General features: G+C 44.1%; 1 protein-coding gene across 5 annotated transcripts; it reads right to left on the reverse strand.

Annotated features, from left to right (window-relative positions):
* Positions 1-12,624: 12,624 nt before the first annotated feature.
* On the reverse strand, positions 12,625-190,148 carry SESTD1 (SEC14 and spectrin domain containing 1). Of its 5 annotated transcripts, none has more exons than XM_073577473.1 (18): positions 189,995-190,148; positions 166,563-166,643; positions 137,849-137,957; positions 124,517-124,607; positions 91,235-91,348; positions 73,738-73,851; positions 72,506-72,603; positions 62,804-62,859; positions 52,775-52,986; positions 50,841-50,963; positions 44,904-45,098; positions 42,777-42,891; positions 38,884-39,043; positions 21,963-22,044; positions 21,050-21,172; positions 17,548-17,739; positions 16,902-17,023; positions 12,625-13,464 (listed from the first exon to the last, which is right to left on the reverse strand). In XM_073577473.1, exons 2-18 carry the CDS (start codon positions 166,615-166,617, stop codon positions 13,335-13,337), a joined length of 2,091 nt encoding a protein of 696 aa, XP_073433574.1. In that variant the 5' UTR covers positions 166,618-166,643; positions 189,995-190,148; the 3' UTR covers positions 12,625-13,334. The 5 variants fall into 5 exon arrangements, with proteins under 5 accessions (XP_073433574.1, XP_073433570.1, XP_073433573.1 ...); XM_073577469.1 differs by having other exon boundaries at positions 50,835-50,963; XM_073577472.1 differs by lacking the exon at positions 189,995-190,148 and adding an exon at positions 189,850-189,902 and having other exon boundaries at positions 50,835-50,963.
* Positions 190,149-206,918: the final 16,770 nt, after the last annotated feature.

The following is a 206,918-nucleotide window of genomic DNA, read 5'->3' on the forward strand; positions in this document are numbered from 1 at the left end:
AGTGCAGGCTAAGATTCCATTTACACTGGCCAACCAGGGCTAGTAAACGACTGTTGATCACCTACATGCAGCCATACAGTCGTTCTTTAATAGCTTGTTTAGACAAGTCAAGAACACAGAACGATCATTAAAACAATTGTTCTGTGTAGATAGTACATTAATAGTATAGAAAAAACAGCTCACCCTTAATGAGGCTACTAAAATCCTTGGCATGGAGATGGCCACTCCTGCCCAACATGGCACAACAAAGACCAAGATTAAAAGTCCTTCAGCCATATTCCAGATAAAAAGGTAAACTTTATTCCATCAAGTTAAAAGGTAGACATCCTCAAGTATATCCAAGTATATCCAGAGTTGTATATTCCTTTCCAAACTGTTTCAAACTGTAGTTAAGTTATTATAAATGAATTAATTATTCATGAATAATGACTGAGCTACAATCTGAAAACAGTTGGAAGTAATATGAAAACTTTGGATATATTTGAGGATGTTTACCTTTTAACTTGTTGGAATAAAGTCTACCTTTTTTCTCTTTACCTAGTACATTATACACTGCTCAAAAAAATAAAGGGAACACTTTAACAACAGAATATAACTCCAAGTAAATCAAACTTCTGTGAAATCAAACTGTCCACTTAGGAAGCAACACTAAATGACAATCAATTTCACATGCTGTTGTGCAAATGGAATAGACAACAGATGGAAATTATTGGCAATTATCAAGACACACTCAATAAAGGAGTGGTTCTGCAGGGGATGACCACAGACCACATCTCAGTACCAATGCTTTCTGGCTGATGTTTTGGTCACTTTTGAATGTTGGTTGTGCTTTCACACTCGTGGTAGCATAAGGCGGACTCTACAACCCACACAAGTGGCTCAGGTAGTGCAGCTCATCCAGGATGGCACATCAATGCGAGCTGTGGCAAGAAGGTTTGCTGTGTCTGTCATCGTAGTGTCCAGAGGCAGGAAGCACCAGGAGACAGGCCAGTACCTCAGGAGACGTGGAGGTGGCCGTAGGAGGGCAACAACCCAGCAGCAGGACCGCTACCTCAGCCTTTGTGCAAGGAAGAACATGAGGAGCACTGCAGGAATCCTGCAAAATGACCCCCAGCAGGCCACAAATGTGCATGTGTCTGCACAAATGGCTAGAAACCAACTCCATGAGGATGATCTGAGTGCCCGACGTCCACAGTTGGGGGTTGTCCTCACAGCAAAACATCGTGCAGGACGCTTGGCATTTGCCACAGAACACCAGGATTGGCAAATTCGCCACTGGCACCCTGTGCTGAAAGCAGGTTCACATTGAGCACATTACAGACATGACAGAGTCTGGAGATGCCGTGGAGAGCGATCTGCTTCCTGCAACAATCCTTCAGCATGACCGGTTTGGCAGTGGGTCAGTAATGGTGTGGGGTGGCATTTTTTTGGAGGGCCACACTGCCCTCCATGTGCTCTCCAGAGTTAGCCTGACTGCCATTAGGTACCAAGATGAGATCCTCAGACACCTTGTGAGAACATATGCTGGTGCGGTTGGCCCTGGGTCCCTCCTAATGCAGGACAATGCCAAACCTCATGTGGCTGGAGTGTCAGCAGTTCCTGCAAGATGAAGGCATTGAAGCTATGGACTGGACCGCCCGTTCCCTAGACCTGAATCCGATTGAGCACATCTGGGACATCATGTCTCGCTCCATCCACCGTCACATTGCACCACAGACTGTCCAGGAGTTGGCGGATGCTTTAGTCCAGGTCTGGGAGGAGATCCCTCAGGAGAACATCTGCCGCCTCATCTGGAGCATGGCCAGGCATTGTAGGGAGGTCATACAGGCACGTGGCGGCCACACTCTGCTGAGCATCATTTCCTTGCCATGAGGCATTTACACTGAAATTGGATCAGCTTGTAATTTGATTTTCCACTTTGATTTTGAGTATTCTTCCAAATCCAGACCTCCATGGGATATTAATTTTGATTTACATTGATAATTTTTATGTTTTCTTGTTCTCAACGCATGCCACTATGTAATGAATAAAGATTTGCAGCTGCGATATTTCATTCAGTGATATCTACGATGTGGTATCCAAGTGTTCCCTTTATTTATTTGAGCAGTGTATATGTGATCCTGCTCACTCTTTGCTATATGTCACCCATTCTCCCCCTTGCTGTACCAGCATGTTTCCTCAATATTTCCCTCTTTGTGCTGTACTGTTAGATAAACAAAGAATTTATAATGGACATTTGATTAATAAACTATTTTTATTTCTTTTCATCTATTTTGGTGGATGTTTTTACTGTTTTTGTTGGTAATATTCCTGGGAGTATTCCGCAAGTTACCCTTTTTCTTGTTGATTTATTTAGGGAGAGATTTTTTCTTCTCTCGGCCGCAGTGCTACGAATTGCTTATTTGATTATTGTTTCTAGTGATGATTACTTCATATGAAGCAAAGGGAAATTTTGAGGCCTCCTAGGGTACAAGACCCAGGTGTGATCGCAACCCCGGCACCAATTATTGTTGCGCCCCTGTAGATAAGCCTCATTTTCAGCAGTGATAGGGTCTATCCATATTTAGGCACACCTTGACATGGTTGGATGGTCTTTGCGCTCTCTATTAATAATAAGAACGCTACCTAAGTACCTTCTGTTTGTAATGTTTACAGACATATTAGAGTTCTTGTATTCACTAATCACAGTGTGTGGACGCACCGTGTGTGTATATATATATATATATAGGCCACATGGTCTATTTATGCACCTAATTTAATACTAAAAATATGTGGGCCCTATTTTTTTTTTAGGGTTAAACTGTGAAAAACACAGATTTTAACGAATGTAACAAAGGTGTATTTAAATTTATGACATCAACTGTATTTCTATGGAAGAGTTCTTTAGCATGCTCTGTGATCTGTGCGGAGGACATTGTGCAAGGAGGGGGGAGGAGAAGGGCTGGGATTATTTCTTGCAGTGGAAGCCTGTATTAGATGACAGTACTATACTGTATTGTTCTGATTAATATGGGGTCGAAGTGAAAACTGCATAATTTTAGGATTTTTCTTAAATTAGTATTGATTTTAAGCATAAAGGAACAAAAATAAACCCCACTAATACCTTTAGCTTAAAAACATGATTTAACAACAGGACATTTTTGGATGCCGCCATCACTGGACGCTAGTCTCATCTGAACTTCCAGGCCTTTTCGATTATCTTGGCGGAATATTTACTGTAACATTTTCTATTCGAAAACCCCTTAAATATTAAACAGTTTCTTGAAAAGACTTTGCGGATCTTTGCTTATGTGCAGTGAACTAAAAACTAGTTTCGGAATTCTGTTTTTCACTGTACTTAAGGAAAATAAACTGTGTGAAGGGAAGTGAAGGATTTGGAGCTTTGCGTCACAAAAGACAGAGTGCCAGAAGGGTATGATCTATGGGGACCTGATTATTGGACTCTTGTAGAGGCCTAGATGAAGTCTTGGTAGACTAAGATTTGCCGTTCAAATTACACTTTGTAAGTCAGCTAGATAAATTTAGAACAGACTCTGAGAAGGAAAAAAAAATTGAAATCTGATTTGATCCCACAGTTCTTATTAAAACCTAGAATAAATTAAAATGCAAGTTTAACAATGGCATGCTGGATGATTTTTGAGCCATGGTTATTAATGGAAATATTGTATCTCGCAGAATTTATTATGTTACCACAAAATGTAATGGTAAAAAAGTTGATTGTCGCTCGTTTACTAACCTGTTCACATAAGCAAAGGAAAACTGATAGGAGCAGAACTTTCATTACTCCCTTCAGGACTGACCTATCTAGGACCTTTAGGGTGTGTTTCCACGCTGCGTAGTAGCAGCACTTTGGACACAGAGGAAAGCCCGCTCCTCCCAAAGTGCTGCCCCCTTTTTTACGCTCGGTGATAACGCGTGTGTTCATTGAAAAAAAAATTTGGCTTCATTAAGATGGCACCAGTGGCAGGATAAACAACAAAAAAAAAAGCAATTCTGGCACTGCTCCGCCGGCCGAGACAAATAATTAGTTTTACAGTATGGGATTTTATGAATGATACAATACCATGTGTTTTTTTTAAGAAATAAACCATTTTTAATTATTAAAATCAGGGAATTTGGGTTTTTTTTTAATATTTTTTTTTAAAATTCTTTTACAATATTTAGTTTCCATAAGGGGATTTGACCATGCAATGAGTTGAATGCAATGATAATACACAGTACAACTTATGTAGTGCAAACCTCTTGGCAAGCTGAGATTGCAGTGCAGGGATATCAATGGGCAGACAGAGGGAGAAAACTCTATCAAACTCTTTACATGCACACTTAGTGTGAATGCAGCATGTAAAGAGTTATAAACAGCCATCACATACAGTTGTGGCCCTGGCTGTTGTAATGTGAGCCCGGCTGTATGCAACCGCCGGCTCCTGCTGTAGATGCCTCTATCCCAGCGCCGTACATGTACAGCATGGTGCAGTTAATAACACTTCAGTACGACCTACATATACGGCAAAGTGCGTGCAAGGGTTAATAAATGTTACTCAAAACTGTGCCCATCTGACAAAATTGACATTTTGCGGGCATGTTGTAATGGGACCATAATCGGCATCAAAATCTTCTTACAAACACTTGTACGCACATTCCCGGCCCACTTACATCCACCACAAGCTTTGTTTTGTAGCAAGGGAAGATCATTTTCTGGATATACCCATAAATTCAAGATACAATCATGTAAACCTAGAAATACCAGTAATAGCATGGCTGGCAACCACTTTTAATACGGCACGCCTTTTTGGAACATCTTTATTTAAAGGGAATCTGTCACCTATTTTTTTTGCATATAAGATGATGCCACCGACATCAGGGGCTTATCTACAGCATTCTGTAATGCTGTAGATAAGCCCCTGATGTAACCTGAAAGAAAAACGAGTTATATTATACTCACCAGGGGGGCGGTCCAGTCCAGGTCCGGCGCCTCCCATCTTCTAGCGACGCCGTCCTCTTCCTTGCTTTCCGTCGCGGCTCCGGTGCAGGCGTACTGCTCTGCCCTTTTAGGGGCAGAGCAGAGTACTGCAGTGCGCAGGCGCCGGGAAAGGTCAGAAAGGTCCGGTGCCTGCGCACTGCAGTACATCAGAAATTAAGTAATTTCATAATTTTAGATGCTGTTAAATTTCTTCTGTTTCTGAGCTGTCACAGATGTGAGCTCCAGCTCCTTTCTTCCTGCCAGGGGGGCATGGCCTATGATACTATGCAAGTTTAGAGTGACTGGGGCTGTGCACAAGGAGTGAGAGCTCACTGAAGGATCCACACAAACCAGGAAATATCAGCTTGTGGTTTTAGTCAGTGGAGATTACATTAAATGACTATATTGCATGTAGTGTCAGTACCATGTATCATTACTGACTGCAGAAGTGTCAAACTAGGTGAAGTGGGAGGAATGTTAAGAAGCAAAAAATGGTGCTTTGTTAGGTGGAGTGGGTTGGCAGAGAGTGAGGGATTTGTGGGACAGATACATAACTCTGCCTTTTGGCAAATGTAGTCTACAGTAGAAGCACAGAGGGAGAGCAAGCAGGAATTTCAGAATGTACATTTTAAGAACCACAAGGATGACTGCAGGATACTAAGTGGGAACTAAAAAATGAAAAAGGTAACAGTGAAAGTTGGTAACTCATTACAAGAATAGTCAGATCCTGTATTTTTTCATGGAAAACCCCTTTTAAAGGGCCTCTGTCAGCATCGAATCATTGTTCAAACTGAGTCTCGGGCGCTTGGTGATTCATGGCAGGACCATTCATTTAAATACACCTTCCCACCTGCTTGATTACCTCTCTATCTTCACCTCTGCCTCGTTTGATTGACAACTATGGCTTCATAGCTGCAGAGAAGGGAGGATATAGATGGGAAAACAAGCAAGTGGGAAGGTATATATAAATGATTGGCCCCGCCATGAAGCACTGAGTGCCTGTACATGTTGTACTTGGGTTGAACAGTAATTCTGTGCTGACATAGTCCCTTGAATGTTTTCAGGACATATCGTATTTTTCGGAATATAAGATGCACCAGACCATAAGACGCACCTAGGTTTTAGAGGAGGAAATTAGGAAAAAAAAAAAACTGAAGCAAAAAATGTGGTCAATTCTGTACTCAATATCCCCTATCCTGGTAGAAATGGTCTCCCTAATCCCCATCCTGGTCCGGGTATGATTTGTCCCATCCTTATTCTGGTATGATTGGCCCCATACCAGTCCTGGTATGCATGGCCCCATCAGAAAAGATTAAAAAACCACCATGGTTACTTTTCCGGAACCCATGACAGCACCACCTGAGAGAGGGATCCGCCCCGCCAGGACAGGAACCTACTGAAATATAAGGGGCGGCACCTCTCCCCCGCTTCAGTTGGTTACAGAGCATTGAGAGGACTTGCCGGTTAGTTACGTTTACCCCAACACCACATCACATAAATACACCCTGTTAACGTGCACACCCATACGGTGAAAAGGGCGTGGAATATACGGGTGCTGTCATGGGTTCCAGAAAAACCGGCTACCGGTAAGTAACCATGGTGGTTTTCCCTTCACCCATGACAGCACCACCTGAGAGATTTTTGGAGACTTCGAACACCTTAGGGAGGGACCACCGCTTGCAGCATCCTTCTACCAAAGGTTAAGTCAGCAGAGGAGGAAAGATTTAATCTATAGTGTTTAAAAAAGGTTGAGGGTGAGGCCCAGGTAGCGGCCTTACAAATTTGCTCAATTGATACCTCTGCTTTTTCTGCCCAGGAGCTCGCCAAGGCTCTGGTGGAATGAGCCTTGATGCCGTCAGGAATCGGAACGCCACTATCTGAGAAGGCTATACTAATGGCCTCCCTAATCCTGGTCCCTTTCGATACTCCGTAACCCTTCCTGGTACCCTGAAAGGCTACAAATAGGGACTGGGACCTCCTCCACTGGCTAGTCACTGATATATACTCTAAAAGGGCTCTTTTAACGTCTAGTTTATGGAATTTCTCCTCTCCTGGGTTTTTTGGATTCTCACAGAAGGAGGGGAGGACAATTTCCTGGCTACGATGGAAATCTGATACAACTTTTGGTAAATAAGCAGGGTCTGTTTTTAGGACAACCCTATCCTGGTACACCTGGGTATAAGGTGGATTTACTGAGAGGGCCTGCAAGTCACTTACTCTACGGGCCAATGTAAGGGCTACTAAAATAATGGTCTTTAGGGTGAGATATTTTAATGGTAGCTGTTGCACCGGTTCAAATGGCTCTTTTGTGAGAGCTTCTAACACAAGGTTTAAATCCCAGGGAGCTATTTTTGGTAATGGGATTGGTTTAGATCTCTGGCAGGATTTAATGAATCTGGCCACCCATCTGTTGACTGCTATGTTGCAGTTATATAGAGCGCCTAGTGCTGAAACCTGTCCTTTAAGTGTATTTACCACTAGGCCTAGCTGTAACCCCGCCTGTAAAAATTCTAAGATGGTCTTGATCGGGGGTTCTTGGTCTAACGGCTTCCCTAGGAACTGCAGAAACTTATTCCATGTTCTACCGTATATGTTAGTTGTTACTGGCTTTTTACTTTTCATCAGTGTAGCCACCAACCCAGGGGAGAACTCTGTTTTTTAAAAGTGACCTCTCAAATTTCACGCCGTCAGATGGAACCCCTTGACTTGCGTGTGGAATACCGGACCCTGAGCTAGCAGGTCTGGAATCTCTGGTAGTACCCAAGGATCTGAGAGGGACATCATCTGCAGTAGTGAGAACCAGGGCCTTTTTGGCCAGAACGGGGCTATTAAGATCACTCTGGCCTGATCTTCTCTTATTTTCTTCACCACTGCTGGGATTAGAGCTACTGGAGGAAAGGTGTAACCCAGTTTGAAATTCCACGGAATTTGTAACGCGTCCACCGCCCATGGCTCTTCTTTTGGGTTTACTAAACAGAATTTCTTTACCTGCCTGTTGCTTTTGTTGGCAAAGAGGTCTATTACCGGCTCTCCCCAGAGTTGTACTATTTTCTGGAATACTGAGTGATTCAGGGCCCATTTTCCTTGCCTTAATGTGTTGCGGCTTAGGAAATCGGCTTGTATGTTCTCTACCCCTCTGATGTGTAGGGCCGTTAGAGAGTAGGTGTCGTTCTGCTCTTTGAAAAATTTTGTTGGTTTCTTTCATTAAGGAGTGTGACCTTGTCCCCCCCTGGTGGTTGATATATGCAACTGTCACTTTGTTGTCTGACATGATCCGGACATTGCGGCCTTCTAGGCTGGGAATATTTTGAAGGCTTTGTTTACTGCCCGTAGTTCTTTTAGGTTGGAGGATGCGTTTTGTTCTTGGTGTCCCCAGGGTCCCTGGGTTGTCTGTCCCCTCAGGTGCGCTCCCCACCCTGAGGAACTTGCGTCTGTCAGGATCACATCGGACACTAGTCTGTGCCACAATGTTCCTGCTACTAGGTTTGCCGTGTCTAACCACCATCCGAGAGAGCTTTTGACTTTTAAGGAAAGTTCCAACCTTCCTTCTAAACACCCTCTTAGCAATCTCTGTGCTGAGAGGATCTCTACTTGCAGTTGACGGGTATGAAATTGCGCTCATCTGAATACAGGATGTCAGAGTGCCTAGTAAGGACATCTCCCCTCTCAGGGTCATGTGAGGCTGGTCTATGGCTGTCAAGATCATATTCCTCACCTTTTCCACCTTGGCCTCTGGTAAAAGACAAATTTGTTGTTCCGAGTCCAGGATGAATCCTAAAAATATCTGCCTTTTTAGGGGTTGTAGTCTTGACTTTTTGACATTCACCATCCAGCCAAGACTCTGTAGGGTATCTGTTACCCTTTCCACTTGTTCTGTGCAGTGATGTTCCGAGTTGCCCAATATTAGAAAATCGTCTGATAGAAAATCGTCTGAGTAGGCTATTATAATCGTGTTGTGGATTCGGAGGAAGGCTGTTATCTTTGCTACGACCTTTGTAAACACCCTCGGGGCTATGGATATGCCAAATGGAAGGGCTCTGAATTGAAAATGCCTGAGGCTGCCCTGGATGTAGAGAGCTACCCTTAAGTATTTTTGGTACCCTGGATGGATCGGGATGTGGTAATAGGCATCCTTTAGGTCGACTACGGCCATGAAACCATTGTGGTGTAACAGCTTTATGGCCGAAGTCACTGACTCCATTTTGAAAGTCTGGTTTTCTATCCATTGATTGAGGCCTCTGAGGTTTATAATATTCCTGAATGAATGATCTGGCTTTTTTTTATTAGGAAGAGGGGTGAGTAGAAACCCCTTCTCTCCTGTTCGCTTGGAACTTCGGTAAGGACGTGTTTGTCCAGCAGACTTAGGATTTCTGCCTCTAGGGCCCACTGCTCTTCTATCCCATTCCTAACGGGGGTTACCACAAACGATGCTCTGGGCCGTTGAAAAAAGGGAAATTTGAGGCCTTTTTTATGATGTTTAGAATCCAGGTATTGGAAGATATACTTTCCCAGGCTTGATAAAAGGGCATCAGTCTCCCCCCCACTGGGATATCGGCGTCATTGTGGGGATTTCTTTGTGGATGAGGTGGCTCCGCCAAACATGAAACCAGACTCTTTCTTCCTTTTGTCCTCCCATCTTTTCCGATCCCCCGAAGGACAGCCTCTGTTGAATCTTCCCCTCCGAAAGGGCTGTCTTCTTTGATCTCCAGGAAATCTAGGGAAGCCCTTATTTCTATCACCCGCTTTTTCCAGGATGTCGTCCAAATTTTTTCCAAATAGAAATTGTCCATCACACGGAAGAGAGCACAACTTAGCTTTTGACTGTAGATCTCCAGGACAGCCTTTAAGAAATAATGCACGCCTTGCGGCGTTTGATAATCCTGCCGCCCTCGCCGTCAATCTCATGGAATCGACAGAGGTGTCGGCCAAGAAAGCGGCTGCTCCATGTAGAAGATACATATCTTCCAAAATTTTTTCTCTTGAAGCCTTAGATGCAAGTTTTTCTTCCAGCTGCTGTAGCCAGATCATTAGGGATCGAGCTGTGCAGGTGCCGGCTATTGCCGGCTTCAGTCCCCCTGCCGTTGCTTCCCATGTATGTCTTAGGTAGGAGTCTGCTTTCTTATCTAGCGGATCTCTCAGTACTCCTGAGTCTTCTAGGGGCAGGGCTGATCTTTTGGATGATCTGGATACTGCTGCATCAATCTTTGGGACCTTGTCCCATATTTCCATATCTTTAGGCTCAAAGGGATATCTCCTTTTTGAGGAGGAAGGAAGGCTACCTGATCTTTCAGGCTTCTTCCACTCTCTTTCAATGAGCGCCTGGATTTTTTCATTAAATGGAAAGTTGCGCTTTTTCCTTTCCTGTAAACCTCCGAACATGACATCTTCTAGGGACTTAGTTTCTTTCTCCTCCTGTAGGCCCATTGTTGTCCTAATGGCCTTAAGGAGAGCATCTGTATCCTCTACCGGAAAACACGGCCTACCCCAGTATCACTATCCGAGGAGGATGAGGACATGTGCTCGGCCTGAAATTCAGTCGAGGAGCCTGATGAGGAACTTGGGGAGTCTCTCCTACTTTTTTCTTTTTATTTAATAACATTTTAAGTGAGCCTTCTCCCTCGGACCTTATGACTGACCTGAGGTTAGTTGCCAAGCTCAGCACTTCCTCCGCCATAGTTCGCTGGATACAGCTGGCGCAAAGGTCCTTTTGCCAATCTCTCGCTAGGGGGCTCTGGCATATAGCACACTCTCTATTATTTTTCTTGCTCCCTGCTTTTTTGCCTTTTCCCGGACTCGAAGGCTGTGTTGGAGCATGTGGTCTGCGCTCTCTCGACCTCGAGGAATCTGTTGATCTGTGGCTCGGGTGGCTACTGCTTTTGCCGCTTGAACGGCTGCCATGCTTACGTGCAGAGGTCTGCGATGGGGGCAGAGACAGTGGAGACGGCGAATGCTCCTGCTGTGACCCCATTGTATCACCTGGCCGCCCTGCTCCTCGTCCTCCTTTAAATAGGTACGTCCGGTGAACGATCCATCTTCCCCTCCCCCCTGCGACGTCGGCCGTCCATTCTTCTGTGGCGGCGTCGCACCAGGCGCCATCTTGCTGTCGCGTCTGTGACGTCAGCCGGCGCACTCCCAGGGTACACCGCGCCGCTGAAGTCAGAAACTGCCCCCGGCTTTCCCTGTCTTCCCAGGGAGAAGGATCGAGCGCGCGCAGGGAGGGAGGCACCGAGGAGCACCCCGCTGCCGAGCCCTGCCTTACCGCACCCGCACAAACCCGGGGCCTGCTGGAGGATCCCCGGGGACTGCGCTTCCAGGCCAACGGCCGGCGCTGCAGCTAAGAAGACCTGCTCTTCCCGCGCCGGGACGGACCTGGGTCCATCTTCATCCATGACAGGCACCGCCGCTGTCAGACTGGGATCCCGTTCCAGGACAGGAACCCAACTGAAGCGGGGGAGAGGTGCCGCCCCTTATATTTCAGTAGGTTCCTGTCCTGGCGGGGCGGATCCCTCTCTCAGGTGGTGCTGTCATGGGTGAAGGGAAAAAAGCCATTATACTTACCTACCCAGCACACACTTGCAGTGTCCTGCTCTGTTGCCAGCAGCTGATTAATGCTTGTAAGCAGCGCATGCCAGGGATGTCATGCGCTGCTCACAAGCAGAGTACAGCTGTCAGAATACTCGGCAGGACTGTTCATCGCAGACAGCAGTGAGTATTCACTCGTCTTCAATAGCGCAGTGTCAGCCTTCGGCTTCCTGCTGCTGCCGGCGGTCACGTGTGCCAATACTTAAGAGAAATGAATATTCATTTCTCTTAAGTATCGGCACATGTGACCACCGGCTGCAGCAGGAAGGCTCCGGTTGACACTGCGTGCTACTGAAGAGCAATGAATAGCTGAAGAGCTGCTGGCAACAGAGCAGGACACTGCGAGGGAGAGTAGGAAGGTAAGTGCAATGGTTTGGGTTTTTTTTTAATCTTTTCTGATGAGGCCAATCATACCTCTGATGGGATCAATCATACCAAGAATGGGATGGGGCCAATCATACTATGATGCCAAAAAGAAATGAGTATTTATTTCCCTCCACGCCCATGGTCGTGGAATGCAGTGAATATTCATTTTTCTTTAGCAGCAGGCAGCTCCTGCCTCTGTGACCCGCTCCCCCACCACCGCCAGAGCAGGACACAACCCCCATTTTCCTCCACATTTTTGGAGGAAAAAAGTGCGGTGCATATCAGCAATCAAAGATGTGTTTTAAACATTGAATACATTCCCACCATTGTATTTCTCTCTTGTTCAAATCATCTAAATTCTCAATACTTAATTTGTGTGCTAAAAAAATTTTTTTCATAAGAGTATTGACCAGTTTTTGACACCGCTAACAAGAGTAGGTCTCCAACATGTTGACATTGCAATATTAATTTTTCACTTACCAGACCTGGACTGACAGGCCGCTCACAAGTTGTAGGTCCAATAGTGATCATGCATGTACAAGAAACATTATGTCACATGTAAAAATTTCCGTGCAAATTATGATGATGTGCAAGAGAACCCAGTGGGCACATTTTTTATCACTATTCTTCCAATAGTCATTGAGCCAGTGCAAAGATTTTTATCCTTAGCTTTACTTTGAGCTAAAATTTTCAACAGTCTAACAGTAGGCAAAGTGTCCAATCTTATAAAGATGGTTTTATTCATTCAGCACAAACAGCTTTAAATACATAGTCCCACATAAGTAAGAAAACGTTGGTTTCATGTAAGATATATCAAAGTTTTCATGGGCAGGTTGCTTTAATGGCACAATAAAAAAAAAAGCAAAAAATGAAATGTTTTCTGATAATAAGACAAGAGAAGAAGTACGCTACAGCCTAAAAACAACAGGTAATTTACCCACATTCTAAAAATACTACATTATCTGATTAGGCACAGCACTTTACGAATCAGTCTTCTCCTTCCTATATTTCCCACGGAGAGATCCTTCATTTCAGGTAGCACCATTTGAAGTGTCATCTATGTAACTACCATGTAAGGTAAAGCTTTTCACCCATTCATTGTCAGAGGGCCACAAGACACGCTATCCTGCCACGCGTTTCGGGCCCTTTTTTTTAGCTGTAAGGGCTAAGGTAGTGTTGAACGAACACTACGCTGCTCAGACACTGGATGATTTCAAAGCACAGTATATAAGTAAGGCTTTATAGATTGATAGTGTTACAATACGCAGAGCAATGCTTTAGAATGAGAAGATACGGTCTCATGAGATGGTTGTGAAATGCGTTTATTGTTTTTCCTTTCTCCATGGATTTTACGGATTCTTGGGTAATGACGACATGCTGCGTTACAAACTTTAGCTTATTGGGTATGTCACAGTCCAGTCTCTTTTTAACTCTCTCTTATGGAGGCGTCGGGCTCTAGAAGCTGCTGTTTCTTTACGCAAACCATCTTGATTCTCTCCCTTATGTGTTCTGCGGCTGAGGCCATGTCACTAGGACTGCCAAAATATTGCTCAGTTCTGTAAGAGAAGGAAAACAAATCTCATTATTTAGGCATTACTAGCGCTCGTTACTCAAGTTTGCTTGGGTATGCAGAGTATGGCAGGTGTTCGAGTCCCCGTGGTCACATGTTTCGTGGCTGTTAGACAGCCACAAAACAAGAGGGGATTGGATGATGAACTTGGACAATCCCCATGTGTTGTGGCTATCAGCCGTGAAACATGCGGCTGCGCGGACTTGAACATGTCACTTGAGCACCCGTGTACTTGGTTGGAGGATAAGTAGCAATTAAATACTTTTCTCTATCAACAGAGACCTCCGATATAAAGGGAGGGACATAAACTAATAGAATAAACCCAACATTTAATATGTGCACAGCCAAGGCGAAGAGTAACAGTCCAGAAGTGACCACTGTAAACCCTAATCTCATTTGGATGTCGTACTCGCATGTCGAGCGGACATACGTGCAATTGCTCTGTAGGGTTTATAAAGGTTGGATAGGTGACAAATGTCTGATTTCTTGGACTCTTACTGCCCGAGCCCCCATGTTCCTCCTTACTGCATTCTAGTGTGTGCCCTGCTACTCTGGTCACCGTTTATGGGGTTAACAAATGTCCCCAATCCGAGTGCAGACCTCACCAATGGAGCCCCCCACAACAAGCAAACATTTATTGTGGTAAAACCCCTATAAACAAGAGCGTTGTTGTACTTTTCTTATAGGGGAATTCTCAAGTCTGGAAATGATCCTGCATGCATAATATAAGGGATACCTTTCCGACCGCTGGAACCCCTTCCAATACCCAGAACCAGGGCTGTGAAGAGTCCTGTGTGAATGGAGCGGTGGTCAGTCATGTGCCCCTCCTCTCCATTTATTCTTAATGTGACGTCTGTAGCTCAGCTGGTCTTCAGGACTCCCATAAGAATGAATGAAGTGGCAATGCGCATGATCGACCTCCGCTCCATTCACACAAGGTTCCTCAGAGCCCTCGGTTCACGGGACTGGGGGGGGGCCCAGCAGTTGGGACGTTATTCCCCATCCCTTGAGAATATCCCTGTAACACAATGGCTGCTATTTAGTTCCAAAACATCAAAATACCCATGTGGCTTTACTTGTTAAACCTGCTGGGTGACTTTGCGTCAGGCATAGCAAATATTGGTTCCCTGTGCCATCCCCATGTCACAGATAGACAGAAGGACTTCAGCAAACAGCTCCACATATCACAGCTTCCTGGAGCCTTCCGAGTATGATATATAGAAAACAGTAACATTTGGGTTCACATTTTTAGATCTTTTAAGCCTTAAAGGGTTCAGGGTCGACCAAAATCAGGCTAAAAATAATGGTGTAAAATGATGAAAAGAATTATTACTTTGATCTCAATTTTCTGAAGTGATCATCCAGCCATGCAACCGCTGCAGTCAATCATTAACCTCAGCAATCTCAAACTTTCCACCCTGCTGAGGTCAGTGATTGGTTGCGTCCATCAGGTGATTAGATGGCACATGATCACTGCAGGGAAGTAAAGACCGGTGGGGAGCACAGGGGTTGCGGTGCTGTACTGGCGGGGAATTTATCATATAAAGTACATTTTTTTTCCTGTCATTTTAGAACATTTACTATCTGTATCGCAATTCTGGACGATACCTGATAAGCCCCTTTATGGCGTTTTTTTTTTCTATCACAAAATCTGAAATGTTTCCTGATGCCAGCAGTGAATGAGAATCCTGAAGTCTGGTGCACACACTGCTTATTTGCAGATCTGAGGCAGAATTACATCTGCAGCGGGTCAATTATTTCAGCGTTTTTGCTGCAGATTTCACCCGTACTAATGAGTGGGGGAAAATCTGAACCAAAAACGCAAGGAAAAAACAGAGTACGAATGTGTTTTTCTTGCCACACATTTCTGCACCAAACACTTAATGTGTGCACATATCCTAAGTCTTTCCACAAAGGCCGACTACTGCTGCTGTTGTTATTATTGGGCTCTAGGGAGAACACTGCAAATATTTGAAAAAAAAAAAAAAAAAAAAAATCCATGCATTAGGAAACTGAATTTCTGTAACACTTTCGCATTCTGTACCAATTGATGGACATGGTAATTAGAAAACTCAGAGCCAAAGTGGAATTAGCGGAGCCTTTGTATCAAATAACTGTGAACTTTACTCTGTTCTCGCACAAAGGACGACCTACAGCCGCCGAGCTCCTCGTACTGTGCTCCGCGGTGATGAAAGTCCTTCATTATTATGCCTGTATTCAAAATGCTGAAATGCTCTTGCACAGCAGACATTTATAGATCCCATTAGCTTCGGCTTATGATGGATTCATGTGGTTTTCATGTGTACAATGTGCAAGAAAATCTGAAGTTAGCAAATGGAAGCGATTTGCCCTTTACACAACAATACCCTTTAATGAGATTTGCATTGTTGTATTTGGTGATTAAGAAGGTGTTCAGATATTCAAGGCTTGAACTTTTTACTTAAAGGGGTTGTCCCCTTTACAAATGATGACCCATCCACAGAAGTTTGGGGAAATACAAGGGGTCCTCCGAGAGCAATGATAAGGAATAACTTTCACTATGGGCTTTGATTTACGTGCTTTACACAGGTAGCACATTCATTTCAATGACTGCAGTGTAATGCTTCATCTCTCCAGCGGTGGCGCTGTAGTAGATTGAAACACTTCTTACAGGGTTATTCTCCTGATGATTTTTTTTTCAAGCTAAAATAATCCAGACTGCTACACTGTTCTGCCCCAGAAAATAGAACAAAACTAGAAGATTTCATTAATGTCAATGAGGAACCCTCATTCTTCGGTAAAAAATGCAAAACATACCGTATATACTCGAGTATAAGCCGAGGCACCTAATTTTGCCACGAAAAACTGGGTAAGCCAATTGACTCTAGCATAAGCCGGGTACACAGTTTCCTCATCCCTGTCATTGGCTCCCCGGTCCCTTTCCTGCTATGCATGGCTTCCCCATCCCATCCTGGTATGCATGGCTCCTTATTGCCTATCCTACTCACCCACCAGCGTGCCCTGGTGGCGCAGAGTTTCAGTGGTCTTGGCGTCTTCGCAGCATCTCCATGGTTCCGGCATGAATATGTGCTCCCCACCTATGGGAGTGGAGACGCGGCACATTCATTACCTTAATGAGCGGCGCCACGTGATCGCGCCGGAAGAGCTACTGGAAGCCAGAACCATGGAGATGCTGCAAAGACATCGGGACCACCGAGATGCTACGAGGGCGGGGGGGATGGGGGGTGTTTTCAGCACAAAAAAAGGTGCTGAAAAACTAGGCTTATACACGAGTATATCCGGTAATAGTGTGAACTGAATTGAAAATAGAAAAATTAACTTTATTTCCATTTTGACCAAAAATCGAGCTCAGAAGAGCAGATGAGAGGATCCTGCAGCATACCAGACATGGCAGGATCACACTGTAAAAGAGATATGACCTACCCATCGGGGTAAATAACAGGCACGGTCAATCTGTCCAGCAGAGATTTCCCAACTCCTTCAACTTCCTCAAACTGTTCAAAATCCAGCACAGATTCAGGAAGGTCCGGGCTTTCTTCTAAAATCTGCAAAATATTGTAACATGTACAGTAGATCTGTTACATTGATGTTGTAGAATATTAACAAGCTCTGAAATTAATAAAACCCACTTGTTAGAACAAAGCTGCTGCAGTGATCAGCGGATCGCTGCAGGTTCAGCTTCTCTAAGCTCTGTGCATTTATCCTGCAGTGGCCTCTAGAGGGGAAATATATTATTGCAACAGAAGGAAATTCAATATTTAACCACGCTTGGGCTACAAAACCTTTCCGATCCTTGCTGCCTTTGCATTTAGAATTAAGTACATCAGCTGGGGGGGAAATAGCTGCAGCTTAAATGAAGGATTACCCAAAATCAATTTCAAATGCTTTACAAAAAAAAACAAAAAAAAAAAACAAACACAAAAAAAACAAACAAAAAGACAATTCACTAGAAACTGAAAGCTAGCTGCATGGTCCTGATGGAGCAATACAGGAAAACTCTTCAGAAAGTACCAATGACCTTTAGATGAACAGGACTTCTCGGCGCAGGTCATATGCAAATGGGGCTAACCTTTTCTGCGTTTGAGTGAAAAGCAAGAGCCATTTCCAGCCGGTGAACCCTCTCTTCTGAGGTTATCGTAAACTGTTTCCATACTCTGTTTAGTTTGGGAAGCGTGTCCCCCGATGACCTAGACGTACATCTCAGAGACTGACACAATACAACTGTGGCTTGGAGTAACTGGCGGCCATAATCGTATGTGCTCTGCAGAAAAGAAGAAGGCAGGGAACAAAGCAATTATTTGTCATCGTGGCTGAACTAAAAGGGGTCGAGGAATCCGCCAGGCTATACGCCCGGCTTCTGGGGTCAAGCGCGGAAAGGACAAAGCACATTATAAATACTTTCAGGACTTGGTATTTAGGATACAGTTTCTTTACTAAACACATTTCCATTAAAAGCAAAAAATTAATAAGTGGTTTCTGGGATTTTATAAAACAGTAGAGAATGTTTTAAGCTAAAGGAAAAACCCATTGAATGAACCACCACTCCCCAGCACTGCACTGATGATACCTGCCCATCATTCACATGACCACTGCAGCCAATCACTAGCCTCAGTCGTCATGTTTTGAACATCCAAAGGTCAATGACTGTTTGCATGAATGATGGACAATGTATAATGAGGACCGTCTGGGATAGGTCATTTTATTTTTTTCTTGGCCACGTTATGAAAATCCCTTCAAAGTCTACACAAAAAGTTTCTTCGTTAAAAGTGACAACCAATCGCCGCCACTACAATCTGTATGTACAGCAATGACGGATATCTTGTTAGCCAGATTTCATGGACACAGAATATAACACGGACACGAGATATAACATGTCTGCATAAAAGTTGCATGGCTCTGTTCACACTAGTTTCATGGCTTCAGTTTATAATAGAGCCATAACTTCTAACATGTGACAGACCCTTGTCATGTATAATGGTGAAATATTGGTATACAATATACAGGAAACTCTGATGTAAAGTCAATAATGCAAATGTGAACAGAGCCCATCATTGTGCAAAAATTATGGGGGGCAGAGAGACGGACGTCAGTCAAACGAGCGTTCACGCAACAGCTAAACTACATGGACAAAAGCGGCCCTTTTAGTAACCAAAATCAGGTTTTAGATTCAGTACCATGGTTTCATGGCACGAGTATCTATAGCAGAAAAGATGTATGCAAGCTTTACATCACCAAGCACAATGCCAAGTGTAGGACGTAGTGGTGTAAATCCACCACCTGACTGGTACAGTGAAAACACGTTCTGCAAAGTAATGAATCACACTTCTGGGTTTGACTAATGCTAGGAGAATGTTACCTGCCTGAATGCTATGTGCCAGCATGGATGTTATCAGAAGTTGGCCTCGGTCTCTAAATCCCAGTAAAGGAAAATCTTAATGCTTCAGCACACAAGACATTTTGGATAATTGTGGCTTCCAGTTTTGCGGGAACACTTTGGAATAGGCCCCCTTTCTGTTCTCAATGACTCTGCCCTAGTGTACAAAGTAATGTCTACAGTCATGGCCAAAAGTTTTGAGAATGACACAAATATTAATTTTTACAAAGTCTACTGCTTCATTTTTTCTAATGGCAATTTGCATATACTCCAGAATGTTATAAAGAGTGATCAGCTTAACAGCAATTACTTGCAAAGTCAATATTTGCCTAGAAAATTAACTTTATCCCCCAAAACACATTTCAACATCATTGCAGCCCTGCCTTAAAAGGACCAGCTAACATCGTTTCAGTGATTGCTCCATTAACACAGGTGTGGGTGTTGATGAGGACAGGGCTGGAGATCAATCTGTCATGATTAAGTAAGAATGACACCACTGGACACTATAAAAGGAGGCTGGTGCTTGGCATCATTGTTTCTCTTCTGTTAACCATGGTTATCTCTAAAGAAACACGTGCAGTCATCATTGCACTGCACAAAAATGGCCTAACAGGGAAGAGTATCGCAGCTAGAAAGATTGCACCTCAGTCAACAATCTATCGCATCATCAAGAACTTCAAGGAGAGAGGTTCCCTTGTTGCCAAAAAGGCTCCAGGGCGCCCAAGAAAGACCAGCAAGCGCCAGGACCGTCTCTTAAAAGTGTTTCAGCTGCGGGATCGGGCTACCAGCAGTGCAGAGCTTGCTCAGGAATGGCAGCAGGCAGGTGTGAGTGCATCTGCACGCGCTGTGAGGCGGAAACTCTTGGAACAAGGCCTGGTCTCAAGGAGGGCAGCAAAGAAGCCACTTCTCTCCAGGAAAAACATCATGGACAGACTGATATTCTGCAAGAGGTACAGGGGGAGTGGACTGCTGAGGACTGAGGTAAAGTCATTTTCTCTGATGAATCCCCTTTTCGATTGTTTGGGACATCTGGAAAACGGCTTATTCGGAGAAGACCAGGTGAGCGCTACCACCAGTCTTGTCTCATGCCAACTGTCAAGCATCCTGAAACCATTCATGTGTGGGGTTGCTTCTCAGCCAAGGGAATGGGCTCTCTCTCAGTCTTGCCTAAAAACACAGCCATGAATAAAGAATGGTACCAGAATGTCCTCCAAGAGCAACTTCTCCCAACCGTCCAAGAGCAGTTTGGCGATCAACAATGCCTTTTTCAACATGATGGAGCACCTTGCCATAGAGCAAAGGTGATAACTAAATGGCTCAGGGAACAAAACATAGAGATTTTGGGACCATGGCCTGGAAACTCCCCAGATCTTAATCCCATTGAGAACTTGTGGTCAATCATCAAGAGACGGGTGGACAAACAAAAACCTTCAAATTCAGACAAAATAAAAGCATTGATTTTGCAAGAATGGACTGCTATCAGTCAGGATTTGATCCAGAAGTTGATTGAGAGCATGCCAGGGAGAATTGCTGAGGTCCTGAAGAAGAAGGGTCAACACTGCAAATATTGACTTGCTGCATTAACTCATTCTGTCAATATAATCTTTTGTTACTCATAATATGATTGCAATTATATTTCTGTATGTGATAAAAACATCTGACAAACACACATAAAAACCAGAGGGCAGCAGATAATGTGAAAATATAATATTTGTGTCATTCTCAAAACTTTTGGCCATGACTGTATAAAGAAATGGTTGGGTGAATTTGGTGCTGAAGAACATGACCAGGCACATAGAGCCCTGAACTCAACCCCATTGAAGATCTTTGGGATTAATGACAAGTTAGCTTGTGAGCCCATCCCTCTCATCCATCGTCTGTGTCTGACCTCACAAACGCTCTTCTGCATGAATGGGCAAAGATTTCCACTGACCCCCTTTCAAAATCTTGTAGACAACCTTCCCAGGAGATTAGGAGATGTTGAACATGCAATGAGACCAACTCCAAATTAATATCTTTGGCTTTAGAATGGAAGGTCATAAAAGCTCCAGTCGGTGCAATGTGTAGGGGTCCCAATAGTGTATCCAGAGTGTATGGGCAAGTATTTAGCTTGAAAGATCTTAGTGCGGAGTACAATGTACAAAAATGTTAATTTACAGTAAATCCCACAGAACACCTCATCATGAACACATCTTACCTGAGCAACATCTACAAATTTTCTATGTTTTTCTATCAGAATTTTGGTCTCTTGACTCTCGTCTCCCAGCCTGACGTGTGTCTTTAGCAAGGCATCGAGTAGTTCATTCAACCAGTCTACGGCCTGCAGAACAGCAAGGGGTAAAAACAGTGCTACAAAGTAAAGAACAAAAAGCATCCAAAGGAATGGGGCATGTGGACCATGAAGAGACAATGTGACATAAAATATGGATGCATTGCTACATATTTAGGAATCTAAGAAGTCTAGATCATAAAAAGTGTATCTCAGGGAGTAGAGGGCATGTCTTAGTGGGGGTACAGACATGGTGTCCAAGCTATGCTAAGTAATGGCCCCCCATACATATTACATGGAACCACTGATTTAGTTGGGACCAGCAGATTGTGTGATGTGCATGAGAACTTCCAAACTTTTCCCCAAAAGACGATGTCAGAAGAAAGAAGGTTCATGCAGTTGGAATTTTATCAGTTGATCCCTTTATTTTCAGGGGAGGTAAGCCGGTGCCAAAAGAGTCTGAGGTCAACTTTTTCCTCTCTCCCCATGCAAAACACAAGCACGCGCAGTGGAGGTAAGAGCTCATGTGTTTTGGAAAGACTGGGGTCTTCAGAATGGACCTTGATCTGACATCTCATTTCTATGGCCAGCTTTAGGGGAATGAGAGCAAGTAACATGGAGAAACGTTGGTCAAGGCAACGACCCTAGTGGGTGCCAAGGTACAGCGAGATCCTTTGCCTTCACTGCACTGGTGAGCCAAGGGAATTACACAGGTTTTTTAATTTTTATTTTGGACAGGCACCTACTATATAACCAGTAGAGAAAATCAGCCAACTAAAGACAGCAAGTGTCCAGATGACCATAGATACAGATAAGTAGATCATCAAGATTTAGGTCTTACTTGAGCTGCATCTTCTTCACACTTGAACAGTTGGACCATCTGCAGCATTTTTAACCTCCGGACATCCACCATGTCCTCACATCTGAGAAGAGAACACAAGTAATGTAACATTGTACGTCCGGTATATACGACAGGTGATTACTGGTTTACAGTGTCCTGTATATATGATCTGTATAACCAATCTCAGTAAGCGGCAGCCGGATGAAGAATACATAGTAGCCTGGGCCATAAGTGCTGGGTCTCATCGTTTTATCCCTCCAACACCTATCTTATGTGTGTAGTCAGCTGTATCTTTTCACTCTTTTTGCAGGTAAGTGGTTATGCAATTTGAAAGCAAGAAAATCTTTCCCTGAGAAAAATAAAAACTATTGTGTTATTTTTAACGTTTCCCCGTCGGTTCCTTTGTGACCTTGGATAAATCATCTTTTTCAGATCAATCAGTGACCAGCAAGAGTGAGGAAAGTGTCTGGATCGACTTTTGAGTATTTCGAGCTATGTAAGAATACCGTAACGATAATCTCATGCGGGCGAGCACAATGCCCGGGGACGATGGAGCCATTCAGATAACTTTCAAGCACCACTGGACGGCGCGGCTTCTGCTCTGAATTCTTTCGCCCGCGGTCTGGCGTCTGACGTCACGGGGCCCCGTGCATTCGTCAGCGTCAGCTGTGGTAACGGTGGGGGCTGGGGGGTTTGTCCGCTCTCTCCTGCGCTACTGGCTTTGATTTTTTTTATGGGCACCTATATATAGCTTTCCCTGCTGCACTGTGACACACCCCCTGAGGAAGGAACGTTTCCCGAAACACGCTTTGGGGTTCGCAGAGGGTGGTATTCAGTTTCCCCCTTTTTCCAGGTATGTGCCTCATTCATTTCTTTGGTCGCATTGGTACTATTTGGTTGTATTGTCGGCCTTGGTGATCGGCTTGGGACTTTTCCCTTTATTTTTTTTCTTGCTGGCCACCTATTTATTGTTAGCCCTTGGTGGCTCTCCTGCTGTGACCATATGTCATACTTATTTGCATAACCAGGTTTTATGCTATAATCATTATGCTACCTATTTAGGATTACTGTTTACCTCCGCTCTGCTGTCTTTCGTGTGTCACTTTTTTTTAGCCACATATGCTATTTTACTTGGTACTTTAATAAAGATTGGTGATTTTTTTTACCATAACATACCCTGGACGTTTCTGCACTGTTTCTTTCTTCTGATTTAAGAATGAGGAAAGTATCTGGATCGCCTTTTGAGTATTTCGAGCCATTTAAGAATACAGTAACGATAATCTCATGCGGGCAAGCACAATGCCCGGGGACGATGGAGCCATTCAGATAACTTTCAAGCACCACTTAAGAACCTGTCGTGACTTTGGCAGGGCCGAGGGTGCGCATGAGAATCAGTTGATTTAACATTGATAAATGTGCTGAAAGCTGAACCGCTCCTGTTCAAAATCACAAAGGATTCTGCTGGGTAAGACAACGCAAAGGAATTAATCTATGCAGACCTTCATCTTGAAGCTCGGCTACTTTTCTAAACACTCTTCTTACTTCCATCTTTATTTAAAAGTGTCGGTCAAAAGTTAGGATTTATTGACCGCCTTTATAACAGGGGTTCATAGTCTGCATTGCATGAAAAGTAATCGGAATTTTACAGATTACATTTCACCAGAAAATATATTAATGTTCTAAGTAAAATGATCCAATGTGGCGTCTACCGACTCATTAAATGGTTATCTTTACTCTTGGATTATGCTGCTGGCACAGGACCGCTAAGGGGCTTCAATTAACTACATGGTTTATTGTAACACAGAAAAACACAGGACAACAAACGTGAAAAAATACTCTGCTGTAAAAAAATTCCAACAATAAACAGCAAGTGCTAGTAAAAAGATAACAAAACAGGGTTTTTAGTTGATACGTTTTTTGCAAAAAATGTATGGTAAGCCGCTCCACCAACGCCAAGGTATACCCATCAGAGCAGTCCTAACCAATGTATTTAAAACCTGACCATGTGAACAGTACCTATATGAGCAGGGTTCAGAGAGGTAATGTCTGATGTGGGCATGCGGTGTGAGACGGCTTTATACGTGCATGGCCCACATAGGAGGGGCGGAAACCTCCCAAAAAGACTTGCAAAAGCAAGAAACCAATTGAATAAAAACGAACGCATGCCAAAAACGTATCAACTAAATACCCTGTTTTGTTATCATCTTTTTACTAGCACTTGCTGTTTATTGTTGGAATTTTTTTACACGTTTGTTGTACTGTTTTTCTGTGTTCCAGTTTCTTGGTGGTGTGAACACCGTCTTACCGACTTGTTCACTGTATGTGCATGGCCCAGGCGTTCGTTTTTATTCAATTGGTTTCTTGCTTTTGCAAGTCTTTGGGAGGTTTCCGCCCCTCCTATGTGGGCCATGCACATATAAAGCCGTCTCACACAGCGTGTCCACATCAGACATTACCTCTCTGAACCCTGCTCATATAGGTACTGTTCACATGGTCAGGTTTTAAATACATTGGATAGGACTGCTCTGATGGGTATACCTTGGCGTTTGGTAGAGCGGCTTAGTATACATTTTTTGCAAAAAACGTATCAACTAAATACCCTGTTTTGCTATCTTTTTACTAGCACTTGCTGTTTATTGTTGGAATGGTTTATTGTGTATAGCTTATTTGCCTCCTTATCCTTCTGATAGTAGTGTGTTCCCCTTATGTTTGGCTTCTACTTCCGCCACTGCCTTTCATTATTACAGGGAATCTGTCAGTAGGATCACCCCTCCTAAGTCATTACTATGTAACCAAGCTGTTAAGATCTATGGGCCGGACATAGATCTCCAGGAGAATCTTCCTTCAGAGCTTATTGTAAATGAAAGGGGGAGTTACTAGTGTGAGACATGTAGATCAGGAAAACAAGTGTGTATACAAATGGTCAGGATAACCATCAATGAGTTACAAACATAAAAGTTTTGTTGTGACATGATTACACAAGCAAAGCACAAAACATACATTTCAAAAAATTTTTAAGACCATTAAAGGTAAAAGTAACATAAGGAGGACCAATATAAGTACCTTCCAGACTCCTCCACTGTGTGCACTGGAAATAGGCAAAAAATAATGACGCACAAATTAAAACAATAGATTCATTATACAGGATGGGCCATTTATATGGATACACCTAAATAAAATGGGAATGGTTGATGATAGCAACTTCCTGCTTGTGGCACAATAGTATATGGGAGGGGGGAAACTTTTGAAGATGGGTGGTGACCATGGCGGACATTTTAAAGTTGGCCATTTTGGATTCAACTTTATTTTTTCCAATGGGAAGAGGGTCATGTGACAAATCACACTTCTTAAGAATTTCACGAGAAAAACAATGGTGTGCTTGGTTTTAAAGTAATGTTATTCTTTCATGAGTATATAAAGTGCTCTCAGTGAGAGAAACAAAATAGGAATCTTGTGGGTATGATACCTTTTAATGGCTAACAAATAATAGTGAATGTTGTTACAAAGCAAGCTTTCGGGACTGCTTATGTCCCTTCATCAGGCTGATATGACAAAATATTTGAAGAAACCTTTTTTTATATACAGTTTAAAGCACAACATTTCAATAAACAAACAATGAGCTTGGAGAGAGAATCCTTAATTAGGTAAGATTAGATAGGTAGTGTGAAAAGTTCTGAAGATCAAAGGGCTACTTGGAGTAGATAGCTCAGATATGGTAATGGCTCATAAAACCTTCTGACAAATTGAGTCCTGTGTGAATAGAATCAAAGATGGTAATGAATTTATGCTCCCACACTCTCCAATGTGTCTGTGATTTAAAATTGACTTTTAAAATGACAACTTTCATATTGCCTATGTTGTGTCCTGGATGACAGAAATGTTTACAGTCATGGCCAAAAGTTTAGAGAATGACACAAATATTATATTTTCACATGATCTGCTGCCCTCTGGTTTTTATGTGTGTTTGTCAGATGTTTTTATCACATACAGAAATATAATTGCAATCATATTATGAGTAACAAAAGGTTATATTGACAGTTAGAATGAGTTAATGCAGAAAGTCAATATTTGCAGTGTTGACCCTTCTTCTTCAGGACCTCAGCAATTCGCCCTGGCATGCTCTCAATCAACTTCTGGATCAAATCCTGACTGATAGCAGTCCATTCTTGCAAAATCAATGCTTTTATTTTGTCTGAATTTGAAGGTTTTTGTTTGTCCACCCGTCTCTTGATGATTGACCACAAGTTCTCAATGGGATTAAGATCTGGGGAGTTTCCAGGCCATGGTCCCAAAATCTCTATGTTATGTTCCCTGAGCCATTTAGTTATCACCTTTGCTCTATGGCAAGGTGCTCCATCATGTCGAAAAAGGCATTGTTGATCGCCAAACTGCTCTTGGACGGTTGGGAGAAGTTGCTCTTGGAGGACATTCTGGTACCATTCTTTATTCATGGCTGTGTTTTTAGGCAAGACTGAGAGAGAGCCCATTCCCTTGGCTGAGAAGCCACCCCACACATGAATGGTTTCAGGATGCTTGACAGTTGGCATGAGACAAGACTGGTGGTAGCGCTCACCTGGTCTTCTCCGAATAAGCCGTTTTCCAGATGTCCCAAACAATCGAAAAGGGGATTTATCAGAGAAAAGTATTAAGTTACGTACCGGTAACGGTATTTTTTGGAAGCCCATGACAGCACCACGAGAGAGGGGATCCGCCCTATAGGAACAGGAAACCTACAGATACAAAAGGGCGGCACCTCTCCCATGCATCAGTTGGATTACAGAGCTTGAGAGGCTACCATGGTTAGTACACAACATATGATATATACAACCTATCTACCTTATTTAACCGAATTATTTCATACCATCTCCCACATATGGTGATTCTATGAACAATCTTCTAAAGGAGTGCACCCCTATACGTGAACAAGGGAGGGAACTAAGGGTGCTGTCATGGGCTTCCGAAAAATACCGTTACCGGTACGTAACTTAATACTTTATTCGGACTCCCATGACAGCACCACGAGAGAATTACAGAGATGTAAACTAACTTAGGGAGGGACTACAGCCTGCAGCACCCTTAGCCCGAAGGTGAGGTCTGAGGAGGCACCCATGTCTAACCGATAGTGGTTAAAAAAGGTGGAAGGAGATGACCAAGTGGCCGCCTTACATATTTGATCAATTGATACTCCAGATCTCTCCGCCCAGGATGATGCCATGGCCCGAGTGGAATGTGCCCTCAGGTTCTGTGGAGCCGGACCGCCACCTGCTGTGTAGGCAAGAGAGAGAGCCTCCCTAATCCACCTTGCTAATGTGCGTTTTGATACTCTGTATCCTTTCCTGGAACCTTGGAAGGATAGGAATAATGCGTTCTCCTTCTTCCAAGGATCCGTGGCTGCTAAATATGTCAGTAAGCATCTTCTAATATCTAACGCCTGGAGTTTCTGCTCTTTAGGGTTGGTTGGGTTAGGGAGGAAGGAAGGCAGAACTATCTCCTGTGTCCTGTGGAATTGTGTTGCTACCTTGGGAAGGTATGCTGGATCTGGCCTTAGGATCACTCTATCCTGTAAGAACTCTGTGTAAGGAGGCAATCTGGAGAGTGCCTGTATTTCGCTCACCCTACGTGCGGATGTTATTGCTACCAGGAATGCTGTTTTAAGGGATATAATCTTTAGTGAGGCGGAATCTAAAGGTTCAAACGGACTTTCTGTCATGGCTGTAAGGACTAAGTTTAAGTCCCACGGTACGCATTTGTCTTTGTGTATAGGTCTCGATCTGGCCGCTGCTTTGATGAACCTTGCTACCCAATAATCTTTTGCAATATCAGCTGCAAACAGGGCCCCTAAGGCTGAACCTTGTACTTTTAGCGTGCTTGTGGAGAGACCCAATTCGAAACCTTTCTGGAGAAATTCCAGAATATGTTTTGTGGGAATTCCATCTCTGATGTCAAAGTGAAAGGTGGACAGGAAGCGTTTCCAGGTCCTAGCATAGATATTAGTGGTGGTTAATTTTCTGCTTCTTAGGAGGGTGTCAATTAAGTTCTTGGAGAACCCTCTATTTTTTAATAGTGACCTTTCAAATACCACGCCGTCAAATGAAGTCCCGCTACTTGTGGGTGGCTGACTGGCCCCTGGTAGAGGAGATCCGGAAGGTTCGGCAGTACCCAGGGATCGCCTACCGACATGGTCCTCAACCATGCGAACCAGGTCCTCCTGGGCCAAAAGGGGGCAATCAGTATGACTCTTGCCTGATCCTCTCTGATCTTCCTGACTACCAGAGGAAGAAGATTCAATGGTGGGAAGGCGTATGCCAGAGAAAAATCCCATCTTATCAGTAGGGCATCCACCGCCAGGGGATTTTCCCTGGGGTTCAGAGAGCAGAACAATCTTTCTTTTCTGTTTTTTCTGGTGGCAAAGAGGTCTACCTCTGGCTGGCCCCATCTGCGGACAATCTGGCGGTAAATATTTTTGTTCAAAGCCCATTCTCCTTGTCTTAGAGCCTTGCGGCTTAAAAAGTCTGCTCTTACATTGTCCTTTCCGCTGATGTGGAGCGCGGTCAAAGATAGACAATTTCTCTCTGCTATCTGGAGGAGCCGTTCTGTTATCTGCATCAGAGCGCTGGAGCGGGTTCCACCTTGGTGGTTGACATATGCTACCGCTACCTGGTTGTCCGAGTGTATCCTCACATGATGGCCCTGCAGGTAGATAATGAGTTTCTTGACTGCCCGCTCTATCGCCAATAGTTCTCTCTGGTTGGATGAGATTTCAGAATTAGAATCCCACTGGCCCTGTACCACTATGTCCCCCATATGGGCTCCCCAACCGAAGGAACTTGCATCTGTGGTTATAATACGGGTTATCTGTGTTATCCAGGGCACCCCTGACGCTAGGTTCTCGCTCTCAAGCCACCATCTCAGTGATGCAACAGTTGAGGGGCTTAGACACATCCGACCCTGTAAGGAGCCTCCAAGGGCCCTGCTATTAATCAAGATGTCGTTTTGAAGGGTTCTGGTATGGAACTGTGCCCACCTTACTGCTGGGATGCATGAAGTTAGAGAACCTAACAGGGACATGGCCTGTCTGAGGGTCATAGATGGATTATCCATTGCCCGAAGAACCTGCTCCTGTATCTTTTGTATTTTATCTAGTGGTAGCAGGCACCGCTGAGTGTCTGAATTTAGTATCAACCCTAAAAATTTCTGTATTTTTAAGGGCTGGAGTCGGGATTTCTCGTAGTTTAAAATCCATCCCAGGTTTTCTAACCTGGATTTAGCTTTTTCTATCTGGGATTTACAATGACCCACCGATTTTCCTACAATCAAGAAATCGTCTAAATATGGAATGATTAAGACGTCCACCTCCCGTAAGTGAGCCATAACTTCGGCCACTAACTTTGTAAAAACCCTGGGTGCTGCTGAGAGACCAAAGGGAAGGGCTCTATACTGAAAATGACGTACTGTGCCCTCTACTGAAACTGCCACCCTCAGGAACTGCTGGAAGTCTGTATGGATAGGTACATGATAGTACGCGTCTTTCAAATCTATGACTGCCATAAAACAACCTTTAAACAATATATTTTTATTGTTGTATTAATGGACTCCATTTTGAATTTATGATTAATCAAATACTCGTTAAGGGAACGAAGGTTTATAATCGTTCTGAATGTGTTATCAGGCTTCTGGATTAGAAACAGGGGAGAGTAAAACCCTCTTCCTCTTTCAGCCTCTGGAACCTCTACCAGAACATTTTTCTGACATAGGCTCAAGACTTCCGCTTCTAAAGCCGCTTGTTCGAGATGAGAAGATCTTAAGGGGGTCAGTTTAAAGGTGTCCCGCGGGATCTGGGTAAACTCCAACCTAAGCCCGGTGGATATTACCTTACGCGCCCAGTCACTATTCGTAATCTGTGACCATGCCGGGAAGAAGGATGACAGTCTACCCCCTACGGGAACCGCTAGTCATTGATTTTGTTTCTTTTGATCTCTCGACGAGCGTGTAAACATATAGCCCGTACCTCGTCTCCTTCTGTCTTCCCATCTGGGTCGATCTCTAACAGGCGAAGAGTTGCGCCTTCTCCCCTGGCCAAATCTCCTTCTACCAAATGGGCGACGGTAGGACGCTGATGAAAGGTTTGGGAATTTTTTTCTTGTCGTCCCCCGCCTTTTCAAGCAGCCCGTCTAGGACAGTCCCAAACAAATATTCACCCTCACATGGAATCGCACAGAGCTTTGCTCTGGACTGGATGTCTCCCTGCCAGCACTTTAGCCACAGGGCTCTGCGAGCTGCGTTAGAGAGACCTGCTGCTCTGGCGGCCATTCTCACTGCATCCGCTGAGGCATCTGCCAGGAAGGCTGCTCCCTCTTGGATGGTCGGTAGGGCCCCAAGAATTGTCTGTCTTGATGTACCGTTTTAGTTGTGACTCCAACTGGTCCAACCAGACCATCATGGACCTGGCCGTGCACGTTGAAGCCACTGCTGGTCTTAAGGACCCGGCCGCCATCTCCCAGGTGTTTTTCAGGAAAGTATCAGCTTTCCTATCTAAGGGATCTTTAAGGGCTCCCATGTCCTCAAAGGGGAGCGAGGATTTTTTTTGATGCCTTCGCAATGGCAGCGTCTAATTTGGGGGCTCTGTCCCAAGAACTTACTGCCGGATCGTCGAAGGGGTATCTCCTTTTGAGGGCTGGTGGTAGCGACCCTCTTTTGTCCGGTTTTTTCCACTCTCTGTGGATCAGATCCTGTATCTTTTGATTTAACGGAAAGACTCTCCGCTTCCTCTGTTCCAGCCCACCGAACATGACATCCTGCATGGATAAATGGGGCTTAGGCTCCTCTACCTCCATTGTCCCTCTGACTGCTTTGACCAGCTTGTCTACCCGGTCAAGAGGCAGACAAAATCGCCCCGAGTCCTCTTCTCCTGAGGAGGACGAGGGAGATGAAGCCTGGAAGTCTCTGCTTTTTCTCCACTCTACCGAGGAATCAGATTCCGCCGGGACCTCGCCCCTTAGACTTTGCGGCTGAGACAAGGACTTTAGGGTTTCCCTCATTTCTACCCTGACAATGTCTCTCAAACTCGCCGCTACTGCAGGCGACTCATCTGCCACCGTCTGCTGAATACAAGGGGGGCACAATCTTTTGAGGCACGCATCCGGTAATGGGCATGCACAGAGTGCGCATTCCCTATGCTTATTTTTACTTGTAGCTTTCTTTCCCTAGAAAAGAAAAAACACAGAAGGGGGGTCCCGTCACTGAGTGAACTTTCACGAAGATCACTTACCAGTGCCACAATCAAGTACCGGAGAACGAGGGGGATTTCTTTCGGTCGATGCTCCTGTCTGCCTGGAGGAGCTTTTACGAGTGGACTGGTCACTTCGTCCCGCATTACTGTCACGGGACCCTTTCTTTTTCTGTTTGACCTGCCGAAGGTCATCCAGGGGCGGCAGTGATGTTTGCCGCTGCTGCCCTTGCTTCTGCCGCTGCTGCTCTCGATCGCTTTCCATTACCACTGCTGCTGCTGCACACTGCTGCATATAGTAATGTGGCCAAGGCAAGGAACCGTGCCCGGGTCCCGCCTAAATACCCCCTCCTCCGGTCAGCAGTATCCATGCCGCGCCCCTCCCCCCCCTTAACGGAGCTCCCTACCCCAGCTGGCGCCCGAACTCGCGCCATCGGTGTTTCCGATGGGCGCCGCCATCTTGGAATCGCCGCGCATGCGCAGTGGCGCGCTGACCCGGAAGCGCCTCCTCCGCCCGCCCCCTGACGTCACCGCTACCCCGGAAACGCCGGAAGCCCCGCGGGACGCCCGGGAGCTCCGGAGCAGCGCCTGGTCGCAGCCCCCTGCACAGCGCTGCCAACCCATATGCGCCGCCGGAGCCGGGAATCCCCGGGGGGGTATACTTACCGGCGGCGGCTAAATTCCTGGAGACGGACATCCTCCGGACGCCGCTCCCTGCTGTCCACGCCACCGCCGTGACACCCATCCTGGGCCACCGTGGCGTCCTCCAGGAAATCCGAACCAGGCCGAGGTAGGAGACCCCCTCGCTACCGGTGTCGGCTGGCCGGCCTGGGATCCAAATCTTCTGTAGGATCCCGTCCCCTCAGGAACAGGAAACCAACTGATGCGTGGGAGAGGTGCCGCCCTTTTGTATCTGTAGGTTTCCTGTTCCTATAGGGCGGATCCCCTCTCTCGTGGTGCTGTCATGGGAGTCCGAATAAATGACTTTACCCCAGTCCTCAGCAGTCCACTCCCTGTACCTCTTGCAGAATATCAGTCTGTCCATGATGTTTTCTGGAGAGAAGTGGCTTCTTTGCTGCCCTCCTTGAGACCAGGCCTTGCTCCAAGAGTCTCCGCCTCACAGTGCATGCAGATGCACTCATACCTGCCTGCTGCCATTCCTGAGCAAGCTCTGCACTGCTGGTAGCCCGATCCCGCAGCTGAAACACTTTTAAGAGATGGTCCTGGCGCTTGCTGGTCTTTCTTGGGCGCCCTGGAGCCTTTTTGGCAACAAGGGAACCTCTCTCCTTGAAGTTCTTGATGATGCGATAGATTGTTGACTGAGGTGCAATCTTTCTAGCTGCGATACTCTTCCCTGTTAGGCCATTTTTGTGCAGTGCAATGATGACTGCACGCGTTTCTTTAGAGATAACCATGGTTAACAGAAGAGAAACAATGATGCCAAGCACCAGCCTCCTTTTAAAGTGTCCAGTGGTGTCATTCTTACTTAATCATGACAGATTGATCTCCAGCCCTGTCCTCATCAACACCCACACCTGTGTTAATGGAGCAATCACTGAAACGATGTTAGCTGGTTCTTTTAAGGCAGGGCTGCAATGATGTTGAAATGTGTTTTGGGGGATAAAGTTAATTTTCTAGGCAAATATTGACTTTGCAAGTAATTGCTGTTAAGCTGATCACTCTTTATAACATTCTGGAGTATATGCAAATTGCCATTAGAAAAAATGAAGCAGTAGACTTTGTAAAAATTAATATTTGTGTCATTCTCTAAACTTTTGGCCATGACTGTGGACTTCTAGGGATCCTTGTGGCCCTAACGATCTGATCATCAATGGAGGTGGGATGGTAACCTTGATGTAAAAATGACATTTTAAGCTGGGTTAGGTGTTCATTCCTGTCCTTGGGACTGGAACAGATACGGTTATATCTGAGAGCCTGGCTGTAGACAGTGGATTTCTTAATGTGTTTAGGATGGAAGCTGTCCCATTTGAGGTATGTGGGACGGTCAATTGGTTTCCGATATACTGATGTTTGGAATGAACCATTTTGGATTATTATGGTGGTGTCTAGGAAGTTGATTTTTGTTTTTGAATGGTCTAATGTCAAGTTTATGGTTGGATGAAATTTGTTGAATTTGTCATGGAAATTTAGAAGTTCTTGTTCAGGCTCAGTCCAGATTATTAATATGTCATCAATGTAACGGAAATAGGCAAAGGGTTTGATGGAGCAGGATGTTAAAAAGTCATTTTCCAGTTTAGCCATGAAGAGGTTAGCATACTTGGGTGCCATTTTACTTCTCATAGCGGTGCCGATGCGTTGTAGGTATAGCTCCTCACCGAAAGAGAAAAAGTTGTGTGTGAGGATGAATCTGGTAAGTGCTATTACAGACTTGGAGGGGATCCCATTGGCCTCAAGAAACATTCTGCAGGCGGCTAGTCCATCTTCGTGTGGGATGTTGGAATATAAGGATTCGACGTCCATGGTGGCTAAGATGGTGCTGTCGGGGAGGGGACCTATCGTGGATAGCTGTATATAAATAAGGTTTCTTCAAATATTTTGTCATTTATAGCCTGATGAAGGGACGTAAGCAGTCCCGAAAGCTTGCTTTGTAACAACATTCACTATTATTTGTTAGCCATTAAAAGGTATCATACCCACAAGATTCCTAATTTTGTTTCTCTCACTGAGAGCACTTTATATATTTTTTTTCTATTGGCTAACACGGTACCAAACCACTTTTTTCGTTTTTCTTTTATGAGTTATTTGCAAGTTTATGACCACTTATAAAATGTGTTCAAAGTGCTGCCCATTGTGTTGGATTGTCAATGCAATCCTCTTCTCCCACTCTTGATACACTGATAGCAACACCACAGAATAAATGCTAGTCTAAGGGGGTCAGAATCCTTGTAGGAATGCTTGGACCTGACACCCATAGTGTGGTGGTGCACCATCTTGCTGGAAAAACTCAGGGAACGTGCCATCTTCAGTGCATAAAGAGGGCAACGCATCATCATGTAGCAATTTCAGATCTCCAGTGGCATTGAGGTTTCCATTGATGAAGAATGGCCCCACTATCTTTGTACCCCATATACCACACCATACCATCAATTATGGGTGTCAGGTCTGAGCATTCCTACATGAGCAGTTTTTCTGGAAAGTGGATTGGTTGGATTGGTCGTCGTGGGCCAGTTAAATGGCCACCAAGGTCTCCTGATCTGACCCCCTTAGGCTTTTATCTTTGGGGTCATCTGAAGGCAATTGTCTATGCTGTGAAGATAGGAGATGTGCAGCATCTGAAACAACGGATACTGGAAGCCTGTGCTAGCATTTCTTCTGTGGTGTTGCTATCAGTGTGTCAAGAGTGGGAGAAGAGGGTTGCATTGACAATCCAACACAATGGGCAGCACTTTGAACACATTTTATAAGTGGTCATAAACTTGTAAATAACTCATGAAAGAATAAAGTTACGTTAAAAACAAACACACGAATGTTTTTCTTGTGAAATTCTCAACAAGTGTGATGTGTCACAGGACCTTCTTCCCATTGAAAAAAAATAAAGCTGGATCCAAAATGGCCGCCATGATCACCACCCATCTTGAAAAGTTTCCCCTCTCCCAAATACTAATGTGCCACAAACAGGAAGTTGATATCACCAACCATTCCCATTTTATTTAGGTGTATCCATATAAATGGCCCACCCTGTATAGTCACCAAACAAAATAGAGTAAACACCCCCAATCTGGAGGGAATACACAGATCCTATAAAGCTGCACAAAAAGCCCAAGGTGGGATGTGGATGAAAGCCCTTGAATGGTAGAAAAGGTCAATTAAGCTTTATCTATAGGATCTGTGTATTCTATCCAGATTGGGGGTGTTTACTCTATTTTGATTGGTGACTATACACTCACTGGCCACTTTATTAGGTACACCTGTCCAACTGTGTGTTAAGACTTAATTTCTAATCAGCCAATCACATGGCGGCAACTCAGTGCATTTAGGCATGTAGACATGGTCAAGACAATCTCCTGCAGTTCAAACCGAGCATCAGTATGGGGAAGAAAGGTGATTTGAGTGCCTTTGAACGTGGCATGATTGTTGGTGCCAGAAGGGCTGGTCTGAGAATTTCAGAAACTGCTGATCTACTGGGATTTTCACGCACAACCATCTCTAGGGTTTACAGAGAATGGTCCGAAAAAGAAAAAAAATCCAGTGAGCGGCAGTTCTGTGGCCGGAAATGCCATGTTGATGCCAGAGGTCAGAGGAGAATGGGCAGACTGGTTCGAGCTGATAGAAAGGCAACAGTGACTCAAATTGCCACCCGTTACAACCAAGGTAGGCAGAAGAGCATCTCTGAACGCACAGTGCGTCGAACTTTGAGGCAGATGGGCTACAGCAGCAGAAGACCACACTGGGTACCACTCCTCTCAGCTAAGAACAGGAAACTGAGGCTACAATTTGCACAAGCTCATCGAAATTGGACAGTAGAAGATTGGAAAAACGTTGCCTGGTCTGATGAGTCTCGATTTCTGCTGCGACATTCGGATGGTAGGGTCAGAATTTGGCGTAAACATGAAAGCATGGATCCATCCTGCCTTGTATCAACGGTTCAGGCTGGTGGTGGTGGTGTCATGGTGTGGGGAATTTTTTCTGGGCACTCTTTGGGCCCCTTGGTACCAATTGAGCATCGTTGCAACGCCACAGCCTACCTGAGTATTGTTGCTGACCATGTCCATCCCTTTATGACCACAATGTACCCAACATCTGATGGCTACTTTCAGCAGGATAATGCGCCATGTCATAAAGCTCGAATCATCTCAGATTGGTTTCTTGAACATGACAATGAGTTTACTGTACTCAAATGGCCTCCTCAGTCACCAGATCTCAATCCAATAGAGCATCTTTGGGATGTGGTGGAACGGGAGATTCGCATCAGGGATGTGCAGCCGACAAATCTGCGCCAACTGTGTGATGCCATCATGTCAATATGGTCCAAAATCTCTGTGGAATGCTTCCAGCACCTTGTTGAATCTCTGCCACGAAGAATTGAGGCAGTTCTGAAGGCAAAAGGGGGTCCAACCCCTTACTAGCATGGTGTACCTAATAAAGTGGCCAGTGAGTGTATATATTGAATCTATTGTTTCAATTGGTGCGTCATTATTTTTTGCCTATTTCTAGTGCACACAGTGGAGGAGTCTGGAAGGTACTTATATTGGTCCTCTAGGTGTTACTTTTACCTTTACTGGTCTTTTAATTGTTTTTAAATTTATGTTTTGTGATTTTCTTGTGTAATCATGCCACAATAAAACTTTAATATTTGTAACTCATTGATGGTGATCCTGGCCATTTGTATACACACTTCTTTTCCTTGTTTTCTTGTGTTTTGCTTTAAGTGTGGGGCTAGTGATCCAGAGTATTATTTGTAGTGCCCTCAGCTTTTGCTATGTAACATGTAGATCAGGAGAGCAGACTGTCAGTCATTACATGTCTCACACTGGTAACGCCTCCTTACATTTATAATAATCTCTGGAGGCAGATTCTCAGGGAGATCTATGCCCGGCCCATAGATCTTAACAGCTCATGTATATATTAAGAAAAACATGGATTTCTCTGGAATAAAAAAAAAAATCAGATTGCAGATATCAAGGTATAATTTTATTCAACTATCTATGACCTATATAGACGGATTAAAAAGGGGTGATCCTACTGACAGATTACCTTTTAAATAACACATGTTCAATTAATTTTCCAACCACACAAGGACATATTGCCAGGTTAACGGTGCTCTTGTGCTCATGGATTCCCCGGCATGGCCGTACCCCAGCCATCTGCTGTGCAGGGAAATCTTGGAAAAGATGCACTGCAAAATCAGAGCTGTGTCCCCTTTATTCTCAGTATGAGTAGGTGTACCAGAGATCATAAAGTGATGTCAGATACGAGCAATATGCAAGGTGGGAGCAACATCAGCAAGTCCAGATTTCCGGTGACAGATTTTCAGACCCATGACAGATCACCTTTTGTGTGAGGACCATCCGTGTAGAATATTATATTTTTTTTTCATATGAACATGTGTGAGCACGTCTGTCTCGTAAATATGCAAAACAAGTTGAAGCTCACGAATTGGGCGTTCCAAAAGCAAGGTAAAGAAGGAGACAATAAAGGAGCTGTATGGGATAGTTAAAAAATAGATACCGTATATACTCTAGTATAAGCCGACTCGAGTGTAAAGGGCCTGTCACACTAAGCGATATCGCTAGCAATATCGCTATAACTAGTGACGTTTCTCGTCGTCAGCTTCCTGCGGCGCTTCCTGCTGTGACGACGAGCGACGCGTGGAGCTGGGCGGGAGGACGCAGGATCGCCTAGTGTGACAGGTAAGTAGGGACCCCCGTCCCCAGCGATGTCGCTGGTGAGATCTGCCTGTGTGGCAGCTCACTAGCGACCACTTAGCGATGCACCAGCGCTCCTGACCGCGTCATATCGCTGGTCGGGATCGCTGGTACATCGCTAAGTGTGACAGGGCCTTTATACACGAGTATATACGGTAAATAATTTAAATGGGTTTTCTCAACAAGATAAATAGTTGAATCTGCAAAGTGCTTGAACAAAAAAAAAAAGCAACTTTCCAATTTATCTTAATAAAAATCCTCTCCGTTCTCAAAAATGTAGGGATTTTTAATTCTATTGTGTACTGCTTGTTGGCTGGGTTACCGGCCAGCAGTAAGCGATCTACTAGGCAAGAAGTGCAGCTCTTGCAGGATCTTCCCAATGGAGCGTGTAAGCAGAGCTGTGCAGCTGGCTGGATCTGTGCTTCTCCAATGCTGCAGAGGCAAAGCTTCCAGAGAGGCCAGTCCCTTGTGTGATGATACTGCAGGTCTGACCAGTCAGTAATCAGGAGCACACTGTCCCCCTAGCAGGAATCTGGGAGGCACGGGAGAGGTGCGCTCCAAAAGACAAGTGAGAAAACAAATATAAATACAATGCTAGTACAGCACCACTGTGGTTTTCATCATCTTGAGTGCTGCAGCGATACAGCAGCATGAATCGTTCATAGGACTGATGCAGGCAATGTCACCGCTGAGGCCAGTCACTGGCTGCGATGGTCACGTGAACGATGTAATGTTCTGGGTGCAGGAATCTCCAGATCGGCAGTGATTAATAACAGAGTATAAGTTCTTTGATTTTTTACCAATTACTGCTGTTGTGAACATTTTAGAAAATCCCGTAAAAACCCCTTAAAGGGAATCTGTCAGCAGGTTTTTGCTACCACATCTGAGAGCAGCCTGATATAGGCAAAGAGACCCTGAATCCAATGATGCATCATAGTTTACTGGGTGCAGCAGTTCTGACACAATCAGAGGTTTTAGATTTAGCAATGCAGCAGAGCTGAGAAAACAAACCACGCCCACACAAGGTTCTGTATATACAATGTCTATACACAGTGAGCTGCTTACCACAGGGGGAGGAGTCGGATGGCTGCCCACATGCCTGATAGTCACAGCCATGAAAATCACCAGGTTATTAACCCTTCAGCCTAAGTATACCACAGCACACTCCCGGCATGTCACACATCGTTGAGTTCAAGGTTTTAACCCTTAGCACATGCTGTCCTCAAATTACATAGCAAAATCCTGCTGACTGATTCCCTTTAATGTTATAACATTCACTTCAAGGACACAGACCAGTAGACCAACTCACCTCTGCTTCCTCAGCTGCATGTCCTCCATTACACCTTGAATATGATCCACATTATCTTTGTTCTCCGTCGACACGTCTTTTCCATAAGCCCAAGAAGCCTGGTTAGAAATCTGATCCAGGAGATTTTGTCCTTTCTCACGTAAACCTTGAAGGCCAGTGTCTAAAAGCAAAAACATTTTCAGGACAGACAGAAATGTGATTTGCGAAAAAAAAAAAATAATCAAAAACCAACAAAGAGGTGGAAGCTGCTAACCATAGGGCCAAATGTTTTTAAGAAAGGACTGAGACCAGCTGCTTTCATAAATCCTCAGATTCAAAATGTGTGACAAATCGAATATCTTTATGGGGGGGGTAGAAGCATGTTACATTTGTTACACAGAGCTCCAAAAACTGGGCATCAAGAAAGTGTAGATGCTTGCAGCCGCCACTAGAGGGATCGCACTGCATACATGGTATATGCTGAATGTAATAATAAACCAGTGTGCAGTACTAGCTCCCCCTAGTGGTAACTGTTGGCAGCTAGAGTTTAAATGGAATGTGTTATCAGAATTTTTTTTTTTAATTTTCCACATCACTAATCACATCTATATTATAAAAACAAACAAAATCCTCAAAACCTGGAGTCTTGCACCTTGAACACAGAACACTATTTCTAAACTCACACTTTTTGTAATGTATTTTTCTATAGTACATAACGCAGTAAAACATCATTCACAAAAGGTGATGGTTAAAGTTCACCTCCACCCCCTCCCCTCACATGGAACAGAAAGCCTACAGTGGCATGTAAAACTTTGGGCACCCCGGGTCAAAATTACTGTTATTGTGAACAGCTAAGGCTTCACATTTGCGTTCGGCAGAGCTGCGGACTTCCTCTGTGAAGCTCCGCCCACTACTGCACCTCCTCCGGTCAGCTCCGCCTACGTCTGCATGCGGCCTGCGTACCTATCTTTAGCATTGGGTACGAAGGCCATGCGGATGTATGCGGATGCGTTGTTGTGACGATGCGGCGACCCGCGTCGAACGCAACCTGTTGCAATTTGTTGCGGTTGTCGCGTCAAAACGACGCTTTCGGACGCATCCGCATACATCCGCACTGCCTGCGTACCCAATGTTAAAGATAGGTACGCATGCCACATGCAGACGTAGGTGGAGCTTCACGGAGGAAGTCCGCAGCCCTCCGCAGCTCTGCCGAACACTAGCGTGAAACTAGCCTAAGGAAGTTGAAGATGAAATGATCTCTAAAAGGCCTAAAGTTTAAGATGACGTTTCCTTAAATGACAAAAATGCCACTGTATGTCCATGTGAGTCTGGTATTAGGCTTAGCGGCCAGAGTGTACACAGCAAGATTTGTATTTATGTATTTTTTTCAATATAGAAAGTAATATGAAACACAAACAATTTTCTTTAAAAAAAAAAAACAACAAAAAAATAAATGAAATAAGTAATTTTCTGATGGCTGATTCCCTTTAGAAGGAGTTCTAAGGAAAAAAAATCAAATGGTTAAGTTATAGAAGGTACTGATATAGTAATTTTATGACCCAATCGTCAGGTACTCGTCCATCCTGGGTCACCGGCTTCCGGTCCTGTGCTCGACATGGTAAACAATATCCTGTGCCAGTGTGTTAAAGGGGGTGTCTGGTCTTAAGCTACAAATCTGCAGTCACAAATTCATAAAAGGGAAGACTTTGAATTATGAAATGCTATGTTCACTACTGTGCAACCTTAAAAATAAAAACCTCTGGAGTCTGCGTAATTTGTATAGATCTGTTGTCAAAGACCTAACGAGCCACAAAAACATATACATGAAGAGATGGGAGTCCGATTTTGGTGCTGATATCCGTCTCGAGAACTGGAACGATGCCATCAAAAACACTTACAATTCCAACATATCAATGGGTCTTCATGAGAGTTATTTCAAATTGTTAAATAGATGGTACTATACCCCGACGAGGTTATCGCATTTTAACACAGAGCTATCTTCCTTGTGCTGGAGAGATTGTGGACACCAAGGGAACCTCTACCATATTTTCTGGGGTTGTTCAAAAATCAAAAACCTCTGACTTCAAGTCACACAGCACATTAACCTCATTGCTAAGGACTTCACAATTACAACCAAAAGAGCACTTCTTTCATTAGACATGGAACAATTTGATGATTCGGTAAGACACATTATCATACACATCCTCTTAGTGACCAAGACCATGTTAGCACAATGGTGGAAGAAAGCAGAGGTTCCCAAGTTTTCAGACATACTTGACAAGATAGGTCAACACAGCGATTTAGAACGCAGATTTGCGATTAACAACAATCACATTCACAAATACTCAAAAAAATGGAAGACCTGGAACAACAAATTTCATATCAAATAGACTTAACAAGAGGCACTATATTTTGAAGTTTAAACTTGGGCGCTTTAGTACTGGGATGCTGTATCTCCTTCCAAGAATGTTACCCCATAATAAGGATTGTCAATTTTTTTTTTCCTTTCATGTTGTTATTCGATATATGTTATTCTATGCCTGTTTGTGGGTTCTCTAGTTTTTACATTTTATTTCCGTACCTGTACAAGGTTGTTTATTCCCCACTCCCTTCCCTCCCTTCCTACCTTCCTTTCCCTACCCTGTTTATTTAAAAAAAAACAATAAAATTATTTGAAAACAAATCTGCAGTCACTCTAACTGTAGATTGTGAATCCTCACAACGCACACTGTACAGTGAGGATTGTTCGCTGTCTGGTATGATTTACATACTTCCGGCCACATTCCGACTAGACTGTATCTGGCCTCGCTCAATCTCCTTGCAATGAGCGATGTCACGCCCATCTAGTCGGTATGTGACCGCATGCAAATAACATACCTGCAGTCATGTGCCTGGAGAATCTTCACAGTGCGCGTCAGGGTACCTCTCTAAGGGGTCGGATAACAACTAATATTAATCTTCTCTGAATGATGGCGTACATACTGAATTAAGCAGACAGTCCCCTTCACACACTGCTCGGGTGAAGTGATGAGGCAGGAATCACTGCTGCGTGTCGAGCTCTGGACTATGAGGCACCCGACCTAATAGGACTTTCTTAGTAACTTACTATTTACAGCGGATTTATGAATACATTTTCTTATGAATAGCACTTGAAAAATGTAATATTTTGCTAAAACAAAGAAATGTGATATGTAATAGTGGGACCGCCAACATCCAGGCAATAGAAGGTGGACATTCAGAGAGATAATGTGGAGGCAGCTGGCGAGTACAGAGCAGACAAGTCCTACACTCATGTAGTGGAGATGCCTGGGGATCATCATTGACAAACTATGAAGTTGTTCTCTTGGATAATTATCTACATGGCACAGCCGGAGCTGGATGACCACAATGAGCACGATTGTGTATTCAGAAACCACGAGAGAGAGCCCCAATCCTGCTTTCCATCCATAATCTACATAAAATTAACATGATTCTGTATTATATGTATTATACACTGGGGTCAATTAGTGGAGGATGGGAAAGAGATAATAGTGGCCACATAAACCACTTTTTGGGATTTGATTTTCTCTAGTATATTAGTAACTGCAGGACTGATGATTGGTATTGTATCCATAAATAAACTTTTATATATGAAAAGTTGTGAAAATTAAAACAAGTTCTAACACATTTATGCACAATCAGTAAATATTCTACCTTTTATTCCTAGAAACCGCCCTTTGCTTTACCTTAAAAAAAACAAAAAAAAAAAACACCTCTGTGTACTCCAAAGATGGCTGACATCACTGGCTCCATCCGCGACCTCTACGTACATTTCCCTGCACTGTTAGCTATCCATAGCAAATGCATTGTGGGTGGTGGCGACTAATCTGTATTTATTCACAATGTGTGTACACAATGCGCCGGCGGCTTCTTACCAACACTTTTGAGTTTTTCTTCAAGCAGTTTCAGTGTTTGCTGAATAGCTGCTCCATCTGTTGGGGCCACATCGACACACAGCATACCCAGCAGGCCGTCCAATTGCTGCGATAGCTGACAAAAGCAATATTTACAAATCAGACTTTTGCAACGCCGGGAACTGTGAGACAAGCTGTTAATATGCCTGGAAACAAAAGGCCTTTATATTAAAATATTTTATTTTCAGGATCCCCAAGAAAATCATCCGGAAAAAATTGCATTTGCGATGTGTAACAACTATATGGGGTGTAAGCCAAAATAAATGTCGATTATGCTCTTCTCTCCATTCTCTGATTAGATATAATTTTTCTGCAACTATACATGCACTGTGCACAAATATTTTGCTGGACGGGCACCATTTCTTAAAGGGAATGTGTCATCAGAAATTGACCCACTTTTTAAACCAATTTTTTTTTCCTCCATCAAGCATTTTTTTCTATTGTTTTTTGATTATTTCTTTACATTTTTTTATATCTATGTTATTAAAACCCCTGAATTCTTGCAGTTGTCCACTGAGCTTCATAGAGTGACACTTCCTGTTCTGTGGAGATCACTTCTCAGCAGTCACCACAAACGGGAATATAATGAAAAGTAAACCCATATATATGTAAAGAATACACAAGATTCACAATAGGTGATGTCACAGCTCGCCTCCTTTTCCTTCCTGCACAACGACCTATGCACAGATCATGCCCATAAAATGCTCTTGCTCCTCCCCCCTAGAATACTCTCGCCTACTTTACCCTCCCTGCACACTAACAACTGCACAGATCATGGATAGAAAATGTTAACCTCCTTTTCCTCTCTACACACTGACCTCTGCACAGATCATAGATAGAGAGTTTTCTATCTCCTCCCCTCTAGAAAACTCTCACCTCCTCTTCCTCCCTGCACAATGACCACTGCACAGAACATGTCTAGAAAACCATCTTCCTCCTCCCCCCTAGAAAACGCTCACCTCCTCTTCCTCCATGCACAATGACCTCTGCACAGATCATGCCTAGAAAACTCTTCCTCCTCCCCCCTAGAAAACGCTCACCTCCTCTTCCTCCCTGCACAATGACCTCTGCACAGATCATGCCTAGAAAACCATCTTCCTCCTCCCCCCTAGAAAACACTCACCTCCTCTTCCTCCATGCACAATGACCTCTGCACAGATCATGCCTAGAAAACCATCTTCCTCCTCCCCCCTAGAAAACACTCACCTCCTCTTCCTCCATGCACAATGACCTCTGCACAGATTATGCCTAGAAAACTCTTCCTCCTCCCCCCTAGAAAACGCTCACCTCCTCTTCCTCCCTGCACAATGACCTCTGCACAGATCATGCCTAGAAAACCATCTTCCTCCTCCCCCCTAGAAAACGCTCACCTCCTCTTCCTCCATGCACAATGACCTCTGCACAGATCATGCCTAGAAAACCATCTTCCTCCTCCCCCCTAGAAAACGCTCACCTCCTCTTCCTCCATGCACAATGACCACTGCACAGATTATGCCTAGAAAACTCTTCCTCCCCCTTGAAAACTCTCACCTCCTCTTTCTCCCTGCACAATTACCTCTGCACAGATTATGCCTAGAAAACCATCTTCCTCCTCCCCTCAAGAAAACTCTCACCTCCTCTTCCTCCCTGCACAATGACCTCTGCACAGATCAATCTTAGAAAACTCTCTTCCTCCTCCCCTATAAAACACTCACCTCTTTCTCCCTATGCAATGACCTCTGCATAAAATATGCCAAGAAAACTCTCCCAGGAGCCACATCTAGTCTTACTGTATTGATTTCTAGGGTCCATGCGGCTGCTGTAAAGCACAAATGCTTAACAAAAGCTCAGTTAAGATTCATTGTTTTCCTGATAACGTACATTAAATAGAACAAAAAATCTACAAAACAATTTAAAAAAAAAAAAAAAGCGAGACGCATGAATATTTCTCCAGTATCTGATTGTAATATATTTTAATTATTGATTCTGTAATTAAGCCACATGGAGGTGACACATTCCTTTTAAGCGTGATGGAATACACAGTATTTGTATAGTTAGTTCTGCTGGTGCTTATCTTATAGGTTGTCCCCATCTTTGTGGGTGTAATACCTCTTGGGCGACTCCATGAAATTCTAGCGCTATCTGCAGCAGATTCTGTCGAAACTCTAGCTGGCTCGCCTGTCGATAGCAGACATCACTGAGCCGCTGCTGCAGACTCTTCAGCTCTACCAGATCTTCTTCATCCCCGGCATTTAAGAGTGCTGCAATCTGCTGATTCAGCTCCACATACACAGCAAACCACTCCTGGAATAAAGTAAAGGACGCGTTCTGTCAAAACTGCAACATAATAAGTCAAATGCAACAGATCATCAAACATCGAGAACAAGTTGATCACAAAATACAGAAAATATTAATTGCAGCGTAATAAGAATAGAACCTAATAATTCAAGATAAATTATTACATTCTTTAGGTCTCCATGGATCTATATCAGGATTACTGTAGATCTGAGCCAAGACTTGCAAGACCCTGGTACAGGATCCGTGGATTCTGGAAAGGAACCCTGCGCGCTCCCTCCTACCTGCCGACATCAAATTTTTGCTCATCTCTAAATCAGGAGCCATTGATAAATAGATTCATTGTATTCATCCTGGATCCTGTAAGCTTCTTATATTGTCTAAATCTCTTCATTTACACGCTAAGCTCCGCCCACCAAAAAAAGTTGTTGCGCTGATAAGACGCAGGAGAATTTAACTTTCTAATATATTCTCACCTGCTCCCCCAGGAAATATTTTTTTTTAGTCGACATAAAAATCTGTTAAATATTGCATTAGAGAAAGCAAAACATGGTAGACGCGTTTCAGAGCATCTTTGTGCATTATGGGTAAACACCGAAACGCGGCAGACATGTTTTTCTTTTCTCTGTATTTAATGGCTACTTTTTGCTACATCTGGAGTCGGAATTTTAAAAAAGTTACAGCTAAGAAGATTTTCGGAACATACGCGCACAGCAACCGATTGGGCTGACCGAGATGGTTAGTCCGCTTCATCCCGCTTATTATTATTTTATTATTTATCCCACTAGGAAAATTAGTCACTGCCCCATGAAACTGTACCCTAGAACGGCAGGTTTCTAATTCCAACCCAAGCACCTTGGGTTTTTTTTTTTTGATTGTAGGGAACGTTAAAGAATAAAGAACATCATGTGCAGCAGTCACGTGACTGCTGCAGCTGATCAATTGCATGTATGGTATGTGATCGCTGAGACTGATGCAGAGGTCATAGGCAGAAAGTCATCCATGCAGCACAGTGGGGTAGATGGAGGGGGGAATCAGCAGAGTGGTGACAATTTACTTGAGGATTCAGTGGGTTCGGAAAGTATTCACACCCCTTTACATTTTTCACTCCGTTTCATTGCAGCCATTTGGTAAATTCAAAAAAGTTCATTATTTTTCTCATTAATGTACACTCTGCACCCCATCTTGGCTGAATAAAACAAATGTAGAAATTTTTGAAAATTTATTAAAAAAGAAAAACTGAAATATCACATGGTCATAAGTATTCAGACCCTTTGCTCAGTATTGAGTAGTAGCTCACTTTTAAGCTAGTACAGCCATGAGTCTTCTTGGGAATGATGCAACAAGTTTTCACACCTGGATTTGGGGATCCTCTGCCATTCTTCCTTGCAGATCCTCCAGTTCCATCAGGCTGGATGGAGAATGTTGGTGGACAGCCATTTTCAGGTCTCTCCAGAGATGCTCAATTGGGTTTAGGTCAGGGCTCTGGCTGGGCCAGTCAAGAATAGTCAGAGTTGTTCTGAAACCACTCCTTTGTTATTTTAGCTGTGTGCTTAGGGTCATTGTCTTGTTGGAAGGTGAACCTTTGGCCAAGTCTGAGGTCCAGAGCACTGTGGAAGAGGTTTTCATCCAGGATATCTCTGTACTTGGCCGCATTCATGTTTCCTTCAATTGCAACCAGTAGTCCTTTCCCTGCAGTCGAAAAACACCCCATAGCATGATGCTGCCACCACCATGTTTCACTGTTGGGATTGTATTGGGCAGGTGATCCACACATACCGCTTAGAACTTTTTGGTGATAACTCTATCTTCATTTCATCAGACCAGAGAATCTTATTTCTCATAGTCTGGGAGTAATTCATGTGTTTTTTATTTATTTATTTTTTTTTTAGCAAACTCTATGCGAGCTTTCATGCCTTGCACTGAGGAGAGGCTTCCGTCTGGCCACTCTGCCATAAAGACCCAACTGGTGGAGGGCTGCAGTGATAGTTGACTTTGTGGAACTTTCTCCCATCTCCCTTCTGCACCTGTTGAGCTCAGCCACAGTGATCTTGGGGTTCTTCTTTACCTCTCTCACCAAGGCTCTTCCCCCACGACTGCTCAGTTTGGCTGGACGGCCAGGTCTAGGAAGTCTTCTCGTGGTCCCAAACATCTTCCATTTAAGGATTATGGAGGCCACTGTGCTCTTAGGAATCTTGAGTACTGCAGAAATTCTTTTGTAACCTTGGCCAGATCTGTACCTTGCCACAATTCTGTCTCTGAGCTCCTTGGCCAGTTCCTTTGACCTCATGATTCTCATTTGGTCTGACATGCACTGTGAGCTGTCAGGTCTTATATAGACAGGTGTGCGCCTTTACAAATCAAGTCCTATCAGTTTAACTAAACACAGCTGGACTCCAATGAAGGAGTAGAACCATCTCAAGGAAGATCACAAGGAAATGGACAGCATGTGACTTAAATATGAGTGTCTGAGCAAAGGGTCTAAATACTTATGACCATTTGATATTTCAATTTTTCTTTTTTAATACATTTGCAAAAATTTCTACATTTCTGATTTTTTTTCAGTAAAGATGAGAAAAAAGATGAACTTTTTTGAATTTACCAAATGGCTGCAATGAAACAAAGAGTGAAAAATTTAAAGGGTTCTGAATACTTTACGTACCCACTGTAGAAATGCTCATTTCTAATTTGTATTTTATAACAAATTGCCAGCTGGAATTTTTAAAAAGTACTAAAAAATGATAAAATAAATTGAAAAAAAAATAATATACATATATCTTATTAAAGTAATTTACAAGGACTGCTAACCCTAGAACTGTAATAAATCTATTAGAATTTTGCCAATGATAAGGAGCAGCTCTAATTCTCTCTTCCGCCCTCTTTGGACAAGAGGCTCCATTATTAGCCCCTGGCCACTGATTATGAAGGAGTGATCAGCAATTAAATCGGCATTAGATTTCCCCTAATTCATAAATTGCCCATTTATAAAGGGGAACGCTAGATTTACTGTGCGTGCAGCAATAGCTTCTGTACAAGTTCCCTCTGCACTGAGCACTATTAAGCCCTTTCTGTTTATCTGGCTGTAAATAGCTCCTTTAATGAGTTCCTCACCGTTATCTCCGCTATATATAGTGATTGGAGCGCCGGCAATGACCCGGCAGGAGCCTCAGCTATTCTATTAATGATGAGTATCCGAGCCGGTAATAATAGTATCTCGTGACGGAGGAGTCGTCAGTACCGAGATAATGTCAAAAATAGAGATCGGCGCGTGTACCAACGACTGTAAAGCACAGCGTCAGCGATACATTCACCATGACTGATAAAACATGGCTCCTGTGCCCAGAAGGGAAGATATATTTTATATAGTACTTGCTTTCACCTTTTTCCCTCACAGTACAGGACTTTTAAAAGGGGAAAGTGTGTTTTATTTGCCTTTTTTTCTACATTTTCCGAAATTCTTTATTGATTTTTTTTTTTAAATTTGCTTTCACCAGGGGAATGATCAATTCGATAAAACACTGCAGTATTTTTGCATTACGGTGTTTTAGGTCTTTGTGCGTAAAAGGCTTAAAGGAGATCCATCATTAGATTTTACAATTCAAACTGCATATATTATTAAAGAGAAGTCTTGGACCTGATGAAGCTGGTGTGTTTACTTTGAAAATCCCTATCAAAATGGCTGAGTAATCTTGTTTGACATTTCTGTCGCCTTTAATGCAAATGAGAATTGTTTTTTTTTAATCCAGTTCCAGCTGGAGTCAGAAAACTCATTTTTATGAAGATTGTGCAGCCATTCAAAAATGGATTTTCAAAGTAACTACACAAGCCTCATCAGGTTTAAGAGATCTTTTTAATAAATTATGCAGTTTGCATTGCGAAACCTGGTGAAAGATGCCCTTTAAGGCTAAGTGCACACGTACCGAAACTCTCGCGGAAATTACCGCGAGAGTTCCGGAATTCCATTCCGCGGGAAAATCGAATTTTAAATTCCCGAGATTTTCCCGCGGAAAAACTAGCATTTTGCAAGCGTAATTAGCTTGCAGAATGCTAGCGTTTTCCAAGCAATCTGTAGCATCGCTTGGAGAACTGATTGACAGATTGGTCACACTCGTCATACATAGTGTTTGATGAGTGTGACCAACTTTTTACTATTGAGGCCGCCTATGCAGCATCAGTAGTAAAAGATAGAATGTAAAAAAAAATAAAAAATACTGTTATTCTTACCTTCCGATGTCCCGCGCATCCGTTCCCAGTAATCCTTTGCGAAAATGGCCGCGATGACGTCCGTTCTCGCGGGTTCACGATAATTCGCGATGACGTCGCGCGAATGACCGCGAGACTTCGCGATCCCGCGAGAACGGACGTCATCGCGGCCATTTTCGCAAAGGATTACTGGGAACAGGAGCGTGGAGAGAGGCGGGAAGGCTGAGCGGGACGCCGGAAGGTGAGAATAACAATATTTTTTATTTTAAATTCTATTTTTTACAGGGATATGGTACCCAAAGCCCGGTACCCAAACAGTCTCCTCTCCTCCGGACCGTGAGTACCATCCCCAATTGTTCTACTTACTTTTCGCATGGTGTGCACAGCCACATGCGGGAAGTAAGCGGAACAATGCATTCCTATGGGTGCGGGATCGCCGCGATTCCGCAAATTAATGAGCATGCTGCGTTTTTTACCGCGAAGCGATTCCGCCGCGGTAAAAACCGCAGCATTAGCACAGCATTGCGGAATCCCATAGGAATGCATGGGATGCTTATTTTTCGCGTTTTCGTGGCAAAATCGCGCGGTTAAAACCGCCGAGGAAACGCGAAAAAAACGCCACGTGTGAACTCAGCCTAATAGTCTAAAAGGTCTCTAATGGGCATCCGTATCTATCAGACGTGGGGGCCAAGGTTAGGGCCCTGATCATCACAGCTCATCCGTAGGGTGTGATGGCGTTGTGCAGGGTGGCAACAGGGTGACAGTGGGAGCACCTTACATCCAATTAACCCATTAAACCTGGTCACATAAACTACAACTTCCTTTCAACTGCAGAATCTAGGGTAACGACCTGAGAAGCCCAGAGCACAGATGACTTTGGGAGAAGCCCCAACAGTGGCTGCATAGTAAGTTTGCAAATGAATGACTGACAATGTAAAATACAGACAGTTTGAGTTCACCAGTTTTGGGTTCATAGATGGGAGTTAGATGGGACCCAGAGCCTGGTTCCTTTAAAAGGGAATCCATCACCAGGTTTCTACACCTAATCTGAGAGCAGCATATAGGGGCAGAGAGCCTGATTCCAGAAATATGTCACTTACTGGGCTGCTTGCTGTAGTTTTTCTAAAATCCCTGTTTTATCAGCAGGAGATTATACTTAAGAGACCTAGTAAACCTGCTGTCATGTAGTACTCCATATTCATGAGCACTGTATAATTCCGTCTGCAACACTGATTGGCAGCTTTCTGCCTATGCACAGTGTACCCATAAAGCAGCCAATCAGTGGTGTGGGCGGGGTTATACGTAGCTCAGCATTCAGAGAACTGGTCGATCTGCAGCAGGTAAAACAGGGATTTTATCAAAACTACAACAAGCAGCTGAGTAAGTGATACATCACTGGAATCAGGGTTTCTGCCCCTATATCATGCTGCTCTCAGATAATGCAGCAAAAACTTGACAGATTCCCTTTAAATAACATACAGTGCGATATGGAAGTAAATCTTACGTTAGGTATATAACAGTAAAACGTCTTGGCATACCCACACTTACACTGTGCTGACTCTCAATCTCTTCGTGTTTCTGTTGTAAAGCCTGAGAAGCTCGGATAGAGTCACCGATCCCCCACTGTGTTCTCAGCTGTTCTGATCCGGGTCCTTCCAGCCAGTTCACAACCTACAGTAAGGACAGTTGTCATCGTCTCTGAATTATTTAGAGGAAGGAGCTGTATAATGCACACAGGGAAAGGAGACGGACAATGTATATTCAACCATACAGAACACAATATTAAATCCGGAGGATACAAAGGGCTCAGAAAAGTATAGCGCTGCAGGCGTTACAGGGGGTCCAACCGGTAAAAGAAAAGGCATCAGTCTCCAAAATCCAGCCAAAGATCACGGATTCATTCATCTGGGATGCGACATTTGCTTGCCCATGGCAGAGTCGGGCACAATGGCTAAATGGAACAATTCTCTTTGCCTATACAATAAAGGGTGCAGTTACACTTCAATGAGGACCCGTCACTTACTGGAAAATGTATTTTGTCATATCTCAGGAATGAAAAAAAAAACATGTTTAAAAAGAAAAAAAAGTGAACACCCCTGCCGTGTTTCTCCCGACGCTAAGAATTACATATGGGGAATGAATTTTGAATAAATAAAAAACTTTTCAGTGGCTATCCAATCCCATTAAACATTATACAAACAGCTAACAATGGACTAAAATAACAAAAGGAGACATCCTCATCTATTGGGGTGTTGTGGGGTGTCCATAAAGCGGAGGTCAAAGGGCCTAAAGTGATGTCCACCTGACATAGTATCCCCTGAAGAAGCGAAACACACATTGGAGAGCATGATCTGTGGGACTCTGTATGTTTCACCCTATTATGGGTACAATATGGAGAGGTGGGTCAGATATCTAATAGCCACTCTACTCATTCTTTACGGGGCTGCCAGAAGAAGCAAGGCACAGCGCTGGGCAGCCCCACAGGGAATGAATGAGCAGAGGTCGGGGATATGGCGTCTGCTCTCCTGATCTACATGTCTCACACTGATAACGCCTCCTTTCATTTATAAGAAGCTCTGGAGCCAGACTCGCAGGGAGATCTATGTCCGGCCCATAGATCTTAACAGCTCGTTAACATACAGGAAAAACATGGCTTTCTCTGGAATAAGACATCAGATCGCAGATCTCAAGGTATCGTTTTATTCAACTATCTATGACATACATTACCATAGAGGCTGTTTATGAGTGTTGATCCTACTGACACAGATTCCCTATAACCAGAAAATTACCTGTTTAAATCAGGTTCTTGTGTTTAAAGTATTTTTATTTTTTAAATTTGGCAATGATTTTTTTTTTTAAACAAATCAAAATCTGTATTAATTTTTTTAGACTAACTTCCTGTTGTTTCAGGGTATCCACACATACAAGAACTGCAATGACCACACTCTGACCGTATATTTTGACTTGAGGTGTCTATTGTGCATGTGCAAAAGTCACTATGAAGGGAGGAGGAGCAGGGGAGCTGTAACGTAGCTTAGGCCAGGGTCACACTTGCGAGTGTTATGCGAGAAACTTGCACGAGTCTCGCACCTCAATACCCGGCACTCGGACCAGAGTGTGCGGCTGCATAGAAATACATGCAGCCGCACACTCCGGTCCCGAGTGCCGGTGGCAGTGCCGGGTATTGATTTGGAGTTTCTTGCATCACACTCGCAAGTGTGACCCCGGCCTTATGGCGATTGTTGGATCCTGTGTTATCAGCTGTGTACACAGGTGTCACCTGTCATTGTAATCCTGCCTCTGATAAGAAGCCTTCCTGAAAACACTTCCATTTTTTTTTTTAAATACATGCGAGACAAAAAAACAGATTTAAACAATAGGTAATTTTCTGCTGACAGCTTGTCTAAAAACCAGCAGAATAATTTACCACCACGCACCAGTAACCAGTCCTATTGCACTAATCTGCAGTGCCGCTCGCCTACCTGCATCACCTTCTGCTGAATTTCGTCCAGCTGCGTGCGTTTGCTCCGCTGCCTGCACACTTCTTGGTAACGAGTGTATTGTTCTCGGAGGGAATCAAGAAGTTTCATAACCTGAGGCTGAGCCAGGAGTTCATCGTCCATAGGGGACCACGCCACACCTCCCTCTGAACCATTGAAGCGCCGCTGCTGAAGTTCAGATAGCAACTCATGACCTTCATAGGATCAAAAAATTGTAACAATTAAAAAAAGGTAAAAAATACTCAAAACATACTCAACGCTCCACTCTTGCCTTCTCCAGCAGCAACCCTGGGACCCCGCTTCATGGCAGCCATCACCCCCGGTAAGCAGTAAGACGCATGGATTATAAGAAGCGCCACCATTTTAGTAAAAAAAAGTTTTTCTTCTCCTCAAAATTTGGGGTGGGTCTTATAATCTGAAAAATACGGTTTTTGGTTCATAAACTTCCTTATCCAAATTTATGGTAATCTACACATCACGGAGTCTGTATGGCAAGTCAATGGAGCTTTAATCCCTTTACCCATGGCCAGGCCAAATGTTCACAATTCAGAAAACGGTCACTTTATGTAATTCTCTGGAGTGCTTCAACATATCCCATGGATTCTGAGACTATTTTTTTCTGACACATTGTACTTCATAATTGTGGTAAAATTCTTTCAATATGACCTGCATTTATTTGTGAAAAAAAATTAAAATCCCTCAAGGTGCTCAAAACCACATTCAGGAAGTTAATTAACCTTTCAGGTGCTTCACAGAAACTGAGACAATGCAGAAGGAAAAAAATTAACATTTAACTTTTTTTTCACAAAAATGTTACTCTAGACCCAAATTTTTTTTTAATTTCACAAGAATAAAAGGAGAAAATGGACTCCAAAATATGTTGTGCAATTTCTCCTGAGCATGCCGATACCCCATATGTGTGGGATAACTACTGTTTAGGCGCACAGCCGGGCTCAGAAGTGAAGAAGCGCCATTTGACTTTTTGAATGCAAAATTTGTTGGAATCAGTAGCGGTTGCCATATAGCGTCTTGAGAATCCCTGATGTACCTAAACAGTGGAAATACCCTCACTAATGACTCCATTTTGGAAACTAGATCCCTCAGAGAACTTATCTAGATGTGTGGTGAGCACCTTGAACCCCAAGTGCTTCACAGAAGTTCATAACATAGACACTTTAAAAAAAAAAAAAAAATGTAAAAAAAAAAAAAAAAAAAAAAAAAAAGATCACATTTTTCCCACAAAAATGTTTTAGCCCAAAGGTTTGCATTTTTACAAGGGTAACAGGAGAAATTGCACCATACAATTTGTTGTGCAATTTCTCCTGAGTATGCAGATAGCCCAAATGTGGGGGAAAACTACTGTTTGCACGCACAACAGGGCTCAAAAAAGGGAAGGAAGGAGTGATGTTTTAGAACGCAGACTTTAAAGGAATGGTCTGCAGGTATCATGTCAAGTTTGGAGAGCCCCTGATGTGCCTAAACAGTGGAAACCCCCTACCAGTGACCCCATTTTCTAAACTAGACCCCTCAAGGAATTTATCTAGATGTGTGGTCAGCACCTTGAATCCACAGGTGCGTCACAAAATTTTACAACGCTGATCTGTGAAAATGAAAAAATATATTTTTCCCACAAAAATTTTGTTTTAGCCTCAACTTTTTTCATTTTCACAAGGATAGCAGGAGAAAGCGGACCCCAAAATTTGTGGTGCAATTTCTCCTGAATACACAGATACCCAATATGTGGTTGAAAACTACTTTTGAGGCGCAGTGCAAAGCTCAGAAAAAAGGAATGCCATATTGGAGTTCAGATATGGATTGGTTTGAGTGTTTCATGTTACATTGGCAGAGCCCTTGAGGTGCCATAACAGCAGACCCCCATAAGTGACCTCATTTTTTAAACTACACTCCCTCAATGAATTCATCTAGGGAGCAGTGACAGTATTGATAACCACAGGTGTGTTACAGAATCTTATAGCATTGGGCAGTGAAGAAAAAAATAATTACATTTTTAGCACAAAAATTTTGTTTTAGCCCCTTTACATTTTCACAAGGGAAATGAGTAAATATGGCACCAGAATTTGTCCCACAATTTCTGTTAAATGTAGAAATACCTCCTATGTAGCTGTAGAGTGCTGCTTAGCCACTTGGCGAGACTTGGCAGGGACGGAGCGCTATTTGACTCCTGGAACACAGATTTTGCTAGAATAGCTTGTGGACTCCATATATAGAGCCCCTTAAGTCCTAGAAGGGCAGAATCCTCCCTCAATTGACCCCATTTTGGAAATTATCTACAGGTGTTGACGATTTGGACTCCATGGGCGCTTTCCAGAACAAGCAGCTGCAGATGTTGGAGTGAAAATTACAAACTGCCGTTGTAGTGACCAGCTCATGTTTCTGGAGACATGCACCTGTAAGTTAGGCGAGGTGTCATCACTACAGAAATGCCAAACATATGGACGATAAAAGTAGCTTAAGCATACTGGGGCTCAGAAGGGAGATGGGCATTTGTATTTGGATATTTTGAGAGCTATAATTTTTCCACATTTTTGCTGACAGTCATGTGAGGTCTTGTTTTCTGTGGGATGAGTTGACGTTTTTATTGGCACCATTTTCGGTCACATGATGTTTTTTGATGGCTTTCTATTCCGCTTCTTGAGAGGCAGAGTGAACAAAAACTTGCAATTCAGGTGTTTTTTTTTTTATCCTGTTAAGCGTGCGATAAAATTGATAACGCAGCTCTATTCTTCAGGTCAGTATGATTACAGCGACACCGCATTTACATTGTTTTTTTTTAATGTTTTGACGCTTTTACATAATAAAAATAATTTTATAGAAAAAAAAAAAAAAGCCGGGAAGTGTACATTCAACTTCAGAAGCGGCGAGGCGGCTGCTTGTGCAAATTATATTATCACGGCCACAGGGGTGGGATTACATGAAAAGTGGGCTGACTAGTCTGGGTATCTGACGCCCCATCAACTAGTCAAAGCACACCTCAGCATAGGGAAAGCGGAGGTTCTAAATGTTTTTTAAAGCATTTATTTAACTGAATTATGTTATACAGAGCTGGGTAGGAAGGGAGTTTAATCACAAATAGCTGAATGCTGCTGGACTGGAGGGCATGGGGGACCTGACAGGTTGCCTTTAAAGATGAAATGACCTCTAAAAGGCCTGAAGTTAAAGAGTACACATTTCCTTTGTATTTTAGGATATATATATATATATATATATATATATACACATATATATATATATATATATATATATATATATATATATATATATATATATATATATACACACACACACACACATACATATATATACATACATACATACACACACACACATACACATATGTTATGAATGAGTCACCGTAGGGGGCAAAAACAGAAATACTAGCTGAGTCCAGAAAACCAGAGAAGTTGGCAGCTATCGGATTGCAGACCCCTGAACCTAACAACAACAACTAGCAGTAGCCGTGGGGGGTTCCTACGGTGCCCTAGACCCCTCGATCACAGCCGGAGAACTACATAGCCTAAAGACAGAAAGGGAAATCTAAACTGCCCAAGAGCAGACCCCAAAGCAATAGGCAGCCCCCAACATATAATGACGGTGAAGCAAGATGAAAAAACACTCACACAGATAGAAAGATAGGCTGAGCAAATGATGGGGCCCAAGCTAACTAAATAGGATAGAATAGAAAAAGCTGCTGTCTGCAATCCGCCAAAACCCTCTCAAAAACAAGAGCCAACAGACTGAAAGGGAAAAAAGCCCTGAAGACGCTAGGCTTCAAAAAGACTATATCAGTACTCAGGTATTTTCTGAAGACAGAGCAAAAAGGAATTCAGCTCACCCAGCAGGGAAAGGCAGAAATCCAGAAAAACAAGGCAAAACAAAACCAAAACACAAATGCAAAAAGTAGAGCAGAAAACTTAGCTTTTGAGGAGCAGGAATCAGACTGGTCTCCAAGAATCCCTCAGAGTAATCACCCGCTAGGCAGAAGGGCGTCGGCTGCCTTATATCCAGTCAGCAATTCCAGTCACCCAGTCATCATCATTCTGCTCAGGTGCTTTGTAATCAGCCTCACTACCTTCCTTCACCAGAAGAGGGAGTTCATCAGACCACAATGGTGAAGGGGAAAATGAACTCACAACACACATACATACACACATATATATATATATATATATATATATATATATATATACACACACACACACAGTCATATGTTTGGGCACCCCTATTAATGTTAACCTTTTTTCTTTATAACAATTTTGTTTTTTGCAACAGCTATTTCACTTTCATATATCTAATAACTGATGGACTCAGTTATATTTCTGGATTCAAATGAGGTTTATTGTACTAACAGAATATGTGCAATCTGCATTTAAACAAAATTTGACCGGTGCAAAAGTATGGGCACCCTTATCATTTTCTTGATTTGAAAACTCCTAACTACTTTTTACTGACTTCCTGAAGCACTAAATTGGTTTTGTAACCTCATTGGGCTTTGAACTTGATACCCAGGTGTATCAAATCATGAGAAAAGGTATTTAAGGTGGCCACTTGCAAGTAGTTCTCCTATTTGATTCTCCTATGAAGAGTGGCATCATGGGCTCCTCAAAACAACTCTCAAATGATCTGAAAACAAAGATTATTCAGCATAGCTTTTCAGGGGAAGGATACAAAAAGTTGTCTCAGAGATTTAACCCGTCAGTTTCCACTGTGAGGAACATAGTAAGGAAATGGAAGAACACAGGTACAGTTCTTGTTAAGCCCAGAAGTGGCAGGCCAAGAAAATATCAGAAAGGCAGAGAAGAAGAATGGTGAGAACAGTCAAGGACAATCCATAGACCACCTCCAAAGACCTGCAGCATCATCTTGCTGCAGATGGTGTCACTGTGCATCGGTCAACAATACAGCGGACTTTGCACAAGGAGAAGCTGTATGGGAGAGTGATGCGAAAGAAGCCGTTTCTGCACGCACGCCACAAACAGAGTCGCCTGAGGTATGCAAAAGCACATTTGGACGAGCCAGTTACATTTTGGAAGAAGGTCCTGTGGACTGATGAAACAAAGATTGCGTTGTTTGGTCATACAAAAAGGCGTTATGCATGGAGGCTAAAAAACACAGCATTCCAAGAAAAACACTTGCTACCCACAGTAAAATTTGGTGGAGGTTCCATCATGCTTTGGGGCTGTGTGGCCAATGCCGGCACCGGGAATCTTGTTAAAGTTGAGGGTCGCATGGATTCAACTCAGTATCAGCAGATTCTTAACAATAATGTGCAAGAATCATTGACGAAGTTGAAGTTACGCAGGAGATGGATATTTCAGCAAGACAATGATCCAAAACACCGCTCCAAATCTACTCAGGCATTCATGCAGAGGAACAATTACAATGTTCTGGAATGGCCATCCCAGTCCCCAGACCTGAATATCATTGAACATCTGTGGGATGATTTGAAGCGGGCTGTCCATGCTTGGCGACCATCAAACTTAACTGAACTGGAATTGTTTTGTAAACAGGAATGGTCACAAATACCTTCATCCAGGATCCAGGAACTCCTTAATAGCTACAGGAAGCGACTAGAGGCTGTTATTTTTGCAAAAGGAGGATCTACGAAATATTAATGTCACTTTTATGTTGAGGTGCCCATTCTTTTGCACCGGTCAAATTTTGTTAAAATGCAGATTGAACATTTTCTGTTAGTACAATAAACCTCATTTGAATCCAGAAATATAACTGAGTCCATCAGTTATTAGATATATGAAACTGAAATAGCTGTTGCAAAAAACAAAATTGTTATAAAGAAAAAAGGTTAACATTAATAGGGGTGCCAAAACTTTAACATATGACTGTACATACGGTATTTTTTTTTTATTGTCATCTTTTACATTTTAAAGATTACAAAATGGGTCGATGCAAAAGTTTAGGCACCCTGCATAGTTAGTATTTTGATCAGGGGTGCCCAGACTTTTACATGCCACGGTATCAATTATGCTGTTCCCATTCATCTCAGCAGCTGACATCATTATCTTCAGTCATCCCTGGATGAAAACCATCAGTGAGCCGCTGGACCCCATAAACATCAATAGACGTGTAATTACATGAGGAGCGGCCAAACTATTAGACACTGCATGATTTACTGCTGAAATTCAGGTGCGGTGAAATGTAAAAAAATATGGTCAATTGGTGACAAAGAAATAGAAATCTACATTTTCCTTCGCCTTTGAGAGGAAGCAGCACGGCATGTAATTAGTGATGAGCGGCTCTGATGATTTATCGTCATCGCAGTGAAGGCAATCTGCTGTTCCGCTACTTATTAACAACACTATCATTGGTAAGGCTCTCCGTTTTGGGGTCTGGATACACGTGAAGCGTTATGATGCTGTTGCTGGAGATGTTGTGGCATAAATTCCCGTCTGTCAGCTCCTTATTTTTCCACTAACGAAAAATAAAGTTTTTGGCGATGGTTTGGTCCAGGTCTTGTGGCTGTAGTAGGGACGCTAAGTATGTCTGCACACACTTGTCTAAAAAACGCTCTTGGCTGGGTTCACACTACAAGATAGGTTCCCCTTTCCCGCTGGTCTCTTTGCTTCCTCTTCTGGCAGGGACAGTGTATCAACGCTGCAGCCAATCATTGAACCCCATTGGTCACTGCTTCAGGTACTGATTGGCTGCAGTGGTTATGCACCGGCCCGTCGGAAAAAAACGCAAGGAAACAAATGGGGTACTCAAACAGTAGTGGCGGACCGGTGAGCGAGTATACGGTAATTATTTTTAGGCCACGCTATTTTCTGAAGCAGCGAAACGTGTATATACTGGAAGCTGAAATGTGCCAAATGATGAAGCCTGCAAAATCTTGTACTCCACATAGGATGATTAGATCTTCTGAAGTCCATACGGGGCCGCAGTGAGGAATTCAGCTGACGATCAGCATAAAGCCGATGCAGCAAAGCTTAGTCAGAGGCAGCAGTAAATATAGGTCCTTGAGTCAGTCGTACCCGTCATGTAGACGTAAATTCTCTCCATTTATTTCTGGCTCTGGGAATGGTGAGCGGGATGTCAGACCTAATATGTCTTCCCTTGATGAGGAGAAGGATCCTTGTTTTGTCTTCCTAATCCTTCTAACACATTGTGGAGCTACCTTAGTTTTAGGCCAAACACAGGAACTGGAGAAGCGGCAGACAGTCGACCCTCGAGAAGAGGAATCTGGGTACTAGCAAGCTTTGTTATTCTACAATACAAGAATCATTTGGGGGTCCATTATTCTAAAAGCAAAAAACCCATTATGTGCACTGGAAATTTCCAATGCGGGGTTTTGGGGTTAAAGGAGTATTTTCATCTCAGACACACGATCTACCATGGAGAGAGACACCTATGCGTTATATTTCTGGTCAAGGGTGTCCAAAGAAATCATGGAGGCCCATAGCAAAAGTCCTAATTATCCTCCCCCTCTCACCCACACTCTCCTTTTTCCCCAAAACAACATTCAGAGGAGTAGGCAGGGTCACGGTGCATAGGCACTCTCAGAGAAGGGCAGTACCACCCACAACCACCCGCATGCACAGTATGATGCCCACACACCTTATGATGCAACCACAGGGCTCCCAACACACTATAATACTGCCACAGCAATCCAACACAGTATGATGCCTCCAGAGTGACCTCAACACAGTATACTACACCCCACTGCCCAAAAACACACGGTATCATGGCCCGCGCACACACGGTTTCATGGCGCCCGAACCGTATCATGGAGCCTGAGCACACACAGTGTCATGGCACACGGACTGTATCATGGCGCCCACACCGTATCATGGCGCCCGCGCACGCACACTGTCATGGTGCCTGAGCACACACAGTATAATGGCGCCCGAGCACACACCGTATAATGGTGTCTGTACACACAGTATCATGTATACATGTACAGTGGGTACGGAAAGTATTCAGACCCCATTAAATTTTTCATTCTTTGTTTCATTGCAGCCATTTGGTAAATTCAACAAAGGTCTTTTTTTTTTTCATTAATGTACACTCTGCACCCCATCTTGACTGAAAAAACAGAAATGTAGAAATTTTTAGATTAAAAAAGAAAAACTGAAATATGACATGGTCATAAGTATTCAGACCCTTTCCTCAGACACTCATATTTAAGTCACATGCGGTCCATTTCCTTGTGATCCTCCTTAAGATGGTTCTATTCCTTCATTGGAGTCCAGCTGTGTTTAATTAAACTCATAGGACTTGATTTGTAAAGGCGCACACCTGTCTATATAAGACCTCACAGCTCACAGTGCATGTCAGACCAAATGAGAATCATGAGGTCAAAGGAACTGGCCAAGGAGCTCAGAGACAGAATTGTGGCAAGGCACAGATCTGGCCAAGGTTACAAAAGAATTTCTGCAGTACTCAAGGTTCCTAAGAGCACAGTCCTTAAATGGAAGAAGTTTGGGACCACCAGAAGTCTTCCTAGACCTGACCGTCCAGCCAAACTGAGCAATCGTGGGAGAAGAGCCTTGGTGAGCGGGGTAAAGAAGAACCCTAAGATCACTGTGGCTGAGCTCAACAGATGCAGTAGGGAGATGGAAGAAAGTTCCACAAAGTCAACTATCAGTCGGGTCTTTATGGCAGAGTGGCCTGATGGAAGCCTCTCCTCAGTGCCAGACATATGAAAGCCCGCATAGAGTTTGCTAAAAAACACATGAAGGACTCCCAGACTATGAGAAATAAGATTCTCTGATCTGATGAGACGAAGATAGAACTTTTTGGTGATAATTCTAAGTGGTATATGTGGAAAAAAAACAGGCACTGCTCATCACTTGCTCAATACAATCCCAACAGTGAAACATGGTGGTGGCAGCATCATGCTATGGGGGTGTTTTTCAGCTGCAGAGACAGGACGACTGGTTGCAATTAAAGGAAACATGAATGCTGCCAAGTACAGAAATATCCTGGATGAAAACCTCTTCCAGAGTGCTCTGGACCTCAGACTTGGCCAAAGGTTCACCTTCCAACAAGACAATGACCCTAAGCACACAGCTAAAATAACAAAGGAGTGGCTTCAGAACAACTCTGTGACCATTCTTGACTGGCCCAGCCAGATCCATGACCTGACCCAATTGCTTATCTCTGGAAAGACCTGAAAATGGCTGTCCACCAACGTTCACCATCCAACCTGACGGAACTGGAGAGGATCTGCAAGGAAGAATGGCAGAGGAGCCCTAAATCCAGGGGTGAAAAACTTGTTGCATCATTCCCAAGAAGGCTCATGGCTGTACTAGCTTAAAAGGGAGCTACTACTCAATACTGAGCAAAGGGTCTGAATACTTATGACCATGTGATATTTCAGTTTTTCTCTTTTCATAAGTTGGACCAGCATACATTAAAAAAATAAAATAAAACCAGTCCTTATCTCCCGGAATGGCGTCACTTCTCCGCTCTCAGTCCTGAGTCCCCTGCCAGTCTCTTGACATAAGAAACGCTGATGGGCTGCAGAGTTGACATTTCTCTTCAAGCAGAAGAAACACTGTTCTTCCTCTTGGATGAGGTTGACAAAACTGCAGCTGACTGGCCGGTCATTTCACATTGTTTATGTCTGCAGTCTAGTGGGGAACACAGGGCTGAGAATACAGGAGCATCGCTGGTCCAGGGGGCAAGTAAAAAAAAAAAAAAAAAAAAAAAAACAAAAAACTTTTTATAGCTAGCTCTCTGGGGCAATCACAAGGCGTTGTCCTATAGTGGACAACCCCTTTAAGGACTCTAATGTTTTATTATACATACTTAGTACATTATTGAATATGCCAGCAAGAGCCTCAACAAGCTGCACTCCCCATCACAACCACTGTGTGACCATGAAAGAGCATAAACATCACCCAACAGAGTACCACTCTAAAAAAAAAAATGGAAAACTCTTCTACCATTTATCTCAGGACATGTTGAGCCAAGAGGAAAGGGTAAGGAAGGATGTATTTGTATAGATCATTTTTATAATTGAACACATCTCACCTGTTTGTAGAACCGTTTCTGGATCAACAGAGGGAAGGTAATTGAAATCCATTGACCTTGAGATGAAAAGGAAACATTGGTTTTCATTACTTCCAATGCATATATCACGTGTTCTAATTTCAGTACGTTACACAGACACAAGAGTAACACATCAGACAAGAAAACTGTAGGCAATTTTCATCTTTTACTTAAATTGCTCCCTCACCAGGAAGAAGTGATGTACTTCACAGAGCAGCGCGCCTGGGTGGGAAGCAAACTCCCAGATGGTGCATACGGCCAGAATCGGCAGAATAGAGAGGACGACTATGCTGAGCTTATAAAGATGTTCATTTAAACTAATAAAAGAAATCTTCAGGTCAGAAAGGAAAACAAAAAATAGGATAACGTATTTTTTGGACTACAAGATGCATTTTTAAACAAGAAAAACGCTTGTTAAAATGTGTGTGCATCTTATAGTCCGGAGGCAGCGTCCTGTGATGGAGGAGAATGCAGACCCCCAAGTCCTTCCCAATCACAGAGAAAGCTGCCCTCCTGACATACACTGATCTATGTGATTGGTGCAGCGCTGGAGAGGAAACTGATGGGACTGAACTGAGGCTGCAGGACCTTCTGCATCAGTAATTCCAGGACCTTTCAGGTCATGTGACTGAACACATGACTTGGAAGGTGCTTGAGTTAATCAAGTGGAAGGTCCTGCAAATGCTCAGCTCGTACAGCCTCTGAACAGGTCCCGATCAGGAACTGCAGGATGTGGCCATGTATAGTGTGTGCGTGAGCATGTCTATATGTGCATGTAGCAGAGCGGTGTATGTCCATATGGGCCTGTAGCAGAGCTGTGTATGTCTATATGTGTATGTAGTAGAGCTGTGTATGTCTATGGCCCTGTAACAGAGCTGTGTATGTCTATGGGCCTGTAACAGAGCTGTGTATATCTATGGGCATGTAGCAGATCTGTGTATGTCTATGGGCATGCAGCAGAGCTGTGTATATCTATGGGCATGTAGCAGAGCTGTGTATATCTATGGGCATGTAGCAGAGCTGTGTATGTCTATGGGCATGTAGCAGAGCGGTCTATATCTATGGGCATGTAGCAGGCTGTGTATGTCCATGGGCATGTAGCAGAGCGGTGTATGTCTATATGGGCCTGTAGCAGAGCTGTGTATGTCTATATGTGTATGTAGTAGAGCTGTGTATGTCTATGGGCATGTAGCAGAGCTGTGTATGTCTATGGGCATGTAGCAGAGCTGTGTATGTCTATGAGCATGTAGCAGCGCTGAGTTTGTCTATGGGCATGTAGCAGAGCTGTGTACACTGCGTACACTGCAGAATTATTAGGCAAGTTGTATTTGAGAGGATTATTTTTATTATTGAACAACAACTATGTTCTCAATCAACCCAAAAGACTCAAATATCAAAGCTTAATATTTCTGGAAGTTGGAGTGGGGTTTTTTAGATTTGGCTATCTTAGGAGGATATCTGTTTTTCAGGTAACTATTACTGTGCAGAATTATTAGGCAACTTAATAAAAAACCAAATATATACCCATCTCACTTGTTTATTTTCACCAGGTAAACCAATATAACACAAAATTTAGAAATAACATTTCTGACATTCAAAAAAAAACACAAAAAAATCAGTGACCACCTTTATATAGCCACCTTTCTTTACGATGAAACTCAAAAGCCTTCCATCCATAGACTCTGTCAGTTGCTTGATCTGTTTACGATCAACATTGCGTGCCGCAGCCACCACAGCCTCCCAGACACTGTTCCGAGAGGTGTACTGTTTTCCCTCCCTGTAGATCTCACATTTTATGAGTGACCACAGGTTCTCTATGGGGTTCAGATCAGGTGAACAAGGGGGCCATGTCATTATTTTTTCTTCTTTTAGACCTTTACTGGCCAGCCACGCTGTGGAGTATTTGGATGCATGTGATGGAGCATTGTCCTGCAGGAAAATCATGTTTTTCTTGAACGATACCGACTTCTTCCTGTACCACTGCTTGAAGGTGTCTTCCAGAACCTGGCAGTAGGTCTGGGAGTTGAGCTTCACTCCATCCTCAACCCGAAAAGGTCCCACAAGTTCATCTTTGATGATACCAGCCCATACCAGTACCCCACCTCCACCTTGCTGGCGTCTGAGTCGGAGTGGAGCTCTCTGCCCTTTACTGATCCAGCCTCGGGCCCATCAAGAGTCACTCTCATTTCATCAGTCCATAAAACCTTAGAAGAATCAGTCTTAACATATTTCTTGTCCCAGTCTTGACGTTTTTTCTTATGTTTCTTGTTGAAAGGTGGTCGTTTTCCAGCCTTCCTTACCTTGCCCACGTCCCTGAGTATGGCACACCTTGAGCTTTTTGATGCTCCAGTAACGTTGCAGCTCTGAAATATGGCAAAACTGGTGGCATCTTGGCAGCTTCACGCTTGATTTTCCTCAATTCATGGGCAGTTATTTTGCGCCTTTTTTTATCAACACGCTTCTTGCGACCCTGTTGGCTATTTGCCATGAAACGCTTGATTGTTTGGTGATGACGCTTCAAAAGTTTGGCAATTTCAAGACTGCTGCATCCCTCTGCAAGACATCTCACAATTTTTTCATTTTTCAGAGTCCGTCAAATCTTTTTTCAGACCCATTTTGCCAAAGGAAAAGAAGTTGCCTAATAATTACGCACACCTTATATAGGGTGTTGATGTAATTAGACCACACCCCTCTCGTTACAGAGATGCAAATCACCTGATTTACATAACTGGCAGTTGGCTTTCAAGCCTATACAGCTTGGAGAAGGACAACATGTATAAAAGGATGATGTGATCAAAAGATGGATTTTTGGTTCTTACCGTAAAATTTCTTTCTTGGAGCCGTCATTGGGGGACACAGATTACCATGGGTGTATGCTGCTGCTAGGAGACGGACACTATGCAAAAACAAGAAAATTAGCTCCTCCCCGGCAGTATACACCCACCGACAGATACCAAGTACCTCAGTTGGTGAGAAAGCAGTAGGAGAAGCCACGGAACTTTAAACATATGTACCAACCCAACAAGGAGCTCAAAGCCCAACACGGTACAACTTAAACAGGGAGGGTGCTGTGTCCCCCAATGAAGGCTCCAAGAAAGAGATTTTACGGTAAGAACCAAAAATCCATCTTTTTTTATCGCCTTATTGGGGGACACAGATTACCATGGGACGTTCCAAAGCAGTCCCAAGGGCGGGAACAGCAATAAAGAACGAAAGAACCGGAAAGGCTTAGGTCGGCCGGTGAGCCACCGCCGCCTGCAGAACCTTCCTACCAACAACTGCATCAGACGAGGCCTGGGTATGAACCCTGTAGAACCTCGCAAAAGTGAGAAAGGACGACCAGGTCGCGGCCCTGCAAATCTGTAACGCCAAAGCCTGGTGACGCACAGCCCACGAAGCCGCCACAGCCCGGGTAGAGTGGGCTCTCACTCCCGGAAGGTGCCGCTTTTCCTGAAGTCGGTACGCTTCCAGAATGGTAGAACGAAACCAGCGAGCTATCGTGGATTTGGACGCCGGAACCCTTCCCGGCGACCTTCATAGAAGACTAGCAAGGAATCGGATTGACGAAAAGAAGCAGTCCTGGCGAGATAAGCACGCAAGGTTCTGACTACATCTAGTTTGTGGAGGACTTCTCAATAGGGTGAGACGGAGCCGGGCAAAAAGATGTAAGAACGATATCCTCATTGATGTGGAAAGAGGATACGACCTTTGGGAGAAAGGAAGAAACGAGCCTGAGAATGACCTTATCCTGATGGAGAATCAGGTACGGGGAACGGCATGACAAGGCCGCCAATTCAAAAACTCTTCTGATGGATGTAATGGCAATCAAGAAAGTTACCTTCCACGAGAGAAGGGATAAAGGAATGTCCTGGATAAGCTCGAACGGCGCCTTTTGGAGAGCGCTAAGGACGAGATTGAGATCCCACGGATCTATCAGCGAATGATGCGGAGGAGCCACATGGGCGACCCCTTGGAGAAAAGTCTTAACCTTCGGTAAGGCCGCCAGCTCTCTTTGGAAGAGGATAGAACGGGGTGGAGACCTGGCCCTTGAGGGTACTGAGGGACAGACCCGCATTTAAACCAGACTGGAGGAACCACAGAATAGATGGAATGGAAAAGGACATAGGAAAGACATTTTTACCGTCGCACCAACGGAAAAAGGCCTTCCAGCACCTATGGTAAATGCGAGAAGAGGCCGGTTTTCTGGCTTTGATCATAGTCTGAATCACCTGGTCAGACAAACCTGATTCTCTCCGGATCGCGGCCTCAATGGCCATGCCGTTAAATTCAGAGACTGAGAATTCTCGTGGTAAAGGGGGCCTTGAAGAGAAGATCCGGACGGTCTGGAAGCCTCCAGGGAACGTCCGCGAGCATGTTCACCAGCTCCGCGTACCAAGAGCGTCTTGGCCAGTCTGGGACCACCAGAATCACTGGTACGCCTTCCGATTTGATCTTTTTGACCACTCGAGGGATCAAGGCAAGAAGCGGAAATAGATAAGGAAGTCGGAACTGGGACCACGGAATTATCAGGGCGTCGCAAGAGACGGCTAGAGGGTCCCTGGACCTGGCTACGAAGTGCGGAACTTTGTGGTTCATCCGAGATGCCATGAGATCGACATCTGGGGTGTCCCAGCGCTGGCATATCTGATGGAAGACTGAGGGGTGAAGGGCCCATTCGCCTGATGCTAGACTTTGACGACTTAAAGTAGGCCGCCCAATTTTCCACCCCTGGAATGTGAACGGCGGAGGTCGCAGGAGCGTGACGTTCTGCCCAGCGCAGAATCTTGGCTACTGCCATTACTTGCTTGCTGCGCGTGCCCCCCTGGTGGTCAATGTATGCCACAGCCGTGGCGTTGTCCGACTGAATGCGGACCGGCTTGCCGAGGAAGAGAGGCTGCCAGTGAAGAAGAGCCAGGAAGATTGCTCTGATCTCCAGAAGATTGATGGGGAGAAGAGCCTCCTGCGGGTTCCACCGGCCTCGAGACGTTTTTAGATGGCACACCACTCCCCACCCTAGAAGGCTGGCATCGGTGGTGATGACTTGCCATTGAAGCGGAAGAAAGGACCTCCCTTGAAGGACTGACTCTGGCCTTGCCCACCAAGTCAGGGATTGTCTCACTCTGAGGGGAAGGAGAATGGGATGGTCCAAGGACAGCGAGGTCTTGTCCCAGGCCAAAAGAAGAGCCAACTGGAGGGGACGAAGATGAAATTGTGCAAAGGGCACCGCTTCCATGGAAGCTACCATCTTCCTCAGAACCTTCATGCAGGACCGAAGGGGAATGGGCGTTGGCCGCTTGAGAAGTCGGATCCCTTTGGAAAGAGCTGCAAATCTCTCCTTTGGAAGAAACACACGGGCTAGATTTGTGTCGAATTCCATGCCTAGGAAGGTCAGGAGCTGTGTGGGGATCAAAATGGACTTTCCTTTGTTGATTATCCACCAGAGACGGCAAAGAGTGTCTAGGACTATCTGAAGACTCTGAAGACAGTCTTGCCGGGACGATGCCTTGATCAAAAGGTCGTCCAGATAAGGGATGATGAGGATCCCCCTGGAGTGGAGGATGGCCATGACTGTCGCCATCACCTTCGGGAAAACCCGGGAGCGGAGGCCAGACCGAAAAGGAATAGCCGTGAACTGGTAGTGGTCTTCCTGAATCGCAAAACGAAGGTATTTCTGATGTTGCAAACACACAGGGATGTGAAGGTAGGCATCCCGTATGTCCACAGAACAGAGAAATTCCTTGTGTTCCATTGAGGCTATCACCGACCGAAGAGACTCCATTCTGAAGTGGAAAATCTTTACGTGGCGATTGAGCAATTTGAGGTCCAGGATTGGCCGAAAAGAACCGTCTTTTTTTTTTTTTTTTTTTTTTGGGACAACGAAGAGATTTGAGTAAAAGCCTGAAAATCGTTCGTGTGCGGGAACCGGAACGATCACTCCGGCGGCAAGGAGAGAGGAGACGGCTTGAAAGGATCCTGGAATGTGAGACCGCTGTCTTGGAGGTCGGGACAGGAAAAAACGTCCCTTTGGCGGAGACGCAAACTCGATCTTGTATCCGGATGTCATGATTTCCCTGACCCAAGCGTCGTCGACAACGAACAGCAGGCGTCCATGAAAAAGGAAAGTCTGCCTCCCACCCTGGAAGAAATTCCAGGTGGGGGTGACCCGCCACTTGGAGGCAAACCTACCGGACCGGGTACCTGACGACCTGGGGTATTGACCTCTGGATCTCCAGCGGGGAGCGGGTTTGTAAGATGGTCTTTTCTGCTCTCGCTCCTTAGAGGCGGAAGGCCGATCTTTGAGGTAGTGTCCGCATTCCATGACTTTAGGCAAAGGACTCGGCGTACGGCCGCTATGTTGCTGTTAGCCCTTGCCACGCACCCAGCTGCATCTAGGGCGGCGGCCAAAAGGTATTTAACCGCATTATTAATTTGATCTGCCAGATACTCCAACTCGTCCTGAGGAGCTGCTGCTAAGATGCCCCTGCGAAGAATCTTTGCCCAAGCAGAGATGACCTTTGCTACCCAGGCAGGTGCGAAAATCGGACAGAGGGAGGCACCAGATGCCTCAAAAATTGATTTAGCTAGAGACTCTATTTGTCTGTGTGTTGGATCCTTAAGTGATGCCCCATCCGGGAGGGATAGGACCGTCTTTGAGGCTATGCGAGAGACAGGAGGATCCACTTCGGGGGCTTTGGACCATTTTGCGCGTAAATCCGCATCAAAGGAGTACAGGACATCTAAGTAACTGCGGCCTGAGAAGCGCTGCTCGGGGTGCTCCCAGTGTTTGGTCAGTGTAGTATCAAACTCTTTATGGTTTGGGAAAGTTTGGGATGGAGGCCTTGCCCGCTTAAATGGAATGGAACATTCCTGAGAAGGGGGCTTGTCGTGTTTAATTTCTAAGGTTGGAAAGATAGCTGAAAGGAGGCTATCGACCATCTTCCGAGTTTTAAACATGCCATCTGCTTCTGAACTAGATCCCGATTGGGGATCCTCATCTGACCTAGTGTCGTCTCCTGAAGAGGGAGAAGGGCACCTGGGAGAAGCAGCTGGGCCTAGAGAGCTGGAAGACGAGCCAAAGAGAACACGCTTCCTAGTAATTCTACTCGATCTGTCCCTCTGAAGGTCACGGTCAGGTGCAGACGACTCACCTTGCGAGGCGGTTGGTGCACAGGTGGCTGTAGATACCTGAGGCAAACGTTCTAGGACGTTCTAGAGCTGTGTATGTCTATGTGCATGTAGCAGAGCGGTGCATGTCTATGGGCTTGTAGCAGAGCGGTGCATGTCTATGGGCATGTAGCAGAGATGTGTATGTCTATGTGCATATGTAGCAGAGAAGTATCTATGTATATGTGCATATGTAGCAGAGCTGTGTGTCAACACTCCATTTACTAGTCAAAGCTCTCATTAGCAAAGGAATAGGGGAGGTTATAAATGCCTTTTTAAAGTATTTATTTAACTGGATTATGTTATACAGGGCTGGTTAGGGAGGGAGCTAATCACACATAGCTGAATGCTCCTGGATTGGAGGGCATGGGGGACCTGACAGGTTCCCTTTAAAATTGGTGATAATGACCTCTCCACTTTACACCACTAGGGAAGTTTTAATTAATAGGAAAAAATGTTTTTTCCTATTTTCTGCTGTCTAAACCTGGAGTGCGTCTTATGGTAAGGCGAGTCTTACAGTTCGAAAGATACGGTAAATGCTTTAAAAAGGTTATTCAGAACTATTTTTTTTTTTTTTTTACTATGGGCCTAAAAATTAATAAGCAGGTAGTTGTTAACAGAGGCAGCTACATGCGCCCAAGAAGTGATCGCTGCAGCCAATCAGAAGTTTCAGCGCTCATCTGCTGTACTTCTGACATCACCACTCAGCGATGGGAGCCATGATGACAGTACTAGGGCCTGTGACAGCCACTGACTGCATGGAACCAGAGACTGGTACAGCATTGCAGACTTGGCACTTGATCGCCTGGGAAAAATTAGGTGAACTTTTATTTACTAATGTTTAATATATTGGCAGTTGTTTAGAATAAACTCAGATTAGATAACCCCATTCAATACTATCTGCATATATACAGTTAAGCAGACATATCCGCTGTGGGGATCACACTGCATACAGATCTCAACGAGATCCAAAACACTTGTATAAAACCCTGTGTGGTGGGGTTTGACCCACTGATGACAGAAAAAAATATTACAATTCTTTGTTTGCTACTAGCTTGGCCCGTGAAAAATTTTCGCACATTGGTCGTCGGGGGGCGCAGGCAATTTCAGAGAACGTAAGCTGGTCAAATGTAAATGTATTTCATGAGCTGATGAACACAGACAGTTATTTATATACGTAGATTGGTAATACAATACATTGGTTTGATAAGTAGAGGCCAAAAATGTCTTCCGGTTGAGGTGCCACCTGCAGGTCATTGTGTCTTTCTGCAGGTTTATGAAAATGAATGTTTAAACTGTATTTCGTGATAAAATCGTGAATGTGTGGTTTGTTTGGCTGTTTATTGCTGAAGGGAGCGAGTTTACCTTTCAAATGATGTATCATGTGTGTGTGGGGCGAAGTAATCAGCGAAAAAGCAGTGCATGTTTACAAATGTGTTGGTAGTGTGCTCTGGGGTACTGTGGTGCCACCTGCAGGTCATTTTTCCTTACTGCAGGTTTATGAAAATTAATGTTTAAACTGTATTTTGTGATCACATTGTGGATGTGTGGTTTGTTTGGCTATTTTCTTGCTGAAAGGGGGCAAGTTTACCTTTCAAATGGTGTATCATTTGTGTGTGTGTGGGTGCAGTATAAACGGAGATAAAAGTAATCACCGAAAAACAGTGTTTAGAAATAATAGAATAGATTAAACATTTTTGAGGCACATTTTATTTTTTCTTTCATTTTCTATAAGGCTGCATTATTTTTGTATATGATTCTGCCTAGAAACCACCTGTCCTTCCCAGCTTGTCCTTCTCTTTATTGAGGTTGGCTAACCCAAGGTGAGGTTTTTAGCAAAATAGTGTTGATCAAGTTCCCTATATAATTTACATGTACTATTACCATTTACTTACAACATGGTATGTGCTCGTTTTCTTTTTTATTGTGTGGTGATTGTGGTGGGGGACTGTCTGTGAAATGGCTACAGTGTGAATGTGTGCTTACACATTGCACGTATACCAACTCATGCTCCGGCTCATTTCTTTGTTTTTCCTGTGTTTTTTGTACTTTGTACATACAGGGGCATGGCCCCCTTTTTGAGCTAGGCATTTAACCTTTATAGCTGCCCATGGGCAGATGTCTGAACAGTCAGGGTTGGTTCCCTCTCTGCACTTACCTATATTGAGGTTCGCTGACACAAGGCGAGATAGGATTGAACTAGATACTAGAGATAGATCGTCTAGATTGGGTACACCTTGTCATTGTGGGATGACTTTTTTACATTGATCAAAATAGTGTTAACTAAGTACTAAGTACTAGTGATGAGTGAATATGCTTGGGTGCATTATTTGAAGAAAACGAAGCCCCCCGCAGATGCTGTGTGGATGCACCTTTCATCACTGAATGGCTCTTGACGCTCCGTCCTCTGCTGGTTCGGGAAGGCAGGCAGCACGCACTGCTTTTTGGATAATGGGATTTATGATGATAGCGCCGCACAGCACAAGTACAAGCAAAGTACAATCAGTTTGTTTCGCAAACCTGTCTTTCTCGTTCTGATTTCCCTTATCGCTTCCATTGTTGATAACAGCCAGCTCGTCCAGAAGCGATGTCGACTCTTTTGTGAACTTCTCGAATACCTGCAATGCACAGGCAAAACATTATCTCATACAAAAGAGGAAGAACTACTATTCGGTTTGGCAGAATGAATACAAATGACATATTAGACGCAGAAACGCTACCAGCACGACCCATTACAAAAAGAAAAAAAAGAACAATACTGCTGACGGGAATAAAATAAAGCCCGCAATGTACGCACTAATAACCCATCCTAGCTGAATTTACAGACAACTCATCATCATTGTTTAAATCAGAATTGGTGTTAAATTTAATCTTTAAAAAAGGCATTATTTTTATTTTTTCGTATCACAATCTGTAGTTATTAAAAAAAAAAAAAAATACTGCAATTTTCACATTGGCCACTGGGTCTATTTTAGACTCAAACTTCCTGTTCTATATACAAGACTGTTCAGAAGTCTGATTATCATCAGAGGCAGGATTAAAATAACAGGTGACACCTCTATACACAGGATTCACCATTCACAAAATGCACCTGTCACAGTTGACCCAGCTCCTCCTCTCGTCACAATGAACTTTGCACACGCTCATTAGAGGCTTCAATACAAAAGATAGTGATGTGCGAACGTGCTCAGATAAGGTGTTATCTGAGCATGCTCAGGTGTTAACTAAGTGTCTTCAGCGTGCTCGATAAATATGTTCGAGTCGTCATGGCTGCATGTCTCGGGGTTGTTCGACAGGTAAAACACATGCAGGGATTTCCTGTTGGTTAGGCAATCTCTGCATGTGTTGTGGCTGTTGAACAGCATGCAGCCGCGGGGACTCAAACATAGTATTAGAACACGCCAAAGACACTTGGTTAGGACCCGAGCATGCTCAGATAACACCTTTTCCCAGCACGTCTGATTCTGTTCCTTGTGATCAATGCATGTAAATTCCCTGAAAAAAAAAACATAAAGGAGGATTCTAAAATATATTTATCGAGATATATATATATATATATATATAAATAGAGAGATATATATATCTCTCTCTCTCTCTATCTCGACACATAAACAGATAAATGTAACATAGAAACCAACTGATTAAAACAAGAGGTCATTTTCTGATGATACATTCCCTTTAAATTTAATAAATCAGTAATGATAACTACGTAACAGAGGTGTGTATGTAATTTCGCTTTGATTTTTACTTACTAGTCTCTTATTCAGCCAATCCATATGATCATAAGTAAGGCTTCCTCCAAACTCTTCTGTGAGCTGGGAAGGTTCTATGTACCTTGTCAGCTTATTACCGGACACCAAGATCACCTAGAAAAAAGCACAATAAGTGTGATAAAAAATAAACTGTCTGCGCCCACTCCCCAAAATGTTACATCAACCTGGATATTATCTAACAGATGGAACACACGTTACAGAACGGACCATTAAACACTCAAACTCTTGAGCACAAGATAGAAAATGTCTCTTCACACTTCAAAGTTTCCTTTAGTGCAGACCATAAGATGTGCAGCGTTTCCACATTAGGTAGGATGTTACATTTACAGTTTATTCACACGACCATATAATAGAAATGCGGTGCCATGTTAGTGCATAGAGGAAGTATTTTCCCATATCAGCGGGGAGGAGGCAGAATATTTGACAAACTTTTGTGTCAAACCACAAAACATGCGGCCACGGGGACTTGAACATGTCACTTGGACGAGCACCTGCGCTCATCACTTGTTGTACGCAAGTCATTTGTGGGAGACTGCCTTAGTAAGAGGACTGTGTGTATTATGTAACCCAGAAAAAGGACACAGACACAATCGCTTCTAAAGGTTGAATTTGAAAAGGACATAGCTGCCTCTAAAAGTTTAATCTGCTAGAGGGCGACAAAGCTGCTTCTAAAGGGTTTATATCAGAGTCTCTTGCTGCACAAAGCCCAGCAGATATACTGAGGAGACATTGTGACAGCAATGACAACTGAGAAAACTTTTCATTCTCTTCTTCCCTCTGCTGCTTTATAATAAAACAGGAATCTATATTACATAGCTTCAAATATGAAAATTTTGGAGAGCGCAAGTTCAACCAACTTCAACCTCAGTCTCTTTAAGGGCCAGAGTTTTTATTGCCAGATTTGAGAGTTTTTTTTATACTATTCATAATAATCTGTATATTTGAGAATGATTATGTTACGATTCCCTTTTACCACGTGAAGTTTCCTATGAGGCGATAGGTCCTTTTTACAAAGTTTCTCTATTGAAAAGGTTTTACTGGTCTCAATTAGCAAACAATTAGCAAAAAGATCTGGGGTACTGCCATCACAAGTAATTACATTGGTAAGACCATCAATCCATCGGGTTTTGGCTGTATAAGCCATATTCAAAATATATCTGTCACCAGTCCTTCTAAACACATGCACTCTCAGCTGAAAAAAGCATGTGTATGCATGGGGTGGCGAAAGTCTTACTAACTGAAGCTGATTTCAGGTGGATTCTGCTCAAAAAGAATTTGCATCGGATTTCTGCTGCGGATTCCAAAACAGCTTCATGTTGGATTTTTCTGATGTGTATTTACTCTGTGTGATCTTATCCACACAGTTCAGATTTCAGTTATGACAAGAATGCACATAATAAAATAAGCTATACTACTTGGGAGATGTCACTGTAGAAAGTGTACAAGCTACGGTAAACTGTAACCTATAAGGGTATTATGTGATTTGCAGATCTTTGTAAACTCATATACTGAATGTCACAATGCATAAATATTTCAGTTTTACAAATCTCTGGCTGTCAGCCACGGAATTTGATTAAAACCACAATATTGGATATGGATGAAAAGTCAACCCTTCATTCGCAAAAAATATCATCTAAATTCAAATTAATTTCATACTTTCACAGGCCGCTAGGTTTTTTACTTCTCAGGCTGTCCGGAACGGATAATTCTTTTACCCATGAAGCAAAATTTACATGACAGATCAAGAGATAACAATGACATGTGAAACAATTGGCCAAGAGGAACAAGTCAACAAAATTAGCCCAAAGCCACGACGTCCGTCCGCAGAAGAGTACAGAAATTAGAAAGTATATAAATCGGGTGGATGAAAATGTCACACATTGCTTAGTGGATATCCCCAGCCGCCGTCCTCATGATAATAGAAAGAGCGGATTTTCCTACCATCACATCACTATTCTAATAAGTGATTTGCATTATCAACGTAAAACAATATTATGTACATTTGAAGGCAGACACTAGAACTATTGCATTCTAAAGCCCCCGCTACACATAGCGATATCGCTAGCAATATCGCTGTAACGTCACCGATTTTGTGACGCAGCAGCGATATTGCTAGCGATATCGCTATGTCTGATACTTACCTCCGACCGGCTCCCCCGCTGCTCATCGCTGGTCGCGCGAGAACGTCCTGGGCCGTTTCTCTTCGGGCGCTTCCTGCTGGGCTTCCTGTGGCGCCGACGAGTGACGCGTGGACGCAGGCGGGAGGACGTCAGGATCGCCGCGTCTGACAGGTAAGTAGCGACCCCCGACCCCTGCGATGTCGCTGGTGAGATCTGCCTGTGTGGCAGCTCACTAGCGACCACTTAGCGATGCACCAGCGATCCATATCGTTGTCGGGATCGCTGGTGCATCGCTAAGTGTAACGGTACCCTAAGGGTGTGTGCACACGCTGCGGATTCTGCTGCGGTCAATTCTTTCTGCGGATTCCGCTGCAGTTTGCCATCTCCTCCATTGTGGAGATGAAAAACCGCAGGGCAGAACCGCAGGCCAATCCGCAGGTCTTTTGACCTGCAGATTTACCTGCGGATTTTACAAAATCCGCGCGGCCAAATCCGCACCCCAATCCGCAGCGTGTGCAAGTACAATTAATCGGGTGGTCTGTAAAAAAGAAAAAAAAGTTCTCACCCGACACAGGCAGAGATGTCTCCACCCGCCCCGCCCTCCGTTCCACCAGCAGCAGGACTGATTGTCTGCAGCAGTCAGGTGACTTGAGCAGTGTGCATCATCGGATGTTTTTCCAATCAGGCACTGCTCAAGTCGTCTCCTATTGCTTGATCGCTCAGTGCTAACCGTTAGCACTTCAAGACTTGTTCTCCTAAGAGCAACAGTGATAGACCTCAGACGTAGAACTGCTGACCCTTGAATCGCACTACGTCTCAGTGTATCCTACGAGATGCATCTTCATCCCATAGTAGACAGCAAACAAGGCAAAAATTACAGCTCTACGGTGTGCAGAAAAATGTATTTAATAGAATATCCAAGGGTTAAAATTCAGACATCAATTGTCATGTCCCAAAATCCACGTGTTTCAGATTACAGATGGCATCTGACCTGCATAGATCTACATTGTTTTTTTATGGATTTTTGTACATGACACACGATGTGTCCATATAAGGAGTCATATCATTGTAGCAGACTGGGCAGGGATCCGCCTGTTGGACTAGTCACCTCATGTGCTTTCAATCATGGATTTCCCTGGAACTTCGAGAAGTTTCACAATCATGGATTTCCCTGGAACGTTTCACATTCATGGACTTCCCTGGAATGTTGGAACGTCTCACAGTCATGGATTTCCCTGGAATGCCAGAACGTTTCATAATCATGGACTTCTTGGAATGCCGGAACGTTTCACAATCATGGATTTCGCTGGAATACCAAAACGTCTCACAGTCGTGGATTTCCCTGGAATGCCAGAACGTTTCATAATCACAGAGTTCTTGGAATGCCGGAATGTTTCACAGTCATGGACTTCCCTGGAATTCCGGAAAGTTTCACAATCATGGATTTCCCTGGAATGCCAAAACGTTTCACAATCATGGACTTCCCTGGAATGCAGGAACGTTTCACAATCATGGACTTTCATGGAATGCCGGGATGTTTCACAATCATGGACTTCCATGGAATGCAGGAACGTTTCACAATCATGGACTTCCCTGGAATGCCAGAACGTTTCAGAGTAAAACATAGATGTGTAGAATGCAGTAGTAGATCTCGGATTCATGCTCTCCGTGATTCGGGCAGCATGTATCAGCTTGCAAGTTGCCATCAATGCAAGTTGCTAAGGCAGCTTAGTGTTTCACTACTGATGTAAATACAACAAAAATAGCAGTACACAAGCATGGCCACATTTCCACCTCCTTATCGGTGTGTCACACAGGGGAAAAACACCCCAATTTAGGTAATTTATGGAGACCCTAAGTTGCAAAAGAACAGGCACACAGTGGAGTAACTACATTTATATCTACGGGCTGCTCACTTCATTTTCACATGAAGTATTTGGCTCATAAAGGAGAACCCAATGTTATTTTAGACCTTAATGATGTTATTCCCCAGTAATTCCAAAAACTGTTATTAATTATTAAGTAAATAATTTGTAAAAAAAACAAAACCACCAAGATCCCCCTGCAAGGAGCAATCCTTTGTACGCAAAATAACAAAGACATTTCTTGCTTTTTGTTGAATAAGAAAAGTTTTAGTTACATTTTTTTGTAAATGTCAAGCAGAGAACAAGTGTGGTTAGGAAATAGTCCTTCAGGATGTGAAATGTATTCAACGATGTCATAAAACCAGCACAGCGTTCAGAAGACTGGTGTATTTACCAATACACAGTATCTCACAAAAGTGAGTACACCCCTCACAATTTTGTAAGTATTTTATTATATATTTTCATAGGACAACATTGAAGATCTGACACTTTGATACAATGTACAGTAGTCCGTGTACAGCTTGTATAAGTGTAGATTTTGTGCCCTCTAAATAACTCAATACTCAGCTATTAATGTCTAAACTGATAGCAACAAAAGTGAGTACATCCCTAACTGAAAATGGCCAAATTGTGCCCAATTAGCCATTTACCCTCCCCATTGTAATGTGACTCATTAGTGCTACAAGTTCTCAGGTGTGAATGGGGAGCAGGTGTGTTACATTTGGTGTCATCGCTCTCACACCCTCTCACACTGGTCACTGGAAGGTCAACATGGCTCCTCATGGCAAACAACTGTCTGAGGATCTGAAAAAAAGAATTGTTGCTCTACATAAAGATGGCCGAGGCTATAAGAGCATTGCCAACACCCTGACACTGAGCTGCAGCACTGTGGCCAAGACCATATAGCGGTTTAACAAGACAGGTTCCACGCAGAACTGGCCTCACTATGATCAATCAAAGAAGTTGAGTGCACGTGTTCAGTGTTATATGCAGAGGTTGTCTTCTCAAAATGGACATATGAGTGCTGCCAGCATAGCTGCAGAGGTTAAAGAGGTGGGGGGGGGGTCCGCCTGTTCCTGCTCACACTATACACTGTATCACAATGGTCTGCATGGCTGTCGTCCCAGAAGGAAGAATGTTCTAAAGATGATGCACAAGAAAGCCAGCAAACCCTTGGCTGAAGACAAGCAGACTAAGGACATACATTAGTGGCACCATGTCCTGTGGTCTGATGAGACCAACTTATTTGGTTCAGATGGTGTCAAGCACGTGTGGTGGCAACCAGGTGAGGAGTACAAAGACAAGCGTGTGTGCCGGCAACCAGGTGAGGAGTACAAAGACAAGCGTATGTGGCGGCAACCAGGTGAGGAAAACAAAGACAATAGTCAGTGGCAGCAACCAGGTGATGAGTACAAAGACAAGCGTGCGTGGCGGCAACCAGGTGATGAGTACAAAGACAAGCGTGCGTGCCGGCAAACAGGTGAGGAGTACAAAGACAAGCGTGTGTGCCGGAAGCCAGGTGAGGAGTACAAAGACAATCGTGTGTGCCGGCAACCAAGTGAGGAATACAAAGACAAGCGTGTGTGGCGGCAACCAGGTGAGAAGTAAAAAGACAAGCGTGTGTGGTGGCAACCAGGTGAGGAGTACAAAGACAATAATCTGTGGCAGCAACCAGGTGATGAGTACAAAGACAAGCGTGCGTGCCGGCAAACAGGTGAGGAGTACAAAGAAAAGCGTGTGTGCCAGAAGCCAGGTGAGGAATACAAAGACAAGCGTGTGTGCCGGAAGCCAGGTGAGGAGTACAAAGACAAGCGTGTGTTCCAGCAACCAGGTGAGGAGTACAAAGACAATCGTGTGTTCCAGCAACCAGGTGAGGAGTACAAAGACAATCGTGTGTGCCGGCAACCAAGTGAGGAATACAAAGACAAGCGTGTGTGGCGACAACCAGGTGAGGAGTACAAAGACAAGCGTGTGTTCCGGCAACCAGGTGAGGAGTACAAAGACAAGAGCATGTGCCGGCAACCAGGTGAAGAGTAAAAAGACAATCGTGTGTGCCGGCAAACAGGTGAGGAGTACAAAGACAAGCGTGTGTGCCGGAAGCCAGGTGAGGAGTACAAAGACAAGCGTGTGTTCTGGCAACCAGGTGAGGAGTACAAAGACAAGCGTGTGTGCCGGAAGCCAGGTGAGGAGTACAAAGACAAGCGTGTGTTCCAGCAACCAGGTGAGGGTACAAAGACAAGAGTGTGTGCCGGCAACCAGGTGAGGAGTAAAAAGACAAGCGTGCGTGCCGGCAAACAGGTGAGGAGTACAAAGACAAGCGTGTGTGCCGGAAGCCAGGTGAGGAATACAAAGACAAGCGTGTGTGGCGGCAAACAGGTGAGGAGTACAAAGACAATCGTGTGTGCCGGCAACCAAGTGAGGAATACAAAGACAAGCGTGTGTGGCGGCAACCAGGTGAGGAGTAAAAAGACAAGCGTGTGTGGTGGCAACCAGGTGAGGAGTACAAAGACAAGCGTGTGTCCGGCAACCAGGTGAGGAGTACAAAGACAAGCGTGTGTTCCGGCAACCAGGTGAGGAGTACAAAGACAAGAGTGTGTGCCGGCAACCAGGTGAGGAGTAAAAAGACAAGCGTGTGTGCCGGCAACCAGGTGAGGAGTAAAAAGACAAGCGTGTGTGCCGGCAACCAGGTGAGGAGTACAAAGACAAGCGTGTGTGCCGGCAACCAGGTGAGGAGTACAAAGACAAGCGTGTGTTCCGGCAACCAGGTGAGGAGTACAAAGACAAGAGTGTGTGCCGGAAGCCAGGTGAGGAGTACAAAGACAAGCGTGTGTTCTGGCAACCAGGTGAGGAGTACAAAGACAAGCGTGTGTGCCGGAAGCCAGGTGAGGAGTACAAAGACAAGCGTGTGTTCCAGCAACCAGGTGAAGAGTACAAAGACAAGCGTGTGTGCCAGAAACCAGGTGAGGAGTACGCATTTCACAAATCGTCGTAAATCTTGAGCCTATGTAATGGATGCCAAGTAAGAGCAGAGTAAAATGCTATAATGCCTCACCGCCTATTAACCCAGACATGAAGCTGGTGCCGGCACATTACACAGTATGGGACATTGCTCTGCTCAGGTACAAGATTTGCGGCAATTTGGGGAGGACGTAGGATGCATCATCCACATCAATCAAGCCAGGAGGATGCCAACTGCAGAGATTGAGGTGGCTTGTGCTTCATTCAGCTTTATCTACTATCTCCTGCCCCAGCACCGTGATTGACATTCCTATAGTCTGGGCAAATCTACCATGTGATGCCATAAATATAACATATGCAGAGTTACCCTTGGGTAAACTTGCTCCATGTAGCAGAGGATGCTACAAACTGAGAGGACACAAAGCTGAAAGCCAGGCTTTTTCGACTGTAGGACTATGGAGACTGCAGCGTCTACTGAACATGTGCAAGATTTCAGAAGGAGGAGAGTGAGAAGAGCTTGTCATTCAACCAAGGTAGGTGGAGACAAAGTTTGCAGTTTGTATCCACTTGGACTCTTAAAATCTGGCAGTGTATGGCAAGGCTGGACTCTTAAAAATACTGAGTTTTCAGGAGGGAATATAGTCATTTGGAATTGGATTTGCAAAGCAACTACACCAGCCATCAAGGTGAGATGATGTATATAGGAGATGACTGTTAGATCTGGTGATGGACCTTTTTTAAGACCCATTTACACTGGTCCATGACAGGTAAAATGAGAGTTCACATGAAGGCTCATTCTCAATCTTTACCAGTTTGTGTCAGTTGATCTTGCACAGGAACACTCATTACGGGGGGAGGCTCATGCACCGTAAGATCCCAACACTGTCACAAAATGTGACGACCCAATAGGAGGTCGGTAGCAAACGGCACAACTCACACACAACGGGATGGTAATGGGGAAAGGAAAGCCCTACCGATAGGGAAATTAGAGATGGACACCTCCTGAGCTCCAACCTGATCAAGTCTCTGCACTCCCCTAACGCCCTAAGCGGGTCCTTCCACCCGTCGCCATCACGAAACTCGTCCCTCACTGCCACCTCACACTGCCCTGGCTAGTGCACCAGCCGGCAAGGGTGCTAGCCTCACCACTGCAGATGGTACAACACGGGGGGGGGGGGGGGGGGGGGGGCAGTGACAAACATGATAAGACAAGGTAATAACACAACTTAGCTTTACAACTTTCTCTTCTGAAAAGCACCACACAGCAGAAGAAAGGCATCAAGGTCATGAACTCACGAAACCAGCAGAAGCATCACTGCAGCCAGAAAGCTCTTTCCTCGGTCAACATAGATTGCACAATCACCAACAGTCAGCTGATGCATCAGGTGACTATTTAAAGGATGGAGGGGGTGGTCACCACCCACACCAGCTGACCAAGCAACTTAGCAATTGCAACACACTGTCTGCAAGGGAAACCGACATTAACCCCCACTGGCCTGAAAGCAAAAAATCAACACTTAAATAATAGCAGACCCAGACCTGCCACGCATCCAAAAATGGATCGTGACAGATGATGCTGTGCAAGATCTCAGGTGGGGGAACAGGTCATAGAGAAGAGTGACATGTCAGTCAGAGAGTAGGAGGAGAAAGAGGAGGCGAAATCCGAGAGCTGTACGTGAAGTCCAAGCGCCAGCCCTTGGGAGCTCATTTCTCATAAATTCACCGTTGGGTTTCAAGAAAACAGATGCGCTAACTTTTAATATAAAGGTATGGACGTCACCATGATTTCAGAAGTGTTACACAGATGACAATAGTTTAGGTGCTAAAAACCTGCTGACAGATCACCTTTAAGACACTGAAATAGAAATAAGGGATCGGTCCTATGAATGGCGAGAATAATGTGGGCATATAGGAAATCCAACATTCTGCTTCCTCGAGAACCATTATAATGGTCGAGTACAGGAAACACGGGCAGGGTCCGGCTGGTGCAATCAAACAATGACTGCGAACTTCAGAACAAAGACAATCTGTGTCACTCCGCAGCACGGAAACACAAGCTACACGTCCCCACCAAAGGAATGACTGTCAAATACAATGGAGAGGCTTCTACTTAATTACGTTTCTAAGTCATGTAGCCTCTTTTTATTACTTTATATCCTGCCGCCAATGATTCATTGTGACAAGAGTCACACATAGGACTCTACAGAGTCTTAATATTGCACGGTAAAGACGTTTCACCCCCTATGCATCCCCGGTAACTGGTGCATAGCGGGGAACGTTATATTAAACTATATGCAAATCGCACTTCTGTTACACCTCCCGTCTCCGGCGGACGATCACAGATCCACAATGTGCGATGAAGGTTTATAGTCGGTGTGTTTGCACGGCTCTGCTTGTTTGCATTGATTTGCTGTAATATATCTGTGATCCTTGGGAAAACATGGGCCGGGCATCAGACGAGCTACGACAGCTCCAGGGAATTTATTTACAATTTCTGCACTTTGCAGCAAGCGCAAAAAATGGTGGCGTACGTACGCTTCTACCTAATCCTGCTCCAGGGGTGGAAATTAAATTCAGGTTTTAGTATGAAAATGGTACAGCATGAAAATAAACTTATACAAGTGTTATTGGCGAATTATTATTCCTTAAAAATAATAGTAAAAATGGATATAAAAGGTGTTGTGTCATCACATATAACTAACCCCCTTCCTCGCCAGGAAAATTTTTAATTTTTCCGCATTTTTTCACTTAACCATGTAATGTACTAACAACTTAGAAAAAAAGTCCAACTGCAGAGAAATTATGCGATCGCGCTATCCTATACCGTTAGCAGGCCGTCAACGCTATGCGTTGAACGGGCTGCTAAAACGTAATGTGAACCCAGCCCAAGTTGTCGTGACCATGGATTCCAAAAGGTACTGCAACGCCCTGCACATGAGGTAAGCAACATAGCGAATCAGAAGAACAACCCTACATTTCTAATTGGAGGTATTTGCTCATACTATTACACCTACCACATATTGGGATAGGATCTTGGAGATGGGAATACCCCTTTAAGTTGATAGCTGCATTTAAAGGGAGGTGCTAGCTGTATAACACAGCAGGCACCAGAGCTACCGTACATATGGAGTGGGCTCAGCTCCTAAGTTTGCTGCATACACCTGCACCCTTCGCAGGACATACATGAACACCCTATGACAGGAAGGGAAGAAAACGGGTTCTCAGCAGTGATGGGCAAGTGTGCTCGGCACTGCTCATTACCCGACTGAGCATCAAGGTGATCAAACAAGCTTGTTACTTGGCCGAGTATCGGCGGTGCCCGAGTGCAATGCTAGAGTCCCTGTCCGGTATCTTTCCTGGCTGTAAGACAGCCAATCATGCAGGGATTGCCTGCCATACACAGAAATGCAGTAGCCATGATTGGCCGGCTGCATCGAGTCATCGGGCCTTTCACTTAGCGACGCACCAGCGATCCCGACAACAATATGACCTGGTAGGGATCGCTGGTGTGTCGCTAAATGATCGCTAGTAAGCTGCCAAACAGGCAGATCTCTTCAGCGACGCAGCAACGATCCAGCACAATCCAACACAGCAATGCATGCTGGCCAGCGGGACGGCAACGACGAAAAAATGGCCCAGGACATTCCTGCACGATCAGCAATATCCAGCAGGGGGGCCGGTCGCTGCTGCGTGTCACGAGATCGCAGGCGAGATGGCTGTTGCGTCACAAAATCGGTGACGAATTAGAGATCTCGCTATGCGAGACGGGGCCTTAAGACCCGGGGATCCACAGACCTCTGAAATCAGATGATAAAATGAATATTCACTGCTTCCCCCACCTATCTCTCGGCACCGAGTGTTGGGCGGGGGAAGCAATAAACATTCATTAAACATTTACATCTGCTTAACACTCAAAAGTCTGTTACTTAAAAAGCATACTGCCTGAGAATTCCAATTTATTAGAAAGTAAAGTTCCTGCGCAGGTCTGACGTAGCCCACGGCACCACGATCACCAATCCGACATCCTCAGCATATGAAGCCTCGATCACAGCACGAAGCTAGATATGCTGTAGCTGCTGGTTCTCACGCTAAGGCTACGTGCACACGCTGCGGATTCCGCTGCAGTTTTGGCCGCTGCGGACCCGCAGCAGTTTTAGCTGCGGTGTACAGTACCCATTCAAATGAATGGTAAAAAAAAACCGCTGTGTAGACGTTGCGGAAAAATCCGCGCGGAATTGCTGCGGTTTTGAAACCGCAGAAAGAATTGACATGTCAATTCTTTCTGCGGAATCCGCAGCGGGTTCCTATCTCCACCATTGTGGAGATGGTGAATCCGCAGGACCAAACCGCAGGCAAAACCGCAGATAATCCGCAGGTCTTTTGACCTGCGGATTATCTGCGGTTTTTGCAAAATCCGTGCGGATTAATCCGCAGCGGATTCCGCAGCGTCTGCACACACCCTAAGGGTAGCGTGAGAGCCAGCCACTGTGATGAGCGGTGACATCAGGAAGGTTACCACGGGTCACATGCGTCAGTTCCTACACTGCCCTCCATGTGACCTTCCTGACTCAGCCGTCATATGTAGTAGAGTCGTGGGACCTCGATGTTGATGGCATCGGACCTGCCAGGGAGTGTTATTGGGGTAAAAAATTGGTAAAAGAGGGGATTTGTCTGGGAGTGTTTTTTCTTTTAAATAAAGGACTTTGTGTGTTTTCTTTTTTACTTACTGGGTTAGTAATAGGGGTGTCTGACTGACGCCTCTGCATTACTAACCCGGGGCTGTGTGTTAGCAGGAGCTGCTCACAACCCCAAAAACAATTACCCCGATGGCCACTGCTCCAGGGCAATCGGGAAGAGCCGAGGCTAAGTGCCAGAATTATTTAATCAAATATCATGTGCCACTGCAGGGGCTGTTACGGGCTTGTATTTTTAGGCTGGAGACAGCCCAATAACCATGGCCCTCCCCAGTCTGATAATATATGCCTGCAGCTGTCTGCCTTCCCTTAGCTGGTTATTAAGACTTGGGGGGACCCCCACATCATCTTTTTAATTCATTCTTAGATAGGTGCTGAATATCTGTAGGCTATTTCTCTCTCTGTATCTATCGATCCATCCTTTTTTATCTCTTTATATAAGCCATTTTTCCTTTTTTTTTTTTTTAACAACTGGCTTTAAACAACAATAAAAAACACTGCAAAAATGCAACGTGTGCACACAACTGGGATACTTTAAGGTTACTAGAGTTCCCAGGTGCTGTGACACCTGAAGGCTGTCAACTAAAATTACCAGAGTTCACAGCCTCCAGATGTTCCAGCAGCTGGGAACTCCAGTAACCTTAAAGTCTCCTTTAAGGTTTCTGAGACTCACAGTCCCTGGTTCACGCAGAGTGCAGTTCGGTAGTTTGCGTGACCCAGAGGAACTGCTGATACAGCGGCAGTGTAGTCCTGCAGTCCAACCGTACTCCAGCGATTCCACAAGGTCACATAGATTACCAGACTGACGGTCACTGTGCTCTGTGAGAACAAATGCGTCTAGGGGTCTTCCCCATGTTGCTTCCATGCCATTTCAGCCATTTTACGGTCCTCCCAGACCTCCTGATAGGGTCTGCCAGAAAAATGCTCGAGCTTTCCATTGACTTCCATTATGCTCATTACTCGAGTCGAGCATTCGACAATTACGAAAAGCTTGTTACGAGTAACGAGCATTTTAGTGCTCGCCAATCATTAGTTCTCAGATCTACAAGTTCTCACAAATTTACAAAGTAAAATATTATTCATAGACACAAAAATCATCACTCTGTGATTCACTATACGGCGAGTGCATGCTGTGTGCTTTGAACTAATAATACTTTTGAGGAAGTGTCCCTCTGATGAAACCATTAACGTATTCTGCGGACAAGAGTAAATTAAGTATCCCTGCAGCTCCACCACAGGGAAGACTAAGCATTACACAGAGCCGATATAAATCAGGAGGCCGTCTGTGTAAAAATAGGACAAGTCAGGTCCTACATTTTCAAACAAACTTTATTAAATTTTTCAGACATAACAGTAATGTTTTTACAGCATTAAAGTAGAAGTTAAATTTTCAAAATTAACAGAGGGAGACACTCTTGGTAACCACTCTCCACTTTTGGTCAAAAAACCCCGAACAGAGGATCCTGATCGGGATTCGAAAAAAAGATTTTTGACATGGGACATCCCCATTTAAAGTGCACAAAATAATCATTAAAAAGGACAACAAATTCTCAACACATTACTGAAAAAAGACCATACTTATCAATACAAAGTTAAAACACCAATTCACTGTCACCCACCCTACCTTCATGGACTATACATGTGAGTGGATGCTCATCAGTATTTTGCATCCATACTTTCGCCATCATTTACCAATGAAGTCCATCTGCATCCTGGAAATAGTAAATGTGCACAAAACTATGGTCCCAATTCAACATTGCCTTTCTGCCTGTTTTTTCTTTAGTTTTGTGCCTTTTTCTTTTCTTTTTTTGCCCCCAATTCATTATTCTATTTGCGCCTTTTTTAGTCTATTTTACATATGCTCGCCAGTGGTTTTTATCCTTTCTGCTTATTAATAATAATAATTAATAATAACAATTAAGCAGCTTTCAGCGATTCCAGATGTTTTTTCCCAATTCATCAATTACAACGTTTTAAAAAGTCGTAATCTTTAGTGCAACTTCAAAGTGTATTACTGGCTGACGTTCGCCACAATATTTTGCGACATTTGGTACCAAAAGTCGCAAAAAAAGCTCAAACACAGGAAGAAAGACCATTTTTTTTCACTTTGCAACAAATTCATGAATCATATGGGCCCAACAACATTTCTCCCCAAATAATGGAGAAACCAGCTATTAGAAGCTGGAAGGCCATAAAAAGCTCGTAAACGTTATCTATAACTGGGGTCTTTCCACTCTCTCACGACAGACGTGCCCCTATATATACACACACATCTCAAATAAAAGGATTTACCGTATATACTTGTGTATAAGCAGAGTTTTTCAGCCCATTTTTTTGTGCTGAAAACGGCTCCCTCAGCTTATACATGAGTCATTTGTCCCAGAAAGCCGGCGGGGCAGCAGGTCACAGGAGGCAGGAGCCGGTGGTTGCGGCTGTAACTGTGCCCGCTGTTAGAGAGAAATGAATATTGATTTCTCTTACAGCGCGCACAGTGACACTCGCAGCCACCGGCTTCCAGAAGATATTATACTCACTTCCCTGCGCGCCCTTGCTGTATCTCGTTGGTTCCGGCTTCCAGCAGCTCTTCCTGTGCCGAGTGATCACGTGGCCCTGCTCATTAAGGTAATGAATATGCACGCGTCTCCACTCCCATAGACATGGAGTGCATATTCATTACCTTAATGAGTAGGGCCACGTGATCACTCGGCACAGGAAAAGCTGCTGGAAGCCGGAACCAACGAGATACAGGGTGTACAGGGAGGTGAGTAGGATGTTTTTTTGTAATAGGAGCCATGCATACAAGGACGGGAGGGGGGAGCCATGAATGCAATGACTGGAGGGGGGAGCTATGCATACCAAGCAGGAGGGTGGAGCCACACATACCATGAGTGATGGGGGAGCCACGCATACCAGGACAGAGATGGAGGGGAGCTATGCATACCAGGACAGCAACGGAGGGAGCCATACATTCCAGGACAGCGACGGGGGGAGCCATACATACCAGGACAGCGACGGGGGGAGCCATGCATACCAGGACAGCAATGGGGGGAGCCATACATACCAGGACAGCGACGGGGGGAGCCATGCATACCAGGACAGCGACGGGGGGAGCCATGCATACCAGGACAGCGACGGGGGGAGCCATGCATACCAGGACAGCGACGGGGGGAGCCATGCATACCAGGACAGCGACGGGGGGAGCCACGCATACCAGGACAGCGACGGGGGGAGCCATGCATACCAGGACAGCGACGGGGGGAGCCATGCATACCAGGGCAGCGACGGGGGGAGCCACGCATACATGGGCAGCGACGGGGGGAGCCACGCATACATGGGCAGCGACGGGGGGGAGCCACGCATACCAGGACAGTGATAGAGGGAGCTATGCATACCAGGACAGTGACGGGCGGAGCCATGTATACAAGGGCAGCGACGGGGGGAGCCACGCATACCAGGACAGCGACAGGGGGAGCCATGCATACAAAGACAGTGATGGGGGAGCCATGCATACAAGGATAGGGACGGGGGGAGCCATACGTAACAGGACAGGCATGAGGGGACAATGCATACCCGGCTTATACTCGAGAACATAAGCTTACCCAGTTTTTTGTTTTTTTTTTTGCAAAATTAGGTGCCTCGGCTTATACTTGGGTCAGCTTATACTCGAGTATATATGGTATATTGATATTAATAAGCACTACTGTAAATCAACACATAAATAAATGGATTTGCTACATCTATGGATTGAGGGGGTCAAACACACCATTAAAAGAATATGAGGTCAAGTAAACTACCGCAAGTGTTTTTTGTTTGTTTTTTAACATTCGTTGTTCAATTGATTAAAGAAGAAAAAAATAAGAATAAAAATACATGACCCTAAAATACAAATGTGAACCAAATCAGTAAAATAATTGTACCTGAATATTTGCTATCCAAGCGGCTTAGAAAACCTGAATGGCGATTTTACTGCTAGGTCTTACAAAAATGGGCTACTTATTGTGTTATAAAGCGCAAAGATCTACAGCGTTATTCATAGTCACAAAAAGCCTGACTGACTGTACACCCCACTGATGATTACTTTGGGGCAGCATGTGCGCTGTCTTCTGTTCAGAGCCTGATGAATTCGGATGAAATACTCATTACCAGGAAACATGAAGGAAAGCTGCTCTTACTTCTTTATAATGGGCAGCAGTTAAATGACCGTCAGTCGGGTACATGCTTGCCGATCGGCAGTCATTTAGGGACAATCTGTGGATCTAATCTCATCATAGGCTTGGTTTAACCTTGTTAGTTTTATTCAATCAGGTCTTTTTTTTTTGTTTTTGTAGCAGCCAGAAGGGCACATTTTCTGCAGTAACCGTTCCAGTAAAAGATTTAAAAAAAGTTGAAAGAACCTACAAATGCGTCTTATCGTTCCGCAAAACATTAAAAACTATCTAAACTTCTGTCTCATTGATCATCCATTGCAAAGGTAAGCATTTTCATGCAATACTTATACCTTATTTTACCTCCTTCCCCTCCTATCATATCAATACTATGCAATATCATGCTGCATAGTATTGATGTTTCAATGCCCAGTTTAAAGAGGTTGTACAAAACCAACAGTGAATTTCAAACTAAATGTCTAGCCATTTAATTAAATAATCTAACCACTTTTTTTAAATTACTTCAATAAAAAAATAGTTTTTTTTTTAAATTTTTTTCTTGCTTCAGGATCCCAGAATGCACTGGTGATTCTCAATGAGTCCTCGGGGGCCGGCACTGCCGTTACTGAAGCAGCTGCTTTCAGCACAATGAAATGGGACGTCATCAGTGGCGGTAAAGCTACGGGATCACATCCTTCATCAATTTCCCTCTAGCAAATTAGTATTGTGCTGGAGGGAAAGAAAGCTGGACGGTCGGACAAATGGAACCACACTTACAGATTTGAAAGCAGATGAAGTGTAGGAGGCTAGAAGGAACCCAAGTCAGGATGTTTTCTATTTCTTATGGTCACGGTAAAATATTTTTGGAGTATTATAACACCTCTACAGTAATTCTCTCACAGAAAGCATTCTTCTACCCTCCTAAAAAATAAAAGTCAGGTTGTAACAGGGCCAGCATTCAATGTCTGAGTATGGACCATGAGGTCTAACACTGGCACATATGAGGCTGTTGTGTTCAGGTCCAGATGTTGTGGTCCGTACATCAGCCGGTTTCACACGTCCAACATTAAAGGGAATCTGTCACCTCATTTTTGGCCTATGAGATGCGGCCACCGCCATCAGGGGCTTATCTACAGCATTCTGTAATGCTGTAGATAAGCCCCCGATGTAACCTGAAAGATAAGAAAAACACGTTCGATTATACTCACTGGGGGACGCGGTCCGATGCGGTGGGTGTCGCAGTCCGGTCCGCCGCCTCCCATCTTCTAGCGCTGACGTCCTCCTCCTTACTTCTGCCGCGACTCCTACGCAGGCGTACTTTATCTGCCCTGTTGGACCTCTCTGACCTTTCCCAGCGCCTGTACAACAGGGCAGATAAAGTACGCCTGCGCAGGAGCCGCGGCAGAAGTAAGAAGGAGGACGTCATCGCTAGAAGATGGGAGGCGGCGGACCGGACTGCGACACCCACCGCATCGGACCGGTTTTTCTTATCTTTCAGGTTACATCGGGGGCTTACCTACAGAAATTACAAAATGCTATAGATAAGCCCCTGATGGCGGTGGCCACATCTAATAGGCTAAAAATGAGGTGACAGATTCCCTTTAAGGTTTCTTAATCCTGTTCCCAGTAGTCAAAGCAAGTCCTCCATGTATAAGAGCTACTTCACAGGTCAAGTTTATTCCTATCATTCTTACCTCAAAACCAAGGCGATCTTTCTCCTTCCAAAAGCAAAAATGTGTTACTTTCTTGTCCCAGAATTCATCCGGCTTCACCACACAAACCAGAGACACTTCGGCAGGAACTACATTCTGAAACATAAAACATGTACATAGGGGGGATGAGCTGGGCTCTACCTAAGTGCATAAAAAAGGGTAGGGGGTCATCAGAAAACCTAGTGCTTAAATCAGATATTTGTTTTTGTTTCCCATATTACAGAATTTATTAAAAATGAAAAATAGAGATCTTGCGATTTTCACACCCGTCACGGAGGGGTTTTTTTTTAGAATCATCCTTCCTCTTGTTTCAGGAAATTTACATGCACATTAGGAGCAATATACTGACATTGACCCTAGCTATTGTACTGAAGCATCTAATGAGTGTGTGCAACAACCATTGTGAAGGGAGAGGGAGCAGTGTAATCTGTGACATGGCCTACAGTGATTGGTGGATCCTTTGTTATCATCTCATTCACTGTAATCCTGCCTGTGATAAGGAGACTGCTGAAAACTCTTCCAGACAGGACAGGAAATTAAAGTATAAAATAGTCCCAACAACCAGTGTGAAAATTGAAAGTTTACTCATTTTAGTTTTAAATAAAGATTGTGTTATCAGTACCATGACCGCGATATTTTGACATCTGAATGATGGCTTAGTTAGAGAACCCATAAATGTCTTGAAGCTAGAGGGAAAGGACAGTATATACAATTGTGCTTAAAGGGAATCTGTCAGCAGGGTTTTGCTATAGAATGTGAGAGCAGCATGATGTATGGACAAAGAGCCTGATTCCAGCTATGTATCACTTATTCGGATGCTAGGTGTAGTTTTTTTTTTTTTTAAACTCCCTGTTTTCTCTGCTGTAGCTGCAGCAGAGCTATAAATGCTGAGCTGTGCATAACCCCACCTACACCTGATTGGCAGCTTCCTTTGTACACTGTAAAAAAATCAGTGATTGGAGGCGGGGGTTACACAAATTATCTGAACCGGCTGGCACACAACGTCTAGTCCTGAAATGATAATTTCCTGCTGATAAAACACTGATTGTATTGAAAGTACAATGTGCAGCCCAGTAAGTGACCCATCGCTGAAATCGGTCTCTCTTCCCCTACATCATGCTGCTCTCAGATTAAATAGTAAAACCTGCTGATAAGAGTTCCTTTAAGTAGCAGACCTACAAGCACAGATTACAAAGCACAAGAATCAAACATATATTTATTTCTACGTTCATAAACTTGTACAAGTCGCAACCAGCGATATATTTTAGAATGTATTTAATAGCCTAAAAATATGGATTTATCTTTATCCCCCTTAAAAGAGATTCCAGACCCTAAATAAACTCCTGGAAGCTACTTATCACCTTCTGTGAGCAGATAAGAGATTATCTATCTCACCAGCTCCTGAGAACTGTTAGATAAGACTATCAAACTCTATTAGGCACTTGCCCAATCCCCAGCTGCTGCCATAAAAGACGGCTATAAAAGCGATAAAGAAAAACTTTATATTCTGCAAAGCCAGAGATTACCAACTCTTCTCACAAAACAGCCCAAATTTTATCTTTTTCCTGCTAATCAAAGTCCGAAGAATAAAAAATGAACATCTGATGGAAAAGACGCACAAAGCTCTGCCTGTTTCCTGCAGTTCGGATTTCAATCCATAATTCAGCGCCTACAGCTGGTAACAAAATACCGGGCTGAACTTTACACCCTCCGATATCAATCACTGCGATTTCTGAAGAATTTTCCAGGCCGTAAAAAGAACAAAAAAAAAATCTGATATAAGATATGGCAATCTCAGGCTGCTGCATGTTGAAATAAAGAAAGTTCTACGACCACATGGAAGAAACGTGACACTAAGGTATAGGAAGTCCAACCTTTGTTTTTTAGAAAACAGCGTTCACGTACAGAGGCTATGCACATATATTCCCAGAATTTGTGTTCTGGTTTCTTGCTTCCTAAATGCAAAGTTAAGTAACTTTCTGAATGGTATTTATTCAATATTTTCTACCATTTTGCTGCTGCAGAGTGTCTGTAGGTCCGTTATCTAGCTACCCTAAGTCATCTGCAAAAAAAAAAAAAAATTACATATGAGAGCTCCTGAGGACTCTCTGCTCCTCTTTCCCTTCTCCCTGTGTTAGAGATAGCAGCAGGAAAGGGTTGTACACAGATCTGCAGTGGGGAGAGAGGAAAGTAACTAAAGTTTTAAGGAGAGCACAGAAAACTGGTTCTAGACAAGGAGGAAAGCACAAAGAGAGGAAATAAGTGCAGCCCTGAATTCACACAGAGCTCCCATCCAGCATGTATTACAGGGAGAGACAATCACAAAATTGAAAAATGTAAAATTTGGATCAGGATGCAAACTTTATATCAGGGGGTCTGAAAATGACAAAAGGAATGACAATTACAGACTAAAATTTTGTGCCATTTCATTAACTAAAGGTGACCACAACCATTAACTAAAGATAACTACTACATAAAAAAAATCATTTTTCCGCATCTCAAAAAAGTCCTTTGCCTTTAAGGGAACCTACAGGTTCTCACTAAATTAGAATATCATCAAAAATTAATTTATTTCAGGTCTTCAATACAAAAAGTGAAACTCATTATATAGAGCCATTACACACAGAGGGATCTATTTCACGTGTTTATTTCTGTTAATGTTGATCATTATGGCTTACAGCCAATGAAAACCCAAAAGCCATTATCTCAGTAAATTAGAAAAATTAAAAAACACCTGCAAAGGCTTCCTAAGCGTTTAACTCCCTCCTTTTGATGTGGGCTCCGGCGGTGAGCCCACATCTTTCCTGGGACATATGCCCACATTAGCCGCGGGTGGAATCACGATCCACCCACGACTATTAACTAGTTAAATGCCACTGAGATAATGACTTGGGTTTTCATTGGCTGTAAGCCATAATCATCAACATTAACAGAAATAAACACTTGAAATAGATCACTGTGTGTAATGACTATATAATATGAGCTTTATGTTTTTTTATTGAAGAACTGAAATAAATTAACTTTTTGACGATATTCTAATTTTGTGAGAAGAACCTGTAGCACCATGTGTTTTAGTATTCCTACAGTGGTCAAGTCCATGGGCTGCTGGTAAAATGTATGGACATTTTAGGTCTGGTCATTGCATGACTAGTTCCTAAACCTATAGACTCCTTCATACATTAGATAAAATCCACCATCATAGACACTAAGGGTACGTGCACACGCTGCGGAATCCGCTGCGGATTAATCCGCACGGATTTTGCAAAAACCGCAGATAATCCAAAGACCTGCGGATTATCTGCGGTTTTGCCTGCGGTTTGGTCCTGCGGATTCACTATCTCCACAATGGTGGAGATAAGAACCCGCAGCGGTTTCCGCAGAAAGAATTGACATGCAATTCTTTCTGCGGATTCAAAACCGCAGCAAATCCGCGCGGATTTTTCCGCAGCGTCGGCACAGCGTTTTTTTATTCCCATTCATTTGAATGGTACTGTACACCGCAGCTAAAACTGCTGCGGGTCCGCAGCGGCCAAAAACGCTGCGGAAACGCAGCGGAATCCGCAGCGTGTGCACGCAGCCTAACAGGAGACAAGCAACCAACATCAGGGCCAGGAGAGTAAGGCCATACAGTCTTTGAAGACCAACAAAGAAATTATCATTAAACCTGCTGACAAGGGAGGTGCAATAGTCATGATGAAACACATCAGACTACATAAAGGAAGCAAACAGACAACTTATAGACACACAATACTACAAAAAATTGGAGTCGGATCCTACACAGGACTATTACAAGGAACTAAACAAGTTGGTATCTTGTCTGCCTGATGAATCCATAAGAGGCAATGACCTGATACCAGAGAGTCCAAGAATAGCAATATCTTACATGCTTCCAAAAATCCACAAATCTGGAAATCCAGGAAGACCAATTATTTCATGTGTGGGCACCCTTATGGAGCAGGTATCTGGATGGGTAGAGGGTATTCTTAAACCAAGGGTAAAGGATACACCCAGCTACATTCAGGACACAACTGACTTATTGAATAAACTAGCAGCAATAGGTCCTCTACCAGAAGGAACCATCCTGGTCACCATGGATGTGGAATCTTTTTACTCTAACCCCTTTCTGACATGAGACGTACTATCCCGTCCATGGGCCCCGGGCCCCTATGCCCATGGACGGGATAGTATGTCTAGCGCGATCAGCGGTGCTCACCAGGGCTGTGGAGTCGGAGTCGTGGAGTCGGAGTTAGTTTTGGTTGGAGTCGGAGTCGGTAGAAAAGTACCGACTCCAGCTTTAAAAAAAATGTATTAATATTTCATAATTGAACTTTCATATGAATTTTATAAATGTTACTCAAATATATATGTTCTATCAAACTATGAACAACAGTGATAAGCAGTTCTGCTGGAGATAGAGACATTTCTTACTTCTTGTGTGTCACTGTTCTCCACTGCCCTTATCTAATCTTATACTTGGTTAACCTCATGCTGCCCCAACCCCCCTACTTACAATGTATGAAACTGAAAGTGAAAATGTGTTGCAAATTCTTAGTAGTAAAGCTCCTCCTCTAGACTAGATCATACTAGGTGTGCGTCTTCCAAGCATCTCACAGCTGCCTGCTACTCAGAAGAGGAAGACTGTAAGAAGTATTATCCTTTCAACAAACTTTGCATCAGTTAACTGTGAGTACATGAGGAATAATAACAGTATTACTGACCACTATATCAGTTGTACGACCTGGCAATAATTTTGTACAATTGTTTTTAGGAAAGACAATTGTCATTTGGATTGTGAATGCAGAATAAAAAACCTGAGAATGTCAAAGAAGCATCACATTAAATCAGCTGTATTTGAACATTTCACCATCACTCAAGATAGAAAACATTATGTCTGTCAGTGTATGACAAATGATCCAGACGAAAACAAATGCTGTGAAGCCAAGATGAGTGCATATTCAGGCAAAGATAAAAATGCTCCTACCAGAGCTTCTAATCTAAAGAGACATTTACAGCGCTTTCATCCAGAAGTACTGAAAGCAGTGGATGAGAAAGACTGCATCCAAACCAATGAACCAGTGCCCAGCTCTTCCAGCCAAACAAAGGAGCAGAGAACTTTGCAGCCATCAGTTGCAAGATATTTTGTCAGTGACAAAGTTACTGTGACAATGACAGTAGATACATTTAAAAAACAGATCATAGAGCTTGTTGTAAAGGATAGTGTGCCTATTACATTATTTTCACGACCAGCATTTATGTGTCTGAATGGGGAAATGGCCCGCAAGCTTGGTGTTTCTCTGGAGAGAGAGAGTATTAGAAAATTAGTAATCGAAGAAGCTTTTAAACAAAAGGAAGAACTTAAAAAAACTCTCAAGGGACGCTTTCTGTTTCTTAAAATGGATGCCTGCACACGTCACAGAGTGAACTATTTTGCCATCAATGTCCGATTTGTTTGTGACAAAAATGAAATAGTTACCAAGACATTGGCAGTAAAAGACACCAAAGCTCATCACACCAGTGAGTTTCTCCAGGTCTTGGTGGAAAAGGTTCTGCAAGACTATGAACTTAAAAAAGAGCAAGTTCTTTCTGTCGTAACTGACAATGCTTCAAATATGATAAGTACTATTAAGCTAATGAATGAGAGTAATGATGGTGACCAGCAGCTAGAAGAACATTCTGGGTCCACAGACACAGAAATGTTTGAAATAGAGGAACACAGTATTGTAACTGAGGAGCAAACTGAAGTTGCTTCAGATGAACAGCAACATGATAGTTTAGATGATCTTGTTGAAACTGTGTCAATATGTTCTTTCATTCATCACATGCGCTGTGTTGTGCATACGCTACAGCTGGCTATAAGAGACAGTCTGCAAGAAGGACATGCTGCTGCACTGATTGGCAAGGTGAGAAAATTGGCTACTGTTGCCAGAACCCCTAATGTTGACTCAATTTTGAAGAGACGTGCTGGAAAAGGGGCAATTATTGATCAAGCCACACGATGGGGCAGCACTTACTTAATGATTCAGCGCTTGGTTGAACTGAAAACCTTTCTTGTAGACATGGCTAACCCTCAACTGACGCTAAATGAAAGTCAGTGGAATCAGGTGAATGAGCTGGAAAAATTGCTAGAGCACCCATTTACAGTGACTAAAAAATTACAAGCAGAGGACTTAACTCCAGGTATTTTCTTAAAGGAGTGGAAGAACCTGATGTTTCGCCTGTCCCAAAGAGGAGGGTTAATTGCAAGTGGCATTGCTACATCAATGAAACGGAGAGAGGAGCTACTATTACAAAATAACATTCTTTTGGCAGCTGTTTATGTAGACCCAATGCATCGGATTCTTCTAGATGATCAACAGCTAAGTAAAGGAAAAGAAGCTCTGTTTGAAATAGCAGTAAGGATGAAAGGGTTGCAGAACAGTCAGGAGGAACAAGAAGAATTTGGTCGTCCTGCCACATCTTCACCCTCATCATCAACTGATGAAGAATTTAATTTCGAAAAATATTTGGATCACAAGGACCGTGCAAAGCGTTCCCGCATAGAAGAAGAGTCATCCCCATCAAGGAACACAGCCAGTACATTTCAGCAGAATTTTTCATGTACACTAAAAGAAATTGAAAAATTTGACCGTTCAACAAAAATAACAGTGCAACAAGCGATTCCTCTGTATCCTGACATTGTCAGAGATGTTGCCCGAGTGGTTACTGCTTTGCCACCAACACAAGTTAGTGTAGAGAGGTTGTTCTCTGCTCTCAAAATAATTAGATCAGATTTGAGGGCATCCATGAAGGAGGATCTGACAGAGGCAATACTTTTTCTGAGGACAAATTTATAGATTTCTTCTTATTAACTGCATAAAAGTGTTTATTGCATATTTACTTACAGTTTAGAAAAGTTTATAAAAGTTATTTGCTATATTCTAATTGTATTCTAATAAATGTAGTTTTTGCTCTAAGTGGTCTGATTACTTATATGATGGTGAGAAACTGAATAAGCACGATGTTTAATATTTTACAACAGTAAATTTGTTGTTATGAATTGGCCATTTATGAAGGAGTCGGAGTCGGAGCCGGAGTCGGAGCCTGATAAAATCCAGGAGTCGGAGTCGGAGTCGCAACTGTGGCTTACTGACTCCACAGCCCTGGTGCTCACGGGGTGAGCGCTGATCGCGGCCGGGTGTCAGCTGATTATCACAGCTGACACCAGGCACTATGTGTCAGGGGCGGTCACGGACCATCCCCGACACGTTAACCCCTGGCACACTGGGATCAAACACGATCGCAGTGTACCGGGGGTTTAGGGAAGCATCGGCAGGGAAGGGGCTCCCTCTGTGCTTCCCTGCGCCCCCCGAAGCAGCACGATGTGCAGCGCTGCTCCGGGGGCCTCCTTCCCTGCAGGTCCCCGGATCCAATATGGCGGCAGGGACCTTCGGGGGCTGGCAGGGAGCCGGCTTCCTCATGCCTGCAAAGCGCCGGCATGAGGAAGCCGCAGTGCTGATCTGTCACAGCAATCTGTGATGTGACAGATCAGAGATCTGTCACATAACAGTGATGTCCCACCTGGGACAGTATAATAAAGTAAAAAAAAAAAATATATGTATATTCCCTAATAAATTCATTTTTCGGAAATAAAAAAAAACAAAAAAACAATAAAAGTAGACATACTCAATATCGTCGCGTCCGTAACGACCCGTCCTATAAAACTGTCCCATTAGTTAACCCCTTTAGCGAACCCGTTAAAAACTAAAAATAAAAAAACAAAAGCAAAAAATAATACTTTATCATAACGCCAAACAAAAAGTGCAATAACGCGCCATCAAAAAGACAGATATAAACATCGTACCACTGAAAACGTCATCTTGTCCCGCAAAAAACGAGCTGCCATACAGCGTCATCAGTGAAAAAATAAAAAAGTTAGAGCTCGCAGAATAAAGCGATGCAAAAATAATTATTTTTTTATATAAAATTTTCAGTGCATAAAAGCGCCAAAACATAAAAAACCGACATAAATGAGGTATTGCTGTAACTGTACTGACCCGAAGAATAAAACTGCTTTATCAAGTTAACCGCACGCGGAACGGTGTAAACGCACCCCCCAAAAGAAATTCTTGAAATGCTGGGTTTTGTTCATTCTGCGTCCCAAAAATTGGAATAAAAAGCGATCAAAAAATATCCCGTGCCCGAAAATGGTACCAATAAAAACGTTAACTCGTCCCGCAAAAAATAAGACCTCACATAACTCTGTTGGTCAAAATATGTAAAAATTATAGCACTCAAGCGTCTTTTAGCGTGTGACAGCTGCCAAACATAAAAACCCGCTATAAATAGTAAATCAAACCCCCCCCGTTATCACCCCCTTAGTTAGGGAAAAATAATAAAATAAAAAAAAATATATTTATTTCCATTCTCCCATTAGGGCTGGGGCTAGGGGTGTGTTGGGGTTAGGGTTGGAGTTAGAATTGGGGGGTTTCCACTGTTTGGGCACATCAGGGGCTCTCCAAACGCAACATGTCGTCTGATCTCAATTCCAGCCAATTCTGCGTTGAAAAGTCAAATGGTGATCCTTCCCTTCCAAGTTCTGCCATGCGCCCAAACAGTGTTTTACCCCCACATATGGGGTATCAGCCTACTCAGGACAAATTGCAAAACATCTTTTGGGGTCCAACTTCTCCTGTTACCCTTGGTAAAATAAAAAAATTGGGGACTAAAAGATCAAGTTTGTGGAAAAAATATGATTTTTTTTTTATTTTCACGCCCGGGCGTTATAAACTTCTGTGAAGCACTGGGGGGTTCAAAGTGCTCACCACACATATCTAGATAAGTTCCTTGGGGGTCTAGTTTCCAAAATGGGGTCACTTGTGGAGGGTTTCCACTGTTTAGGTACATCAGGGGCTCTCCAAAGGCAACATGACACCCGCAGACCATTCCATCAAAGTCTGCATTCCAAAACGTCACTACTTCCCTTCCGAGCCCTGACGTGTGCCCATACAGTAGTTTTCTCCCACATATAAGGTATCAACATACTCAGGACATATTGGACAACAACTTTTGGCATCCAATTTCTCCTGTTACCCTTGGGAAAATAAAAAAATTGGGGACTAAAAGATCATGTTTGTGTAAAAAATATGATTTTTTTTTATTTTCACGCCCGGGCGTTATAAACTTCTGTGAAGCCCTTGGGGGTTCAAAGTGTTCACCACACATTTAGATAAGTTCCTTAGGAGGTCTACTTTCAAAAAAGGTGTCATTTGTGGGGGGTTTCCACTGTTTAGGCACATCAGGGGCTTTCCAAACGTGGCATGGAATCTAATCCCAATTCCAGCCAAAAAAGTCAAATGGCGCTGCTTCCCTTCCGAGCTCTGCCATGCGCCCAAATAGTGGTTTACCCCCACATGAAGAGTATCAGCGTAGTCAGGACAAATTGCACAATAACTTTTAGGGTCCTGTTACCCTTGGGAAAATAAAAATTGGGGGTAAAAAGATCATTTTGGTGGAAAAAATGTGATTTTTTAATTTTACGACTGTACGTTATAAACTTCTGTGAAGCCCTGGGAGGTTCAAAGTTCTCACCACATATCTAGATAAGTTCCTTGGGGGGGTCTAGTTTCCAAAATGGGGTCACTTGTGGGGGGTTTCCACTGTTTAGGCACATCAGGGGCTCTCCAAACGTGATATGGCGTCCGATCTGAATTTCAGACAATTTTGCATTGAAAAAGTCAAACGGCGCTCCGTCCCTTCTGAGCTCTGCCATGCGCCGAAACAGTGGTCCCCCCCCTTCCCCCTTATCAGGTATCGGCGTACTCAGGAGAAATTGCACAATAACTTTTCCAGTCTAATTTCTCTTGTTACCCTTGGTAAAATAAAAAAAAATGGACCTGAAGTAATTTTTTTGTGAAAAAAAGTTAAATGTTCATTTTTTTTAAACATTCAAAAAATTACTGTGAAGCACCTGAAGGGTTAATAAACTTCTTGAATGTGGTTTTGAGCACCTTGAGGGGTGTGGTTTTTAGAATGGTGTCACTTTTGGGTATTTTCTATTTTCTAAAGTGACTTCAAATGTGATGTGGTCTGTAAAAACAAAATGGTGTTGCAAAAATGAGAAATCGCTGGTCAAAGTTTAACCCTTATAACTTCCTAACAAAAAAAAAAATTTGGTTCCAAAATTGTGCTGATGTAAAGTAAACATATGTGAAATGTTATTTATTAAGTTTTTTGTGTGCCGTATTTGTGATTTAAGGGCATAAAAATACAAAGTTGGAAAATTGCGAAATTGTCTAAATTTCAGGGCTGTGGAGTCGGTAAGCCAAACCTGCGACTCTGACTCCTCAATTTCCCTTACACCGACTCCGACTCCAACTCCGACTCCACGACTCCGACTCCCACACATATTGCTTATATTTAAGTGAAAAATTTATTGTAGTACAATGTGAACCTCAGACATTTAATCATTTTTATGATCCAATAATCAAGATATTTAGAACAGAATATATATTGGTGTACTACCCGGTTTTCATTCTTTTTGGTACAGATACGATATGGATAGACAGATATGGATAAATGGATATATAGATAGAGCAGATTTCTAATCTGCATTTGCTATTGAAAACATTATCTATGAGCTCAAAAACCTTTCAGGTGATGCAGTTTTTTAAAAAGTTGATCTGCTTTTGCAGCTGAAAAACGTATCCTCAAAAAACACAGGAAAAACGCTGTGCGTGAATGTAGCCTTAGATCAGGAATAGAACAGCCATTTATAGAACATTTCATAACTTTCCCAAACTCCTATGAAAAAATATTCAGCACATTCTGCATTGAACTACTGTACCCAATTTATTATATATTTTAGGATTCGGAGTCGGTCCATTTTATACCGACTCCAACTCCACCAAAATGAGCACCGACTCCACGACTCCGACTCCACAGCCCTGCTAAATTTTGGCCAAATTTCCGTTTTTTTCACAAATAAACACAAGTTATTTGAATGAAATTTTACCACCAACATGAAGTAAAATATGTCACGAGAAAACAATGTCAGAATCAGTGGGATCCATGGAAGCGTTTCAGAGTTATTACCTCATAAAGGGACAGTGGTCAGAAATGTAAAAATTGGCCCGGTCATGAACGTGCAAACCACCCTTGGGGGTAAAGGGGCTAATATCCCACACCACGATGGATTAAATGCCTGCAAAGTCTTCATGGAAAACACAGGGAACGATGCCGATTCTACGGTGAAAGTTACAAAATTCATCCCCACCCACAATTACTTTGAATTTGACAACAAGATCTATCTACAGCAGTCTGGCACAGCTATGGGAAGTAAAATGGCTCCACAGTAAGAAAATCTTTTCATGGCCAAGCTTGAAAGCAAATTTTTGTCTGCATGTCCCATCGGACATTTGGCCTACTAACACTACATTGATGATATTTTAATCATCTGGACGGAGTCTGAGCAACAGCTAAAGATGTTCCACAAACAGTTTAATCAATTTCATCCCACCATCAACTTAAAACTCAACTACTCCTGTACTGATATTAACTTTTTGGACACCATCATTAAGCTACAGAACAATGAAATAGATACATCCCTGTTTCAAAGCCAGTCGACCGTCCAACATACTTTAAATAGGACAGTTTCCATCCAAAACACAAACTCTATTGGCTAAAGCCAAGCCATCAGATATAATTGTATATGTTCCAACCCCATGGATAGAGATGAACACCTTGGTCACCTCTGAAAGGCCTTTTTGAAATCAGAGCTACCATCCAAGAAGAATTCGAAACCAATTTACAAGAGCCACCAGAATATCAAGGAATCACCTGCTACATTACAAAGCTAAAGAAGAGAATAACCAGGTGCCTCTAGTAGTCACCTACAACCCAAATCTGGAAGTGCTAAGGGGAACTGCACGGAAATTACAACCTTTACTACAAAAAGATGCCCAATTACAATCCATACTTCCAGACCCCCCTTACTGTCATTAGGCAGCCCCCAAATTTAAGAAGCAACGTAGTCAGAAGTTCCCTGTCCTCTCCAACAGCTACAGGAACCATTCCTTGCAACCAGAAAAAAAATTAAAATCTGTCCATTTATAATGACCACGGACAAGATAAAGATCCCCAACTCACATCAGGACTACAAGATCCCAGGTACTTTCAGCTGCATAACATCTAATGTGGTGTACTTAATTATTTGTACTAAATGTCCAACTGGGGTCTGTGTGTGGGGGAGACCGGGCAAAAACTGAGAACAAGGATGAATTCTCATCGCCACACAATAAGAGAAAAAAGAAAGGATCTACATGTGGCAAAACATTTTTGTATGCCGGATCACAGCACCATAGACATGAAATCTCAGAGAGACAGAAGAGTCTGGGAGTATAAACTCATGACGACCTTTGACACACTCAGTGCAGGAATGACTGTCGCATGGATTTATGTAATATTTACATCAGTTAAAGAATTTGCTCCTCAGACCTTGTGGGGGCATCACAACACAGAACCAGATCCCAATCAGAGGACAGTAAAACTTTCACTCCTTATCTACGAACTGTTCCAATATTTATGGCTACAACTGTTTATCCCTCTCCCATAATGACAGTTCTGCTTCACGTCACTTGTCTTATCTATTGCGTTATTTCTGTGCTGTGTTTATATATATATATATATATATATATATATATATAATGTATGTGATTCTTCAGATTTTGTATTAGTCTATACCTGATGAAGGGACCTGAGAAGTCTCGACAGCTTGCAATTTGTTACCATCTTTTCAGGTAGCCATTACAAGGTACAATCCACTGAGGACTCTCAATTCTACATATAGTTCCTAAACCTTCACATATCGCTTGTAGGCCTGAAATGATCTGACGTCTTCATAAGGATCCATTCCTGGGACAGGAACCCATGTGGAAAACAGGGATCTGTCCCCATAACGCCTACACACGTGAACAGAGTATGGTGCATACCTGCATGACGACCTCTCAATCGACTCTATTCCCACATGCAGTGGCCACAGGGCTCCCACAACATGAGGGTCGGAAGACTGCGGTTTCCCACATAGTGGTGGGTCTCGCATATGGCAAACATTTGGATACACCATAAAAGTTCATGTTGGAAATAGCCCTTTAAGTAATTTTGCTATCCCTTAGGCTGTGTGCCCATGATGAGCTTTTGACACTACATATTTTTCCTCTGTCAAAAATGCAGCATTTTACAGTTCCAGCAAAGAGGATGGGATTTATAGGAACTCATGCCCACTGTGCTCTTTTTTTCTTTTAACGCAGCGTAAACTAACCTGTGGAGCACGTGTCAAATCCGCAACATGTCAAATTCTCTTTAGCATTAAATCCCCGTAATTATTATTTTTGAAAGCCATGCAAATATTAAAGTGCCCATAACCTGGCACTTTGCCCGCTGCTATTTTCAGATTTCCGGTGGTATATTTATACGGTGTGATTGTAAAAGTAGCCCCATATGTTTTCGTGCAAACCTTTAGTAGACTCATTGGCGTAATCATTATGCTAACGAGCGTTCTGGATTACAGCGACTCATTAAGCTGTCACACATAAAAGAGCGGCTGGACGGCGTTTTCTCTGTGGCCGTATAACCCACCCGCAATATATTACAGCATTACAGGTAATAAATATTTCAGCGCTGCTAATAGCAAAAATTTACTGCACTAAATTAATTCCTAATTGCTTTATTCATTTTTGCTCCAACGGCTGAAGAAGTGAAGCCACGTTCATCAGGATACAACAGTTTTTTTTTCACTAGCCACCTGGCAGTGGGAAGTGATGGTAAAATGGAGGTATCTTCAGATATCGCAATTTTTTTGCAAAAATTATTTTGAAAATGTGGGGGGGAAAAAAACAAAACACGCGATTCACTGACTAGACGAAGTTCTCTCGATGAGAACTTGGCAACCTCATATATGCCCGACGCAGTCAAGTTTGGCAATGTCCTTGACAAGGTCACCAAGAACAACCTAAATAGTCAAACATGGTGGCAGCATACTAATACCGTATCCAATAATCAGTAACGGTCCGGCTGTGGCTTTCGTGACCCAAACGTGACAGCCTCCTAGGTATATATGATGCGGTCCAGTTCAGGTCGTGAGAACCTCGGACAGTCACTGAATCACAGCTTGTACTTAGATCGTGACATGCGCCATTAGGCCCAGAAGTGCTTCTATTACGCAACCCAAACACGGGTCTAAATTAATACAGATTATTCCTTGTACAATCTGATTACATTAGTGGCATCTATTCCTATTAGCCCAATCAGTTGTTTTGATCGCAGTCTTGTGAAACCCCATTAAACAGTGTGGTATTCGTTGATGTTTTTCTGCCAAATTCTTCCGAATGGAGCACGTGGATTTGTGCATTTTGTGTCGAATCAAAGTTTGTTTGTTTTTTGCCTGTTTGTGCCTTTTTAAAGCAAAAAGTTACATGATCCCTTAAAATGTCACATATTAGTCTTCAATGGCACAAAACATCCAATTAGATTCTGTATTCTAGTAGGCTACCGGAGTAACAATTTGAAAAGCGAGTCGTAAATGGTAACTTAGGCTAAAAGTTCCTGGACTAAGAAAATTACGGCCATGTTATTGAGCAAAAAATAAAGTTCAAAAAAGGATGATACCAATGGAACTTAAAAAAAAATAAAAAAATGTGCACATACAAAAGTAACCAATCGACTCGAGTCACACGAGTGTAGATTCTCTCAACCGGGAGAATCGAGTCGACTATGCACCTCACTCTAATTAGAGTGTGGGCACAGTGTGATCATAGTCTCTCAGACAAGGAGAAGATGGAGACAAAAAATGTCTCCATCTTCTCCATTCCGTGGAAATAGGTCTGCACGCAGATGTCAGAATGCAGTCCAATGGTTTCCACGGGCTCACATGGCCGAACGTGATCCGAATATCGGATCAAACTCAGTGCATGCTGCAATTTTTCATGCGGATGAGCTCTGCCCATACCATTCATCCCTATTTACTCTGTCAAAATAACGGATAGCACTTGTCCGATTATTATGGCCGTATGCACGAGTCCTTAGAACTATGAGGAACGGGGTCATTGTATGAGCCTCATAAAAGATTGCAATTACAACATACATATCATGCAATTTAAAAAAAAAAAAAAAGTGAAAGCTTAGAGACTAGAGGGCATGCTGAAAGCCAGCTTTACAATGGATGGAAAGTCAAAGGTTTAGGTCAGACCAGGACTCTGGCGCAGATTCCAGATCTATATCCTCATACCTTATTCACATGTTCTGGAAAAGGCCACTAAAAAATGAACAATTATATGTTAAAGCAATGGGCATGTTCAATTTTCACAGGTAACCTGCATGACGAAGCCAAAGCTTAGGCCCTATCAATGACGAAGGGGCTATTCCTTCTGCGAATCGCTTGTCATTCACTGGTACATAGAGTCATGGCCAAAAGTGTTGGCACCCTTGAAATTGCTTCAGAAAATGAAGTGTTTCTAATAGAAAATTACAGCAATTACACATTTTGTTATACACATTTGTTACCGGAGAAAAAAGGCAAAATGGACATAATTTCACACAAAAATGAGCCGAACAAAAATCGTTGGCACACTCAACTTAATATTTGGTTGGACACCTTTTGGAATAAATAACAGCAATCACTTCCTATAACCATCAACAAGCTTTTTAAACCTCTCAACTCGAAGTTTGGACCATTCTTCTTTTTCAGACTGCTCCAGGTCTCATATTTGAAGGGTGTCTTCTTCTCCCAACAGCAATTTTAAGATCTATCCACAGGTGTTCAATGGGATTTAGATACAGACTCCTTGCTGGTCACATAGTGAAGACACCAAGTGATGCACTTTTTCTTGGCGGTTGAGTGGCTGTTATTTTTAGGATGGGGGGGCAATCTCCATGGCCCCTTACCAGCCTGAGAATACCAGCCCCCAGCTGTCTGCTTTAGCAAGGCTGGTTGTCAAAAATGGGGGGACCCCACAGTTTTTTTAAATTATTTAAATCATTAAAAAATATGGCATGGGGACCCCTCTATTCTTGATAACCAACCTTGCTGAAGCTGACAGCTGAGGGTTGCAGCCTACAGCTGTGAGTTTTGCTTGGCTGGTTATCAAAAATATGGGGGAACCCACGCACTGTTTTTTTTTTTTTCTTTAATTATTTATTTACAGCACAGGAGCAGGCTGATGAACACTCCCATCAGCCACTCCTGCTTTCACAGTTATTAGCAACAGCAGGCGTCAGCTGATAGGAGCGGTAGTCACATCAGCTGACACCAGTGACCGGATGTGAACGTTATACCTCCGATCACAGCTGCGGGCTTACGCTGTCATTTGACAGCTTGGGAACTGCAGCTGTCTGGCTGGCGGTGATGATTTCACCGCCGATCAGAAGTGGTATTTGCCGCGCTGTCATGCACAAAAGTTTACATACCCCGGCAGAATCTTTGCTTTCTTGGCCTTTTTTCAGATAATATGAATGCTAACACCAAAACTTTTTCTCAACTCATGGTTAGTGGTTGGGTGAAGCCATTTATTGCCAAACTACTGTGTTTTCTCTTTTTAAATCATAATGACAACCAAAAACATCCAAATGACCCTGATCAAAAGTTTACACACCCTGGTAATTTTGGCCTGATAACATGCACAGAAGTTGACACAAATGAGTTTGAATGGCTACTAAAGGCATTATCATCACTTGTGACCTGTTTGCTTGTAATCAGTGTGTGTGCATAAGAGCTGAGTGAGTTTCTGGGCTCCAGAAGACTCTTGCATCTTTCATCCAGCCACATTCATTTCTGGATTGTGAGTCATGGGGAAAGCAAAAGAATTGTCAACGGCTCTATGGGAAAAGGTAGTTGAACTGTATAAAACAGGAAAGGGATACAAAAAGATATCCAAGGAATTGATAATGCCAGTCAGCAGTGTTCAAACTGATTAAGAAATGAAAATCAGGGGCTCTGTAAAAACAAAACCACGGTCAGATAGACCAACAAAAATTTCGTCCACAACTAAAATTGTTCGGGATGCAAAGACAAACCCACTTATAACATCAGCTGAAACACCGGACACTCTGAAAACTAGCGGTGTGGCTGTTTCAAGATGCACAATAAGAAGGCACTTGAAGAAAAATGGGCTGCATGGTCAAGTCGCCAGAAGAAAGCCATTACTGCACAAATGCCACAAAGTATCTCGCCTACAATGAGCAAAACAGCACAGAATCAAGCCTCGAAACGTCTAGAACAAGGTAATTTGACAAGAGATTTCAACGCAAGATTGTGCGGATGTTGGATAAAGAACCTCGACTAACATTCAAACAAGTTCAAGCTGCCCTGCAGTCCGAGGGTACAACAGTGTCAACCCATACTATCCGTCGGCGTCTGAATGAAAAGGGACTGTATGGTAGGAAACCCAGGAAGACCCCACTTCTTACCCCGAGACATAAAAAAGCCAGGCTGGAGTTTGCCAAAACTTACCTGAAAAAGCCTAAAACGTTTTAGAAGAATGTTCTCTGGTCAGATGAGACAAAAGTAGAGCTTTTTGGGCAAAGGCATCAACATAGAGTTTACAGGAGAAAAAAAAGGCATTCAAAGAAAAGAACACGGTCCCTACAGTCAAACATGGCGGAGGTTCCCTGATGTTTTGGGGTTGCTTTGCTGCCTCTGGCACTGGACTGCTTGACCGTGTGCATGGCATTATGAAGTCAGAAGACTACCAACAAATTTTGCAGCATAATGTAGGGTCCAGTGTGAGAAAGCTGGGTCTCCCTCAGAGGTCATGGGTCTTCCAGCAGGACAATGACCCAAAACACACTTCAAAAAGCACTAGAAAATGGTTTGAGAGAAAGCACTGGAGAATTCTAAGGTGGCCAGCAATGAGTGCAGACCTGAATCCCATAGAACACCTGTGGAGAGATCTAAAAATGGCAGTTTGGAGAAGGCACCCTTCAAATATCAGGGACCTGGAGCAGTTTGCCAAAGAAGAATGGTCTAAAATTCCAGCAGAGCATTGTAAGAAACTCATTGATGGTTACCGGAAGCGGTTGGTTGCAGTTATTTTGGCTAAAGGTTGTGCAACCAAGTATTAGGCTGAGGGTGCCAATTATTTTTTGTCTGGCCCATTTTTGGAGTTTTGTGTGAAATGATTAAGGTTTTGCTTTTTGCTTCATCCTCTTTTGTGTTTTTTCATTTAAGACAAATTAAATAAAGGTAATAATACCAAAGAATGTGTTTGCAATCATTTTCAGGAAGAAACTGAGTATTAGCTGACAGAATTGCAGGGGTGTCGATACTTTTCGCCACAACTGTATTTATGATCACTCTAGTAACTTACTTTTGTCTTATCCGTATTAGTTTATGTAACTGCATATGCTGTATTGTTGTGTCCCCTTTGTAAAATCTATATCTATATATCTATATATATATATATATATCTATATCTATATATATATATATATATATATATATATATATATACAGTGGGGAAAAAAAGTATTTAGTCAGTCAGCAATAGTGCAAGTTCCACCACTTAAAAAGATGAGAGGCGTCTGTAATTTACATCATAGGTAGACCTCAACTATGGGAGACAAACTGAGAAAAAAAAATCCAGAAAATCACATTGTCTGTTTTTTTTTCATTTTATTTGCATATTATGGTGGAAAATAAGTATTTGGTCAGAAACAAGCAATCAAGATTTCTGGCTCTCACAGACCTGTAACTTCTTCTTTAAGAGTCTCCTCTTTCCTCCACTCATTACCTGTAGTAATGGCACCTGTTTAAACTTGTTATCAGTATAAAAAGACACCTGTGCACACCCTCAAACAGTCTGACTCCAAACTCCACTATGGTGAAGACCAAAGAGCTGTCAAAGGACACCAGAAACAAAATTGTAGCCCTGCACCAGGCTGGGAAGACTGAATCTGCAGCCAACCAGCTTGGAGTGAAGAAATCAACTGTGGGAGCAATAATTAGAAAATGGAAGACATACAAGACCACTGATAATCTCCCTCGATCTGGTGCTCCACGCAAAATCCCACCCCGTGGGGTCAGAATGATCACAAGAACGGTGAGCAAAAATCCCAGAACCACGCGGGGGGACCTAGTGAATGAACTGCAGAGAGCTGGGACCAATGTAACAAGGCCTACCATAAGTAACACACTACGCCACCATGGACTCAGATCCTGCAGTGCCAGACGTGTCCCACTGCTTAAGCCTGTACATGTCCGGGCCCGTCTGAAGTTTGCTAGAGAGCATTTGGATGATCCAGAGGAGTTTTGGGAGAATGTCCTATGGTCTGATGAAACCAAACTGGAACTGTTTGGTAGAAACACAACTTGTCGTGTTTGGAGGAAAAAGAATACTGAGTTGCATCCATCAAACACCATACCTACTGTAAAGCATGGTGGTGGAAACATCATGCTTTGGGGCTGTTTCTCTGCAAAGGGGCCAGGACGACTGATCCGGGTACATGAAAGAATGAATGGGGCCATGTATCGTGAGATTTTGAGTGCAAACCTCCTTCCATCAGCAAGGGCATTGAAGATGAAACGTGGCTGGGTCTTTCAACATGACAATGATCCAAAGCACACCGCCAGGGCAACGAAGGAGTGGCTTCGTAAGAAGCATTTCAAGGTCCTGGAGTGGCCTAGCCAGTCTCCAGATCTCAACCCTATAGAAAACCTTTGGAGGGAGTTGAAAGTCCGTGTTGCCAAGCGAAAAGCCAAAAACATCACTGCTCTAGAGGAGATCTGCATGGAGGAATGGGCCAACATACCAACAACAGTGTGTGGCAACCTTGTGAAGACTTACAGAAAACGTTTGACCTCTGTCATTGCCAACAAAGGATATATCACAAAGTATTGAGATGAAATTTTGTTTCTGACCAAATACTTATTTTCCACCATAATATGCAAATAAAATGAAAAAAAAACAGACAATGTGATTTTCTGGATTTTTTTTTCTCAGTTTGTCTCCCATAGTTGAGGTCTACCTATGATGTAAATTACAGACGCCTCTCATCTTTTTAAGTGGTGGAACTTGCACTATTGCTGACTGACTAAATACTTTTTTGCCCCACTGTATGTATATATATATATATATATATATATATATATATATATATATAGATAGTGATAAAACACTCCGGGATCGCCTTTGCTGGGGTCAAAGGTCACGTGCATTCACCATGAAACTCAGGCGCAGAGCTGGGATTCGGGTGTAACTGACCCTGGGTCAGGTTTATTAACGGTGAAAGCAATGCAAAAGGAAATAAAACATAAAACAAATCCTTGCCTGTCCGGCACTAACTAAACAATGGACAACCTAACTACCAACTGGCGGGCTTCTCCCGTCCAGCCAAACCACAGTTGCAGTGGGCACTGCTTCCACTCACGTGTGTCTCTCACACAGACAGGCTCTCTGTGTTCCCAGGCTGAGACACTCACACAACCACCAGGCATCCTTTTATATCCACCTCCCATTATCCATTAGTAAGCAGGTGCGATACTGACCAGACTAGGCCACATAGGAAAGGAATCTGGGCGAGATATACCTGCCCTCATCCACTATTCCCACATGATTCTCACATATCCCCCCCCTCTGCTCAGACCACTCCGGTCGAGCAATGACACCCGCCAAACAGTGCACTCGGGACAGGGCATCTGCATTTCCCATCTGTACCCCTGGGCGGTGCTCCACCGTAAAAGTGTAGGCCTGCAGGGCAAGGAACCACCGGGTCACCCGGCTATTCCGTTCCTTGTTCAAGTGCATCCACTTGAGAGGGGCATGGTCCGTGATCAGCCTGAATTTTCGGCCCACCAGGTAATATTTCAGGGCCTCTAGAGCCCACTTAATGGCGAGGCACTCTTTTTCTACGACTGCATACCTTTGCTCGTGTTTATTCAGCTTCCTGCTGAGATAGAGGACTGGGTGTTCCATTCCGTCCCTCACTTGTGAGAGTACGGCCCCGATACCGGTATCAGAGGCATCCGTTTGTACCACAAACTCACTGCGGAAGTCCGGAGTCACCAGTACTGGCTGAGAGCAAAGTGCCCATTTTAGGCTATAGAAGGCTTCTTCAGCCGCTAAACTCCATTTAATCATGACGGAGTCTTTCCCTTTTGTAAGATCCGTCAGGGGGGTAGCGATGGCTGCAAAATTGGGTATGAACAGGCGATAATAACCGGCGATCCCCAGGAAGGCTTGCACCTGCTTCTTGTTGACAGGTTGTGGCCAGTCCTGAACCGCCTGAATCTTATCAACCTGGGGTTTAACAACACCCCTCCCAATTACATACCCCAAATACCGGGCTTCTTCTAGCCCGATATGACATTTCTTGGGGTTCGCGGTTAGACCTGCCTCCCACAGGTCGTCAATCACTGCTTGTACTTTCTGGAGATGAGTCTCCCAGTCCAAGCTGTAAATGACAATGTCGTCCAAATAGGCCGAAGCGTACTGCCTATGTGGCCTCAGGACTCGATCCATCAGTCTCTGGAAGGTCGCCGGTGCTCCGTGCAGTCCAAACGACATATACACATACTGAAATAGACCTTCTGGGGTAGCAAATGCTGTCTTTTTTCTGGAAGCCTCCACCAGAGGGATCTGCCAATACCCCTTTGTTAGGTCTAGGGTCGTAATATACCGGGCTTTTCCTAACCGATCTATTAACTCGTCGACACGGGGCATGGGGTAGGCATCAAATTTTGAGACCACATTCAGTTTCCTGAAGTCATTGCAGAACCGGATGGTGCCGTCCGGTTTAGGAATTAGCACAATCGGGCTGGACCAAGCACTGTGCGATTCCTCAATGACACCTAACTCTAACATTGCCTTCACTTCTCGGGAAACGGCTTCACGGCGCGCTTCCGGGATTCGGTAGGGCTTTACGTGAACTGTGACACCAGGTTCCGTTACGATGTCATGTTTTATTAGCGTAGTCTGCCCGGGTTTTTTCTGAGAAAAACTTTTGGTTGTGAAGTAGAAACTGCCTGACCTCAGTCTTTTGCCGCTCCGAGAGTCTCTGCAACCCGTACCTCCGGTACGGTATGCGAGCAGACGGGACGGGCCAGCTCCGCTGACAAGGCAGACCGATCTTTCCAGGGTTTTATCAGATTTACATGATAAATCTGTTCAGGTTTCCATTTACCTGCCTGGTATACTTTGTAGTTTACTTCACCAACTCTTTCCTTAATCTCAAAGGGGCCCTGCCACTTTGCCAGGAACTTATTGTCCACCGTGGGGACCAGGATCAACACCCTATCTCCGGGTGCAAACGTACGGATCTTGGCGCCCCCTATCATAGATTCTTTTTTGGGCTCCTTGAGCCTGTATCATGTGTTCTTTGACGATAGGCATAACAGCCGCAATATGGTCCTGCATTTGTGTGACGTGATCTATCACTGTTTTAAACGGAGTGACCTGACCCTCCCAGGTTTCTTTTGCAACGTCTAACAGTCCGCGAGGACGTCGGGCGTACAATAACTCGAAAGGCGAGAACCCCGTGGAAGACTGGGGTACTTCCCTGATGGCAAAAAGCAAATACGGAAGTAAATAGTCCCAGTTCTTCCCATCCTTGTCTATCACCTTTCTCAGCATCTGCTTCAGAGTTTTATTGAACCGTTCGACCAACCCGTCTGTTTGAGGGTGATACACGGATGTGCGTAACGGTTCGATTTGTAACAATCGGCAGAGCTCCTTCATTACCCTGGACATAAAGGGGGTCCCCTGGTCGGTGAGTATCTGTTTTGGTATACCGACCCGACTAAACACATGCACCAGTTTCTTGGCAATCGTCTTGGTGGCCGTGTTACGCAAAGGGATGGCCTCCGGGTAACGAGTGGCATAATCCAAGATGACCAGGATATGTTGGTGTCCACGTGCAGACCGTGGAAGGGGCCCAACTAAATCCATCCCAATCCTCTCAAACGGGACTTCAATAATAGGTAGGGGTACCAAAGGGCTACAGAACCGGGGCTTAGGTGCAGAGGCTTGGCAGTCAGGACAAGACTCACAATATACACGGATATCGTGATGCATGCCTGGCCAAACAAAACAGTGTAATATCCTTTCGGTGGTTTTCTGGACTCCCAGGTGACCTCCCATCACATGTCCGTGGGCCAGGTCCAGCACCTGCCGCCGGTAGGGTTTTGGCACGACTAATAGTTGCACCGTATCTTCCCCCTTTTTCTCTATCTGATAGAGTAAATCATTCTCCAGAACCATGTAAGGATATGCCAGCCTAGAGCCAGGTTCTACGGGTACCCCATTTATCACTTTTACATTTGTCCTAGCCTGAGAAAGGGTAGGATCCTTTATTTGCTCGCTTTGGAAGTCATCTTTCTGAACTTCTAAATCCGGCAAACGGGGAGGTGGACGGCTGTCGGCCTCCTCCTCTTCCCCGGTCTCCTCCGTATCACCCGCCATGACTGAAAACGGGAACTGCAGGTCATTTCCCGCAGACTCTTCCGGGGAGACCTCTTCCCGGGGTTCGGGACCCACACGTGCCCTGGGAGAAGAATCATGTACACTATTACCCGAGGGCATCAACTGATTCTCCCACAATTGCCAGAAGTGGGGAAAATCCCGGCCCAGGATAACATCATGCAATAACGCCGGGACGAGTCCCACTTTATGTTGCACAGACCCATAGGAAGTTGTAATGCATATGACCGTGGTGAGGTACGAACAGGTGTCTCCATGCACACACGTTACAGAAAATTTGTCTGATGGTCCAGTCGGGGGCCGACACCAGACTGGCCTTCACCAGAGTCACCACACTTCCCGAGTCTAACAATGCCACCACATTTTTGCCATCAACAGTTAAATCACACAAGTGTTTTTCCACATCCTTTTGACCGGCATTCACACTCACTACCCGTGCAACCATAGACATGCGGTTTTTAGAGTCTGTGACGTCGCACTGCATGGGTTCAGTAGTGACCGGACAGTTCGCAGCAATATGTCCCATCTCTTGGCAGCGGAAACACCTAACGGGCCCCTTGCTTAGACCATAGTTCGTTACTCTCGGCTTCGCAGTGCGGGCAGTCCCGTTTTCCTCCCCCACTGTCTTAGGGATTTTTCCATCTCCCCTACTTTCTGGAACAGTCTTACCGGTTTCACGTGGAGATGATGAAGAACGAGGTGGGGTAGCATCGTCTCGGAGTCCTTCTGCCACAGAGTAACGTTCAACCAGATCCACCAGTTGATCTGCCGTCGTAGGATTTCCATGGCTTACCCACTTCCTCAGGGCTGGCGGTAGAGCTCTCAGGTACTTGTCCATGACGACTCTCTGGATTATCTCTGGCGCTGTCAGCACCTCGGGTTGTAGCCACTTCTTCGTCACGTGGATCAGGTCGAACATCTGTGACCGCGGTGGTTTATCCGGCTGATAAGTCCATTGATGCACTCTCTGTGCACGGACAGCGGTCGTCACTCCCAGCCGGGCCAAGATCTCGGCTTTCAGTTTGTCAAAGTCCTGCGCAGCTTCAGGCTCTAAGTCATAATAAGCCTTTTGGGCCTCACCGGAAAGAAACGGGGCAATCAGGCCGGCCCATCTTGCCTTCGGCCATTTTTCTCGCAACGCCGTCTGTTCAAACGTGGTCAGGTATGCCTCGACGTCATCTTCGGTCGTCATCTTCTGCCAGTACCGACTCACGTGAATCACTCTCGACTCGGCTTCCAGGTTAACCTCAGGTAAGCTTGCCAAGCGCTGTGCCACCTGCTGGAGAAGCGAACGATCGGTAACTGTCATGTCCACCAACTCCTTCAGCTGGGCCATCATCACCCGATTAGCTTCTTGCTGGACGGCGGTGGACTGTACCAGCGCTTTCACCACGTCCTCCATGCTCATGCTTGCAACGTGATGCCCGCATTCTCCACCACAATGTGATAAAACACTCCGGGATCGCCTTTGCTGGGGTCAAAGGTCACGTGCATTCACCATGAAACTCAGGAGCAGAGCTGGGATTCGGGTGTAACTGACCCTGGGTTAGGTTTATTAACGGTGAAAGCAATGCAAAAGGAAATAAAACATAAAACAAATCCTTGCCTGTCCGGCACTAACTAAACAATGGACAACCTAACTACCAACTGGCGGGCTTCTCCCGTCCAGCCAAACCACAGTTGCAGTGGGCACTGCTTTCACTCACGTGTGTCTCTCACACAGACAGGCTCTCTGTGTTCCCAGGCTGAGACACTCACACAACCACCTGGCATCCTTTTATATCCACCTCCCATTATTCATTAGTAAGCAGGTGCGATACTGACCAGACTAGGCCACATAGGAAAGGAATCTGGGCGAGATATACCTGCCCTCATCCACTATTCCCACATGATTCTCACATAATATATATATATATATATATATATATATACACACACACACACACACTTTTTATATATATATATATATATATTTATTTTTTTTTTTTACAAACACTGCCTGACGTTTTGGATTAAATATAAAATTTAATAGTTCCGTTCCTTTTTGTTCTGTAACCCACACCACGAAGTCATATACTACCAGAACCAGTCCTCCCTATCAAAATGCATAAAACAAGACAGGTGCTGGCAGCTAGCAGTCTCGGGTTATCGTCTGTTCACAGTGACCATATTGGGGTATATACATATATTACATGTATTGGAATCGGAGGTGTATATACTATACGCTCACTAGTTTCCCGTTAACTGGCCTGTTAGTGGAATCAGCCTGCGGCCTCCTCCACTGATCAGTCACTCGCGTAACTGCCCGGACAATAGGGGGCAGCAGAGAGCTCCATAGATAACAGCGGGTGGATCTGCGTGACCTCCCAAGCTGTGACGTTTGACAAATTGGTGGCAGCGGTGGGAATCTGCGTTGTCTGTCCTGTGTCCACTCCTTGACAGTCTGGAACACATTTTCAATTTTTTGATTCGAGTCACAGGACAAAATCACCCATAGCAGACTGTGGGTCCATGAACATGACCAAACAAAAAAAACGCAGGAAAATAAGCAGCCGCAAAACACGTCCGAAAAGTCATCAGAAACGATGCCTCCTCTTTACTCAGTAATAGAAGAATAAACTTACATAAATCATTCGAATTCCAATTTGCAATTAACCCCTTCATGACCCAGCCTATTTTGACCTTAATGACCAGGCCATTTTTTGAAATTCTGACCAGTGTCCCTTTATGAGGTAATAACTCTGGAACGCTTCAACGCATCCTAGCGATTCTGAGATTGTTTTTTCGTGACATATTGGGCTTCATGTTAGTGGTAAATTTAGGTCGATAATTTTTGCGTTTATTTGTGAAAAAATCAGAAATTTGGCAAAAATTTAGAAAATTTCGCAATTTTCAAATTTTGAATTTTTATTCTGTTATGTGACACAAAGTGGTTACTAAATAACATTTCCCACATGTCTACTTTACATCAGCACAATTTTGGAAATAAAATTTTTTTTTGTTAGGAAGTTATAAGGGTTAAAAGTTGACCAGTGATTTCTCATTTTTACAACAAAATTTACAAAACCATTTTTTTTTTTAGGGACCACCTCACATTTGAAGTCACTTTGAGGGGTCTATGTGGCAGAAAATACCCAAAAGTGACACCATTCTAAAAACTGCACCGCTCAATCTACTCAAAACTACATTCAAGAAGATTATTAACCCTTCAGGTGTTTCTCAGGAACTAAAGCAACGTGGAAAGAAAAAATGGACATTTTAATTTTTCCAACAAAAATTTTCTTTTAGCATCAATTTTTTCATTTTCACATGGGCAACAGGATAAAATGGATCATAAAATTTGTTGGGCAATTTCTCCTGAGTACACGATACCTCATATGTGGTCATAAACCACTGTTTGGGTACATGGCAGGGCTCAGAAGGGAAGGAGCGCCATTTGACTTTTTGAATGGAAAACATGCTGGAATATTTAGTGGTTGCCATGTGGCGTTTGGAGAGCCCCTGTGTGCCTAAACATTAGAGCTCCCCCACAAGTGACCCCATTTTGGAAACTAGACCCCCCCCATGGAACTTATCTACATGCATAGTGATCAGTTTGAACCTCCAGGTGCTTCACAAATTGATCGGTTAAAAAAAAAGTACTTTTTTTTTCAAAAAAATTTTCTTTTAGCCTCAGTTTTTTCATTTTCACATGGGCAACAGGACAAAATGGATCCAAAAATTTGTTGGGCAATTTCTCCTGAGTGCACCGATACCTCATATGTGGTCATAAACCACTGTTTGGGTGCACGGCAGGGCCCGGAAGGGAAGGAGCACTATTTGACTTTTTGAATGGAAAATTAGCTCCAATCGTTATCGGACACCATGTCGTGTTTGGAGAGCCCCTGTGTGCCTAAACATTGGAGCTCCCCCACAAGTGACAACATTTTGGAAACTAGACCCCTTATGGAACTTATCTAGATGTGTGGTGAGCAATTGGACCCCCAAGTGCTTCACAGAAGTTTATAACGCAGAGCAGTGAAAATAAAAAATTATTTTTTTTCAATAATGATTTTTTAGCATGCTATTTTTTATTTTCACAAGGGTAACAGGAGAAATTGGACCACAAAAGTTGTTGTCCAGTTTGTCCTGAGTACACCGATACCCCATATGTGGGGAGGAACCACTGTTTGGGCAAACAGCGGGGCTCAGAAGGGAAGGAGCGCCATTTGACTTTTTGAAATGAAAATTACCTCTAATCGTTAGCGAATACCATGTCGTGTTTGGAGAGCCCCTGTGTGCCTAAACATTGGAGCTCCCCCACAAATGACCCCATTTTGGAAACTAGACCCCCTAAAGGAACTTATCTAGATGCATAGTGAGCACTTTGAACCCCCAAGTGCTTCACAAAAGTTTATAACGCAGTGCCGTGAAAATAAAAAATATTTTTTTTCCTCAAAAAGTTATTTTTTAGTGAGCAATATTTTATTTTCACAAGGGTACCAGGAGAAACTGGACCCCAAAAGTTGTCCAGTTTGTTCTGAGTACGCTGGTACCCCATATGTGGGGGGGGGAACCACTGTTTCGGCACACGTCGGGGCTCGGAAGAGAAGTAGTGACATTTTGAAATCCTGACTTTGATGGAATGGTCTGCGGGCATCATGTTACATTTGCAGAGCCCCTGATGTACCAAAACAGTGGAAACCTTCCACAAATGACACCATTTTGGAAACTAGACCCTCCAAGGAACTTATCTAAGATGTGTGGTGAGCACCTTGAACCCCCAAGTGCTTCACAGAAGTTTATAACGCAGAGCCGTGAAAATAAAAAATCATTTTTTTTCCTAAAAAAAAAAAAGATTTTTAGCCAGCAATTTTTTTTTCCACAAGGGTAACTGGATAAATTGGACCCCAAAAGTTGTTGTCCAGTTTGTCCTGAGTACGCTGATACCCCATATGTGGGGGGGAACCATTGTTTGGGCGCACGTAAGGGCTCAGAATGGAAGTAGTGACGTTTTGAAATGCAGACTTTGATGGAAAGGTCTGCGGTCATCGTAACGTTTGCAGAGCCCCTGACGTGCCTAAACAGTAGAAACCCCCCAGAAGTGACCCCATTTTGGAAACTAGACCTTCCAAGGAACTTATCTAGATGTCTGTGAGCACTTTGAACCCCCAAGTTCTTCACAGAAGTTTATAACGCAGAGACATGAAAATAAAAAAATCATTTTTTTTCCACAAAAATCATTTTTTAGCCCCCAATTTTTTTATTTTACCAAGGGAAACAAGAGAAATTAGACCACCAAAGTTGTTGTGCAATTTTTCCTGAGTACGCTGATACCCCATATGTTGGGGTAAACCACTGTTTGGGCATATGTCGGGGCTTGGAAGGGAGGAAGCACCGTTTAACTTTTTGAACGCAAAATTGGCTGGAATCAATGGTTGCACCATGTCGCGTTTGGAGACCCCCTGATGTGCCTAAACAGTGGAAACCCCTCAATTCTAACTCCAACTCTAACCCCAACATACCCCTAACCACAGCCCTAACCCCAACACATCCCTAACCCTAATCCCAACCCTAACCCCAACACACCCCTAATCTTATCCCTAACCCTAATTCCAACCCTAAACCTAGTTCTAACCGTAACCCTAATTCCAACCCTAACTCTAATTCCACCCTAACCCTAGCCCTAACCCCATTTCCAACCCTAATGGAAAAATAAAAATAATTTCTTTATTTTATTAGTTGTTCCTGCCTACGGGGGTGATAAACGGGGGGTTTATTTACTTTTCATTCTATTTTGATCACTGTGAGATTTTATCACAGTGATCAAAATGAATGAATGAATCTGCAGCCGGCGGGCGCACTGCGCATGCGCCCGCCATTTTCCAAGATGGCGGCGCCCATGAAGCAGGACCGCGGGACACCGGGAGCCAGAGGGGGACATCGGAGGTACCGAGGGGGTGATGGGGGAGTCGGAAGGTGGGTGGAGCCTAGAGAAGGGGGAGTGGAGCTGATGATGACGGCGGCGGCACACTGCTGCCGTCAGTCGGTATCGGGGGCCAATCGGCCCCATGAGTCGTGGGGGGGGGGGGGGTCGGATCACAGTGTCCAGCCACGTCTGATGCTACTGCAGCATCGGCCATGGCTGGATAGTAATATTTCATCAATGAAAATTGATGAAATATTACAATCGCTCTGATTGGCTGTTAAAAGTGAAACAGCCAAACAGCCAATCAGAGCGATCGCAGCCACGTGGGGGCGAAGCCACGCCCCCTGTGGTGAAGAACAAAGACCCCTGTATTTGCGGGTCGGGTGACCTTTTAGTGACCCAGGTCACCTGAACTGCAGGGGGGCTTTAAAGTCATGACGCCACATAGGCGTCACTGGTCAGATTGGCACCAGTTTTCATGACGCCTACGTGGCGTCATTGGTTGGGAAGAGGTTAATAATGACAGTCTATTTAAGTGTTCAAAAAAATGGAAATACTGGTCTAATCATTTCCCCTGACAATTTACTGATGTTTTGCATCCAGAATACTTCCTAACACAAGTAATATGAGTAAACTAAATAACATTGGACTATTGTATTTAATAACTTTGTATATAGTTTCCCAAATTAGGGATTTTGTTGATAATTTGTGATTAATTTTATGTTATCTTTGTAAGTTTACCATGCCCAGAACTATTTACCAACCAGAGTTCTTTACCAATGTACCTGTCCTTTCCTGCACTTACCCTTCATTTTCCCTTCCCCTTTTTCCCTATGGATATAATATATATACACACGTTTTCAATGTAATGATAAAAAGTTAATAAAAATATTGAAAAACAGAAACGATGCCTCAGGGAAAACAAAGCCGGCCTTTTCATGGAGCGTCTTCCGCTTCAAATAATGATGCAGGTACATGGTCTAAAAGATGCCATGTGCACATACTCTAAGGGTGTGTGCACACGCTGCGGATTCTGCTGCGGATCCACAGCGGATTTGGCCCTGCGGATCCGCAGCAGTTTTTGCTGCGGTGTACAGTACCTTTATTCTCTATGAGAAACCGCAGAAAGAATTGACATGTCAATTCTTTCTGTGGATCTTTCCGCGGATCTTTTGACCTGCGGATTTTGAAAATCCGCAGCGTGTGCACACAGCCTGAGGGTATCCTCAGAACCACCACAACCAAAAAAGGCAGCAATCAGGGGCTAAGGACCTGCAATCTGAGAGAGACACGAGTCCAAAAGAAGTAGGATGAACAGATACATGAAATGTAGAGAATCTTTGGAGTCTCAGGTCCTATTATTTCCTGATTAGGAGAAACAATCTGTGCTGTACAAACGGACAAAGAAGGTCAATTATTCATGACAACAGCAGCTCCATAACCTAATAATTCTGTACAGCAAAGAACACAAAAGAATAAAAAAGACACAGAAAGAAAAACCGGTTCAGTGATCAAATTATTCCAACCCGAGGGGTTTAATTCAAGGGCACCATTGTAAAGTCAATACTTATACATTAACCTCAAGATGAAGCCTGTCATGTTCCTTTATATATCAAATAACTCAATATTAGACTCACGGCGATTATTGACTTCTGTCAGGCGCTTGAGGTGCTGAGGTGTTCAGCCTCGGAGCTGGTCGTGGAGATTTTCTCTTTCACTTGAAGAGGCGCCTCAGGGCAAAGAAAAACGCATTTTATTTTAATTGTTGCCACGGGTTGTGCGGCCTGAGTGACAGGCGCGGTGGGAACGGCAGCGCAGGCCCCGGGCCTTCTTCATTTATCCACTATTAACCACGCTCAGAGCCTGGAGCAAGAGCAGAACCGGAATACGAGAACCACCAGGTCAGACGCCAATAACTGATGTGATTACTGACCAAGGAAGAGGGAAAGGAGACTAAGGTCCTGATACATAATGTTCATTCCTTTCACTTTTCCAAGAACAATAAAAATAGCAAATATCTGGAGGAAATAGAGCATTATCCTGCACATGTCTGATGGGTGCAGGACAAGACCAGACACAAGATAATGGCTAGGAAAACCACTGCTCAGCTATCAGCTCCACTCCCTGTAAAAACAATTATGTTTGTCATGCCTGAATATGTTATTTCAGTGAAACTGCCGGACTCGCTTATCACTGGTGGAAACAATAGGATGTTATGAGGGAAATATACAGTAGTTCCAACATGATTGCCTAGGCACCGGCTAAGGTCTGTCGGCAAACTCACAACTAAGGAGAAGACCCTAGAAAGTCACATATGAGACTATAAGTCAAAGGTGTACAAAGATGGATGTGGCTTCATTAGGTTGTTGGGAATTATAAATAGGCAATACCACATAAAACCAATCCATAGAGGATAAGGCTGGGCCGGCGATGCAATTCTCAGACAAGTCATGTGACCATAATCATCTGCGCCAGTTGTCACGCCATTATTCTGAAGCTGAAACTTGCTTGCAAAAGTGACTAAACAGACTCGTGATAGTGGTTGCAGTAAGTCACAATGTGAAGCTGCTCACTATCATTAGACGCAATGTCGTGTGCGATACCACAATCCTCACGTCTTGCAGCATCTTTAGCCCAAACCTTAATAGAAACCACCAGATTCTGAGGAGGTCTAGGGTGTTTAAGAAGTTGGGATCTGATAGTCCTGGTGGTGTAGAACTGGATTAATACACTACTTCACCTGGTGGAGGTGTGAGCTTTGTGTCATCGTCCTCTCCACATTCCCATAAAGCTAAAGGGTTATTATCATCACAAATGGGTTAAATTGCAATGTGCTTGTAAAAACAAGCAACTTTGCAATTTACCACTTATTAAAAATCCTCTCCAATTTTAAGAATTGGGTGATTTTTATTTCTAGGCCGGGTGCCCACGATCCGGAAGAAGCAGCGCTTTGGACGCGGCGCATGTTTGCTGTGTCCAAAGCGCTGTCGTCTATTGAACGCAGGTGAATCCGCATGTGATCACTGAGACGCGCGGATTCGCCTCGTCCAATACATGACAAGCTGCGGTCTGGAGAGACGCGCCACATGTCAGTCTCTGCAGGTGAGCCGCGGACGTCTCAGGACGCATAGTGGACGTGGGATTTCTTGAAATCCCATCCGCTATGCTGTAACATCTGGACATTTCGGGTTGGACGCTGCAGAAGTACGCAGTGCCCAACCCACAGCAACTCCGGATCGTGGGCACATACCCCTATAGTTTGGAGCTTGCTGCCAAGGTTAATGGCCACTTCTGCGGTCTAGCGGAGGTAAGGAGTGTGCACTTGCGAGCTGTTTGCTATAAAGGTTGTAAGCGCTGTATCCACTAAAAACGATAAGGACGTTAACAGTAAGCGTATGGTATATACAGCTCCGATTCCCAGGCATGGAATATGTGTACATAACCCCAATACGGTCACTGTTAACCCAAGCACTACTTGCTGCCACCACCAGTCGTTTATACAAGCCGATTTGACGCCTGTATAAACAACTGGTGTGAATGATGGATCTTGAGCTAACTACTTTTACCTTTAACTATAATACTGTCTGTGATGATAATGAGACTGCTGAAAAGTTTTCAGTGGAAAAAAAAGGTTACACGAGTCTAGTATTAAGCTTTGTAGTCAATGTGAAAAAGGCAAGATTTCTGTTATTTGGAAGTTTTTTATGCAGATCGTGATATGGAAAATTAAAAAAGAAATCCTCAAACTAAGAAAAACAGCCATTTAAGAAAAACCTAACAAACAATAGCAATAGGTCATTTTCTCACGACACATTTCGATTAAGTGTAGATTGAGGATATATTAAATTTAAAAAAAAAAAAGTGAATTGTATTGTTAGAAAAAAAATTAAAAAGGAAGAAAATGTAATCATTTACCTGGAGCATGAGAACGACAGTCTTCACTACATTCCACTGTGACTTTCTTCCATCCACAATGACGGTAAACCCTCGAGCTTTACATTTGTCGCTGAAAAATAAATTACATTTTTATCAGATTTTTAGATACCGGGAGAGCAAATCTTCTGTTAAAAAAAAATAAATAAATAATTGTTCATGGCAGCGTTGAACTTTTCTTTTATACTTCTACTTTAGCTCTACTTACTACATTTGTTATCATGAAAAACTGTAAATTATGGGGGGCTCCATCATCATACAACACAACGAAGAAGTGTCCGAGCCTACACCGCTCAATGACACTTTAAATTCCAGTCCGGCACTTAACCATTTGCCACGGTGCCAAGAAGAGAACAATTTGTTCAGCAACGTTCCGGTCGCATTCTGCAGTATATGGTCCCCACCGAAGGAGACAAATACTGTAAACGTGACCATAACGAGGAATTAAAGAGAGTTTAAGTCTGAGAATAATTCTGTAGGCTATCTGGCATATAAGCCCCTTATAGATTAGCACCAATATGGAATGTCAAGACATGAAGGGGCACATACACATTTGATAGACAGGGGTCTCACCTCTAGGACTCCCAACTAGAGGTTGAATGGGGTTCCCTGATCTCCCAAATCAAGTGGCTGCAACATTAAGAAAAGACTGAATGGGTGGGTGCAAGATTCTGTTTGCACAGTATATACTTTCCTCTACATGCAACACCAGGAAGGAAAAGTTTAGAATTCTGGAAATCACAGGATGGATAGACGTGTTAGGCTAGTTTCACACTAGCGCTTTGGAGCGCAGCGACGGCCTGCGCACGGCCGCCGCTAAGCCCCGCCCCCTGCCGCGCCTCCGCCGGTAGCTCCGCCTACCGGCGCATGACGCTGCATGCGTCCTGCGTCCCCTATCTTTATCACGGGGGCACAGGCCGTGCACAGTATGCGTTTGGCGGCGCATGCGTCCTTCTGATGGTGCGCCGACCTGCGCCAAACGCAACCTGCTGCAGTTTGGTTGCGCTCGGCGCACCGTCAAAAAGGCGCATGCGCCGCCAAACGCATACTGCGCACGGCCTGCGCCCCCCGTGATAAAGATAGGGGACGCAGGACGCATGCAGCGTCATGCGCCGGTAGGCGGAGCTACCGGCGGAGGCGCGACGTGGGCGGGGCTTAGCGGCGGCCGTGCGCAGGCCGTCGCTGTGCTCCAAAGCGCTAGTGTGAAACTAGCCTTACTGATCTGTAAATGATGATAAAAATGGAAGCAAAATTTTCAAAATATCTCAAATTTAATCAATGTCAACTACAAGCTGTACTCGCAGGAATCCCCGCACTTACACACCTCGACTGCCATCAGTGAGGTTATTAATGGTTGACGTTCTGCCGCGCTGAATGCACTTCTTAGGCAAATCATCAAGATCCGCTGCTGGCAGCTCCTTTTGCAATTGACAACCAATGATGTCCCAAATGTGCTCAATGGGAGAGAAGACAGGAGCCGCCGCAGGCCATGGTAGCACGTTTCAGCCATGCCAGCGGTTTACCGAAGCACGAGCACCATGTGTTGAAAAACGGCTCCTGGAACACTTTGCAGAAATGACTGTTCCACGACCAAATCAATGTAATGCCGAGCTTTTATTGTACCAGGAATGAAGAACAGAGGGGTCCAGAAAGCTTACGTTATGCCATCCGACATGATTATTACGGGAGCGTGACTGATGTGATGTTTCCCTATGAAGGCCTCTTCATAGCATTGCCCACATGGTCTCCAGATATAGACCAAAGGCTGGAATTGAGGTCTAGCCTCTTCAGCGATGAGTCGTGCTTTGTCATGGATGCAATTTATATAAGTTAAGGTGCCATCCCAAAAAAATTTTTTCAGCAATTGAAAAAATGTGAAGAATTAATGTTTACATTTTCTTAAAGAATATTATCATTTGTTTTTAATTTTGTAAAATATGAAAAATAATTTTAAAAAGTTTGGCATTTCCACTTGTTAACACTAGGGGGAGCAGCTACTGAAATTTGGCACAAAAACTTAGTGTACAACTAGCTCACATTACTGCCCTGCAGTAAATATGGGCGGAATCTGCTGACATGGGTGTGGTGTCTCTCCTCTCCTCCCCTTCTGGGTGTTTGCTAAGAGAAAAGAGAGGATGACATCTAGGAACACAGTGAGCAGCCATTTTGATGGGGCCTGCAAAGTTACTGACTGTCTTTGCATGCAAAGTCTGGATCAGAACAGGCCATCAATCAGCAGAAATGTTTCCTGGATTTCTGTGAAGCAGACAAGCAGACGGTCCATCCATGTGTATAAAACACAGCGCTCTATGTACAATCCCTGGCACTGAACAGGGTGCCCCCCATAGACCAGCACACTGCTCCCCTGAAATACTCTGTGCTGCTGTCGCCCTGCTCCTTCCACTATATATCAGGCCCCTGTCGCCTCACTTTCACACATCGCCAGGACAGGATCTGAGGTGAGGAATGGGGTCTTCGGTCACCGAGGATGGCAGGCCGCAAGGATTCTGGGAGCAGGGTGACAGCAGCACAGAGTATTTCAGGAGAGCAGTGTGCTGGTCTATGGGGGCACAGAGGGAGATATATGGTGGAGGAGCAGGGTGACAGCAGCACAGAGTATTTCAGGAGAGCAGTGTACTGGTCTATGGGAGGCACAGAGGGAGATATATGGTGGAGGAGCAGGGTGACAGCAGCACAGAGTATTTCAGGAGAGCAGTATCACACGGGATAGGATTAGATACACGGTTCAGAAGATTAGATACACGGCTCAGCAGTCAGTATCACACAGAAGAGGATTAGATACACGGCTCAGCAGTCAGTATCACACAGGAGGATTAGATACACGGCTCAGCAGACAGTATCACACAGGATAGGAATAGATACACTGCTCAGCAGTCAGTATCTCACAGGATAGGATTAGATACACGGCTCAGCAGTCTGTATCACACAGGATAGGATTAGATACACGGCTCACCAGTCAGTATCACACAGGAGGATTAGATACACGGCTCAGCAGTCAGTATCACACTGAGAGAATTAGATACACGGCTCAGCAGTCAGTATCACACAGGATAGGATTAGATACACGGCTCAGCAGTCAGTATCACACAGGAGAGGATTAGATACAAGGCTCAGCAGTCAGTATCACACAGAAGAGGATTAGATGGCCAGCAGATTGCCAAGTGTTTTGAAACAGCAGGGGGCAGCTCCTCCTATGTTTTGCAAGAGCAGGGGCAGCAGCTGGCCGGGTGTTTTGGAAAGAGCAGCTCGGTCTCCAGCAGCTCGTCCTGGTTCCTCTCCTGCAGTTGGTATGTGCAGAGTGAACATCCAAGCCCTGTTATGCTGGAACAGTACAGCATCCAGGGCTTGCAATAGAGTGTAAATGGAGCTAAAAGGAAAGCACTGGGCTCTAATAAGATGGCGCCTGGCCACACCTACAGCGATGAATTGAGCTGTCCACAGGGGCGTCAGTTCACTACTGATGCAGCTGCAATGAAAGAGATAGGGTCGGGAGCCGAAAAAATGTCTTATGCCCAGGGACTGCCGTAAATGAGCATGGAAAGTGTCGTTCAGCAGCCAGAAAGGTAAGATGGCAGCCCCCAGTGGCTGAATTAATACAGTAAAAAAAAAAAACATACACACCACTGAGTGAAGCTTAAGGGCCAACATCTTTTTATACTATTTTCTTTTTTACATTAAATTATGAAAAAACACGGCACCTTCCCTTTAAATTCTATTTTCAGAATCTTCCTCCACGTTCTCTACTATTTTCACAAGGCTGTTTAATCTTAGCCATTAATTTGCAATTCGTCTCCTGCTCTGAGGATCACCTCCGCCGGGAGGTGTGAAGGCCCAGGAACGCGCACGGTAGAGTTCTGCCCATTACATGCACAGCTCCAGGATGTTAGAAACTTTGTTATTCAGATTCTCTCCATAGATGAAAATTATTAATCGCATGCGTCCGTTTTGCCTATTTGGGTTAATGCCACGTTAGTGAGCATGCGCAGTCTCTGCTCTATTCACTACATATAGGGTTCATGCCTGCACATGCTCAGTACAGCTCTATTTACACTGGGGACAATGTGTCCCCATTTTAGACATTGAAAGCTAGCGTACCCTGAGCAATCACACATATATCTTTCATCCTGTTCATAGGTGATCAATGTTATTTATAGGACAACCCCTTTAAAGCTATTTTAACCCTAAAGGTGTTGATAAACTTTAGATGGCCGAACAGAGATCTCTCAGGACTCCTCCATATACACAGGCACTTGTCTCATGTGAATTTCTTATACACTCAGCTATTTTCAATAGGGGAGGACTGCTCATTTCTACTAGACACCTCTTATGGTGACATATCTCCGGGGGGGGGGGGTCAAATCGAAGCATTAAAAATTCATATTCAAACATATCCAATCTCTCTCTTACCCTTTCCCTGCCTTCTACAATACCCTGTTTTGGAAGAGTCAGGAGCCCCCCCCACACATCAGGTGGCATGCAGGTCCGTTAGACAACGTCAATTGAAGGTGTATGAAAATCTTACAACTACACAATTATAAGGGAGAGCCTCCAACTTTTCAGAAAAATCTTAAAAAAAAATAAAAAAACAAACGGGGGTGGTATGTAAAGAAATCAAAAATGGAAAATTTTCAGTGAAAAAGTTGCAGAAATGCGAATGTGTACGTACAACATTTCTGTAGGTCAAACAAGTGCAGCCTCAATTCACTGGTTTCTCCAGATGTATTCATGTTATTAAAAACTAGCACCTAAAAGTATAACATGAGGCAACTTCATTATTTTCTGTGAAGATTTACGACTACTACTTATTTTGTACCAGGAATCTAAACTCTACAAAGAGCATTCGCCTTCCGGAATCCCATTTACAAAATCACACTCAACAAAACATAAAAGAAAAAAACCTAAAGACTGAAAATAACCCACCCAGTTCTGGTGTCCATCTTATTTGCATCTTTCTGTATATACGGTAGTTGTTTTTCTTCTTCTGACCATTGACATACATAGAAACAATCCAGGTAGTAAGATTTGGTGAATATCTGGCCATTGCCTATAATATAGTTGGAAGTGTCTAGTCCTTCACCTCTGCTTAGACGCAGAGAATAAGAAGGTGCCAAGAACTACAAGCAGCTATGCCTTCCTTAATCCCTGTAAGGGGGTATTCTGAAGATTGATATGTGGTAAATACCAAATAGTAGAAAAGACAGCGTCTCAAACGTTGGTGAAAAAGAATTCACATTTTATTCTGCCTCCTGTGGCAACGTTTCGATCCAAAGATCTTTCTCAAGCTTGAGAAAGATCTTTGGATCGAAACGAAATATGGACTTTTTTTTCCGGGATGAACTCCCTGGATGTGATGTGCGTCTTACTTAGTGTCCTGTAGGACTCTGGCTATATGACGTGCGGTTTAACTTATAATTTTTGATTGACTGATAGGTGATAAATGCGATTGCTTGGCCACTCACCGATCACTGGCGAGCAGGGCTGTGGAGTCGGTAAGCCAAACCTCCAACTCATTAATTTCCATGACACCAACTCCGACTCCACCAAAACGGGCTCCGACGCCACGACTCCGACTCCACAGTCCTGCTGGCGAGGGGGCTAAGGTTCCCCGGATCTGCGCACTGAAGTTACAGTTTGGTTGGCCTCCAGCAATTGGACATTTACCATCTATGTTGTGGGAAGGTCATAAATGTCCTTTATAAGATAGAAAAAAAAAGTACAAACCAACATTCAAATATGTTGTCTCAAAATCCATTGTTAAAGTGGCAAAGTGCTTGTAAAAATATTACAAATCCTCTCTATTCTTTAGAACGCAGGCATTTTAAAATATCTTTGTTCAATTTTCATTGTGTAAGTTACCGGCCACCGCTGCAGTCCAGTAGAGTGGCCGAGCATGTGCAAAGCTAACAAGCGCTTTTTAAAAAAGCTCATAAACAGTGATGAAAAGCTGGCAGGATCCTTGGCGTGCACGATCTCACCAGCTGCCATGTCCACGCGCAGCTCAGATTCTGCCACAGCATCCAAGAGTGCACCGTTCAGACCAGCGGAGCAGTCACGCCACTGGAGCAAACCGTTCAGACCCCGCAAGACCACGCCGCCTACAGCAAACAGGAAGAGGCGAGGCCGGGGGCCGGTGAGCTCCCGATGATGAAACTTACAACAATCCTTTCATAGCCTTTATATATAGTAAGAAGGGGGCCATATTTTAATTTCAGGGCTTCAAGAGTAAAATCAAATGCAGTTTTTCCCGCTGCTGTCTAAGGCTATGTGCACGGGTTGCGTTTTTGCAACATTTCTTCATGCAAATTTTCAGCTGCGTTTCACAGTACCAGCAAAGTCCATGAGACTTCAGAAAACTCATGCACACAGTTTTGTTTTTTTTTCCTGATCGTTTTGTCAAAGGGCTGCGTTTTTGCAAAATGCAGCACATCACTTCTTTCAGCGGGTTTTCCCCATTGAAAGCTAAGGGCAGGTGCAAAAGGTGACAACACCTGATGAAGTTGAATCAGATTTTTTTTTTTTAGGCACTAAACTGTATCAGCATGCATAATAGATAATGTACCCTGACAAAACCGCAGTAAAGAAAAAGCAGCAAAAACAACGCTCAAAAAACCTGCAGTTTTTAAAGCAGCTTAAACGCAGCCTAAAATTGGCATTAAAAAAAAACAAAAAAAACAACACGTGAACATAGCCTTACAGCGTTTTTGCTGCAGATTTCACCAATACTACTGACTGGGAAATACCTGCACCAAAACGCAAGTAAAAAAAAAAAGCAATGAGAATGTGCAGTTTATTTTTCTGCCAAGAAATTTCTGTACTAAATACTTAACGTGTGCACATACTCTTAGTGCCCGGTTATATTAACAAATATACCACATTTTTTTACAGCCTGTATTGGAGTGATATGAAAAAAAGGATAAAAGAAGGATTAGTCCTTCGCCCCCATACCGTTATGTATATAGTCAGTCAGCAGCAAGAGTCTGCCGGTCCAAATATTTTTTTCTCTTCTTGCAGTGCAACATTCCTGCCCATCCACTGTACAAGAATCTGGTACATGGCCCCTTGCAAACGGAGCGGCGCCACGCGGCCCCTTGCAAACGGAGCGGCGCCACGCGGCCCCTTGCAAACGGAGAGGCGCCACGCGGCCCCTTGCAAACGGAGAGGCGCCACGCGGCCCCTTGCAAACGGAGCGGCGCCACGCGGCCCCTTGCAAACGGAGCGGCGCCACGCGGCCCCTTGCAAACGGAGCGGCGCCACGTGGCCCCTTGCAAACGGAGCGGCGCCACGTGGCCCCTTGCAAACGGAGCGGCGCCACGAGGCCCCTTGCAAACGGAGCGGCGTCACGAGGCCCCTTGCAAACGGAGCAGCGCCACGTCACTCATGTGAGCATAGTTGTACGACATGTTTCCCACTCCATTCATTGCCAATTGGACCGCCAGGAGAAAGCCAAGCACAGTGCTTAGTTGTCTCACACAGTCCCAAAGACAATGAATGGAGGGGAAAAGGAGCAAGCGCACCTCAGCTCCACGCGGGTCCCTGGGTTCCAGACGCCTGATCTTGGGATCGCTGGGGGTTCTAATGGTTAGAGCTCTAGAAATCAGCATGTTAGGATATGGGATAACTTGTTATTTTTGAAATAACCCTTTAATTTCAGGTACAGTTGCTGCTGCTAATGTATTCACATCCTTCATGTTTGCCCATACATGCCGCTCCCTCTTCATATAATCATGGGTGGTAACATATATTTACAGCTAAAACTGCACATTGAAAACAAAATCATACAAAGCAGCATCATAAAAAAAAGCCCGGGATGCAAATGTGTGCCGATTTTCACAGAAACAGCTAGCTCCACTACATCTCATCCAGCTGTACATCTCACCACCCTACACGGGTTTGCTTTGCACTACGATTACAGCTGGAGTCCTGGGGGTGTACTGTTCAATGTCATTTATGATATTAAGGGGACAGATCATCCTCTGCCAAGATAAAAAGTAGCATTGAGCAATCTCCAGTGACCATATAAAGGCATCAGACCTTGGGGGCTTTACACTTGCCAACTAACTATTGTGACTAATATCCTGCCTTAGTCACAATACTGGGACATTATTTCTAATAACAAAAATTCTACTTTTGGAACATAACGTGTAATGTGGAAGAAACTGTATAGAAGTATACATAAAAAGTGCAACATAGTAATAGGCAAACATCCAACAATAGAACAAACGGTGAGAAACCTGCATTACAAATACTGATGGTCTGCAGAATACGGATTGCCGTAATGCCGAGCTACAGCCTAAAAACACGTAAAAATGGAAAGTCATCATAACCAGATCCCATTTCATTTTTCAAGGGTTCTTTTAAAAAAATGCAAAGAGCAACTATGGATAACAGCTAGACTTTTCCCTTTTTCCTCTGGATTACTTTTGTCAAATCTCCCCCTCTCCGTTTAATCAAAGGCTGAAGAGTAAGCGCCTTAGTATGAAAGTTGGGGGGGTTAGTGAAAATGGAAATACTGTTAAAAAGTCACATTTGATAAGGTTTTGGGAAGAAATTCACCAGTTTGTGACAGTATTCTGGGGTGTAAAGGTCCCAAAAGGCATTTAAAAAAATGATAGCAAGCTTTCCTAGACGAGGTATGATGAGCAGGTTTGTCCAAAAACTGGCAAATTCTAGCAAAGATATACAGTCATGGCCAAACATTTGAGACTGACACAAATTTTGGTTTCCTTATAAGTTGTAAGGCTAGTTTCACACTACCGTTTCCGGGCGCAGCGCACTGCCGCCGCTAAGTTCCGCCCCCGGCCGCGCTCCCACCGGTCAGCTCCTCCTTTGATCGCATGACGCTGCATGCGATCAGTGTACCCTATATTTAGCGTTGGGTACGCTGGTCGTGCGCTGGTACACTTTTGCCGGTGCATCGGCCCTTTTGGCGCTGCGCCGATGTGCGCCAAATGTACTGTGTTGCATTTTTGTGCGCTCGGCGCAGCGCCAAAAGGGCGGATGTGCCGGCAAAAGTGTACCAGCGCACAACCAGCGTACCCAACGCTAAATATAGGGTACGGTGATCGCATACAGCGTTATGCAATCAGAGGAGGAGCTGATCGGCGGGGGCGCGGCTGGGGGCGGAGCTAAGCTGTGGCCGTGCGCTGCGCCCGGAAACGCTAATGTGAAACTAGCCTAACTTCAGTGTTTTTAGATCTTTTAGCCGGTGGTTTCCACGGTTACTGAAGTACAATAATAAAGTGGTCATAAGATTTTAAACTTTTATTGACAAATACATCAAGTATAGGCAAAGACATTGCAGTGCTGACCCTTATTTTTCAAGACTTCTGCAATTCACCCGGTCAGTTGAATATTGGCTTCTGGGCCAAATCCTGACTATTGGCAACACATTCTTGACTAATCAGTGCTTGGGAGTTTATCAGAATGTCTGTGCTGTTGATTGGCTACAGGTTCTCAACAAGATTGAAATCTGGGGGGGGGTTGGCCACTTACCCAAAATTTCAATGTTTTGTTCACCAATTAGTTATCACTTTTGCCTTGTGACGTGGTCTCCATCATGCTGGAAAAAGCATTGGTCATCACCAAACTGCTCCTGGACCGTTGGCCGAAGTTCCACTAGGAGGGTGTTTAGAGCCCATACTTTATTCCTGGCAGTGTTCTTCGGTAAAATTTTGAGTGAGCCCCCTCCATGGATGAAAAGCAACCCAACACATTAATGGTTCAAGGTGATATACTGTTGGCATGACAAAGAAATCGTGGTAGTGCGCACCACTTATTCTCCAAACAATTAAGGTATTCCTTCAGATGTCCCAAACAGTCTGAAGGGGGCATCATCAGTAAACATAACTTCACTAAACTTTAACACAGTCCTCTGCAGTCAAATCCCTGTACTTCCTGTAGAGTTATTTTCTCTGATGAAGAAAAGGTGAGGACTGATAGGAGTCCGGTGTCATACCATTAGAAGACAGGAGCACTGGGCCGAGCTGAGCATTCCTGTGTATGGGCGAGTTGTGAAAGATAGCGAGTCAATAGTTCAGCCAACAGTTTTGTGTGTGATGGCCATTTGCTGCCCCTAGAGACCTTTGGCAGTGGATTATCTGTTGTGAGATCAAAAAAGGAAGTTGATATTCAATATCTCCAATCCTTCTCCGCTCACATCATCTGTCTGGGAAGACCCTTCACATCAGAGGGCTGATAGCAGGGCTGTGGAGTCAGAGCCTGTATGCATTTTGGTGGAGTCAGAATAAAATGGATCAACTCCAACTCCTAAAATATATAATACATTGGGTACAGTAGCACAATGCAGGAGGTGCTGTAAATGTTTTCATAATAACTTGGAAAAGTTATGAAAAGTCCTATAAATGTCTGTTCTGTTCCTGATCTAAGGATCTCAGCTTTTAGTTGAGATGAATATGTGCTGCACTTTATGTACATGCTCAGTAGTGACCGGTGCTGTGGAGTCGTAGTGGAGATGAATCTGTGCTGCACTTTATATACATGATCAGTAGTGACCGGTGCTGTGTGTCGTTGTTGAGATCAATCTGTGCTGCACTTTATGTACACGCTCAGTAGTGACCGGTGCTGAGGAGTCGTAGTGGAGATGAATCTGTGCTGCACTTTATGTACATGCTCAGTAGTGACCGGTGCTGTGGAGTCGTAGTGGAGATGAATCTGTGCTGCACTTTATATACATGATCAGTAGTGACCGGTGCTGTGTGTCGTTGTTGAGATCAATCTGTGCTGCACTTTATGTACACGCTCAGTAGTGACCGGTGCTGAGGAGTCGTAGTGGAGATGAATCTGTGCTGCACTTTATGTACATGCTCAGTAGTGACCAGTGCTGTGGAGTCGTAGATGAGATGAATCTGTGCTGCACTTTATGTACATGCTCAGTAGTGACCGGTGCTGAGGAGTCGTAGAAGAGATGAATCTGTGCTGCACTTTATGTACATGCTCAGTAGTGACCGGTGCTGAGGAGTTGTAGTGGAGATGAATATGTGCTGCACTTTATGTACATGCTCAGTAGTGACCGGTGCTGAGGAGTTGTAGTGGAGATGAATCTGTGCTGCACTTTATGTACATGCTCAGTAGTGACCAGTGCTGTGGAGTCGTAGATGAGATGAATCTGTGCTGCACTTTATGTACATGCTCAGTAGTGACCGGTGCTGAGGAGTCGTAGAAGAGATGATTCTGTGCTGCACTTTATGTACATGCTCAGTAGTGACCGGTGCTGAGGAGTTGTAGTGGAGATGAATCTGTGCTGCACTTTATGTACACGCTCAGTAGTGACCGGTGCTGTGGAGTCGTAGATGAGATGAATCTGTGCTGCACTTTATGCACATGCTCAGTAGTGACCGATGCTGCGGAGTCATAGATGAGATGAATCTGTGCTGCACTTTATGTACATGCTCAGTAGTGACCGGTGCTGTGGAGTCATAGATGAGATGAATCTGTGCTGCACTTTATGTACATGCTCAGTAGTGACCAGTGCTGTGGGGTCGTAGATGAGATGAATCTGTGCTGCACTTTATGTACATGCTCAGTAGTGACCGGTGCTGTGGAGTCTTAGTGGAGATGAATCTGTGCTGCACTTTATGCACATGCTCAGTAGTGACCGATGCTGTGGAGTCTTAGTGGAGATGAATCTGTGCTGCACTTTATGCACATGCTCAGTAGTGACCGATGCTGTGGAGTCTTAGTGGAGATGAATCTGTGCTGCACTTTATGTACATGCTCAGTAGTGACCGGTGCTGTGGGGTCGTAGATAAGATGAATCTGTGATGTACTTTATGTACATGCTCAGTAGTGGCCGATGCTGTGGAGTCATAGATGAGATGAATCTGTGCTGCACTTTATGTACATGCTCAGTAGTGGCCGATGCTGTGGAGTCATAGATGAGATGAATCTCTGCTGCTCTTTATGTACATGCTCAGTAGTGACTGGTGCTGTGGAGTCGGCCCAGGAAAATTGAGGAGTCGGAGTCAGGGAAAATTGAGGAGTCGGAGTCAGGGAAAATTGAGGAGTCGGAGTCAGGGAAAATTGAGGAGTCAGAGTCAGGGAAAATTGAGGAGTCAGAGTCAGGGAAAATTGAGGAGTCAGAGTCAGGGAAAACTGAGGAGTCAGAGTCAGGGAAAATTGAGGAGTCGGAGTCAGGGAAAATTGAGGAGTCGGAGTCAGGGAAAATTGAGGAGTCGGAGTCAGGGAAAATTGAGGAGTCGGAGTCAGGGAAAATTGAGGAGTCGGAGTCAGGGAAAATTGAGGAGTCGGAGTCAGGGAAAATTGAGGAGTCGGAGTCAGGGAAAATTGAGGAGTCGGAGTCAGGGAAAATTGAGGAGTCGGAGTCAGGGAAAATTGAGGAGTCGGAGTCAGGGAAAATTGAGGAGTCGGAGTCAGGGAAAATTGAGGAGTCGGAGTCAGGGAAAATTGAGGAGTCGGAGTCAGGGAAAATTGAGGAGTCGGAGTCAGGGAAAATTGAGGAGTCGGAGTCAGGGAAAATTAAGGAGTCGGAGTCAGGGAAAATTGAAGAGTCAGAGTCAGGGAAAATTGAGGAGTCGGAGTCAGGGAAAATTGAGGAGTCGGAGTCAGGGAAAATTGAGGAGTCGGAGTCAGGGAAATTGAAGAGTCAGAGGTTTGGCTTACCAATTCCACAGCCCTGGTTGATAGTTTTGGCCAACTTTTTCTCTAACTTTAACTTCTATGGAAACTAATCTTAAATTTCACCGTAAAATGTTATTCTCTTGGGCAGAAATGTGAAAAATCATATAAATAGAAGTAGCACATTTTATATTGGTTTACGGCATTGATGGAAGGTGGGGTCCCATCTTTCACAGCCCATATATTACACCCAAGCATAACTTTCAATAATATGTATCGAGAGAACCCCTTTACACATACTTTGTTTATGCTGACTGCAGTTTTCACTGTTGCCAAAACACTTTGATATTGGCCTCGCCCATGGTATGGCTTTATCATCTACTCTATATACAAATACATCCCCGTTTATATATCGATTCCAAAAAAAATGTTTCTGGATAAATAACTTGACAGGTTAATACTTGGTCTTCCTGGATTTGTTAAGAATAGTCATTGCTAATTCTAAGTCCACCCAGGCAGTTGAATACAAAGTTGACAGGCCGTGGCGTGCTTTTCTTTAACTGTTTTACTCCTGAATTCTGGTTTTAACCGAGTAAAAAGGAGACAACACTGTCTGAACATAAAACAAGTTGTAAAAAGCTGGATGTGACCGGCGCTAAAAGTTCACTATAATGTATTCATGCCAGAGGTAAAAGTCACCTTGGGATGCTGAGCAGGTAGTCCAGGGTGACACTCAGCTCATCCATATTTGTCTGTTCGGAGCACAATGGGATTGTCAGAATGAGGCCGCTTCTTCTGTCCTTTCCGCCTGTAGAAAGAATGCACAATGTTAGCGGCAGGAAGGTGCCCTTTGAGTCTTGCTGGGTTCTACTAGGAAGAGAAAAAGAAGAGTTTTGGCCTCTAACCAAAAGGCATAATTATTTGGAAAAGGCATGTGGGTCACAATGTATAATTTAGAACATAATAAGGAGAAAAACTTTAAAAGCTGAACCATTAGTAAGTGTATAAACGCGATAATGATAGGCAAATAAAACAGAAAAAGCATCATAACAGGAATGTGGATATTTTATCCTCCTGCCTACCTTATCGTAGGAGCATGGTACCAACCTCAACTTCTTAAAGCATTTTATCTAATAAATTATGATTGTTTTTCACATGTTAATTTATTCTTAAAGTCTATGCTTCGTTTTAAATTTAATTTCAGAAATTAATAGTACATATACAAATGCGTAATTTTGTTTTAGATCTTATCAGAGGCATCCACTTCCTTCCCTTTGCGGACTAATCATTTTAAAATTATTTGCAGGTAAAACCTGTCTTAGGGTTAAGACAGATTTTTACATTACTAAGACTGGAGATGATAGTTGCTGCTGATAAAAGTCTATGTAGGGAGGTGGAGCTCCGAGGGAGAAAGGGGAGGAGCTCTGCTTCTAGCTCCTCCCTCTAAATAGAATCTTATCAGTAGCAACTGCCATTTCCTATCTCAGTAATGTAAAAACCTGTGTTCATTGAATAAACATTTTACCCGGGAATTGAGAAGTTAGAAAATGAAGGATCAATCTAGGAAGAGAAAGTGGAGTCCTTGGATAAGATATATTACAAAATTGCTTATTTTCATGTGTGCTATTGGGCTATGGAAAAAAAAATAAAAACGATGGTTAATATTCAAAGAACAACAGCCATTTTTTTTCCATAATTCAAAAGTACATATGAAAATAAACAATTTTGTAACATATCTCTGTTATGAATGAGTCACCAGAGGAGGAAAAAACAAAAACACAAGCTAAGTCCAGAAAACCGGAGAGGTTGGTAGCTAGCGGATTGCAGACCCCTGATCCTATTCACCACAACTATCAGTAGCCGTGGTGGGTTCCTACGGTGCCCTAGACCCCTCGTCACAGCCGGAGAGCTAAATAAGCCTAAAGAAAGAAAGGGGAAATCTAAACTGCCCCAGAGCAGACCCCAAAGCAATAGACAGCTCCCAACATGTATTGTCGGTGAAAAACAGATGAAAACACAAACACAGACAGAAAGACAGGCTGAGCAAATGATGGGGCCCAACTAACTAGATAGGAAAGGACAGAAAAGATGCTGGCTGCAATCACGCAAAAAACCCTGCCAAAAATAATGTCCTACACGTCTGATAGAAAAGGCCCTGAAGTCACTAGACTTCAAAATCACTATATCAGCACTCAGGTATATTCTGAAGACAGAGCAAAGAGATCAACTGATCAGAGACAAAAATGGAGTTCAGCCCGTCCCAACCAGGGCAGGCTGAACACAAACACTAAGTAAACAGACAAAATCTCATGGAAAAATAGCAGAGCAAAAACTTAGCTTTTAGTAGACAGGAACTAAACTGGATGCCAGAGCTCAGAGCAGAAAGGATCACCAGCAACCCTGCAGGGCGTCGGCTGCCTTATATCCACTCAGAAATTCCGGATGTCCAATCACACGCCACCTGTTCAGATGACAGGTTCTTCCCATCCAGATCAATTTCACTACCGCCTTTCACCAGCAGAGGGAGTTCATCAGACATCAGAGGTGAAGGAGAAAATGAACTCATAACATATCTCATCAGAGAAATCTGCTTCTTCTCTTGGACTGAACTTTCACTCTGCAAACTCTTAAGTGGTAAAATTCAGTGAAAACAGATTTTCCCATTACAAACATAGGACATGACAGTTGGTGCTCATAAGATTCTATGCAAAAGGGAGGAGCTAGAGAATACACAGACATTCTGATCCAAGTGCTCCTGAAATGACATTAACACTTCAAAATTGAAATGACTAAAAAGGTAAGGGGTGTGGTATTCTGCTGTGCACACAATTTCCTCCAACGATCTACCCCCCCCATGGGCCACAGTCTCACCATCTTATCTCACGGCTTACTGAGCCAGAAGTACTGACAGCCCCTCCTAGATCCGTCACATAATTATGTCAATGTGTCTCAGGAGTTATAGATTGTGGGGAAGATAACCGGGAAGGTGTGGGCACAGAAGCGGCAGAGGATTGGCATTTTACGTCACAATTTTTTGTAACTAGTTTAGTAGTTTGGACAGAGCCATTAACATTAAATTAACCCCTGTATAAGATCTCCCAAAAAAAGATGCTGTTTTAGAACCCCAATAATCAGCTGTAATCCCTGGATGGAAGGCTCCTATATTAGTGTGCTAGATATATAAAACACCAGCGATTTTACTATTTAAATGGCGCTGTCATAAATTAACAGCAGCAGGTGGAGCCAACTCCAGGTGCTGCTGTTACAGGCAGATGCTGGCTGTGTTACACAGCGGACATCTGCCTGGTTCCTGAGCCCATTCCATACACCTGCTAAGACCATATATCCTTTATTTACATTATGCGGTTTCAATAGAATTTTAAAACCATCTCTTTTTATTAAAAAAAAATGACAAGCAAGTAGACATACGACAATCAACTCCCAACTGGTTATAAGACTCTGGAGCACAATCATGATTTAATAACCATGGCTCCAACACTGTATTAGGATTCTTTCCCTTCACAAGCAATCAGTTGGGAGTTGATTGCACTGTGTCCGCTTGTTTTTCTCCTGAACAGAAAGAAATGGCGTGTTGTTAAATCCAAGCGCGAAGGTGCAGTGTCAAGTACCGAAACTGGTTGGTATTAAACGTTAATTCTGCACGATCATAAAGAAGAGGTTGTTCCTGGATATTTTGTATCTGGATCCTTGGTGAGGCGCAACGATGGTACACTTCATTTACTGACTTTGGAGGAATTGGACACTTGGCTTTACTGAATGTACCCATATTAGATACATTTCTCCATTACAAATTACACAACAGAAAACCAAACCTTTAACATTAGGACCACACAAGCTTTCCATTATCTTCACTTTAGACTGTCACAGAATGTTGCTACTTTTTCCGCTACTTGCAGCACACTCTACATTCCCGTATCCTCTACATTCCCGTAACCTGCAGTCCTAAGACTGATGGTCTAGCTCCTCCTGACCCAAGCAATCTAGTAATAAGAGAGAAACTGGAAACTGGCTGTCATAATCCTGGTGCTATGCAATTAACCTGCATCTTTAATGAGACTGCTACCAGACCAGCGTGAGAGCCGGTTTATTATCACAGCAAAGTCAGGGAATAGATTCAGTCCGCAACCATTTCGAGGGCTGGGACACAGCTTGACTTCTTCCTGAAAGGCATATGAATAACGCCTGCGTCTCAAACTCTGGCCCGATGGATAGAATAAAAATCCTCATAAAACGAATTGCAGGTGCAAGTGAACCGGCGTGGAAAGAAATATGGCATCCAGCCTTGGCAAGGGTGCAGTCACACTGCTGCCAGCTCTCATTCCTTTGTGATGGTGCGAAGTTCATAAAATAAAGCAAAGAGAAGGCTTGGATGCCAGTCGGTGATTCGGATGGCCACAGATGGGCTGAAAACTAGACGCCGCTACTTACACCATGCAATTATACTGTGCATCAATACTCAGTTTACAGATGGCGCCGCTGGTCTTGATAGAATTTTTTTTTTTTTTAGAACTACACTTGGCTAAATGACTTTCCAAATTAATATATAAAGCTCAAAGTGTGTATGTATGTATGTATGTATGTATGTATGTATGTATGTACACTGTGTTCCAAATTATTATGCAAAAAGAGTTTAGGAGTGATAAGGTTAGAATTTTTTTGTTTGTCATTTAAACTCATTGATGGTGATGTGTGTCAGGGCTCTTTATATCACTGAAAGCAATTGCAGATACCTGTGAAAATTAGTTTGGCAGGTGTGTCCAAATAAAGGCAAGACTACTTAAGAAGGCTGTTCCACATTATTAAGCAGCCTACATTTTTTGCCAAAATGGGAAAAGAAAAAGGATGTGTCGGCTGCTGAGAAGCAACAAATTGTGGAGTATTTAGGTCAAGGCATGACTACAACCAACATTGCCAAGACACTTCATCGTGATCATCGCACAATCAAGAAGTATGTAGCTGATTCCCAGCACACACGTGTGCGTGCTGAAAAGGAAAAATTGAGGACTCTTTCCAACAGGCAATTGCGTCAGGTTAAAAGAGCAGCTGCAAAAATGCCTTGTCGTAGCAGCTGACAAGTTTTTGAAGCTGCTGGTGCCTCCAACGTCCCCCGAACAACAAGATGCAGGGTCCTTCAGAGGTTTGCAGCTCTGCGCAAGCCATCCTGTCGACCACCTCTATCCACTGCACAGAAGCAGAAACGGCTCCAGTGGGCCAAACGATACATGAAGACTGACTTCCAAACTGTTTTGTTCACTGATGAGTGCCGTGCAACGCTCGATGGTCCAGATGGATGGAGTGGAGGATGGCTGGTTGATGGACACCCCATGAAAACACGGCTAAGGCGCCAACAAGGAGGAGGTGGAGTAATGTTTTGGGCTGGAATCATGGGGAGAGAGATTGTCGGCCCCTTTAGGATCCCTGAAGGGGTAAAGATGAACTCCATAATCTATGTGGAGTTTCTAAAACAGCACTTCCTGCCATGGTTCAAGAGGAAGAACCGTGCTTTCCGCAGCCAGATCATTTTCATGCATGATAATGCACGATCTCATGCTGCAAATAACACATCTGCATCTCTGGCTGCTATGGGAGGACAAACTTATGGTGTGGCCAACATCTTCCCCTGACCTCAACCCCATTGAGAACCTCTGGAGCATCATCCAAAGGAGTGTCTATGATGGCGGGAGGCAGTTCACATCTAAGCAACAGCTCTGGGAGGGGATTCTGTCCACATGCAAAACAATTGAAGCACAAACCATCCAAAAACTGACAAATTCAATGGACGAGAGAGTTCAGAAGCTTCTTTCCAACAAGGGGTCCTATCTGCAAATGTAACATCACCGAGAATAAAGTTTTGACTTGAAAACTGTTTGATTTCATTTTGTAATAAGCTGATAATGCTTATCATTTCACAATTGACCATTTTTTTGTTCAAAATAAAAATAAAAAGGTTGAAAACTCTGCTGTGCATAATAATTTGGAACATGCATTTTGAGTGTTTCTTATTTTTAAAAATATACTGTTTTCATAGGCAGTTTGTTCAAAAACATTGCAATTATACTAGAATAGTAGATGACTGGAAAATAACAATGACTGCAATTCATATAGGTAATTTAGAGAAAATATGAGGAAATATTTTTTGCATAATAATTTGGAACACAGTGTGTGTGTGTGTGTGTATATGTGTGTATGTCCGGGATTGGCATCCGCACCGTCGCAGCTACAGCCACAAAATTTGGCACAGTCGCACATCTGGACCCCGAGAGCGTCCTAAGCTATGTTGTGAGATGAAATTTTAACCCCGCGCATTCCAATTCACCAAACAAATTTGCCCCCATCTACATACTGGGGAAAAAGTGTGTGTGCGTCAAGCCCCGCCCCTCATTGTCATAAAGCCCCTATTTGCATACTGGGGAAACAGTGTGTGCGTACCAAGTCCCGCCCCTCATTATGATGTCACAATGGTTGCCATGGCGACGCTGATATCATAGGTTGCAAGCCCTGCCGCCGCTCATTATGATGTCATAATGGTTGACTATGGGATGGAGGATGTGTGATGGGTATATGGGCACTGGGCTATGGGATGGAGGATATGGAGGATATGTATGATGGGTATATGGGCACGGGACTATGGGATGGCGAATATGTATGATGGGTATATGGGCATGGGACTATGGGATGGAGGCTATGTATGATGGGTATATGGGCATGGGACTATGGGATGGAGGATGTGTGATGGGTATATGGGCACTGGACTATGGGATGGAGGATATGTATGATGGGTATATGGGCACGGGACTATGGGATGGACGATATGTATGACCAGTATATGGGCACGGGACTATGGGATGGAGGATGTGTGATGGGTATATGGGCACTGGACTATGGGATGGAGGATATGGAGGATATGTATGATGGGTATATGGGCACTCGACTATGGGATGGCGAATATGTATGATGGGTATATGGGCACGGGACTATGGGATGGACGATATGTATGACCGGTATATGGGCACGGGACTATGGGATGGAGGATGTGTGATGGGTATATGGGCACTGGACTATGGGATGGAGGATATGGAGGATATGTATGATGGGTATATGGGCACTCGACTATGGGATGGAGGATATGTATGATGGGTATATGGGCACGGGACTATGGGATGGACGATATGTATGACCGGTATATGGGCACGGGACTATGGGATGGAGGATGTGTGATGGGTATATGGGCACTGGACTATGGGATGGAGGATATGGAGGATATGTATGATGGGTATATGGGCACTCGACTATGGGATGGAGGATATGTATGATGGGTATATGGGCACGGGACTATGGGATGGACGATATGTATGACCGGTATATGGGCACGGGACTATGGGATGGAGGATGTGTGATGGGTATATGGGCACTGGACTATGGGATGGAGGATAATTATAATTTGTTATAACTAACCACAGTTAGTTACTATCCCCGGGCAGCGCCGGGCTCTTCAGCTAGTATAATATAATATGGGTGAAACAAGAATTCCCATGACAAAGTAGTATATATATATGAATCCTGAATACTTGCAGAAATATATGGGATTGGCACCCGCACCGTCGCAGCTACAGCCATGAAATTGGGCACGGTCACACGTCTGGACCCCGAGAGCGTCATAGGCTATGTGGTGGCGAAATTTTAACCCCGCGCGTTCCAATTCACCAAACAATTTTGCCCCTATCTACATAATGGGGAAAAAGTGTGTGTGTGTATCAAGCCCCGCCCCTCATTATGATGTCATACTGGTTGCCATGGCGACGCAATGGCGAAGATGCTGTCACAATGGTTGCCATGGTGACGATGATGTCTTAATAGGTTGCAATGGTGACGGTTATGTCATAACAGTTGCCATGGTGATGATGTCATAATGGGTATATGGGCACAGGACTATGGGAAAGAGGATGTGTGAAGGGTATATGGGTACTGGACTATGGGATGGAGGATATGTATGACGGGTATATGGGATCGGGACTATGGGAAGGCGGATATGTATGATGGGTATATGGGCATGGACTATGGGATGGAGGATGTGTGATGGGTATATGGGCACGGGCCTATAGGTTGGGGGATGTGTGATGGGTATATGGGCATGGGACTATGGGATGGAGAATATGTATGATGGGTATATGGGCACGGGCCTATAGGTTGGAGGATGTGTGATGGGTATATGGGCACGGGACTATGGGATTGAGGATAATTATAATTTGTTATAACTAACCACAGTTAGCTACTATGCCCGGGCAGCGTCGGTCTCTTCAGCTATTTAATTTATAAAATCAGCCATTGTTATCGCAGTCACCTACAGCTGTCTATTGTCCTAAATGGATATCTTAATGGTCAGTCGCAACGATAATTTTGTGTTCTTTTGTGTGTGGATTGTTTTGATTAGATCAAATTTATCAGATACCACTGATGATCAATGATATTTATTAAAAGAACTAGGTGACTACTATTAATCACGCAAAATCTAATCTAATTTCAGTTGCCAGATAGCCAATGCGAATGGAAATTAAGTTGGTACGGTATGTATCTTAAAAGGGTCTTGCCATCTACAGTTGTGGCAAAAAGTATTGACACCCCTGCAATTCTGTCAGATAATACTCAGTTTCTTCCTGAAAATTATTGCAAACACAAATTCTTTGGTATTATTATCTTCATTTAATTTGTCTTAAATGAAAAAACACAAAAAGAATTGTCCTAAAGCCAAATTGGATATAATTCCACACCAAACATAAAAAAGAGGCTGGACAAAAGTATTGGCACTGTTCGAAAAATCATGTGATGCTTCTCTAACTTGTGTAATTAACAGCACCTGTACCTTACCTGTGGCACCTAACAGGTGTTGGCAATAACTAAATCACACTTGCAGCCAGTTGACATGGATTAAAGTTGACTCAACCTCTGTCCTGTGTCCTTGTGTGTACCACATTGAGCATGGAGAAAAGAAAGAAGACCAAAGAACTGTCTGAGGACTTGAGAAACCAAATTGTGAGGAAGCATGAGCAATCTCAAGGCTACAAGTCCATCTCCAAAGACCTGAATGTTCCTGTGTCTACCGTGCGCAGTGTCATCAAGAAGTTTAAAGCCCATGGCACTGTGGCTAACCTCCCTAGATGTGGACGGAAAAGAAAAATTGACAAGAGGTTTCAACGCAAGATTGTGCAGATGTTGGATAAAGAACCTCCACTAACATTCAAACAAGTTCAAGCTGCCCTGCAGTCCGAGGGTACAACAGTGTCAACCCGTACTATCAGTCGGCGTCTGAATGAAATGGGACTGTATGGTAGGAGACCCAGGAAGACCCCACTTCTTACCCCGAGACATAAAAAAGCCAGGCTGGAGTTTACAAAACTTACCTGAAAAAGCCTAAAACGTTTTGGAAGAATGTTCTCTGGTCAGATGAGACAAAATTAGAGCTTCTTTGGCAAAGGCATCAACATAGAGTTTACAGGAGAAAAAAAAAGAGGCCTTCAAAGAAAAGAACACGGTCCCTACAGTCAAACATGGCGGAGGTTCCCTGATGTTTTGGGGTTGCTTTGCTGCCTCTGGCACTGGAATGCTTGACCATGTGCATGGCATTATGAAGTCTGAAGACTACCAACAAATTTTGCAGCATAATGTAGGGCCCAGTGTGAGAAAGCTGGGTCTCCCTCAGAGGTCATGGGTCTTCCAGCAGGACAATGACCCAAAACACACTTCAAAAAGCACTATAAAATGGTTTGAGAGAAAGCACTGGAGACTTCTAAGGTGGCCAGCAATGAGTCCAGACCTGAATCCCATAGAACACCTGTGGAGAGATCTAAAAATGGCAGTTTGGAGAAGGCACCCTTCAAATATCAGGGACCTGGAGGAGTTTGCCAAAGAAGAATGGTCTAAAATTCCAGCAGAGCATTGTAAGAAACTCATTGATGCTTACCGGAAGCGGTTGGTCGCAGTTATTTTGGCTAAAGGTTGTGCAACCAAGTATTAGGCTGAGGGTGCCAATACTTTTGTCTGGCCCATTTTTGGAGTTTTGTGTGAAATGATCAATGTTTTGCTTTTTGCCTCATTCTCTTTTTTGTTTTTTCATTTAAGACAAAATAAATTAAGATAATAATACCAAAGAATTTGTGTTTGCAATCATTTTCAGGAAGAAACTGAGTATTATCTGACAGAATTGCAGGGGTGTCAATACTTTTGGCCACAACTGTAAGTGATAGCCCATCCCTAGAATATACTGTCATTTAATGATCTGTGTGGGTCCAACATATGGGACCTCCCCACCAGGACTGTGGAGTCGGGAGTCGTGGAGTTGGAGTCCATTTTGGTGGAGTTGGAGTTGGTGTCATGGAAACTGAGGAGTCGGAGGTTTGGCTTACCGACTCCACTGCTCTGACAGGGCTGCGCAGTCGGAGTCATAGTCGGAACCAATTTTGGTGGAGTCAAGGTCATGTAAATTGAGGAGTCGGAGTCAGACATTTGGCTTGCCGACTACACAGCCCTGCTCCCCACCAATGTTGACACTGAATGGGCAAAACTACTCATCTACACCAAAAATGACTTGAAACTAGTTTAGTAGTGGAGTATGTGGGAGTACCAAGATTCTAGATTGCATAACAGATCGCAAGAGAGACAGATTCGAGTGATGTGTCACTTACTAGGCTGTATGCTGTAGTTTCAATACAATCAGTGATATATCAGCAGGAGATTATCACTAGAAGACTAGATGTCACGTGCCAAGGCAGTCAGGCTAATCTTTGTAACACCGCCCACCCACCACCACTGATTGGCAGCTTCCTGACAGTGTACAGAGGAAATTGCCAGTCAGTGGTGTGGGCAGGGTTATACACAGCTCAGCATTATACCCACTGCTGCATCTACAACAGATAAAACAGGGATTCTATCAAAACTGCAGTAAGCAGCCTAATAAGTGATATCACTGGAATCAGGGTCTCTGACCCTACATCATGCTGTTCTTGGATTATATAGCAAAATCCTGCTGACATATTCCCTTTAAGTACATTCCATCTAATTAAATGCAATAACCAATAAACGCACATTTTATTTTATTATTATCTACCGTGTGCAATTTATTGAAATGCTTACAAAAAGTTAATATGGCAATGTAGAGAACCTACTGGGGGAAAAAAAAAAGGAATTTTCCAATTCATTAAAACTTGTCTTTGTTCCTTTCTGCAGTATAAAGAATCGGTCAAAGATGGTGGCTGCCGTCAAGTACCGTGACGCAATCTTGACAAAGTCTGTGGATCACATTATAGAAAATCAAGAGCAATTTTGCATAGGACTAATTATACCGCGCCTAAGTTAATTCATTTGACTCATCGAGAGACATGATTTAATTTAAAACATCTCCGGCAATCTGTTTGGAGAAGGGATGAAGCCGGCCTACCTTTTGATGAAAATGCTAAAATTAGCTTTTACCTTCAACGGTAAAAATCTAGAATTAATTAGAACGAGGGCAATGAGCTTCCATTTAACAGGCTCTCAATTTAACCAGCAACGTCAAGACCTCTCCAGAATCGGAATCACAAGCTGTTGATTCACAATCCTCCGGGGATTAGTCCTTCTGGCTAAACACAGAGCGGCATTTACTGTCGAAATGGAATTACGTAAAGGAATGCATGCGACACTTAATAATGACCGTTACCTGTCACAAGGGGCCAACGCGCAATAAAAGCACCTGCTGATGATCGTTTCAGATACCTGCACAGCGCATCTGACCCTCAGGGCAAGTCAGAGCAGGAAAAGAGAGAATTAAACTAATGCTCAGATGTAAAGATCCCATAAGGCTGGTACCGCACATCGGTCCCGATTCATCAACACTGGCGTTTTGCACATCAGTGTCCATTTAAGGTGTGCTAGACTGCAGCATTTAACTGGTTAAACAGAAGCAATAGGAGCCTGCTCCTGTCGCTTCTTACAGGTCAAAGCACCTGACTGCTCCATGAGAGATACAGATCATGGAGAGGGGAAAAGCTTAACTAAAAATTGTGAAGTCTCACCTTTAACTTTGGGAGGTGTTTTTTGGGGGTCAGGAGTTTTTTCAAAATGCAAAATACTCTGGGTATGACACTTGAATCCAGTAATGAAGAGCAACGTCCAGCGAATGATCAAAAGATAAAGTTTAACTTTTAATGCAAACAATGGTTAAAATTCCATTTAGATAATGTCCAGTACAATACACACACTGGCTCAATGCCGCTAATGATCAACGCGTTTCATGATTAAGACCCACAGGTCAAAACGCGTTGATCATTAGCGGCATTAAGCCTTTTGATCATTCGCCGGACGTTACTCTTCATTACTGGATCCTGCTGTGGTTGCTTCACCCTTGCCCGTGCGGAGTACTATGAAGCAAGCTGGACATCTAGATGGACTAAAAGTGGTGAGCCGACTTCTCGTCTTTTTTTCACATGACACTTGAATGGGACACAGTCCCCCCGTTGTCTCGGGCTGCCCTAAGCAGCGGTGTTCCACCCCTACACTACTTACGGTATAACCGATTGCACTTGCGTTGGTTTTCAGCCGATCGGTGCAGGTGCCAAGTGTCGGATGCCCGACAATTTAGCCTTACATTGATCACCTATCCTATCGAACAACATGTTTAACCGATAGTTGTGCCTTCATCCACAAGGAAGAATCCTAAAAGCATAGAAGACATGGAATATTGCCAAACCTAGAGAAAATGCAAACAAAGGCTGCCCCAATACTTTCTACTAAAACTGCTCCCATAGCATTGAATTGTGAACCTTATCCACAGCCAGAGAACGCCAGTAGATTGGCTGCAGGGACATCCCATTTATGTGCAAATTACATGGCTTGAATATATTAAAAACTGCTTAGTGCAAATATTCCACAAATTACTTTTAAGCAAAACATAGTCCCGGGTACCAAGCTTTTTTTAGATATATATATCCAGCCTTTTTACTCAATTGCTAAATATTTCCACCTCTCCTATTTCTCATAATGTGGAAAGAAATCAGAGTTACATAGTGGCAGACATAGATTGGTAACGTTGGGGGGGGGGGGGGGTTAATTTCACTGATTTCAGGAGTTGGATGTCAATAGCTTTAAATGAATGGAATGGAAAATGTTCCACTCATTTATAGGTTCATAGTAATACATATTTCCACTCTGATTCAATGCAATTTACCTATTGAGAGGTTTGCATGACCGTGACCACTAATATTCCCATAATGGGGGATTCGTTACGTCTCTCCGGAGTTGGCCCATTAACCTCCCTTTTGATCATTCCTTTACCTACAATCCATATTTCCACTGGAAAAATAGCATAAAAACAACATGTCTGTGAGCTGGGGACACAAATTATATTACGGTCTAATGGCGGGTTCTGTACGACAGACAGGACAATTAGAGAAAAAGATCAATGCACAAAAAAGCGCACACCCATGAGTAAAACTATTATAGACCATGATACGTAAGAAAGTGTATGAACAATTTTTATTAGTAAACAAAACAAACCACAATAAAATCAATTAAAAAGACAAAACACAGCACTGTGAATTAACACATGGGGAATTATATAATTAACAAAAAAGTGTGAAACAACTGAAAATATGTCTTATATTCTAGGTTCTTCAAAGTAGCCACCTTTTGCTTTGATTACTGCTTTGCACACTCTTGGCATTCTCTTGATGAGCTTCAAGAGGTAGTCACCGGAAATGGTTTTCACTTCACAGGTGTGCCCTGTCAGGTTTAATAACTGGGATTTTTTGCCTTATAAATGGGGCTGGGACCATCAGTTGTGTTGTGCAGAAGTCTGGTGGATATACAGCTGATAGTCCTACTGAAAAGACTGTTTAGAATTTGTATTATGGCAAGAAAAAAGCAGCTAAGTAAAGAAAAACGAGTGGCCATCATTACTTTAGGAAATGAAGGTCAGTCAGTTCGAAAAATTGGGAAAACTTTGAAAGTGTCCCCAAGTGCAGTGACAAAAACCATCAAGCGCTACAAAGAAACTGGCTCACATGAGAACCGCCCCAGGAAAGGAAGACCAAGAGTCACCTCTGCTGCGGAGGATAAGTTCATCCTAGTCACCAGCCTCAGAAATCGAAGGTTAACAGCAGCTCAGATTAGAGACCAGGTCAATGCCACACAGAGTTCTAGCAGCAGACACATCTCTACAACAACTGTTAAGAGGAGACTTTGTGCAGCAGGCCTTCATGGTAAAATAGCTGCTAGGAAACCACTGCTAAGGACAGGCAACAAGCAGAAGAGACTTGTTTGGGCTAAAGAACACAAGGAATGGACATTAGACCAGTGGAAATCTGTGCTTTGGTCTGATGAGTCCAAATTTGAGATCTTTGGTTCCAACCACCGTGACTTTGCGCGACGCAGAAAAGGTGAACGGATGGACTCTACGTGCCTGGTTCCCACCGTGAAGCATGGAGGAGGAGGTGTGATGGTGTGGGGGTGCTTTGCTGGTGACACTGTTGGAGATTTATTCAAAATTGAAGGCATACTGAACCAGCATGGCTACCACAGCATCTTGCAGCGGCATGCTATTCCGTCCGGTTTGTGTTTAGTTGGACCATCATTTATTTTTCAACAGGACAATGGCCTCAAACACACCTCCAGGCTGTGTAAGGGCTATTTGACCAAGAAGGAGAGTGATGGGGTGCTACGCCAGATGACCTGGCCTCCACAGTCACCAGACCTGAACCCAATCGAGATGGTTTGGGGTGAGCTGGACCGCAGAGTGAAGGCAAAAGGGCCAACAAGTGCTAAGAATCTCTGGGAACTCCTTCAAGACTGTTGGAAGACCATTTCCGGTGACTACCTCTTGAAGCTCATCAAGAGAATGCCAAGAGTGTGCAAAGCAGTAATGGAAGCAAAAGGTGGCTACTTTGAAGAACCTAGAATATAAGACGTGTTTTCAGTTGTTTGACACTTTTTTGTTAATTATATAATTCCACATGTGTTAATTCATAGTTTTGATGCCTTCAGAGTGAATCTACAATTTTCATAGTCATGAAAATAAAGAAAACTTTTTCAATGAGGTGTGTCCAAACTTTTGGTCTGTACTGTATATATGTAATCGATATTACATAGTGTATTACATATTTACAATTTATTACAGTTTTTTGTGTTCTAAAGTTGTATTCCAATAAATAAATATTATGTTCTACCTAAATATCTTGATTATTGGATCATAGAAATGATTAAATGTCTGGTGTTCACATTGTACTACAATAAATTTTTCACTTAAATATAAGCAATATATGTGGGAGTCGGAGTCGGTGTAAAGGAAATTGAGGAGTCGGAGTCGCAGGTTTGGCTTACCGACTCCACAGCCCTGGTACAAATGAAAGTGACAACAGGAGCAGTGGAGAGGAACAGCAAGACAACCGCCGAAAAAGGACACTTACCCTCTCCTTATCCTTGTTGACCGATTCCCCTCTACTTTTACTAGTGTTTGTCACTACTGGAAGGATGAGAAGGTACTTGCAACCCCCCTTTCATGTTGCACAGGCAGTCCAGCTCTTCCAGGATGACACCATGCATACGTGCTAACGGAAGGTGGTTTGCGGTGTCCCCCAGCAGTGTCTCAAGAGTGTTATGCGAGGGTAGCCGGACTGGGCCGTAGAAGGACAATTACAAAGTACCAGTATCTGCTCCATTGTTCAAGGAGGACCAGGAGGAGCAATGCTTGAGCCCTAAAATATTACTTTCAGCATGCTTCTTGTATGCAAACACCATGACAGAGGTATGAGGGCCAGACGTTCCACAGTGGGACCAGTGCTCACAGCTCTGCACCATGCAGCTCCATGGTGAACACAAATTTACAGATCCACCACTGGCACCCCGTTCTCTTCAGAGATGACAGCAAGATCAAAATAAGCACATGACAGATGAGAAAAAGTCTGGAGACACCATGGTGAAGGTTATGATATCTGCAACATCATCCAGCATAACTAGGTTGGCAGTGGTTTTGTGAGGAACGTTCTTGGATGGTGGTAAAAACCGCAGCATGCTCATTAATTTTGCGGAATCGCGGCGATCCCGCACCCATAGGAATGCATTGTTCCGCTTACTTCCCGCATGTGGCTGTGCACACCATGCGGAAAGTAAGCAGAACATTTGCGGATGGTACCCACGGTCCGGAGGAGAGGAGACTGTCCTCCGGGCTTTGGGTACCATATCCCTGTAAAAAATAGAATTTAAAATAAAAAATATTGTTATTCTTACCTTCCGGCGTCCCGCGCAGCCTTCCCGCTTCTCTCCATGCTCTCATTCCCAGTAATCCTTTGCGAAAATGCCCGCGATGGCGTCCGTTCTCGCGGTCATCGCGAATTACCGCGAGACATCGCGATCCCGCGAGAATGGACGTCATCACGGGCATTTTCGCAAAGGATTACTGGGAACGGCTGCGTGGGACGTCGGAGGGTAAGAATAACACCATTTTCTAATTTTTTTTGCATTCTATCTTTTACTACTGATGCCGCATAGGCGGCCTCAGTAGTAAAAAGTTGGTCACACTCGTCATACACTATGTTTGACGAGTGTGACCAACCTGTCAATCAGTTCTCCAAGTGATGCTTCAGATGGCTTGGAAAACGCTAGCATTTTGCAAGCTAAATACGCTTGCAAAATGCTAGTTTTTCCGCGGAAAAATCGCGGGAATTTAAAATGCGATTTTCCTGCGGAATGGAATTCCGGAATTCTCGCGGTAATTTCCGCAAGAGTTCCGGTACGTGTGAACTTAGCCTTACCCTGTCTGCTGTTAGGTACCTGGATGAAATCGTCAAAGCCACTGTCAGATCTTATGCTGGTGAAGTGGGCCCCGATTTCCTCCCGATGCATGACCATGTCCAACCTCATGTGGCCAGACTCTGTGTAGGCAGTTTCTGGATAACGAAGACATTGATGACGGTGACTGGCCCTCATATTCCCCAGACCTGAATCCAATGAGGACCTCTGGGACATTATGTTTCAGTGCATTCAATGCTGCAAAGTAACACCATGGAGTGCCCAGTGACTCACTAATGTCCTGATCCAGATTGGGAGATTCCCCAGGACACCGTCTGTCATCTCAGCGGGAGCATGCCGTGATGGGAGTGCACGCCAAGATGGGAGTGCACCTAGGCACCTGGTGTCATACACACCGAGTCACATTATGACTTGCCATGTTGAAATTCAGGCATATTGGATCTGCTTTATTTTTCAGCTGTAAACGAGATGTTCAAGGAGTTTTAAAATACAGCCCTCAACTAGTTTATGATTTCGGTTTGACTTGATCGTTGATGTATCAATTTATTCTCAACAAATTATAATTTATGTCGGTAACGATTTTCAACTTGAATTTTTCCTTCATTTGAGATCTGACTAAGTAATCTCTTAATTTTTTTCCTGCATTGTAATAGTAAATTGTTTTTGATGAGGCTGGTGTACTTACTTGGAAATATGGCAAAATAGCTTTCCTGTCCGATAATAAAATTAGAATTTTATAAGTCCGGCTCTACCTGAACTTACAAAATGCTTATCTTAAAAGAACATCATAGTTTTTATCCTCTTAATATATTGTAGTCATCATATTATATAGCACTGTGTATATTACAATTGCTCATTTTGCCTTTCTACCCAGATAATTCTTCTCTTTTCTCTGCAGAAACAGGAAGTCTCTTGGCCCCTGCATTTACCATCCCCCTCTGACCCTGCTGCTCCCTCCTCCGCCTTGCAGTGACTCATGACTGATGCAGGGAAAAATGACCACCAGTTTCTACATAGAGCTTAGAAGGATTCAGCTAGTCAGTTTTTAACCCCTTAATGATCAAGCCAAATTTTACAATTCTGATCAGTGTCACTTTATGTGGTTATAACTCTGGATCCCACGGATTCTGAGATTGTTTTTCATGGCATATTGTACTTCAGGATAGTAGTAACATTTCTTCGACATGACTTGTGTTTATGAAAAAAAATAAAATTTTCAAACTTTTAATTTTTGTGACATTAAATCAGAGAGTGGTGTCACACGAAATAGTTCCGAAATAATATTGCCCACATGTCTACTTCACATGAGCACAATTTTGTAAACAATTTTTTTTTTTTTTGTTAGGAAGTTAGAAGAGTTAAGAGTTAACCAGCGATTTCTAATTTTTCCAACAAAATATCCCAAAACATTTTTTTTTTAGGGACCACCTCACATTTGAAGTGACTTTGAAGGGCCTATATGACAGAAAATACCCAAAAGTGACACCATTCTAAAATTTGCACACCTCAATGTACTCAGAACCACATTCAGGAAGTTCATTAACCCTTCAGGTGCTTTACGAGAACTGAAGCACTGTTGAAGGGAAAAAAAAATTAACGTTACCGTATATACTCGAATATAAGCCGAGATTTTCAGCCCGTTTTTTTGGGCTGAAAGTCCCCCTCTCGGCTTATATTCGAGTCATATACACCGGGGGGTCGGAGGGGGAGAGGGGGCGGGGGTGTCAGGTCATGCTTACGCGTCCTGACGCTGTCTCTTGAGCCCCCAGCTTCTCCGCGCTCTCTGTTCCTGCCTTCAGCGGTCACGTGGTACCACTCATTAAAACTCATGAATATGCGCATATTCATGAGTTTTAATGAGCGGTATCACATGACCGCTGAACGCAGGAAGAGAGAGTGCGGAGAAGCTTGGGGCTCAAGCGACAGCGTCAGGACGGGTAAGTATAGCGATACTCACCTGTCCTGCGTCCATGGCTGCTTGCTGCTGTCTGTCATCGGTCAGTGACTTGAGACAGCAGAGGGTGCGGTGACGTGGTTAGTGTGCGCCGCGCCTCCTGGAGTCTGAACGTCACTGATTGATGACGTTGCAGATAGCGGTGAGCAGCCATGGACGCAGGACAGGTGAGTATCTGACACCCAGCGACGGAGAGGTGAGTATGTCATTTTTTTTATTTTTACATGCTGCAGCAGCACATGGGGGAATAATCTTAAGGAGCTTCTAATGGGGGCAGTATATGGGGGAATAATATGGAGCTTCTAATGGGGGCAGTATATGGGGGAACAATATGGAGCTTCTAATGGGGGCAGTATATGGGGGAATAATCCTTGGAGCTGCTTATGGGGGCAGTATATGGGGGAATAATATGGAGCTTCTTATGGGGGCAGTATATGGGGGAACAATATGGAGCTTCTAATGGGGGCAGTATATGGGGGAATAATCCTTGGAGCTGCTTATGGGGGCAGTATATGGGGGAATAATATGGAGCTTCTAATGGGGGCAGCATATGGGGGAACAATCTATGGAGCTTCTTCTGGGGACACCATATGGGGGAATAATCTATGGAGCATTTCCCACCCTAGGCTTATACTCGAGTCAATAAGTTTTCCCAGTTTTTTTGTGGCAAAATTAGGGGGGTCGGCTTATACTCGAGTATATACGGTAAGTTTTTTCACAAAAAAATTACTTTAGTCCCAAACTTTTTTTTTTTTTTTTATTTTCACAAGGGTAACAGGACAAAATGGACCACAAAATTTGTTGCGCAATTTCTCCTGAGTATTACATTACCCCATATGTGGGGAAAAGCCACTGTTTGGTCACACGGCTCAGAAGGGAAGGAGCACCGTTTGACTTTTTGAACGCAAAATTGGCTGGAATTGAGATCAGACGTCATGTCGCATTTGGAGAGCCCCTGATGTGCCTAAACAGTGGAAACCTCCCACAAGTGACCCTATTTTAAAAACCACACCCCTCAAGGATTTTATTAAGGGGTAAAGTGAGCATTTTGAACCCACAGGTGCTTCACAAAATTTGGTAACATTAGGTCGTAATACTGAATATGTCGTCATTAGTGTTGAGCGCTAAGCGCTCGTTACTCCAGTTTGCATTGGGCGCTAGAGTGACATGCTCGAGTCCCTGCCCCGCATGTTTGCAGTTGAAAGACACCCAAAAATCATGCAGGGACCCATGATACTCCGACTTTTCAGACTTGGCCGAAGGTTCACCCACCAACAAGACAATGACCCTAGGCACACAGCTAAAATAACAAAGGAGTGGCTTGAGAACAATTCTGTGACCATTCTTGACTGGCCCAGCCAGAGCCCTGACCTAAACCCAATTGAGCTTCTCTGGAGAGACCTGAAAATATCTGTCCACCAACGTTCACCATCCAACCTGACGGAACTGGAGATGATCTGCAAGGAAGAATGGCAGAGGATCCCCAAATCCAGGTGTGAAAAACTTGTTGCATCATTCACAAGAAGACTCATGGCTATACTTAAAAGGGTGCTTCTACTCAATACTGAGCAAAGAGTCTGAATACTTATGACCGTGTGATATTTCAGTTTTTCTTTAATAAATTAGCAAAAGTTTCTACATTTCTGATTTTTCTCATCTCATTCAAGATGGGGTGCAGAATGTACATTAATGAGAAAAAAATGTACACTGATATATTGGCATTTTTTAAAACTTTACGCGATATGCTTTTTCATTAAAATGCAAACAAATTGAGTATTACTTACCTTACCAGAGTCCCGCTCCTGCTCTTTGCCACTGCACCAGTCTCTGGCTGAAGCGTTGATAATGCTGCAGCAAATCACTGAGCTCAGGGGCTCGTACCGTCTGCAAAGGAAAAACTGCTGAGCTCAACGATTGGCTGCAGTGCTGTCGACGTGTGGTCACCGCTGCAGCCAAATAAGAAAAAAATCGGGTCCAGGGTGGAGGGCTGTTGCTGGACCCTTGGAGGGTAAATAGTGCTGTTTTGCTTTTTGGGGGGGTTCTTTTTAAACTATGACAGCGTATGGCCTTACATTTTTTAAAAAAAGAGGACAAACCCTTTAAACACATTTGACAGAGTTAGTTGTAATCGAGTTGATTTGAAGCAACTCAGCAGAGACAATCTGCCAGAAGCTTTTGTAGCAGTACTTGGCTGGATTGTTAATTATGCTGTGTCTAGTGTAAAAACAAAAAAAAAAAAAACACCTCTGCCACTTCATCAACAATCTGCTATTCTCCTCTGCAGAAGCCTCCGTATTTCATTAGCTGAACCACCTGAGACACAGCATAAAAGCCTGCATTTAGCTGCATTTTACCGCAGACATTAGCGGCGAAACACCAGTTTATACGCCTACAATTTGTAAATGGTTTGAAGTTTGTTCCTTCCATAGAGAACAAAGTGTTGAGTCTCATAAGGACAAATCCTCACCTGCTTTCACATGTGCCGAAAAACAGTTTTAAAAAAAAAATAGCAAAAAGGGAAATGTGCTGATGCAAAAGTTTGGGCACCCTTTGAGATTTGTGTGTTCAGATAACTTTGACCAAGGTTTCAGACCTTAACTAGCCTGTTACGGTTATGGCTTGTTCACTTCCATCGTTAATGGAGGCCCACAAAGCAGGAGAAGGCAATAAGAAAAGAGCAAAGCGTTTTCAAGTTGCCCTTTCCTTAGTTGGAAATGTAATTAAGAAATGGCAGTTATTGGGAACAGTGGAGGTCAAGATAAGGTCTGGAAGACCAAGCAAAACTTGTAATCGGATTGCTAGAGAGGCAAATCAGAACCCCCGCTTGGCTGCAAAAGACCTTCAAAAAGCTTTAGCAGACTCTGGAGTTGTGGTACATTGTTCTACTGTTCAGAGACAACTGCACAAAAATGGCCTTCATGGAAGAGTCACCAGAAGAAAACCTCTCTTGCGTCCTTACCATAAAATTCAGCGTCAAAAGTATGCAAAAGAACATCTAAACAAGCCTGATGCATTTTGGAAACAAGAGCTGTGGAACAATGAGGTTAAAAAGAAGGGCACAGAATCTCAGGAAAAGAACATCTCATCAACCATTAGTCATGGGGGTGGATCAATCATGCATTGTGCTTGTGTTGCAGCTAATGGTAAATGGAACATTTTATGGGTAGAGGGAAGAATGGATTCAATGAAATTTCAACAAATTCCTGATGTAAACATAACACCATCTGTAAAAAATCTGAGGTTGGCTTCTACAAATGGATAATAATCCTAAACACACGTCAAAATCCACAATAGACGACCTCAAAAGGCGCAAAATGAAGGTTTTACAATGGCCCTCACAGTCCCCTGATCTGAACATCATTGACAATCTGTGGCTAGACCTCAAAATAGCAGAGGATGCAAGACGACCCAGGAATCTCACATAACTGGAAGAATTGTTCAAGGAAAAATGAATGAAAATCCCTGATAAGAATTGAATAATAAATTTTATTTCTATAGCGCCGACATATTCCGCAGCACTTTACATTTCAGAGGGGACTTGTACAGACAATAGACATTACAGCATAACAATAATCACATAGATCATAACAGATACCAAGAGGAATGAGGGCCCTGCTCACAAGCTTACAATCTATGAGGAAAAAAGGGAGACACGAAAAGTGGGTGGTAACAATTGCCCTGATTGTTTGGACCAGCCATAATGTTAAGTGTGTATCAGTACAGACACAGAGGGCTAATGGATGCATAAAGCATGTGGGAACATGTTACAGGGAACCTGGTTATGGTAAAACTTTTGACTGTGCCACACAGGGATAGATTAGGTTAATGTGTTGAGGCGACAGGCCAGTCTGAATAAATGAGTTTTCAGGGCACGCTTAAAATTGTAGGGATTGGGGACTACTCGTATTGACCGGGGAAGTGCATTCCAAAGAATTGGCGCAGCACGTGTATAGTCTTGGAGACGGGAGTGGGAGGTTCTGACTATTGAGGATGCTAACCTCAGGTCATCAGCAGAATGGAGGGCACGGGTAGGGTGGTATAATGAAACAAGGGAGGAGATGTAGGGTGGTGCTGAGCCATGAAGAGCTTTGTGGGTGAGGGTAATAAGTTTGTACTGGATTCTGGAGTGGATGGTTAGCCAGTGTAATGACTGGCACAAGGTAGAGGCATCGGTGTAACGATTGGGGAGGAATATGATCCTGGCTGCAGCATTCAAGACAGATTGGAGGGGGGAAAGTTTGGTAAGAGGGAGACCGATTAGAAGAGAGTTACAATAGTCCAGACGAGAATGAATAAGAGAAACAGTAAGAATTTTTGCAGAGTCAAAGGTAAGAAAAGGTCGAATTCTAGAAATGTTTTTGAGATGCAGATAACGAGAGCGAGCCAGTGATTGGATGTGGGGGGTGAATGAAAGCTCGGAGTCAAGTATGACCCCAAGACAGCGGGCATGTTGCTGGGGAGTAATAGTGGAACCACACACAGAAATGGCAATGTCGGGTAAAGGTACATTAGTAGCGGGAGGAAACACCAGGAGTTCAGTCTTTGACAGGTTCAGTTTCAGATATAGTGAGGACATGATGTTAGACACAGCGTTTAGACAATCGCCGGTGTTTTCTAGATAGGCTGGCGTGATGTCAGGAGAAGAAACGTATAATTGGGTGTCCTCAGCATAGAGATGGTACTGGAAACCAAATCTACTGATTGTTTGACCAATAGGGGCAGTGTACAAGGAGAAGAGGAGGGGGCCTAGAACCGATCCTTGAGGAACCCCAACAGTAAGGGGAAGATGAGAGGAGGAGGAGCCGGCAAAAGATACAGTAAAGGAGCGGTCAGAGAGATAGAAGGAAAACCAGGAGAGAACGGTGTCCTTGATGCCGATGGAGCGGAGCATAGTGAGGAGGAGCTGATGATCCACAGTGTCGAATGCTGCAGAGAGATCCAAGAGAATTAGCATGGAGTAGTGACCATTAGATTTAGCTGTTAGTAGATCATTAGAGACTTTAGTGAGGGCAGTTTCCGTAGAATGTAAAGAGCGGAAACCGGATTGGAGAGGGACGAGAAGAGAGGTATCAGAGAGATAGTGGATCAGACGGGAGTGGACCAGGTGAAAGACTCTCAGCTGGCTACAAAAGCGTTTACAAGCGGTGATACTTTCAAAAGGAGGTGGCTACTAGGTACTAACCGTCAGGGTGGCAAAACTTTTGCATCAGCCCATTTTCCTTTTGGTAAGGGGGAACACCCCTTAAATTGGGCTAAGTAGTAGTACCATACACAGCCAAAAGCGCAATGGCGGAGCTGTATTAGATAGATCAGCAATGTTTTGCAGGTCCTTCAAGCGCAGATAACTAATCCATCACACACTAATTAAAGGGAACCTGTCATGTCATTTCAAGCATCTAAACTAAACTAACCCCAGTGCGTTCTTAGAGATGCAATGTGCATCACTAACATGCTTTTATCATTAAAAATGGCGCTGTAGTGATGCACAAAAAGCACTTTATATACAATAGTTATATGGTACCTGCTCATTTAGTCATAGGGGTGCACTCCATTTTCTGTACAGTCATAGGCATCGCCACCAACGAAATTTGATGGATTTCTCTGGTTGAGCTGAGGTCACTGGACACTGCTCTTGGAGACGCGCTTGCGCAGTGTCACGTGGGCAGCCATGCTTGCGCAGTGTGTAGCATGGAGCCGGTCACGCTTGTGCAGTGTCAATCGGGGAGCCGCACACGCACCATGACGCGTGGCTCCCCGCTCTACACTGTGCATTGTGGCCGGCTCCACGCTACACACTGCGCAAGCGCGTCTCCAAGTGCCACACTGCACAAAATTCCACGATAATGGAAGTAATCTGAAACCTTCGAAAACCCCTTAAACATTTCTGCCCAATCTCTTCTGTACATGTTAACAGTTTGGTAAGCAAGGCGAGGATTACTGGAACACTTGTTCATCAGCAGAACATTACTATAGCATTATGTCTCAGAATGACTCACAAACGCACTGTCACATTCGGAGACATTTTGTGGCCAATTGAACCAACACCCAAAAGTTCAGGAGTAGGACAGCACATATCCGGGCACGTTCTTCTATTCTTGCTTGATCACTAATTCTCCATGGGTCACATATTCCTTCCTTCAGGACCGCTGCTCTCATATGGAGTTTTTATTATTTACTCAGAAATACAAAGTTTCATAATGCAGCACCAGCCGGATCCTTAGATGTAGGATTAAAATAATTTTTTATGCATTAATTTGCCATTGTACATCCACAAACAGATGCCTCATGCCGCGTTTCAATGTAATCAGCTTCATTTTTTTTTTTTTGCACATAACTCAGGGTCAGCATGTTGGCCTCAATCCTCAGTCTACACCAGCGTAAACTGAGGCTGGAGGCTTAAGGCTGTGTTCACACACAGCGTTTTTTTAGCGGTTTTTACCGCGGTTTTCACTATAAAACCGCTAAAAATAAGCTTCCCAGTCATTTCTATGCATTTTGCACTTTTTGTGCACATTGATGCGTTTTTTACCGTGAAAAAACCACATTGCGGTAAAAAACTCAGCATGCTCATTAATTTTGCGGATTTTTCCCCGGTTTTGGCTTCTTCCATGCAGTTTGAAACCGCTGCGGAAAAATACGCATCAAAACCGCGCAAAAACCGCCGCGGAAAAATAGGTGCGGTTTCTGGGAAGGTATTCAGGTTTTTGAGCAGAAATTTTCTGCAACGTGTGCACTTAACCTAACAGTCGCAAAACAATACTGGTCCAATTTTTTGGGGGAGTCACTGACACATCTGCACATGGACCTTCTGAAATATAAAGTTTAAGAAATAATATAGCAAGGATATTCCTAGTACACAGTACTGGAGCGGTGTATTATACAGTGACTCAGCACAGCTGTCACAGGGAATGTGTGAAATGAAAAATGTTGTAAAATTGTGTGTAAAACATTTCGGGGGTGGGAATCAATGATCACTTTTCAGGAAAGATCTATATATAACCCAGGATCCACCATTCACAATAGATTATAGTTACAGCTCACCTCCTCCCCCTCCCAGGATCCACCATTCACAATAGGTGATGGTCACAGCTCACCTCATCCCCATCCAAGGATCCACCATTCACAATAGGTGATGGTCACAGCTCACCTCCTCCCCATCCCAGGATCCACCATTCACAATAGGTGATGGTTACAGCTCACCTCCTCCCCCTGCCTGTACAGTGCCCTCTGCACAAATCACAAAGCATGTGTAGCCAAACATCTTACAGATGTCAAGGGACATGAGCACTGACCATTTCTGGAAGCAGAATGAGTTAAGAGAATCTGCCATGGAGTTCATTCAATGAGAAGTGTTTAGCATCCTTTTTCTGAGCTCCTACCATCTTACATATAACCGTAAAGATCAACTCAACTTTCATGTTGTGTTAAGTCAGCTGAGAAGCGATCAGAAGAAGGAAGATAATAGTTGTAAACTCTCCCGTCACAATGAGCTTCCTGTAGGATTCTCAGCTCAAGGTTTATGTGACTGCAGACCTCTGAATGCTCACAGCGTGTGGACCGCACACTATCGGTATTCTCAGATGCCGGCGGCGAGAGTAGACAGTCACGTGACCACAAGTGATGACCAGACGTGCTCAGCCTCACTCAGCTGACGTGTATTGAGCGAGGCTGTGCAAGTCTAGTCAGAATGTGGCCGAAAGTGTACTGCGGTCACATGACCATCTGCTCTCAACACCGGCACTGGAGAATCCTGACAGTGTGTGCACTGTCAGCAGTCACTCTATGACTCATCTCAAACCTAGACAACTCCTTTAATTCATTCTGCAGCCAGCAATAGACAGTGCAAAAAAAAAAAAAAGAGGCTACGGTAGACAGGCGGTGCAAAAGTTGTAATGCAACCAAAAATCATAAATGATTCTTAGACCAAAAACACATGTAATGAAATAAAAATAATGCCATACAAAGGTGTTCATATCCTTTATAAAGGCTGATGGGTTCCGGAAACTTATTAGGGACCTGGGTGTTAATACAGGGGCTCCTGTGTCCATGACCATCATATATTAGCCAGAGTGAAGAGCGGATACAAAGAGGGTCTTCACGCTCCGGAGGACCCCTTACAACCATAGATTACATGGACAGCACACTGATGTTGATGGCAGCTGTGTAACGCTTCATTTCCCCTTGCAGGCTATTACCAATCAAAGTAAAAATAAGCCTTCATTACAGCCTCCATAGCGAGAGAAGTAGAGCTCAGCCATGACAACATCACGGCCTAACCTTTTACTAGTACTGAAAGAAAACCAAAAGATTTACAGCTTTGTTCTTGGCAGGGAGGACGAAGTCAGCAGTACCAGGCTCATTCCCAAACAAGCCGCCACTTCCCTAAAACTCAAAGGTCCGGTTTTATAGCATATTTTTGTTGTAATCTATATTAGAGCGAATTCAGACCGTGGTCCTCCTAACCCCAACGTCACAGCCCGATAGGCGTATATGAGGCTGTTAAAGTCAGGTCAGGAGACCCCAGTTCGGTCTGTATATCACGGTCTGTACACACACCGCGTTTCACAGACGTCGGAATTTGCCCTAATACATGAAGAATACAATGGAAACTTGGACCTAAAAAAAATACAGGCAAAAAGAAGGCCTCAACCTAGTAATGAAATAAAAGTATAATAAATAATAGATATAAAATGTAAGGCCAAGGCCAAAACGGAAGAAAACCGCATAGCTGCCCATAGCAACCAATCACAGCACTACTTACACTTTACCAGATCAGTTTAAGAAACGAAAGCTGAGCTCTGATTGGTTGCTCTGGACAACAAAGATAGTTCTGTTTGCAACATCCATGCCTGTCAAAATGGCATCTGATGAAACTAGGCCGAATTTCTGCTCTGTATTCACTATGACCCCCACAATAACCCCTCAGATTGCCACCACTTGAAGGAGGAGACATACGGGTGCCCAGTGTGTCTCTGTAGACTTCTACGTCGCCATACAATTTGACAATTTGTAATATGGCTGTGCGCGTATAAGCCTCGAGGCTGATCGGAATCAATTCACTCATCGCTACCGAACAAATCAAGTATTTTAGAAATTTTGCAACGTCCGCCATTCTGCTGGATCCTATTGTGGACCAAGAAAGGGTTAAAGTATTAAAAGAAATAATAACGTTATATTCTCCTTTCCTCGCCTTTTTCTACTGCGGCTCGTGGCCTCCGCACCGGGTTTTTTTTTTCTTACTTTCTTGAGGCCTGTGATTGGTCTCATGCCGTCACGCTGGATGGGAGCAACGCATATCAGGACGTGTGCAGCCCCTCTGCGTGACTGTATGAGACCAAGCATTGGCCTCAGAATAAAGCAATGGAAGAAAGGAAGACTGGGGCGGAAAACTAGCAAAGAGGACCGAACAGGTGAGGAAGAGGGGAGAATAACATTATTTATTTATTTTTTTTTAAAATTCCTCTCCTCCTCCCTCAAGGCAAATCAGGACATTTTAAAGGGGTTTTCCCAAGAATATAGTTAACGCTAAAGCTGACTTTAGTCAATAGATCTTGAAATAATAATAATTTCCACAATCAGAAGTGTTTAAAAAAAATGTTCCTGTGCTGAGATAATCTTATAAACGTGCCCCTGCTGTGTACTGTGTAATGGCTGTTGTCTGACCGTACAGAGTCATGGTCTGATCATACCACAGCTCCTGTGCGGGGAGAGTACGCAGAAAACGCCGCATGGGATAGCATATGATTCTTTTTTGTGATAATACATTTCCATGCCTGTTTTTAAAAAATGTTTTACCTCAAAGAAAGGATTATTTGCCAGCCCCTGTCCAGGAGCTGTGGAATATCCTGACCGTGAACTGGAGCAGCTCTACATGGTAAGACACAGCCATTGCACAGTACACAGCAGGGGCACATTTATAAGATTATCTCAGCACAGGAACATATGTTTTAAACACATCCAATTGTGGAAATTATTACTATTCCAAGATCTATTAATTAAAATGTACTTTGTGCTTGGGAAAACCCCTTTAAGTTAGGATCAAATTTATTCAGATCTAATCGAATCTGACTGAAATCCAATTTCAATAAATTCGCTCTTCTCTACTGACATATAATGAACTAGAGCAATACAAAAAAAAAACAACTTATAATGCTGGTGTATTTGTGTCTGGGTTTGGACAGACTTTATGAACGTTCTTCATTTTCATTGTGAGTGCAACTGCACATTGTTTCTTTCACCTATACAGGTATACTGAATTTGCATATACTGGTAATTTATTTTTTTTGTCATTGGCCATTATGTTAGAATTGCATAAAACCGAACGTGAACATACAAAAATAAGCATATGACGATGGCCGGCTTGTAGTGGGCCTGAAGAAGGTTTTTCTGTAAGGTTTTCCGAAGAAAACACTGATAGGCAGAAGTCTGGAGTCTGTCTCCAAACAAAGACGAGTTTGGGTGTAAAACATGGCTGCTTTGTATATTTAACACCTGCCCTGGAACAATCCATATAATCGAGTTCAGCTATCTCTGCCAAAACCACTAACAGATGTAGTAAAAAAAAAAAAAAGTGCAACAAATCCAAGAGCTTCTGAAAATCCTCCTTTTCTGCGACGGCAGCTCGTATTCTGTTACCAGTCATGTAAATCCAGAAAATTCACATACCTGAGAGGAAGGCGAGTTTCTTCTTCAGTATCGGTAAGATCACAGTGGCGTCCATGATTCCTAATTATGGATCACAGGTCTCTGAAAGAAGCAGAGAGAACTTTAGATAATCCAGAAAAATAAGAATAATCGGCTTCGTAATACATACGGGCATATGAAACACTGCTGGGGGTGAATCAGGGGCTAAGTGGTTCTTATCAAGCAAGGAAAACTTTCATTTCATTTATACACTGCACCTAAAAACTATTGTGGAAGAATAATCAACAGGAATAACACACACACAAAAAAAAAAAAAAAAAAGTTACCCGTAGCAACGCTCCAAAAAAAAAAAAAAACGGAAAAAAAATATGCATGAATGTGTTTTTTTAAACAGAGGGGAAAAAAGTTCTATGGAGAAAAAGATCACAAAGTTGGTAAGAAAAACTCCTTATACAGAGCCTGCTGCAAAAAAAAAGATTAAGAAAAAAAAAAAAAAAAAAACACAAAAGGAAGTGTATGGCTTGCAATAATAAATATATACCACCCAAAATAAATCTTCTAATTCTCATGTCACTATAGTGCCGTAAATTAAGACCTTATCTTGCATATAAAAGTATCTCTCTCCTTTAGCTGTGGGCTATATTCACACATATATGTGTAAAACAGATTATCGTCGACCCAACCAGGGCCCGCGTCGACCCAACCAGGGCCCGCGTCGACCCAACCAGGGCCCGCGTCGACCCAACCAGGGCCCGCGTCGACCCAACCAGGGCCCGCGTCGACCCAACCAGGGCCCGCGTCGACCCAACCACACCTGGAATTGTTTCAAGATGTGCTCGAATATTCGCAAGCGACTCACTTGCAAAAAACTCTGATGCAAGTGTAAAGTCAGAGCTATAAAATAACTGCAAGACGCAGACAAGTTGCACAAAAGTTTTTGGCCTGCACGGCAGCACTTCTAAGGCAAGCGGGGCGGCCAGGAGTTTTGTCCGAGAACTGCAATAGATCGCTGTGTGGCCCCGGCCGAAAGCAGGTCACATTTTCTATGTCTCAAGCGGACATTCTGGAAAGTACAGGACAGGAGTCAGCAGGATGTTTCAGCAATACGGATCTTTAATGGCAAACTAAACTGATTTTACTTCCCAATAAAATTCCACAACTGTTACAAAATTCATGCAGGCATTTACTTTAATTGGAACGTGAAGAAGGCGGCCAAGAGCCTCTCCGGGAAACTTACAGCTCATATTCCATCAACTAAAAGCCAAGGACAAACAGCACCACTGTACACTCCTCGCCCTATGTTGTGCTTTTGTGTTATTTAAATAGGTGCAAAATTCTGTGCAGACTCTTTCCTAGTATACCTTCTGAGCGGTCATAGATACAGTTTTGCCATAAAGTCCAAATCTCCTGCGTAGAAAGTGACAAAAGGGAACTAATCACACAGTTGTAGCCAAAAGTATTGACACCCCTGCAATTCTGTCAGATAATACTCAGTTTCTTCCTGAAAATGATTGCAAACACAAATTCTTTGGTATTATTATCTTCATTTAATTTGTCTTAAATGAAAAAACACAAAAGAGAATGAAGCAAAAAGCAAAACATTGATCATTTCACACAAAACCCCAAAAATGGGCCAGACAAAAATATTGGCACCCTCAGCCTAATACTTGGTTGCACAACCTTTAGCCAAAATAACTGCGACCAACCGCTTCCGTTAACCATCAATGAGTTTCTTACAATGCTCTGCTGTAATTTTAGACCATTCTTCTTTGGCAAACTGCTCCAGGTCCCTGATATTTGAAGGGTGCCTTCTCCAAACTGCCATTTTTAGATCTCTCCACAGATGTTCTATGGGATCCAGGTCTGGACTCATTGGTGGCCACCTTAGAAGTCTCCAGTGCTTTCTCTCAAACCATTTTCTAGTGCTTTTTGAAGTGTGCTTTGGGTCATTGTCCTGCTGGAAGACCCATGACCTCTGAGGGAGACCCAGCTTTCTCACACTGGGCCCTACATTATGCTGCAAAATTTGTTGGTAGTCTTCAGACTTCATAATGCCATGCACACGGTCAAGCAGTCCAGTGCCAGAGGCAGCAAAGCAACCCCAAAACATCAGGGAACCTCCGCCATGTTTGACTGCAGGGACCGTGTTCTTTTCTTTGAATGCCTCTTTTTTTCTCCTGTAAACTCTATGTTGATGCCTTTGCCCAAAAAGCTCTACTTTTGTCTCATCTGACCAGAGAACATTCTTCCAAAACGTTTTAGGCTTTTTCAGGTAAGTTTTGGCAAACTCCAGCCTGGCTTTTTTATGTCTCGTGGTAAGAAGTGGGGTCTTCCTGGGTCTCCTACCATACAGTCCCTTTTCATTCAGACGCTGACGGATAGTACGGGTTGACACTGTTGTACCCTTGGACAGCAGGGCAGCTTGAACTTGTTTGGATGTTAGTTGAGGTTCTTTATCCAAAATCCGCACAATCTTGCGTTGAAATCTCTTGTCAATTTTTCTTTTCCGTCCACATCTAGGGAGGTTAGCCACAGTGCCATAGGCTTTAAACTTCTTGATGACACTGCGCACGGTAGACACAGGAACATTCAGGTCTTTGGAGATGGACTTGTAGCCTTGAGATTGCTCATGCTTCCTCACAATTTGGTTTCTCAAGTCCTCAGACAGTTCTTTGGTCTTCCTTCTTTTCTCCATGCTCAATGTGGTACACACAAGGACACAGGACAGAGGTTGAGTCAACTTTAATCCATGTCAACTGGCCGCAAGTGTGATTTAGTTATTGCCAACACCTGTTAGGTGCCACAGATAAGTTACAGGTGCTGTTAATTACATAAATTAGAGAAGCATCACATGATTTTTCGAACAGTGCCAATACTTTTGTCCACCCTCTTTTTTATGTTTGGTGTGGAATTATATCCAATTTGGCTTTAGGACAATTCTTTTTGTGTTTTTTCATTTAAGACAAATTAAATGAAGATAATACAAAGAATTTGTGTTTGCAATCATTTTCAGGAAGAAACTGAGTATTATCTGACAAAATTGCAGGGGTGTCAATACTTTTGTCCATAACTGTATATACAGTCCCTGAAAGTCACCGTAACATTATACAGGGTGTAACTGGCTTCTAACAACGACACTTGCTAAAATATCCTTTTGCATTAAAAGTAATCAGAAAATGTCCTAATTATTAAATCAGGTTTTTACATTCAATGTATTTCAGAAACATTTTTGGCAATGCTTTGTCAAATAATCTGTATTAAAAGGAATCTGTCAACAGGTTCTGAGAGTAGCTTTTGTAGGGGACAGAGAGCCCGATCCCAGCAATGTGTCACTTATTGATCTGCTTCTTGCTTCAATAAAACCAGTTTTATCCCAGGACTAGTTGTCTTGTGCCTCCTAGTCCTCCTGTGTGACCACACCCCCACCACTGATTAGCAGCCGTCAATGAATAATGCTCACAGAAAGCTGCAATCAGTGTCTCTGTCCCTTCAACTAAGATAACTGCAAAGATCCGGTTATAGATCCCTTAAAAAAAATGAAATCTAGCAATTTTCATACTGGGCACTGGGGGTTTTTTTTAAGACTAATTTCTTGTTGTTTCAAGAAATGCACATGAACATTAGCAGCAATAGAATAACTCATACCCTATCTTTTGGACTGAAGCATCTAATGAGCGGGTGTCAACACCCTGCACCCTCATCGCACAGCTGTTTGCAGCGCTAGCATTGGCCGGATCTAAACCGCGTAAGGAGCAGAACAGCACAGCTCCATGACACAGTGTAGTGGCCATTCCTGGGTACTGCAGATCATCTACTACTATTTGAATATAGACCTGCTTGGTGAAGGGTGCACTATAAGTGAAGAGTGAACGTGCTCGGATAAGGCGCTATCCGTGCGTCCTGTAGCTTAAGAGCAGCTTTTCAAACGTTGCTGCGTTTCAGAGAAAAGACACCTAGCTGCAATCAGGCAGCCGGGATCGGATTCATGCTGCCTGTGGTTTGGGCAGAACAAATCTAGTACCCGGTTTCTTTTAAATTGAAAGTTAAGGACTGCACAATTGTACAGGTTTTACCCACAACACCATACTACTATATTAATAGTGAATGCACATGGTGTTTTGCAGGTTAAATTGCAGTTTTCTTGGAAAATCGTGGGATGTGAGCGGGAGCTTGGGACCCCACAGTGAGCAGAATGTTTACAGAAATGGAGCCAAAAGGTTTATATGGAGTGAATTAAGGCCGGGGTAGTTGCCAGGGCACAGGCTCAGGACGCGTATCTAGGCTGGGGAGGTGGAACATTAGGATCATATTTTGTTAATATGGATTTTAATGTATTTTGTGGGTCCACAGATTCTGGCTGCTCTCTGTAAGGCAAAACAGAACAAAAAAAAGTTTTTTCAAAGTACAGTCATGGCCAAAAGTTTTGAGAATGACACAAATATTATATTTTCACATGATCTGCTGCCCTCTGGTTTTTATGTGTGTTTGTCAGATGTTTTTATCACATACAGAAATATAATTGCAATCATATTATGAGTAACAAAAGGTTATATTGACAGTTAGAATGAGTTAATGCAGCAAGTCAATATTTGCAGTGTTGACCCTTCTTCTTCAGGACCTCAGCAATTCTCCCTGGCATGCTCTCAATCAACTTCTGGATCAAATCCTGACTGATAGCAGTCCATTCTTGCAAAATCAATGCTTTTATTTTGTCTGAATTTGAAGGTTTTAGTTTGTCCACCCGTCTCTTGATGATTGACCACAAGTTCTGAATGGGATTAAGATCTGGGGAGTTCCTAGGCCATGGTCCCAAAATCTCTATGTTTTGTTCCCTGAGCCATTTAGATATCACCTTTGCTTTATGGCAAGGTGCTCCATCATGTTGAAAAAGGCATTGTTGATCGACAAACTGCTCTTGGACGGTTGGGAGAAGTTGCTCTCGGAGGACATTCTGGTACCATTCTTTATTCATGGCTGTGTTTTTAGGCAAGACTGAGAGAGAGCCCATTCCCTTGGCTGAGAAGCAACCCCACACATGAATGGTTTCAGGATGCTTGACAGTTGGCATGAGACAAGACTGGTGGTAGCGCTCACCTCGTCTTCTCCGAATAAGCCGTTTTCCAGATGTCCCAAACAATCGAAAAGGGGATTCATCAGAGAAAATGACTTTACCCCAGTCCTCAGCAGTCCACTCCCTGTACCTCTTGCAGAATATCAGTCTGTCCATGATGTTTTTTCTGGAGAGAAGTGGCTTCTTTGCTGCCCTCCTTGAGACCAGGCCTTGCTCCAAGAGTCTCCGCCTCACAGTGCGTGCAGATGCACTCACACCTGCCTGCTGCCATTCCTGAGCAAGCTCTGCACTGCTGGTAGCCCGATCCCGCAGCTGAAACACTTTTAAGAGACGGTCCTGGTGCTTGCTGGTCTTTCTTGGGTGCCCTGGAGCCTTTTTGGCAACAAGGGAACCTCTCTCCTTGAAGTTCTTGATGATGCGATAGATTGTTGACTGAGGTGCAATCTTTCTAGCTGCGATACTCTTCCCTGTTAGGCCATTTTTGTGCAGTGCAATGATGACTGCACGTGTATCTTTAGAGATAACCATGGTTAACAGAAGAGAAACAATGATGCCAAGCACCAGCCTCCTTTTAAAGTGTCCAGTGGTGTCATTCTTACTTAATCATGACAGACTGATCTCCAGCCCTGTCCTCATCAACATCCACACCTGTGTTAATGGAGCAATCACTGAAACGATGTTAGCTGTTCCTTTTAAGGCAGGGCTGCAATGATGTTGAAATGTGTTTTGGGGGATAAAGTTCATTTTCTAGGCAAATATTGACTTTGCAAGTAATTGCTGTTAAGCTGATCACTCTTTATAACATTCTGGAGTATATGCAAATTGCCATTAGAAAAAATGAAGCAGTAGACTTTGTAAAAATTAATATTTGTGTCATTCTCAAAACTTTTGGCCATGACTGTATAAGAAGCACCTGAAAAATTGGGCGGCCATTATCGATCAAGCTGAAAAATGCACTGACTGCATGTTGGGGGGGGGGGGGGGGGGGCGTTTGGAAGCAACCTTGTTTGAATTTGTTCATAAGTGGAAGATTTGCAGATTTTCCTGCAGCTCATGGCCAAGTTCACACGAAAAAAAAATTAATAAAGGTCAGGATTTTGTTTGTTTTTTTATTTACGGACGGCACGTGGACCGAAAATCGAAAATATGGTCGTCTCCGTTTCCATTGTAAAGGGTGAAATCCAGAATTAATTCAATTCCTGCACAGATATTTCAGCCAATGTGTCGAGAATATGTTGAAGTTTTATCCACTTAGCCGGTATTTTATTACACAGCATTTTTTATTAACGCAAATCGGAGGCAACGTACGGAGACGGCCTTCAGCTGGAGCCCTGCATTTATAGGATAAGGGTACAGCTACATAGAGCTGATAATAATGCAGCTCACTCATTTATTACATTGACTCAAAGTGGAGATTTACAGGAACCTACAATCCAATTTTAGGACGCTCAGTTCTTTATTTGTTCTGTACATTTCCGGAGGTTCGGCTATTTTCCAAATTTCGCTTGAACCACTATATTAATGAAGCGTGGCCCCGGAGGTCGAGTTCTCCGTCCGAGCTTCCAGAACACCTCTGCATTTGTAGAGTCGACTAAAAAAATTCTAATATTCGCCGACTCGTTACTTAGGCCTGTTTCACACATCCGTTTGCGTCCATCAGTCAAAATCCACCGTTTTGCAAAAAAACGGATCCGCCATTTTTTCTTGGCGGATCCGTTTTTTTTCCCATTGAGTTGCATTACCGGCAGATCTTGACAGATGGCCATCCGTTGGATACGTTTTATTTGCGAATCCGCTGACATGCCCGAACGGAGCAAGCAACGTTTTTTCGGGCGGCCGGATCCGCATTTCTCACTGCGCATGCCCGAAAGACTTCACTCAGCCGCAAATTTAACCCTGAACTCTGTTCTGGCGGCGTAAAAATTCTCTCTCTCTCCTTCCCCAGGCAGCGGTTCCTTTAAAATTCTTCCTTTGAATAACGGTCCGGTGCCAAACGTTATGGTCAGTACAGGAATGGGTCCGTTATCCGCCATTTTAGCGGATTTTAACTGACCAAAAAAACTGGTGTGTGAAACAGGCCTTACGCAGCAACTTTCAAACAAGACGTCAACATCCTGTGGGCATGCAGGTTGTAAGAGGCACGCACAGACGATTTATGGTATTAAAGGGATTTTGCATGGTTTAAAGGGTTTCTCCTCTTTTAGAAAAGATTTTCCAATAAACTCCGTTAGTAAAAAAAAAAAAAAAAAACAGTTTTGTGTAGATGACGCGTACTACATCCCGGCATCGCGCTCCTGCGCAGGCGTACTTCTCTGCCCTGACCAGATTAGAGCAAAGTACTGCAGGTGCCAAGTCTCATTAACTTTTCTGCCCTCAACAGAGCAGAAAACAGAGCCTGGGCAAGAGAGCGATGTTGGGGACTCGCCATCCACACGAAGCAAGAAGGAGAATGGCATCAGACCAAGATCAGCAAAGACCATTGGGCCGGACTGCCCCGTAGGTATTAGAAAAGGTGTTTATATTTTTTTGGGGATTTGGGGCATACTTATAGCATATTAGAATACTGTATATCAGGGCTGAAAGGTGGTGGTCTTATCTCATATGGGACAAACCTGGTGACAGGTTCCCTTTAAGGCAATGTTCCCAAGAGAGCATAGTATTCCTTCTAAAAGTTCAGCCGTTCATAAAGGGAATCTGTTTTCCCCTGGGACGTATACGATCTATTAATATGAGCATACAGGTAATAGAAATGTTACACTAGTCCTACCTGTATGCCTAAAGGTAGGTGTATCCTACCCTGTCTACATTACAATACTACTCCCCCCTCTAATGCCAGTGAATAAAGAAGTTTCAGGATACTTTCTTCAGAGGATCCTTAACCCAGTTTGGAATAAGAAGGTTATATAGCCAAAGAACCAAGTATATCTAATGTTGAATCAGATTATATTTTATTGGCTATAAGATGATATTTTATTGGCTATGTGCAGCAAATAAAAACTTTATAAAAGACAATAAAAGCCTATTAAAAAAAAAAAAAAAAAAAAAAAAAAAACTTGTTTTGCCCATGTAGGCTTCCATCCTCTCTTTCCCAGAACCTCATTCACACCCTTCCCATGCATGTCAATTATGTCCCCGGAATCCTGCGCCCTGCACTGCCTCAGGAATACATACCTCATCCTCCCTTCTGTGGACACTGCATTCAGGGGATCTTCTGCGCAGGCGAGTCACTGTGACCCCTGGTGTGCACGCCAATAAGATGCGCTCTCCACTGCCTCCCTGCAAAGTCATCACTAGGAACTAAGTGTACGTAACGATGACTATGCAGGGAGGAAGTGCCCATAGAAGGGAGGATGAGGTATGTGAGGGAGTGCAGGGTGCAGGCGCGGGATTCCGGGGCCGTAACTGACGCTGATCAGAGGAGAGTAGTATCGTAAAGAGGAGAGGATGCAGGGATTTCTTATAGCACCGCATGCCCCGCAGTCGAAGAAATCCTTAGCATGAAGACCGACTAGAACATTTCTCAGCATCGAGACCATTAATATGAGGCATAATATCACCTGTATGCCCATATTAATAGATCATATACATCCCAGGGTGACAGATCCCCTTTAATAGTGGGAGAGTTATATTCTTATATTAACCAGAGTTGGGACGTGGACGCCTCATGACAGCTGTTTGTTGTGGAACTGAAACCTAATTATGAAACCAAGGAAAACAAATGATATAAAAATAAAAGTGGCAAGAAGACTAGCATCCTGAAATACCGCACAAGAAAGGTAAGAACGGTCAGAATGTAATTTCATATTTTTAGACTTCAGTAAAAAGTGACCACAAATTACGGCTTCAGAATACAGACGTGATCGCTCCAGACATAAACCGACCACAAGGTAAGGTGCGCTCTTCCCAAAGCGAATCAACAGGTAAAAAAAGAATAACAGTGCTGTGTTCACACAAGGTTTGCTTGTTTCATGCAGGTGAAATTGGAGCCTTTTGAGGCAAAACAGTTCCCAAAACGTGCAGGCATCTTTTGGGCAGTTTATAGCTTTCCCATTGACTTCTATCAGAAAGCATCTAGCATCTTCCTTGGTTCCAGCCATATCTCGATGCCCCACCATCGTCGGGTTCACGCGCCAGACCTAATGATGCAATGATCGGGCCCCAGCCAACTGGATTTTTTTTTTTTTTTTTTTTAAACTACACAGTTTCTACTTATTCAGTTGTGGTAGAGGTAGGTGCAGGAAGCGGTTCCAGTAAAAATGTCCAGGCTGGTTTATTAAAACTTCATAAACCGCTCAGCATAACTAAACTAAAAACACAGCCTTTTCTTGCCCAGAGAAAAAATACAAAGCAAATAGTCCATACAGTAGTGTAGGTCTGCCCACTCAGGTTAGTGTCCAGCTCGAGTCTTTTACAAAACACAAGCAATACTGGAGGTCTACACACCTTCAGACACAGAATGAAACAACTGGTCTCCTTTTTATCTGCCACCTCTCTCTGATTCCTCATAAACCCGATACACCCTATTAACTCTCTCAGTACTGTACGTGCTGGAGCCTGCTTTCCTTGGCTTACATCACCAAAGCTACCAACCTCCATGATACATATCTCCCTTCAAGGACCTGTCTGGCAGCCAACTTACAGGGTAGATAATGAATCTTTGCATAAACTTGATGTATTTTATCAATAAACGTTTAAAAACCTATGAAATGTTTATCACTCTACCACTTTTAAGTCTTTCAGAGGTGGCTGGTTTCCTAGGAAAAGAGCATGACTGCAAGCAGTTTCCGTCACTACTGGATTCAGAGATCCGATGCTCCTCCTATGCTGCAGAGGCAAAGCGGCCGTTGCTTCTGGCGGTAGAGAGAGCCAGCATGTCGGGCCAGCGTCTCAGCTATGCTGCCGCCCTGGACTGTCAATCAAATGGAGCCGAGAACGTAAGGATGCCTTTTAAAAGTCTTGATCACCTGATAAAACATCAGGTACCTTTTCCGCTTTTTTTTAAACCTGTTGCTAACACGACCTGTACTGATCCTATTAATAAGTATTACTAGGTGTTGTTCAGCCAATGAACTTTAATTTAAAACTCTGGGAAAGCTGTAAAATATTGAAACAAGTTATACTCGCCCTTTCCAATTCCCTGCTGCTAATGTGCCAACACTTCCCAGGTCCCCCGCCGGTCTCTGTACTTCCCTCTTTACATGTGACCACTATAGCCAATCACTGGCTGTAATAGCGACATTTCGTTCACGGATGCAGCGAGGGATTGACCAAGGCGGTCACAAGTCCATATAAATGTGGCAAAAAATATACAGAGACCAGTGGGCCCTAGAGCTATAAGTAGTATCAGAACAGGAGAGGCAAGAGGGTTCTTCTTTTATTTTCCCCAGTGGCTGGACAATCAATTAATCGCCTCCTCAACTCTGGACCATCAAAGTTACTGACAATAAGGCTATGTGCACACGTACTTATGAGAGCTGCGGATTTGTAAAAAGGTGTGAAACCGCAGCGGATTCCGAACAAAGAACTGACATGCTGCGGATTGTAACCCGCGGAAAAATCCGCAGCATGTGCACAGCGTATTTTGTTTTACCATTGAAAACAATGGTACTGTATAACGCAGCAGAAACTGCTGCGGACCCGCAGGGCCAGAAACGCTGCGGATCCGCAGCAGTATCCGCACTGTGTGCACATAGCCTAAAGGGGTTCTCCAGGAAATTGATATGGATGATCTAATCCTTGACATAAGTTATCAATTTCTGATCAGTGGGGATCCGTTACCTGACACTGCACAGCTCCATTCAATGTGCTGTGGACGCTGCCTGCCAAGGTCTGCAGATCGGCTATTATTCTGGATGTTCATGAGGATGGCAAATTTATTGTAATTTTAATCAAGGCGGCACAGTCTGAGGATAGATCCACTTTCAGTAGTAAGGATGGGACTGAGCAGGCAGATCTGTGCTGTGGTCAGAATCACATAGCTGGAGCTGAGACCCTACAACAGGGCATAACACCCACCACAATAGACCTAATCCTTGCAAGGATCAGCACCAGTCATTCAGGAATGTGTCTACTCCATGAGCACAAGTGACACTTTAAAGCACAAGTTAAAATACCTGTTAAATATTAACCTTTCAGCACAAATGGATGTTTAAGTAACTAAAGTCCAAACAAGGACTTTAGCCATCATAACTAATTCTAGACGTTGAAACCCTGACTCCTCCATTATAAGCCAAAGTGGAAAAAAACTGGACTGTATATCACATGTGTGAACAGAGCCCAAGAAGGAGCTAAAGTTTTTCCCCAAAATCCCTATAGAAAAAAGGCAAAAACACACAAGTTGATAGGGGCAATGGGCAACTTCTCCCCAAGACTAGTTTTAATAAGGGAAAGAGTTCAAGTCTGCTTTTTCTCTGAAGAGGCAATTTGCATATTATTTTCCCAGAGGAGCATTGCACGGCGAATAAGCCTCCTTGCCTTGACAAGCCAGAGCTGGTATGTCACTCTCCACAAGAAGAAACCTTACCCCTTAGACCTCAGTCCAGAGCCTCTCACCTAGCCAAATCAGTTCTCACACTTTGCACTGATGAGAGCCAATAGCTCGAAACAATGTTTCCTTTTCTTGTCCTAGAAAAATCTCTGTCTGTGCATACAGAGATTGGACCAGTGAATAATTGGGGAAGGGGATTCCTAGCTCGTGAGCCCATGATCTTTAGCATTATAAGCACAACTGCAGCCTGGCTTTGTAGACATGGATTAACCTTTGCACGTAAATCAACGTGCACTTGCACTAAATCAGACACAAACTTGCCAGCAAAGAACCTCAACACTGCTCCATATACACAGTATACAGTTGTGCTCAAAAGTTTACATACCCCGGCAGAATTTTTGCTTTCTTGGCCTTTTTTCAGAGAATATGAACAGTAGCACCATAACTTTTTCTCCACTTATGGTTAGTGGTTGGGTGAAGCCATTTATTGTCAAACTACTGTGTTTTCTCTTTTTAAATCATAATGACAAAACATCCAAATAACCCTGATAAAAAGTTCACATACCCTATTTCTTAATACCTTGCATTGCCCCCTCTAACATCAATGACAGCTTGAAGTCTTTTGTGGTAGTTGTGGATGAGGTTCTTTATTTTCTCAGATGGTAAAGCTGCCCACTCTTCTTGGCAAAAAGCCTCCAATTCCTGTAAATTCCTGAGCTGTCTAGCATGAACTGCGTGCTTGAGATCTCCCCAGAGTGGCTCAATGATATTGAGGTCAGGAGACTGAGATGACCACTCCAGAACCTTCACTTTGTTCTGCTGTAGGCAATGACAGGCCAACTTGGCCTTGTGTTTTGGATCATTGTCATGTTGGAACATCCAAGTATGTCCCATGTGCAGCTTCCGGGCTGATGATTGCAAATTTGCCTCCAGTATTTGCTGATAACGTGCTGCATTCATCTCTCCGTCAACTTTGACCAAGTTTCCCGTACCTTTGTCGCTCACACATCCCCAAAACATCAGTGATCTACCTCCATGCTTTACAGTAGAAATGATGTTCCTTTCATCACAGGCATTGCTGACCTCTCTCCAAATGTAAAGTTTACGGCTGTGGCCAAAAAGTTCAATTTTGGTCTCATCACTCCAAATTACCTTGTTCTGGAAGTTTTTAGGCTTATCTGTGCTGTTTTGTGTATTGTAGGTGAGATACTTTGTGGACTTTGCGCAGTAATGACTTTCTTCTGGCGACTCGACTATGCAGCCCATTTTTCTTCAAATGCCTCCTTATTGTGCATCTTTAAACAGCCACACCGCTAGTTTTCAGAGAGTCCAGTATTTCACCTGATGTTATTTGTGGTTTTTCTTTGCATCCCAAACAATTTTCCTGGCAGTTCTGGGCAAAATTTTTGTTGGTCCACCTGACCGTGGTTTTGTTTTTATAGAGCCCCTGATTTTCCATTTGTTAAGGTACTGTCACACTTAGCGATGTACCAGCGATCCTGACCAGCGATATGACGCGGTCAGGATCGCTGGTGCATCGCTAAGAGGTCGCTAGTGAGCTGCCACACAGGCAGATCTCACCAGCGACATCGCTGGGGACGGGGGTCGCTGCTTACCTGTCACACTAGGCGATCCTGCATCCTCCCGCCCGGCTCCACGCTCGTCGCTCGTCTCTCCACAGGAAGCGCCGCAGGAAGCCGACGACGAGAAACAGTCCAGGATGTTCTTGCGCGATCAGCGATAACCAGCGGGGGAGCCGGTCGTAGGTATCAGACACAGCGACATCGCTAGCAATATCGTTATAACGTCACAAGTTATAGCGATATTGTTAGCGATATCGCTTAGTGTGACAGGCCCTTTAATCAAAATTTGAACGCTACTGACTGGCATTATCAATTTCTTGGATATCTTTTAGTATCTCTTTCCTGTTTTATACAGTTCCTTTACCTTTTCCCATAGATCCGGTGACAATTCTTTTGCTTTCCCTATGACTCACAATCCACAAATGTCAGTGGCTGGAAGAAAGATGCAAGAGTCAGTCTGGATCCCGGAAACTCACTCAACTTTTATGCACACACACTGATTACAAGCAAAGAAGTCACAGGTGAAGATGTTCCCTTTAGTAGCCATTCAAACCCATTTGTGTCAACTTCTGTGCATGTTATCAGGCCAAAATCACCAGGGTATGTGAACTTTTGATCAGGGTCATTTGGATGTTTTGGGTTGTCATTATGATTTAAAAAGAGAAAGCACAGTAGTTTGACAATAAATGGCTAAACCCAACCACTGACCATGAGTGGAGAAAAAGCTTTGGTGTTATCTCAGTCGAGGGGTTCAAGAGAGGCCTGGATGTCTTCCTGGAGCGTAAGAATACTGTATCTTACAGTTATTAGGTTCTTTAGATGGACGTAGTTCTGGCGATTTATTCTAACAGAATACAGGCTGAACTGGATGGACAAATTTTTTCGGTGTTGCTAATTATGTTACTCTGTTACATTCATATTCTCTGAAAAAAGGCCAAGAAAGCAAAAATTCTGCCGGGGGTATGTAAACTTTTGAGCACAACTGTTGATGTGTGCCTGTAAGAACCTCAGCACTGCTCCATTTACATAGCATGGGTGCGTGCCTGTTTATCTGGTTATTACATATAGACAATCATTATACTGATAGGGTATCTGCAGGCATGGGGAAGACGCAGCAGATTTCCATATGCACGCACCTTTTATTTTGTTATATGCTTGTTAGGCTTTGTTCACATGTCCAATCGTGATCTTTTGTAACGACTCCAGTAGAGATAAAGACGGACACTTTTGTGGTGTAAATTATGATAAATTTGCCAGCCGGCATCTCCTCCTTGCGACGTTTCGCCTACTTTTCAAAAAGTTAGAGCTGCCCGGGACTGACATTAAACGATCACCAAAAGTCCATACTTTTTTGCATTCACTATGCCCCCTTTTTAAATGCTCTTATAGTGTCTGCCATCACTACCACTAGGACATTCCACAGTCTGACCGCTCTAACTGTAAAGAACCCTTTCCTATTTAGCTGCCGGAATCTCGTTTCCTGCACAAATAAAGATCCATTGGAAGGAATAAATCATGTGCCAGTCCTTTGTTTTGACCACATATTTATATATCAAACCTGTCATATTACAAGCTGCTGTTGATGTCAGGCTATGGTAAATCACAATAAAAATCATAGGCTGCAATAAAACAGCCAATTGGTAAACTGCAGTAATGCTGAATCCCGCGCAGCAGGATACGATCAGAATATATACAATATAATCGTATTAGAACGTTTTATACAGGTGACACTTTTACCAAATGGGTGATTGCACGCACTAGTCTTTGTGCATCTGACCGTCGGGTGCAATGAAGATTCAGCTTTACATATAGGGTCACACCAGGCGTCCTCCCCCTGAAGAAGTAACACTTACTTAGCAAAGCAATAAAATGATTTACTATTAGACTCCCTGAGCTGTGCGCGCTTTTATTTTCACCTAATGGATTGCTTTGTCGTCCAGGATTCCTTTTATGCTGGCATCAGTGGAAGCCAACATCAGAGTAAAAAAAAGAAAAAAAAAACACATAAAAGCCGTTGTTATTAGCGGTAAAACACAATCAAGTGCACAATCATTGCTATGAAGTTGGCACGTGTTCTTCCTCGGTAGCAGGCGCCTCCGCAGATGGCAAAACTTTATTCCAGCACTTTTAGTTTTATTTTAGCTTTGCTTTTTAATAAAAAAAAAGATCAAAGTAAAATAAAAAATATATATATGCCCCATAGAGAGAACTTTTACTGATTAGTAATTACACGCCAGCTTACTCGGCGCCTGCATATAATGTCCTGTTTTTATCTGATTTCAAAAGTTAGATACTTCCCTAATCTTTCATAATCTCTTTAAAAAACGAGATTAAAGAGTAACCGCTGTTTTAATTTTCATTTCCTAAATCAATCGTACATAAGATATATTACATAGTTTCTTATTTTCATCTCCGCCACAACGGTTTCATTCTCAATTTTTGGATAAAATCTGTATTTCATGAAGACAGATTTTTACATTACTGAGATAGGAGATGGCAGTTGGTACGCATAGAGTTCTATGTAGAGAGGAGGGAGGAGCTAGAGGAAAAGCTCCTCCTTTCTTCTACATAGAATCTTATAAAAACCAACTGTCATCTCCTATCTCAGTAATGGAACATTGTGTCTTCACGAACACAGATTTTACTCAAGAACTGAGAAGTCTGATAACGATTGATCAGTCCGGGAGGAAAATGAAGCAGATTTCTCTGATAAGAGAGATTACAGCGCTTCTTATTTTCAGGACTACTATTGATTTATAAAGTAAAATGAAAAAAAACAACTGTTACTCTTATCCAGTTCACAATAAGTAGCTGCCAGCTGAACGGTGGTTCAGCCAGCATTTATCTTTCCTGACTCCATAAACAGTGCTGCACACTCCGTTGAGCACGTCCTTGTTCTCTACCGAAGCATCATTGCCAGACTCCTCTGGTAGCATCTTATCTCTCCGATAACAAAAGGCTTGTCAGTCCGTAACTTGACTTGTTGGATCCTTATCTCCTCCCCAACATCACATTGGGGGAGAGCTGGTAGGCCCCCCCATACTCATTACACTGTCAACTGAACCTGTCGATATCATTGGGTTAGTCTAATGTGTACGGGGCCTTAACTTCACAAATTCTGGGGGGATTGGGAGATGGTGTATGCCCAGTGAAGCGCAGTCAGTCAATACCAGTATACTATGGACCGGCCGCCATGTACGGGACAAATCCTTCCATCATAAATGGTCACTCCATTGTGCAGTAACATCTCCAGAGGACAGTACGGATTAATGCGGCTACCCCATTATCAATGGTTCTCTCCAAAGGCATAATTCAGCTACAATTACACGGGGGCAGCGAGATCTCCAGACAAGCGTTTTCCTATCCCCAGCGCCCTCCGACCTTATTATCACTCGCTTCCGCCATAAACAGTGCTACGATTGCCCACATTGTGCACAAATCGCTTTTTATATCATAACCCAGATACTAAATATTTAGATAGAAAAATCAATGGCAGAAGCGGTGCCGGATTCAGGGATACTGTAATTGGAAAGCGCAGCTGCGATATGGAAACGCTGGGGGTGTATGATGGGAGAAAAATTGATTTAACCTACAAGGGACATTCATGATTCATTACAGCCGAGAGACAACATGGGAAACATACGGGGAAAAAAGTGGGAGTACGGGGCCAGCCAGCAGAGGTCTGCCGAACAGGACTCCAATTCCTTCTTTCAACCGTTCAGTGCCTGCATCCTGGCTTGCAGCAATGTAGACGCTCATCAGCGCCGGCGTTCGGTTTGCTATCGTGTCGCTGGTGGAACACATTTGGCGCTATGATGGAGCGGGCTTTATTGATTAATGAAGGGTGGTAAAAAAAAAGGGGGGTCTTCTGGGTTTTTTTTTTTGATTGAGCACAACGAAAACGATGTAATAACAGGAAGCATTGCCGGCAGTGAAAAGGGCCGACAAACAAAGGCTGAAGCAGTCCAGAGGCTTCACATGTGGCCACCGGCACGCTTCTGCCACCAGCACAGACAGCCGACAGAGCCCGTCCTCCGTGACCGCGCGCCAGACACATGGCGGAGGAAGAGACGTCTGCTAATTATAGGATGACAATTAGTTTGTGACGGTGAATGGCGGCCATAGATCAGGAAACGGGTCTGCGAACCACATTTCTGGAAAGACGTCAACACTGTCAGAATGAATTAAACAAAACCTGATACAGAGTTCTAAGACCGCGTTCAGACCTCTGCTTTTGCTTGTTGTCTTTGCATGCATTCATCCATTTTCGTTTCGTTTGTGTGTTTCACTGGCAGCGTGACATCCAATTTTCTTCTATGAAAAAAATAAGAAATTCCAAAACTTCTCCTTCCCAAAAAACGACTAGCAATTCGATGGCGTCCGACAAGTCCACAACTGCATAGACTTTAATGGGAATATGTTGTGTATGTGAAAAACAGACGAGGGTCGAGATACATCTGCATCGCCCAAGTTGGACATTTCTCCGTTAACGACTCTAAAACACTAAGAGGACATGATCCCATCACTTTTTGGAAGCCGCGACAGCTCCCGACATACCGTATGTGCTAAACATGTCCAGAGGCCTCTGTTGCCAGATGTCATCTCCTTGGGACCTAGGTCTATCTAGCCCGTGGCCAAAAAAGAAAAACATGAAATAAAGTAGGAGACTACACCCCAAAAAGTCCAGTAAATAAATAAAATAGTTATATTTGTATTAAAAATTGTGGTTTATCCTTCCAAAGCTTTTCATACCATATCCTTATACGGATGCCATTGCAGCTGATGCATTAGACCAGTAGCTAGTAGGCCACTGTTGGGGCATGTTCACATTATGCATTTTCGCAGCATTTTTTTTTTCTGCACCAAAACCCAGATTGGTGGCCGAAAAAACATTTCATGCATTTTCTTTACTTGCGTTTTTCACCTATTCATAAGAGCAGATGAAAAACGCTGCAAAAATGGACAGGCTGCAAAAAAACGCAGCACTGATCAAAATCTGCGGGGGGGGGGGGGAATCCAGCGCTTGCATGAGATTTCAGAAATCTCATCGATTATACTGGTATTGTACACCGCTGCATAGTTTACACGGTAAATATGTGGTGTAAACATTAATGCCGGAAAAATGCCATGTGTGAACGTACCCTTAGACATCCATCGCATCCTGCATTTAAAGGTGAACACAAGTTAGGACTGCTGGGTCCGATACCCGACCGCTGCTGCATTCATTCTATATAGGGCTGCCCGTAATATCCGAGCGCAGCGCTCAGCCGCCCAATAGGGGAAGAACGGAGAGGCGGTTGGACATGCGTAAGTGTCCCATTCTGAGCGGTCGGCACACACCGATCTATAGGAGAACTTGTTTTCACTGCATAAGTCCTTTACTGTATAATATATCAGAGTATACATTAAATGGCGTCAAAAAGCTCAGTGTGAGCCTAGCCTAAGGTCAAGCTCAATCTAGGTCAAAAAAAGAAAAAAAATAATAATTTTCCCATGATTTTGCAAAAAAGTGGAGTAAACATGTTGCGGATTGCTTACAACCTTAATTGGGCAGCTCAGTGGATAGCACTGCTGTCTTGCAGTGCTGGGGTCCTGGGTTCAATTCCCACCAAGAACAACATCTGCAAGGAGTTTGTGAGGGTTTCCTGTGGGCTTATTTAGTCTTCTCCCGCACTCCAAAGACATACTGATAGGGAATTTAGATTGTGAGCCCCAATGGGGACAGTGATGTCTGTAGAGCGCTTAGGAATTATAAATGGTGCTGAGCGAGCAGTCATTTGCTATAAACTAACAAAATATGGTCAGTTCTTGCTCCTTCCCATTTTAAGAGTCTAGCTAGAGGTGGACTCGTAGCACGCTCATATTAAAGGGGATCTGTCACCAGGTCATAAAATTCGCAGTTTTTGCTGTTTTTTTTTTTTTCCTTAATTGCCACTGCTCCTCCAAGTACTTGGCGCCTTTTTTAAATCGCACATATGGTACGAGAGATACGGGTCTTTTTATTTTGTGGTGATTGTTCTAGTCTTTACGAGGGGACATGGCCAACAGTATTATTTTTAAGGGCATTTGTCTTCAGGTTGCATTGCATAACGCATTTCTAATTCAGTTCATCGCCAAGGTTATCAGCCCCCCCCCCCAGAGGTGGCCGGGTTCCTAGGCACGGAGTCTGTGCTTGCAGCCGGAAAGCGCTGCTCGGAAAACGGTCTGGATGGCTGGATGGGGCCAGCGTCCGTGCTCCTGCTCTCCTCCCGTGCTGCCCTTTCTAGTTCCACTCGGAGAACGCACATTTCAGGCTGAGGGCTCAACCATGCTGCCGGCCCCAAACGGTCAATCATCAGGAGAACAAGCAGGTGTTCGTGCGGTGCGCTCCTGGAGATTGAGAACGAGACAAGCCTTTAATAAGCAGGCCGCACTGTGAAATCTGGTGACAGATCCTCTTTAAAGCACTCAGACCAAAGCAAATTAGTAAGAACCTTGTCCTCCCCTCAACTACAAGGCACCACTAATGGGGACTTCCAGAGATGAGATCACTGACACTTCCTTCTCAATAAACCAATGCCTTGATGCACTAGGTTGTCAGCCAACGCAATTTTCGATGAGATGCCCATGTTGGGAGATCACCACCTCCGGGACTGTCCACCAGCAGAGACCCCCTGGAATCCAGTAAATTAGACAGCAGGAAGGTTCTTCACAAATCTACTTTTACCTCTCCGCAGATCTCTGTGCAATCAGGTCTGGAAAGTTGGGGAGGGGACGGTTCACTACTGTAATGGACACATTACCGAATTATACGGACTTTTTTTTTGCAGCCGGGTTGTAAAAGGAGGATTTACTCCAGACTGTAATCAGATATGTGCTAAACAACACCCCAAGGGGCCGATCTATTATTGGGCTTGTGCCTGTTTTTTGTTTCCATCATACTCGTCTTTCTTCCAGGTCCATGTTTTTCGTGCTCACCACTTTTGTATTTTCTAGTTTGCCGCAGTGGGCACAGCTTAGGGGCTCCAAATGTTTTCCCCGGATTTAGAATTTGCGACGTTGCAACTATACTCCAGTCCATCCCCCTTACTGGAGTGATGTTTATGGAAGTTTGCACAATTTTTGTACCCTTTTGCCAAGACTTGTGACTTTTTGTGCTGAAAGGCCACAAAAGAAGGTCAGAGACACAACAGAAGACCTATTCTGACTACACAAAATTTATGAACTGGGTGCAACATTTTTAAGAATTTGGCACAAAAAAAAAAGAAAAGAACGAAGAAAAAGTCTCATTTCACTCTCCACACAGAAAATGTTGCTGTAAGGCCGGGGTGCCGCTAGCGGATCACATCTGAGGCGAAATGCTAATGACGCTCGGCTCCTCCTTTGCTGCGAGCGCGCGCCGAGTGTCATGCTGCTGGACGCCGATCATCCTGCATGAAGGGATTGGAGGAGACTGAGAAATTAATCTGTCAATCTCCTCTGCTGCCGGCGTATAACGAACTGCACTCGGGTGACATCTGAGTGCAGTACAATGTTTCAGACGCACCCATATACTTCTATCAGGGAGTGCGATCCGAATCTTGCATGATGCACTTTTTTTCCACCCAATTGCGATTCGACTGAGCCACTGAGGACACAAGCACAGTATTAAAATGATACGAATGCAATCCGATTTAAATCGGATTGCGTTCGTCCGATTTAATTGCAAGTGGGAGCGAGCCTTAATACTGATTACATTGATACCTTTGGTGAAGAAATCTGCTTTGCGTTTCTTCTTTAGTCATTTCAAGTTTTCTTTGTAATGAGATTTCGGTGCATCTTCTCCCCCTGCCCCGGTCCCTCCAGTGCTTGATTGACAGGTTACCGCTTTGTCAGTCATCTGCCTCCTGATTTGAAACCTGCGCCGTTCAGTGCATGCAACGATTTATTTCCCAGCAGGTCTACAATAAAATGGTGCAATGGGCAGCGCCATTTTATTGAAGATCAATTGGGAAATCAATCTGCGCGTGGCAATGACAGCGCCGGGGTCCTAATAGGAGGCAGATCACTGATTTTTCAGTCATCTGCCTCTTCACTCTCATGGACATCACCTAAGGCGGGTTTTCACACATCCGTGTTTTGCAGCCCGAGAACGGACTGGCCGCGGATATCCTGACCCCTAAGAGGGTACAGAGTTTGGGTCAGCCACGGGCAGAGCGTGCACTGCAGTCCATGAGACTAGATTTTCAAAAGATCATTTTATTGATGGGCTGTCAGTTCGGAGCTAAAGTAAAGCAGCGCTCGCACCAGATTTCACAGTACACGTTGCATCAATTATTAAATAGATCTTAGACCTGATGAGGCCAGTGTACTTACTTTTAAATACCCATGTCAGATTACCTATATAATCCTCAAATTACCGTAATAACACGAGCATTATAGCCGTCCAGCTACGGCTCAACGTGGACACACAGCGCACGCATTTTAACATCAAACCACTCTCACAAAAAAAAAAAAAAAAAAAAAGATACAGCCGTTCTGATGTTGATTTTCAAAGTTAGCACATCAGCCTATTCAGGTCTAACAGATCTATTTCATACATACAGTTTGACTTGTGAGATCTGAAGACTGATCACATTTGAAACACTCAGAAAAACTCCTTGTCCTGATGTCAGTCGTGCCATTAAAGGGGTTTTCTGAGTTTGGAAACCGCCTGTTCCCTGGTTGCAGTTTGTTTTAATAAAAAAATAAACACAACTGTGCTTTATTCAGCCTATGGCAGAGTCTCCGCTGCAGCTCCCGATGTCTGGTATTGTCTGCAGCGCTGACATCAAGTCGACAGCGCTGCAGCCAATCAGCGAGCTCAGAAACTCTGGTTCATGCTGTGGACCAGGGCAGAGGTGCCGAGCTCAGTTACTGGCTGCAGTGCTGTCGACTTAAGGTCAGCGCTGCAGACAATACCAGACATCAGGAGCTGCAGCAGAGACTTGGCGCTGGACCTGGGAAGGGTGAGTAAAGCACAGCTGGTTGAACACATCAAGAAAATGGAAAAGTGCACAAAGATAATAAATCTACTCACAAGAAATGCTGATAAGTGTGAACTAAGCAGGTACCAACACCGGTGACCTATCACAGCAAAGACCACCAATGTCTGAAGGGTGGGCGTCTGAGATACAAAAGTGACTGCAGTAAAGCTGCTGCAGGGCCCAGGTAAGCAGCAGACCCCTCATTCTACTGACCATCAGAGGTCCAGATACCACAGGTACAAAGCAGAGCATTCATGTAATGCACTACTGTACATTCCCTATAAAGCGTTAGGATCATAAATGGTTAACATTCCACAAGCTTGGAAAGAAGAAGAGTGGAGAGATTTCGAATGTCATTGTTTACTGTTGGTTACCTAGGTTACCGGCCACCATCAACGCTAACCTTGTGCAGCGCTTACAAGCGGTTTCCAATGGAGCTTGCAAGTGCTGCTCTGGACCCAGTCACAGCATTGTTAGCTCCTGATCTGACCAGCTCCGATCCAGCAAAACCACCACCTAGAAACCTCATGGGGATGGCGGCAGTAAGCGGAGGTTAGTAGGGGTCTGGTCCAAAAGCCACATGCCACCAGCGCGCTCACTGCACCACCGACGTGCCCACTGCACCACCGACGTGCCCACTGCACCACCGACGTGCCCACTGCACCACGGACCTTTTTTTCCTTTACCAGACAGGTGACAAATGTTATATGGATAGGGGGTCCGACCACTGGAGCCCCCGATCACCAGAGCAGCACTCCGCTGTCAGTGCAATATACTCTGGGAGCATGTGCGACCACCGCTGGGGAGGGGGTCCACTCTGGAGATCAGCGGTACTCCCAGTGATCAGAGTGCCTCCACTGAGTACTTACTCCCCCCACAGGGGATAAATGACCTTGCACCAATATCACAGATCAGGGTCCTCAGCCTTACCATAATGGACAGCTGCCCCCACTGCAGTACTCACAACATAACCCCCAGACGTGAGAGCATTTCTCCTTATCGCCATCACTGCGCAGACATTGCCCCCATGACTGTGCCAGCATGTCACGATCGGACGTCATCACCAGTCGCGAGGTGTGTGTGGCCAGAACGATCAGAGTGTGAATTACCGGTGAGAGTCGCCAGGGGGCAGCAGAGGGGAGCGGGGCAGAGGATACAATGCTGCTATTGTCACAGCTCACACCTGGCTGCTCAGCACACATATGCAGCATCTCCGCACAGCCATCCCTGCAGCGCGCACCACCGGGCCCGCGCCGCCGCAGCGCCCCGGGGCCGCTCTCCCTCCCCAGCCCGCGTCCCCCGCACTCCCCGTCCCCATCAATATTTACATGAGATAAGGCAGCGACCGCGGCGGCGGCTCCAGCAGCTCCGCTCCACACTTCCTGTTGCGTCCCCTCCCCACTACAATCCAGCGCTCCCTCCTCTCTCCAGACCACGCCCACAAAGAGGAGGGACTTCAAGGAAGCCAGGAGGCTACGAGAACGCTGATTGGATGAGCAGCATCCACGTTGTAGAGCCTTCTCTCCCGCTCTGCCCCGCCCCTCAGGGAGACAGGGACCTCGATTCCTTGGCGACCGCAGACATGGAAACAATGAAAGTGATGCGGTCGGGAGGGAATGAGGGGCGTGTCCTCCGGCTGGTGGGCGTGTCCGGCTCATGGTGTGAGGGAGCAGCGCCGCACATCTGTCCGTCAGCTGAGGCGGCGCACATTGCCGGACCTAGTGATGCTATACTGGGGCTAGTTTAGCTTTTTTTCTGCAGGGATTTTATTTTTTTTGCTTTCTATAGGTTTTTCAAGGAAATTTTTCTTATTTTTATATAAAAAGTGCCATATTTTTCTGCTTCAACCTGTTTGATACATTTATTTTTTATTTATTTTACTCACTTATTTAGCGCCATTAATTCCGCAGCGCTTTACAGACAGTGTTATATTTGGAGTGTTTGCTTTTTTCTGGCCTCAGAATTGGCGATAACAGAAAGTCTGCAAAACTGCAGCACTTGGGGGGGTTCCCTATAAAACACCACGAAGAGGCGATTTTTGCAGCAATTTGTTTTTCCACCTGTCTTTCTTCCGTATGGGTTCAGTTACACGCAGCCATTTTCTTTCCTCGCAGTTTTGAGTTTTTGAGTGCACAGCGTCGTCTGACATCTGCAGCGTGCAGAGGCGTAGCTAGGGTTTTGGTTCGGGGGGGGGGCGAAGCTTCTGATTGGGCCCCTAACCAGGTAACCTTGATTACAACTCGGTGACGCCCCCTAATAGTGGATGTAGGAGATGACTGCGCTGTTACTGAAAATAATCCCTATATAAAGACCAACATGGATATTACCGCAATATGGTCAGTGGTAAATACCAGTCCTACAAAACATATGTGATTACTGCACAGTTGTAGTTGGTGACTTACCGCTGATGTTCTTTCTGATGGAATCGGTCACTTTTCACGTCTTTTCCATCTGGCCCAGACTGACATGACAACTCCTCCAGCCACGACTCTGCTACAGAGAATACGACACGTTTCACTTCTCATATTCCAGCCCCATCACCATCTATCCCCAACCTGCACAAACCCCTCATCCTGCTCATACCCCAATACTGAGCCGCTGCTGCCGTATGTGCCCCTATTACTGCACCTGATACCCCAATACTGAGCCGCTCCTGCCGTATGTGTCCCTATTACTGCACCTGATACCCCAATGCCGAGCCGCTGCTGCCGTATGCATCCCTATTACTGCACCTGATACCCCAATGCTGAGCCGCTGCTGCCGTATGTATCCCTATTACTGCACCTGATACCCCAATACTGAGCCGCTGCTGCCATATGTGTCCCTATTACTACACCTGATACCCCAATGCTGAGCTGCTGCTGCCGTATGCGTCCCTATTACTGCACCTAATACCCCAATGCTGAGCCGCTCCTGCCGTATGTGTCCCTATTACTGCACCTGATACCCCAATACTGAGCCGCTGCTGCCATATGTGTCCCTATTACTACACCTGATACCCCAATGCTGAGCCGCTCCTGCCGTATGTGTCCCTATTACTGCACCTGATACCCCAATGCTGAGCCACTGCTGTGGTATGTGTCCCTATTACTACACCTGATACCCAAATACTGAGCCGCTGCTGCCATATGTATCCCTATTACTGCACCTGATACCCCAATGCTGAGCCGCTGCTGCCGTATGTGTCCCTATTACTGCACCTGATAGCCCAATACTGAGCTGCTCCTGCCGTATGTGTCCCTATTACTGCACCTGATACCCCAATACTGAGCCGCTGCTGCCATATGTATCCCTATTACTGCACCTGATACCCCAATGCTGAGCCGCTGCTGCCGTATGTGTCCCTATTACTGCACCTGATACCCCAATGCTGAGCCGCTGCTGCCGTATGTGTCCCTATTACTGCACCTGCTACCCCAATACTGAGCCGCTGCTGCCGTATGTGTCCTTACTACTGAACCTGCTGTGTGGGTCTCTGTGCCTTTTAAATTCTAAAGCAACCCTCTACAATATAGTAATGCCGGGTGCAAGTGCCCTAGAAAACAGTGCCCACATTTTGTCCCCTAGAATGTAATATTGCCCTGTGTGTGCCCCTTTGACAGTCACAGTAACCCAAGTTCCCCCTATAACAATAAGTGTCCACTTTACATTTAATAATGTCCAGAGTCTCCCCCTGTACAACTCCCCTATACACAGTATGATGACCCCTCACCGTATAGTACCACCCACACAGTATACTGACCCCTTAGTAGCCACCATACTGTTTAATGTTTCCAACATTGTATGATGGTCCCCTTAGTGTAATCTCCACACTGTATGATGACCCCCTAGATAGCCTCCATGTAGCATAATATACCAGATAGTTCTCAATATAGTATAATTCACTCCCCATAGTCCTCAATATAGTATAATGCACTCCCCATTGGCCTCTATATAGTATAATGTACTCCCCATAGGCCTCTATAGTATAATGCATTCCCCATAGGCAGACTCTATTTAGTATAATACACTCCCCATAGACAGACTCTATATATTGTATAATTCACCCTTCTAGGCAGACTCTACACTGTGTTCCAAATTATTATGCAAAAAATATTTCCTCATATTTTCTCTAAATTACCTATATGAATTGCAGTCATTGTTATTTTCCAGTCATCTAATATTCTAGTATAATTGCAATGTTTTTGAACAAACTGCCTATGAAAACAGTATATTTTTTAAAATAATAAACACTCAAAATGCGTGTTCCAAATTATTATGCACAGCAGAGTTTTCAACCTTTTTATTTTTATTTTGAACAAAAAAATGGTCAATTGTGAAATGATAAGCATTATCAGCTTATTACAAAATGAAATCAAACAGTTTTCAAGTCAAAACTTTATTCTAGGTGATGTTACATTTGCACATAGGACCCCTTGTTCGAAAGAAGCTTCTAAACTCTCTCGTCCATTGAATTTGTCAGTTTTTGGATGGTTTGTTCTTCAATTATTTTGCATGTGGACAGAATACCCTCCCAGAACTGTTGCTTAGATGTGAACTGCCTCCCGCCATCATAGACACTCCTTTTGATGATGCTCCAGAGATTCTCAATGGGGTTGAGGTCAGGGGAAGATGGTGGCCACACCATAAGTTTGTCCTCTTTTATGCCCATAGCAGCCAGAGATGCAGATGTGTTATTTGCAGCATGAGACGGTGCATTATCATGCATGAAAATGATCTTGCTGCGGAAAGCACGGTTCTTCCTCTTGAACCATGGCAGGAAGTGCTGTTTTAGAAACTCCACAAAGATTATGGAGTTCATCTTTACCCCTTCAGGGATCCTAAAGGGGCCGACAATCTCTCTCCCCATGATTCCAGCCCAAAACATTACTCCACCTCCTCCTTGTTGGCGCCTCAGCCGTGTTTTCAACGGGGTGTCCATCAACCAGCCATCCTCCACTCCATCCATCTGGACCATCGAGCGTTGCAGTTTGGAAGTCAGTCTTCATGTCTCGTTTGGCCCACTGGAGCCGTTTCTGCTTGTGTGCAGTGGATAGAGGAGGTCGACAGGATGGCTTACGCACAGCTGCAAACCTCTGAAGGACCCTGCATCTTGTTGTTTGGGGGACGTTGGAGGCACCAGCAGCTTCAAAAACTTGTCTGCTGCTATGACAAGGCATTTTTGCAGCTGTTCTTTTAACCTGACGCAATTGCCTGTTGGAAAGAGTCCTCAATTTTTCCTTTTCAGCACGCACACGTGTGTGCGGGGAATCAGCGACATACTTCTTGATTGTGCGATGATCACGATGAAGTGTCTTGGCAATGTTGATTCGAGTCATGCCTTGACCTAAATACTCCACAATTTGTTGCTTCTCAGCAGCCGACACATCCTTTTTCTTTCCCATTTTGGCAAAAAATGTAGGCTGCTTAATAATGTGGAACAGCCTTCTTAAGTAGTCTTGCCTTTATTTGGACACACCTGCCATACTAATCTGCACAGGTATCTGCAATTGCTTTCAGTGATATAAAGAGCTCTGACACACATCACCAGCAATGAGTTTAAATGACAAACAAAAAAATTCTAACCTTATCACTCCTACACTCTTTTTGCATAATAATTTGGAACACAGTTTATTTAGCATAATGCACCCCCATAGGCAGACTCTATAGTATAATGCACCCCCATAGGCAGACTCTATTTAGTATAATGCACCCCCATAGGCAGACTCTATTTAGTATAATGCACCCCAGAAGCAGACTCTATTTAGTATAATGCACCCCAGAGGCAGACTCTATTTAGTATAATGCACCCCTCCATAGGCAGACTCTATAGTATAAAGCAATCCCCCATATGTAGACTTTATAGTATAATTTCCTGTTTGTTAGGATATCCCTGCATGTTTTGTGGCTGCAGAACAGCAGTGAGACATGCAGATGTGGGGACTCGAACATATTTTTCGAACACGCTGAAAATACTCAATTAGGACACGAGCATGCTCATATAACACCTTATCCCAGCACGTTTGCTCATCACTAGGGATGAGCGATATTGCCCGATATCGTATCGGAATTCCGATTTCCGATATTGAAAAAATATCGGATATCAGAATTTCCGATATCAATGCAAGTCAATGGGAGAAAAAAATCGGAATTACAAAATGACCACTACAGTGCTATATAATGGATAAAATGGAGGGGAAACACCTCAGGATAATGGGGAAGGAGTTTGCAGAGGCAGAGGAGTAAAAAAATCGCTAGAAAAATGCACAGAGCGAAAGCTGTAGCAGGAAAACTGGTCGACATCTTCTTAACAGCGGCGTTTTTTCTTTGGGTTAGGATTAGTTGGGGTAGGGTTAGGGTTTATGGTTAGTAGGGTTAGGGTTAGGGTAACGGTTAGGGGTTAGGGATAGTTAGGGTTAGGGTTAGTGATTTTACATTATTAAATTAAAACTGCAGGTGGTGGTGTCAATATTCCCTTTGACTGTCATGTGTCCGCGTTCAGCTCACCTTGCTTTGCAGGGAGTTTCCAGGAGCACCACATGGAGGAATGGATACACTCCCTTTAAACCATGCTTAGTCTTCTTCTGCTGATTATATTACTGTTATTCAGTAATTCTGCATATTGATATTCTGCTTTTGGTTCATGTACATCTCCTCCTACTGCTTCCTAAACCTCTGTCTATGGTTATCCTGCTATTGGCTGGTTGCAGAATGTCCCAAACCCAGAGGAAATACGCAGAAGTAACAGTAGGCACAGGAACTTGAGAGAACCAGCTGGTGAGTCTGGAACCCGTATAGGCAGCAGAAATCAGCATAAGAGCCAATAGAACTAACGGGCACCAGCTGACGTTACCGGAGGCCGATAACTAAGCAGGAGGTAACCTGTGCCATAATGCACTACCAAGGACCAGCAGACGTTAGTGGAACTCGGATACCACAAAGGAGGGACCTAAGCCATTGACTCTACTGAGAACCAGCTGACGTTACTGGAACCCAGATAAGCAGCAGAAGGTAAAAGTGCCAGTGGCTGTACTGGGCAACAGCTGACATTACTGTTGCCCGGATACCACAATGTAGTAGTGACATAAGCCAAAAGCACTGCCGAGAAGCCCAAAAAAACCCCACAAAGATGCAAGTTCAAGAGCAAAAAGACAGGAGTCCGGGGACATCTCCATCTGTCTTCCTGTCTTGGGTCTTCTGCATCTGTCTTCCTGTCTTGAGTCTTCTACCGGAGTAATGTCTTCTCGGCAGAAGGTGCAAGAGCTACATTTGCCCCCGCAACCCGGACACAGTCTTCTTTACTCCGCAGTCGCAGCAGGGGAGGAGGAGGGCCTACTGGCACTGTCGAGACCAGCCTTGAGCGCCAGGTCCCGGAGTCCACGTAGGGGGCTCCTACACTGTCGACACCACGAATAACAGCAAACTGAGCCGCAATGATGTACTGTGGGGGAGTGGAACAGTGCGGCGGATACAACCGTGTAACGGCGAGCGTTGTCGAAACACGGTTTGGAGCAGGAGGTACCCGTGCCCTTGGGCACTCCCGAGAACCAGCTGGCGATGCTGGAACTCGGTTTACCCCTCGGGGGAGGCACCTGTTTCCGCACTTCACTGCCAGGAAACAGCCGGCGTGGCTGGATCCCGCCTCTTGTGCTTCTGCCTATAGGTGTTTGGCATCTGTCGTCCTTTTTTTCCATTTTGGTCTAACGAAGTACAGCTGGTGTTACTGTTGCCCAGAAACACAGCATGCTGTGAAAGTGGCAGTCACGGAAATGGGCACTAGCTGGCGGTACTAGAGCCCAGAAACACGGCATGCTGTGAAATCAGCAGTCACGGAAATGGGCACTAGCTGGCGGTACTAGAGCCCATGGAAAACAGTATGAGGTGAAAGAGTCAGTCACAGAACCAGGTGCTAGATGTTGGTAGTAGAGGCCAGAGCACTGGCATAACAGATGACGCTGTGTGCAACATAGGCACATGACAGAGCATGCATACTGCTACCAACCATGCATGTAACCTGTTTACTCTGGCCCAGGGAAGCAAAGTCACCAGAAATCCAGGCCTGGTTCATTTTTAGGAATGTAAGCCGGTCCACATTTGCAGCGGATAGTCTGGTACGTTGGTCTGTTAGTACATTGCCAGCTGCACTAAAGACACGTTCAGAAATCACACTGGCACCAGGACAAGCCAGGACCTCCAAGGCATACTGGCTAAGCTCGGGCCATGTATCCAACTTGGAGACCCAAAACTTGAAGGGGGCAGATCCATCCTGAAGCACACTGACAGGGGTGGAGAGGTATTGTGCCACCATGTCACGGTAACGTTGCCTCCTAGTGCATTGCACTGTCCGTGCTGATGGTGCCCGAACTGTTTGCGGGTTCAGAAACCGTTGGAACAGGTTGGGTATACTGAACCTGTCAGTAGCAGATGTACTGCTTCTGCTACCGACTTCTGAACGGATTCCGCTGGGCCCAGGACGCACTGAGGTGCCTACTAGTGCACGCGCATCACTGCTATGCGGTGGAAAAGAGTACATGAGTGAATTAACCAGTGCATCTTGGTACTCCTGCATTTTACGCGCCCGGTTCAACGGTGTAATTAGGCTTTGAAGACTGTCCCGGTAACGTGGATCTAAGAGGGTGGCCACCCTGTAGTCATTTGTGTGGAGAATACGAGCCACGCGTGGGTCGTTTCTCAGACACTGCAGCATGAAGTCACTCATGTGCTGAAGGCTGCCAACTGGCCATGCATCGCTGTCACCAGCTGGAGGAATGTGCTCTGGCTGCTCTGCATCACCCCATCGACGCTCTATCTAGTGACTACTAGTAGAGCGCTGTGTACTTTCCTCCTCTGGCTCATCTTCATAGTCCTCCTCATCCTCCTCGCTTGCTGTGCCCTGCCTGGACCTTTGTGAGGCACCCACAGAGCTTTGTACCAACCGGGCCGATGAAGATTGCCTGGTTGGTGCAAGTGTCTCATCATATTCCTCCTCCTCCAGAGAAACCTCATCCCTTAGTCTTTTAAGTGATGATTCTATAAGGCATATAAGGGGAATAGTCAGGCTGAATAGGGCAGCATCCGTGCTCACCATCAGAGTGGAGTCCTCGAAGCACTTCAAAATGGTGCATATGTCCTTCATGGATGCCCACTCTGTGGTTGTAAAGTGGGAGGGCTGAGATGTGTGTCGCCTACTTTGCGCCTGCTGCAGCTGCAACTCCATATTTGCAGGTTGCTGCTCACACAACCTCCGCAGCATATGCAAAGTCAAATTCCACCTGGTGGGGAGGTCAACAACGATGCGGTGCTTGGGCAGGCCCAATCTGCGCTGCATGGCTGAAAGGCGCGATGCAGCCATGCTTGAACGCTGCAAATGAGAGCACTCGTATCTGACTTTGTGCAGCAGCTCCTCAAGGTCAGGATAGTTCCTAAGGAAACTCTGCACCACCAAGTTTAGGACATGGGCAAGGCATGGAATGTGAGTCAGACCACCTAGGCCCAGAGTCGCGACCAGGTTTCGGCCGTTGTCACACACCACCATACCTGGCTGGAGGTTGAGCGGCGCAAGCCACATGTCGCTCTGATCCTTGAGCGTGTTCCACAGCTCGGTTGCGGTGTGGCTAACATCACCCAGATAAACCAATTTCAACACGGCCTGTTGATGTTTCGCCGATGCAGTGCTGAAATCGGTTGTTGTGGTACGTCTGGGTGCAGGCGATTCTGACGAGGAGTATGAGGAGGAGTCAGTTTGTACGGAGGAGAGGCCTGCAATTCGTGGAGTTGGCAGGACCCGCGCACTTGCACTGTCTACTTCAGTTCCAGGCTCAACTACATTTACCCAATGGGCAGTGATAGAAATGTAGCGTCCCTGGCCATGCTGACTGGTCCACGCGTCGGTGTTCAGGTGGACCTTGCTACTAACTGCATTTTGTAGCGCATGTGTAGGGACCTAGCAGGTTCGCAGGATGCAGTGACGAGACACGAGACTGAGTGTGGTTTGTGGATTAAACTTTTATAAAACTGTAGCCGCGGGGCTATATTGAGCAAACAACAAATGTAAACAACAATCAGTCCACGCAGGGACTCAACAACACTAATAACACTTTTCTTATGGTGCATGCGACTAACCCGGTTTGCCTGGTTGCTATAGGCCACGTATGACCAAACTGGGGGGTCCTTATCTCATATAGTACACTTATCTTTCCAGGGGTCTGTCCAGATCACAGGGGTGGCCGTGTAGAGATCGCTGATGCGGCTGCCTTGACGCCTCGATATTCCGGGGTGAAACTGGGCTCGACAGACCCTTGAAAAAGCGATGCCGGTGGGGCGCAACAGGCCATGAAGAAACGATGATGGTGGGGCGCAAAAGGCCCTGAAGAAAACTATGACAGTGGGGCACAACGGGCCCTGAAGAAAACGATGATGGTGGGGCGCAGCAGGCCCTGAAGAAAACGATGACGGTGGGGCGCAACAGGCCCTGAAAAAACGATGACGGTGGGGCGCAACAGGCCCAGAAGTAAATGATGACGGTGGGGCACAACAGGCCCTGAAGAAACGATGACGGTGGGGCACAACAGGCCCTGAAGAAACGATGACGGTGGGGCGCAACAGGCCCTGAAGAAACTGTGCCGATGGGTGCAACAGGCGTCCCCTTGCGACTCTTGCCTCACAGCAGAGTCATGACGCAGTCTCTAAATATAACCATTCACCAACCTCTGCTCAGGGTCCCTTAGCAAACCAGACGGGGGCCCCTACTGCCGCCTGTAGTGAGGTGGCGCCCCCTGGGGCCGGTGATGACAGGGCCGCAGCTGTGGGAGAAGGCAGGGGGGCAGTGTCCTGACCGCTGTAAAGGAATGGTCTCTAGTCACAGCGGTCAGTGGAGGTCGTGGACTTGTCACAGCAGGGAGGGAACAGCAGGGGCGGCTGTATGCATCCGTATGAGGGGAGCGGCCGCCGGTGCAAGGCTCTCAAGTGTCACTAGTCTGTAAGTCCGCAGCTTTCCTTTCACAGGGCCCTGTTGGTCTCTTCACAACACACCGTTCGCTCCCTCGGTCCTCTCTGTCTCATCCGACTTCTTGTCTGTAGTCTGGCTCTCTCTCAACTGCCACTTCAGCGCGCCCCCTGCTCCTGTTAAGCTTGCCTCGCCCCCTGTTTCCCTGACAACTTCAGTCAAGTCTTTTCTTTTACTGTCCTCCCAGCATCGTTCCCTCAGGAACCCTGATGGCGGTCCCCTGGGCACCTGCCCCTTCACTGTCTGGGAGTCCTCCTCCCCAAACTCCCCCACCCTGTAAGCTCGCCAGTCCTCGGGCAAGGGCTTTAGTCTATTGAGTTCGGTCTATAGGGGTTTCAATGTTCGTTGCCATATGAATTGATCTTGCTCATATCGTTCAGGGGGTTTGCCGGCTGTTGACAGCTCGGAGCGTCTAAGTTCAACTGGGGTAGAGTCGTCTGGGGTGGTGGACATCGGTGGGCTGGTTGGTGCAGGTGGGCTAATTGTGTCAGATGATTCATTACTGAGTGGAGGGCCTCCGGGTCCTGGGAGACAATCTTCGTTGTTGTCCGGGTCCCAACATACGGAAGACGGTTCAGATGTCGACGGGATAGGCTCCGGTTGCTTTGGGTCAGAGGAAGTACATTGGCGTAACATATTACAATGCACAACACGTGTGGGCAGTGTTTCATCCTCTTCAGGTCGTATTTCGTACACCGGTCAGGATGAATACGGCGTAAGACCCGATAAGGACTTTCTTCCCAACGCGGCTCCAGTTTGTTCTGGGGGCATTGATCTAGTACAAGCAGCCGGTCCCCGCTTTGGAGGTGAGGAGGCGGGGTTGCATTCTTCCCTGGGTGCTCCCAGTCTCGGAGCTTAGTGTGTACAATCCGGTGAAGAGTTTGCAGCCGATGGCAATGATTTCGGACCCAAGATGACACTCCAGTCCAGGGCTGAGGCTCTTCGGGGTCTAACTCCACCTCCGTGATCCCTTTACCTTCTCGCCCAAACAACAGGGAATAGGGGGTATAGCCAGTCACTCGATGTACCCTATTGTTATGGACCCAAACTAATTCGGAAATGTGTGCAGTGCGCCATGGCAAATTTTGGGCCATGCCCCGACCACACCCATTTCACAACTAGTCACACCCATGTCCATGCCCCAACCACACCCATTTAGCACTGCTGATCACACTGACTGGTACTGAGGGAACCGTGGCTGGCATTATGAGCACAGTGGCTGGTACTGTTGGCACATTGACTAGTACTGAGGAAAAGAAAGAACAGAGAGAAAAAAGAAAACAGAGAGAAAGAAAGAACAGAAAGGGAAATAAATAAAAAGGGGAAAGAAAGAACAGAGAGAGAAAGAAACAAAAAAAAGAGGGGAAAGAAAGAGAGAACAGAGAAAGAGACAGAAAGAGGGGAAAGAAAGAACATAAAGAAAGAAAGAAAGAAGAAAGAAAAACAGAGAGAGAAAGAACAGAGAGAGAAAGAAAGAGGGGACAGAAAAAAGAACAGAGAGAGAAAGAAAGAGAAAGAAAGAACGAGAGAAAGAAAGAGGGGAAAGAAAAAGAACAGAGAAAGGAAGATCAGAGAGAAAGAAAGGAAGAACAGAGAGAAAGAAAGAACAGAGAGAGAAAGAAAAAGATTAGCAAAAGAAAGAGGGGAAAGAAAAAGAAAGAACAGAGCGAAAGAAAGAACAAAGAGAAAGAAAGAGGGGAAGGAAAGAAAGAAAGAACAGAGAGAAAGAGGGGACAGAAAAAAGAACAGAGAGAGATAAAAAAGAAAGAGGGGAAAAGAAAGAAAAACAGAGGGAGAGACAAAGAGAAAGAAAGAAAGAAAGAAAGGGAAAGAAAGAAAGAATAGAGAGAGAGAAAGAAAGATGGGAAAGAAAGAACAGAGAGATAGAGAGAAAGAGGGGAAAGAAAGAGAACAAAGAAAGAAAGAACAGAGAGAGAAAGAAAGAGCAGAGAGAGAAAGAAATAAAGATTAGAGAGAAAGAAAAAGTTGAGAGAGAAAGAAAAAGGGGAAAGAAAGAGAGAGAACAGAGTGAAAAAAAGAACAAAGAGAAAGAAAGTGGGGGAAGAAGAAAGAACAGAGAGAAAGAAAGAGGGGACAGAAAAAACAGAGAGAGAAAAAAATAAAGGGGAAACAAAGAACAGAGCGGGAGAGAGAAAGAAAGAACGAAAGAAAGAAAGAGAAAAAATAAAGAAATAGGAAAAAAAAGAACAGAGAGATATAGAGAAAACAAGATGGGAAAGAAAGAACAGAGAGAGAGAAAGAAAGAGAGGAAAGAAAGAGAACAGAGAAAGAAAGAACAGAGAGAGAAAGAACAAAGAAAGATTAGAGAGAGAAAGAAAGAGGAAAGAAAGAGAAAGAATGAACAGAGTGCAATAAAGAACAGAGAGAGAAAGAACAGACAGAAAGAACAGAGAGAAAGAGAAAGAAAGAGGGGAAAGAAAGAACAGAGAGAGAAAGGAAGAGAGAAATAAAGAAGGGAAAAGAGAGAACAGAGAAAGAGAAAGAAAGAACAGGGAGAAAGAAAGAAGAAAGAAAGAAACAGAGAAAGAAAGAACAGAGAGAGAAAAAAGAGGATACAGTAAAAAGAACAGAGAGAAGGAAAGAAAGAACAGATAGAAAGAAAGGAAGAACAGAGAGCGAGAAAGAACAGAGAGAAAGAAAAAGATTAGAGAAATAAAGAAAAGAAAGAGGGGAAAGAAAGAAAAAGAAAGAACAGAGCGAAAGAAAAAACAAAGAGAAAGAATGAGGAGAGAGAAAAAAGAACAGAGAGAAAAAAAGAAAGAGCAGAAAGAAAGAACAGAGAGAGAAAGAAAGAAAGAGGGGGAAAGAAAGAAAGAACAGAGAGATGGAGAGAAAGAAAGATGGGAAAGAAAGAACAGAGAGATAGAGAGAAAGAAAGAGGGGAAAGAAAGAGAACAGAGAAAGAAAGGACATAGAGAGAGAAAGAACAAAGAGAAAGAAAGATTAGAGATAGAAAGAAAGAAAGCGAAAGAAAGAACAGAGAGAAAGAAAGAACAGAGAGAAAGAGAAAGAAAGAAAGGAAAGAAAGAAAGAAGAGAGAGAAAAAAGAAAGAGGGGAAAGAACAGAGAGAAAGAAAGAAAGAGAAAGAAACAAAGAGGTGAAAGAAAGAAAGAGGAGATAGAAAAAAAGAGGGGAAAGAAAGAACAGAGAGAAAGAAGAAAGAAAATGAACAGAGAGAGGAAGAAAGAGTGGACAGAAAAAAAGATCAGAGAGAGGAAAAAAGAAAGGGGAAAGAAAGAACAGAGAGGGAGAGAGAAAGAAAGAGGGGAAAGAAATAAAGAACAGAGAGGGAGGGAAAGAAAGAAAGAAAGAGGGGAAAGAATGAAGAAAGAAAGAACAGAGAGAGAAAGAAAGAACAGAGAGAAAGAAAAAGATTAGAGAAAGAAAGAAAGAGGGGAAAGAAAGAAAAAGAAAGAACAAAGAGAAAGAGGGGAGAGAAAAAAGAACAAAGAGAAGGAAAAAAGAAAGAGGGGAAAGAAAGGAAGAACAGAGAGGGAGAAAGAAAGAAAGAGGGGAAGAAAGAAAGAACAGAGAGATAGAGAGAAAGAAAGCTGGGAAAGAAAGAACAGAGAGATAGAGAAAAAGAAAGAGGGGAAACAAAGAAAACAGAGAAAGATTAGAGAGAGAAAGAAAGAGGGGAAAGAAAGAGAAAGAAAGAACAGAGTGAGAAAGAAAGAGAGAAAGAAAGAGGGGGAAGAAAGAAAGAGCATATAGAAAGAAAGAGAGGGCAGAAAAAAGAGAGAGAGAAAAAAAGGGGAAAGAAAGAACAGAGAGGGAGAGAGAAAGAAAGAGGTTAAAGAAATAAAGAACAAAGGGAGAAAAAAAGAAAATGGGGAAAGAAAGAACAGAGAGGGAGAGAGAAAGAAAGAGGTTAAAGAAATAAAGAACAGAGAGAGAAAGAAAGAAAGAGGGGAAAGAAAAAGAAAGAAAGAACAGAGAGAAAGAAAGAAAGAAAGAAAGGGGGGAAAGAAAGAAAGAACAGAGAGAGAACAAAAGAAAGAGGAGAAAGTGTTGTGAACACTTGTGACCTGACTTCTGAGACTTGGCTCCCTCTGGTGGTTGCTGTGGGTAATGGAGCTGGTCGAGTTGACAGAAGTCAATGACCTGAAGAGGATGATTGGAGGTCAGGTGTTACAGACTGGGAAGATTTAAGTGAGCAGGCTTCCTTCAGTTGTTGCTGGTGATTTGCTTTTCTTCCTGTGCATTTTGAAGTCTGCTTGCCCCCTGCTTGATCCTGCATCGTTCAGATAAGTCATATGTTTGCTGGAATCTTTTTGCATTTGATCTTGTTTTTGCCCTTCTGTGCTTTCTGCTTTGCTGTGTGGGTTCAGCATTGTTCGCTGCTGGGACCAGTGCTGGACCCCGTTCCATATGCCACAGCTTATGTCAGTCTGTTCAGTATTGCTAGTCCCCTGTTATATCAGTATCTTTTGTTTTGCTTCCAGTTCACACCAGAATTTTGATCTAGTATGGGAGAGGTCGTGTGGCCTCAGTATTTTTGCATATCAGACGTGTTGGATTTTTCTTAGGGTTTTTTGCATAATTGCAGACAGTATCTTTCCTGTCCTGTTCTATCTAGACAGTTTGGGCCCCATCATTTGCTTACTCTATTTTCTGCCTGTGTTTGTGCCTCATCTTGTCTCACTGGCAATATATGTTTGGGGGCTATCTATTCCTTTTGGGTTCTACTCCGGGGCAGTTTAGCTTTCCCCTTTCTTGCTTTAGGCTTAGTTAACTCTTTGGCTGTGCCGAGTTGTCAAGGGCATCGTAGGTACGCCCCATGGCTAATTCTAGTTGTGTTGTTAGTTTTAGGGGTCTGCAATCTGCTTAGTTACCAACCTTTCTGGTTTTCTGGTTGCCTTGCTTATTCCCTGACTATCCTCCTCGGTGACCTAATCATAACAGGAAAGAAAGAAAGAACAGAGAAAGAGAGAAAGAAAGAACAGTGAGAGAGAAAGAACAGAGAGCGAAAGAGAGAAAGGAAGAACGGAGAGAGAGAGAAAGAAAGAGATCAGAGAGCAAGAAAGAACAGAAAGAGAGAGAAAGGAAGAAAAGAGAGAAAAAGAAAGAAAGATTAGAGAGAGAGAAAGAGGGGAAAGAAAGAAAGAACAGAGAGAGGGAAAGAAAGAAAGAACAGAGAGAGAGAACAGAGAAAGAAAGAACAGAGAGAGAAAGAGAGGAAAGAAAGAATGGAGAGAGAGAAAGAAAGAGGGGAAAGAAAGAGAACAGAGAGAAAGAAAGAACACAGAGAGAAAGGAAGGAAAGAAAAATTAGAGACAGAAAGAAAGAGGGGAAAGAAAGAACAGAGCAAAAGAAAGGAAGATGGTAAAGAAAGAAAGAAAGAAAGAAAGAAGAGAGAGAGAAAGAAACAGAGAGAGAAAGAAATAAATATTTTACAAAGATACTATAGCAGCCCGGCTCACATTGTAGTGCCCACCTGAGCTTCCCGATGCAGGACATATCATGATCCACTCACATGGCCAACATCCCCGAGTCCAAGGTGATCCCACTGTCCGTGCTGTTGGAGGAGGACACGGTGATGGATCTGAAATATTCCCTGAAGTGCCTCTAATGTTCCGTCACAATCTTCTCCCGAAATTACCTCATTTCCGGTCAGCTTCCTGCACGTCACTTCCGGTGGAACGTCACGTGTGAATTTTAAAGTGCTCCTCAGGGCTCCGCCGTGTACTCCTGTGCCCGCGGGAAAAGTAACCTCCCGGTCGGGGCAGTGGGGCAGACTCAAAATCGGGACTGTCCTGCTGGATCCAGGATGGTTGGGAGGTATGAATGCTCCCAACCATACGCCTTGTACACGCATGGCTCCGCACACCTCATACACACACGGTTCGGCTTTGTATGCCTCGTACACACACGGCTCCACTCCATACACCTCACGCACACACATGGCTCCACTCCGTAGACCTCGTACACATGCGGCTCTGCTCTGTACACGTACACACATGGCTCCACTCCATAAACCTTGTACACATGTGGTTTTGCTCCATACACCTCGTACACACGCGGTTCCGCTACGTACACCTCGTACACATGCGGCTCTGCTCCATACACACGTAGCTCCACTCCGTACACCCCATACACCCATGGACCCCATATTCACATGGCTCCACTCCATACACACGTGGCTCCACTCCGTACTCCCCATACACACATGGCTCCACTCGCTACACCTCGCACACACGGCTCTGCTCTGTACACCTTGTACACACACGGCTCCGCTCACCTCGTACACATGCAGCTTCGCTCCCTGCACCTCGTACACATGCGGCTCCGCTCTGTACACATCTCTGCTCCGTACACCTCATACACACACGGCTCCGCTCCGTACACCTCGTACACACGCGGCTCCACTCCATACACCTCGCACACACGTGACTCTGCTCTGTACACCTCTTACACACTTGGCTCCGCTCCGTACACCTCATACACACACGGCTCCACTCCGTACACCTCGTACACACGTGGCTCCGCTCTGTACACCTCGTACGCACTCGGCTCCGCTCCGTACACCTCGTACACACATGACGCCGCTCCGTACACCTCGTACACACACGGCTATGCTCCATACACACACGGCTCCCCTCCGTACACTTCGTACACACACGGCTCCACTCTGTACACCTTGTACACACACGGCTCCGCTCCACTCACCTCGCATACTCTCGGCTCCGCTTCGTACACCTCATACACACACGGCTCTGCTACATCCACCCTGTAAACCCCTCCTGACCCCACACATAAACTTCTCCTTATCCAGCACCATGACAACCAGCACAGCAGAGTCCTGCACACACGGATGCTCCTGATCATGTGACCCCTGACTCCTCCCCTCCTGTGACCTCAACACAGGTCCTGTGTGCATAGAAGAGAACACAGCCTAGCAACGTTGTTGCAGGCTGTGAGGGCTGCGGTGGGTCTCTGGGAGGGCGAGGATGGGGTTGGTGCACGGGGGGGGGTTTGGCGTGCGGCTTATCTCCCTGCAGTGTGGGAAAAATAGAGTCCCGAGCGGGACAGGGGGTGGGCAGGGCAAAAACGGGACTGTCCCATGGAAAATGGGAATGAGTGCTAACCGTGAAAACCACAGATAGCGCTTGTACATGAAAAACTCACATGTAAGGAGCGGTCCCACGTTCTGTAGGGTTCAGTGCAGCCATGTGTTACACAGTTGACTACTGAATTCTTTTGTTTTCACCCAGTAAAACAATAACACGTTCGGCTCCATTCCAGC

Source organism: Dendrobates tinctorius, unplaced genomic scaffold (genome assembly GCF_039654945.1).
Source record: "Dendrobates tinctorius isolate UK_male_01 unplaced genomic scaffold, ASM3965494v1 ptg000056l, whole genome shotgun sequence".
In the NCBI taxonomy this organism is placed as follows: domain Eukaryota; kingdom Metazoa; phylum Chordata; class Amphibia; order Anura; family Dendrobatidae; genus Dendrobates; species Dendrobates tinctorius.

What these genes read in the sequence shown, in the direction of transcription:
- SESTD1 (XM_073577469.1), bottom strand. Translation starts at nt 166,617, where the DNA reads ATGGACGCCACTGTGATCTTACCGATACTGAAGAAGAAACTCGCCTTC. An exon ending in CTGTCGTTCTCATGCTCCAG is followed by an intron (nt 91,349 to 124,516) that starts GTAAATGATTAC and finishes TTTATGTTTCAG; the next exon opens with AATGTAGTTCCTGCCGAAGT. An exon ending in CCTGTTATTTACCCCGATGG is followed by an intron (nt 13,465 to 16,901) that starts GTAGGTCATATC and finishes CTTCTCTTACAG; the next exon opens with AACTGAGCAATATTTTGGCA.